At 26.9% G+C, this 229,949-nt stretch overlaps 13 protein-coding genes and 3 long non-coding RNA genes across 29 annotated transcripts; 8 read left to right on the top strand and 8 right to left on the bottom strand.

Annotated features, from left to right (window-relative positions):
- The first annotated feature begins 626 nt into the window (after positions 1–626).
- LOC123272095 (proton channel OtopLc-like) lies at positions 627–20,108 on the top strand. The gene is made up of 9 exons (XM_044738731.1): positions 627–1,549; positions 11,542–11,776; positions 12,545–12,659; positions 15,768–15,984; positions 16,062–16,219; positions 16,283–16,496; positions 16,638–16,794; positions 17,719–18,582; positions 19,979–20,108. The coding sequence occupies exons 1-8, from the start codon at positions 739–741 to the stop codon at positions 18,554–18,556; spliced, it is 2,745 nt and encodes a 914-aa protein (XP_044594666.1). The 5' UTR covers positions 627–738; the 3' UTR covers positions 18,557–18,582; positions 19,979–20,108.
- Positions 20,109–23,200: 3,092 nt separating this feature from the next.
- Positions 23,201–42,989, bottom strand: LOC123272106 (putative protein FAM10A4). Of its 2 annotated transcripts, none has more exons than XM_044738762.1 (5): positions 42,843–42,989; positions 42,332–42,609; positions 40,687–41,099; positions 23,662–23,874; positions 23,201–23,572 (listed from the first exon to the last, which is right to left on the bottom strand). In XM_044738762.1, exons 2-5 carry the CDS (start codon positions 42,597–42,599, stop codon positions 23,336–23,338), a joined length of 1,131 nt encoding a protein of 376 aa, XP_044594697.1. In that variant the 5' UTR covers positions 42,600–42,609; positions 42,843–42,989; the 3' UTR covers positions 23,201–23,335. The 2 variants fall into 2 exon arrangements, with proteins under 2 accessions (XP_044594697.1, XP_044594696.1); XM_044738761.1 differs by having other exon boundaries at positions 42,332–42,600; positions 42,843–42,981.
- On the top strand, positions 27,986–38,450 carry LOC123272104. 5 transcript variants are annotated; one of them, XM_044738758.1, is made up of 12 exons: positions 28,011–28,160; positions 28,238–28,358; positions 32,550–32,633; positions 32,709–32,915; positions 32,949–33,172; positions 33,228–33,396; positions 33,470–33,988; positions 34,044–34,400; positions 34,799–35,028; positions 35,115–35,306; positions 36,517–36,780; positions 37,947–38,450. In XM_044738758.1, the coding sequence occupies exons 2-12, from the start codon at positions 28,283–28,285 to the stop codon at positions 38,325–38,327; spliced, it is 2,703 nt and encodes a 900-aa protein (XP_044594693.1). In that variant the 5' UTR covers positions 28,011–28,160; positions 28,238–28,282; the 3' UTR covers positions 38,328–38,450. The 5 variants fall into 5 exon arrangements, with proteins under 5 accessions (XP_044594691.1, XP_044594693.1, XP_044594692.1 ...); XM_044738756.1 differs by having other exon boundaries at positions 27,986–28,124; positions 32,709–33,172; XM_044738757.1 differs by having other exon boundaries at positions 32,709–33,172; positions 33,234–33,396.
- A 168-nt stretch (positions 42,990–43,157) lies between the features above and the next one.
- LOC123272105 (signal recognition particle 54 kDa protein) lies at positions 43,158–48,054 on the bottom strand. Its single transcript, XM_044738760.1, has 8 exons — positions 47,841–48,054; positions 47,386–47,562; positions 47,083–47,312; positions 45,402–45,552; positions 45,169–45,317; positions 44,815–45,076; positions 44,327–44,702; positions 43,158–43,634 (listed from the first exon to the last, which is right to left on the bottom strand). Exons 1-8 carry the CDS (start codon positions 47,916–47,918, stop codon positions 43,537–43,539), a joined length of 1,521 nt encoding a protein of 506 aa, XP_044594695.1. The 5' UTR covers positions 47,919–48,054; the 3' UTR covers positions 43,158–43,536.
- Positions 48,055–60,349: 12,295 nt separating this feature from the next.
- LOC123272303 lies at positions 60,350–79,798 on the top strand. The gene is made up of 3 exons (XR_006511053.1): positions 60,350–60,449; positions 67,521–67,526; positions 79,774–79,798. It is a non-coding gene; the product is annotated as an uncharacterized LOC123272303 (long non-coding RNA).
- Positions 61,681–145,560, bottom strand: LOC123272299 (neurogenic protein mastermind-like). Of its 4 annotated transcripts, none has more exons than XM_044739004.1 (7): positions 144,630–145,560; positions 90,548–92,077; positions 68,828–69,187; positions 66,341–66,518; positions 64,649–64,981; positions 64,197–64,451; positions 61,681–62,639 (listed from the first exon to the last, which is right to left on the bottom strand). In XM_044739004.1, the coding sequence occupies exons 1-7, from the start codon at positions 145,143–145,145 to the stop codon at positions 62,392–62,394; spliced, it is 3,420 nt and encodes a 1,139-aa protein (XP_044594939.1). In that variant the 5' UTR covers positions 145,146–145,560; the 3' UTR covers positions 61,681–62,391. The 4 variants fall into 4 exon arrangements, with proteins under 4 accessions (XP_044594939.1, XP_044594940.1, XP_044594941.1 ...); XM_044739005.1 differs by having other exon boundaries at positions 90,548–92,074; XM_044739006.1 differs by lacking the exon at positions 144,630–145,560 and adding an exon at positions 100,238–101,408.
- LOC123272302 lies at positions 78,627–79,389 on the top strand. The gene is made up of 3 exons (XR_006511052.1): positions 78,627–78,767; positions 79,020–79,138; positions 79,220–79,389. It is a non-coding gene; the product is annotated as an uncharacterized LOC123272302 (long non-coding RNA).
- On the top strand, positions 117,544–133,753 carry LOC123272300. 4 transcript variants are annotated; one of them, XR_006511049.1, is made up of 3 exons: positions 117,544–117,820; positions 132,524–133,075; positions 133,228–133,753. It is a non-coding gene; the product is annotated as an uncharacterized LOC123272300 (long non-coding RNA). The 4 variants fall into 4 exon arrangements; XR_006511051.1 differs by having other exon boundaries at positions 117,555–117,820; positions 132,768–133,075; XR_006511050.1 differs by lacking the exon at positions 117,544–117,820 and having other exon boundaries at positions 132,381–132,687; positions 132,768–133,075.
- Positions 145,561–155,656: 10,096 nt separating the features above from the next.
- On the bottom strand, positions 155,657–169,899 carry LOC123271422 (attractin-like protein 1). Of its 2 annotated transcripts, none has more exons than XM_044737742.1 (8): positions 169,172–169,899; positions 166,675–167,022; positions 166,403–166,584; positions 163,609–164,518; positions 160,309–161,591; positions 158,346–158,727; positions 157,913–158,147; positions 155,657–156,487 (listed from the first exon to the last, which is right to left on the bottom strand). In XM_044737742.1, exons 1-8 carry the CDS (start codon positions 169,480–169,482, stop codon positions 156,242–156,244), a joined length of 3,897 nt encoding a protein of 1,298 aa, XP_044593677.1. In that variant the 5' UTR covers positions 169,483–169,899; the 3' UTR covers positions 155,657–156,241. The 2 variants fall into 2 exon arrangements, with proteins under 2 accessions (XP_044593677.1, XP_044593678.1); XM_044737743.1 differs by having other exon boundaries at positions 157,913–158,126.
- A 2,360-nt stretch (positions 169,900–172,259) lies between these two features.
- On the top strand, positions 172,260–177,896 carry LOC123271399 (bromodomain-containing protein DDB_G0270170-like). Its single transcript, XM_044737706.1, has 4 exons — positions 172,260–173,008; positions 174,455–174,701; positions 175,334–175,558; positions 177,283–177,896. The coding sequence occupies exons 1-4, from the start codon at positions 172,369–172,371 to the stop codon at positions 177,710–177,712; spliced, it is 1,542 nt and encodes a 513-aa protein (XP_044593641.1). The 5' UTR covers positions 172,260–172,368; the 3' UTR covers positions 177,713–177,896.
- Positions 177,897–180,040: 2,144 nt separating this feature from the next.
- Positions 180,041–182,983, bottom strand: LOC123271393 (growth arrest and DNA damage-inducible proteins-interacting protein 1). Its single transcript, XM_044737696.1, has 2 exons — positions 182,410–182,983; positions 180,041–180,444 (listed from the first exon to the last, which is right to left on the bottom strand). Exons 1-2 carry the CDS (start codon positions 182,877–182,879, stop codon positions 180,105–180,107), a joined length of 810 nt encoding a protein of 269 aa, XP_044593631.1. The 5' UTR covers positions 182,880–182,983; the 3' UTR covers positions 180,041–180,104.
- Positions 182,984–183,935: 952 nt separating this feature from the next.
- Positions 183,936–186,768, bottom strand: LOC123271394 (E3 SUMO-protein ligase NSE2-like). The gene is made up of 5 exons (XM_044737697.1): positions 186,541–186,768; positions 186,281–186,429; positions 186,058–186,151; positions 185,749–185,947; positions 183,936–184,110 (listed from the first exon to the last, which is right to left on the bottom strand). The coding sequence occupies exons 1-5, from the start codon at positions 186,617–186,619 to the stop codon at positions 184,026–184,028; spliced, it is 606 nt and encodes a 201-aa protein (XP_044593632.1). The 5' UTR covers positions 186,620–186,768; the 3' UTR covers positions 183,936–184,025.
- An 8,991-nt stretch (positions 186,769–195,759) lies between these two features.
- On the top strand, positions 195,760–204,000 carry LOC123271390. Its single transcript, XM_044737693.1, has 3 exons — positions 195,760–195,789; positions 202,502–202,654; positions 202,750–204,000. The coding sequence occupies exons 2-3, from the start codon at positions 202,509–202,511 to the stop codon at positions 203,627–203,629; spliced, it is 1,026 nt and encodes a 341-aa protein (XP_044593628.1). The 5' UTR covers positions 195,760–195,789; positions 202,502–202,508; the 3' UTR covers positions 203,630–204,000.
- Positions 204,001–211,849: 7,849 nt separating this feature from the next.
- Positions 211,850–217,443, bottom strand: LOC123271391 (retinol-binding protein pinta-like). Of its 2 annotated transcripts, none has more exons than XM_044737695.1 (7): positions 217,419–217,443; positions 216,192–216,335; positions 215,821–215,980; positions 214,495–214,675; positions 212,462–212,647; positions 212,267–212,372; positions 211,850–212,092 (listed from the first exon to the last, which is right to left on the bottom strand). In XM_044737695.1, the coding sequence occupies exons 2-7, from the start codon at positions 216,328–216,330 to the stop codon at positions 211,932–211,934; spliced, it is 933 nt and encodes a 310-aa protein (XP_044593630.1). In that variant the 5' UTR covers positions 216,331–216,335; positions 217,419–217,443; the 3' UTR covers positions 211,850–211,931. The 2 variants fall into 2 exon arrangements, with proteins under 2 accessions (XP_044593630.1, XP_044593629.1); XM_044737694.1 differs by lacking the exon at positions 217,419–217,443 and adding an exon at positions 217,169–217,397.
- Positions 217,444–220,632: 3,189 nt separating this feature from the next.
- LOC123272275 lies at positions 220,633–225,970 on the bottom strand. The gene is made up of 4 exons (XM_044738972.1): positions 225,548–225,970; positions 225,034–225,470; positions 224,797–224,937; positions 220,633–220,752 (listed from the first exon to the last, which is right to left on the bottom strand). The coding sequence occupies exons 1-4, from the start codon at positions 225,558–225,560 to the stop codon at positions 220,633–220,635; spliced, it is 711 nt and encodes a 236-aa protein (XP_044594907.1). The 5' UTR covers positions 225,561–225,970.
- Positions 225,971–227,045: 1,075 nt separating this feature from the next.
- On the top strand, positions 227,046–227,736 carry LOC123272274 (the record flags this gene model as incomplete). Its single annotated transcript, XM_044738971.1, has 1 exon — positions 227,046–227,736. A coding segment is annotated over one exon (402 nt), but the record flags the coding sequence as incomplete, so codon positions are not given.
- Between the last annotated feature and the right edge of the window lie 2,213 nt (positions 227,737–229,949).

Genomic DNA, 229,949 nt, shown 5'->3' with positions numbered 1-229,949 from the left:
TTCATATATTTATATGTATGTATATATGAAAAATATATGAAAAATGCATGTGGGTACTCAAACGAAAGCTCTTGATAAGTGTAACATCGGGGTGAGCTTATATCTTTAAAATATATATTATATATGAAAAATATATCAAAAATGCATGTGAAACATGCATAAGAAACATTTTTCTTCTAAAATTAAATATTAAACAAATTTTATTTCAAAAATTTTTTATAGAACCAATATTTCTGCCCTAATATCAAAAAACCCATAAATATTTCAAAACTGCGGCAAAAAATTATTTAAAATTTCGTCCCTAATAATTATAATTAAAATTACCTATTTTTCTTTACACCTTGGTAATAATCTTAAAAAATTTTAGTATTTGAATCCGCCTCGAATGTTAATTGTTTGGAAAGTTTTGTTTACGCACACGGGTCACGATCGAGCTAGATCCATTTGATCGGCTCCCACTACTCCCTTGTTTTGTTCCTTGTATTGTTTCCGGAATATTGAGACCAGTTTCTCTAGTGATTGCCCAAGAAGGCAAGACGTTTGATCGCGGAAATATTTCTTGTCAAAAATTTTCCCTAAAAGATTTTTCTTCAATTAAAACAGTCTTCTAAAATTAATAACAAGCCTATTAAAATAGCAAAAGAATTGAGTACTCACGTAACAAAAAATTCCTACTGTAAATTTAACTTGTACGTGACTTCCTTTGGCACAATTTATCCAAAGTTAACATCTTGGACAATGGTAGCGGAATTAGCGGGCATTCCGGTAGTTGTCAGCGGTAAAGACAAGTCATCATCTGGATTGACCGAGTCTTGTGAATCAGAAGCGAGTGAAGAAAAAAATAACCGGCCAAGATGGATTAGAACAGCAACGCGTGATCCTGTTTACACAGTTCTTGACCATCGAAATCCTATTTATAAAAATAACAACAACAACAAGTGCTTAGAAATAGCGATAAGTGCTGTAATTGTGAAAAGTGAAGAAGAAATTAAAGACTTAGAGCCGCTGTACAGTGTTGTTAACAAGCCGTCAAAGCTTGACGTTAATTTGACCAAAGAAGAAAAGGTAAGAGAAGAAATACTGAGCAAGCAGCTAGAACTTCACAAGTGGCTTGAGTCAGGAGTCGCTGAAGAAATATTAATGGAGGAAAAACCGGACCCTTGGGCAGCTCCGGGAATTTCTGTCCCTCGAGGCGTAATTGGAGTTGTTGGGCCTTATGGTAGGGCTTACATAAATCCCAATGAAAAGCGCGAGTTTATGCTGGAAGAAGAGCTAGAAGAGGTTGAAGATATTTCAATGCGGGAAGACATTTCTACTGCCGTTGACTCCATTGACGGAAGATACAAGTCTGAAGATGATAAAGACAGTCATATTGTGAAGAAAGAGATCAATCGCAGACCCAAGTGGAGGGTTATCAGTGAGATTGATGAAGAAGAAATAATTAAAGAGATTACTATGGATAAAGAAACTCTTGATTCCCACCAAGAAATCGATGATATCTACGGTGATAAACTGCCGAAATATATTCCTAAAGACAATTATGATAACGGTAAGAATTGCAATGGAATCTGGAATAAAAATTTATATTTTAAATTTACTATTTAAACTCTACACGTATTACGGTACTTAGTGCTACTGTAGTCGGAGATATGTAAGTACCGGTAGAAAAATCAAGGCGTGCATAAACAAAACTCTGACGCAAACTTTGATTGTTTGCCATTTTAATATTCCTAGGAGATTTTTTGCTATGAATATTTATTACAGACTGGAATGTAAGTGGTTATTTGCACTTGAGAAGAAAACTCGGAATTTTAAACCATGACCTTCTTCAATTTTTTAGAGGTTTTTTTTGGATAAAAAATGGTTATAAGAATTTTATTTAGCTTTTTTGTTATTAAAAAAATCGGTAACTGGACTCTATATCCGCGGAGAAAATATCTTTAAGACAAAAAATCCGCGGGATAAAAATATCCATGGATAAAAAATCTGTGGACAAAATATTTTTAAGTTAAATAATATTTTAAAATCAAAATTAAATTAAAATCCGAACAAAAACAGTTTCACTGTAGAATATCGCGCCAAGCTCACGTTTATAAGACTATTAATAAAAAAAAAATTTTTTTTTCTTTACAAGAAGATATAAAATTAAAAAAAAAAACAATTAAGTAATTAAGAAATTAAAAAACATTTTTATTATTTATTTTTATTAATATTTGAGTTCTTGTCCGTAATTAAAATGTTTCAAACAACTTAATCTTGGGAATTTTGGACAAATTTTGTTCTAAATTTAAAAATTAAAAGAAACAAAATCGACATTCTAATTAGCAAATTGTCTAACTACATTTTAAAGAATTTTCTATTTGTATAAAAAAAAAACAGTTAGTTCAAAATTTATTATCACTTAAAAAACCATTTAATATCATTAATATCTAATAGAGATATAATATTTAGGTTTGAATCATTCAAATAATTGATAATTGGATTATTTCTACATCAAAATGTTAAAAAATCACCCTCTAAAAAATAAGGAATTAGACAAATTGCTAATTAGACCGTCGAAATGTTTTACTTTTTTGTGAAATTTGTAAAATTTATTTATTAGGACTTGAAAAAATTTGAAGTAAACAATGACGTGTTTTTTATTTACATTAGAGAAGAAATAAACTCGGAATTTCATACCATGACCTTCTTCAATTTTTTTAAGAATTTCTTTTTGTATAAACAATGATCATAAGAATTTTATTTAGCTTTTCTGTTATTAAAATCTGAACAAAAACAGTTTCACTGTAAAAAAACTCGCGCCTACGTTTACAAGACTATTTAAAAGAAATTTTTTTTTTGATTATTAAAAAATATAAAACAAAAAATCCAGTAATTGATATGATTTTCGGGAATTAAAAAACATTTTGTAAATTAAAAAATTAAAAGAAACAATTTTAGAACGTACTTGGTGAAGAAATAAACTCGGAATTTCATACCATGACCTTCTTCAATTTTTTAGGAATTTTTTTTCGTATAAAACATTATCATAAGAATTTACTTTAACTTCTCTGTTATTAAAATAAATTGTTTCTTCATGGAAATTAAATGAAGTAGAGTGAATAATAATACAGAATGATTTTAAATTAAATTTTTAGATCAAATTATTAAATATTTGAGCTATTTTGGATTATTTACAAACACTTTTTATCAACTGTAATTATAAGCAGTATTTTTTTTATTTTTAAAGGACAATAAAAAGAATTTTAAACATCAAATTTAATTTGAAATTAGGGAAAGTCCGGTTCTATTTATAAATTTTTATCGGAAGATAATAAAAAGAGAAGCGGTTGACCTAAATCGCTTTAAATCTCGGGTTGTGCGGTAAACAAGTACTTTCTTCTTCTTATCACAGTTTAAATTAAAGTTATCCTGATTGAATAATAAATTAATGAAGAATATTCCACAAAATCAATTAGATCCGAATCTCTGCACTCAAGGATTTATTTATATTTAATAAGCTTTATTAACTGTTAATAAATGATTTTTTAACATAATAGAATTTAATAAATATTTATTAACAGTTAATAAATTATTTATTAAATACGATTTATTAAATGTTAATAAATATTTTTTAACAGTTAACCAATATTTATTAACAGTTAATAAGTAATTTATTAAATACAATTTATTAACTGTTAACAAATATTTATTTAAAATAAAAAGCAAAAATAGCAATTTTCTTTTGAGACTTTTTATAACCCCATAGCTGGAATACATGATAATAATTATTATTTAATTATAATTAAATTCACTAAATAAATTAACCTTTTTAATATTTAAAAATATAAAAGATAATTATGAGCTGTGATATAATTTGGTATTTTACAGTAAACGTTATTATAATGTAGTATAATTAATGCAAATAATTTATAAAGATGATTTTTGTCTATAAGCAATCTTGATATTATATGATATTGCAAGCGAAACAAATTCACTCACCAAAATATTTATTAACTGTTAATAAATATTTGTTAATAATTAATAAATACTTATTAACTATTAATAAATGTACTTTCTTCCCAAATAAATATACAATATTTATTGAATGTTAAAAAATATTTATTAAAATTTAATAAATTCAATAATTGTCTTCAAATAAATTAAATTATTAATAGTTAATAAATCCTTTTATCAGTGTGCGGAGTGAATAATTGAATTATTCACCAGAGTCCTGATTTTCTGTAAATATTATTCCGTTACGACATCTGCCGTTACGTATTAAGCGATTCAGTGTCGTTAGACAGAAGCCCGGATGATGATAATGGTCCAATCATGACTTAGGTGGATTTTAAACGCTTCTGCAATTACAGTTAGAATCCAATCTGCTTTTCAATTGGCACGTGTTCCTTTCACAATCAGTTCTGCTCCTGAAATATATATTTAGTTTCATTTAAATATTCATATGGTAATTTATATTGGGTTTTTATTTAAATAAATGAGTACTAGTTTCTTAATGGACTTGTCGTTTCCTGATAAGCCGGTTATGTTGGTGGTTTATGGAAGAAATAGTTGAGACTATTGAAAATCTGGAGACTTCAATGCTCCTCAGTCTGGTTTTAGACACTCAAATAAACACATCGTAGTTTTTTATTAATAATTTCGTGTGGTTTTTTTCTATTTAAAAAAATAATTAACAAAATAAGTGAGTGTTTTATAATTAAAATAAATTTAATTAGATTCTCTATTTCTTCTTTAATTTTTTTTAAACTAATTTTATTATAAATAAATTACTTGAGTTAAAAAAAACTTTAATATTTCTTTAGAAGAAATATTTTAACCAGACTAAATTTTAATCAATTATTTTTAATATAAAATTTTTTTTATCTATCATGAATTTTTATTAATTTTGATTTATCGGCACTAAAATAACACACTTAATATCTCCTGAATAAAATTGTTTGACAGTTTAAAAATTACTTACTTTTAAATTATGACTGAAAAAAAATACCACTTATTAATATATAAGCAGTGAAACATTAAAAAAACCTGAAAGAAAAATTATTCATTATTAATAAAATTTTTTACTATTTCTTCTTTTTTATTTTAATTTTTAATTTTTATATTTCTATAATTTTATTTTAATTATATCTCGCTATTTTCAACTTTCAATAATTATTATTGATAAATATTCTTCACTATTTTTAAATTAAAAATATTCTAAATTCTTTTTTACAACTTGTTCTTATTTCTTCTTTAGTATTTATACCCTAAAATAAAAAATAAAAATAATTAACAATTTTTTATATGAATAAAAATAATAAAAATAATTAAAAATTGTTTATATCAATAAAAATAATAATTGTCGGAAAATAATAATTTCCTAGTATTCTAAAATTATTTTACAGTTTAAAAATGATTTAATTTTAAATTATGGCTGAAAAAAAACCTACTCATATTAATATTATGATTAATATATATGATTAATATTAATCTATAAGTAAAGAAACATTAAAAAAACCTGAAAGAATTTTTTTCATCGCCTAAGATAAAGATCCAGAACGACTTAAAATTAAAATTAATTCCAAATGCAATAAATTATTAAAAAGCAATAAATAATCTATATTATTAAGAGAATAAGCAAAATTTTGTGGCCACCGTATTTATATGATAAAATGGGTTTTTACCCACATCAATTTTTTATATATTTATATATATTATATATATCGCGTGACTAATGCAAAAAGGGCGCATAGCTACAGGTTAGTAGGGATCCATGCTAAAAGGGCGTATTAAAAAATTTTTTTTTGTCATTCTTCTTGAAATCACTTGAAACACAAAGATCTGTAAAAAAAAAAAATTCGAGTATACTAAAGCTAAAAGGGCGTAACTCAAGACATGCGCCCTTTTAGCTTTTAGAAAAGTAGTGCCTAAAGCTAAAAGGGCACATAAAAAAAATTTAAGTTTTTATAAAAAATTTTGATAAATAGCTTCACAAGACATAAAATAAAAAAGTTTTATGAATAAAAAAAAATTTTTTTAACAGCCGATCCCTACACGGAAAGAACAAGATGACACTGGGTATCATCCCAGATTATACTCAGTATTATCTGTGGCGAAAAAAAATTTCAGATAGTAGCTAGAAAAATCCAGATTATACTGCGTGATATCTGGATTATACTCATTGTAATCTAGATTATACTAACTACTATCTGAAATTTTTTTTTTACTCAGTATAATCCGGGATGATATGCAGCTTTATATTTATCTTTTAGACAAAAAAGAATTTTGAAAAAAACGCTCTGCTACGTAATAGAATTTTTACCTATCTATTTCGTATAGCAGGGTGTTTTTTTCAAAATTCTCATTTGTTTAAAAGAAAAACATAAAATTTTAATAGCTTTATAATCATGAACGCACCGAGGATAGTACCGTTTCTTGCAGTGAGTGCGACGCGAGAAAAAAAGGGGATCGGCTGTTTTTAAGTACTTAAACAATATTGAAAAAATAATAATTTTTAACTATTTTTATACAAGCAATGGATAGTTAAATTAATCGAAAACTAATGGGATTGAAATAATTTTCAAATAAAAAATAAATTAATACAATCACGCATATTTTGCAATTTTTTAAAAATATTTTTAATTGTAATTTTAAAAGAGTGTATGTTGAGTTAGAATACGCCTCTTTCGTGTGAATCTACCGTTTTTTTTTTTTTTTTATTTTTAGGCTAAAAATGAGCACTTTAATGAATTATTTAGAAAAAAAAATTTATAAGCCCTTTTAGCTTTAGGTCATAAAATTTTGAAATTCCTAAAGCTAAAAGGGCGCATAATTAGAGACATACGCCCTTTTAGCTTTAGGAAATCAACGCTTGATTTTTCGACGAAGAATATGTCAACTAGTCGATTGGTGATAAAAAAAAATTATGCGCCCTTTTTGCATTAGTCACGCGATATGTATATATAAAAAATTTATGAAAATGCATGTAGGTACTCAAATGAAAGCTCTTGATGAAAGTAACATCGGGATGAGCTTATATCTTTAAAAACGTCAATAGTTAAGAAATGACGTCGTATTTTGTCGACTGATGATATTTTCTACGATATAAGCTAATCCTGGGTTACACTCATCGAGACCTTTTATTTAAGTACCCACATCAATTTTTCATATATTTTATATATTTATATATATTACATATATGTATGTATGAAAAATATATCAAAAATGCATGTGGGTACTCAAATGAAAGCTCTTGATGAGTGTAGGATCAGGATGACTTTATATCTTTAAAAACGTCAATATTTACGAAAGTATAGTGCAATTAAACAAAAGTCATTATTTAATAAACCAAAATTTTATTTATTTATATTTCACAAGTCCCGGCAGTCCCATAGTGACTGCAATGTTGCTAGTAAAAATATTAATCCGCTAACAGCAAAATCTTGATTTATTTCTTACTTGATTATTTTTACTTTCATTAAATAAAAACTTCTCGGAAATAAATCTAAACACTTCTTATCTCAGCACATATGAGCATTAATCAGTTTAAATAGAGCCATGTAACGCATTACATCCAATAACGTCGGATATGTTAAGTTAAACATGCTTTCTTTCCTCAATTTGAATGTATGGCGGATTGCATGTTAATTATTAGCATAATTAATTATTCTGTGACGGTGCGTTAAATTTCTCGCATAGAACAGCGCTCTTTGATTGATTATGACTTGAGTTCAAATTCTTCAGTCAAATACTTTCTTAGTTTCGCATATCAATCATTGTCTTACTCTGAATTCATCTTTGTCTTTCGACAGCAATTCTTATAGGTACATTTAATACTATTCTTTTTTAAATATTTACACTTGTTGTAAATGTTTCCAAGAGAAAAATAGCTACCGCATGACAGCACTCGTGTAATGTACACTCATACCTGCTTATTATATTCAGTGCATCAATTTAACGGATTCACGAGCGCGTACTCCACTCTGTGTTGTTATTATTTTATTTTATACATTTATCAAGTCTAATGAGTTTTTTAATACTTGATCTTCATATTTAAAATATTCAATGAAGAAAACAATAAATATTAATAATCAAAACGAATGTTTAATTACTAATTACTGTATATTAGTATTCAAACAATTAAATTCTTCTCTTAAAACTGTCGATTAGTTTCTAGAAAATTTATCACAAACGAAATAACAAGTATGCAAATTACTGATATTTTTATTAAATAAGGTGTGATAAATGAAGGAGGTATTCAAATGTAATATTGATAAAATATATGCAATTATCGAGACGAATCGTTCATGGATGTGTGAATTGAGATTGAAGAAAGTTGTTTAACAATACAACTTACTTCTTTTACTTTGACTTGATAGTTGTTAAGTAGTAAATAATAATAGGAACGTTGATTTTACTTCATGGATCGGATCTTTATTCCTTTTTAATTTTATATATACGCCTTCAAGCTTTTCCTTTCGTTCTATTGTCTGCTATTATTTTTATTCTTCATTTTATTTATAAATTCTATTTTTATTACTTGTATTTTTAAACCTGGATATTAATTTTTTATTATTTCTTCTTTTTCATTTTTATTTATTTCAATTCTTATTTTTTCATCATACAACACTACTTTTAATTTTTAATATTGATCTTCCAACTTAGCTAAAAATTGTTCATTGTATTTAACATTTTTTCAATTGCTTACAATTTCTTCTTTAGCATTCTTATATTTTTATTATACCTCGCTATTTTAATTTTCAATATTAATCTTCCAACTTTTAGTAAAAATCAGTAATTGTATTTAACATTGTTCAATTTTTTCTTTTTCATTTTTATATTTTCATTATATCTCGCTATAACCAATTTTCAATATTAATCTTTTAATGTTTACTAAAAATTATTCATTGGGTTTAAAATTTTTTTCAATCTTTTATTATTTCTTCTTTTCCTTTTTTATTTACTTTAATTCTTATATTTTCATTATACCTCACTATTTTTGACTCTCAATATTAATCTTCCAACTTTTGTTAAAAATCATTCAACATTTTGTATCATTTCTTCTTTTGCATTTTTATTTTTATATTTTCTTTATATATATTTCACTATTTTTGATTTTCAATATTGATCTTTTAACTTTTGTTAAAAATAATTCATTGTATTTAATATTTTTTTCAATTTTTTATTTCTTCTTTTCCATTTTTATTTTTAGGTAGATTTCATAGAAATCAATCTTTTGTGGTCCTCATGTTGGAATTTACTCGGAATTTTGTCGTAATATCTCTTAACTAGTCGAATAAAGCTCAAAAATAACGTTAGTTAAAAAATTTATATATGCATGTATATATATATATGTAATATAACGCAAGATGTTGCCGCGATTGTGTCTACAGTTCTTGACGGATCTAGATGAAATTTGTTACACATATTCTATAGATAATAACCTTGGATGAGTTCGAAGATGAGTGAAATCCATCAATAAGTTTAGAAATGGCAGCTCTTTAAAATTATCAAAATAGTGAAAATCACGTTTTCGGTGACTTCATTGATGTATAACTTTTGATTGAAAAGAGATACCTAATTTGTGACAAATTCATGTGAAAGCTCATGAAATTACCTTTAATTTGACGTATATAACATTGACATTTTGACCATTTTTAGTTATTTTATCAAAGTTAAGAGTTCTATTGAACCATTTTCAGGCAATGTGTAGTGCAACCGACTTATGAATGTTATTCTGTTGAGAATTCTCAACAGATCCTAATGAAATTTAGTATGCAAATTCTTTACACAATTAGCTTGCATGAGCATTAAAATGAGTGAAATCCTTCGTTTAGTTTAGAAATAGTAGCTCTTCAAAATGATCAAAATAGTAAAAATTACGTTTCCGGTGAGTTTATTTATGTATAACTTTTAATAGCAAAAAGATAGCTGATTTTTGATAAATTCATGTAAAAGCTTACAAAATTACTTCTAATTTGACGTATACAACGTTAACTTTTTGACAATTATTAGTTATTTTATCGAAGTTACAAAAAATTGAAATCTACCTTCCACCTCGGGCGGAGCCGAATGGCTTACTTTTTATGTTCTTATTATACCTCGATATTTTTAATTTTAAATATTGATCTTCAAACTTTTGCTAAAAATCATTAGTTGTATTTAACATTTTGTTCAATTTTTAGTAGATTTCATAGAAATCTAACTATTGCAATGGTCCTCATGACAAAACTTTTGAAAAATTTTGCTATATTCCGACTTAACTCGACGAGCTGAGTCAGAAAATACATATGGTTCAAAAGTTTATATATGTATGTATGTATATATATATACGATATAACGCGGCTTGTCACCACGATAGCGTCGTCAATTTACAATGGATCTTTACCAAACTCAACATACTTATTCTACAGATAGATACTGAAGTCAAGTTCGAAGATGAGCTTAATCGGTCAAGTAATTTAGAAATGCCATGATTTCAAAATTTTCAAAATCATAAAAATTCATATTTCTTCACTTTCTTACTCGAATAACTTTTGAATGGGATAACTTATTGAAATTCTGTAAAATACATCTGAAAGCTCTTTAAATAAGCTTCAATTTGAGTACTATATCATATGTGTAGTCTCAAAATTATGTCCTATTCCGCTATGCCAATTATGAAATTTTTAATAGATTTCATAGAAATATCATAATTGTCAATGAAGTATGTTAAGTTTGAAAAATCATGGCATTTCTAAATTACTTGACCGATTAAGCTCATCTTCGAACTTGACCTCGGTGTCTATCTGTAGAATAAGTATGTTGAGTTTGATAAAAATTCATTGTAAATTGGCGACGCTATCGTGGTGACAAGCCGCGGTCGTTTCCGATCGCAGTAATTTTTGGATTTTTACACTTATTACACTGATAGAAGGATTTATTTGTATTAAAAAAATATTTGTTAATAGTTAACAAATCATTTATTAGAGACCATTTTTTAGTATCAAACAAATATTTCTTAGTATTTAAAATGATTTGTTTGTATTTAATAAATCAGATATTCATTTATTAAATATTAATAAATCTTTTTAAATACTAAGAAATATTTGTTAAGGACTAAAAAGTCGTCTCTAATAAATGATTTTTTAAATATTAACAAATATTTTTAACTATAAACAAATCCTTCTATCAGTGTATGAAATCTACTTCCATTTCGACTGCCGAATGGTCTTTTTTTATTTCTTCTTTTGCATTTTTATGTTTTCTTTATATATACTTCATTATTTTTTATTTTTAATATTGATCTTCAAACTTATGCTAAAAATAATTCATTGTATTCAACATTTTTCTCAATTTCTTCTAATTTCTTCTTTTTGATTTTAATTTTTAATTTTTATGCATCTAGAATTTTATTTTAATTACACTTCGCTATTTTTAACATTCAATAATTATTCTTGATAAATATTCTTTATTATTTTTAGATTAAAAATATTCTAAACTATTTTTTACAGCTTGTTCTTATTTCTTCTTCAGTTATTTTATAACTTAAAATATAAAATAAAATAATAATTATTACAGCAAACAATGAACCGCATGACCGTGATAGCTTGAATGAAACTGGAAGCACAACAGGCGGCACAGCAGAGGGCAATCCAGGAAACAACCGCAGTGATAAAGCTGGCCCTAGTGAACCAGCAGATACTAATCAAAGTGCTAAACCAACTTCCACGACGGCACCACCCCGATCTCTCGTTTCTAGGATTCTCGCACGCGCGAGATCTCCTGACGATCTTTTAGACCAACCAGAGCCTTAGTAAGTTTTTTTATTAAAAAAAAATATTACAAAATAATTAAAAGAAAAAATTTCACATGTAAAATATTTAAAATATTTTACGTGCAATTTTTTTTAAGTATTCTTTTACTTGTAATTTAATTAATAAAAAAAAATCAAAAATTTTTTAATGTCGGCTAATTTTAGTATCATAAAAATGAATATACATTATTTATTGTTTTAAATTTTAATTTATATAAGCTATTATTTAATTATGACATTAAAGCTGTGATTTGAAAATTTGTTAATTTTATTTAACAAAAAGATTTGTTTAAAAAAATTATTTTTAAAAAATTAATTTATGACACTAAATTTAGCTGTCACTTAACAATTTTTTTTATTTTTTTTTAATAAATAAATTATGGCAAAAAAATATTATTAAAAAAATGGACTTGTAGAAATTTTAATAAATTAAAAATGCAATTTTTTAAGAATAATTTTTTAAAACAAATTTTTTTACTGGTAATTTAATTGTTTAAAAAAAGCAAAAATTGTTGAACTTTGGCTAATTTTATCATCATATTAAATCATTATAATTTTTTGTAGTTATCTAAACAAAAAAAAATCCTGAATCTAGCAGACATTAATTAATTTTTAGAATAATATTAAAAAAAAGAAAATTTAATAATTTTTTAAAATTAATAATTATTAATTAAATATTCATTTTGTTTTTATTATAAAAAATTAATGTATATCTGCTAGATTTAAAATAATAACAAAAATATTTAATCTAAATTATATTTCTTCTAGCTCCCAACTATGGATTGTCCTGTCAAACGTCTACGGAGAGCTGATAATAGTCCTGATGATGGCACTGTGCCTAGCAGAAGTAATGGATACTCCTGTTCAACTATTAACCCTCCAGGTAAGCCTCGTAATTTTCAGCACATAGTTAACGCGAATCAAGGCACATGTCCTGACGAACTCGTGCTCGGTATCTAATCACTCGATCGCGACGTAAGATTTCTAATTCGCTTGTATTTGCGAAGTGAAATCGTTGTACAATAAAGGCGCTTGTCTTATATGTACTTACTGTTTGTACTATCAAAACTTGATTTACTGTTCTATTCTTTTGTATTATTGTATTATAGGTTTATTATATAGTGTAGATAGTAAGGATTGTTATTTTTATTTTTATAACAACTGTTAAACCGGAAGTCTGCTCCGTGATTATCTTTAGAAGTTTATATCTTCAGATTATCAAACTATCACTATCGGTTTCCGGTTAACGATGTATTATTAATATCCTTTTATTTTTTTTTTAGTAATTGAGAGAAAGTGTGCAACTTTATTCGATCTAACATTCACTTATCACCGGATTATTTTTCAAGTTCAATATTCATTATTAATTATAGAAAAAAAATTTATAATATATACGTGACTGAATAAAGTAGTCAGTACTTGTCTCGGATAGCTTAACTGGTAGAGCCCTTGGCGCGTAACCGAGAGATCTGGGTTCGATTCCCAGTCTGGGCTGTCTGGTTATTTTTTCAATTACGGAAAAATTCCCACTGAGTAGGTCCCCCGCTTTTTCCCTATCCGTTCTTTCCCAACTCCCTTAAAATTTGCTTTAATATGGCCATAATAATAATATATAATTTTATTTTTTTATTTATTAAAATATATAGAACTAAAAAAGATTTTTTTTAAATTGCAATTATAGTTTATCAAGTTTTTTACAAATGAAAATTTTTTTTAATAATTTTTTCAATAAAATAAATTATTAAATATCGGCTAACTTAATTTTCATTAATCATATTGAAATCAAAAGACATCTAATTATTTTTAAAAATTAATTCACTAATAAATTATTTCAAAAATTCTATCTTAGCAGCTCTAAAAAATTATAAATACAATTTTTTAAAAATAATTTTCTAGACCTAGTTTATAGTTAAGCAAAAATAAAAAAATTGTCAAGTGTCTGTCAATTTCTATTTCATCGATAACAATAAAAAACTGACATGAAAATTAAATAAGCTGACATGGGAAAATTTTTTTATTAAAAAAAAATTAAAAGAAAAAATTTAAACGTGTAGATAATTTGAAGATTTTTAAAAAATATTTTTTTACTTATAATTTTTATCAATAAATTATTCAAAGAAAAAATGGAATTAAAAAATAGACATGCAGAAAATTTGAAAAATTTTAAATGCAATTTTTTTACTTATAACTTTTATTGATTAAAAAAACATTCTGCTAATTTTAGTATCATAAAAATCAAAATTTTTAATAATTTTTTTAGTAAAAAAAATATTTCTTCAATGCAAAATGTATGTCTATGCATATATTATTCAAAACAAATCTTTTTTATTTATTTTTAGAGAATTGTCCACATACTTGAAATTTTCTGAACTAACCTTGTGGTTAGTAAAATAATAAAAAATTACAAGATTCATTTAAAATTACTGATGTGAGATCTAATTTAAGTTTTACAGGAGAGTAGAAAGTAATCGCAATCCACAACGTGTAATTACACTTATTGCTTGACCTAGACCTTGATGGTTAACCAACATCAAGAATGCTACGTCTTAATAAATTCCATGAATCAGGATAATTTCTTCCAAGACTGAAACTAAAAAATGAAAATGAAACTAATTTTAAATTTATAACACTAAAATCAGCAGACTTTTGACAATTTTTTAAATTTTTATGACAAATCAATTGTACTTTTGTATAATAATTAAAAAATGACATTGTATCTTGTGAACTATTGACATTTTCAAAGATATAAACTCATCCTGATGTTACACTCATCGAGAGCTTTCATTCAAGTATCAACATCAACTTTTCATATATTTCATATATTTATATATTTCACAAATACCATATATATAAAATATATAAAAATTGCCATGTGGATACTTAAATGAAAGGTCTCGATGAGCGTAATATCAGGATGAGCTTATATCTTTAAAAACGTCAATAGTTAAGAAATTATATTGTATCTTGTCAACTAATGACAGTTTTAACAATCTAAGCTCACCCCGATGTTACACTCATCGAGACCTTTCATTTAAGTACCCACATCCATTTTTCATATATTTTATATATTTAAATATATTATATATATGTATGTATGAAAAATATATCAAAAGTGCATGTGGGTACTCAAATGAAAGCTCTTGATGAGTGTAACATCAGAATGAGCTTATATCTTTAAAAAGGTCAATTGTTAAGAAAGTACAGTGCAATTTAACAAATATCTTGTGAAATATTGACATTTTTAAAGATATAAGCTCACTCCGACATTACACTTATCAAGACCTTTCATTTGAGTACCTTCATCAATTTTTCATATATTTTATATATTTATATATATTTACGTATATGTATATATGAAAAATATATCAAAAATGCATGTGGGTACTCAAATGAAAGCTTTTGATGAGTGTTACATCGGGATGAGCTTATATCTTTAAAAACGTCAATAGTAAAGAAATGACATTGTATCTTGTCAACTAATGACATTTTTAACGATCTAAGCTCACCCCGATGTTACACTCATCGAGACCTTTCATTTGAGTACCCACATCAATTTTTCATAAATTTTATATTTATATATATATTACATATATTTATGTATGAAAAATATATCAAAAGTGCATGTGGGTACTCAAATGAAAGCTCTAGATGAGTGTAACATTAGGATAAGCTTATATCTTTAAAAAGGTCAATAGTTAAGAAAGTACAGTGCAATTTAACAAATATCTTGTGAAATATTGACATTTTTAAAGATATAAGCTCACCCCAATGTTACACTCATCAAGACCTTTCATTTGAGTACCCACATCAATTTTTCATATATTTTATATATTTATATATATTACATATATGTATATATCAAAAATGCATGTGGGTATTCAAATGAAAGCTCTTGATGAATGTAACATTAGGATGAGCTTATATCTTAAAAAACGTCAATAGTTAAAAAAGTACAGTGCAATTTTAAAAAAATTTTTCTATTTTGTTCCAGAGTGTGTTTCTGATGTATCTCTACGTTGGAAGTATAATCGTAATAATAAGTATTTACCTTTGGGTGCTGGTCGACAGCTGTGGAAGTCTGTCAGGTAGCAGAGATGACATCGAGCTCGGCGGGACCTCGCTCACGAGATTTGGTTCCCTAAAACAAGCTCACATTTCACGGTCTCGCACCGCTCCAACAAGTTTCTACATCCGTGTCGGAGCTTTACGTAAGAACAAAGAAAAAACTGCTCTTATTTTTAAATAATTTTCATAACTAATTTGTTACTTAATTACAATTCTCCAGTATTCGGTCTGGCGACGCTGGTCTTCAATGGGTTGGAAATGGCGATGCATTCATTGATGCAAGGAGCTGAGTGTCTTAATGATATAGTTTTCGTTCACCCAGCTCTCCATGGGATGTTTACTTTTTTACAAATGCACTTTCTTTTTGTTAACTCACAGGTACGCTTACGTTTTAAAAAAAAATAGTTATTAAATATTAGTTATTAATCATTTTTGCGCTAGGTGTTGGTAGAACGCTTTGGATTAGCAGCGAGATTCGGTTTCATTCATTTAGCTGCTACGAATATCGCTGTTTGGGCACGTCTTGTTATTTGGGATTCTGCGTTAGAGTGGACGTACTTTGTACACTTAGCACAAAGAGGACAGGATCAGACGTCTTCTCTGAGTCTAAAAGGTCTTTCTGGATCACTTACTAGACATACTCGCGATATTTTTGGTAAGTTTCATTTAATTTGCTTATAATTGTTTTTAAAATTTAGTATTAATAGTATTTAGTACTTTAGTATTTTTTAAATTCAGTACATCAATTTAATTTTTGCAATATTAATTTATAAAAAAAAAAAAAATATACTTTCAGGACATTCTTCAGAATATGTCGTTGGAAAATACCAACCAATATCAGATGAAAAAATTGCACAGGTAGTTACTCTTCAAGAGTGCTTAAACACCAACACGTTAGGCCAATTATGGACATCAAGCATGTCGTTTCTTTACCCTTTTATTGTACAATTTAGGTAAGTTAATTAATTTCATTTTATGTTGAAAAAAAAATATCTTTTAGTTCTAATTTAATAAATGAGAAAATTAAAAATTTCGGCTAAGTTTCTTATAATCTATATTATTAAGAGGGTAAGATAAATTTTATCTCCAGGAGAGTCATATGATAAAATCGTTTTTAAATGAAATTTAGTGTCATTGCTAAGGTCTTGACATATAAGGTTTCATATAATTCTCGCCGACAATTCATTATGATAAATATTTAGGCTGCATTCAAAAATGCTCTCTCTCTAGATACATAAATAAAAAATGACCTTATATCTTGTGAACTATTGACATTTTTAAAGATATAAGCTCATCCTACCATTACACTCATCGAGACCTTTCATTTAAGTACCCACATCAATTTTTCATATATTTTATATATATATATATATATATATATATATATATATATATATATATATATATATATATATTTATATATTTATATATATGTATGTATATATGAAAAATATATCAAAAATGCATGTGGGTACTCAAATGAAAGGTCTCGATGAGCGTAACATCATGATGAGCTTATACCATTCAAAATATCATCAGTAGACAAAATACAAAGTAATTTCTTAATTATTGACATTTTTTTAGATATAAGTTCATCATTATCTTACACTCATCCAGAGCTTTCATTTGAGTATCCACATGCATTTTTGATATATTTGTCATATTTACATATATACAATATATATAAATATAAAAAATATATGAAAAATTGATGTGGGTATTCAAATGAAAGGTCTTGATGAGTGTAACATCAGGATGATCTTATATCTTTAAAAATATCAATAGTTAAGAGAATACAGTACAATTGAACAAAAATCATTATTGAAAAAAACAAAATTTTATTTATTTACAATTAAAACTTTAATTCTATATTTCAGTTTAATAGCAGCAGCAGTAACGTTTGTGATGGGTCAAAACGTAGGAAGAAATCGTTTCTCCCACAAGCAAAAATTCCACAGCGTGAAAGACTTGACAAGTCACACGCGGGTAGGCTGCGACGGAGCAAGTAAAGGTCTCTTTCTCGGGATCTTAAGTATGACAGCTGGAATAGTAGTGATTTTAATCTTTCTGGTAGTACGTGAAGACGAAAACTTTCCACCTGCGACGCTGTCTTGGCTCACAAGCGGAACGCTGATAGGAATTTTGTCACTGAGCGGAGTGATGACAGCCAGTGGTCTAGTTCAAGTAAGACAAATGTCGATAGTCTCGCGAGCACCTGCCTCGCTGGACAACATTTTGTCAAACATAGCGATCTTCGGTGTACAACTTTATTCCATATTTACCGCGGTGGTCTGTGCCTGTTTCTTGGCAACTGTCGACGGAGAGCATGAGACAGACAGTCGCGGCCGACATATCATGCTGCTGACAGCGTCAGTGCTCCAGCTGGTCCAGTGTTTTGCTCAGAGCACGCTGATAGCCGAGGCGTCAAAGAGATCTTGCATCACTCGGTACCAAATGATGACCAAGCCCGCCCGTCAAGTCATCACCTTTTTGCTGTTCAGCAATGCAGTGCTCTGGGCCTTTGACACGGTGGTCACTCAGAATTGGGTCTCGCAAGAGATCCAGCTCAGGTTCTTCGGCGTTCTGGCCTGGGGAATTATTTCTAGGATTTGTGTACCCTTGCTGGTGTTCTACAGATTCCACAGCTGTGTTTTGTTGTTGGAGATCTGGAATAAGTGCTACAGAACTCCCAGAGGAGAGTTACCACTCAACTGACGGCACGTCTCGTCGCAACGTTCTAGGTACAGTCTAATAAATCTAGGAAAAATTTACATTATTACAATATAATTCCAGGATGAGCTTATATCGTTAAAAATATCGCCAGTGGATAAAATACAACGTCATTTCTTAATCATTGACATTTTTTAAGATATAAGCTCATCCTGATGTTACGCTCATCGAGACCTTTCATTTGAATACCCACATCAATTTTTCATATATTTCATATATTTCACAAATATAAGAAATATCATATATATAAAATATATGAAAAAATTCGTGTTGGTACTCAAATGAAAGGTCTCGACGAGTGTAATGTCAGAGTGAGCTTATATCGTTAAAAATATCATCAGTGGACAAAATACAACGTCATTTCTTAATTATTGATATTTTTTAAGATATAATCTCATCCTGATGTTACGCTCATCGAGACCTTTCATTTGAGTACCCACATGCATTTTCATATATTTTTCATATATACATATATGTAATATATATAAATATAAAAAATATATGAAAAATCCATGTGGGTATTCAAATGAAAGGTCTCGATGAGCGTAATCGAGGGTGAGCTTATGTCGCTGAAAATATCATCAGTAAACAAAATACAACGTCATTTCGTAATTATTGACATTTTTTTAGTTATAAGCTCATCCTGATGTTAAGCTCATTGAGACCTTTCATTTGAATACCACATGGATTTTTTCATATATGTCATATATTTTACAAATATATCATATATATAAAATATATGAAAAATAGATGTGGGTATTCAAATGAAAGGTCTCGATGAGCGTAACATCATGATGATCTTATACCATTAAAAATATCATCAGTAGACAAAATACAAAGTAATTTCTTAATTATTGACATTTTTTAGATATAAGCTCATCATTATCTTACACTCATCAAGAGCTTTCATTTGAGTATCCACATGCATTTTTGATATATTTGTCATATTTACATATATACAATATATATAAATATAAAAATATATGAAAAATTGATGTGGGTATTCAAATGAAAGGTCTCGATGAGCGTAACATCATGATGAGCTTATACCATTAAAAATATCATCAGTAGACAAAATACAAAGTAATTTCTTAATTATTGACATTTTTTAGATATAAGCTCATCATTATCTTACACTCATCAAGAGCTTTCATTTGAGTATCCACATGCATTTTCATATATTTTTCATATATACATATATGTAATATATATAAATATAAAAAATATATGAAAAATCCATGTGGGTATTCAAATGAAAGGTCTCGATGAGCGTAACATCAGGATGAGCTTATATCGTTAAAAATATCATCAGTAGACAAAATACAACGTCATTTCTTAATTATTGACATTTTTTACCAATATGAAATTTTTAAGTAGAGTAATATAAAATAATTTTAAAAATTGCAGACCTCAGTCAAGCAAACACCGCACTAACAAAAAAAGGAAGCAAGTAAAACTGGAATGTCCGACCCACCGAATGCCCAGTGGCCTAGCTTGCGATCCAAACCCTCTTTTCATCGACGACTCAATCCACTACATCCAACCGTACATCGACAGCGGCAGCTGGCTGTACTTGGAAACAAATCCCGCGATTTACCCGTCCAGTTCGAGGGAATCTCACCACTATCGGCATTACCATCACCATCTTCCTCGGCACCGTCGTATCGCCAGTGACCCTGGAGGACTGATTTATCTACAAGACCCAAATCGCAGTCACTGTCTGCATCACCGTCGCGGCATAAGTCTCAGCGGTGATTTTATTCTTGAAGATATTATTGATGAAGAAAGTATTTTTCCCGAAGATACTGAACCGAAGACACCGACCTTCAGAAAAGTGCCATGGCATCCTAATTTGCACATGCTCAAAACTAGACAAACCTAGTTGACTTATTATTATTATTATTTTAAATATCAATGGCACAATTTATTTTTATTAATTATTTTAATTATGTCCTCCTTAAATGTGCAATATTAAATTTAAGTTTTATGTACAGAATTTATTAATCATGGCTCTATTATTGTTATGTATTATTATTATTATTATTAAATATAACTCAGCATTACTTGCGCTAAATATTAAAACTCACTTGAATAAAACCGAGTAACAATTAGCGTAAGTAACGGTAAGTTACAGCCATTTTTGGGTCATAAGATGTGGGTAACAGATTTTTAAAATAATTATTAAATTTATTGTTAATCTATTGTCGTTGTTAATTAACGATAGCTTTGTAATAATAATAAATTTACTTTGTTTTGAAACTGTCCGGCAAGCTAGAAAGTTAATAAAAATTATTATTTATATACGCATAAATCAATTATTTATTATTCTTCTCTTAAACAGTAATAGTATACAGTAGACTGTGTCGCTGTATTTTTTACAAATATAAATAATGCTGTGAAGCGGGAAAGAATAGCAGTTACGGTAATTATTACGTGAAGCGTTCCACATTCACGTAACAGGATATTGGTAGGAAAGGATTGAGAAAGGAATGTGGAGAGGATCATCTTAATGTGAGTTTATAGAATATGCGAGAAAAAATTATTAGATAGCTCGGACTGGGATTCGAACCCAGAACCTTCCGAAGACATGTCGGCTACTCTACCATTTGAGCTATCCGGTCTGTACTAAATTTCCTTTCGCTTATTTTATATACATTAAGCCACACCGTCCATCTTACGGCAAGCATTTTTTACAAATATAAATAATGCTGTGAAGTATTTAGTATTTTTTAGAAAAAAAAATTTATTTACAACTTTCCGCTTCCTGTTTAAAAATATTCATTGAAAAAAATTAAAAAAATTCGCTCTATGCAAATTATATATCTAATAGGATAAAAGACCCCATTACTGACACTTTCTTTGATTTTGGTACTTATTCAATTAATGAAATTATTAATTTTAATAATGAATATATTATTTCTGATTTTTGAGACCTTTAGATGAAAAAAATAAGGAAAACGGTTGACCCTGAAGGCCATCCCTGCAACTTCCCGCTACTTTCGTAATTAAGCGCTCAAAATCGCTTATTACATTTTTGAGCTCGAAGAGCTCAAAATATAATTTATGTGTCATTTTGAGCTCTCCGAGCTCAAAAGTCTGATAGAAGTTTAACAAAACACTATTTTTTGAATTTTTAAACCGCAATAACTTTTGAATGAATGAACCGATTTTCACAAGGTCGGCGGCATTCGACGCAGTTTTTTAAATTCTATGATACATTTTTAAACACAAATTGATAAGACCGGAAGTTACGTTGTAATTCGAAAAAAACACTTTTTTTCGATTTCTTTCGTCAACGATAACTCACGAACGAATCAACCGATTTTGATCAGATCGACGGTGGCGATCGACGTGGTTTTTTTTATGTTAAAAGCTGATTAGTTTTTGGAATTGATCGGTCGAGCCGTTTGAAAGTTATAAAAAAAAAACCACATTTGGAAAAATTTTTTTTCACAACTTTTTTAAGATTTCTCAAAATACAGACGTACAGACACCACCGCGGGAATAGTCAGGGCAGCTTCCTAGGACCTCAAAACGTTGAGATATGATGAAAACTCGATTTTCGAAAAACGGGGTAAAAACAATAACTTCCCGATTTTTGAAAATTTTCAATTTTCTTAGCGGGAAGTTAAAAATTGTTAATTTTTATTCCAAGTAGAACATTTTTTCATTTAAAGAAAAAGTGCCACTAATAGGGGTTAAAGGTGTCACTAATTGGGTCTTTTATTTTATAGATATATACTTAGAAATTGACATCAATTGGAATTATTGAAAAAAATTCAAATCTCATGACAGTGAATTTTTTTCAATGAATATTTTTAAACAGGACTAAGAAAATTGAAAATTTTCAAAAATTTGGAAGTTATTGGTTTTGCCCCGTTTTTTGAAAATTGAGTTCTCATCAGATCTCAACGTTTATTTGAGGTCCTAGAAAGCTTCCCTGAAAGTATTCACGATTAATTCGAAAGGGCTTGACCAAACTTAGATTTTGAATACAATTTGCACCGATTCGCACCAGTAGATTTTGAGTAATTCCAAAAAAACTAAAAAAAAATTTTTTCTAATGTGGTTTTTTTAGAATAACTTTTAAACGGTTCTACCGATCGATTCCAAAAACTAATAGGCAGCACTTTAGCCGAAGCTCGCGCGCTCTAGTGTAGAAAATATGTACAAAATAGGAAAAAATTTGCTAATAATATAAATTAAGCAAGATTATAAAAAATGGAAAAAACGAAGTATGATTTTTGGACCAACAATAGTGATAAAAATATTTACGGTCAGAATGATTCGAAAGGCAAAAAACATAGAAAGAAAGTTACAGGGCGTTTTTTTTTTTTTTTTTCTGACAGTCTAGTATACAGCCAACAACTTGTATCTCACACTCCACACTCCATACTAGAAACATAAAACAAGAAATTTATTACAGAATTTTTTATTTTTATTCTATTTATGAATGTTTATACATGAAAAAATAAACCCGCTGAAAATGAGTTTTTTTTTTCATAGTTCTTATACTTAAAAAAAAAAATCTCTATTCACACTGTTAAAGAAAAAAAAACACTTACATGTAATTATCGCGTAAGCGATTGTGATAATTACGAAAAATTCTAAGTTATAAATGCAAATGTGTAAAAAATAAGAAAGTTATTACGTAATTGGTTTGATGCTTTACAAATCTGTAATCTGGACAGTGTATTATTATTTAATATTTTTTTATATTTTAAAATTGCTCGTTGGTGTTGATGCTTGGAGAAGTTAATTAAATTAGTCAAGACCGACGTCGTCATCAGGAGCAGGAGGATTGGTTTTACCTGGACAGAATCCTCCAGGCATACCACCTTCACCCATCATTCCCGGAAATCCACCGGGCATTCCAGCGCCACCGCCAAATTTGGAAGCTACCTTGTTGATGAGATTCATCACCTTCGGGTTCTTTTGGTACTTGAGGATGTTGGATGGATTCGTCGAGATCTCCATAAATGCTGCAGAGACCTCAGGATCCTTTAAATTGAAAATTTTTATTTTTATTATTATTATTAATTATTAATAAAAAAATTTTATTTAATTTAATTATAAGTAAAAATTCAAACCTGGAATGCTTGCAAGACTTCAGGATCTTTTAGATAACTGTAGAAGTCGTTCATTGACGCCTTAGCTCCATCATCGGTTTGTGATGGACGAGAGTTAGCTTCACGAGCCTTGGACTCCTCTCGTGCTTTCTTCAAGGCCTCCTGACGTCTCTTCTCAGCTTTCTCGAGAGCTTTGCGTTCTTTCTTTCTCTTGTGTTCTTCAATTTTGCGCGCCTGGAAAATATTTCATAAATTATTAATAAATAATTTATTTTTGTTAAAAAAATTTTTTTTTTCTTTTTATATTTAAGTTAAATTAAATAATCTATATCATTAAAAGAATAAGAAAAATTTTGTTTCCAGGATAGTCATTGTAAAGGTCTTGACTTGAATTTGTGCCCTTTCAAGGTTTCATATCATTCTCATCTATAGTCAATTTATGATGCTAAGTATTTAGGCTGCATTTAAAAATCCTCTATTTCTAGATACATAATTAAGAAATCACCTTGTATCTTGTGAAATATTGACATTTTTAAAGATATAAGCTCATCTCGACATTACACTCGTCGAGACCTTTCATTTGAGTACCCACATCAATTTTTCATATATTTTATATATTTATATATATATGAATATATGAAAAATATATCAAAAATGCATGTTGGTACTCAAATGAAAGCTCTTGATGAAAGTAACATCGGGATGAGCTTATATCTTTAAAAAGGTCAATAGTTAAGAAAGTACAGTGCATTTTAACAAATAACTTGTGAAATATTGACATTTTTAAAAATATAAGCTCATCTCGACATTACGCTCATCGAGACTTTTCATTTGAGTACCCACATCAATTTTTCATATATTTTATATATTTATATATATGAATATATGAAAAATATATCAAAAATACATGTGGGTACTCAAATGAAAGCTCTTGATGAAAGTAACATCGGGATGAGCTTATATCTTTAAAAACGTCAATAGTTAAGAAAGTACAGTGTAATTTAACAAATATCTTATGAAATATTGACATTTTTTAAATATAAACTCACCCTGACATTACACTCATCGAGACCTTTTATTTAAGTACCCACATCAATTTTTCATATATTTTATATATTTATATATATTACATATATGTATATATGAAAAATATATCAAAAATGCATGTGGGTATTCAAATGAAATCTTTTAATGAGTATAACATCAGAATGAGCTTATATCTTTAAAAACGTCCATATTTAAGACAGTACAGTGAAATTTAACAATAGTCATTATTTAATAAAGCAAAATTTTAATTTTTCCATAGTTCACAAGTCACAGCAGTCACATAGTGCCTGCAAGGTTGCTAGCTTAAATAATTATTTTCATAGCAACAATAAATCATGAATATTAAAATAAATTTTTTTAAATATGACGGTCAACGACTGAAATACATAACTCTGATGTCATCAGCATCTAAAACGTTACTTTTGGATGATGTTATTGCCAAAAATTATCCCTGATAAAATTTAAATATATTAATTAAATAATTATTAATATAAAAAAATAATATTTTCTAAATTTGTAAGCTTATTTTTTAATTATTAAAAAAAATTCTTGAAATTATAAAAAAAAGAGGCTTGTTGATCGATAAGCGAAGAATTGAGTCACTGCTAGAAATCTGGCTCGCTGAAGATATATATCGAAAAGCCTAAGTGAGCAATTTGAACGGTCAGGGGTCGATGTAAAATAGTGTAAGTAAAATGTATAAGATATTTCTATATATCGAAGGGTTTCAACGACAAGCGGGAGGCCAGAGGGGTTAAATTTGCTTGGGTCCATATACGGCGACACGGCCCGGACACGTCTAAATATAACGACGCCGAGTCGCGATGCTCCGCTGTCCGAGCCACAGAAACATTCTACTATACGGGAAACCTTGTCCCCAGTAAGACATTCAAGTATTTCTATGCATTATAATTTTGCAATGGATCTCCTCGCTTCACCTTTTCTTCTTCATCATTTTCTTCTTAGTTATACAAATATAAATTTGATAAAATTCTCTAATTAATTTTTTTTTAATAAAATTTATCTAATATTAATAAAAATAAAAATAATAATATTAATATTAATTTTTCGTTTACCGAAAAAAATTACACTGAGTAAAAAATTACATCTTTACAAATTTTTCTAAAATATAATTTGTCTTAAAAAATTAAAATTTAAATTGTTGTATTTTCACCTGAAATTTTTTTTTATGGTATGAAAAGAAAGAACAAGATGACACTGAATATCATCCCAGATTATACTGAGTGAAAAAAAAATTTCAGATAGTAGCTAGTATAATCCAGATTACAATGAGTATAATCTAGATATCACCCAGTATAATCTGGATTTTTTTAGCTACTATCTGAAATTTTTTTTCACCACAAATATTACTAAGTACACAAAAAGAAAAATTTCTTAATTGGAGAACAAAATTCTTGGCTCAAGAAAATTTTCGGATGCCTGAAGGAAGACCGAAGTTGTGTTGGCCGAAGTAAAATTTTTCGAAAAATTCTAGTCTTGGTGGAAGTCATTTTTTCTTAATTCAAATTATCATAAATATTTGATACAAGAAATTTTTATATTTGATCAAGATTTTTAGATACTTTAGGGAAGCAGCGCCCCCTACTTCAGCTGAGAAAAAAATTTTCTCACCTTGAGAAAATTTTTCTCAAGAATATTTCATACCCATTTTATATTGTTTTACCGTGCAATTATACATATTGAATGAAAAAAAATGATGAAATATTATTTGATCTTCCTAATTGACATGTTAATCAATAAAAATATTAATGAAAATTTACTTTTATCTTTATATTTAATTTTTTGGAGCAAGAGAGAAATTTTCTCAAGACAAGAAAATTTACTTCTATCAAGAACTAAATTTTTTGGAGCAAGAGGCTGAATTTTCTCAAAACAACAAGATTTTATTGACTTAAATAAATTTTCTTGGATCAAGATACGTATTTCTTAAAGCAAGAGAATTAATTTTGTTGGAATAAGTGAAATTTTTTGTCAAAAAAAAAATTTTTTTTTCTCAAGAAAATAATTAGGAAAAATATTTTCTTCTCTCAAGTGAATCTTTTTTTCTGTGTATAATTTTATTATATTCTGGGATGATATCCAGTGTTATCTTGTTTTTTCCGTGTACTAATTAAAAAATTGACCAGCCATTAAATAAATTTCATTAAAAAACAAGGAGAAAAAATCTAAGATCGTTGTTATAAGTAATTTTAACATAAAATTTCTAAAAATGATATAAATAAATCATTCTATTATTCGCTTACAATCCAAATTAGATGAAATCTAAAAATCTAGGCTGAAAATAACAACTATCTTTCTTTATTAATTAATATTAAAAAAAATATTAATTTTCCCTGACGTAAAAAATATAATAAATTCTGACTCTGTTTGCTGGCTGACAAATATAAATTTGATAAAATTCTGTAATTAATTTTTTAAAAATAAAATTAATCTAATATTAATATTAATAAAAATATTAATTTTTCCTGACGTAAAAAATATAATAAAAAATTCTAGCTCTATTTGCTGACAAATATAAATTTGATAAAATTCTGTAATTAATTTTTTTTTTTTAATAAAATTAATCTAATATTAATAAAAATAAAAGTATTAATTTTTCCTGACGTAAAAAATATAATAAAAAATTCTGGCTCTATTTGCTGGCTGACGTTGAATTAAGTTAAAAATCTTGACATTAAATATCTAAGCTAAGCAATGTAATCAGATTCACATATTTGTCGATTTAATTTAACCTGCCAAATTTTGCGAGTACTCTTTACGTTAAATCTCTGACGAGTGTAGTGTCACGCTAGTGACTCGGTTGTAAAGTAATTTTCTCTGAGATCTTCCTACGATATTTCCATGTCGAAAACGACCTTGCCCTCTTATATTAAAAAATACATCCACTCTATTTTTGTTAAATTAATATTAGAAATTTCAAATAATAAAATCATCCCTCCAATTTAAAATTTAAAATTTAAAAAAAAAGTAAAGAAAATTAGTAAACAAACACTTGAATTAGTAAATAAAAATAAACTAATGCCAGATGATTGACAGGTACCGGCTGATAAATTGAAGAAGCAACTGGGTTAGATATTTATAAACGAATAAATATTTTTAAAAACTCTATTTGATTTCTCAGAAGAAATATTAATCGATTAATTTTTCTCAAGACTTATTTCTTCTTTCTCTTTTTTATTTAATAAAATAGAGATGAATTAATCAATCAGGAGTTTTAATCCACGTCAATGTGAATGAAATGTTGAGGATAGAATTGACAGTGCTTGAGAGAGAGAAGATGCATGTTTGAGAGTGAGGAAAGATCTTGAGGAGGCAAGCCAGCTAGCACAGCAGATTTAGTCCGGCAAGAAGACGCACGGGCTGGTGGTAAATTTTTTTAAGACGAGGGTTTTAGAATCGACGTGGGACAGTTTATTGTGAGTGCACAGTTGCTGAACACCACTCAAAACTGGGTAGTAATATTAATAATAATATTAATAATCATCTTCATAATTATTTTAATAATAAAAATTTGTTCATGTTGGTCCAGGTGTGATTCGGTGTGATTTTCAGTAGTGGCTAGTGAAACGACGGGATGACGGGCTCGGCACGTCTGAGACCCGTTGTCGTGGTGGGCCTCATACTTGCTCTTCTAGCTGTCGCCTTACGGGGTAAGTTTATATTTATTTATTTATATTTATTTATTTATTCTATTTCTTCTTTTTAATACCATGGAGTAATTTAATATTTTTTAATTATTTAAGAATTACATTAATATTTTTTTATTATTTAAAAATTGAATTAAATTAAAATTTTTTTAGTTATTTTAAAGTTAAATTAAATTAATATTTTTTAATTATTTAAGAATTACATTAATATTTTTTTATTATTTAAAAATTGAATTAAATTAAAATTTTTTTTTGTTATTTTAAAATTAAATTAAATTAATATTTTTTAATTATTTAAGAATTACATTAATATTTTTTTATTATTTAAAAATTAAATTAAATTGATATTTTTTTAATTATTTCAAAATTAAATTAATCTTTTTTGATTATTTAAAAATAAAATAAAATACATTTTTTTTTTTATTTAAAAATAAAATAAAATTAATATTTTTTATTTATTTCAAAATGAAATGAAATTAATATTTTTTTATTATTTAAAAATGAAATGAAATTAATATTTTTTAATTTTAAAATTGAATTAAATTAATATTTTTTTATTTAAAAATTAAATTAGATTACTTTTTTTTTTATTATTTAAAAATTAATATTTTTTTAATATTTTAAAATTAAATTAATATTTTTTTATTATTTAAAAAAAAAATTAAATTAATATTTTTTAATTATTTAAAAATTAAAATTTTTTTAGTTGTTTAAAAATTAATATTTTTTAATCATTTAAAAACTAAATGAATATTTTTAATTATTTAAAAATTAAAATTTTTTAGTTGTTTAAAAATTAATATTTTTTAATCATTTAAAAATTAAATTAATATTTTTTTATTATTTAAAAATTAAATTTAAATTAATTTTTTTTTTATTATTTAAAAGTTAATATTTTTTTACTATTTTAAAATTAAATTAAATTGATATTTTTTTAATTATTTTGAAATTAAATTAAATTGATATTTTTTAATTATTTTAAAATTCAATTTTTTATAAATAGTTAAAAAAAAAAAATTATCCTTATAATTAATTGCAATTATTTTTGGCTATTTAATCTTAAAATATGTTTTGTGATATTTTTTTATTAATCGTTCTTGGCAATATGCAATTTTCAGTGTCCAAAGTATTTATAGGGTACGTGATATTTGTACACTAGTTACATAAAGTCGAGGAAAGGTCATTTGTTTTATTAAATTTATCATTTTTTATGCCTATTCTGTAATTCATCTGAAATTTATAATCATTTCTTCTCAACAAAATTACTGACGAGTTATCCATTTCAATATTAAATCATATCTTCATAATTTTTTTTTATAATATTCAATTATTAATTGAATATTAAAAAAAATAAATGAAATAAAGTTTGTATCTATTGATCCGAAGAAATGACGTTAACCAATAAATAAAATAAATAAAATTATAAATATTCCCAGTACTCTAAAAACATGACACAAATATGTCGACGTTAGAAACGATGTCGTTAACTGACGTAGAAATGACGAAGGTCAATGTTATGTAAGGTTTACATTTACTCGTGGTTCATTGAATTTTTATTTCTATTTAAATATTGCTTATTTTTATAATTTTATTTTATTTCTTCCTAAGTTGCTTTGATTGTTAATTATTGATTATTAATTTCAAATGTGAAATAAATTATTTTCAAGAAGAAAATTATAAATACGCAGTACTGGGGCGAATACCTTCAAGGTAGCAACACAAACTACTTTGTACTTAAAATCTATACAAATAATTTCTTCTTATGAGTAGTAGTATGCGTTCGAGAGCCCGTGAGTGCCGCCTACCAAGTCTAAACTTAGACATTGGGCCACAATTGCCACAAGCTGTGTTTCAACTCACAATTTACTACTTTCCTCGCACGATTCGTATCTTCATTAATTATAATCATAATGATGATCATGTTATAAACTTTTCTTCCCAGCTTTTATTTTTTAAAAGTTTGATTTTACTTTAACTACGTAACGTCCCTGGCCGAGAACTTGGATCGCAAGTTCGTAGGACAAAGTTTAAGTCTGACACCCGAAGAATTTTTGTCTGGTATGTGTTCTCTAACACAGAAGGTTCTTGTAGGTCAATTCTTTTCAAAGCAATAGTTGCAATTAATCTATATTATTATTATTAAGAGAATAAGGAAAATTTTGTGGCCAGTGTATTTATATGATAAAATGGGTTTTTATGGTTAAATTTGGTATCGTTGGAAAAGTCTTGACCTGGAGTTGTGCCTTTTCAAGGTTTCATATCATTCTCACCGATAGTCAATTTATTATGATAAGTATTTAGGCTGCATTTGAAAATGCTCTATCTCTAGATATATAATTAAGAAATGACATTGTATCTTGTGAACTATTGACATTTTTAAAGATATAAGCTCATCCTGATGTTACACGCCTCAAGATCTTTCATTTGAATACCCACATCAATTTTTCATATATTTATATATATTATATATATGTATATATGAAAAATATATCAAAATTCATGTGGGTACTCAAATGAAAGCTCCTGATGAGTGTAACATCGGGATGAGCTTATATTTAAAAAAAAAAATATGAATAATAAAGCAATGACGTTGTATTTTATCCACTAATGATATTTTTAACGATATAAGCTCATCCTGGAGTTACACTCGTCGAGACCTTTCATTTGAGTACCCACATCAATTTTTCATATATTTATATATATTATATATATGTATATATGAAAAATATATCAAAATGCATGTGGGTACTCAAATGAAAGCTCTTGATGAGTGTAACATCAAGATGAGCTTATATCTTTAAAAAGGTCAATAGTTAAGGAAGTACAGTGCAATTTAACAATTATCTTGGGAAATATTGACATTTTTAAAGATATAAGCTCATCCTGATGTTACATTCATCGAGACCTTTCATTTAAGTACCCACATCAATTTTTCATATATTTATATATATTATATATATATATATATATATATATATATATATATATATATATATATTTATATATATTATATATATATGAAAAATATATCAAAATGCATGTGGGTACTCAAATGAAAGCTCTTGATGAGTGTAACATCAAGATGAGCTTATATCTTTAAAAAGGTCAATAGTTAAGGAAGTACAGTGCAATTTAACAATTATCTTGGGAAATATTGACATTTTTAAAGATATAAGCTCATCCTGATGTTACATTCATCGAGACCTTTCATTTAAGTACCCACATCAATTTTTCATATATTTTATATATTTATATATATATTATATATATGTATATATGAAAAATATATCAAAAATGCATGTGGGTAATTGAATGAAAGCTCTTGATGAGTGTAACATCGGGATAGCTTATGTCTTTAAAAACGTCAATAGTTAAAAAAAGGCTATTCGGCAGCCGAAATGGAAGTAGATTTCATAATGAATAGAAAAAGAACTACTAGGATAGTATGCAAAAAAAAATTTATTGAGAATAAAGATTAAAATATGTATAGATTTATAGGAGATATATTGGACAAATCAATCGAAAAAATGACTGCAAGAGTAAAATTTCATTGAAAACCTACAGACGAATAGGTTATTTTAAGTTTACAAGAATGAAATAGTATGAAAATTAAAGCTTGTTTAATGGGCTTTAAAATGCAATTTACAAAAATTCGATAAGTTATTTCATTCAAAAGTTATGCGCGAACGAATCTGGCAAAAAATGAATTTTTAGGATTTTGAAAATTTTGAAACCCTGTAATTTCTGAACTACTTGACCGATTAAGCTCATCTTTGAACTTGGCCTTGGTATTCGTCTAAAAATTAAGTATGTTAAGTTTGGAAAGGATATATTATGAATTAGAGACACTATCGTCCGGATAAGCCGCGTTATATCGTATATATATAAACTTTTGAACTAATGGTATTTTCTGAACCAGCTTGACAAACTGAGTCAGAAAATACCAAATTTTTCAAAAATCACGTCATGAGGACAAATGCAATAGTTAGATTTCTATGAAATCTACTAAAAATACAGTGCAATTTAACAAAAGTTATTATTTAATAAAGCAAAATTTTATTTACTTATAGTTCACAAGTCACGGCAGTCACATAGTGACTGCAAGGTTGCTAGTATAAGATATTTTAATAAAAGTGTAAGAATTAAAAAGAACTAACATTTTTGACAATTATAAATTAATTATCTTGATTGCAGAAGTGCAAGGTGATGATCAGCTGGATGTATCTGAAGTTCAGTGCCGACCTTTTATCGAAAAAGCTTTGAAAGATCTTGGAACAGGTAAAGTTCAAGAGTTTTTGGTTTTTGGTTTTTATTTTGAGATTTTAAAGGATTGGTTGGATTTTTTTATTGTAGGTAATGTTGAAGAAGGCAGTAGAGAAGATGATGGACAAGGTAGTGATCAGGGAGGAAGTTATGAACAAGTTCAAGGGAGTAATGAAGAACAAAGTGATGGAAAAGAAGATGATAAAAGTGATGGCCAGAGTGGAGAGCAAACTGATGGTCTAAGTGGAGAACAAATTGAAGCAACTGATGGCCAAAGTGAAGAAAAATCTGATGTAGGTGATGGTCAAAGTGAAGAAAAATCTGATGTAGGTGATGGCCAAAGTGAAGAAGAAAAAGCTGATGTAGTTGATGTTCAAAGTGAAGAAGAAATAACTGATGGTAAAAGTGAAGAAGAAAAAGCTGATGGTCAAAGTGAAGAAGAAATAACTGATGGTAAAAGTGAAGAAGAAGTAACTGATGGTAAAAGTGAAGAAGAAAAAGCTGATGGCCAGAGTGGAGAAACTCAAGAAGTTCAAGATCAAGCTGATGAACCTGTAAGTTATTTTATAAAATTGAAGTGTTATAAATTTATAATAAATCATTTTTAAGGATCAGAAAGAAGGAAGTGAAGAAAGTACGACAGAAATACCTGAATCTGGTGAACAAAGTGAAGATAATAAGGAGTCATTAGAACAGAGTACTGAAAAATCTGACGAGCCTGAACAAGAGTCTAAAGAAGCTGATAAAGCAGATGAAAGTCAGGAAAATACTGAAAGAGGTAATGTTGTTTGAATAACATTGTTTTTTTCTTGAAGTGAATTTTAGATGAGAAATAATTTTTGTATTTGTAGAAACTACCGAAATCGAGAAGGACGAAACTGCAGAAAAATCTGACGAGGTTGTAGAACCGGCTGACGAAATCGATTCAAAAGAAACTGACCAAGAAAATACAGAGGAAAATAAATCCGAGGAGACTGGTGATGCTGAAAAGAGTGAAGAAGTAGGTGAACAAGATAAAACTGAGGAAATCGTTGCCGAGTCTGGAGAAACTGGGGAAACTAAGGAAGAAGTTGATGCTACTGGAGAAGCTAAGAGTGAAGAAGTTGGGAGTGGAGAAGCTAGCGCAGAAGATACTAAAGAGAATCAATCTGTAGAGGAGGTCGTCGAGTCTGAAGAAGCTAAAGTTTCTGAAGCTGAGAAAAGCGATGAGAATACAGTTGAGGAAGGAAGCGAAGAAAAGAAAGAAAGTGAGGAAAAGGGTGAAGAAAACGAAGTGGTATCACGCGAGAAACGGGATGTAGGAGAAGAAAGCGCTGAAGGCGAGCAAGAAAAGTCAGAGGAAGAAGCTGCTCAAGGCTCTACTGAAGATGGTATTGAATATTTACTGTTGTTTAAAAATTTGTTTTAGAAAACTGTTTGTTTTAGGTGAAGAACCATCTCCTGAAGAAGACTTGATCCAAGAAATAGAGATCCCTGAAAATCTGAGGTCTCGTGATCACATTAACCAGATCTTGAGGCTGGACCAAGAAAATGAAGAAAAAGAAGCGGCTATTGCTAAAGCCGCTGATGTTGTTCTCAAAGAGTTGAAGCGGTTGTATGACACAGCTATTCAACCGTTGGAAACTCTGTACAAGTACCGAGATCTCAGTAATCGTCACTTTGGAGATCCAGAGATATTCTCAAAGCCACTGATTCTCTTTATGGGCCCATGGAGTGGTGGAAAATCTTCCATTATTAATTATCTCCTTGATAATGAGTACAAGACCACCGCACTCAGAACTGGTACGTATTTTATCAACCAAAATAATTTAAAAAAATTAAAGAAAATTAAAATTAAAATAATTTAAGAAATAGTATATTACACATCTAGGGCAGTAAAATAAGAAATGTCTCAGATCACATGTGATTGTTGTCCGAGGCGAAGCCGAGGTCAATAAACATGTGATCTGAGGCTTTCTTATTTACTGCCCGTGGTGTGTATACTATTTTTCTCCTCGACGGAGGTGGAAAGCGGCATTTTCGTTTAGCGCAGCGGGAGGAAAATTGACGCTTTCCGCCCGGAGGTGAGAAAATTAAAATCCTCTTGGGGTATATCTTGCATCATATCGAGTGTATCATCACTATCACTAACAGTCTTGAGTGTGAAGTAACATGTAGATAGTCTGTAGATAGTCTTTTAGGCGGTTCGCAAGAGTGCTCTGAAGAGTCTTGCGAATCGCCAACTCAAACTGATCCAGGAGCGGAGCCATCACCGGCGTACTTTAACATTGTCATGCACGGAGAGGAAGAAGAAGTGTTGGATGGAACTCAGTTGGCTGCCGACTGGACCTTCTCTGGTCTTCAGAAGTTCGGGCAAGGACTCCTGGACCGCTTGAGAGGCTTGAAGCTCAACAATAAATTATTGGAAAAGGTTATAAGCCACTTTACAGCTTAGTTGAGTAATAAGTTGAATTTTAATGCAAATTGTAATTGAATATCAATGATGTGAAATTTCAGGTGAACATCGTTGAGATTCCAGGAATTTTGGAGATCAGAAAGCAAGTACAGAGACTCTTTCCGTTCAACGATGCCTGCCAGTGGTTCATTGACAGAGCAGATATCATTTTCTTGGTCTACGATCCGTCTAAATTGGACGTTGGGCCAGAAACTGAGGCAATTTTGGATCAACTTAAAGGACGAGAGTACCAAGTGAGTATCAATTTTTATACTGATTTTTTTTGAGTACTTGGATGACCGAGTTTTGCTCGGTACTTTTTTTTCTGGAAATTATATTTAGATACGAATTACATACGGATGAAATATGAATAACATTTTTCGATCTATCGACATAATAATTAAAAAATTGACTTTTATCTTTGTACCGAAAAATCGCCAATAGGATAAAAATATTTGCACATGCCTCTTTCTTTACTAATGTAATTACTACCGTATCATTTTTTTTTTTAATGTACTTAGATACAAATTAGATGCGGTGATAAAGAGCTCTCAATAATAGTTTTTCTCACAAAAGAAAGAAACTTGAAAAAAAAAAAAAGAGCAAAAAATAAACAGACTGGAGACACCTGTACTGAAAAAAAAAATTAACTTGAACTAAAAGAAAAATTCTTGAACCAAGAAAATAATTTTGAAAATTTTCATTGTCTTGAATCAAGACGAAGAATTTTTTAATCAAGTAAAATTCACTTAAACAAATAAAAATTTTTTAGTTTAAGAATTTTTCTTCTCAAATCAAGAATAATATGAAATTCTTTAAAATTATTTACTTGATTCAAGTAAACTTTTTTTTCTGTGTGGACTCGAACCGGGGTCTTTTGGTTTCGGGATTCCCCGATTTCCAACTTGAGCTATTATAACCTTCTAGATGGTGGCGAAATTTACCTTCGTATTTTAATGACAATGTAGCAGTTTTTCATTGCCTGAAAATTTTTAAAAGACTAGTTTTCTGAACTTTTAAATATTAATTACTTCGAGAATTACAAAGATTTATAAATGAAAATCGAATTGCAGCTTTATAACCGATAGCACCTTATAGCTAAATTAAAAAAAGTTCAATACAAATATTTATAATTGAAGATAACTAGTTTTTTGTCTCGATTAATCAAAAATGAAAAGATACCCTTTTGAAACTTAGCTCCTCATATACATATCGACGGTCTAATTAGCAATTAGTCTAACTCCTTACTTTCTAGAGGATGATTTTTTAACATTTTGATGTAGCAATAGTCCAATTATAAATTATTTGAATGATCCAAACCAAAATATTATAACTCTATTGGATATTAAATTGTTTTTTAAAATGATAGTAAATTTTGAACTAATTATTTTTTCGTACAAATGGAAGATTCTTTGAAATTAGATTAAGCTTTTAGTGGATATATCAATTAATTTTGTCCAATAGACAAGGATTGTTCTCAACAAAGCTGACCAAGTGAAGCCAGAAGAACTGATGAGGGTCCAAGGCGCTCTGATATGGAACATATCTCCTCTAATGTCAAGCGCAGAGCCGCCTATCATGTACTCCACATCTCTTTGGTCTATGCCATACGAAGTTGGCGCTCCAACTCGTCTTCTCTACGCCCAAGAACGCGCATTTTTGAGGGACTTGCGATCGGCCATCGACAAAAGAGTCGAGCACAAAATCGCCAGCGCGAGAAGATTTGCCGTAAGTATAAAAAATATTTTTAATTAATAAATAAAATTTTGCTTTATTAAATAATGACTTTTGTTAAATTGCACTGTACTTTCTTAAATATTGACGTTTTTAAAGATATAAGCTCATCCCGATGTTATACTCATCAAGAGCTTTCATTTGAGTACCCACATGCATTTTTGATATATTTTTCATATGTATATATATGTAATATACACAAATATATATAAATATATGAAAAATTGATGTGGGTACTCAAATGAAAGCTCTTGATGAATGTAACATCGAAATGAGCTTATGTCTTTAAAAATGTCAATAATTCACAAAATACAAGATCATTTCTTAATTATTGATATTTTTAAAGATGTAAGCTCATTCTGATGTTACACTCATCAAGAGCTTTTATTTGAGTACACACATGAATTTTTGATATATTTTTTATATATACATATATGTAATATACACAAATATATAAAATATATGAAAAATTGATGTCGGTATTCAAATGAAAGGTCTCGACGAGTGTAATATCGAGATAAGCTTATATCTTTAAAAATGTCAACAGTTCACAAGATTCAATGTAATTTCTTAACTATTGATGTTTTTAAAGATATAAGCTCATCCCGATGTTACACTCATCAAGAGCTTTCATTTGAGTACACACATGCATTTTGATATATTTTTCATATATACATATATGTAATATACATAAATATATAAAATATATAAAAAATTGATGTGGGTATTCAAATGAAAGGTCTCGACGAGTGTAATGTCGAGATAAGCTTATATCTTTAAAAATGTCAATATTTAACAAGATATTTGTTAAATTGCACTGCACTTTCTTACCTACCGACGTTTTTAAAGATATATAAGCTCATCCTGATGTTATACTCATCAAGAGCTTTCATTTGAGTACCCACATGCATTTTGATATATTTTTCATATATACATATATATAACATATATAAATATATGAAAAATTGATGTGGGTACTCAAATGAAAGGTCTCGATGAGTGTAACTTCAAGATGAGCTTATATTTTTAAAAATGTCAATGGTTTACAAGATACAAGGTCATTTCTTAATTATGTATCTAGAGATAGGGTATTCAGATAGATATGACTATTCTGGACACAAAATTTTTCTTATTCTCTTAATAACATAGATAATTTTTAGGTGAGAGTTCGTAATCACGCAAAGATGGTGGACTGCTACTTAACGACCTACTACAACCACAAGACCTTCTTCGGTAGCAAAAAAGACATAAGCGACAGAATAATCGAAAACCCTCAAGAGTATCACATCTACGAAGGACTTAGCACACTGACAAATATCTCCCGATATGATTTGCCAGATCCAGACGTGTACCGCGACTTCTTCCGGCTGAACCAGCTGTATGACTTCCCGCTGCTGAGTTCAACGTGCACGTACTTCCGTGGGTGTCCCATCAACAGGCTCGACGTGGCCATTGCTTACGACTTGCCCGAGCTAGTCGGAAAATACAAGAAGGCTGTTGAAGCAGCAGTACACGAAGACGACAAGCCTCCAGCAAGTTGAAGGAGTTTTTAAGTAAAGTGCGATTATTCGCAAGAAAAATTCGGGCTCGACTTTTGAACTCTTAAATTAACAAAGCCCTAATTAACAAACAAATGAAAAAAGAATGAAAGAGTTTAAGTTAAATAAATCCTTTTCATCAGGATCTGATACTTGCTAACAAACGTCGATAGCCACGTAATGTACTGCTGGCAGTTTAACGTGGAGATTATTAACGCAGAGGGTATTTTATTTACCAACGGGTACCTCAGTGCTTTCAGTGTCTCCTTGTTCCGTTTTATTTTATTTTAAATAAAACATTTAAAAATAAACAACGCACTGTCCAATTAATCTAATGTCTTTTTATCGATAGTTATTATTGTTATTGTTATTTAATTTATTTATAAATTTATAAATTATCTTACTATCGATAACAAGGTCATTTAATTTTGTTTAATTATATTATTTAATTTAAATATTTAATTATTAATACTATGTTAATTATAATTATTATTATTATTTTAGTTAGATAAGAAACACTGTGTTCGTATGATGGAAGATAATTATTGATGAATGACACAATTTATAGATAAAAATATTGTTTGTGATGATAATTGATCAATAATCAACGTGTTGCGTTTCCTTTTCTCATGTTTTGCTATACTCATGCATTTTTTTCGTAGCACTATTATCTACCTAGCTCGTATTTATTGCACTATTTTTTTCTCCATCAATTTTATCTCATATATCTTCGATTATTTGTGGATCCATTTGTCATTTATCCGATAACTGTACCATTAAATGTCATTTCTTTTGATCGAAAGAATATAAATAATAATAATACTTAACATATAGTCTACTTTTTGTGTTAAGTAGAAACTAGCAACCTTGCAGTCACTATGTGACTGCTGAGACTTGTGAAATATAAATAAAGAAATTTTTGCTTTATTAAATAATGATTTTTATTAAATTGTAGTGTACTTTCTTAACTATTGATGTTATCAAAGATATAAGCTCATTTTGAGGTTACACTGATCAAGAGCTTTCATTTGAGTACCCACAAGCATTTTTGATATATTTTTCATATATACATATATATGATATATATAAATATATAAAATATATGAAAAATTGATGTGGGTACTCAAATGAAAGGTCTCGACGAGTGTAATGTCAGGGTGGAATTATATCTTTAAAAATATCATTTGATGACAAGATTCAATGTCATTTCTTAAAAATTGAAGTTTTTAAAGATATAAGTGCATCACGATGTTACACTCATTAAGAGCTTTCATTTGAGTACAAATATGCATTTTATATATATTTCTCATATATACATATATGTGATATATATAAATATATTAAATATATGAAAAATTTATGTGGGTACTCAAATAAAAGGTCTCGACGAGTGTAATGTCGAGATGAATTTATATCTTTAAAAATGTCAATAGTTCACAAAATACGAGATCATTTCTTAGTTATTGATATTTTTAAAGATGTAAGCTCATCCTGATGTTACGGTCATCAAGAGCTTTCATTTGAGTACCCACATGCATTTTTGATATACTTATCATATATACATATATGAGATATATATAGAAATATATAAAATATATGAAAAATTGATGTGGGTACTCAAATGAAAGGTCTCGACGAGTGTAATGTCAGGGTGAGCTTATATCTTTAAAAATATCATTTGATGACAAGATTCAATGTCATTTCTTAAATATTGACGTTTTTATAGATATAAGTGCATCACGATGTTACACTAATTAAGAGCTTTCATTTGAGTACCCATATGCATTTTATATATATTTCTCATATATACATATATGTGATATATATAAATATATAAAATATATGAAAAATTGATGTGGGTACTCAAATAAAAGGTCTTGATGAGTGTAATGTCGAGATGAGCTTATATTTCTGAGAATGTCAATAGTTCACAAGATTCAATGTAATTTCTTAATTATTGACCTTTTTAAAGTTATAAGCTTATCCTGATGTTATACTCATCAAGAGCTTTCATTTGAGTACCCACATGCATTTTGATATATTTTTCATATATTCATATATATGATATATATAAATATATGAAAAACTGATGTGGGTACTCAAATAAAAGGTCTCGATGAGTGTAACATCGGGATGAGTTTATATCTTCAAAAATGTCAATAGCTTACAAGATACAAGGTCATTTACTCTCTTAATAATATACATAAATGGCATCCTGATATTTATAGCGATTTAAATGTACTATAGGGATCTGTGTTTTTAAATAAGATCGTGTGCTGTAAGCAAGTGGTAAATATTTTCTTCCTCCCGAAATTAAAAGAAAAAAAAAAAGTAATATAAAAGAAGAAACAGCAGTACTCACATTTGGAGTCACTTCACGAAGCCACTCGTCAGCTTGCTCGTCAAAGTCGAATTTGCAGGCCAATCTCAGGTCAGTAGCAGCTTCCTCGAAGTTTCCAAGAAGTTGGTTCGCGCGACCGCGGAATTTGTGAGCTGCTGCGCTGTCGGGGTTCAGTTCCAGGGCACGATCACAATCACGGATGCAAGCATTCGGTTTCTTTATCTCCAGGAACACTTGCCCGCGCTTAGCGTACAAAAGAGCTGCGTGGGGGTTCAGAGTTATCGCTTCGGTGTACAGTTTTATGGCTTTCTCGTAATCTTTTTCAGAGAACGCTGAAACTGCTTCGGAGCGCTTTGACTGAGCTTCGGCGATTTCTTCCTCAGTTGGCTCGACGGTCGGATTTCCCATTTTTTGTGGTGGATCATTGTCGGGTTCTGTTTAAAAATTTAGTGATAAATTATAATACTGAAATCAGCTGGCAACTGTTAATTTTTTCACTTAAAAAAAAAAAAATTCAATTTTAATAATGAAAATTGCCACTAATAATTTTTTTATTAAATTTCTTATAGTTTATTTAATTTAATTTTTTTGAGCTTCTAAATATTGAATTTTTACTTTATTTTATTTTATTTAATGTCAAGCGGCAATATACATAAGAATATAAATTATAAAATATTAAATTTATCAAATAAATTTAATCAAGTGATAATATATAACATGATGGTAAAAGGAACAGATAAAAATGAAAAATTCAAGAATTCTAAGAAAGAATTGCAAGTACTAGGTGGAGAAAAAGCAGAATTAAGAGAAAAAAGAAAGATTATTGTATTTCTTTTTTTTTTTATATTTTTTTATGATTACTTATTTTAAAAATAGCATTTATAATTTTTCAGAGCTTCTAAAAATTGAATTTTTTTAAATAAACTTTTCTTGCTATACTTTATTAATTAAAAAATATTTTTTAAATAATCAAATGTCTCACAATTTTAGTATAATTTTTTATGATACTAAAATTAGCTGACCCATGACATTTTTTTATTATTTTTAAGTAACTAGATCCAAAAAATTGCATTTACAATTTTTTAGAGCTTCTAAAAATTGAATTTAAAAAAAAAAATTTTCTTGCTATAATTTAATAATTTAAAAAAATTCTAAAAATCATCAGATGTCTCACAATTTTAGTAAAATTTTTATGATACTAAAATTATCTTACACATTTTTTTTTCTTTTAAATCAACTAGGTCTTAGAAATTGCATTTATAATTTATTAAAGCTTCTAAAAATTGAGTTAATTTAAATAAATTTTTCTTGCTGTAATTTATTTATTAAAAAAAAATTCTAAAAATGATCAAATGTCTCATAATTTTAGTATAATTTTTTATGACACTAAATTAGCTGACATGAAATTTTTTTTTAAATTAACTAGGTTCAAAAAATTGCATTTATAATTCTTTAATTTAAAGATGGAATTTTTAAAAATAAATTTTTCTTGCTATAATTTAATTATTAAAAAATTATCAGATGTCTCTCAATTTTAGTATCATGAATATTTATAATAATAATTTAATTATTATAAAATTCTTAAAAAATTTCTAACGTAAGTTAACTTCAGTGTAATTTATTAATTAAAAATAAAATAAAATAATAAATTTAAAATTATAATTACCAAGAACATTGGTCATATCAAGTTCCAGTTCACTCTCCGCATCAGACTCAGATTCCATTTTTTCAGGCTCGTCATTTGACGGCTGCATTGGTACTTCCATGCTTGGTGGATCACCAGCAGCTTGCATCGGGACTTTTCCGCCGAAATGTTCAATGAAGTTTTTGACAAATGCTAAATCGGGTAAATGAAGCATCTGAGGGTTTGCTGTGCACAACTCTACGAAACGTTGTAGTGGAGCCAGATGCTCCTTGTTAAATGGCAGAGACATGCTGAAATAATTGAGAAAAAAAAAAAAAAAAAAAAAAATAACAATTAATTATAGAAAAATAAATTAATAATAAATTATTACAAATAAAAGTTTGCTTGGTAATAACAATAACCTTGTATGTAAAAAAAGTTTTATTTGAATCAATGATCAGCCGCTAAAAAATTTATGGTTATGACGAAGCCGAATTTAGTAAGAATTTGATTTATTTAATTAAAACAAAAAAAAATAATTTAAAATACTTACGTAGCTTAAATAATTCACTTAGTAAATTATCAAACACTTAATCAAAATTAAGCTGAGTAATTATATAGATAATCTGAGGACAATACACTTGTTTTCAATTTGTAAGACAGAGGAAAATAAATGACTAATGACCAGCAAAATATATATCAGTGAATAATAATAAGAGCTCTAGAGAATTCGATGAATTTTGGTTGAATTTAGTGACACCACGTGGCGCTAAAATCTCCCGCCATTTATTTAAAAAATAAATGACAGCTGAGGAAATTTAGTTTTAATTATTTACTGTTATTAATAAATAAAATGTAGACAATAATGTCGTATCTTAAATATTATTTAATTATATTAATATAATTTATTTACAAAACCCAATCAATATACATTGGTAAATATGTCGTATTGTAACAATCTTATCTAAATAATTATTTATTACCACGTAGTTGATCCAGGACACGTTAGAATATCGCCTCAAATTAATTACCGCTTACTTGTCGACGATATTCGATTTAACTAAAAGAAATATTATATGTTTTTAAGTCTTGGCGAATACAACTGATTTATACAAATACAGCGACGATAAATTTAGTATATTCGGAAGATTTTTAAATGTCCTGATTTTATTCAATTTATCCGGCTAATCGAAAGCTTTTAAATAAATTAGATGGCAGTCTGTTTATTTATTTGTTGGAATGTTAGCTCAAGGTCTGCCTCCTAGTCCACCCATTAAATTTCCCAGGCCACCAGCTGCACCTTGTTGAATTTGTTTCATCATATTTTGAAGACCATTAAGTCCACCTGATAAATTAACAAATTAAAAATTAATTTTAATTAAATTAGATTAATGATATTAATAATAATAATAATATAAACTTAGAATTAAGTTTCTGCAATCGAAAAGAAAAAGCGCCACTGCACCGCCTAGCGGCGACTTTATAAAGTAACTAAAAAATTTCTATAATTTTTTATTTAAGTATTGAGTGAATTGTAAACAAAGTTAATGGATTTTTGGGAAATTTTGGTAAATATAATAATAATAATAATAATTATTATTATTATTATATAAACTTCAATGTAAGTTTCTGCACACGAAAACAAAAAGCGCCACTGCGTCACCTGGCGGTGACTTTAGAAAATAATAATAAAATTTTCATAGTTTTTGAATTAAATTAAGTATTGAGTGAATTGTAAGCAATATTAATGAATTTGTGTAAAATATTGTTAAAAATAATAATAATAATTATTATTTTCATTATTATTATTATTATTATATAAACTTCAAAGTACGTTTCTGCAAGCGAAAATAAAAAGTGCCAGTGCGTCACCTGGTGGTGACTTTAGACAATAATAATAAAAGTTTCATAGTTTTTTAATTAAAACAAGTATCGAGTAGATTGTAAGCAATGTTAATGGATTTGTGGAAAATTTTGGTAAAAATAAAAATAATAATAATAATAATTATTATTATTATTAAATACGAAATAACTGACCCATTTGATGAAGAACACGTGGATCCATCATTTTAGCCATTTGTTGATTTAATTTAGCCATTTGAGTTTGATTGACATTCTTGGACATATCTCCACCCTTGAACAATCCTTTGATTCCTCCCATCCTTTTAACAACCGCTGCGAACTTGGTGTACTGAGTAATCAAATCTTTAACTTCTTTCTCAGTGACACCAGAACCATGAGCTAGCCTCGTTATTCTACCAGGTTGTTTGCTAAATAATTTAGCTCCATCTCTGTTGTCTAACTCTGCATCATTCATACTGTCCATTATCGTCATAAGTCGCTTTAATCTTGCCATCGAATCTTGTTCTGTTCCTTTGGACATAAAATCTTGGCTGAAGCCCGGAATCATACCCTGGAATTTTACGACAAGTTATTATTATCAACATTCACTTCAAACTACAATTATTCTATCAGCAATAAATGTTAAAGCTAATAGATATTTGATAAAATTTTTAATAAATTACCAGAATCTGTGAAAAAGGTCCCATTTTCATAATATTTTGAAACTGTTCATACATGTCCCGTAAAGTAAACTGCCCATGTTTGATTTTTTCTAAAAGCTCTTCATTATCATCAAGGTTCAACTCATTAACTTTATCAATCAATCCTTCAATGTCACCCATTCCCAACAATTTACTGATAAAAGGTTTTGTTTTAAACGGCTCCAAGTCATCTATGTGCTCTCCAGTACCAATAAATATTACAGGACTCTGCGTTGCTGCAACACTGAATCAATTTTTAAATAATAAAATAAGTAAAATTTAATTATTTAATTTTTAAAAATTAATATCAGATAAAAATTAATAAAATAAACTTACGCTGATAAAGCTCCACCACCCTTAGCATGTCCATCCAACTTGGTGATAATAATCGAACCTACATTAACGCGATCTTTGAAAGCCTTAGCTTGAGACTCACAAGCTTGACCTATCGTTGCGTCCATCACGAATATAATATTATCTGGTTGCTGTAAAATAAAGTCAAACATTGATTAAAAACTAAATTAATTTTTAAATATAATTATAATTTTGATTTTTTGATTTTTACTTACAACTGCATTTGACACTTGCAACATTTCTTCAAATAGAGACTCTTCTTGTTTATGCCTACCACTGGTATCCACGATTATTATTTCATAGCCTTCTTTTTTAAACATTTCAACACCATCTTGTGCTATTACTACTGGATCTGATTCTGTGTAGCTGGAAAGACAATTTTTATTTTATTAATGAATAACTAGCAACCTTGCAGTCACTATGTGACTGCCGAGACTTGTGAACTATACATAAATAAAATTTTGCTTTATAGAATAATGATTTTTGTTAAATTGCACTGTACTTTCTTAAATATTGACGTTTTTAAAGATATAAGCTCATCTCATGTTACTCATCAAGAGCTTTCATTTGAGTACCCACATCCATTTTTATATATTTTTCATATATTCATATATATAATATATATAAATATATGAAAAATTGATGTGGGTACTCAAATGAAAGGTCTCGATGAGTGTAATGTCAGGATGAGCTTACATCTTTAAAAATGTCAATAGTTTACAAGATATAAGGTCATTTCTTAATTGACATTTTTAAAGATATAAGCTCTTCCCGATGTTACACTCATCAAGAGCTTTCATTTGAGTACCCACATGCATTTTGATGTATTTTTCATATATACATATATATAATATATATAAATATATGAAAAATTGATGTGAGTACTCAAATAAAAGGTCTCGATGAGTGTAACATCGGGATGAGCTTATATCTTCAAAAATGTCAATATTTCACAAGATATTACTTAAATTGCTCTGTACTTTCTTAACTATTGACCTTTTTAGAAAAATAAGCTCATCCTAATGTTACACTCATCGAGAGCTTTCATTTGAGTACCCACATCCATTTTTATATATTTTTCACATATTCATATATATAATATATATAAATATATGAAAAATTGATGTGGGTACTCAAATGAAAGGTCTCAATTAGTGTAATGTCAGGATGAGCTTACATCTTTAAAAATGTCAATAGTTTACAAGATACAAGGTCATTTCTTAATTGACATTTTTAAAGATATAAGCTCTTCCCGATGTTACACTCATCAAGAGCTTTCATTTGAGTACCCACATGCATTTTTGATGTATTTTTCATATATACATATATATAATATATATAAATATATGAAAAATTGATGTGAGTACTCAAATAAAAGGTCTCGATGAGTGTAACATCGGGATGAGCTTATATCTTCAAAAATGTCAATATTTCACAAGATATTACTTAAATTGCACTATACTTTCTTAACTATTGACCTTTTTAAAGATATAAGCTCATCCCAATGTTATACTCATCGAGAGCTTTCATTTGAGTACCCACTTGCATTCTTGATATATTTTTCATATATACATATACATAATATATGTAAATATATAAAAAACTGATGTGGGTACTCAAATGAAAGGTCTCGATGAGTGTAACATCGGGATGAGCTTATATCTTTAAAAATGTCAATAGTTGAAAAGATACAAGGTCATTTCTTAATTATGTATCTAGAGCTGGAGCTAGAGTATCCAGGATACAAAATTTTTCTTATTCTCTTGATAATATAGATTATCAACTCAATAATTAATAAAAGTTAATTCTTAGAAAACTTTTTTTATCAAAATTGACGTTTTAAAAATTGTCTTAAGTTAGCTAATTTAAGTATAACAATCAATTAAAATTTTTTACCTTCCATAAAATGGTATTCTAGCTTTAGTAGCATTCTGTTTAATTTGATCATAAGCACCAGCACGAAACGTGTCAGCGCAAACCAAGCAAGCCTTCCAATTTTTCTTCAAATAATGATAAGCTAATTTAGTACACGTGGTTGTTTTACCAGCACCTTGTAATCCGACGAACATAATAATATTTGGACGACCTTTCACTGGCTGGTAAGCTTTCACGCCTGGATCGATCAACTGGAAGCAAGAAAAATTTCTTGATAAATAAAAAAAAAACAACAAATAAAAAAATAAAAAATTTATAAAATACTTTGACAAGTTCTTTGAACACTGCGCTCTGGATCATCCGGCGTTTATTAAGCCCACCCGCCATATCATCAAAGTCAATGACGGATCGCACATTTTCACGGAGTTTTTTCACCAGGCGAATGTTTACATCAGCTTCCAATAGTGCTGCGCATATTTCTTTCAGCATAGAATTTAATACCTGTCAAAAAAATTATTATTAGTATCTAACATAATTTTTTTCTGATTTAGATTATCATGCGTGTCATTTATTTTAGCTTGATGGAATTTTTAAGGTTAGGTAAAACATTTTAAAAATAAATAGATTAATTAGTCAGAGATTAAAAGTGAGTAAATATAATGACAAGTGTTAATTTTTAGGTTTTAGTAAATTGATGGTCATGATAAAAGAAAAAAAAAAAAAAAATAAAAATAAATTAAGCAAGTTCCATCTGTTTACAACAATGTCATTTGTATTACCTCTTCATTGATGACAGTTGCATTGCTGAGCGACCGTAATGCGGACGTAATTTTACGTCCTAGGTCGGCTAACACCATTTTTCACTTATTTATTGCTTATTGTTAATCCGTAAATATGTTTATTGTATAAACAGCCTCTTGGGCATATAACCAATAATTCGATGACTTTGAGCGACGTTATGATGAAAGTGTATACTCAAAAAAGTTATCACTGTCTCTCAACAGCCAACTCGACATGACGACACTTCCGGTGTTGGTAATGAAGGATTTTAGTTTGACAGCGAGTTAAGTTTGTTTTTCAGTTTTTTTAAGGAGGTCCTTTCGCTTCAGTTGAGTCATAACAACTGTAGTAGTAAATTTTCAATAAATTAAAATACAAAACCCACAAAAATTCCTAAAATTAAAAATAATAGTTTAAAAAAACTAAAAACACGCTTTTTATAGAAAACCAAACTAAAAAATAGAAAATACATTTTAATAAATTTAAATTAAGAATGGTGTTAAAAATTTCAATAAATATAAATTAATAAAAAAGGCCATTCGGCAGCCGAAATGGAAGTAGATTTCATAACAATAAAAAAAAACTGCTAGGATATACAAAAAAAAAAATCTTATATATATATATAAACTTTTAAACCATGTGGATTTTCTGAATCAGTTTAAAGAACTGATTTCTATAGAATCGACTAATCCCTGTTTAAAAATATTCATTGAAAAAAATTAAAAAAATTCTCTCCATTCAAATTATATATCTATAGATATATACTGAGCAATTGAAATCAATTGGAATTATTGAAAAAAATTCAAATCTCATGACAGTGAATTTTTTTTAACCCTTCGTAGGTAGCGTGTCTTTTCCGAACTAAGTCGGTCGCATGGTGAGCGCTCCGCCGCCGTGTTAAAATGTACGCGCTGTTGCCAAATGTAAACTAATACTATTTCCTTGTGAGATAAAGTATTTTTTCAATGTTTTATGATTAAATATAATTTTACTTTTATATTTTATCATAAATTTAATTGAATAACAAAATTTTTTTTTTTATTTTTATCACATGTGATTAAATTTAACATCTAAGACCAGATTATAAAATTATAATATGACATTAAATCTAGCTGTCACTTAAAAATTTTTTAATTTTTTTTAACAAACAAATTTTTTCAAAAAATTATTTTTAACAAATTGCATCTTTAATTTTTAAAACGTCTGAATGTCAATTTTTTTATAATTATTTTTGTCATAATTTATTTGCTACAAAATTCTTAAAATTATCAAATATCCGCTAAATTAATTATCATTAAGACTAGCCGACACAATCTTTGTAGAGGGGTGTGCTATTCCTTATAGTAGCATTGTAAAATACCTTGGGGTGACTATAGATAGTACTCTCTCATGGGAGAATCAAGTAACAAATGTGTGCAATCGCGCTATGAGTATTCTAGCACAACTAAAATAAACAATGAAATATTTAGTGAAAGTTTACGTATTAAGCTAGTATCTACTTTAATAATTCCTCTCTTTGATTATTGTTGTGCGGCGTATACGAATATGTCAAACAAATTATTATTAAAGATGCAGCGTAAATTGAATTCATGTGTTAGATTTATCTATAAAGTACCAAAATATGAACATGTTACTCCATATTTCAAAAAGTTAGGTTGGCTAAAGCTTGCAGCGAGAAGAGATTATTTCATTGCTTGTCTGTTTTATAAGGAAATTCGACTAAATTATCGGCAGCTATTCGGCTCAAAACTAGACTTTTGCCTGTAGCACTGCGTAGAGGTGATGTCCGACAAGACTATCTTCGTATACCGCAGGCTAATTGTGTCATGTATGATAATTCATTCTTAATTCATGGCATACGTATCTGGAATGCAGTGCCAGCTGAGACTGTGGCTGTAGATAATTTGGTTGAATTTAAAATGCTTGCTTCAATCACTTTTTTGAACATGACAATTAACAATTGCAATCTTTATTTTGGATCTTATTTAAATATTTTTTCTTGTAGAATTATTATGACTTTAAATTAAGTTATTTGTTTGTATTAAATAATCTATTTGGATTTTATAATATTTGAAATTAAATCTAATTGCAAACCTTTAATTAGTTAAGTAATCTTGTAACCTATGTAAACCAATGTAATTTAAATATTGATGGCTTTGAGGGAGCTTAGGTTCCAGAGCCAAATAAATTTTTTATCTATCTATCTATCTATCATAATTAGAATTAAATTCAATCAAAAAAAATAATTTGAAAAATTGGCATCCATTGTTATTTTTTTTTTTTTTTAATTCGTTCACCTGAAATTTTTTTGTTTTTTCATTATTTAAATAATTAGTAATATATAAAGCCAGACATCTGTTAATTTTAGTATGATGTATTATAAAATAATTTATTTAACAATTGTATTATTATTACTATTTTTATATAAATAATATTTAATATGAGTGTAATTATTACAGTATTTTGAACAAATCACAAGTTATAATGTAAACAGTAAAATTAACCTCAAACATTACTTTATTTTTGTACCTCACATGCGGTAAAACAGATTGAAATAGTGGCGGTAACGACATTTGGCAACAGCGCAGTTAGAAAATCTCCCGGAGGCTCACTCGCACCGGGCGGCATAGCGCCGCCCGGTTCCGAAAATTGATTTTTTAAGTTATTTCGTAAATATTTTTATGCTTTTTGATAACGTCACGATTTTTAGAAAGGTTAAAAGAATGCACTTAATTTTTTTCAAAATTATCAATGAACTCAATTTCGAGAAAAAAAAAAAAATGCCGAAAAGGCGGCGCCGCGCTCATTATGCGACCTACGAAGGGTTAATGAATATTTTTAATCAGGGATAACCAGTGCAACAGCAAATTTCATAATTGGTATAGCAGAATAGGGCATAATTTTAAGACTACATATATGATATGGTACTCAAATTGAAGCTTATTTAAAGAGCTTTCGGATGCAATTTACAGAGATTCAATAAGTTATCTCATTCCAAAGTTATTCGGGTTAAAAAGTGAAAAAATATGAATTTTTATAATTTTGAAAATTTCTAAATCCAGGCATTTCTAAAAAATTTTATGACTACACATATGATATGGTACTTAAATTAAAGCTTATTTGAAGAGCTTTCAGATGCATTTTACAGAATTTTAATAAGTTATCCCATTCAAAAGTTATTCGAGTAAGAAAGTGAAGAAATATGAATTTTTATGATTTCCGAAATTTTGAAATCCCGGTATTTCTAAGAAATTTTACGACTACACATATGATATGGTACTGAAATTGAAGCTCATTTAAAGAGCTTTCAGATGCATTTCACAGAATTTCAATAAGTTATCCCATTCAAAAGTTATTCGAGTAAAAAAGTGAGAAAATATGAATTTTTATGATTTTCAAAATTTTGAAATCCTCGTATTTCTAAAATACTTGACCGATTAAGCTCATCTTTGAACTTGACTTTGGTATTTATCGGTAGAATAAGTATGTTGAGTTTGGTAGAGATCCGTGGTAAATTCGCGACGCTATCGTCCTGACAAGCCGCGTTATATCCCATATATATATAAATACATACATTTATAAACTTTTGAACCATATGCATTTTCTGAATTCACTTGACGAGCTGAGTCGAAATTTAGCAAAATTTTTCAAAAGTTCCGTCATGAGGACCAATGCAATAGTTAGATTTCTATGAAATCTACTAATAGTGTAAATAAAAAAAATGTATTTTATTTTAAAAAAAGCGTGGGGTGCATGGTGTCAATAGTTATAAATATTTTATTGACAGATATGAGTAGAGTGATTATCATTTTGATAATATCTTAAAAAGCACCCCACGCTTTTTTTAAAATAAAATACATTTTTTTATTTACACTATTATTAATTTATATTTATTGAAATTTTTAACACTATTCTTAATTTAAATTTATTTTCTATTTTTTAGTTTGGTTTTCTATAAAAAGCGTGTTTTTAGTTTTTTTAAACTATTATTTATTTTTTACTTTTTAGTTTGGTTTATTTATAACAGCGTGATTTTTTAGTTTTTTTAAACTATTATTTGTTGATTATCAAAAATATTCAGGCGCGCAAATTACCCACGGAGAGTTACATACTGACATACTGACATACAAGTGAAGCTAATAAAAAGCGTGTAAAAATAAATAGTATATGAGGCATTAATCGTTGAAATTTTTAAAATTAAAAAAAAAATAGCTAAATACAAAAATTAATTTGACTGTTGTAAATCAGCTGTTAGTAACCTGTCCGTGATTTGGCAACGCTTTATTTCGGTTGTTTACATTTTTATTTGCACAATATAATCTTAATTCAGTAAATAATGAGCGATAGTAAATCCTCTATTATTCCGATAGTTCAAATATTCTGGAGTATAATTATTAGCTTTAGCCAGAGCGACACACCATTTGACGGTCGTTAGATCAAGACGCTCGAAAGCGTACATGAACAATGTTTTATTGGTTCGGCTTTTAATTTTCATACTAGCTCCTTTCCATAATAGTAATTTTAATAAATAACTTTTTCTACTTAAAATAGCATAAGTTATTATTGTCATTTTATTACCAAAGTCGTTGGACCATTTTATGTTTTTTCATATGTTGCCGAAGGACATCACTTTCAATTTGACTGTTGATATCAGCTCGATAATTTAATAATATTTTTACAATGCTGTAATAGCCACTATCATTAAAACAAGCCCAATGAATTGGCTTGGATCTATCTTGAGCTACCACATTGATTTCTGCCTGATATTTGACTATTAGTAACCATACTAATTTTTTCTTTGCTTCCTTACAGGCTATGTGTAATAAAGTATAACCAGATAATAATCCTTCGGTAAATAACGGAACATTGACCAGCGTTCCGTCTTTTAAATACAGCTTCACAGCATCTAAGTAATCATCTGGGCTTTTTATCCTATCCTATAATATATATATATATATATATATATATATATATATATATATATATATATATATATATTTATTTATTTATTTAATTGTTTTCCATATACATTGACTGCGATTGGGTCCACAGATTAGACTATTAATCAATTTACATAAAATTTCATAAAAATAAGTATAAAAAAATATTACAGAATTATTTAGTATGAGGAAGTATTTACATTTTGAACTGATTCTCTTAAACTTAAATTTTAAACTCTTAAATTACAACAAACTAGAATTGAATTTGCGCGCGCAAGCGCGCGCCTCATATTTATGGTCATGATATATTTATGTGTAGTTTATGTATATTATATTCACTTTCAACCAATCAGAATGAGAATAAATATTTTCAACCAATCACATCACGAATAGATTGGTTTCACATACATTTCATCTCAATTTTATTATGGGACTAGAATTCAAATTTGCGCGCGCAAGCGCGCGCCTCATATTTATGGTCATGGTATATTTATGTGTAGTTTATGTATATTATATTCACTTTCAACCAATCAGAATGAGAATAAATATTTTCAACCAATCACATCACGAATAAATTGGTTTCACATACATTTCATCTCAATTTTATTGAGATAATATTATATTCACTTTCAACCAATCAGAATGAGAATAAATATTTTCAACCAATCACAACACGAATAAATTGGTTTCACATACATTTCATCTCAATTTTATTATGAGACTAGAATTTGAATTTGCGCGCGCAAGCGCGCGCCTGACTGTAGCATTTGCATATATTTTCATGCTTATGATATATTCGACCAATCACGTTACGAATAGTTTGATGCCACATACATTTCATCTCAATTTTATATTAGGATTTTCAACCAATCACAACACGAATAAATTGGTTTCACATACATTTCATCTCAATTTTATTATGAGACTAGAATTTGAATTTGCGCGCGCAAGCGCGCGCCTGACTATAGAGTTTGCATATATTTTCATGCTTATGATATATTCGACCAATCACGTTACGAATAGTTTGATACCACATACATTTCATCTCTTTTTTATTATGGGATTTTATTATGGGATTTTTATTATGGGATTGTTATGTGACGATATATACTAACCTATAATATAAAACTAATGATTGAACTGAAGTTAGTACTTTACTAGTATCGAAAATCTCGAAAGAATGGTTATTGATTCCTTATTGGTTAGGATTAAAGCGCGCGCATATGCGCGCAATGTGAATTCCTAGTTTCATATTTAATACTGAATATCCATTGTTTCTTTTGGAATACTTAGATCCAAAATCTCATATTCCTCACACATGGTCGTTTAAATAAATTTTAGTAAGAATTTTTTCTTTGCTCTCACAAGTGCTCCTCCTTCCACCTAATAATATATAAAAATTTTAATTTCTTGCTCCATAGGCTTAAACCTACTAAGGAAAAAAGCACAAAAAAAATCTATTTATAATTTTAAAGGAATTTAATAAAAAGAAAAAAACTGCATATAAATTCGTTTATTGTGGTAATGATTATTTTTATAATATATTTGAAACAATATTTACTCTACAACTCTTGCATAAAAATATATAAAGACATGAAAAAATGTCTCAACTCTCATACAATAAAACACATTCGTGTTATAATTTATACTATTGATAAATTGTTGTCAAATATCGCTACCATTCCGATCGGTCTCATTTGTTGATCAGTATTAATAATTAACTTTAATTAATTCTTAAAATTAATTCATTAAAATTATTTAATTTTTTGAGTTATTATTAGTAATTATAAATTAATATTAATATTATTGTTATTATCTTATTAATATAATTTCTACTGCTACGCAGCATTCGTGTCATGTAACGATGCAGTCGTGCATTAATCATCTACTTAGATTAATCCGATATTATTATTTATAATTATAATTAATTAACTTATTCTTTTCTTTATTATCATTTATCAATTCGATAAATTACACAATGTTATTATTATTAATTTTGTTTTAATATAAAACCACAAAAATTTACTCTTCAAACTTAAACTTACAATCCAAAATTTTAAATAATAATCTTAAATAAAAAAGAAGTTGACTTTTTGGAATGCGCTGTACTTGAATTATTAATTATACATTTAATTATTTTAATTAACAAATGTTATGGAAAAAAAAATATTAAACTAATAAACAATTATGATGTGTTATAGGCACGTCTAAAACATGAGTCATTTATCTATGTTGAATTATTAATCAATCAATTATTAATTAATGGTAAAATGTTAATCATCACATTATTTTATATTAGCGCTCTACAAATTCAACGTCAATTTTTTTTTATGAGATCAGCCAAAGAACAATAATACGCTTTTGAAAAATTCATAATAATAATCATAAAAATTAAAATAATAATAATAATATTAATTAATAAGAATTATAATTATTAAATTAAAAATAATCATTTAGGAAAAAATTTTTTTTATAAAATTTTATTTAAGACCAAAAAATAATTTGAATAAAATTTTGTAAAATTTTATGAAATATTCAAAATTAAATTCTTTTAAAAATTTTATGAAATTTTATTAAAAAAAAAAAAAAATTTATAACAGCAATTTTTTCGGATAATAATTTTATAAAATTTGACAAATTTTTATAAAATAAAAATTCATTAAAAAATTTTTATAAAGTGAAAATTTGACCAATTTTTATAAAATGATAATTTAACAAATTTTTATAAAATAAAATCTGACAAATTTTTCCAAAATGAAAATTTTTTTAAAATAAAATTTGACAAATTTTTATAATATGAAAATTTGACATATTTAAAAAAAAATCAAAATTTGACAAATTTTTATTATATGAAAATTTGACATATTTTTATAAAATCAAAATTTGACAAATTTTTATAAAATAAAATTTCACAAATTTTTACAAAATGAAAATTTTACAAATTTTTTTATAAAATCAAAATTTGAAAAATTCTTATAAAATCAAAATTTTACAAATTTTTATAAAATAAAATTTCACAAATTTTTATAAAATAAAATTTTACAAATTTTTATAAAATAAAATTTGACAAATTTTTATAAAATAAAAATTCATTAAAAAATTTTTATAAAATAAAATCTGACAAATTTTTATAAAATAAAATTTGACAAATTTTTATGAAATAAAAATTCATTAAAAAACTTTCATAAAATAAAATTTCATTAAAAAATTTTTTCCCGTGAATAAAATAAAAAATTTAATATAACAGCTACCGATTACGATCCATATTTTAGTAACATAAATATTAACGATGATATTTACAGACAATAATTATATTTTATTTTATTTACTTAATTATTTATCTCATTGAACGGCAAAACTAATTCATGCAACAATTCATACCATGATACGTTGGGTTTTGTAGTAATTTTCAAAAAGTAATTACAGAAAATTTATTAATATCAGTCCCATGTAAAAACCAAATTGATAACAACGTTTAAAAATTTTCAAGACTGTAAAATAATAAAATTGTTTGTAAAATTTTGTCGCTAAGTTATTGTTATTTTTTTACAGAGTAAGTGAAAAAAGTTAATCTAATTTTATTATTTAATTCTATATCACAATAAAAAACAAGAGTTAGTTAATTAATTTCCAACTGTTAGAGTATAAAATAATAAGAAGCACGATTTAAAACTTTTCTTAAAAAGAAACGCTGGCGTATTTACAAAATAAATGGCATAGCAAATTTGTCGAATACTGATAAGATTTTAATCTATTTTATAACATTGATCCAGCAATAAATAGTCAGTGTAAAATTTCGTGACCGCTTCAGTAAAAATTTTTTTTTAATCAAAAATAATTAATTTTATTAATTTTATTAATTTCATTTTAAATGAATATTTTTTAAAAATTTTAAATTAATTAATTTTTTTTATTTTATTATGTAAAACTTGTCTTCTGCCGAGCACGATATTGATCCTATTCCCTTTCCCTAGCCCGTAACAGACGCTTGTATAATTCGAGTTTGCGTCAAGCTTTACTGCATTTTCTTTAAAGCACCTCGAGCTATTTTCAAATAAATTTTTTTTTATCTTAAAAATTAAAATAATAATTTTTTTTTAATTACAATTATTTTTCACTCAGTAGATATGTTAGTAAATGATAAATAATACAATTTGAAAACTTAAACATTTAATTGTGCGATTTTTATTTTGTGTCAATATTTATTTTTAAAATTCTCGATTAAAACATTTTTATACTAATATAAATATCGATAATTATTGAAACACGGATTATTACTTATAATTGAAACTCAATAAATGATTATTTGTATATTTGATTTAATTTTCCTTTAGAATTGGTCCCTATATCTAAGATATTTTATTATTTTTCAGTTTAACATTTTATAAATCTTAAATTTAATTGAAAAAAAAAATTCTATTTTACATTATATTTTAATAATAAAGTAAATTTATTTTTGATTTTAGTTACTTATGTCTCAATAATTATCTTTATGTTCCGAGTGGTCCCGATTTAAAAAAGTTTTCATTTATTTAAAAATTTTTTCAAAAAATCAATTTTTAATTATTTAAAAAAATTCATTTTTAAGTACTGAAAAAAATTAATTTTTTAATTATTTAAAAAATCAATTTTTAACTATTTAAACAAATCAATTCTTAATAATTTAAAAAATCAATTTTTAATTGTTTAAAAAAATCAATTCTTAATTATTTAAAAAAATTAGTTTTTTAATTATTTAAAAAATCAATTTTCAATTATTTAAAAAAATCAATTCTTAATAATTTAAAAAATCAATTTTTAATTGTTTAAAAAAAATTAATTTTTTAATTATTTAAAAAAATTAATTTTTAATTATTTAAAAAAATTAATTTTCAATTATTTAAAAATTAGTTTTTAATTATTTCAAAAAATTAATTGTTAATTATGTAAAAAATTAATTGTTAAGTATTTAAAAAATCAATTAATTATTTTAAAAAATTAATTTTTAATTATTAAAAAAATCAATTTTTAATTACTTGAAAAAATTAATTATTAATTAATAATTAATTGAAAAAATCAATTTTTAATTATTTAAAAAATTAATTTTTTAATTATTTAAAAAATCAATTTTCAATTATTTAAAAAAATCAATTCTTAATAATAAACAATCAGTTTTTAATTGTCAAAAAAAATTAATTTTAAACTATTTAAAAAAATCAATTCTTAATTATTTAAAAAAATTTATTTTTAATTATTCAAAAAATCAATTTTTAATTATTTAAAATTTTTTTTTTAACAAAAATCAATTTAAGTGTGCGCTAAAATAAATTTTTAAAATTTTAATTTTCAATTATTTAAAAATTAGTTTTTAATTATTTCAAAAAATTAATTGTTAATTATGTAAAAAATTAATTGTTAAGTATTTAAAAAATCAATTAATTATTTTAAAAAATTAATTTTTAATTATTAAAAAAATCAATTTTTAATTACTTGAAAAAATTAATTATTAATTAATAATTAATTTAAAAAATCTATTTTTAAATATTTAAAAAAATAATTTTTTAATTATTTAAAAATCAATTTTCAATTATTTAAAAATCAATTCTTAATAATAAACAATCAGTTTTTAATTGTCAAAAATTAATTTTAAACTATTTAAAAAATCAATTCTTAATTATTTAAAAAATTTATTTTTAATTATTCAAAAATCAATTTTAATTATTTAAAATTTTTTTTAACAAAAATCAATTTAAGTGTGCGCTAAAATAAATTTTTAAAATTTTAATTTTCAATTATTTAAAAATTAGTTTTTAATTATTTCAAAAAATTAATTGTTAATTATGTAAAAAATTAATTGTTAAGTATTTAAAAAATCAATTAATTATTTTAAAAAATTAATTTTTAATTATTAAAAAAATCAATTTTTAATTACTTGAAAAAATTAATTATTAATTAATAATTAATTTAAAAAATCTATTTTTAATTATTTAAAAAATTAATTTTTTAATTATTTAAAAAATCAATTTTCAATTATTTAAAAAAATCAATTCTTAATAATAAACAATCAGTTTTTAACTGTCAAAAAAAATGAATTTTAAACTTTTTAAAAAAATCAATTCTTAATTATTTAAAAAAATTTATTTTTAATTATTTAAAAAATCAATTTTTAATTATTTAAAATTTTTTTTTTAACAAAAATCAATTTAAGTGTGCGCTAAAATAAATTTTTAAAATTTTAATTTTCAATTATTTAAACTAATTATAAATTTAAAATTTAGAAAAATAAAAAAAAACTATTAAATGACCTCGTTTAATTCGAATTATCTACTTGGGTAGCTTCGATTCAGATATAATCGACACGAGACAATGAAATTAAAATATAAATAGACATAGACAATAACAATTGATCATTTTATATAATTATGCGGTCTATTAACGTAAAAAAAAAAAAAAAAAAACAAAATAAAAACCTATTGATATTTATGGAATGTATTAAAATCGGAAGTAATGTTTAAATTATTGAAGAGATATTAAATTTCTCAATAGATTAAAGCTGAATAAATATATAATATAAAACAACCCATATTTAATTGTAACTATTTTGATAAAATTATAAATAATTTGAATTAACCAACGTACCATGGAGAGTTATTATTTATTATTTATGATAATTGTAAATTGTCAGTTAAATTAATTTAATAAAAGACCTGTGTGTCTATTTGAAGGCAACTTATTTACTTAACAAAGACTACGTATCGTACACTATTAATTATTATTAATGTATTTATTTATTTATTTATAATTTAAATATTTTTGAGTTAACCTTTTTCGAAGCTGCATAAAGGAAGAATACAGTTTAGTTGGTTATGCCGAGAACGGAAGCTGCCCGTACGTCAATATAGTTATTATGCGTTTTGTATTTAGTTATACAACGCGATATCGCAATGAGAGCATCAATAAATATGCCTGGAATTGCTAAATGGGCTTTATCACCGTGACATATACATATATATATTTATATATCTATATTTATAATCAACTCTTTGCAAACCTTTCACATAGACTATGTATAAATGTACATAGAGGAGAGTAACGAAAAATAGGCTTTCTAAAAAGTATACTATTGATATTTTTTATTAATAAATATTACCCGATTTTTTATATTATGTCATCTCTTTTTTTTTTATTTTTATAATACAAAACATTCAATACTATAATAATATATAATACTTTTTCCTAAACTCGTGATAAAAAATTTAAATATACTGTTAAATTATCAAAAAAAATTTTGTTGATTTAATTTAGACATTTTTTTTATACGAGTTTTATTTATGAATTAAAGGTAATTTTTTACAAGTGGGGTCATCATTTTAATTTTAATTTTTTTTTTTTGAAAACTTTGATATATATTTTTTTTTTAAATACATTAAAAAATGAACACTTGAAAAAAAAAATTGATTACTACAATTTAAAAAAAAAATTTTATAAATTTTTTAGAAAATTCTGATATTCAAATTTTTAAAAAAAATTTTTCGGTCTTTTTAAGTACAGGAAATAACAAGATGACACTGGATATCATCTTAGATTATACTGAAAGAAAAAAAATTTTAGATAGTAGCTAGTATAATCCAGATTATAAAGAGTATAATCCAGATTATAATGATTATAATCCAGATAATAATGAGTATAGTCCAGATATCACGCAGTACAATCTGGATTTTTTTAGCTACAATTTGAAATTTTTTTTCATCTGAGATATCACTGAGTATAATCTGGGATAATATCCAGTGCCATCTTGTTCTTTCCGCGTATTTAAAAAAAAAAATAGAAATTTTATCCAAAAGCATGAGTAAAAATTTTTTCTAACTTTTGAAGGCAAAAAAGTATTCAAAATAATTTTTTGATATTACAGAATAAAAAAAAATTAAAAAATTGTTAATTTTTTATCTAAATATGACAAAAAATAATTTTGACCCCGCTTGTAAATAATTACCGAATTAAAATAAACTATTTAAGTTATAAAATTTATAAAATAATTTATAAATATAAATACATTTTTAGAAAGCCCGTTTTACATCACCGTCTGCTAAATACACTAACATCTTAAAAACATAGTACTATTTACAATTATAACTTTAATTAAACGGCACACCGAACCGTCACATGATTATTACATGTAGATCTGCATAATAAAAAGCTCGGCTATCTGAAATATATATATATATATATATATATATATATATATATATATATATATATATATATATATAATTAATAATAATATCTATTTAAATGTCAAAGAAGGATATTGATTTGTCTATTGATTTTTTATTAACTATTCGGAATTAACGTATAGATCCTTCAATTATTGACAGTAATTAATATTAAAAATCATTTTTTTTTAATTTAAATTTTTCTATTGGTTAATTGACAATTTAAATTAAAAATTTATTTATAGTCAGGTTATTTTTAGACTTGCCACTTTTTTAATATTACGCCATCATAATTAATTTATAATCTATATTATTAAGAGAATAAGAAAAATTTTGGTTCATTCGAAAATGCTTTATCTCTAGATACATAATTAAGAAATGACCTTGTATCTTGTGAAATATTGACATTTTTAAAGATATAAGCTCATCCCGATGTTATACTCATCGAGACCTTTCATTTGAGTACCCACATCAATTTTTCATATATTTTATATATTTATATATATGAATATATGAAAAATATATAAAAATGCATGTGGGTACTCAAATGAAAGCTCTTGATGAGTGTACCATCAGGATGAGCTTATATCTTTAAAAAAGTCAATAATTAAGAAACTACAGTGCAATTTAACAAAAGTCATTATTCAAAAAAGGAAAATTCTAATTTTTTTAATTCACAAGTCATGGCAGTCACGTAGTGACTGCAAGGTTGCTAATTCAAATAAAATTTATTTTATTTTTTAAATTAATTAAATTTTTATGAAAGTGAAATATTAAAAAAGTGGATACTGCCCAAGAATGCCCCTAATGTAATCATCACCAGTATTTTAATTAATATTGAACTTTTAAATAGATTAATAATATTAATAATAAAAATAATAATCCAATTTAACTTGATAATATTAATTCAACCTTGTCATACATATATAATATGTTTGTAATTGTAATGATTACAATAATTATTTCCGTACGATCCTATTCAAGGCTACTGGAGTGTAACCGAGGTAGGTAAAGTATCGAAAAATGAAAACTAAAAAAAATTAAATTGCATAAACAGAGTGCTCGTCGAAGGTACACTTGTGTCGTCGACAAGAGCACTCAGATGCCAGATAGAGAGTGAGAGACTGAGAGTGAGATTATTAAAGAGAGAGAAAGCAGCCAACAAATAGTGATCAAGTGTTGATCGGATTGCTTTTACTCTCTTCTTAGACTCTCTTAATATGTTAATTTCTATCAAACAATAATTATATTAATAATAATAATAATAAAAATAATAATAAGTAAATTGACTAAAATGTGATTGCCTAGTTGTATTATGTGGATATCAACAGCTGGATATTATTGATAACAAATCAATTATTAAACAGCTGTTCCACATAAATTGTAAATATATTTAACCTTGACTAGGTTAAATTTTTTTATAAAATATCAAGATTAAAGCCCGCCGTTGAGTCCAACGAATTAAGTAGTTCTTGAGCGCTAAAATTTGACGTATCACCAGTTGGAAGATTTTCCAAAAATTCCAGACTAAAGTCAGCAGCTGTCGCTACTGACGAATCATTCGTCGTTGAATTTTGCTGTTGGCTGAGCTGCTGCTGCTGCTGCTGCGGTAGTCTTACTCCCGGGCTTCCAGATCCGTATTGTTGATGAGGATGTAATGGCGATCCTGGTTATTTATTTAAAAATTGTTATTTTATTGTTATTTAATTAATTGCACTGTCAAAAATTTAGGGAGTGAATTTTTTGTTTTAATTCAAACTAAATTCTTGAAGATTTAAAAATATTTAGGCTGAATTCGAAAATGCTCTTGAGATACATAATTAAGAAATGACCTTGTATCTTGTAAACTATTGAAATTTTTATAGATATAAGCTCATCAGGACGTTACACTCATCGAGACCTTTCATTTGAGTACCCACATCAATTTTTCATATATTTTATATATTTATATATTATATATATGTATATATGAAAAATATATGAAAATACAAGTGGGTACTCAAATGAAAGCTTTTGATAAGTGTAATATCGGGATGAGCTAATATCTTTAAAAATGTCAATAATTAAGAAATGGCCTTATATCTTGTGAACTATTGACATTTTTAAATATATAAGCTCATCCCGATGTTACACTTATCGAGACCTTTCATTTGAGTACCCACATCAATTTTTCATATATTTAGTATATTTGTATATTATATATAAATGTATATATGAAAAATATATCAAAAATGCATGTGGGTACTCAAATGAAAGCTCTTGATGAGTGTAACATCGGGATTAGCTTATATCTTTAAAAATGTCGATAGTTAAGAAAGTACGGTGCAATTTAACAATTATCTTGTGAAATATTGACATTTTTAAAGATATAAGCTCATCACGATGTTACACTCATCAAGACCTTTAATTTGAGTCCTCACATCAATTTTTCATATATTTTATATATTTATATATATCACATATATGTATATATGAAAAATATATAAAAAATTGATGTGGGTACTCAAATGAAAGGTTTCGATGGATATAACATCAGAATGAGCTTATATCTTCAAATATGTCAACAATTAAGAAATGACCTTGTATCTTATCGCCAATTGACATTTTTATAGATGTAAGCTCACCCCGATATTACACTCATCAAGACCTTTCATTTGAATACCCACATCAATTTTTCATATATTTTATATATATTACAAATATGTATATATGAAAAATATATCAAAAATGCAAGTGGGTACTCAAATGAATGCCCTTGATGAATGTAACATCAGAATGAGCTTATATCTTTCAAAACATCAATATTTAAGAAAGTACAGTGCAATTTAACAAAAGTCATTATTTAATAAATTAAAATTTTATTTATTTATTGTTCACAAGTCACGGGGTTACATAGTGACTGCAAGGTTGCTAATTTTATTAAACTAAAAATAATAACATTAATAATTTATTATTCTTTATTTTTCACTTTAGAATTGATAAACAAGAATTCAGTTCAATATTCTAAAGTCAAATTTTTCTAAATAATAAATTATTTGAAGTATAAACTAGCAATTTGTTCAGATTAAGCTCAGTATATTCACTCCCAATTTTTTACAGTGTAAAAAAAAACATGATTATAAAATCATAAATGATGCACATTTGAATTTTTAATAACTGCGCTTGGACATTTTGTTATTGAAACGTTAAAACTCGGTAAAATGGTAATTAGATATATACTCACCAGTGTTGGTATTTGAAACCGAATTAACGGATGCTGATTGTGACATTTGCATCTGCATTGACATTTGACTATTTCCCTGCATTACCAGTGTCTGCTGTTGATGCTGTTGAGACAATAACTGTTGCATCTGTGAGTTATTGTTCATCGCACCACCACTCATCCCGGTACTTTGTGACCGTATCAGCTGCTGATGTTGCATTTGAGTGGCGTTCATTTGCATACCACCACCGGTACCAGCACTCATACCAAAACCACCTTTAATAAAATTTATCCATTATAAATTATAATAACCATCGATAATACTAATACATATATATTTTAATCTCATATTAAATCCAATATCATGATTCATAATTCATAATCTATAATTAATACCGCAAATATATCCCATGACAATTAATAATTAATTAAATTAAACTAAATGACTAGACAATTATAGATAGGATGATTACCTTGATGAGTTTGTTGACTAAATTGCGGACGCATCTGCGCTTGAAAGCCCTGTTGCTGCATGATAACATGTCGCCATTCTTGCTGTGTGCCACGGCCGCCGATATTATTACCTAGACCTTCTGGTGGACCGACACTAACATTCGGCGGTCGCTGGTTATTCGTCCTTGGGTATCCTAATCTCTGATGCATCTGATGCATGTTATTAATGGACATGCCACCGCCGATGTTGCTCATGTACATGTTACCGCCGGCGTGTAACGCTTGTTGCTGTTGCTGTTGTTGCTGCTGCTGTTGCTGCTGTTGTTGGGCTATTGGTGGCCTCATCATTGGTCCTAGTTATTTTTTTATTCATTATTTGATATATTGTTATTATTATTATTATTCTGCTTATTTACGGTAAAATCTGTGTAAATATATCTTCTTTGTAATAAAATATTGTACCGTTTGAAGACAATTAAAAAATTCCACTGTTGGGAAGTAATCTATATAGTTAAGAGAATAAGAAAGATTTTGTGAAGAAATGACCTTGTATCTAGTAAACTATCGACATTTTTAAAGATATAAGATCATCCCGACATTATACTCATCAAGACTTTTCATTTGAGTACCCACATCAATTTTTCATATATTTTATATATTTATGTATATTACATATATGTATATATGAAAAATATATCAAAAATGCGTGTGTATACTCAAATAAAAGCTCTTGATGAGTGTAACATCAAGAGGAGCTTATATCTTTAAAAAGGTCAATATTTGCGAAAGTACAGTGCAATTTAACAAATATCTTGTGAGATATTCAAATTTTTAAAGATATAAGCTCATCCCGATGTTGCACTCATGAAGACCTTTTATTTGCGTACCCACATCAATTTTTCATATATATATATATATATATATATATATATATATATATATATATATATATATTACATATATGTATATATATGAAAAATATATAAAAATGCATGTAGGTACTCAAATGAAAGGTCTTGATGAGTGTAACATCGGGATGAGCTTATATCTTCAAAAATGTCAATAATGAAGAAATTACCTTGTATCTTGTAAACTATTGACATTTTTAAAGATATAAGCTCATCCCGACATTACACTCATCGAGACCTTTCATTTGAGTACCCACATCAATTTTTCATATATTTTATATGTTTATATTTATATATATATATTACATATATGTATATATGAAAAATATATAAAAAATGTATGTGGGTACTTAAATGAAAGCTCTTGATAGAAGTAACATCGGGATGATCTTATATCCTTAAAAATGTCAATATTTAAGAAAGTACAATCAAATTTAACAAACGTCATTATTTAATGAAGCCAAATTTTATTTATTTATAGTTCACATAATGATTGTAAGGTTGGTAGTAGAATTTTACTTACTAATGTTAATTTTTTATTTTCTCGAAATTTTTAATAATTTTCATATTGTTTCAATAATTTAATTATTCTAAATAATAACTTAATTGTTCTAAAATTATAAAAAAATTTCTAATATCTGTCATCTTCAGCATTATAATTTTTTGACAGAAATTATTAATTTATATAATTAAAAAAACTTTTATCCAGCGAATTTTTTCATTTAAATATTTCATAATTTTTATGAACTATTCTTTGTACCGCTATTAAATTAAAAAAAAAAAGTAATTAATAAATAAATTTACCCGAAGGAGGCATAGGTTGCTGCGAAACTCTTCTTATTGAGCCTTGATTAGGGAACCTTGCTTGTTGACCCATGCCAATACCAGCATGCATCATTTGCGCTTGTGCTGCTTTGTACTCAGGCGGTGGTGGCCGTACGCCGCCCATTCCACCTGCCAAATGCTGCTGATGTTGCATTGCCTATTAACACAAAAATAAATCTTTGTAATTTATCACTTATTCTTATGTTTATTAATTATTACTATCACTGTTGTACTTATTGAATAGGATACAATGCCCGCTCGATAGTGTCTGGTATTAAACAAATATTTATGGAAGAATATAATGTAGTAAGAAAGTGTTACATCGATAGGGTATCGTTAACTGCCGGATGCTTACGCACCTACCAATAAAATCCAAACGTTAACACGTAGTAATGTTAACATTAATACTAATACTAATAGTAATAATAATACTGATAATAATAATAAAACAAATAAAAAAATTTCCATTCATTGTCCGCAACCACTTGCCTCTTCGGGCATGAATCCGTGCTCTTTCTCAAGTCAGTGTGTATACATGTGTCTCTTTTTAGTAAGTTCAATTGAACAAAAGTTGCCAAGACTTAACAACACAGGAAAAGAAAGAGAATACGACAGAAAATGTATATACCTGTTGCGCACACACTTTTCACTTCAATAATGTTTATATTCAATAATTATTATTATTATTATTATTATTATTATTATTATTATTATTATTATTATTATTATTATTATTATTATTATTATTATTATTATTATTATTATTATTATTATTATTATTAAAAGATAGATAGTTATTATTATTATTCTAAGCCGAATACTCCTGATCCAAATTCTTGAAGAATGACTAATTTTTTATTATTACTTCTTCACCATAATATTTTATCGGTATGAGGTCTCATACCATCAGAGAAAATTTAGGTGATATTCACAATTAAAATTCGTTTATCGATAATTATTGTTAGAGAAAGATGTAATTTTAACTCAGTGTAACTTTTTCAGTAACTGAAAAAATAATTCAGACAGCCCAGACCAGGACTCGAACCTGGATCTTTTGGTTACGCGCCAAATGCTCTACCAGTTAAGCTATCTGAAACACTGTCCGTAACTACCTTCCAGTTACCTATTAAAAGATAGGTAAGATTCCAGTAACCAAAAGATCCAGGTTCGAGTGGGTACTCAAATGAAAGCTCTTGATGAGTGTAATATCAAGATGAGTTTATATCTTTAAAAATGTGAATAATAAAGCAATGACGTTGTATTTTGTTCACTGATGACATTTTTAAAGATATAAGCTCATCCTGATGTTGCACTCATCGAAACCTTTAATTTGAGTACCAACAAAAATTTTTCATATATTTTATATATTTATATATATATGTAAATATGAAAAATATATCAAAAATGCAAGTGGGTACTCGAATGAAAGCTCTTGAAGAGTGTAATATCAGAATGAGCTTATATCTTCAAAAATGTCAATAATTAAAAAAATTACCTTGTATCTTGTAAACTATTGACATTTTTAAAGATATAAGCTCATCCCAATGTTACACTGATCGAGACCTTTCATTTGAGTACCCACATCAATTTCTCATATACTTTATGTATTTATATATATATATATATATATATATATATATATATATATATATATATAAATATGAAAAATATATCAAAAATGCAAGTGGGTACTCAAATGAAAGCTCTCGATGAGTGTAACATCAGGATGATCTTATATCTTCAAATATGTCGATAATTAAGAAAGTACAGAGCAATTTAAAAATTATCTTGAAAAATATTGACATTTTCAAAGATATAAAGTCACCCGACATTACACTCATCAAGACCTTTCATTTAAGTACCCACATCAATTTTTCATATATTTATATATATTATATATATGTATAGATGAAAAATATATGAAAAATGCATTTGGGTACTCAAATGAAAGCTCTTGATGAGTGCAACATCAGGATGAGCTTATATCTTTAAAACAGTCAATATTTAAGAAATTACAGTCCAATTTAACAAAAGTAATTATTTAATACACCAAAATTTTAATTTTTTATAATTTACAAGTCACGGAAGTCACATAGTGACTGCAAGATTGCTAGTAATGATAGTAATAAAACAAAAAATAATTAGATAAGTTCCTATACTTATCACCAAAGACCTGTGATTCCCGTATTTGTCTGCTGGTCGAACTACTATAACTTTTTATTTTCTGTTTCAACCATCGCTGGGTTATATATTTCTGTTTTCTACGTATTCTTTTTATTTTTATATTTTTGTCTATATATCTTTTAATACTGTATTCAAAAGAAAAACTTATTTTCTTCAGTTAACTATTTAAATGTTTACCTTTCTAGTCACAACGGAGCCAAAAAGTGTATCTTATAAATCACTTAAATAAATAATAATAATAATACGCATCACCAAAAACAAAATTTAATGAAAAATACAAACCTGTTGAGCACGCATCATCTGCTGCTGTTGTTGTTGCTGCTGCTGAACAAGCTTAGCATGTTGATGGGGATCAACTTGGTTATTGGGTACTTGTTGTGAATGATTTCTAGGTGCTGGAGCACCGGGTCCCGGTTGTCCCGGAACACCACCGGCAGCAGCAGCGGCCGCAGCAGCAGCTCGTTGCCTCAGGCTTTGCTGAGTGAAATTGATTGTCTGGGACTGGGATACCGAGCAGTATGTGTCTTGTTGTCCCGCGGATGTTTGATTTTGGGTTTGGTTGAAGTACATGCCCTGTTGAGCTGCCACCGACACGCCGGGCTTCAAGTCACTAGTTAATTGCATATGTTGCCCTGCCGACACCTGAAAGTAAGTAAACAACTAATTAATAACTTTATTTTTAGGATAATTAATGTATTTACAGTAAAATTTTATCGACCGAAAAAATTACAAATAAATTATTAATCATTAATTCGGTATCTCGAGTACTCCCAGTGAGTCACCGACAGTTTCAAGGCTTCAACTAAAAATAACTCCAATGTTCTTGAGTCAATAAGTGAGTTTAAATTTTAGTTACTTAAACACTTGATTTTAAATCTTTTTTTTTGTCTAATAATATTTGTATTTATTTAGGAGATCTGTGATTATAATTACAATTATAATTATAGTAAATAATTACAATAAAAATTGTCATTTGAATTGCAATGAAGAATGAGGTTATATTAAGAAGACTATATGATGGAGTTATGACACTGAAATTGACAGACATTAGAAATTTTTTTATAATTTTATGGCAATTAAATTATTTTTAAATTGATTTTTGATTGATTTTTTATAAGAACTTAAAAAATTGAAAGCTGTCAGTTAACTTCAGCATTATGAAAAAAAATGTACTGAAATTATATAGCAGACATCTAACAATTTTTCAACTTTAAATAAATTATTAGAAAAAAATTTTTTGAATGATATTGAAATTAACTGACAACTATCAATTTAGTGAACTATAGACGAATAAAATTTTGCTTAGTAAAATAATGGCTTTTGTTAAATTGCATTGTACTTTTATAAATTTTGACGTTTTTAAAGATATAAGCTCATCCTGATATTACACTCATCAAGAGCTTTCATTTGAGTAACCACATGGCAATTTTTATATATTTCATATATATGGTATTTGTAAAATATATAAATATATAAATACATAAGATATATGAAAAATTGATGTGGGTACTCAAATGAAAGGTCTTGATAAGTGTAACATCGGGATGAGCTTATATTTTTAAAAATGTCAATAGTTCACAAGATACAAGCTTATTTGTTAATTATTGACATTTTTAAAGATACAAGCTCATTCCGATGTTACACTCATCGAGACCTTTCATTTGAGTACCTACATGCATTTTTGATATATTTTTCATATATACATATATATAATATATATAAATATATGAAAAATTGATGTGGGTACTCAAATGAAAGGTCTCGATGAGTGTAACTCCAGGATGAGCTTATATCGTAGACAATATCATCAGTAGACAAAATACGACGTCATCCCTTAATTATTGATATTTTTTAAGATATAAGCTCATCTCGATGTTACACTCATCAAGAGCTTTCATTTGAGTACCCACCTGCATTTTTGATATATTTTTCATATATACATATATATAATATATACAAATATATGAAAAATCATGTGGGTACTCAAATGAAAGGTCTCGATGAGTGTAACATCGGGATGAGCTTATATCTTCAAAAATGTCAATAGTTCACCAGATACAAGGTCATTTCTTAATTACGTGTCTCGATATAGGGCATTTTTAAATTCAACCTAAATACTTATCATAATAGATTAACTCTCGGTGAGAATGACATAAAACCTTGAAAAGGCACAAATTCAAATCAAGACTTTTGCAATGACATTAAATTTCATTCAAAAAACCATATGACTATCCTGGACACAAAATTTTTCTTATTCTCTTAATAATATAAATTACAAATAATTACAAGAAAAATATTTCCACTAATAATTTCTTTAACTTTTCAAATGTAGAATTTTTTTTCATGATAGTTTAATTGCTGTAAAATTATAAAAAAATTTTTAATGTCTTTCTATTTCATTGTTATAAAAATTTGCACATTTTTCTTTTTATTTCTACACGTCAATTTTTATTGCCATAATTTAAGTTACAAAAATTATTAAAATTAAACAAATATCTGCTATAAGTATAAATTTTCATATTTTTTTTAAAATAATTTATTTCCAATAAAAATAAAAAAATTGACAGTTATCAATATCATGATGGAGTAACATATAATATAGCAAGATGAAACGTTAATAGTCTTTAAATAAATCTATATTACACATGGGATCTACGGACGCTGACCTCAACGTAAGTAAGCCCTCTTTACTCAGTGTATTTGTACCTACACTTCATTTAACACCCGAAGAACATAACAAGTGTATAAAGATTTAGCTAAGATCAAAATCATGTCCGACAAGTTATTAGAAGGATAAATTTTGACGCTGATGCTTTGGCCGAATTTCCTTTCTTCTTTTTTTACTAATAAAATATATTTTTTTTTAGGTTAACTGGAGCCGTTGCAAAATCAGTCTCGTAAAACGAAATGTGTGTAATTCGTAATGCAGTCTTATGGTGGCATGTATTGGATATGTATATTGCATTGAATATTGAGTGAATAGTGAGTATTGAGGGGCTCGGGGTGGTTAAGTGTGTGTTGGAGAAGGCAAAGAGTGGCTGCTGGCTGTGGCTGCCCGATATCGATTTCCGATAGCGGGCATTTAGTGCTCTGTATATTCTGTCTGCTTCCATACGTGTCTGATACGCGAATGTATACATGTACTATCCGTGATCAACGGTAGGGCATTTGAAATTGCATCCCAGCGCCATGTACAAGGTGTTGCAACCACCCGAAGTGATTGCTTTTTTGAGTTTTTAGATGAGAGCATGCTAAATTTTTATTACGCCGGCTATTCTGGATGCTTTTTACAGAATTTTTATCAATAATATGAAATATTAACTTCAAAAAAAAGATTTATTAATTAAAACTTGTCTACTTTTACAGAATTGATCCGTTAATTGCCGCAAAATCAAGTTTATCTCCAATTTATTGAAGAAATAACGCCAAAAACACGATTAGTAGCTCTTAAGTCTAAGGTTATCAAGATGGCGGCATGGACGCGTCAAAATGGCGCTCGCGCATGCGCAGATCAAGTTATATACTTCTTAAGAATAATTCCAACAAAACAATTGTTATTAAACATGAATAAATAATACTCCAGATATATTTTTTATTTTTTACTGATTTCTTCATAAAAACTACGTAAGCAAATTCGATCATTTTTTTTTAAATTCAAAGCGTTAAATTTTATTTAAAAAAATTTTTTTCTTCAGATAAATAATACCAGAAGTCTCTAAGACTCTTGACTAGTAACTAAAACCCGTAAGTAAATATCTAGTAACCTGTTAATTAATGTGAATTACAACGCGCAAGAATAATTAAAAATAGTTAAGTTAATAGTTACGTCGAATTCTAAAGAATTTACAGATTTTTTATACAGATAATTAAAATTTGTCAATTTTTACAGAATTGGCTCGTTTATTGACACAAAATCAAGTTTATCTCTAATTTATTGAAGAAATAACGCTAAAAACACGATTGGAAACTTTTAAGTCTAAGGTTATCAAGATGGCGGCATTAACAAGTCAAAATGGCGCTCGCGTATGCGCATATGAAGTTATATACTTCTTTGTGACAATTCTAATTGAAAAATTGTTACTAAATATGAATAATTAATATTTCAAAAATATTTTTGATTTCTTCATCAAAACTACGAAAGTAAGTTCAATATTTTTCCTTCAAAAATTAAAAATAGCGTCAAGTTTTATCAAAAAAAAATTTTTTTTTCAGATAAATAATATACCAGCAGTCTCTAACACTCTTGACTAGTAATTAAAACCCGTAAGTAAACATATAATAATCTGTTAATTTATATGAATTACAACGCAGAAGAATAGTTTGAATGTAAAGTTAATCGTCATTTCGGATATTCTAACGAATTTACAGATTTTTTATGAAGAATATAAAATAGTAACAAAAGAGAAGATTATATAATTAAAATTTGTCAATTTTTACAATAGAGATTCGTTTATTGCCGCAAAATCAAGTTTATCTACAATTTACAGAAGAAATAACGTCAAAAACACGATTAGAAATTGTCAAGTCTAAGGTTATCAAGATGGCGGCATGGATGCGTCAAAATGGCGCTCGCACATGCGCAGATGAACTTATATACTTCTTTATGACAATTCTAACTGAAAAATTGTAACTAAATATGAATAATTAATACTCCAGATATATTTTTCTTCAAAAATAAAAAAAAGTCAAGTTTTACTAAATAAAAATTTTTTTTTTAGATATATAATACTAGAAGTCTCTAAAACTTTAGACCAGCAATTAAAACCCGTAAATAAATAACTAATTACCAGTTAATTAATATAAATAACAACGCGGAAGAATAATTAAAAAAAATCCAAGTTATTGGCTAGTGTTTTCTGGTCTACTTGGGATCTGTTACTCGGTCAAGAGTATTTGTCCAAGGGAACAAAAATGTTGGCAATAAGCATGAGTTTCGAGTTCAGACTACATACAAATATAATAACCAAAAGCAAGAGTGGGGTAAGTATACCCATCTATACATATATAAAATAAACCCAAGAATTTTATCCGTACAGCAGTAATGTCAGAGTGGTATCTGGATTCTCGGATCGTTGAGGAGAGGAATAAGTCGACACCGCCCAGGCCGCACCTCTCTCTGTACTCTCCAGCAGCTAGTATATAGCATATAGTATATAGCAAGCAGCCTCTCTAGAAGAGCCGCAGCGATTATGAATGCCGGATCATCGACCCGAGGCTCTTGCTCCCTGCACACCAGAACCGTGTACAAACTTGCCCTAGTTTCAGAAGATTCTTCGTCTATCCGTCACTATTTTTCCTCCGGTCCAGATTGATTCCTCAGGTAAGACAATGTTTCCTGACCCATTGATGACCGCACAGGAAGAAAAATTTCTTGACTGGAGAACAAAATTCTTGGCTCAAGAAAATTTGTCGGGTGTCTGAAGGAAGACCGAAGTTGTGTTGGCCGAAGTAAAAATTTTTCGAAAAATTATATTCTTGGTGGAAGTCATTTTTTCTTAATTCAAATTATCATAAATATTTGATACAATAAATTTTTATATTTGATCAAGATTTTTAGATACTTTAGGGAAGCAGCGCCACCTACTTCAGCTGAGAAAAAAATTTTCTCACCTTGAGAAAATTTTTCTCGAGAATATTTGATACCCATTTTATATTATTTTAGCGTGCAATTATACATATTGAATGAAAAAAAATGATGAAATATTATTTGATCTTCCCATTTGACATGTTAATCAATAAAAATATTAATGAAAATTTACTTCTATATTTGTATTTAATTTTTTGGAGCAAGAGAGAAATTTTTTCAAGACAAGAAAATTTACTTCTATCAAGAACTAAATTTTTTTGGAGCAAGAGGCTGAATTTTCTCAAAACAACAAGATTTTTTGGACTTAAAGAAATTTTCTTGGATCAAGATACACTGATAGAAGGATTTAGTTCTATTTAATAAGATTTAGTAACGGGTACTAAATGATTTAGTAACAATCCTTTCATTACCAAATATTTAGTAATAGGTACCAAATCATTCATTAAAGCCCATTTAGTTCCACCAAATAAATATTTAGTAGTATTTAACAAATGATTTATTGGTACTCAATAAATCGTTTATTGGTATCAAAGAAATTAATTTTTTAACTAATTTTGGCGTGTAACCTAACTTTTTAACTTAAAATAAATCAAAATAATTTTAAGTAAAAATATAAGGTATTATAAAGAAAAGAATCTCATTAAATTATATTTTTTTGTTTGAGACATTTATAAATTTTAAATTTAAACAAGTTTTTAACATATCAATAATAGACTAATTGAAAAATGTAAACTAAACTCCACTGAGAAAAGACATAAACAGAAGACATTTATTGGGAGTATGTGTGTTTTTAAAGGTTTAATAAATCTCCCAATATCGAAGCGAATAAAATAATCTGAGTCAGTTAATAGGTTATGTATCACATAAACATTGGAATTGAAGTATAGTCATCTACCGACAATACTTACCAAAGAAATATTTACTACCTGTTACTAAATATTATTTGGTGGAAATAAATATTTATTTCCAAGTAATAAGGCTTTGTTCGTATAAAGAAATCATTTATTAAACTGTAACAAATAATATTGATGGGTACAAAATTCTTGTTTCTCCCAAATAAATGAATAAAAATTTTGTTACTAAATCAGTTTAGTACTCCGTACTAAATCCTTCTATCAGTGCAATTACTGTGTTTTAAAATTGGGCAGCCGATTATACTCTAATGTGTAGAATTTCACATTCTCATGTGTTGATTTAATACACTAGAATTTGGAATTAACATTAGTTTGTATAAAAACAGTCACACAGAAAAAAAATTAACTTGAATCAAGACGAAAAATTTTTGAATTAAGTAAAATTTTCCTAAATCAAGAATTTTTCTACTCAAACCAAGAATATTGAGCTCTTCAAAAAAATATACTTGATTCAAGAACATTTTTTTTTCTGTGCAGTAACACAAATATTTGTGTCAAATTTGACGAAAATTTTTATAGTAATTTATAATTTAATGACTCTTGAGATCAAGATCAAGATTAAGATAAAAAATCAGCGGATCCAAATCTGGTATCAGTTACAAATAAGAGAAAAAGTGATATGATCCGGGAAAAATAGATTGAGTCTGGAATACAGCGCAACTCCAGAGAGACCGGATCCAATTAGTAAAAGCACACCCCATAGTAAGCGAGCTGTGCTCCCGATCGATCGTCTAAACATCCCGTCCGAGGTCACTCTATATATATAGATATACTATATATATATATATATACACATATATATATATATATATATATATATATATATATATATATATATATATATATATATATATATACATATATATAGATATACTATATATATATATATATATACACATATATGTACGTGCTTACTTGTCTAACTATGTGCAGAGGAATTAAAAATTAAAACCTGAATATTCTGGACCGTAAGTAGCTACCGAGCTTAGGGGTTTAACACTTGATATAGCTTCCTAAGTTATGTTTAACTATCATTTGCTGGTAGTGGTGTCGTATAAGGACACTCATGTATTACAAATTGTAAATTTATCTGTATAAATATAGGAGTATATAGCTAACTCTAACTAGTATGTGTTGGATCCATGTAATGGCCAGTGCAGAATGTCTAAATGTGTGATAGTTAATGGATGTCTGTGTTGGATCTAATGTAAGTTAATATAAGTTGAGACTGACGGATAATTCGAGGAAGGTTGATGCTGATATGTATAAACTTAACTAGATTAACATATGGACTTACGTCACACTTAACGGGAAAATTGTACCATCAAAAATATATATATATATATATATATATATATATATGTTTATATCTACATCCGTTACCACGCCTTATAAATAATTTTACATTGTGTTATAACTCTGTAACAATAATATTATTTGGATGGCTGGATATGTGTGGTGTGCGGTGTGTATGGATACTATACGCCGTGACACAAGATATTTGTGAGCACAACTTTCACCCTTTGTGTAATGAAAAGAAGACTTGGAGAGGGAAGTATTATTTTGAATTTAGGCTTTTTGGTGTTGGTTTTTTAATGGGGATTTTTGGAGATTTGGAGGTTGAATTTAGTAAGTTTTTATTAATATTATTAATTTAATTAGAGATTTAATATTAATTTTTTCTACACGGAAAAAAATAAACTGTAATATTCACTCGGATTCTGGTTAATTTTTATAGTTTCAAACAGTAAAGCGAACATCGGGGTGGCAAAAATATAAATATTACAGAACTTAATGTAGAAAGTATAAAAGCCACAATTTATAATTTAATATCCAAAATAAGTGATTAGTAGCTGTCACTATAGTAAATAACGACTCTTTCATCTCTTTAACATTTCAAACAGTAAAAAATAATACTTTTAAAATATACATTTTATCAGTCCAAGCAAGTCAATAATTACAGTTTGATTTTTAGCGTTGCGTTTAAAATTTACCACTTTACTTTGTAAATATTGACGTTGCTTGTATTAGAAATTTACTAACTTTATTTTATACTTTTTTCATATCATAAGATCATTTTTTAGGTACGAAATGATAATTATCAAAGTCTGAATTCTTAATTATTATACTTTAACATTTTAGACATTTACATAGCGAATATTACTGTTTGAAATAGTATTTTCTTCCATGTAAAGAGTAAACTGTAACGTTTAAATTGTAAATATTATAATGTGAATAGTAAAATTACGATTTTACTGTTTGAAATGGTAATTTTTAGCAGTTGATCATTATACTTATTATAAATCGACTGTTATTTATTACAGTTTACTTTTTTCCCTGTAGGCATCGCCAAATAAATTTATTAGATTTATTTTTATTTAATTTTCGAGCCAAAAATTTCAGAATTTAAAATTTATAATTTATATATTATAATTTAGAAATATATTAATTGTTGTATAATACCGATTGGCGTTCAAATTAATAAATAAATAAATATTATTATTTTTTTATTATTGTTATTATTAAAAAAAGAAAATTTTTGAATTAAATATTAAATAATTGATTGTTATTCCCAAAAATGGCCATAACTTCTAAAATATTGATTTTTGAGAAAAATTATAAGACCAAAATTGTAGCTTAGAAAATTTTCTATCAAAAATGTTTTTATACTATGCGGCTATTTTCAATATTTTAGAAGATATAGATACTTAAATAGTTCTTACAGAGTGAAAAATGAAAAAGTTTGGAAAATCCAAAAGTGCACGCCTCATAATCTCATTTTCCATAATAAAATTGATAAAAATAACATACGAAAAATACTTTTAAATCTTTCGCGCCATTTTCCACCCAAAAAAGAAAAGTACTCCGCATGTATTGTAAACGAACTTTATTCACATAAATATAGATATATAAACAGTTGGTGGATTTTTAGTTTATTGCTAATTATAAATAAACTACATTAAATAAGACCGTGATCTTCGAAAGAACTTAGTTTTAAATCATACTGAAGCGTATAAAAAATAAATGGACTTGATCAATTAAGTTTTTTGGCAGTTATCGTGACCACGCCAGTTTTCATACATACATTTGACAGCCGGACGTCCACGGAATAATTTTTTTAAACATTTTTTTTATTTATTTAAAAAGCAAAATTTCTTTTAAAAATGTCATAATTGTTGAAACTAGTGTTTTTCCATTACATTTATATGTAAATATTGTTCTAAGAGTAAGATAGAAAATAAATAGAGACAATTTTAGTTCAAGAAATCGCTTGATTTTTGTAAGGCGAGTGTAGAGCACAACCTCATCCGCTTCGCTTATGAGGTGTGCAATAATTAAAAATTTTAGGAATAAAATATGATGATTTAATAAATTATATATTAAATTAATAAATATTTTTTAATTATTAAAAAATTAAAAATTTTTCCTTAAAAAATATTTGTTTATAGTTAAAAAATTGATAAATATTGTCTAAATAAATAAATTTATTTATTAATATTAAATAAAATTTTCTATAATTTTGTTAGAAATTAATTTAAAAATTTTTGTTTTAGGTGAAAATAAATTTTTTTAGTTAAAAAAAAAATTTTTGCGTAAGTAAATTAACCACGGAATTTTAAAGCGCAATCAAAGGAATTCGAGGATGAATTAAATAAAAAGTTGAAATAGAATCACCGAATGAATCGTCAATTATTTTTCAACTTCAATAGGAATTCCTCGGGTATTTATACACACATTACAATGTGAATTAAAATGAAACAAATTTTAAAATAAAAATGATGGTTAGAGATTAAACGATTTAAAATTAAAGACTGGTGGCGAATAAAATAAAATAAAAAACAAAATCGTGAATTTATTTCCACGTCTGTTTAATTTGAATCAGCGCTCCGAATTTAAGCCGCTCAAAGGGCATGATGATATCATATACATAGCGCAGTGTAGTGTACTGTAGTACAATCCAATTAATTTACAGGCTAACCGATATCAAATAAAGTGCATTAAACTATATCATGGCATTTATCTTCAGTATAAATCATTTAATTGACACTTGTTGAAAAATAAGTACATAACAATCTAATATAATTATCAAAAGTAAGTAAGTGTTTTTTTTTAATTTTTTTTTTTAATTTCGGATTAGTATTTGTATTAATTACACGTTTTATTTTATTTCAGATTATTTCCTTTTCGCTATCGTGTTACATTGTATGTACACCATTTCCGGTAACCTGAAAAGAATTTATCTTATCGTTCCACCGAGTCATAGACTGAGAATGAGTTTATTTGATTTTTTTAATTATTTCTGAAAATAGACGGTAAGAATATTTTTTTTTCAACAAAAATTAGCAGACATTAAAATATATTTTTTTTAATTTGTTAAAAAATTAATTTTAATTTTAAAAAATTGATTTTGAACGATAATAGCATTTAATAAAATTATATGAAATATTATACACTGTGAGGAACTTTTAACGCTAATCTATATTATTAAGAGAATAAGAAAAATTTTGTATTTTTACATAATTAAGAAATGACTTATATCTTGTGAAATATTGACATTTTTAAAGATATAAGCTCATCTCGATGTTACACTCATCGAGACCTTTCATTTGAGTACCCACATCAATTTTTCATATATTTTATATATTTATATATATGTATATATGAAAAATATATCAAAAATGTATGTGGGTACTCAAATGAAAGCTTTTGATGAGTGTTACATCGAGATGAGCTTATATCTTTAAAAATATCGATAATTAAGAAAGTACAGTCTAACTTAACAAATATCTTGTGAAATATTGACATTTTTAAAGATATAAGCTCACTCCGACATTACACTCATCGAGACCTTTTATTAGAGTACCCACATCAATTTTTCATATATTTATAAATTTTATATATATATATATATATATATATATATATATATATATATATATATATATATATATATATATATATATATATCAAAAATGCATGTGGGTACTCAAATGAAAGCTCTTGATGAGTGAAACATCGGGATGAGCTTATATTTAAAAAAAACATCAATATTTAAAAGAGTACAGTGCAATTTAACAATTATCTTGTGAAATATTGACATTTTTAAAGATATAAGCTCACCCTGACATTATACTCATCAAGACCTTTCATTTGGGTACCCACATCAATTTTTCATAAATTTTATATATTTATATATATGTATATATGAAAAATATATCAAAAATGCATGTGGGTACTCAAATGAAAGCTCTTGATGAATGTAACATCTGGATGGGTTTGTATCTTGAAAAACGACAATATTTAAGAAAGTACAGTGCAATTGAACATAAGTAATTATTTAATAAAGCAAAATTTTATTTATTTACAATTCATAAGTCACGGCAGACACATAGTGACTGCAAGATTGCTAGTATTGTATAAAATTTAAAAAAATACATTAATTTAGTTTAATAAAATTTTATCATGCCATTTTTTGAAAAAAATTAATTAATATTTTATGAAAAAAATTTTTCCCGGAAAAATTTACTATTTAGTAAAAACATTTCAATGTCAAGTAAAAGCAAAAATTTGACAGCGATTGACATTATATCGACGGCGATAAATGTTATTATTGCTGTTGCAGTTATTTATATTTATATTTAGTTTTGATATCTTGGAAGCAATAAGTAAATAATACCTGCGCGAAACAATTGCGCGAGAATAGAAACGAACGAACCGAGTGACGCGCACTGATGTCATGGTCGAGCTAAAATTAGCAAGTCGTAGCCCCGTCGCAAACCACGACTTGTCGCACGATTCTGCAATGTAAGACAAATAATTGTATGACTGTCAGTTTATTAACGAAAATACTTAAAATTGATACAGTAATTTTAATAAAATATTTTTATTTTAATTATTAGGACCACAAAATTTGTAAGCTAATATATCAAGAGAGAATTTTAATTTTTTTGGAATTGCAAATTAGAACTATTTTGGTGAAGAGTTGGAGGAGGAGCCAAGATTATGGAAATTGTAACAAAGTATTAACAATTATTTAAAATATTGTTGACGGAGCAAAGTAGGTTACAAAAAGTGAGGCATATGAGAGTATTGATTTCAGCACGGTACACTCTAGACACGATTATTATTGTGCATGGAATGTGTTTTTCTGTTATGTTGTTCAGTTATACGTGTTCAACTACTGTATACTTGTAACGCACTTTTAACTCATTGCTTTTGATGTAATTCTTCGCTGTCATATTATACGTCAATAAAAAATAGTATGATTATCATTCTAAAAATTTCATACATAGCTTCAGAATTTTCGTAAAAAAATACACTGATAGAAAAAAATTTTAATATTTTATTTAAGCTTGATTAATTTTTAACTGAGTAATTTTAATTTTTTTCATTGAAAAAAATTTATTAAAAATTAAAAAATAATTTTTTATATTAAATAAATCAATGAATAATTTTTAAAAAATTAAATAAATATATTTAAACTGAATGGATAAAATTTTTTGCGCTCGTGTAACAGCACACACACTTTGCTCGTTGCGCCAACATCGCTCATAATTAAAATCCGCATTTATTTTTTTTTATAGTTAAATTTAATGTCAAAAAATAGAGTTGTAAATTTTTTTAATAATTTTATTAACTAAAAAATTAAAAATAAATTTTTTAAATAGAAAATATAAAATTTTAATTTTTAAGATTGAAAAAAAAGCTTGGAAAATCCAAAAGTGCACGCCTCTCTCATTTTAAATAATAAATTGACTAAAATAAAATACAAAATTTCAAATGAATAAATAAATATTATTTTTTTTAATTATTGTTATTATTAAAAAAGAAAATTTTTGAATTAAATATTAAATAATAGATTGTTATTCGCAAAAATGGCTGTAACTTCTAAAAAAAAGTCTGAAAAATCCAAAAGTGCACGCCTCATAACGCTCATTCATTTCTTAAGAAAAAAATTAATTGTGTAATTGATAAAAAAAAAAAAAAATTATAATTAAGTAATTTCTTACAGAGTATTTTTTATTTTTTTTTAAATATCGGCGCCCTTTTTTTGTCATATGCGCACGCAGTCTAAAAAAATCTAGCTTGATCAAGTGGCGCCATAGTTTTCACGTGACAAATAAGAAAAGTTCATTTGGCTTTGTACGGTTGTATCGTAGTGAATTTTAATAAAAATTCAATTTAAAAAAAAATTTGTAAACTAGGCCACTGATATGAAATACGGACCCAGTTGATTGAATTCTTAAACTAATAAAAAAGGTCCGGTCGTGAAATATCAATTTGTTCGGGAGTAATCGTTGGTACATCCAAAATGGGGTGACATCCGGACGTCCACGTAAAATTTTTTTCAAAACATTTTTTTTTTTCAAAATAGCAACATGAAATGATTTTAGAAAGTAAAAAATTGTTTAATTTAAGTGTTTTTTCGGTGTACATCTACTTATATCATTGTATAAGTGTAATATGGTTGTGATAGAGGCATTTAAAGATCACAAAATTGCTTGACCTTGACGAGTCGAGTATAAAGCACAACCTCACGCGCTTCGCGCTATGAGGCGTGCAATATTGATTTTTAAGAAAAATTATGAGACCAAAATTGTAGCTTAGAAAATTTCCTATAAAAAATGTTTTTATACTATGCGGCTATTTTTAATATTTTAGAATATATAGATACTTGAGTAGTTCTTACAGAGTGAAGAATGAAAAAGTTTGGAAAATCCAAAAGTGCACGCCTCATAATCTCATTTTTCATAATAAAATTGATTAAAATAAAATACAAAAAATACTTTTAAATCTTTCGCGCCATTGTCCACCCAAAAAAGAAAGGTACTGCGCATGTATTGTAAACGAGACTTATTGACATAGACATAGATATACAAATGGTTAGTGGATTTTTAGTTTATTGCTAATTATAAATAAACTACATTGAATTAGACCGTGATCTTCGAAAGGACTCAGTTTTAAATCATACTGAAGCGTATAAAAAATAAATGAACTTGATCAGTTAAGTTTTTCGGCAGTTATCGTGACCACGCCAGTTTTCATACATACATTTGACAGCCGGACGTCCACGGAATAATTTTTTTAAACATTTTTTTTATTTATTTAAAAAGCAAAATTTCTTTTAAAAATGTCATAATTGTTGAAACTAGTGTTTTTCCATTACATTTATGTGTAAATATTGTTCTACAAGTGCGATAGAAAATAAATAGAGACAATTTTAGTTCAAGAAATCGCTTGATTTTTGTAAGACAAGTGTAGAGCACAACCTCATCCGCTTCGCTTATGAGGCGTGCAATAAGTAAAAATTTTAGGAATAAAATATGATGATTTAATAAATTATATATTAAATTAATAAATATTTTTTAATTATTAAAAAATTAAAAATTTCTTGTTAAAAATTATTTAATAGTTAAAAAATAATATTTTATATTTAATAAATAATTTCTAAATAAATAAATTTATTTATTAATTAAAAAATTAAAAAATATTCAATAGTTGAAAAATAATATTTTATATTTAATAAATAATTTTTAAATAAATAAATTTATTTATTAATACTAAATAAAATTTTCTATCAGTGAAATTTAATAAATTTTTTTATTTATGTTAACTTTAGAAAGTATTGAATTTTTAGCGGCGATTGTATTAAAAAAAAATTGTTTTTTCCTGTCAGTCGGAATCGAACTCGCGCCTCCCACGTATGTGTAACTTTTGCTTATCGCTACAACATTTTAAACTTGAAAAAAACTCTAGAATTTATTTATAAAATTCAAAGCTATTTTTATATTAAATTTACAAAAAAAGATCATTTATGCATTAAATATAATTGAAAATAAATGTGTAATAATTCTTATGATCAAAAAAAAAATTTCAATATAGATTACAATAAATTACAATAAAATATTCAATGGATGCAAAAAAATCGGACAAACTATTAATAAAAAAGAAGCAACTGATTGAATTTAAATAGAAAAAAAATAATGGTATTTTCATATCAAAAATCTTGTTTATGTGAAGAAATATCGATGTTACCCTCAATAGTTGTAACCGGAAATCGAGCAACAAATATCTCCATTAAACCGGTACATATGTAAATAATCTGAATACAAAAGAACACCTTGGGCTTGTTCTATCTTACATATATTGTATATTGATACGTAAATTTATATATAAGCTAGTTAAGTTGAGCATACATAAAATTATCATCGGCGACGTGGTTGTATATTTTTTATTTTTCCCGATCACCCGTCAGTCGTAAGAAAAAAAAAAAGTTCCAATGTTTCCGCAATTAACGTTCGCTGTTTAACATAAAGGTGACTGGGGGTTATTCGAGCCGGTGACAAGATGCTTGATATACAAATATATATATTTATAAAATGTTAAATAATGAATTTAATTGTTTGGCAGATAGTGAGCCAACGATAACCCTGGAAATTCTGGAATAAAATTAACATACCGATTAGAGTTATTTGTCGAGCTTGGATTCATTTTTTAAAATTGTCCACTGAAGAAAGAGGTAACTATTTCGTAAAAGAAAATAATATGTTAAAAAATTTGATAATAGACTCGGGAACTAAAAATTATTATATTTTCTAAAATATTGAAAATAGCCCCATGGTACAAAAACATTTTTTATACACTGATAGAAGGATTTGTTTATATTTAATAAGCTTTATTAACTGTTAATAAATGATTTTTTAACATCATAGAATTTAATAAATATTTATTAACAGTTAATAAATATTTATTAATGGTTAATGAATACTTGCTAACTGTTAACAAATATTTATTTTAAATCAAAAGCAAAAATAGCAATTTTCTTTTGACACTTTTTATAACCCTTGAGCTTGGAATACATGATAATAATTTAATTCACTAAATAAATGAACGTTTTTAATATTTACAAATATAAAAGATAAAAAGGCCATTCGGCAGCGCCGAAATGGAAGTAGATTTTTCAAATAAAAAAAATTGATTTTTAATAAAATAATATAATAATACTGATAATGTATAACTTAATTCATGAATTAAAAACAAAATTCAATAATAAATTTACAACTATTTACAACAAATTTTGAAAAAAAAATTATCTTGTGAAGAAAAAGTTTCTCAAATATTTACCAAAGAATTGCACAGATTATAAGATTTGAATTATAAATGTCCAAATTTTAAGTAACTGCTTAGAAACAACAGTTTTCAAGTTAATCAGAATTTTGCAACCGGATAAAATTTTAGTTGAAGAAAACAATGGTTAGAACTAATTTGTGACATATTTACTGACAACCTACCCGAAAACATTACACAAAAGACTGATCAATATCGTAATTATTGAATTTACATCATGATTAAGCTATGATGTAGACAATAATTCTAAAACGGCTGCAACAGTAAAACTGTTTCATTAAACGAACTCTAAAAGGAGTAATATTGAGACTACTACCACTTCTAAGTAGTGAAAATTGAGGCTTATCAAAAGAGCTTTATGATGCATTTTACCGAATTTAAATATCTTGTCTAGTTCAGTAATTATACCAAGTTGAAGTAGTAAAAACATCAATTTTTACGATTTTCAAAATTTCAAAATCCTGTCATTTTCAAATTACTCGCCCGATTAAGCTCATCTTCGAACTTAACCTTGGTCTTGATCGATAGATAAAGCATGCTGAGTTTGAGAAGAATCGGTCATAAATTGAAAACGCTATCGTGCTGACAAGCCGCGTTATATCGTATAAATATATATATATATATATATATATATATATATTTATATATATATATATATATATATATTATATATATATATATATATTTATATCGTATAAATATATATATAAATATAAATATATATAAATATAAATATATATATATATATATATATATATATATATATATATATATATATTTATATAAATATTTATATATATATATATATATATATATATATATATATATATATATATATAAACTTTTGAACTATATATATTTTCTGACTCAGCTCGATAAACTAAGTCATAAAATGGCTAAATTTTTTAAAAGTTGCGCCACGAGGACGGCTGCAATAGTTAGATTTTTATAAAATCTACTAATTATGAGCTGTGATAGAATTATTTTTTTTACAATAAACGTTATTATAATGTAATATAATTAATGCAAATAATTTATAAAGATGATTTTTGTTTATAAGCAATCTTCATATTATGACATTGCAAGCGAAACAAATTTACTCAACAAAATATATTTTAACTGTTAATAAATATTTGTTAATTATTAATAAATACTTATTAACTATTAATAAATATACTTTCCTTCCAAATAAATATTTATTAAATGTTAAAAAATATTTATTAAAATTTAATAAATTAAATAATTGTCTTCAAATAAATTAAATTATTAATAGTTAATAAATCCTTCTATCAGTGTAGGAAATTTTCTAAGCTACAATTAAGGTCTCATAATTTTTTGATAAAATTGATATTTTATAAGTTATAGCCATTTTCAGTTACTTAATATTTCATTCAAAAATGCTCATTTTTAACAATAACAATGATTTATAGATATTTTTCTGACGTAAGTCATTGAAAATTTTCAGTTTATTGGCTATCCAGTCTAATACAACAATTTTTTCTCTAATTATTCATAATATTGTTAGCCTGTATTCCCTCCAGGCATAAACAATTTATTTTCAACTCGTATCTAGCCAATATACTGAAAATTTTCAATGACTTACGTCAGAAAAATATCTATAAAATATTATAAACCAGTATTTAGAAAAAACAAATATTAAAAATAACAATAATAGTTACTTAAGTAGTTCTTTCAAAGTGAAAAATTAAGAATCATTGTCTAGGTACTATAAAAATGATTATGACTCCTAAAATATTGATTTTTGAGGAAAATCATGAGACCTAAATTATAGCTTAGAAAATTTCCTATAAAAAATGTTTTTATACTAGGGGGCTATTTTTAATATTTCACGAGATATAGTTACTTAAGTAGTGCTTATGGAGAGAAAAATAAAATCATTATCTAGTCACTATAAAAATGAGCATAACTTATTTTGCAATATTAGTAATAACACTGTTAATTTTTTAATTTTTTTTAGGCATCGCTAAATAAACTTATTTCTGTGCAATTTTCGAGCCAAAATTTTAGAATTAAAAAATTTATAATTTATATCTTATAATTTAAAGAATGTACACTGATAGAAGGATTTCTTAGTATTTAAAAAGATTTCTTTGTATTTAAGAAATCATTTCTTAAACATCATTTCTTAGTATTTAAAAATATTTCTTAAATACAAAGAAATATTTCTTAAATACAAAGAAATATTTCTTAAATATTAAGAAATATAACTACTAAGAAATATTTCTTAAATACAAAGAAATATTTCTTAAATACTAAGAAATATTTTTTAAATGCTAAGAAATGATGTTTAAGAAATGATTTCTTAAATACAAATAAATCTTCTTAAATGCTAAGAAATCCTTCTATCAGTGTACTAATTGTTGTATAATGCCGATTGGCGTTCAAATGAATAAACAAATAAATAAATAATTAAATAAATAAATAATTTCTGTAACATTGATTTTTGAGAAAAATTATGAGACCAAAATTGTAGCTAAGAAAATTTCCTATAAAAAATGTTTTTATACTAGGGGGCTATTTTTAATATTTTAAGAGATATAGTTACTTAAGTAGTTTTTTACAAAGTGAAAAATTAAGAATTATTTTCTAGTTACTATAAAAATGATTAAAACTCCTAAAATATTGATTTTTGAGAAAAATTATCGACCAAAATTATAGCTTACAAAATTTCCTATAAAAAACGTTTTTATACTATGAAACTATTTTCAATATTTTATAATGCTATTTAACAAAATTTACCAACAAAATCCAATAAATAAAACTTGAACAAAAATTCTTCATTCTATAGAATTATATAGTTCTACCAATTCTCCCAACAATTTTACTATTTTCAAACTAAATAACCTAAAGTTGATTCAACCAATCTTCTGATTTTATATTTGTTATTTCCTCTATCAAACTTAGTTTCAAATATCTTTCGAAATGAGTTTAAACAAAATCTTATTTTTATCTATCAAGCTTTTTATTTCCAATAAAGAAACTCATTGTTTCTCCAATAATATTAAATAATTAGAGTAGAAGTACCGTTTTTGGCCACCTTAGCACCGTTTTTGGCCAGTCAACATTTGAATTAATTTATAAAAAATTAATATATTGATAACCATATTTTTGATGAGTTTTAAAAAATTTATATTAAAACAAATTGAGTTTGTAATGGTTTATTAATACGAATTCATTTCTACACGGAGAAAAAAATTTTGCTACAGGAACTCTATAGTAGTTAGTTAGTTGTAAAAAGTTCCAGTAGGTTAACGTATTCTTATACACGGAAAGAAAATTGAAGGAGTTTTTACTATTTTACTATTGTAATTTTTACTAAATAAAATAGTAACGGTGGACTATACTTCTCATTTAGTAATTTTTACGATCTACTATTGTAAATTTTATCCAACAAATAAGACTAGCAAGAGTCTTAAAAAGTCGGATACTATAGAGCAAATTATACAATATGTGTTTGTGAACTTTACAATTTAACTATTGTAAAAATTCACAGTTGGTTTTTTTAAAAGAAATATTAGGGAGGGAGAGAGATAGAAGGTTGGACTAATTGGTACCTGTACAGTAATCGAAAAAGAAACCGACATTTTTGTGTTATCTGGGAATCGAACCCAGAACCATGTGTTGGCAGCCAGAGACTCTCCCTCTACGCTATCCGAGCTAAACTAAGACTCATACGATTTAACATTTACATAAACTCGGAGTCTAGCGCTGTCACGGCCATAACTCACACTAATTGAGAAACATTCCAATTCAACTATTGTAAAATTTGCTATAGTTCTATTGGAAAGATACAGAGGCAGCACTGGAAATTTTCATCTCTTACTTTTTACAATAGTAATATCGTAATTTTTCATGAATAAATAGTATTTTTTCTTCTAAAATATTTGACAATTAATAGTAATAAAAGTATAGTCCAGCTTTACAATAGTTGTATCGTAAATTTTCCCAGAAATTTTTTCCCGTGTAGTAACAATACCGTTTGGCTCCTGCAACTCTACATCGTTGAGCTCTGAGAGCTAAACGTTATTTACCTCTCACAACTCTACAGGATCGTTCTGAGACTATAACAAATTTTTGGAAGTCTGCTTAATAATTTTTTTTACGATTTAGCATTGATAATTTAATAAATACATGCGGCAGAATGAATTTATATTGCCAACAATAATTGTATATGACAAATAAGAATAGTATTATAATAGAAATAAAATAATAATAGAACTTATATTACAAATAAAAATTATTTGTAAAATAAAAATATGGTCGTCACAAAATTATCTTATTTTCTTAATTATATTAATAAATATTGGACATAAAATCATTACCGTATATACACGAGAAAAGATAAATAAACGAAAACAAATTTTATTTTGTGTTAAATTGGGTCTTTTTAATGTATTCCGATAACTTATCACTTATCACAATATAGTCAACTAATAAATTAAATTAATAGTCACTGCAAATGAACCTTGAAAAACCATAAATACAAAACTGTTCTAACGAAATTCAATGTGACAAATATATAAATAAATTAAATAAATAAATTAGGAACTTAATTGTCCTCATATATTTTTAATAATATAGATTAGTAACAAAATAATTATGTTTGGCATTTTAGAAGGTTATGAAATATGTCAGCGCACTCTACTACTGCGCAACGTAGAGCGCTCTCAACTATACCGTTTGGCTCTGAGAACAATCCCGTAGAGCTCTGAGAGCTCAACAATATTGAGTTATCAGAACTAAATAACATTATGTTACTGTAACTCTACAACGAATAGTAAACTGTGTATAGTTGTGGTAACTCTACAGTTACGTTACCAGAACGAAATTTTTTTTTCCGTGTATCGTTTATTTGAACAATAAATTGCTACAAACGGTATTTCTATCCTATCTCTTTTAGATTTTTAAAATTCCTTTAACCAAAAAATCTTTTTTCAGCCTGTATTTAAATCTTTCTTAAAAAATCCAAAAAATTCCCTAAAATCTCTCAAATCTCAAAATTCTATCCTCCAACTTTCATCTGAAAAATTCCCCTCAAAACTCTCTACATACCCTAAAATTCCCCCGAATCCCAAAAAGACCAACCAACCTACCCTCTCTAAATAACAACCCACCCCTCCTTAAAACCCGTTCATTTGCGCAGACGTCGTCACTTTGGATATCAATGCACCAGCAGGTTCAGCTCAAGAGCGTTAACCAGCGAGTAACCCCGTAGACCATCCAGAAAGAGACAGCCTTCTAAGTGGGGAAGCAACTTGTTGCGCATTAGCAGTTCCGCTCTTCCTAACACAGCTCCCTCACCCTTCAATCCCCCCAACTCCCTCAATCCCAAAAAACCAAAAAAAAACTCACCTGAATATTATGCCCAGGATTAGATATATGTAGCTGCTGCGCCTGGTTGATCTGAAGCGTCGCAGACCCAGACCCTGACGGTGGTCTTGGCGGAGTGGACCCAGTAAAAGGTCCCGGACCCGAGCCACCTTGATTGGGCCCAGGACCAGGTGCTCCTCTGGAAGGCAGAGGGTACCCAGGACTTCCATGATTGGGCATGGACCCAGGACTTCCATACGGCGAGTACTGCTGCTTGTAGCCCGAAGGGCCAAGCATATTGGGCTTGCCAGTCATCGACTGGGATCGCTTCATATCCCCCAAGCCCGAAAACGGAGCCTGGTTCGCAAACATATCACCAGCTTGCGACTGGAAGCCCGGATTGCTGGTGCTCTTGTGATAAGAAGCAGCAACTGAATTTTGTGCGTTCTGGTTCCCAGTTCCAGAAGTTCCGTTGCTTCCAGGACTGCCGAGGTACTCTGGGTTCCCAAATTGGGGGAATTCCGTGTAAGGTGACCTTGAAGCAGGACCACGAGCTGGATTTCCAGCGGGGGTAAAGGGACCAAGGCCCATTTGATTTTTGTGCTGTTGGTTCTGGTGCTGCTCCGCCATTTGCTTCAACGTAGACGCTGCGGGGCTTTGGATCTCTGATTTGAAGTCCAAACTGGAGTACGGCAGCCTAGGGGAGTACTGAGCACCCAATCCGGGGCTAGGATTGGAGGTAAGAGCCCCGTTAGCGACTCCGTTTTGATGATTGTGGCTGTGGACGTCCTTGTCGTCTTCAAGCTTGATTCCGTTGCTGAGCCCCGGGACAGAGTTTCCGGAATTTCCTGAAGATCCGTGGTTCACTGTGAGGGACTCGATGCCCTTGTCATCAAAATCGAACTCGTCCATCAGCGGGTAGTCGTTGATTTCCGAGATCAGGTCCTTAAAAGTGTCCGCGTTTAGCATTTCATCCCCGGTTTCGTCGATAAAGTCAGAGAAGCCTGGAAAGCCGGCTCCGTTGGCTGCTGCGTCTTTCACAACGGCTGCTGCGCACTGCTCAAGGTCCACGAAGTCATTATCGGGCTCTTGTTTGCATTCTACTAGATTTCCGATGTCCACACAACCGATACCCGGCCCTTGGGAAGAAGCTCTGGAGCTCGGGTCGGCTTTGGGACCAGGAGAGGACGTGTTTACTAGGTCGCTTTTTACTGAAGCGTTGGTTAGGGCTTTCACGGTGACGTTTGTGGAAATTTGTTGGGCTTGGGAGTTCGCTGCGGAGGTCGTGAACTCTAATTGTTGGACTATTTCTACAGAAAATTTGGTTAGTCCTTCGTTGGAACTGGAAGTACTGCCTGGGGCAGGTTGTCCGCTGGAGGAGGAATTGTTTCCGGAGGGTAGTTGGTTCATTGGGTGGTGCCCTGAGCTGCTTGAGGATTGCGTTTGTTGGTGCTGGTGCTGCTGTCCTTGGGTACATTGCACTTTTACTGGAGGCTCGCCGAAATTCGACTCTACTGTGCTGCCTCCTGATGACTCCAGGTCCTCCGCGGTTCTTTTTAGGATTTTCTGCTGCTGGAACAATAAGGTTTTGGTTAGAGACATTTTGCTGGGATTTGGAAATTATTAGGGGAAAAATTTGGTTATCTTTTGAAATATTGAACTGTCCAAGAAATCTATATACTAAATTTCATTAGGATCTGTTAAGAATTCTCGATAGAATAACATTCATAAGTCGGTTGTACTACACATTGCCTGAAAATGGTTCAATTGCACTCTTAACTTGGATAAAATAACTAAAAATTCTCAAAATGTCAATGTTATATGCGTCAAATTAAAACTGATTTCATGAGCTATCACATGAATTTATCAAAAATTAGCTATCTCTGTTCAATCAAAAGTTATACATCAATAGAGTGACCGAAAACGTGATTTTCACTATTTTGAAAATTTTAAATGGTCGCCATTTCTAAACTAATTGATTGATTTTGCTCATCTTCGAACTCATTCAAGGTAATTACCCAAAGAATATTTGTACCAAATTTCATCTAAATCCGTTGAGAATTGTAGACGCTATCGTGTTCACAAGCCGCGTTATATTAGATAAATATATAAACTTTTGAACCAATGCTAATTTCGAGCCTTACTCGACTACATAAGAGATAAAATGACAAAATTCCGGGTGAATTCCGACACAAGGGCCAATGCAATAGATAGATTTCTACGAAATCTACCTAATATTGATCTTATGATCAATATTATAAAAATTCAATTCTCTACAACTTTTATTTAAAATATTTTTCTCTAAAATCAAGAGATTTAAAATGAAAACCATTTTATAACTATCAATTAATATAAATAGAACTTTTTTTTTCCAAGATTGTTTATTTGATACTAAGAATATTAAACAGGCAATTTATGAAGAAAATTTATACACAAGTGATATTAAAGACCATAAGAGTCGAGTTGAGTGCGATGTTACAATATCTAGTGTCAGCACTTTCTAGTCATGAACTGTATGATGTATGAATAAAAAAAAGAAGAAGAAATAAAACAAAATTGTTGTTGAAATCCACTTGATTAGTTTTAATGTTTAATTATTAACCGCGGATGGAGTGTATTCATATTTATATTTGCATACTTTTTCATTGGCCTTCTCGGGTGTAGTAAATACAATAACTAAAAAAATGTTGTGCAATTCTGCTATACACACATTTAATTTGTTTTGGTTGCTGGTGCATTTCATTTGAAAGGACGTTTTTTAAATAAACTCAACTTGATTTTAGTTTTAGTTTTACTTTTGTTCGACTTTATAAGTTATTCAACGCACGCTGATTGAATTTTGATTTCCAAGGAAATAAATATGAAAAGTATAACTTTGTTAATTCTGTTGAAGTTATTTTTGAATTTTAAATGAAAAAATCTAAAATTTTATTTTTTTATTTTTAATATTTAAACTTTGCATTAATTATTAAAAATATTTATTGATTAAAGTATAAATTTTTCTTCTCCTCATTATTATTATTATTTACTATTTTAGGCCTCAATGCAGTGTAAAAATTTTTTACAGTGCATAAATACACTCGTAATTTAAACTTTTGTACATTATTAATAATAATTATTATTATTGATAATTAAAAATGATTATGTATTAATTTTGAACATCAATGCAGTGCAAAAAAATTCATTTATTTTATAAAATTATACTTATTTAGAAATGTAAAGGATTTTTATTAATTTTTTTTACAAAAAATATAATCTTGGTTTAAAAATTGTTCTTTCAAATCTTGAAGTAATTTTTTTTTAGTTTATTATATATATTATTAAGAAAATAAAAAAAATTTTGTCTCCAGGACAGTCATCTTAAAGGTCACTGTGAAGGTCTTGGCGTGAATTTGTGCCTTTTCAAGGTTTCATATTATTCTTACCGATAGTCAATTTATTATGATAAATATGTAGATTGGGATTTATATTTAGATGCATAATTAAGAAATGACCTTTTATTTTGTGAACTTGACATTTTTCAAGATATAAGCTCACCCGGACATTACACTCATCGAGACCTTTCATTTGAGTACCCACATCACTTTTTCACATATTTATATATATTACATATATATGTATATATGAAAAATATATCAAAAATGCATGTGGGTACTCAAATGAAAGCTCTTGATGAGTGAAACATTGTGATGGGCTTATATCATTAAAAAGGTCAATAGTTAAGCAAGTACAGTGCAATTTAACAAATATCTTGTGAAAAATTGACATTTTTAAAGATATAAGCTCACCCTGACATTACACTCATCAAGACCTTTTATTTAAGTACCCACATCAATTTTTCATATATTTATATATATTATATATATGTATATATGAAAAATAAATCAAAAATGCATGTGGGTACTCAAATGAAAGCTCTTGATGAGTGTAACATCGGAATGAGCTTATATCTTTAAAAATATCATAAATTGACAAAATACAATATAATTTCTTAATTATTGACATTTTTAAAGATATAAGCTCATTCTGATGTCACACTCATCGAGACCTTTCATTTAAGTACCCACATCAATTTTTCATATATTTTATATATTTATATATTATATACATGTATACATGAAAAATATATGAAAAATTGATGTGGGTACTCAAATGAAAGCTCTTGACGAGTGTAACATCGGAATGAGCTTATATCTTTAAAAACGTCAATATTTAATAAATTACAGTGCAATTAAATAAAATTAATTATTTAATAAAGCAAAATTTTATTTATTTATAGTTCACAAGTCATAGCAGTCACATAGTGACTGCAAGGTTGCTTATTATTATTTTTAATAAATTAAAAAATTGTTAATTTAATTGAAAGAGTAATTAATGACAACCGAACAAAGATACAATTTTTACTTTTAAAAATTCTACCTAATAAATAAATTCTCCCCAATTTTAATTGATAAAAAAATAAACAGACTGATGGGAGCGTTTAATAGTTAAAAAAAAAATGAATACTAAAATAATAAAGCATAAATATCCGAATTTACAGTATAAATATTAAAAATTAAAAAGTTTGATGCAGCGTACGCCGAAAAAATGAGATAAATATCCCGTCCGCGCTTTGGCATCACTCCAATGAGGTGTCGGACTATTGAACAAACAATCATACGGGATTGTTAGCAGTCTTCTTCCTCGGTGTATATATATAATAACAGTTTGAGTAATTTAGACGATTGCACCATTGCGTCAATCAATAATTAAACAAATAAAGTTAAGCGTATCCATGGCAATTCGGACGTTGCTCGTCATACCGATTGCAGTTCTATTCCCAAAACAAAGTAAAATGTTGACGTTTATTCGAGCGTGGCATGAAAAATAAATTCCCCGCTTAAATCGTAGCGGTATTGATGAAGGGTTAAGAGTGTGAGGCCAGGGCTTGACTTCCATGACACCGTACCGGCAAGATATCGATTTGTATGCGCGCCTAACCAGGACTCTACTCTCTTTAGCTTTTCTCTCATTTTTTTCCTGTCTTTCTATTCTTCTGAGCTTGTAATATAACAACCCCTCGGTTTACACTCCTCCGACGTTAAGACATTATTACAATCTATTGACAAGCCTCTTACTAAAAACAAATAAATATTCTCCCCAGCAACACACATTTTTTATGCTTTTTTTTTGTCAATCTAATCCTACAAATTTTATGTATTTGCTTTGTATTAATAATTTACTTCTTTAAAAAAAAGAAAGAAATTCAATATATTTATGGCAGACATTTTTTTAAATATATTAATTTTTTTTAATTAATAAATTTTAATAAAAAGTTAAAAATAAAACTATCAATTTTTCTTAATGGTTTTATTTTTTTTATTTAAATTTTTTCTTCTTAAGAAGTTAACAAAAATTACCTGACTTTTGTAACAATAACAAGTTTTTATTTATTTTTATATAATTGCAAGTTTTTTTTTTTATCAGATTATTTATTAAAAAACTAAAAAAAGTTCCCAGTTTGCTAAATATCCTTAAAAATTATTAGAAGTATCAAAATTTTTCTTAAAAATCCATAAAAAGTGGCAAAAACACTGAAATTATTAAAGTAAGCTTCATCTGACGACAAAATGGCGGTAGCGCGCACGCGCATGCGCGTTAAAACCCGCGCGAAAATTTTAAAATCTAAAAATTGTTGTAATAAGATATTTTAAACAATAATTGACAAATATTCTAAGAAATTATGTGGTAGATTATATAAAGTAGGCTAAAATATTTGGCTCATCAGACTTTTAAAAAAGTTTTTACTTTTTCTTAATAATTTATGAGTTTTTTTGCTTAAAAATGAGAAGAAAAATTTCTAGTTTGATAAATATTGACAAAAATCATCAAAATTACCAATTTTTCTATTAAAAATTAATAAAAATACTCCAATAATAGAAGTAAGCTTCTTTGAACAACAAAATGGCGGTAGCGCGCATGCGCATGCGCGTTAAAACTCGCGCGAAAATTTAAAAATCCAAAAACTGTTGTAATGAGATATTTTAAATAATAATTAACAAATATTCAGAGATATTATGTGGAAGATTGTATAAAATAGGCTAAAGTATTTGACTCATCAAATAATATTAGACTTCTGATAGTTTTTACTTTTATTAAATAATTTATGAATTTTTTTAGTTAAAGAATGAGAAGAAAAGTTCCTAGTTTGATAAATATCGACAAAAATGATAGAAATTACCAATTTATGTTAAAAATCAGCAAAAATACTCCAAAAATAGAAGTAAGCTTCTTCGGACGACAAAATGGCGGTAGCATGCACGCGCATGGGCGTTAAAACCCGCGCGAAAATTTAAAAATCTAAAAAGTGTTCTAATGAGATATTTTAAATAATAATAAATTAAAATTTATAGATTTAACTATATAGATTAAATAAATTGAACAAACAAATAAATAAATGAATAATAAAATATATAAATTAATACAATCAAAGCAATAAATCGTTCGGGGAAAAAAATGTTTTATCTCCGATAAACAAGTCTGGCAATTGCTTGGATTGTTGATCGGTGTTTATGTTATTTTGAATGTCTCGAGGTCTGTAGCTCGAAATAACGGCGGGAATTGAAATATAGAAACAAAATGTAGATGGAATATTATAGCTATATATAGAATACATAATAGAGCTTGAGTGGGGGAGTAAAAAGTTGGAAAAGAAAGGTGTATTACAGATAGAAGTATGCAAGTAAAACAACGAGCCTCTTTCGGATTCAACGAGCACGTACACTTAGTAGTTGGCGCGCGCGTCACCCACACATTCTGTTCCTGCATACATACATACATTTCTATGTATATATATAAAGATATATAGAAGTAGAGTCAACCCTCTGGCCTTCCTATCGATCCATGCCGAGGTATTACACACCCTCCTCAACTCTTGCCACCTCTACGGTGAAATCCTCGCGGAGGTGAGTCGTATCGGGTTCTCGTGCGCTCTGAATATCTTTCTCTGCTCACGCTGCTTTCCATTCGTTAAGACGCAAATTATTAGTTTAACTATCCCAGTCTTAATTATACCTGATATATACGGTCAACTTTTTTATTCAACTTGTTTTATTGCTCGAGTTATTTTTATTGCCGAGAATAATTATCCTTTAGAGATAAGTTTGTTGTTATGGTAATTTAACTCGACAAAATTTTTTGATGTCATTTTTTATAAATCTGATAATAATTTAATTTTTAATTTTAATAAAATTTGCAACATTTTTTTTTTAACAATAATTTTAAAATTGAAGTTTAAAAAAATTAAATTTAGATGAAAAAGCTCCAAATTGATTTTTATAATCAATAAATTACCTTGTATCTTATGAACTATATGGAATTTTTGAAGATATAAGCTCACCCCGATGTTACATTCATCGAGACCTTTCATTTGAGTACCCACATCAATTTTTCATATATTTTATATATTTATATATATGTATATATGAAAAATATATGAAAATGCATGTGGGTACTCAAATGAAAGCTCTTGATGAGTGTAACATCGGAATAAGCTTATATCTTTAAAATCGTCAATATTTAAGAAAGTACAGTGCAATTTAACGAATATCTAGTGAAATATTGACATTTTTAAAGATATAAGCTCACTCTGACATAATACTCATCGAGACCTATCATTTGAGTACCCACATCAATTTTTCATATATTTTATATATGTATATATGAAAAATATTTTAAAAATGAATTATAAATAAATTAATTTAAAAAAAAATGAATCTAAATTAAAAAATTTTAAATCTTCAAATATTCATATTATTTCAATAAAAATTTAACTTTTAATAAATATGTGTTAATTCTATATTAATAATTCCTAATTATTCTGAGTACAAACATAAACCCAATAAATTTATAAATATAAATCGGTTGATATTTACGTATCGACTAAAATATTACCGTACGAATGGAAATGTGTATGTGTACCCCGTCGTACATATGAATATAATTATTTGGAACGTTCTCCACTTGAGCGATTCTCGTCACGAAGCTAAATATATCCAAGGTGGATGTACACAATTTAATCGTTTCATCAAAGACGCAATCTCTGCCTCCAAGGATTAAAAATTAACCATCACATCTTTGTGATTATCTTTACAATATCTACTAACGATGTGCAAATTATTAGTATTATTATTAATTAATAGGGACAGAAATATTTTCGATAATCAATCTTGTTATTTCTTCAATCTTCCGGTGAAAAAAATTTATATTAAAAATAAAAATTAATAATATATTTCCAATAGGTAAATTTATCTGTCTTAAACTTTTTAGTTAATATTAAGATTTATAAAATATTTATAAAAATTTAGCTAATAGAACTATATTTTTATTCATATTTGATATATTATTCATTTATTTTAAATATACACTGTATAAAAATTTGCTGAACGAACATCGAGCTTTATTAAAATTTGGTTCAATATTCCAGTAAAATATTAAAGAAAAAATATAATCAATATTTATAAATTTAAACTTGAAATAAATTTTTTTTTTAATTATTTATCAGTATTTTTGAATTTTATTTTAGTTCAATAAAAATTTTTTTTAGTCTAAAAACTCTACTCGGATATTTTCCAATTAGAATTTGATCACTTCTAGTTTTTTACATAAATTTATTATAACAGATAAATATAAAAAAAAAAATTAACTTGAATCAAACGAAAAAATTCTTAAACCAAGAAAATAATTTTGAAGAATTTTATTTGTCTTAAATCAAGACGAAAAATTTTTTTAAGTAAAATTTTCTTAGTATAAAAATTTTTCTACTCAAATAAAGAAGATGAAGCTCTTTAGAATTATTTATTTGATTCGAGTTAATTTTATAAAAATTAATTTAGCCGACATTTAAAAATTTTTATAATTGTTTCTATTGAAATAAATTATTAAAAAAAAAAGTTAATTCAATTTTATGAAAATTAATTTAGCCGACATTTAAAAATATTAAAAATATTTTAAAAAATAATTTATTTGTAAAAAATTTTAAAAACACTAAGTGCAATTTAAAAAAAAATATTTTTTTATTCAAATTTAATAAATAATTTTTTTAAAAATTTCCATAATAATTTTTTTTATTTTTTGATTTTGCTTAATTTATTAAATAAAAACTAAAATACATTTTTTTTTTAATTGCACTTATAGTTTTTCAAATTTTTTACAAATGAAATTAAAAAAAAATTTCTTTTTAATAATTTTATGACAATAAAGTTAGCCGACATCTAAAAATTTTTAGATTTATTTTTATTAAAAAAAAATTAATTGAAAAAATTTCACATGTAGAAAGTTTTAAAAATTATACGTGCAATTTAGTAAAAATATTTTTCTCTTTTAATTAATGAAAAAAAATCAAAAATTGTTGAACGTCGTTTACTTTTAAATAATAATAAAATTAGCCGACATTTTTGATTTTTTTATTTTGCTTAATTTATTAAATTATAACTAAAAAAATATTTTTAAAAAATTGCACTTATAGTTTTTGAAGTTTTTAACAAATGAAAAATTTTTTTTTGCAATAATTTTTTAATAAAAAAAATCATAAAAATTTTAGATGTCTAACTTTATTTTTATTAATTTTATTATAATTTTTTGAATAAAAAAATTCTAAAAATTTTTAGATATTGGCTAACTTTATCATCATTAAATTTTCAACATTTTTCTACTGAAAATAAACTAATAAATTAACAATATCCATCAACATACCATCATTCCTGTCTAAATCAGCAGTTCTAACAAAACAGTCTCCAAAAAACTCCCAACAATTAAACACTATTCGTAAGTATCCCAAAAAAATGATCAAAAATAAAATTTATCACTAAATCGAGTCTTGTAACAACAAACCTCAGCTTAAAAATAAACAACAATTATAAAATCGTAAAACAATAATTAAATTACAAAGACAGAAGACATCGAGCGTGGAAGCCGCGGTTAGCCCCGCGGTCAACCGGTGCCCGTATTTCTGCACTTACTCCGTCGACTTTTGACCTCTTTGGCGTTTTTTACTCAATAATATATATCTTTTGACGGGTGAGACCGATAACACAGAACTTCAACATGTTTGATAGTGCCTTGTGCGGACATCAAGTGTCGGCTGTCGGCTACAAGCCCACTCGCACTCACTTTTACACTCGGCTCCCGACAGGTCCATCATGTCCGAATACAAGTAGTCCAGATAGTTTTCGATCAAAATTTTCTTCCTCATCATCATCATTATCTTCATTATTTTTATCTTCACTTAGACCTAACGAAGTCTAAGTCCACCCTTGGCCGAAGATGAGACTCAACCTCCTCCAGACACTCACCGAACACCTCCATGACATCGGCAAAGAATTTTCGGCAATTATAAAAATCGAAACAAATGTAAATATATAGACAGCTTGTCAATTTTACTCTCGTAAATCCTCAACAGGTGGTTAAACTCTTCCTCCCTCGATACTCACTCGCGCACTTGTATGTCAGCTTTACAATCATCGTACTTATTTTATATACAATACGTGTGCTTGTCAATTTTTCCGCTCAATTTTCTACAAAATAATAATAAAAATCACTTTATACTTTAAATTTCCGCTTAATTTTTATTTAAATTTTTCTGGACAAAGTTGCAAGCACGATAACTTTTCAAAAAATTAATTAATCTTCTTGATTCTTTTTTTAATGGCTTCATAATTATTCAATTAATTGCCCTATTGAAAATGAGCGAAAACGCACAAGTAGTTTTTGAGCACTAACCAAAAAAAGTGTCAAAATCGAGCGCTCAAAAAATTATCCCTTAACGCGGCCATTTTTTATGACGTAGCAGAAAAAGGCGCCAAAAATTTAAATTTAAAAATTAAAATCTAATTTATCAAAAAATTGTCTGATATTTTTGAATAATTGACACTAATTAATCACAAAAAGTTCAAAAATTTCTCACTTAGTTTTTTAAAACCTGTCAAATTAATTAAAAAATGTAACTGATTTTTGTATTTGTCAGATATATTACTGAAGAAAACATTTGTAAACTTCGAACTTTGATCGGCTACGGAGTTGAGCAACGGAGTTCGAGAGCGAAAAATTTGGAAAACGAGGCTAGGTCTAGGAAGTGCAGACGGTAGGTTCTACGGAAAGCTCACGAGCGATTGACTCCTGCGCGTCCCAACCGCGGCTGTGTGCCACGCGTGAGGGAAATAACGTGGGAGGAGGCTGCTTTCCATGGGGTAGGGAGACCGATGAAGGAGGAAAGGAGCCGACGAGGGAGAGGAGGTAGGCGCGTGCCGTTACACGTTAACAGGTGGAGTGCGCGTGCCCAGGAATCTCTTCTTCTCTTTCCCCGTTAACACTCCGCGTATCACTCTCTCCTCCTCATTATCAACAATATACACCTATATATATGTATGTATGTATATCAACGTCTTCTCTCAACACCTCAATGTCGATATCAGCAACCACTTTGCGACACTCTTCAACCACCCTTACTTTGCTCCTCGTTTAGTCACTTTACTAAAATGTCAAGATATATTTCTTCTTATTAGAAATAATTATTATTTTTTTATTAACATTTATTGTTATCATTAATTATTATTATAATTTTCATTATTATTATTATTAAAAAATGTATTAAATAACTAATAATAATAGTCTTGGTTAAGAATTTTTAGATAGTTATTATTATTATTATTATTATTAAAAAATTTATTAAATAACTAATAATAATAATCTTAGTCAAGAATTTTGAGATAGTTATTATTATTATTATTATTATTATTATTATTATTAAAAATTTACTAAATAGCTAATAACAATAATCTTAGTTAAGAATTTTGAGCTAGTTATTATCATTATTATTATTATTTTTTATTATCATTTATTATTATTATTAAAAAATTTATTAAATAACTAATAATAGTAATCTTGGTTAAGAATTTTGAGATTATTATTATTATTATTAAAAAATGTAGTAAATAACTAATAATAATAATCTTGGTTAAGAATTTTTAGATAGTTATAATAATAATAATAATAATAATAATAATAATAATAATAATAATAATAATAATAATAAAAAAATAATTATTATTGCTGTTATTTTTAATTATCATTTATTATCATTATTATTATTATTAAAAAATTTATTAAATAACTAATAATAATAATCTTAGTCAAGAATTTTGAGATAGTTATTATTATTATTATTAATAAAAATTTACTAAATATCTAATAACAATAATCTTAGTTAAGAATTTTGAGCTAATTATTATCATTATTATTATTATTTTTTATTATTATTATTAAAAAATTTATTAAATAACTAATAATAATAATCTTAGTTAAGAATTTTGAGATTATTATTATTATTATAATTAAAAATTTACTAAATATCTAATAATAAAAATTTTAGTTTTTTTTAATTAATTAATTAACAGTAATGTTAAACACTATTAATAAAATAATTAATGATCAACAATTAATGATAGTCACTAATGGAAGACTTGATAAAATTTAATTAATAAAAAATAATAAAAAAAAATTTCAACTTTAAATCACAAAAATTTATAACCAACAATGGAATTGCGTTATATTTAATAAATGAATGACTGGGCAAAGTCATTTATAATTAACCCAAAATAATTCGGTGATATCTAATCGTTGAGTGTATAAGTTAGTAGTTAGTAGCTATCAACTAACTGTCACGCGAGTGTAGCACGTGCTCGGTATAAAACCGCGGAGAAGGATACACTGGTAGGTCGTAAATGTTCTTGACGCCTCAAAGAGTCGCCAGCCACTGAACATGAATAGTATTGTGGAACACATACACGGTTCGCTTTTGTAGAGTAAGAGTTATTCCACTCGAGATCGCGAATTATTCGCGTCGACTCGGGTGGGCTCGGCCAGTCTCGGGATGACTCGTGTCAAACAGAAACAACAAACTATGTGGATGTGTGTACATGTGTGCAAGACTGTCATTTTATTCCGCTTCTTCTTTATCTAATTCGAGAGATTCTTCACTGGTAATAGGACTAGCAAGCTTACTTTGCATCCGTACATTCTTATTCGGTTGTATTATAGACTCTACTTGGTCATGTTGTGTGTAATGTCCTTTTTTGTAAGACGTGGGAGTTTGTTTTTTGCTTTGATAAGTTTGATGATCATTTTTAAACTTGGTTCTTGTATGAGCTTCATTATTTTTATTGTAAATTTAATTAATGTTAAAAAAAATTTTTTTTAATGATTTTTGATAGTTTTTTTATGATTTTATCAATTTTTTTCATTGTTGAGTTAATTATTTAATTACAAATAACAGAAATTACTTCCAGAAGTATTAATTTTTACATTCTTTCGAGTTTCTAGTTCAATAATCTAAAAAAAATCAATTAAATGTATAAGAATCGAAGAAATAAGTGAAAAATAGCATTCTTAGACTCTTTTCTCATCAAAATGGCGCCCAGGCTTTCAAAATGGCGCTCGCGCATGCGCAAATTGGTTCATCTAATTTCAAAACTTTCTATACTCCTATAACTTCAATTTTCTTCATCAAAATTGCTATTTTAAGCATTTATACCCCAAAATTTCATTTAGCAATTTTATAAGTTAACTCTTGATAATTTTTCTTATAATTCCATCGATTTTTTTTGTTATTAAGATAATATTTAGCGATTAATAAAGAAAATAACTTCTGAAAGTATCAATTTTTACATTCTTTTAAGTTTCTAATTGAATAATCCAAAAAAAGATCACTTGAAATTAAAATAAACGAAGAAACAAGTGAAAAAAAGCATTTTGAGCAGCTTTAGGCTTTCTGCTCGTCAAAATGGCACCCTAGCTTCTAAAATGGCGCCCGCGCATGCGCAAATCAACGCATTTAGCTTCAAGACTTGCTATACTTCTAAAATCTCAATTTTTTTTGTAAAAATTACTTTTTTAAGCAAATCCATGCTTGAAAAAATTAAATTTGGTAAATTTTAATACTTTAAGCTGCATAAAAAATAACTTTTGAATGATTATAAGCCAAAATTTCTCCCCTTGCAGAATTTCCAACAAAACGAGCTTCAGATAAGGAAGACGATAACTTTAACCAAATACATACTTAGCTTAGGACTGTTTAGTGGTTTAGGAGTTTATCAAGAAATGATACGGGATCCGTGGCATGTACTGACAACACGGGGAGCACGTCGCGCGCACTTTAACCTTATACCTACTTTATTCTCCCCTCTCCTTTATCTCGGTTCTGCTTCTGCTTCCATTAACTTCCATTGTACTTCTCTGTCGCTCGGGTCCCTTAGGCGGTCTCTTCTACTCCTACTCATCCTCATCCTCATTCTCTTCTACTTCCACACACTGATCGTTGCGTCATCAGGATTTCACGCTACGCCCGGATTCGTCGGACGCTAGCGACGCATCTGTAACGTCTGCTTATAGGTATACTATACCTAACCGCGACGTCGCCAGTGTCACTCAACCACACCTCAATTATACGCTCCACACTCGTCTAATCATACCTTGTTAATATCCTTATTTATTACGACGCCTAGTTTAATTTGTTTTTTATTATTATTAATAATTAATATTAATATTAATTCAGAAAATTTTCTTATTTTATTTTTAATTAAGTTGGGAATTCCCGTCTGATCGCAGCTAGACTCTTACTACTGCGTTCGAATTTTTAATTTTTTACATTATAAATTTGTATAAAATTTTATAAATTAATAAATACATATTTTTGTTTATATCTAAGGAATTTTTTATTACAAAAATTAATTAAATTGATAATAAGAAAAATTTGTAATTTTAAATTAAATAATTTTTTTGGTATAAAATAAAATTTCTTATTTTAAAAATTAATAAAGATTTTAAAAACTAGAAAATATTCTTTAATGTAAAAATACAAAATTATTTTGGAGTTTAAAATTAAGAAAAAATTAGTTTTATTGCTGAGAATTTGGATAATTATTTAATGAATTTATTTGTCAAAAAATTAGGTCTAGAAAATGAAAATTAAGTTAGCCGAGATCTAAAAATTTTTATAACTTTTTTTTATTAAAAAAATTAAGAAAAAAAATATTCATTAGTAAAAATCTTGAAAAATTTTAAGTGCAATTTTAAAAGAATATTTTTTTGTTCCAATTTAATAAATGAAAAAAAATTAAAAAATTAAAAACGTCGGCTAACTTTAGTATTATTTTTAAAAAATTGCATTCATAATTTTTTACAACTTCTAAATATTGAATTTTTTAAAAATTTTTGTACTTATAATTTATTTATTAAGAAAATTTTCAAAATTTCAAACTAATTCTTTTTTTTAATAAAGAAATATTTTTTAAAAATTGCATTTATAGTTTTTCAAATTTTTTTATTAAAAAATTTCTAGATGGCTAATTTAATATTTATTTTTTTTTCAATTGATTAAACAAGATTTTTTTTAATTATATAATTAAAAAAATTAAAATAGTTAATTAATATTTTTCATTAAAAAAAAATAAATTTTTTATTTGTCAACTTTTAGAAATTCGTTCAAAAAAATGAACTTTCAAATGAAGAAATATTTTAAATTACAAACAGGTATACTGTCGCAACCTTCCGAATTTTCTGGAAAACAATCAATGAATTTCCAGAATAAAAATGTAATTAGACCTCCGAAAAAATGAAATGAGAATAATAAAAAAATTGATTAATTAAATATGCAGAAAAAGTGGAATTTTTGAGACACATTCAGTATTTTTTCACAAAAGACTGGGAGTAGCAAGAAAGAAAGACGGGAGAGCTGATGGAAGATTTCGAGTGAACAGATTGAAAGTTGGCGGCATGCTACAAAGTTAACCATCACGAATGCCACCTACGCCACTGACAATTGTCTCTCTTGCAAGTTGCGCGCGACGAGGACGTTGCACTGTAAAACTCTCCTTCACCTCCATCTCCTCTCCCCCTCACTCCGAGCCTCCTGTTCTCCTCCTCCATCTCTATGGAAAGAGAAGTAGCGGCGAAATTATGGTCAACACACATTCCACCGTAGAGATATAGAATTTTGAATAAGAGAAATCGCGCTCTATGCACCAAACTTTTCAAATCTACAAATATTTATTTCCTATTAATTATTAATTTTTAATTAAAGAAATTTTCAGGCTAATTAATTAATTGAAAATTTTATTAAAATAAATACACTTAAGAAAATTATTAAATTTAAGAAATTATTCTTTTAATTGTTTATAAATAATTTTTTAAGAAAAAATTATGATGCTAAAATTATCCGATGTTCAAAAATTTTATATTTTTATATTGTTAATTTTGAATTAAAGAACTTTTCAGGCTAATTAATTAATTGAAAAATTTCATTAAAATAAATACACTTAAGAAAATTATTAAATTTGAGAAATTATTCTTTTAATTGTTTATAAATAATTTTTTAAGAAAAAATTATGATGCTAAAATTATCCGATGTTCAAAAATTTTATTTTTTTTTATTGTTAATTTTGAATTAAAGAAATTTTCAGGCTAATTAATTAATTGAAAAATTTCATTAAAATAAATACACTTAAGAAAATTATTAAATTCAAGAAATTATTTTTTTAATTATTTATAAATAATTTTTTAAGAAAAAATTATGATACTAAAATTATCCGATGTTCAAAAATTTTATTTTTTTATATTATTAATTTTTAATTAAAGAAATTTTCAGGCTAATTAATTAATTGAAAATTTTATTAAAATAAATACACTTAAGAAAATTATTAAATTTAAGAAATTATTCTTTTAATTGTTTATAAATAATTTTTTAAGAAAAAATTATGATGCTAAAATTATCCGATGTTCAAAAATTTTATATTTTTATATTGTTAATTTTGAATTAAAGAAATTTTCAGGCTAATTAATTAATTAAAAAATTTCATTAAAATAAATACACTTAAAAAAATAATTAAATTCAAGAAATTATTTTTTTAATTATTTATAAATAATTTTTTAAGAAAAAATTATGATGCTAAAATTATCCGATGTTCAAAAATTTTATTTTTTTATATTGTTAATTTTGAATTACAGAAATTTTCAAGCTAATTAATTAATTAAAAAATTTCATTAAAATAAATACACTTAAGAAAATTATTAAATCTAATAAATTATTTTTTTAATTGTTTATAAATAATTTTTTAAGAAAAAATTATGATACTAAAATTATCCGATGTTCAAAAATTTTATTTTTTTATATTGTTAATTTTTAATTACAGAAATTTTCAAGCTAATTAATTAATTAAAAAATTTCATTAAAATAAATACACTTAAGAAAATTATTAAATTCAAGAAATTATTTTTTTAATTATTTATAAATAATTTTTTAAGAAAAAATTATGATACTAAAATTATCCAATGTTCAAAAATTTTTGTATTTTTTTTAATAATTTAATTGCAAGTGAAAAGGTGTTTAAAAAAAATTGCACGCATAATTTTTTTAATTTTCTGCATGTGAAATTTTTTCTTTCAATTTTTTGTACTAATTTTTTTCAATAAAAAAAATTATAAACATTTTTAAATGTCGGTTAATTTAATTTTTATAAAAAAATTACATTTTTTAATAATTAATCAATTTTTATTCATTAAATTCGTCATAATCAAAAAATTACATTAATAATTGACCCAAAAAAAAATTACCTGATCGATTATTATTATTATTATTATTAAATAAATAAATAATTAATTATTATTAAAATTACGAATTATAAAAAATGTCTAAAATTTTTTATTCAAAGGTCTAAATAATTATTTACAGACATTAAAAGAATACTTATAAATATTTATTAAATAATTTAATTAAAAAAAAAGTAATTGATTTATTATATCTATAATTTACAGAGTTAATTATAAATAATAATTCATAACAGTTAATAAATCATACTATATAAATATTAACAACTTAGTTTAATCAATAAACTTGCACTAATTTATAATTACATAGGTAATTAACCAACACCTTGAGTCTTAAAGATATTTAATAAAAAAAACCACCGTGAGTTCAAGTTTGCAGTTGTTTATTTTTCTAGTGAACTCGATTTACTTGTTTGTGTTCTACTTTTCCCAGCATTCACCCGTTTCAATTTCAATAACAAAAATATCTCTTTCTTTCATACAATTACCCCTTAATTCTATCTTCCGTCCTTTATCATAACCTAAAATTCACATTATCAAATTTGTATCTTCAATAACTTTAAAACCACCCAATCAATTTTCAAAATTCCTTTTTTACAAAATTCACCTCCGCAAAATTGAGGTCTCGACAAAAAATTATCCCAAAAGACACGCTAGTTTCCGAGTAACACCCAAAAAAGTCTTAAAACCGGGAGCGAGTTCCTTACCCGCCATGTTTACGCAGCGCGGCGCTAAAAGGCGCGAAAATTCAAATTCTCTTTGGCGCTTATCGTGTTTTAAGCTTTATAAATCAATTTTTCGGGGATTGGGTTTGTGGTTGCGGATTTTGGGGGTAATTTAAGCAAAAATAGATGAGTTGAGGGCCACTGAGGTGTGCTGCATTCCCCCTGTGCAGTCAATGGCGTAGACTGCTCACTCTCAAGCAGAAATTGCAGGATCGTGAGTGTAAGACACATTTTTACATTTTACAACTATTACTGATAATGACAATAGTAATGAGAATGAGTGATGTAATAATTAATAATCTATTTTATATTATTAAGAGAATAAGCAAAATTTAAGAAAGTACATTGCAATTTAACGAATATCTTGTGAAATAATGACATTTTTAAAGATATAAGCTCATCCCGATGTTACACTCATCAAAATCTTTCATTTGAGTACCCACATCAATTTTTCATATATTTTATATATATATATATATATATATATATATATATATATATATATATATATATATATATATATATATATATATATATATGTATATATGAAAAATATATCAAAAATGCAAGTGGGTACTCAAATGAAAGCTCTTGATGAGTGTAACATCGGGATGAGCTTATATCTTTAAAAATGTCAATTGTTAAGGAGGTACAGTACAATTTGACAAATATCTTGTGAAATATTTATATTTTCAACGATTTAAGCTCATCCTGAAGTTATACTCATCAAGACCTTTCATTTGAGTACCCATATCAATTTTTCATATATTTATATATATTATATATATGTATATATGAAAAATATATCAAAAATGCAAAGGGGTACTCAAATGAAAGCTCTTGATGAGTGTAGCATCGGGATGAGCTTATATCTTTAAAAACGTTAATATTTAAGGAAGTACAGTTCAATTTAACAAAACTCATTATTTAATTAATCAAAATTTCATTTATTTATACTTCACAAGTTACGGCAATCACACAGTTGCTCGTAACAATAATGAATCTATATTAAAGTCTCAAAAGAAGGAAATCAAATGTCGCGTCTATCTATTCTTCTTTTGAAGAGAAAATGAAGTCGCTTTTGAGATGTGGTTAACTTCTCAGATGACGATGACAGTGTAGTGCTATGTGGGCGATGTTGGATACCTAATCGCGCTTTCACACCAGTACAGACCGTTCGGTGTAAAAGCTCCACCGTCATCCCCTCTGCTGACGTTATCCTGACCAACCGGCTGTTTACTGTTTGGCCTCCCGGGATATCGATCCCAGTGGCGTAAGAACCCCACAAACACACAGACATAGACACTTCTCGTGGATGTTGTTCATACACTTTGCCGCTGGAAGTGATTGTCTATGCAAGTACTGGCACAAATACTGATACTAGAGCAATGAATGTGAATATAACTTGTACCGCTACGCTATAATAGTGAATAGAAGACAACGTGCGGCAGCCAGTGCGTCACTGACTTTGCGTCGATGCTCTGCTCTTACCCCCGATAATACTCAACTGACAGTAAATAAACCCCCGTTTGGTACACTGAAAATCCCATTGATTACCTCGATTTCATCCGTATCATCGATTTATAATTTTTATTATGATTTAATTATTTTGTTAGTTTTTATTTGTTCATTTTAATCCTTTGTTTCTATTGTTATTAATTTATATCCCGTATAAATTTTGGTTTATTCAAACCAATAAGTTTATGTTTTATTTATTGCCGGGTGAATCCAATAACGCTCCATTTCAACGATTATTTATTATTTTAATGAATTATTTTGATACGGTAAATAATTCAGTCCTGTTTGAGTTTAATCCGGTACAATGCCTCCAAATTTTTGGTCACAAAATAATTTTAGTGGTAAATTATTTTTTATATATTAATTCTGTAAGTTTGTTTTTTAAAAAATTATTTTTAACGCATTTGTTGAAATTTTTTTAAATTAATTATATTCACATTTTTTTGGAAAAAAAAAATTTTTTTTGGAAAAAAAAATTTCATTTGAACCAAAATTGTGTTGATCTTTATTAATTTTATTAAAATAAATAAATTTAGTTCTGAAAATTCTTCAAAAATATAATAATTTAAAAACGTTAATTTTTATAATTAGGCGCGCAGTAGCCCTATCGGATCCGGCCTTTGCTTACCAAAGCATTGGACCGGGTTCGAGTCCGGCGTACACCAATGAATATTTACAATATTCAAGTGTATTATTCTGCTCAGCCCAAAAAAAATAAAACGAGTTCCAATCTCAAAAGTTCACCCCCTACCGTAGTCGCTCACGACCTTAGTAGTTTATGCGACTATAAATAAATTAAAAAAAAAAAAAAAAAAAAAAATTTATAAATAAAACAAATTTTTTTTTAAGATCAAAAAATAAAAATAAAATAAGTTTCTTTAAGACAGTTTTTTTTCAACTCAAAAGTCTGTTTCTAAAAATGTCTCTCATAAAAAGCAATAAAATATTGCGATTTCCACGAGTCTTGACTTGGAAACAACATTTAAACTTTCTCCTTTTTGCAGCATGTATTTACATATTCACTGCTTAGTGTTCAATGCACTGTTTTCTAGTACATATACATACAATCAATCCTTCTTATAATAGCGATACATAACATTAGTAAAAGTATAATATAAGTAATAAATCCAAAGTGAAGAATATCTTCATTTTTTTTATAAAATATATAATACACTAAAAAATAAATTATTTTGATACAATAAAAAAATTCTTGAACCAATAAAATAATTTTGAATCAAGTAAATTTTTCTTGGTTCAATAATTCTTTGTTCTTATTTAAAATTACACTGATAAAAATCTAAATTAATTCAAGAGAAAAATTCTTGAGCCAAAAAGATTATTTTTTAATTAAGTAGAAAAATTATTGAATCAAAAGATTTGTTTTTAGCTCAAGAAAATTTACTTATTTAAATAATTTTTTACTTGATTCAAGATGATCAATTTTTTTAAAATTAATTTATTGGTCTAAGAATTTTTTTCTTAAATCAATTTAATTTTTTTATCAATGTACACAAAATAAAAATTACTTGAATCAAGTAAATAATTTTAAAGAGCATTATCTTCTTAATTTGAGTAGAAAAATTCTTAAACTAAGAAATGTTTCTTGATTTAAGAATTTTTTGTCTTGATTCAAGACAATGAAACTCAAAATTATTTTCTTGGTTTAAAAATATTTCTCTTAATTCAAATTAATTTTTTTTAAATGTATGAAACTCTTAAAAATGGTATTTTTTCTTGAAGAATTTTTCTCTAAAATCAATTGAATTTTTTTATCAATTTAAACAGAAAAAAAATTAACTTTATTCAAGGAAATAATTTTAAAGAACCATCTTCTTGATTTAAGTAAATTTTACTTGATTTAAGAATTTTTCATCTTGATTCAAGACAATAAAAATCTTCAAAAATATTTTCTTGGTTCAAAAATTTGTTTCTTAATTCAAATTAACTTTTTTAAAAGTATAAAATTCTTAAAAATAATATATTTTCTTGAAAAATTTTTATTTAAAATCAATTGAATTTTTTTTATCAATTTAAACAAAAAAAAAATTAACTTTTATCAATTAAATAATTTTAAAGAAGATTTTCTTGATTAGAGTAGAAAAAAATTCTCAAACTAAGAAATATTTTTTATTTAAAGTAAATTTTACTTGATTTAAGAATTTTCATCTTAATTAAAGACAATGAAACTTCAAAATTATTTTCTTGGTTCAAAAATTTTTCCTTCAATTAAAATTAATTTTTTTCAAGTGTATAAAACTTAAAAATGATATTTTTTCTTGAAGAATTTTTCTCTAAAATTAATTTTATTTTTTTATCAATGTAAACAGAAAAAAAATTTTCTTCTATCAAGTAAATAATTTTGAAGAACTTTATCTTCTTGATTTAAATAAATTTTACTTGATTTAAGAATTTTCCATCTTTATTCAAGACAATGAAAATCTTCAAAATTATTTTCTTGGTTTAAAAATTTTTCTTTTAATTCAAATAAATTTTTTTTAAGTGTTTAAAACTCTTAAAAATGATATTTTTTCTTGAAAAATTTTTTTTTAAAAATTGATTTAATTTTTTTATTAATGTAAACAGAAAAAAAAATTAACTTTTATCAATTAAATAATTTTAAAAAACTTCATCTTTTGATTAAAATAAATTTAACTTGATTTAAGAATTTTTTATCTCGATTCCAGACAATAAAATTTTTCAAAATTATTTTCTTGGTTTAAAAATTTTTTTCTTAAATCATTTGTACAAAAACTCTTAAAAATAACAATTTTTCTTTAAAATCAAATGAATTTTTTTCAGTGTAATATGTAGAGTATCTCAACTGTAGACTGTAGATATGAATCGCGAATCCACAGTAAAAATCAATAATCAGTAATCAATAATCAATATTTGTAAAAAAGTGTTAGATAGCGGAGATTTAGTTGCTATGTTGATATATAAGGTAATAATAGCATACTGTGGCGTATGCGCGATCGCGGCCGCGAAAGAATTTCTGACAGCGATCAACTGCGCAACGGTTCGAGCCAGAGCCACGTATGCTCCCCATATTCATATACATATTCACATACTCAACATACTCAATACACATCCCGATTATTGTCTGTATAAGGTCTATTATACACACATCAGCCGTCATATGTGCAAATGTGTGGAAATGTGTGTAAATGTGGTGTAGAGCAGAAATATGCGGTATACATGACTCGTTTTATTTCGAGTTGGAGTATCGAGCCACGCGAGTCCTTTTTTTCTGATTCTTTCTCCTTTTTATTCGGCCGCCCTCTACTCCTACAACTCATTACTCGGCGACTCCCTCGCTACACCTCTTTCGTCTGCATAGTCCATCAAGACCGTAACTTTATCCCAACACCGCGAACCGCTTTCTGGATATTCTGGATATTCAAGAATTCGACAGGAGTTTTGTTAAGACCCGGTTCCATTTGTTTCTCTCTCTTTGCACTTATTAAGAGAAATCGGGAATTGGTAAAAAAAATCCGAACAAAAACAGTTTCACTGTAAAAAAATCGCGCCAAGTCCACGTTCATAAGACTATTAAGAAAAAAAATTTTTATTTCTTTACAAAAAGATATAAAATAAAAAATTAAAAAATCCAAGTAACCGATATGGTTGTATATGATTTTTGGAAATTAAAAAAAATTTTGTTGTAAATTTAAAAATTAAAAGAAACAATTTTGGAACGTATTTAGTGCACTGATAGAAGGATTTGTTTATAGTTAAAAATATTTGTTAATATTTAACAAATCATTTATTAGAGACGACTTTTTAGTCCTTAACAAATATTTCTTAGTATTTAAAAAGATTTATTAATATTTAATAAATGAATATCTGATTTATTAAATACAAACAAATCATTTTAAATACTAAGAAATATTTGTTTGATACTAAAAAATGGTCTCTAATAAATGATTTGTTAACTATTAACAAATATTTTTTTAATACAAATAAATCCTTCTATCAGTGTGTGCGTGGTTACGAAATATTTCACTTTTTATGAAATTCCTAAAATCTATCTACTAGGACTTTTAAAAAAAATTGAAGTACACAATGACGCACACCAAGTACGTTCCAAAATTGTTTCTTTTAATTTTTTAATTTACAACAAAATTTTTTTTAATGTCCAAAAATCATATACATCCATATCGGTTACTTGGATTTTTTAATTTTTTATTTTATATCTTTTTCTAAAGAAATAAAAATTTTTTTTCTTAATAGTCTTATGAACGTGGACTTGGCGCGATTTTTTTACAGTGAAACTGTTTTTGTTCGGATTTCAGTATTTTTTGTAATTATAATAAAAATTTGCAATTGGTACCAACTTAAGGTAGTTGTAGCTTGATAGGCATTTCAACAGAAAATTATGAAATTTTTTTTACTGAAAGATAAATATATTAATAATTCACTACCAAAATTCCAGATCAATTGACCGCACCGTTTTTGAGTAATTAATTTTCGAAATTGTATCTTTTACACGTAGAGGTATAGAGAGATGGTAAAGTTAGTATGAAATCTTTGGCCCACTCGAGTGGTATGGAAGATTTCATACTAACTTTACCATCTCTCTATACCTCTACGTGTAAAAGATACAATTTCGAAAATTAATTACTCAAAAACGGTGCGGTCAATTGATCTGGAATTTTGGTAGTGAATTATTAATATATTTATCTTTCAATAAAAAAAATTTCATAATTTTCTGTTGAAATGCCTATCACGCTACAACTACCTTAAATCTCAAGTTGGCTGCATTTTTTATAGCAAACTATCCCCTTGAAGCTACAGTTTATGTACAAATAATTGCAGCGCACCTTGGCGGGTGTAGATACAAGCTGTGAAATTTATTTTTTTAACTGTAGTTTCCCATCTATTGGACTATTACCATGCATTCTCGAATTACTTAGTCTGTGGCATGTCACTTTTTACATCGAAAAAAAGTCAGGATCGAAATTTTTGAGTTTGCTATAGTTTGTGCTGATAAAATTCAATAATTTCAAGTAGATTAATTGTTATAATTGAATATAATTAATTGATATCAGTAAAATAAAGTATGAATTACTGTTATAATATAAAATTTAGGAACAAGATGTACCGTAGAATTAAATAAAATTTTGCAACCTCGAAATACCGTTCTGCTTACAGTAAACACACTCGGTAGTCTGGCGCTCCGTTTACAACGGATTTGAACGGAACTTGGCGCCAGATTCTACCGAATCTGTAGATTTGAGGGAATAATTCTTGAGTCTAGAATAAAATTTTTAAGAATTTTATTTTTTTTTATCAAGTAAAAAAATTATTAAATTAAGTAAGTTTGAAATAAATATAATATTTTTGTAAAATATAATATATAATAATTGCAAACTAATATTCATTTTTTTTTTATAAAGAATTCAAGAAAAAACAATTTTGAATAAAAATAAATAATTTTTAAGAATTTTATTTTTAATCAAATAAAAAAATTAATATATTAAATAAGTTAAAAATAGAAAATCAAATTATAAATATATTTTTTAAATAAAAAATAAAATAATCGCAAAATAAAATTCATTTTTTTATGAAAAATTCCACAATGGAAATCTTGAATAAAAAAATAATTTTTTATTATTTGATTTTTTTTAATCAAGAAAAAAATTATTAAGTTAAGTAAATTTGAAATAAAAAATTAAATTATGAATATAATATTTTTTTTAAATACAAAACAATAATTATTACAAACTAAGATTCATTTTTTTTCTATAAAAAGTTCAAGAAAAAAATCTTGAATAAAAAAAAATAATTTTTAAGAATTTTATTTTTTTTTTTTAATCAAGTAAAAAATTATTTAATTAACTAAATTAAATTATAAATATAATATTTTTTTAAACTACAAAATAAAATAATTACTATCTAAAATTCATTTTTTCTTATTAAGAATTTAATTAAAAAAAATCTTGAATAAAAAAAATTAATTTTTAAGAATTTTATTTTTTTTAATCAAGTAAAAAATTATTAAATTTTAAGTAAGTTTGAAATAAAAAATTAAATTATAAAAATAATATTTTTTTCAACTACAAAATCAAATAATTACAAACTAAGATTAATTTTTTTTTTATAAAGAATTCAAAAAAAAATCTTGAATAAAAAGAAATAATTTTTAAGAACTTTATTTTTTTTAATCAAGTAAAAAATTATTAAATTAACTAACTTTCATTACTTATATGAAGAATAATTATATAGACATTCTAATTAGCAAATTGTCTGACTATTTTAGAGAATCTTCCATTTGTACGAAAAAACAATTAGTTCAAAATTTATTATTACTTTAAAAAACAATTTAGTATTTAATAGAGGTGTATTATTTTGGTTTGGATCATTCAAATAATTAATAATTAGACTATTGCTACATCAAAATATTAAAAAATCACTCTCTAAAAAATAAGGAGTTAAACCAACTGCTAATTATAGTTTTAATTTATTTTCTTGACTCAAGAATTTTTCTTTTGAATAAAGTTAAATTTTTTATCAATGTAACATCTTGGTTCCTCTTTCAAAGAAAATAGAAATTTAAATATTAAATTTTTCATTAAATAGAAATTTAAAAAAAGCGCTCTGCTAGACAAATAAATTTTTAAAAAATTTATCAGCTATGTACGCTTGCGTACTCCATCGATTCTATCAAAAATTTATTTATTTAAAGCTTCAATCTTTGCTTATAACTTTTTAAAAATAAAATCTTACTTATTTTTTGAGCATTGTTTTTTTTATTTAATTCTCCGTTTTTATAAATAAAAATATTTACAAATTTTGAAAAGAAAAAAATTCAATGAAAAAAAATATTGCTAGTAATTATTAATTAATTAATTTTTCAATAAATCACTTTTAAAAAAATCTCAACAGAAGAAATATTTAAAATATAAAAAATTTCAAAGATTTTTCTTAAAATTAATTTCAAAAAAATTTCAAAACTTTTTTGAATTATTAAATTTCTACAAATTATAAATTATAAATTCAAGTACTACTTACAAAAAATCAATAATAATAATAATATCTAACTAATTATAAATGAATAATGATCTAAAATTAGTAAGATTACATTAGCGAGATTCAAAATGAAAAGTTAATCTAAGTACTTGAAAATAGCGAGCGCGTGCGCGCAATAAGAGGAGAATAAAGGTGGGTGGTTGGAACTCGTCGAGAGAAGGTCGATTCGTCGCTGCCTATTACATGACACCGTTACGCAAGGGGCTCTCTCAATAATATAACCTACACCAGCATAACCACCAGAGTTGAGTCCAGAGACCAGATACGTGTATTACACACAATTACTATATACTACATACTACACGTAAAAGCTTACTCATATACAATTAAATTCGCCCGTTAAATTGCGCAATAACTTCACCAATATAAACCGATCGCTATCCATATTAAGGAATCATAATAATTGGTGAGTCTTTCAATTTATTGTTGGCTCTGATAATTTACTATGAATCCCTATAAAATGTACCTGCACTCTCTATCAATATAATTATATAATAAATAAATAAACGCAGAAAGAAAAATTTCTTGACTGGAGAACAAAATTCTTGGCTCAAGAAAATTTTCGGGTGGAAAATTTTATTCTTAGTGGAAGTAATTTTTTCTTAATTCAAATTATCATAAATACTTGATACAATAAATTTTTGTATTTGAGCAAGATTTATAGATACTTTAGGGAAGCAGCGCCACCTACTTCAGCTGAGAAAAAAATTTTCTCACATTGAGAAAATTTTTCTCGAGAATATTTTATACCCATTTTATATTATTGTAGCGTGCAATTATACATATTGAATGAATAAAAATGATGAAATATTATTTGATCTTCCCATTTGACATGTTAATCAATAAAAATATTAATGAAAAGTTACTTCTATCTTTATATTTAATTTTTTGAAGCAAGAGAGAAATTTTCTCGAAACAAAAAAATTTACTTCTATCAAGAATTAAATTTTTTGGAGCAAGAGGCTGAATTTTCTCAAAACAACAAGATTTTCTTGACTTAAAGAAAATTTTCTTGGATCAAGATACGTATTTCTTAAAGCAAGAAAATTAATTTTATTGGAATAAGAGAAATTTCTTGTCAAAAAAAAAATTTTTTTCCACTCAAGAAAATAATTAAGAAGAAAAATATTTTCTTGACTCAAGTGAACCTTTTTTTTCTGTACAAAATTCTTGGCTCAAGAAAATTTTCAGGTGCCTGAAGGAAGACCAAAGTTGTGTTGGCCGAAGTAAGAATTTTTCTTTAATTTCTATTCTTGGTGGAAGTCATTTTTTCTTAATTCAAATTATCATAAATACTTGATACAATAAATTTTTATATTTGATCAAGATTTCTAGATACTTTAGGGAAGCAGCGCCACCTACTTCAGCTGAGAATAGTATATTACACACCTAGGGAAGTAAATAAGAAATGTCTCAGATCACATGTTTGTTGACCTCGGCTTCGCCTCGGCCAACATGTGATCTGAGACATTTCTTACTTTACTTCCCTAGGTGTGTAATATACTATTTCTCACCTTGAGAAAATTTTTCTCTTGAATATTTGATACCCATTTTATATTATTTTAGCGTGCAATTATACATATTGAATGAATAAAAATGATGAAATATTATTTGATCTTCCCGATTGACATGTTAATCAATAAAAATATTAATGAAAATTTACTTCTATCTTTATATTTAATTTTTTGAAGCAAGAGAGAAATTTTCTCGAAACAAGAAAATTTACTTCTATCAAGAATTAAATTTTTTGGAGCAAGAGGCTGAATTTTCTCAAAACAACAAGATTTTCTCAACTCAAATAATTTTTCTTGGATCAAGATACGTATTTCTTAAAACAAGAGGATTAAGTTTGCTAGAATAAGAGAAATTTTTTGTGTCAAAAAAAAATTTTTTTTCCGCTCAAAAAAATAATTAGGAAGAAAAATATTTTCTCGGCTCAAGTAAACCTTTTTTTCTGTGTATAATAAAATATTTAATAGAAGCTAAGTAACAAGAGAAAGGGGCTCCGTTTCTAGTAGCGATGAGCAATCATTTTAAAATGAGATAAAGAATACCAAGATGTGTATTATTTTCTATATATATTTATTATATGGTTAAGTAGAGCCACGAGCAGTCACTTGTTGCGATCCTGTTAGTTCACCTCTTCGTGAATATAAATATTTTCAGTGCATTGTAAGTTAGCAGCACTTGACTGGAAATTTATAATTTCTTCTTTAGATTTTTCAATTATTTTATTAATTTTTGGTCATTAGGCGTTGCGTAATGCACCGATACTCCGAAATTATTTTTTTAAGTTTATAATCTAAGCTAATTATACCAACGACCTAATTTAATTATCAAGTAATAAATATAAAGTTATCGTGATATGTTCTAGTATTTATGTTTTTAATTTTTTAGTGAGTTTATGAGCATTATTGATTTTTTTTTGTGTGCTTAGATATTATATGACATCTGATTATTTCTAGAATTATTTTAATCACTTAATTTATCATTAAAAAAATTATAAAATATTTTTTTTTAGTATTAATTTAATATTTAAATTGAATAAAAAATATTTTTAAATTGCTTATTTAAGTTTTGTATTTTTAGATTTTAATATAAAATTTTTAAAATATTTTTTTTATTACATTTATAAGAAAAATATTTAAAATTTCTAATTAAAAATTAATTTAGTGCATTTAAAAAATATTTTGTAACTTTTAAAGAAAATTATATATTTATCCAAAAAATTTGATAACAAAAATAAACTCTAATAATAAAATTAAAAAATTTTTGTAATAGATCATTACTTAAAAAAATTTCACGATATCTTTTTGCCTAATATAAAATAAGTAAATCTTATAATAATAAATAATAAATAATTAATCACTTAATTTATCATTAAATAATTATAAAATCTTTTTTTTAGTATTAATTTATTATTTAAATTAAATAAAAAAAATTTTTAGATGTCTTCTAATGACAGTATCATATTTTTAGATTTTAATATAAAATTTTTAGATGTCTTCTAATGACAGTATCATATTTTTAGATTTTAATATAAAATTTTTAAAATAATTAATTTAATAAAATAATTTTTTAATCACATTTAGAGAAAAAATATTCAAAATTTATAATTAAAAATTAATTTAGTGCTTTTAAAAAATATTTTATAACTTTTATAGAATATTATAATTTTTTTTAATAAAAAAAAAATTGAACAACAAAAATAAACTTCCAAATAAAAAATTTCTCTACAAGATCAATATTTAAATATTATATGACATCTGATAATTTTTAGAATTTTTTTAATCACTAAATTAATCATTAAAAAAATTATAAACTTTTTTTTTAGCATCAATATATTATTTAAATTTAATTTATTATGATTAAATTGAATAAAAAAATTTTTATGTCTTCTAATTTAAGTTTTATATTTTTAGAATTTAATATAAAATTTTTAAAATAATAAATTAATTCTTTAATCATATTTATAAGAAAAATATTAAAAATTTCTGATTATAGAATATTTTTTTAGTATTAATTTATTATTTAAATTGAATAAAAAATATTTTTAAATGGCTAATTTAACTTTTGTATTTTTAGAATTTAATATAAAATTTTCAAATTAATTTTCTAATCACATTTAGAAAAATATTCAAAATTTCTAATTAAAAATTTAGTGCATTTAAAAAATTTTTTTGAATAAAAAAAATTAAGTAACAAAAATAAATTCCAAAATAAAAAATTTCTCTACAAGATCAATATTTAAATATTATATGACATCTGATAATTTTTAGAATTTTTTTAATCACTAAAAATTAATCATTAAAAAAATTATAAACTTTTTTTTTAGCATCAATATATTATTTAAATTTAATTTATTATGATTAAATTGAATAAAAAAATTTTGATGTCTTCTAATTTAAGTTTTATATTTTTAGAATTTAATATAAAATTTTTAAAATAATAAATTAATTCTTTAATCATATTTATAAGAAAAATATTAAAAATTTCTGATTACAGAATATTTTTTTAGTATTAATTTATTATTTAAATTGAATAAAAAATATTTTTAAATTGCTAATTTAACTTTTGTATTTTTAGAATTTAATATAAAATTTTCAAATTAATTTTCTAATCACATTTAGAAAAATATTCAAAATTTCTAATTAAAAATTTAGTGCATTTAAAAAATTTTTTTGAATAAAAAAAATAAATTCCAAAATAAAAAATTTCTCTATCAGATTACTTAAAAAAATTTCACAATATTTTCTTGCCTAATAAATAAATAAATAAAAAATTACAAAATACTCTAGCAAGACATAGAAAGTTCATAATAGAACTAGAATAATTATGGTGTTGGTGAATAGGCGCGGTAGTGTCATCTCTCGGCAATTTCCTGAGTGACCTCAACCTTCCATTGTAAGAATCTTAGGAAGCGCATTGTCGAAGCACAAGAGATTATCACTAGGTTCTGTTCTAGTCCTAGATAATAAAAATAAAAACATAATAAAAAAAAAAACGCCATTCGGCCATACCCGACATGGATAGGTAGATTTCTTGTTTGAATATTGAAAAAAAAACACGTTATTAAAAGGCAAAAATGTCCTAAAATTTATTTTTTATTATATTTTTGCAAATAATGATATGAGACCGACTACAACCAATAGATATTCAAAGACATCTTCCTAAAAAATAGGATTTGTAACAGACGAAAGTCATTTGATGATAATAGCTGTATTAATTTATTTGTGAGTTTTTTTTAATTTTCCAAACTCCGAAATAAATTGAAAAAAGTATCAAAAGGTAACGAATAATAGCTCAAATCGAAGATAATTATGTGAATTTTGACATAAAGTTGATAAATTCAAGCTATCTTTTATGGCTTAAAAATTATTTAAAGAAAAAGGGCTGAAATACGTTCATTGAAAAATTTTTGAAAATTTTCAAATTCACGGAATTAATTAAAAAAATCATCAAAACTAGACAAATAATAGTTTAAATTGAAGGTTATTAAATGAAATTTAAGATAAATTTGATAGATTTTATCTATTTTTTACATCTGGAAGATTATTTTCATAAAAATACAAAATTCAAAATTTTTGAAAATGAAAAAACTTTCCAAACACCCACAACTCGTAAACTAACCGGCCGATTTTGCTCATCTTTGAACTTGATCTTGGTATTGATCCACAGAATAAGCCCACAAAATTTCATAAAGATCGGTTGAGAACTGTGGGCGCAATCCTGCTAACATGCCGCGTTATATACATAAATACATATATAAACTTTTGAGCCAATGCCATTTTTCGACATTACTCGATAAAATAAAACATATTATGATAAAATTTTCCTAAAATTACAACATGAGACCGGCTACAATAGTTATATTTCTATAGAAATCTACCTAAAAACTGTCGAGAAAAAGTATACCGGGTAGACTTTTTGAAAGAGAAAAAGGAGAATCGACTAACCTCACCTAACCCGAGCATAGCAATCCCCACCGTGAAGTAATTAGTAAATTCCCTTTCTTATATGTATTATATAGACACTTGGCTGTCTATAGGAGGTTTTCTCTATGATCTCTATAATGATATAATAGGGTACTAGGTACACTTCACTGTAGGTATTAATGGCGATATAATAGTTGTAATATGCATATTGCTATTACGAATAAGGATTCCTTAGCCATTGCCCAACGTCCACATCCAGCTGACTCAACTCCTGTCGCATCGTCCTATCTCCACCTTTGCTGAGTTTGATCTTACTGCTATGTTGTTGTTTGAGACTAGTTACAAGACAACTTGTAACTACATTAAAGAGGTTTTGAAATAATGAATTTCGAAAACAAAATTAATGTAAGAAGATCAAACAGAGAAAGGGAAATGAAAGGGAGGTTGGTGGGGTAGACGATGTTGGTCTTAGACTCTACTTGGACTGGTAAGTTGCTTTATACTTATACTTATGCTTATTCTTAAGCTGTTTTGTTCACGGTCACACCCGCAGTGATTCTCAGTTTAGGATTTTCCGTAATTAATTCCAATTTACAGATTTCTGTTAATTTAGAGAATTTTTTTTATTGATAAATTATTTTTTAGAAAATTTTTTATTATTAGAAAGATTTGAAAAATATACAAGCTAATTAATTAATTTATTTATTTTTAAATTATAAAATTGTCAGGTGTCTGCTGACTTTAGAATCATTTAAAATTAAATTAAACCTGAAATATTTTTTAATATTTCTAAATTTCTACGATGGTACTTATGGATCCTTCATAAACATGGCCAAGAAGCTTCTTTTGGAGTCAAACTAATCAAATTAATTAAATAAATTTATTATCTCTCCTTTTTATATTTTTTTAGTATCCTGATAAATCTCACCGGATAAACTGAACACAGAAAAAGAGGTTCACTTGAGCCAAGAAAATATTTTTCTTTCTAATTATTTTCTTGAGAAAAAAAAATTTTTTTTTGACAAGAAATTTCACTTATTCCAACAAAATTAATTCTCTTGCTTTAAGAAAAACGTATCTTGATCCAAGAAAATTTATTTAAGTCAAAAAAATCTTGTTGTTTTGAGAAAATTCAGCCTCTTGCTCCAAAAAATTTAGTTCTTGATAAAAGTTAATTTTCTTGTCTTGAGAAAATTTCTCTCTTGCTCCAAAAAATTAAATATAAAGATAGAAGTAAATTTTCATTAATCTTTTTATCGATTAACATGTCAATCGGGAAGATCAAATAATATTTCATCATTTTTTTTCATTCAATATGTATAATTGCGCGCTAAAATAATAAAAAATGGGTATCAAATAATCAAGAGAAAAATTTTCTCAAAGTAAGAAAATTTTTTTCTCACCTGAAGGAGGTGACGCTGCTTCCCTAAAGTATCTAAAAATTTTGATCAAATATAAAAATTTATTGTATCAAGTATTTATGATAATTTGAATTAAGAAAAAATTACTTTCACCAAGAATAGAATTTCAAGAAAAACGTATCTTGATCCAAGAAAATTTATTTAAGTCAAAAAAATCTTGTTGTTTTGAGAAAATTCAGCCTCTTGCTCCAAAAAATTTAGTTCTTGATAAAAGTTAATTTTCTTGTCTTGAGAAAATTTCTCTCTTGCTCCAAAAAATTAAATATAAAGATAGAAGTAAATTTTCATTAATATTTTTATCGATTAACATGTCAATCGGGAAGATCAAATAATATTTCATCATTTTTTTCATTCAATATGTATAATTGCGCGCTAAAATAATATAAAATGGGTATCAAATATTCAAGAGAAAAATTTTCGCAAGGTGAGAAAATTTTTTTCTCAGCTGAAGTAGGTGGCGCTGCTTCCCTAAAGTATCTAAAAATTTTGATCAAATATAAAAATTTATTGTATCAAGTATTTATGATATTTTGAATTAACAGGCGAGACCATCTTTTTCTCGCTTTGCTCTCACGGAGTTCAACGGAACTATCTCTGTCGCACTCCCAACAGCAGAGCAATTGCAGTTTCGATTGGTTTCACGAAACGAATGAAATTTTTGAAAAAAACGCTTTGTGGTGAAATAGTTTATTAAATTATCTATTATCTCTAAAAATGTTTTTTCAAAATTTACATTCGTTTCGCTAAGCCGATTGAAACTGCAATCACTGGTCTCGGCTGTTAAGAAAAAATTACTTTCACCAAGAATAGAATTTCAAGAAAAATTCTTACTTCGGCTAACACAACTTCGGTCTTCGGTCTTATATATATATATATATTTTTTTTTATTGTAATCTCATGGATGTACATTGCCGATTGGCGTTTTCTAAATAAATAAATAAAGTAATCAATAATTTTACTCGTAGCTTTTTTAATTTATTTATTAAAATTAAAATGTTTATTTTTTTAGAATGTAGAATTTTTTTAAATACCATAAAAAATTTCTACCAAGTAAAATTAATCCAAGAAAAAATTCTTAAATAATTTTCTTATTTGATTAAAATTGATCAAACTCTATAAAATTACTTTCTTGAAATTTTTTTATAATAATTTGTTTGTTTGTTAGAAAAAAATCTTATAAATTGACAGACGCCTGTTAACTTGAGTATCATTTTTTCTTAGCTTGACTAAACGACTTTTTCAGACTTAGCTTCAATTTCTGAAATAACATGACATAATTATTAGTATCGCTAATTGACATTTCAATCATCTTCTTCATCTTGATCTTCATCCGATCAATAAACTCTGCGTTAGATGAATTTTAATGTTTCTTCCCGTCAGCACGTACTTTGATGAACAGACGACATAACTTAAAAACATATTTTAATTAGAACTACTATTAAAAATAATTACACTTAAATCAGCAAATTTTTGACAATTTTTAATTAATTAATAAAATATTTTTAATAAATTTTACTCATAAATTTTTTCTATTTTCTACATGTGGAATTTTTTTTAAAAATAATTTTTTTAATGAAATAAATTGTCAATTTTAATCTAACAAAAATAGTCATAAATTATGAAAATTAATTCAGCATAAATTTAATAATTTAAAAAATTTTATAATAAATAATGGCAAAAAAAAATGATAGGTAGAAATTTAAAAAAATAAAAAATGATAAATTTAGCAGATATTAAATAATTATTTTTTAACAAATAAATTATGGCAAAAAAAAATATAAAAAAAATTGACATGTAGAAATTTTAAAAAATTAGAAAATGCAATTTTTGGAAAATAATTTTTTGGAACAAATTTTTTTGTTAAAAAAAATTTTTAAATTCTCTAGTGACTGCTAACTTTAATGTCATAAAATAATGATGATAAATTTAATAATTTTTAGAATTTTTTTTAACAAATAAAATATGGTAAAAAAAAATTGACATGTAGAAATTTTAAAAAATTAAAAATGCAATTTAAAAATAATTTTAAAATAAAATTATTTTAAAAATAATTTTAAAAATAATTTTAAAATAAATTTTAAAATAAAGTTATTTTAAAAATTATTTTAAAAATAATTTTTAATTAAAATTATTTTAAATTTCAAATTAATTGTAAAATAAAATTATTTCAAATTTCAAATTAATTTTAATTTAATAAAAGAATTAAAAAATTCTCTAATGACTGCTAACTTTAATTTAATAAAAAAATGCAATTTTTTTTTTAATAATTTTTTGTAACAAATTTTTTTTATTAAATAAAATTAAAAAATTGTAAAGTGACTGCAACTTAATTTTAATGTCATTAATAAATAAATAAAAATTATAAGAAAAGATGGAAATAGTGAATGAAAATAAGTTGAGCGTCACTGAGTGAGTACAGTACCAAAACGACTCCACCTAGGATAGGGTGAACGGGTCGGAGGCCGTTGGTTCCTCTATACTTATGCTACTCATAGAGTTGCTTTCATCTTATTATCATTTACACAAACTCCGATACCCACCTTACCGCATAGCACTAGCTCGCTCACTTCTCACTCGTTTGCTTACTTACCGAGTATTGCTTACTCAGTCTATTAGTCTCTCGCTAGGCGTAATGCACTCACGCATGCGCGCCTGATGATACGGTACTGTCAAATGTGTAGTGGGAGTAAAACAGGTTGACTTGTACACGAGACCTCGCGTTGACTGTTGACTCACTGGCTCTTTCATTATCATACATTGCATGGGATTGGATTCGGGATTAACCATTTGCCTGATAAGACTTTTACGTTTTAGATTATATTAGGACAATCCCACCAAAAAAAAAAAAAAAAAAAAAAAAAAAAAAAAAAAATTCTATCATGTCTAGGTAAGGTAAAAGCCCCAATTATTGACGGGGGTCTAAATATTGACACCCTAAATTATTTTTAAATATATTAAATTATCTGTAATAAGAATAACGATCAAATAAATTTTTATTAAATTCTAATTAATTAAAAAATTGAAAAAAATCACATTCAGTTCAAAATATTAAATATTAATTATTAAAAAATAAAGTTAGCACCAGTTCATCAAATCAGCTTACGAGCGTCTATTTTCTTAACAACTTTGGTTAGAAAAGCATTTTTTTAACTGCTGAGTTTAAATTAATTTTTTCATGTAATTATATGATCTATTTTTTTTTTTTTAATTAACACACTAATAGAAGGATTTGTTTATAGTTAAAAATATTTGTTAATATTTAACAAATCATTTATTAGAGACCACTTTTTAGTCATTAACAAATATTTCTTAGTATTTAAAAGGATTTATTAATAATTAATAAATGAATATCAGATTTATTAAATACAAACAAATCATTTCAAATACTAAAAAACATTTGTTTAATACCAAAAAGTGATCTCTAATAAATCATTTGTTAACTATTAACAAATATTTTTTAATACAAATAAATCCTTCTACACAGTAAAAAAGTTTTCGTAAAATTTAATATAAAATTTTGTGTAGATGATTTTTTTACACAAAATTTATGTTAATTCTACACATACTGTTTGTATTGATGAAATCAACATAATTCTGTGTTAAAAGTAACACAAAAATATGTTAAAACTTTCATTGGCTGATTCTCGGATTTCTACACACTTAAATGTTATCCATAACACAAATAAAGTGTTGATTGTATCTTTTTCTTTGTGTTACTCAGATCAGCTGTCAAATATGTGAGTTTTACTAATAATTTAAATATATATATATATATATTTTGTGATTAAAAAAAATACATGAGCAATTGAAAATAATAAATTAAAGGAAAATGCACATGTAGGAAATTAAAAAACTGTAAGTTTATTTTCTAATAATTTATTAATTTCAATTATTTATTCTTTTGGCTAATTCAAAAATAAATGAAAATTAAGTTAGCCGACATCTGAGAATTTTTACAATTTTTTTTAATGAAAAAATTATTACAAAAAAATTAAAAAAAAAAAAATTTCACTTGTAGAAAATTTGAAGAATTATTCGTGTAGTTTTTTTTAAGTATTTTTTAACTTGTAAATAATTTGTCAAAAAAAATCAACATGTCTGCTAGATTCATAATCATAAAATTTATAATTTTTCTTATTTTATTTACTTCCTCATAATTTAAAATTTATTCTGTCTTCTAGATTCACACTAGAAAGGACATTAACCTTGTAATGAATTTTAAGGTTACAATTTTGTTATCGGATGTTTTAATATAAATTACCCTTTATTTACTTAGTTTTTAATTGCTACTAGAATTTGAATTTGCGCGCGCCTGACTGTAGCATTTGCATATATTTTCATGCTTATGATATATTCCACCAATCATGTTACGAATAGTTTGATGCCACATACATTTCATCTCAATTTTATATTAGGATGTTTTAATATAAATTACCCTTTATTTACTTAGTTTTTAATTGCTACTAGAATTTGAATTTGCGCGCGCAAGCGCGCGCCTGACTGTAGCATTTGCATATATTTTCATGCTTATGATATATTCCACCAATCACGTTACGAATAGTTTGATGCCACATACATTTCATCTCAATTTTATATTAGGATACACTACAATTGTATATTTATTAGCTGCATTTAAGTATTTTACGTAATGACACAAATCAAAATCCACCAAATTAAAATGACGTTGAGGCTATCACATTTACATGTCTATCTTGTGTGGCATACGTGACTAGATATGAAGAATTCTTTAACATAAATTTTGTGTTGGTTGGCCAGTAACATTAAAAAAGTGTAGTTTTACTTTGAATTAACACTTGAGTGTGTTAAAAAATGGATGGATTGATCAATACAAACCGTTTGTGTAGAATTAACATAAATTTTATGTAAAAAAAACATCTACACAAAATTTTATGTTAAATTTTACGAAAATTTTTTTACTGTGTATCAGTGCAATATATGAAATATTTATAAAATTAAATAATCGAAATTAATTGTATGCTTTATGATATTTAAATAATGGGAGTCAATAACTAGTTCATAATTTTTATGGTGAATCCCATATTGACAGCCAGTCGACAGCGCTATGACGCCTTTTTTTTTTTAAGTATAAAATACGTTTTATACGCGATTATATTCAAGGCTTTTAACTGTCAAATAACTCGGCGTGTTTTAGTGTTAAATAAGTTTTTAAATAAATTGTTATATTTTTCATAATAATTATTTATTCATAGAAATTATTATTAATTAACTTTAATAATATTGATTACTTTATATCAAGTTTTTGATAAATAACAATATAACCAAATGATTCGACGCATGTGTAGTAGGGGCGTCAATAATTGGGGTTACGGTACGTCAATAATTAGATCAATCAGTTTTTTAACCCGTCAATAATTGGTGTATCCAGATCATATGTTTAATTATTTAAAATTAATTAGTAAATATCACTGATTATCATTTTAAAAAAAGAAATTGATTAATTAAAACATTACTGAAGACATTACCACAAACAAAATTCATCGATATTTATATTTGATTGCTTAAGAAAAATGAAATCATAACTTTGTCTCTTACAGCGTCAATAATTGGGGCTTTTACCTTATTGTAACGGAAAATTAATATGAAAGTTTTTTCTTTGCTGGTGAGATTATCAAATTTTTTTGGGTTAAATATTTTTAACATTTTATTTTTATTGATTAAAATTAATTTAGCTGATATTTAATAATTTTAAGAATTTTTTTGACTAATAAATTATGGCAAAAAAATTAGAAAAAAAAATTGACGTTTAGAAAATTAAAAAAATGAAAATTGCAATTTTTTAGAAATAATTTTTTGGAGCAAATTTATTTATTAAAAAATTGTTAAATGACTGCTAACTTTAATTTCATTGATTAAAATTAATTTAGCAGATATTTAATTATTTTAAGAATTTTTTAACAAATAAATCGCGTGACTAATGCAAAAAGGGCACATGGCAAGGTATGCGCCCTTTTAGCTTTGCAAAGCTAAAAAGGCGCATAATTTTTTTTTTTATCACCAATCGACTAGTTGACATATTCTTCGTCGAAAAATCAAGCATTGATTTCCTAAAGCTAAAAGGGCGTATGTCTCTAATTATGCGCCCTTTTAGCTTTAGGAATTTCAAAATTTTATTACCTAAAGCTAAAAGGGCTTACAAATTTTTTTTCTAAATAATTCATTAAAGTGCTCATTTTTAGCCTAAAAATTAAAAATAAAACGGTAGATTCACATGAAAGAGGCGTATTCTAACTCAACATACACTCTTTTAAAATTACAATTAAAAATATTTTTAAAAAATTGCAAAATATGCGTGATTGTATTAATTTATTTTTTATTTAAAAATTATTTCAATCCCATTAGTTTTCGATTAAATTAATTATCCATTGCTTGTAAAAAATAGTTAGAAATTATTATTTTTTCAATATTGTTTAAGTACTTAAAAACAGCCGATCCCTTCTTTTTCTCGCGTCGCACTCACTGCAAAAAACGGTACTATCCTCGGTGCATTCATGATTATAAAGCTATTGAAGTTTTATGTTTTTCTTTTAAACAAATGACAATTTTGAAAAAAACACCCTGCTATACGAAATAGATAATTAAAAAATCTATTACGTAGCAGAGCGTTTTTTTCAAAATTCTTCTTTGTCTAGAAGAGAAATATGAAGCTGCAATCGTACTCGAAAAAAACAAGATGACACTGGATATCATCCCGGATTATATTGAGTAAAAAAAATTTCAGATAGTATTTAGTATAATCCAGATTACAATGAGTATAATCCAGATATCACGCAGTATAATCTGGATTTTTTTATTTACTATCTGAAATTTTTTTTACCACAGATATCACTGAGTATAATCTAGGATGATACCCAGTGTCATCTTGTTTTTTCCGTGTAGGGACCGGCTGTTAAGAAATTTTTTTTTTATTCAATAAACTTTTTTTTTTATGTCTTGTGAAGCTATTTATCAAAATTTTTTATAAAAACTTAAATTTTTTTATGTGCCCTTTTAGCTTTAGGATACTCGAATTTTTTTTTTTTACAGATCTTTGTGTTTTGAGCGATTTAAAGAAGAATGGCAAAAAAAATTTTTTTTATGCGCCCTTTTAGCATAAATCCCTACTAACGTATAGCTATGCGCCCTTTTTGCATTAGTCACGCGAAAATATGTCAAAGAAAATAAGAAAAAAATTGAGATCTAGAAAATTAAAAAAGTGAAAAATGCAATTTTTTAGAAATAATTTTTCGGAACAAATTTATTTATTAAAAATTGTTAAGTAACTGCTAACTTTAATATCATTTATTAAAATGAATTTAGCAGATATTTGATAATTAAAAAAATTTTTTTAATAAATAAATTATGGCAAAAAAATTGATATTTAGATATTTAAAAAAAGTAAAAAATTTAATTTTTTTTAAATAATTTTTTGGACCAGAAAGAAAGAAAGGTTCACTTGAGCCAAGAAAATATTTTTCTTCATAATTATTTACTTGGGCGAAAAAAAAAAATTTTTTTTAACACAAGAAATTTCACTTATTCCAACAAATCAATTCCCTTGCTTCAAGAAATACGTTTCTTGATCCAAGACAATTTATTTAAGTCAAGAAAATTTTCTTGTTTTGAGAAAATTTCTCTCTTGCTCCAAAAAATTAAGTTCTTGACGGAAGTAAATTTTCTTGTCTTGAGAAAATTTTTCTCTTGCTCCAAAAAATTAAATATCTTGATAGTAAATTTTCATTAATATTTCTATTGACTAACATGTTTCAAATGGGAAGATCAAATAATATTTCATCATTTTTTTTCATTTAATATGTATAATTGCACGCTAAAATAATATAAAATAGGTATGAAATATTCAAGAGAAAAATTTTCTCAAGATGAGAAAATTTTTTTCTCAGCTGAAGTAGGTGGCGCTGCTTCCCTAAAGTATCTAAAAATCTTGATCAAATATAAAAATTTCTTGTATCAAGTATTAATGATAATTTGAATTAAGAAAAAATGACTTCCACCAAGAATAGAATTTCTCGAAAAATTTTTACTTCGGCCAAGACAACTTCGGTCTTCCTTCGGGCGACCGAAAATTTACTTGAGCCAAGAATTTTGTTCTCCAGTCAAGAAATCTTTCTTTCTGTGTACGCCTATCAAAAAACCCTCCCAAAAGCCAGCAAAAAAATGACAAGTTAATACACATAACATAAGCATGTACATATTAATCGCACGTGTAAATTAAAGTGACAGTCAGCACTACAAGGAAGAGCCAATACAACATCTACGTCGAATTTAGTTGTTAATATTGATGTTCTATAAGTGACTGTGCACAATTAAATAAATAAAAGTGACTAGTCATGAAGCTCTGCGAATTGGTATTGCTTATATCACCATCGGAACAGATATAAGTATAATAGCAATAGCAATAACAACAATAATGTATAATGTAATATTATAATAAGTATATGTATAAGTTGTTTATTTACAGAGACTTGAGAACCTCTGTCGCCTATGAGGGGATCCTATGGCGCCGTGGGTTGAGACCATACCATCTACATGTACATATAAATGTATGTATGTATGTATGTATGTATGTATGTATGTATCTATTACTGATACCGAGTCTGAGTAATATAACATAAGAGCGTAAAAGCTACTGCTACGTAGATATTGGGTGTGTGTGCCGACTGGAGGCTTGTCATGTGCGTATACACACCAAACACCTTCACGGTGTTGTATAGTATCCATCCTTCCAGTCACGCACATCTGTTCGCTCCAAGTATGAGTACATACTGTGTAAGTACATTAATTCACGCATTACATTACATCCAATACAATCTGTCGCGTCGCTTTGAAAAAATTTAAGTGAATTATTTTTTTTTTTTTTTTTTAATTAAAAAAATTGTAAATAATTTTATAAATAATTATTTTAATTTTTATTATTTTAGGACACTAGGGAAGAATTAGAATTAAAATTCGGTCCAGCAGAAGAGCAGAGACGAAGGAGACACAGATAGTAGGCTTGATATTATTGAGATGAACAATAGCTGATAGGGAAATTGAGAATTGAGAACCGTGGCGATGTTTGCGAGGCGATTAGTATAGCTGTCGCTTGTATGTACTGTCTGACCCGCGCACATCAGATGTCAGCTGTCGTACTATACACACCACACATTGTAACGCACACAGTAACAGTGACGTTTAGTTTCGCGACCGAAAGAATCAGCAAATAACGGCCTTGTGCATCGGAATGGCATCCTATCAGCTCTCCTACTCCTACTCTATATCTTTACTTAAACCGCTGCTGTGTGCTGTGTGTGCTGCTATTCTCATACTTTCCTGCTCTACGTCTTTGTTTTCAGTTACTTTGACTTTGCTTTGCTAATTATTACAGTTACGTACTCCAGTGACAATGCTGTCTTTATTGTCATTGGTAATAATGATTATTCTAATAAACAATTACTCTTGTTTTTACGGTTGGATTTTTTTGTTTTAGTTAATTCACTGGTTGTGCAATCGGTTTGTTGGTTTTTTAATAGAAAATTTGCTGATTCTTATTTTTTTTTATTTAATTGTAGATTTTTAAGTAGTTGAAAAAAATCTATTGGTTGGTTTTTGAAAGAAAATTTTATTGTAAATTAATAGTTAAAAAATTGATCTTGTCAACTAACGACGTTTTTAAAGATATAAGCTCACCCTGATTTTTCACTCATCGAGAGCTGTCATTTGAGTACCCACATGCATTTTTGACATATTTTTCATATATACATATATATAATAGATAAAATATATAAAAAATTGATGTGGGTACTCATATGAAAGCTCTTGATGAGTGTAACATCAGGATGAGCTTGTACCTTTAAAAACACCAATAGTTAAGAAATGACATTGTATCTTGTAAACTATCGACATTTTTAAAGATATAAGCTCATCCTAATGTTACACTCATCGAGACCTTTAATTTGAGTACCCACATCAATTTTTCATATATTTGATATGTTTATATATATATTATATAAATATATGTATGAAAAATATATCAAAAATGCATGTGGGTACTCAAATGAAAGCTCTTGATGAGAGTAACATCGGGATGAGCTTATATGTTTAAAAACGTCAATATTTAAGAAAGTACAATGCAATTTAACAAATATCTTGTAAAATATTGACATTTTTAAAGATATAAGCTCATCCCGATGTTACACTCATCAAGAGCTTTCATTTGAGTACCTACATCAATTTTTCATATATTTATATATATTACATATATGTATATATGAAAAATATATCAAAAATGCATGTGGGTACTCAAATGAAAGCTCTTGATGAGTATAACATCAGGATGAGCTTACATCTTTAAAAATATTAATAATTAAGAAATTACCTTTTATCTTGAGAGCTATTGACATTTTTAAAGACATAAGCTCATCATGATGTTACACTCATCGAGAGCTTTCATTTGAGTACCCACATCAATTTTTCATATATTTTATATATTTACATATATGCATATATGAAAAATATATAAAAAATGCGTGTGGGTACTCAAATGAAAGTTCTTGATGAGTGTAACATCGAGATGAGCTTATATCGTTAAAAACATCAATATTCAAGAAAGTACAGTGCAATTTAACAAAATTCATTATTTAATAAAGAAAAATTTCAATTTTTCATAGTTCACAAGTCACATAGTGACTGCAAGGTTGTTAGTAAAATTGAAATAAATTTTTTCTTATTTTAGACTAAACTGTTTCTATTAATTAAAAAAAAATAAAACATATTATTTTTTAACTAAATTCATAGAATTTTTAATAATTTTTATTTAAAAAAATTTAATCAAATTCCTAAGTACTTTTTCAAAATTAAGACAATAAAATTTCAAACTTAAAAAATAATGAATTAAATAATTTTAACTATGAAAAAAAAATTTCCTTAAATAAAATTTTTCCGTACCCCAGCCAAAAAAATGAACCGTAAAAAAAATCTTAAAAATTTCAAGGAAAGTTACCATCAGTACACAGCAGGCTTAGATGATGAGAGTGAAGCAAATGACAGAATATCTTCATATTAGAAATGTTCTGTTTACAATACATATACCTGTGCTAAGTTCTCACACAGGTACCGTCAGGATTGTCAGTGGCCATACATCCACTGGATGCAACATAAACTCGACTACGATACATAGAGAGAGAGAGCAAAATACAAGTATAAGTAAGAAGAATACAAATAATAAAATGCCGAATGAGAATGGAAGTTAGCACGCTCCACTCCGATACGACTCAGGTATAACACATAACTTCGGGGTGTGTATGTGTGGTGGCAGTTTATAGTCCTGCAGAAATATGTGTATTCAGTCCTGTATATCTGCTATTATATATTATATTATATTATCCAGAGAAGACAGACTGGAAGAGGAGGAAGAATGTAAATGCCGAAGCTCCAATATTCTATTCTTTCTTCTCTCTTACTTATATTGCTCTTCTCTACTTCATATACATGTACATACTTATACTTATGCTTATATTCGACTCCAAGAAGAAGAAAGAGCAAGTAAGGGGATGGTAAACAGGCGATGGCAGGAGACTAAGGAGAAGGTGGCGTACCGCCAGCAGCTCCAGTCTCTACGCTGTCATCCTGCAATAACCGTTCGCTCTTTGTCCGTTCAGCTGCCTCCTGTTACCAGTGGTTCCCAATTAAATATCTCCAAGCAATAATCAACAACTATTCAATCTGCATACATTGCATTTGATCCACTTATGTAATATATATGTCACACTGAAGTTAGCTAACGTTAAAAAAAATTTTTTAATATTTTACAGGTATATTATTATGAAAAAAAAAATTCATTTAAAAATTCCAATGTTAAAATTAAAAAAAAAATTTTTTTTAAAGGAGTTTTATTATTGTAATTATTTAAAAAATTGTTAGTTGTCAGATAACTTCTGTATCGTATATATGACAGACATAAAAAATTTTTTTTACCAATTTTATATTAATTAATTACATATTAATTATATTAATATTTTTTTAACCAATTTAATATTAATTAATTAAATATTAATTATTTAATTGATTAAATTGTTATGAAAAAAAATTTCATTTAAAAATTCCACATAGAAAAATTTAAAAAATTTTTTTCAGGATTTTTATAATTGTAATTATTTAAAAAATTGTCAGTCAGATATCTTCTGTATCATATGTATATGATAGACAGAAAAAAAATTTTTTTACAATTTTACAGTAATTAAATTGTTATGAAAAAAAATTTAATTTAAAAATTCCACATAAAAAAATAAAAAAAATTTTTTTCAAGTGTTTTTATTGTTGTAAAAATTTGAAAAATTGTCAGTCAGATAAATTCTGTATCATATAAATATATATGAGACAGAAAAAAATTTTATGACAATTTTACAGCTATATTATTATGAAAAAAGTTTAATTTAAAAATTCTAGATAGGAAAATTAAAAAAAAATTTTTTCCAAGTATTTTTGTTACTGTAAAAATTTTAAAAATTGTCAGTCAGAAAAATTATGTATCATATATATATGTGACAGAAAAAAATTTTTTTACCATTTGACAGCAATTAAATTATAATGAAAAAAATTTAATTTAAAAATTCCACGTAGGAAAATTGAAAAAAAATTTTTTTTAAGTATATTTATTATTGTAATTGATTAGCAATAAGAATTTTAAAAATTAACAATTGTCAGCTAACTTTTGTGCCATATAAATGTGACACTGATATTGACAGACATTAAAAAAATTTTTTTACAATTTTACAGTAATTAAATTGTTGTAAAAAAAATTTAATTTGAAATTTCCACAGGAAAATTAAAAAAAAATTTTTTTTTAAGTATTTTTTTTATTATTGTAATTATTTAAAAAATTGTCAGTCGTCAGATAATTTCTGTATTATTTATATGACAGATAGAAAAAAAATTTTTACAATTTTACAGCTATGACATTATTATGAAAAAAATTTAATTTAAAAATTCCGCATAGGAAAATGAAAAAAAATTTTCATAAGTATTTTTATTATTGTAATTGATTTGTAATAAGAATTTTAAAAATTGACAGTTGTCAGCTGACTTCTATGTCATATATATGTGACACTGAAGTTGACAGACATTAAAAAAATTTTTTTACAATTTTACAGTAATTAGATTGTTATGAAAAAAATTTAATTTAAAAATTTCACATGTGAAAATTAAAAAAAAATTATTAGTAGTATTTTTTAAAAGTATTTTGATTATTATAAGAATGATACTGAAATTGAAAGACATTTGATAATTTTTCTACAATTTTACAATAATTAAATTGTTATGAAAAAAATTTCATATAGGAAAATTTAAAAAAATTATTAGAAATTTTTCAGAGTATTTTTGTTATTATAAGAATGATACTGAAATTGAAAGACATTTGATAATTTTTTAACTAATAAATTATAGTTAAAAAATTTATTAAACTTCTTTAGAAGCTCTAAAAAATTTTGAATTTTTTTAAAAATAATTTTTTAGACATGATTTACTTTTCAAGAAAACTTAAAAAATTATTAAATTTTTTCTACATTTATTCATTGATAAGAATTTAAAAAAATTGACAGTTGTCATCCAACTTCTGTATCATATATACACTACCAAGTACATAATTTATACCTGGACCCACTGTCCAGTTAATTTTTGGTACTCCAAAAAAAAAAAAAAAAAAAAAAACAAGAAAAATATCATAATTTTTTCTCACCCTAAAAATTGAATTAAATTTAATTATTATTTAAATTTAATTAATGTTTGCAAAATTATTAAAAATAAATTTAAAAATACTTTGAGATTATAAAATATATTTAAAGAAATTTTTTAAATACCAGATACTGATCAAGATGAAGATGAAGATGAAGATGAAGATGAGGTTAAATAGTAGAGTAATTATCAGTAAGATAATTTGAATGAAATAGCATTAAGCTGAGATGAAGATGAGGTCAATAAGATTTTGATTTGAGAACCTCAGCGTGCACCCAGCTGAGCATCCACGGGTCAGGCGCAAATAGAGGAAGTGGCAACAGCGCAGCGCTCGACTGACACGCGCATCGACGTCGTGTGTGCTATGCGCGGCAATGTGCTTCTCTCAACTCACATACATATGTAACTATCCGCTCTCCACTCTCTCTACGCTCTATAATATAATACCTTTACATACACATACATACGTAATATACTTTTCATTTGTATCAAGCATACTGCGCACACGCTGCGCGGTCCACGCGACACCAGACTCTATTGGGCATTTAATTGCATTATTTACAACATGACAAACTTATATCACCTAATTACTTTTTTATAATGTTATTGTTACCGATGTTTTTTTTATATTCTTTTAATTGATACTTTCATTTATCAATGTTTATTTTATTTAATTCATAATTTTTAATGCAAGCCTTAGTTATTATTTATTATAAATTATAATTGTATTTATAAATATTGAATATTTTTTTTTTATTGGCAATAGGTATGTTGAGTGCTATTGGATGCGTCATTCAAGTGGAATTCAACGACCCTCTTAATCATTGTAACTACTAGGTTTATTTTTGTAAAATTTTATTTTGTATTTTATTTTTTAGTTAGAATTAATTAATTATTTAATCATTTTTTTTTTATATTAAATCAATTTTAGATGTAATTATCTATATTAAGAAAATAAGAAAAATTTTGTTTCTAGGATAGTTATATGATAAAATCGGTTTTTTTAGTAAAATTTAGTGTCATTGAAAAAGTCTTGACTTGGATTTGTGCCTTTTCAAGGTTTCATATCATTCTCACCGATAGGAAATTTATTATAATAAGTATTTAGGCTCCATTTGAAAATACTCTATTTCTAGATACATAATTGAGAAATGACCTTGTATCTTGTGAAATATTGACATTTTTAAAGATATAAGCTCATCCTGGTGTTATTCTCATTGAGACCTTTCATTTGAGTACCCACATCAATTTTTCATATATTTTATATATTTATATATATCACATATATGTATATATGAAAAATATATCAAAAATGCTGGTGAGTACTCAAATGAAAGCTCTTGATGAGTGTAATATCGGGATGAGTTTATATCTTTAAAAATGTCAATAGTTAAGAAAGTACAGTGTACTTTAACAAATACCTTGTGAAATATTGACATTTTTAAAGATATAAACTCATTCTGACATTACACCCATCGAGACCTTTCATATAAGTACCTACATCAACTTTTCATATATTTTATATATTTATATATATATATATATATATATGACAAATATATCAAAAATGCATGTGGGTACTCAAATTAAAGCTCTTTATGAGTGCAACATCGGGATGAGATTATATCTTTAAAAAGGTCAATAGTTAAGAAAGTACCGTGTAATTTAATAAAAGTCATTATTTAATGAAGCAAAATTTTAATTTTTTATAGTTTAGAAATCACGGCAGTCACATAGTGACTGCAAGGTTGCTAGTTATCATTATTATTATTATTTAAAATAAATTTATTTTATCTGGATCTGGATTCTGAAAAAAAAAAAAAAAAAAAAAAAAAAAAAAAAAAAAAGAAAAATTTGGAGCTTGATAAAATATGAAGCTACTGAGATAAAAAGTCACTAAAAGTGAGAAATAAAAAAAATAAAAAACAGTACTGATAAATAAATAAATAAATAGATTGTATTGAGATTGAGAGGAATAAAAAAAAAACTGTGATCGTTGCGATGTTTTAAAATTCACCTTGAGTGATATGACGACAAGTTAAGTTTATTGTGCGACATAATATGACCGGATGAGTAGAGAGGAATAGAGAAACTAAACTCCATGTGTGATGTTTAATGTGTGTTTAATATATCACGTGGTACTGGAGTTCATTTTCATTGGATCATTTCTATTACAGTCGTCAATATTTCCCATACCACGGTGTGCTCTCGCGTTTTTTTTATATATACAATCTACGTGATGATTAATAACCTTAACGTCACTCATGCTCTACACTTACTTACTTACTTGTACTAGTATTTTGTATTATAATATATTAATGTACTGGTTGTATGGTAATGTTATTAATATTGTATTACTAACGCGTATTTTATTCAGATCATCATTTACCTAGTCGTTTATTTGTTATTTATAAATAGTTATTATTAAGTCATTGGTTTTAGGATGGATAAATATTGTAATTTACTGTGTAAATAGATGCTTAAAGATTCCTTTTGGGTCCATCACTCCGTTTCGCTGTGGGTGGTCGAAACCTATTGGCTCACATTTTTTAAGTACAAATAACTCTGTAGTTTTTTTCATTCATCATTAATACTTTGTTTTTTAATGGTTAAGATCGAAAACTAAAATTTTTTTTAACACAAATATTAGTATAGAAAGTTTTTTTTCAATTTCATAAAAAATTTAAAAACACAATTACTAGTAATTTGAAAATTTCAAATTTTTTGTAAAAATTTTATAAGATATATGCTCATCCCGATGTTATACTCATTGAGAGCTTTCATTTGAGTACCTACATGCATTTTTGATATATTTTTCATATATACCTATATATAATATATATAAATATATGAAAAATTGATGTGGATGCTTAAACGAAAGGTTTCGATGAGTCTAACATCGAGATGAGCTTATATCTTGAAAAATGTCAATATTTCACAAGATATTTGTTAAGTTGAACGCTACTTTTTTAAATATTGACGTTTTTAAAGATATAAGCTCATTCCGATGTTACACTCATCAAGAGCTTTCATTTGAGTACCCACATGAATTTTTGATATATTTTTCATATATACATATATATAATATATATAAAATATATGAAAAATTGATGTGGGTACTCAAATGAAAGGTCTCGATGATTGTAACTCCAGGATGAGCTTATATCGTTAAAAATATCATCAATGAACAAAGTACAACGTCATTGCTTTATTATTCACATTTTTAAAAATATAAGCTCATCCCGATGTTACACTCATCAAGAGCTTTCATTTGAGTACCCACATGAATTTTTGATATATTTTTCATATATACAGATATATATAATATATAAATATATGAAAAATTGATGTGGGTACTCAAATGAAAGGTCTTGATGAGTGCAATGTTGGGATGAGCTTATATCTTGAAAAACGTCAATGTTTCACAAGATATTTGTAAAATTGCACTGTACTTTATTAAATATTGACCTTTTTAAAGATATAAGCTCATCCCTACGTTACACTCATCGAGAGCTTTCATTTGAGTACCCACATGCATTTTTGATATATTTTTCATATATACATATATATAAATATATAAAATATATGAAAAATTGATGTGGGTACTCAAATGAAAGGACTCGATGAGTGTAACATCAGGATGAGCTTGTATCCTTAAAAATGTCAATAGCTCACAAGATACAAGGTCATTTCTTAATTATGTATCTAGAAATAGAGGATTTTCGAATGCAGCCTAAATACTTATCATAATAAATTGACTATTGGTGAGAATGATATGAAACCTTGAAAATGCACAAATTTAAGCCAAGACCTTTACAATGACACTAAATTTCATTAAAATTACTGATTTTATCATATGACTATCCTGGAGACAAAATTTTGCTTATTCTCTTAATAATATAGATAATAATAATAATAAGAAAATTTTTGAAATCATTATTAAAAAAGTTAATAAAGAATGATAGTAATAATAATTTTACATACCTACATACACAATTTAGCTGCAATGAAATATCAAATAAATCAACTATAAACTATAAGTATATAAATGAGAGCATGTTCTTGTTAGAGTAATTTTTACTAGTCGTAAATTACTGGTGGGCGTTGGGCTAATGGATTGTAATGCGAACAGTCGGGAGAATTTTCATCACGTTAAGTACAAATATTATGGACCGAAATATATTCAATGCTTAACATTAACAGTAATTATTATTACTGAAATTTTAATTAAAATTCACACTAATATATATATACATATAAATATATATATCGCTGTATTTCAATTAATAGCTCCAGATTTTTCTCACTTTCATTGATAATTATTACTGCGCTCTAATAAATTGTAAATCAAAGCGCTATTATATTAGTTAAATAAAATATTGTAGGAAAATTTTCAAATTTCCGGTAATAAATATTAAAATAAATTTGTTTGGATTAAAAGTAGTTTTCGGGGAACCAATTTTTTTACTACTTATTTTATGAGTTCTTGTTTTTGAATGATGAGTCAAATACTATGCCTATACCTAGATCCTTTTATAAGTATTTCGATACTTTTTTTTTTTGTGTGTAAAAGTTGTAAACTTTTAGATTTATTAATGTTTAATTATTTTCTAGCTCTTAAAGAAGACAATGGGAACCTTTATACCACTGATATTTTTAAGAGTACTTAGAAATGATCATAGAAATTAATTTAATGTTTTTTCTCAAAAATTTTAAATTAAAATTAGCAGACATTTGATAAATTTTATTATTTAAAAAAAAAAAAATCTTCAAGAATTTGCATTAAAAATTTCTTCATGAATTTTTTTTCTCAACAATTTTATCATAATTATTATCAGATATTTTATTTATTGTTTTTAATAATAAAAAAAATTCCATAAATAATTAAAAAAAAAACAATCAAAATTATTTTTAAAAATATATTTTCACTTCTAAAAAATTTTTTAAATAAAACCAAAAAAATGATCAAATGTCTGCTGATACACAGAAAAAAAAATTTCTTGACTGAAGAACAAAATTCTTAGCTCAAGAAAATTCACGGGTGCCTAAAGGAAGACCAAAGTTATGTTGGCCGAAGTAAAAATTTTTCTTGAAATTATATTCTTGGTGGAAGTCATTTTTTCTTAATTCAAATTATCATAAATACTTGATACAATAAATTTTTGTATTTGATCACAATTTTTAGATACTTTAGGGAAGCAGCGCTACCTACTTCAGCTGAGAAAAAAATTTTCTCACCTAGAGAAAATTTTTCTCGAGAATATTTGATACCCATTTTATATTATTTTATCGTGCAATTATACATATTGAATGAAAAAAAATGATTAAATATTATTAGATCTTCCCATTTGGCATATTAATCAATAAAAATATTAATGAAAATTTACTTCTATCTTTATATTTAATTTTTTGGAGCAAGAGAGAAATTTTCTCAAGGCAAGAAAATTTACTTCTATCAAGAACTAAATTTTTTGGAGCAAGAGGCTGAATTTTCTCAAAACAACAATATTTTCTTGACTTAAATATTTTCTTGGATCAAAATACGTATTTCTTAAAACAAGAGAATTAATTTTGTTGGAACAAGTGAAATTTCTTGTGTCAAAAAAAATTTTTTTTTTCGCTCAAGAAAATAATTAGGGAGAAAAATATTTTCTTTGCTCAAGTGAACTTTTTTTTCTGTGTATGAGTATCAATTCTCGCGCCAATTCCAATCATTTCTAAATACCCTCATTGATAAAAAATTTAGTTTGACTCAAGAGCAAGAATCTTGAATCAAGAACACTATTTTGAAGAAAATGAAATTTTTGAGTCCAGAAAAATTCTTAGATTAAGAAAATTCTCTTAAATGAAGAATTATAATCTTCTCAAAAATTTTTCCTCTCGACTCAAGAATAGTATTTTTCTTACCTAGGGCAGGAAAATAAGAAATGTCTCAGATTACATGTAATTGTTGACCGAGGCGAAGCCGAGGTCGACAAACATGTGATCTGAGGCTTTCTTATTTCCTGCCCGTGGTGAGAATATTCTTTTTCTCACCTCCGGGCGGAAAGCGTCAATTTTCCTCCCGCTGCGCTAAACGAAAATGCCGCTTTCCGCCTCCGTCGAGGAGAAAAATAGTATACACACCACGGGCAGTAAATAAGAAAGGCTTAGATCACATGTTTATTGACCTCGGCTTCGCCTCGGACAACAATTACATGTGATCTGAGACATTTCTTATTTTACTGCCCTAGATGTGTAATATACTATTTCTTCAAGATGGTGTTTTTGGTTCAAGATTCTTGCTCTTAAATCAAGTTAAATTTTTTTTAGTGCTCTACACGGAAAGAACAAGATGACACTGGACATCATCCCAGATTATACTAAATGAAAAAAATATCACTGAGTATAATCTGGGATGATATCCAGTGTAATCTTGTATCATTTCAAATTAAATTAGGACTGAAATATTTTTTACTAATTTTACTCTTAGTTTTTTTTAATTTTTTTTGTTAAAAAAAAAAAATTAATATTTGTTTATAAAATATATTTTTTAAAAAATATTGTCGCTTGAACAATTTCACCTGCTAAATAAAAACCAAAGACAATTGAACCAATTAAAAAAAATACTTACCACATGAATACTGGAAAGACCCACAGCCTCATTGGGCTTCTTATCAGCCTTAGTCTTGGCCTGCCTCTGCTTAGACTTATTAGACTCTAGAATCTTCTGCTTGAGGACCTGCATGTCCTGATTATGCTGCTCACAGACACCATTAAAACACTGATGAAACCTAGGAATACACTCAGTCTGATGTTTCCGGTATCCGTCCATCCTCCTCTTGAGTCTATCAACAACGCTCTGTTTTTTCGAGGGTAGAACCTCACCAATCCCAGGTGCCTGACCCATTTGTTGGTGTATCAGCAACTGCTGCTGGCTCGTCAAACTCAACTGACCGGACTGTGGTCCCGCGATATTCAGCTGATGCTGCTGTTGTTGCTGCTGGTGGTCCAGACCCGGGTTTATAGGGGAGTGATTAGCACCACGACGATTAGGAACACCCGCGCAAATAGTCAAGTTACCAGGGCCGGTGCCCGAGCCGGGGGGGCCTTGCGAAGGCTGATGGGGCAGGAGCCCCCCGGCCTCCATACAGCCCCCTAAATCCACCGCAGAGTTTCAACCCAGTTCAATAAATAACTGCTGATTTTCTAACAACTATTTCACACAATTTTTTTTCACTAACACACAATTCAATTTTACTTACAATATTTATTATTATTTTTATTGTACTGTTTTTCTTGATATCACAAAACCTCGTTATTATATCTTCACCTTCACCCCCTTCACCTTCTTCTTCTTCTTCTTCTTCTTCTTCTTCCTCTTCTTCCGCTCGTCTTTTCAGCATCCTCTCACACGCGTACCCGATTAATTTCCTGTCAGCTGACATCTGCAGGCATTCATTCATCAGCTATAACCTTTATCACTATTGTATTTTACTTTATCATTTTTTTTTTTTTTTTAATTATCATTTATTAATTTATTAATAATTAAATAACAATATTAATAATAATTATTATTATTAAAACAACAATTAATTTTACACCAAGTTTTAATTTGTTTATAAAAAATTTTAAACCTCACATATTTAACAAAAACTATAACTAAAAATTAGTCATTAACATTTAAGAGAAATAAATACAGTACTTCTCTCGATAAGAGTTGCCGCGCGACTAACAAGTGGTGGGGAATGTGACCGGCTTCACGGCCTTTCGCTTTATCGTCTCAAGAAATAACGATACACTATTATATTTTTTAATTTAAATCCGATCATCACTTAAATACTACAACTTCACTTCACTCACTAGTCACTACACAGTCGATAATAAATAAACTGTCATTATTTTTTCAATAATACTAAAGTTAGCTGACGTTTCTAATTTTATTTATTAAATTGAAACAAAAAAATATTTTTTTTAAATTGCACTTGTAGTTTTTAAAGTTTTTTATAAATGAAAATTTTTTTTATTTTTTTGTAATAATTTTTTGAATAAAAAAAATTATTAAAATTTTCAAGTTTTTTACAAATGAAAATTTTTTTGTAATAATTTTTTTAATAAAAAAAACTATTAAAATTTTTAACAAATGAAAATTTTTTTTATTTTTTTGTAATAAAAAAAATTATTAAAATTTTTAGATGTCAGCTAATTTAATTTTCATATTTTTTCACACCACTCACTTGCAACAATCCTTGTTTTTATTTTTTTTTTTAATATTTAATTATCGGCACTTAATAAATATTAATTTAATTTAGGTAAATTTTGTTAAAGCTGAGACATAGTAATTGTGACTTACTGAGTTTTAACAACAGGTAGTTGTCTGCGACAGCGTGTTGACGCTCGTCAGTTAAAAAAAAAAAAAGATGGAGAGAGTTTTATAAAACGGCAGCATACCAATTGGTAGAATGGAGATAGAGATGGACGATGCTCCGTGATTCGTGATGCTCTCAAGTATACAATGGAAGGAAGGGATAGAAAAACGGGATTCTTCTCTATCCTAACTTTCTGATCATTCTTTAAAAATTCTCAGCTCACCTTTTAAATACTTTCAATTACTTCAAATAATTTTTTTTCTTTCACTTAAAAATTTAAAAAACACAAACTTATTTTTTTTATTAAAAATATTCTTAAATATTTTTAACAATAATAATAATTAATTATTATTATTATTTGTATGCGTGAAAACGTTACTAAAAAATTTGAATCTCAATCCAAGGAGCGACATGTCAATGCCAGGATTGTTTTGCAAGAATGTCCGCGCTTTTATAAACAACAATTACATAACCTCACTTTTAATTCACAGTATTATTTTAACACTCACTATTATTAATTTAATTTAATTTAATATAAATATATTATTTAATAATATAAAATATTTAAATAAAAACACACACCTGAAGATAGCGAGGTCACAATATTACTGTAGAGTTTATTAAATGTTTTAAATTATTTAAAATAACCGGATATTATTGTTTGGAGGCACGGGGCCATTCATCAGACAACCAAAGTGCGCGTGGGTATCTGATTTCGAGGCATATGTTATTTAAACGGTCAATCATCGTCAACATAAACATCAACATTAATATCAAGAGTTCTATCACTACACACTATCAAGTATAAGCACAGTGCACTGACGTATTTATGTTATAGTACGGAGTATGAGTATAGAGTACCGACACAGGACACTAACAGGTATAGTATAGAGGGACAGTTGTGTGTTGTATGTACAAACACTTGGTATATAATAGTTAGCAGTAACTGACTTGCGCTTGCTGGTTGCTGGTGCTCAGCTAAGCCAATAAACTGTCTTCGGTTTGTCAGTTTTATCCAGCTGCTCTTTATACTATTTATTGGTGGTAGTACCACTCTTCACTCTAATCCCAGTACAGTCTATTGGTACATTCATATTTATACATACCTTTGGAGAAAGTTCGCTCGGTTCAAAAGTTTTAGCTACCGCCATCTGTTATGTGGCGCGCTATTTAGTTTCTGTTTTTTTTCAAATGCTTTTTGTTATTGTTGTGATCTGAAGTTAACTGACAGCTGTCATTTTTTTTATTTTTGTGATAAATTAATTTACAAAAAAAATGTTTTAAAAATTTATATTTAATTTTATGACATTAAAGTTAGCAGTTACTTGATAATTTTTTTTTTTATTTTATTTAACAAATAAATCTTTTCTAAAAAACTATTTTTAAAAAATTTCATTTATAATTTTTTAAAATTTCTACATGTCAATTTTTTTATGACATTGAATTTAGCTGTCACTTGACAATTGTTTTAATTTTCTTTAATAAATAAATTATAGCAAAAAAAATTATTAATAAAATGAACTTGTAGAAATTTTAAGAAATCAAAAATGCAATTTTTTATAAATAATTTTTTACAACAAATTTTTTTGTTAAAGAAAATTAAAAAATTGTCTAGTTACAGCTACATTTAATGTCATATTTTTTTTCTCATTTATTTTTGTCATAATTTATTTGTTAAAGAAATTTTAAAAATTAATAAATATCTGCTGGAAGTTAGCCGACGTTTTTAACTTTTTAATTTATTAAATTAGAACTAAAAAATATTTTTTAAAAATTGCACTTGTAGTTTTTTAAGTTTTCTACAAATCAAATTTTTTTTTTTGTTGTAATTTTTTCAATAAAAAAAAATCCTAAAAATATTTAGATGTCGGCTAACTTAATTTTATAAAGCTAAAATTAGCCGACAGCGAAAAATTTTTATTTTTCTTTTTATTAATTAAATTAGCAAAAAAAAATATCTTTTTAAAATTGCACGTATAGTTTTTCAAATTTTTTGCATGTGGAATTTTTTTTTGTAATAATTTTATTTATAAGAAAAATTCTGAAAATTGTCAGTTGTCTGCTAATTTTATTTTCATCTTAATTTTCACCGGCGGAATTTTTTATAATACTAAAGTTAGCCGACGTTTTTAATTTTTTGATTTTTTTTTAAATAATTAAATTAGAACCAAAAAATATTTTTTAAAAATTGCACTCACAGTTTTTCCAGTCTTTTACAAATGAATTTTTTTTTTATTTTTTTGTAATAATTTTTTTAATAAAAAAAAAGTTCTAAAAATTTTTAACGGCTAACTTAATTTTCATAATTTTTTTATAATTATTTCACTGCTATAAAATTATTAAAAAACTTCTAATTTCTGTCAACTTCAGTGTCATATTTTATTTATTGTTTTTACAAGTAAAAATTTTTTTTTAATTAATTTCATAACTTTATTTTTTTTATTTATGAAATATCTTGATTTATTAATTAAAAAAAAAAATTAAAATTTTGTATTTTCATAATTATTTAATTTTTTCACTCTAAATTATTGAAAAAAAATTTTTTTCTGATTAATTTTACAATTGCATGTTTTTTATTTATTAAATTTCTTGATTTATTGACTTTTCAAAAACCTCCAAAAATTAATTTTTTTTTTTCATATAAGTTATTAAGAAAAAATTTTAACTAATTTTATACTTAACTAAAAAATTCTAATCTATTAAAAATTTTAATTTATTGACTCCAAAAAAGTATTAAAATTTAATCATATAATAATTCAATTTTTTGGACTCAAAATTTTTTTTTGAACATCATTGGACCTTACTAAAAAAATCTTACCCAAAATACATACATAAAATCTCCTCGCTTTTTCCAACACAGTGTAAAAAACCACAATAAATAACTACAATTAAACATTACAAAAATAACAACATAAATAAAAACTAGTGATGAGTAAATAATTTTTTAGAATGAATATTTAATTGTAAAAAAAAGAAAACAATGTATTATTTTTTATACTAATTTATATACATATATACCATTTGTTTTTAATAAGAACAATCTGTATTAATAATAATTTTCACCCACGCTTTTTTTAGAAACATTCATGCTATAATTTATTCAATTTCGGACAAAAATATGGCTATAAATGTTATTTATTAATCGCCGATTGCATTATTAATATCAATATCATTAATAATATAAATATAATATATAAATTTATCAATTAATATTATAGTTATTGAAAACGTGTCATCTGCCAGTCTTAAAAACATTTGAGCTGCATTTCATTCAAAATTATTTGATTACAATTTAATATTTATCAATTCGTCTAAAAATTTATTCTACAAAATCACATTCTTACATTTGCTCAAATTTTTAACCTTTGTCACAATAATATAATTTATACGTAAATATCTCTAAACTCATTAGCATTAGTCATTACCAAATTGTCCTTATTATTCGTAATTGATAATACAAACGCCGATAAACTATCATTCTCAATATTACACTTTATCTACCTTGTTCATCATTATAGACTAGAAGTTTACTTACATACAAACAGAAAAAATGAAACTTTAAATAATTACGATGTAAATAAAAAATAAAAAATAATATATAGTTATAATTATAATCATGTATTCAGTATTATTCACTGAACTCAATTACCATTGTATAAACATTTGTTTTTTTTTTTTATAATTCAATATATCGTTAATGGTACATTTTTAACGTAAACAATAATGACGTCAATGTAGATCAATGGTAATTCACCTCATTAAGTCAAAAACCTCTAAAACATATGTGTATTATTAAAATATCTAAAGGAAATTTTAGTCAACATACATTATCATTATTATAATTATAATAATTAGGTTGATCAGATCATAAACACAATGTTGACTATTAATTCATACTTTATTGTTACGTTTTATCGGACATTCCGACTTCTTCAGGCAATCTAAAAGTACATAGATTAAATAAATTATATTCCAATAAACATGTCAAATATACAAATTGTCAAATATGTCTTTGAATACTGTCTTTACAATAAATATAAAACAATACAATATTTCATAAAACAGATTACAAAATTGTATCTAAACATTTTTAATTCACATGAAAAAATTTTTTATAAAAAATTAATAATACAAATACACAACATAAAAAAGGCCATTCGGCAGCCCAAATGGAAGTAGATTTCATGGTGAATAATAAAAATACTACTAGGGTTGCACACGAAAAATAAAAATAAATTTCTGTTCGATTAAATAACAAAGACGTCAAAACGAAAGCAAAAGTAAAATTTCATTAAATCTGTCTGAGAAAGCAGGTGATTTTTGGCCTAGACTGATATGAGGTACATAAATTAAAGCTTATTTAATAAGCTTTCAGATGTCATTTATAGAATTTTGATTCTGAAAGATATCGCGTTCAATTGTAATTGTACGAAAATACGGTAAAAGTGAAAATTTTTGCGATTTTTGAAAATTTTTGAATTGCTATTATTCCTAAACTATTTAATTTGGAGAAATAAATAAGTACACAAATTGAAGCTTATTAAATAAGCTTTCAAATGCAATTTACAGAAATCCGATAGGATGTCGCGTTCCATTGTTATTGCACGGAAATAAGGTAAAAGTGAAAATTTTTTGCGATTTTTGAAAATTTTTTAATTGCTCTCATTTCTAAACTAATCGACAGATTTGGCTCATCATAGAACTTAACCTCGGAAATCGTCCTAAGAATCAGTATGTTACGTTTTATTGAGATCCGTATAGAATTACGGAAGTTAGAGAAGAGACATATATATATATATATATATATATATATATATATATATATATATATATATATATATATATATATATATATACATATATAAACTTTTGAGCCATATGCATTTTCTGAATCCGCTTGACGAGCTGAGTCGAAATATAGCAAAATTTTTCAAAAGTTCCGTCATGAGGATCAATCCAATAGTTAGATTTCTATGAAATCTACTAAAAATGACCTATTTTCAACACTTTTTTTTTTTTCAATATAAAAAATGAAATATTTTATTCAAACTTTTTACTGTCTTAAAGATAGAGAGCTCTTGAAAAAAAGATGCGTCCGCGTGGACTGCAGAACTCCTAATAGGATTATTTGAAGTGAGAAAAAAAATGTGTGCTTTATTTTAGACTTCAATCTAAGTCTTGAACGAAGGAAAAAAAAGAAAAATAAAAATTGAATTTTTGGCAGAGGTTTTTATGAAAAAATTAAAAATTTGGCTAAAATTCCGCATTTTTTTTTTTGAAATAGTTGTAATTGAAAAAAAAAATCCTTCGTTCAAAACCTTAAAAATTATATCTTGAAGATCTGTCTAAAATTTCATCAAGATCGTTTGAGTATTTCTCGAGAAATCTTGGCCACCGTCTTTGAAAACATAGTTTTGAAAAAAATGCTTTTAAAGTTTTGAGTGACAGTACAACAGCACCTTGAGCGCGCAATTTTTTAAAACTGAATCTCCGAAACTATTATCCAGATCAATTTTAAATTTTAAGATAATATTCTAAAGATGTTGTAGAATTTAATAAAACATTAAAAAATAAAAAAATCGATTTTTGAAACCGTGAAACCCATGTGATGACTTAAGCACAAACATGCTTTTGATACATTTTTTACACTCCAATATTTTATAAAAAATTTTTTTTATGTTAATTTAAAATGTTCCGATTCAATTTTATAATCTGTTTTATACACGGAAAGAACAAGATGACACTGGATATCACTCCAGATTATGAGTAAAAAAAATGTAAGATAGTAGCTAGTATAATCCAGATTACAATGAGTATAATCCCGATATCACGCAGTATAATTTATTTATTTGATGTATGTATTTTTAGATTGCTTGAAGAAGTCGGAATGTCCGACGAAACGTAGTAATAAATTGTGAATTAATTGTCAAAATTGCATTTGTGATCTGATCAACCTGATTATTATAATTAAATAATTATATATTCCCTTGGACCTCATTAAAACAATTATAAATGATACATTATCATTATTATTACATTAATATTGTTAAATATTGGGCAAGATTAATTAATATATAAAAAAAAAAAAGTAACTACTGTTATAAAATTTAATTTTTGACTCCCAATTGGACGTTCGATGTTTGTCACTAATTTTACAATTAATTTAATCTCAATTACATACAATTACTTATTTAATGTCCGGCCTATATAATTCCCAGTAAAAAAAAAACTTAAAAATAAAAAATAAATATATAAAAAATATATAATAAAAATTACTAAATTTTGAATACTATGAAAAAAAAAATAATTCACATTAATTGTATCATTTGATTAATATATATATTATAAATATTTATAATATATATACAGAGCGCGTTATAAAAAGTACAAGTTTTAAATGTTGGAAAAAGTGCGTCGCTTATTCTAAACATTTGTTATTTTTTTTAAATTAATTAATTAATTAATTAACTATTTATAATTGATTACAATCATTCATTGATATACATTAGGTGTCAACATAATTGTTAATTAATATTAATAATATTTATATAAATTTACGAATTGGACAAGAAGTATCAGATATTTAAATTTACTTTCTCATTTGGTTAATCATTCACACTATTTATTTATATTCATATTTATATATTTATATTTATATATATTTATAAAAATGATAAGATCGTTTAATCACGGGCATACCTTAAAGCTAGAAATAATAATAATTATAAGAATCTCATTAGATTTAATATAATAAAAATAAAAATATTAAATAGAACCAAGTACAATTTTAAATAATTATTAATTTTTAAATTTAAATCCACTACTGTACACTTGGCTTGTTCATTTATTTTTTAGTTTGTTCATTTTTGATTATCATTAACAATAAATCAATTTATTAAGGAAATATTCTGGTCTAGAAGCATGAAATTTCAGGTGATTTTTAAAGTACTGTAAAAAAAAGCAATTAATATTTTTACAATACATTTTTTTATAAGTTATTTATTAATATCATAAGAATACAGAAAAAATAAAAAAAATTTTTAATTCAAAAAATTAGCAACTGATAAGTAAGCTATGGTTGAAACTATAGAAAAGTTAAAAAAAAAAATTTTACAAAATTGCGACTGCCTGAAAAAAAAAAAAATTTGACTTTTTCGAATTATTTAAAAATAGTAAAAATAGAAATTTGGGGATGACCGTAGTTCCAACTATAGCAACATTATTCTAGATTTATACATAGAAAAAAGTAAACTGTAAAATTTACTCGGATTATGATTAATTTTTATAGTTTCAAACAGTACAGCGGATATCGAAGTGGCACTAATGTAAATATTACAAAAATTAATGTAGAAAGTGTAAAAGCCACAATTGCACGCCTCATGATGCGAAGCATCAGAGAGTGCTTTACGATCGAAAAATTTTTTTCGCCTCATTTTAGCAACTATTTTTAATATTATAGCCTTGTTAGTTCACGGAATCAAGATATTTTGCATACTATTGTCGAGATAATTTAATGGAGATTAATTCCATACTTTCTAAAAATTGATTTACTGCAATAGAAACGGAAAAAAACATCAAAATAGGTCAAAAAATTTTCCTGTCCGTCATGTATGAAACCCCGGAAACACTGTAACTTGTGAAAAAATCAATTATTTGAGTTAAATTTTTTTTTTTTTAATTCTAATCGACGATTGTAGGTCACTGAATGCGAATGGTTAATTAATTCAGTGTCGTTTAATTACAATTAATAAAAAACGAAAACTGCAAGACTGTATATCTATATATTATAATATATCCATGTAAAATTAACATGGATGGTGATATATCTATATCTATAGATATTATGTACATTTTATTCCACCAGGGGCGCTTGTGCAGTACCTTCCTACTACAGCTGTTTTTTCGGCAATTAATTTTGAACGACTAAAGTTTTTTTTTTTTTTTTTTTTTTTTTTTTTATATTTCATCATTAAATGAGCATTATGAGTCGTGCACTTTTGGATTTTCTAAACTTTATTTTTATAATTTAATATCGAAAATGTGATTAGTAGCTGTCACTGTAGTAAATAACGACTCTTTCATCTTAAAAAATTACAGTTTTAAACAGTAAAAATTGCCGTTTCAATATATAGTCTATACTATGAGGAGAAGGGGAAGGTCTCACACTCGGAGAATTTAACATTTGAAACAGTAAAAATTCTACTCTTAAAATATATATTTTACCAGTCTAAGCAAATCAATAATTATAGTTTAATTTTTAGCGTTGCGTTTAAAATTTACCATTTTACTCTGTAAATATTGACGATGCTTGTATAGAAATTTAGTAACTGTATTTTATATTTTTAAGATATCATGCGATCATTTTTTAGGTACCAAATGATAAATATCAAAGTAAAAATTCTTAATTATTGCACGGAAAAAAGTAAACTGTAAAATTCATTCGAATTCCGGTTAATTTTTTTAGTTTCAAACAGTACAGCGGACATTGGAGTGGCACTAATGTAAATATTACAAAACTTAATGTAGAAAGTGTAAAAGCCACAATTTATAATTTAATATCAAAAATGTGATTAGTAGCTGTCACTGTAGTAAATAACGACTCTTTCATCTTAAAAAATTACAGTTTTAAACAGTAAAAATTGCCGTTTCAATATATAGTCTATACTATGAGGAGAAGGGGAAGGTCTCACACTCGGAGAATTTAACATTTGAAACAGTAAAAATTCTACTCTTAAAATATATATTTTACCAGTTTAAGCAAATCAATAATTATAGTTTAATTTTTAGCGTTGCGTTTAAAATTTACCATTTTACTCTGTAAATATTGACGATGCTTGTATAGAAATTTAGTAACTGTATTTTATATTTTTAAGATATGCGATCATTTTTTAGGGACCAAATGATAAATATCAAAGTCAAAATTCTTAATTATAATACTTAAAAATTTTGGACTTTTATACAGCGAATATTACTGTTTGAAATAGTATTTTCTTCCATGTAAATAATAAATTGTAGCATTTAAATGATAAATATTATAAAGTGATTGTTAAAATCATGATTTTACTGTTTGAAATAGTAATTTTTACCAGTTGATCATTACTTATTATAAATCGACTGTTATTTATTACAGTTTACTTTTTTCCGTGTAATCTTTTTTATTTTTTTGTTTCCGATTGTTAGGAGGGTTGGACTTCATCAGATGTTAATTTTTTGAATTTTCAACTTTTTTTATTTTTTTTTTTGTATTCTTATAATGTTAATAAATAACTTATAAAAAATGGATCATAAAAATATTTATTGCCTTTTTTTTATGGTACTTCAAAAATTACCTGAAATTTCATGCTTCTAGACCAGAATACCCCCTTAATAACTAAAACACTAGTGTCGTATTATATTATACAATTTGATCTTTGACACTGGTATAATCCAATCAATACTACAAAATCAATAATAATCTCTTGCCAATTTTTTTAATTTTTAATTAATAACTTATTTATAAATAACCAAAAATATGGAAGTGTTTAAAAAAAAAATAATAAAGCTAAAATTACAATAATTAAAAATAATAACGGCAGAGAAGACATATTAAGGCAGTCAGAGAGTAAAAAAAAAAATAATAATAATAATAATAATAATAAAAAATTAATCGATTGAACAAGCTCGGAAGCTCTTAGTAATACATATTAATGTCTATGTATTTGAATAATAAAGTTAAAGAGGATGAAATAAAAAAGATTAGATTAAAGAGGAGCGTCCGGTTGAATGTTTAATTCACCGGCGACATAATAACAAAATGTATTAGAGATAATCCCTGTGAATTAAATGCACAGACGGTGAATTTAAAATATTTGTGTATTACCTGTAGGTGTATTAATCGTTAAATACAAGTTGAATCGGGATGTTGACTGGCAGATTTACGGGTTTTTTTGGGCTCTTTTGTTGTTAACTCTTGCGAAGGCCTTCGAGGGCTACCCAGTGTGACTAGAGCTGACGCAACAGCTAATCCAGCACTTTGCCCTGACGGCGTGTACGCCTCGCCGCCGGTTGGTAGTCTGACTAGCAGAGACAGAACTGCTGCTCTGTTTCCATTGCACGGCTCCAAAGCAATAGGACTGGGAGCATCCTAAATATTTATTGTTGATTATTAAATTTAATTAAAAATTAAGTTTAAAAAAAATACGCTCTTTAATTAAGAAATGACCTTGTATCTTGTGAAATATTGACATTTTTAAAGATATAAGCTCATTCTGACATTACACTTATCGAGACCTTTCATTTGAGTACCCACATCAATTTTTCATATATTTTATATATTTATATATATTACATATATGTATATGTGGAAAATATAGTGCAAGAAAGTACAGTGGAATTTACCAAATATTTTGTGAAATATTAACATTTTTAAAGATATAAGCTCATTCTGACATTACACTCATCGATACCTTTCATTTGAGTACCCACATCAATTTTTCATATATTTATATGTATTATATATATATATATATGTATATATGAAAAATATATCAAAAATGCATGTGGGTAATCAAATGAAAGCTCTTGATGAGTGTAACATCAGGATGAGCTTATATCTTTAAGAACGTCAATAGTTCAAGAAGTACAGTGCAATTTAACAAATATCTTGTGAAATATTGACATTTGTAAAGATATAAGCTCATTCTGACATTACACTCATCGAGACTTTTCATTTGAGTACCCAAATCAATTTTTCATATATTTATATATATTATATATGTATGTATAAAAAATATATCAAAAATGCATGTAGGTACTCAAATGAAAGCTCTTGATGAGTATAAAATCAGGATGAGCTTATATCTTTAAAAATGTCAATAGTTAAGAAAGTACAGTGTACTTTAACAAATATCTTGTGAAATATTGACATTTTTAAAGATATAAGCCCATCCTGATGTTACACTCATCGAGACTTTTCATTTGAGTACCCATATCCATTTTTTATATATTTATATATATATTATATATATATATATATATATATGTATATATGAAAAATATATCAAAAAAGCATGTGGGTATTCAAATGATAGCTCTTGAAGAGAGTAACATCAGGATGAGCTTATATCTTTAAAAAAGTCAATATTTAAAAAAGTACAGTGCAATTTAAACAAAAGTCATTATTTAATAAAGTAAAATTTCATTTATTTATAGTTCACAAGTCACGGAAGTCACACAGTGGCTGCAAAGTTTTTAGATTTATTTAACAAACAAATTTATACTGAAAAATCATTTTTAAAAAATTTCATATACAATTTTTTTTTAATCTACATATCAATTTTTTTTGTAGTTTTATTGCCATAATTTGTTACAAAAATTCTAAAAATTATCATTAATTTTTATTTTCTATACACGCTCTTTTGACTTTAAAACATTTCTTTCTTAAAGCTAAAAGGACGAATGTTGAAAAAAAATTTTTTTGCATTTCTCAACTAGATTTTTACTTTTATAAATTCTCAAATTTATTATAGAAAAAAAAAAGTTTTTTAATAAAAAAAAATCTTAAACAAACCTTTTTCTTCTTTTGACCATTGTATGCATCTAAGTCATTGCGCTCAGGATCCGAGAGGACATCTCGCCTCTCAATTTCAACAAGAACTTGACTGAAAGCCCGGCTGGCCATCTGCTCCATTTCTACCAGCAGTCTCTGACGCCTCCGGTACATATCGTACTTTTGTTTTATCTTCCACAGGACAGCAGCCACCAACAGCAAAGCAAGGAAGCACCTGTGCGGTGTCATGTAATCTCTAGTTTACAAGTTAGTACTGCCTCAGATTTATTATAATAAAAACTAATGCGAATGATCGGATGTGATGCGCGTCTTTACTTTAAATCTATCATCTATCATAAATACTAATTCTAATTATTCACTAAACTAAATTAAAATTAAGCTATTGTAAATGTTGATGCCTTAAATAGTAAGTAATACCATTGATAATACTTACGTAGAAAATGTGATGAAAAATTGTTGTAAATTTAATTTAGAATATTGAGAAAATGATATTTGGATCCACAGTGGTGGTTGAAAATCGTAAACGTAAACGTAAAATGTCGTTTGCGTATTATTATCTTCATTTCCAAAATTATAGTCAGCCTTACTGAAACGATGTTTATACGTCGTACAATTGGCACCGAGAAGAAGTGGTTTTTCTGGACTATTGCCCTTTTTTATTGTTATGTTCATCTTGGCAAGTACCGAGCAAGTTATGGAAAATTCAGCGTCTACGTCAGGTTTAGATGGTGAATTTTTAAAATTTATCGCTCGATAGTGCCGGTCTTCCTTTTTACTCAAATTAAATGTAAATTGGTAATCTATAACAAGGTCATCTGCAAGACAAATAATATATCGTTATTATATTATTTATGTATTACTAAAAGTGAATAAATTCAAATTACTCATTTCATATTTTTTTTTAAATTAATTCAAATCAAAGCTAAGGAAAATTTTAAGTTTCATCAATTTTTTTATAAATTTATTTATTTATCTATTAATACAATTCTAATTAAATTTGAATTTTAAAAATTACTGATGTTTTTTTTTTTTTAATTAGTTGTTTTGAACTATTTTTTTAATATGTAATTTTTATAATTATTTGTAATTTAAATGTATTTTTAAGTTTTGTATAAAAAATAAAATTGACAAAATGTTGTAATTGGAGAAAAATAAAGAAAAAACATAAAATTTGGACTACAAAATCTTAATTTTTTGAGAATATTAATAACGTACTCCCGAATCATGAATATAAATATATGAAATTAATAGATTAAAAAAATTTTTTTTTCCAGCTCGCCTACTAAAAATACAAAATAACATTAAAAAAAAAAATTTATTATGATAAGTATTTAGGCTGCATTCAAAAATGCTCTATATTTAGATACATTATTAAAAAATGACCTTGTATCTTAAGAATTATTGACATTTTTAAAGATATAAGATCATCCTGATGTTACATTCATCAAGAGCTTTCATTTGAGTAGCCACATCAATTTTTCATATATTTATATATATTATATATATGTATATATGAAAAATATATATCAAAAATCCATGTGGATACTCAAATGAAAGCTCTTGATGAGTGTAACATCAGGATGAGCTTATATCTTCAAAAAAGACAATATTTAAGAAAATACCAGTGCAATTTAACAAATATCTTGTGAAATATTGACATTTTTAAAGATATAAGTCCATCCCGACAATACACTCATCAAGACCTTTCATTTGAGTACCCACATGAACTTTTGATATATTTTTCATGTATACATATATATAATATATATATAAATATATGAAAAATTGATGTGGGTACTTAAATGAAAGCTTTTGATTCGTGTAACATCAGGATGAGCTTATATCTTAAAAAATGTCCATATTTAAGAAAGTACAGTACAATTTAACAAATATCTTGTAAACTATTGACATTTTCAAAGATATAAGCTCATCCCAACATTACACTCATCAAGAGCTTTCGTTTGAGTACCCACATCAATTTTTCATATATTTATATATATTACATACATGTATATATAAAAAATATATCAAAAATGCATGTGGGTACTCAAATGAAAGATCGTAATGAGTGTAACATCAGGATGAGCTTATATCTTAAAAAAAGACAATATTTAAGAAAGTACATTGCAATTTAACAAATATCTTGTGAAATATTGACAATTTTAAAGATATAAGCTCACCTGGACATTACATTCATCAAGACCTTTCATTTGAGTACCCACATAAATTTTTCATATATTTATATATATTACATATATGTATATATAAAAAATATATCAAAAATGCATGTGGGTACTCAAATGAAAGCTCTTGATTTGCATAACACCATGATGAGCTTATATCTCCAAAAACGTCAATATTTAATAAAATACATTACAAATTAAAAAGAAACTTACAAAAGCAGGAACCCTTGGTCGGATCTCCATTATACAGACTAGAAACATCACACCTTTCGCAGTGATCTCCGATGATTCCTTTAGTAGTACAAAAGCATTTCCCAGTTTCACTAGTACACTCAGTCCCCTGATCATTACAAGAACAAGGCTGGCAAGTAGCGCCATTGAGAGGACTGCCATAGTACCCAGTCATACATTTATCACAATGAGCCCCTCGAGTTAAGTTCCCACACGGCTTTATGCACTCAGTGGTATTAGGATAGCACGTACTGTGCCCATTGCACTGGCAGCTTGGACACTTGGTGAAAAACCACCTATCAATCGGACAAGTGTCTTCAGAACTGCCCATCTTGGGCCCTCTGGCTCCTCCAGCGATGCACTTTCCCTTGCCAGTATTAGAGCCGTCATCGCACCAACCACAGCCAGGGTCTGACCTGCAGCTCAAGCACGAGGAATAAAAGCTGCACCACTCACGACCAGTCTCCGTAGCCCGACACCTCGAGTCACTAGTAGTCCACTCTCTACACTGTCCATAAGGAAAGCTAGCCGGGTACGCATTTTTATCAACACACTTGTGTTCATTCTGGCACCAGATGCAATCAGACTCTGTGCAATTCCTACAAGAAGTGTACTCAACACACGGACTTCTGCAAGTGTCTAAAGACAGTCGCTGAGCTTGAGCCTGGATTGACCCATTCATGATATTTATATCACGAATTTTGGGCGTAGGCTTGCAACGATCTGGACCGTTGGACCACGACCAGTGACAGTTTATATTATTATAGCAAGCTGGACAAGTGTGCAATTGAAGACACTCGACTCCAGTGTGAGCGTCGCATTCTTCTAAAGTGGTAATTCCCGCAAGAGGAGGAGCATTGGCAGTGCGTCTGCACATTTCATACACACAGCTCTTTCCACACCACACGCAGTTGTAAGAAGTTTGGACGCAGGCAGTGCAATCAGTAAGTAATTTACAGAGTTCTTTGTGTGAAGTCATTCCTCTGGGCTGAGTGTCGTCGATGCACTGCATGTATCTTCCATCGTGGACATCATCTGTTCTTAGTATGTCACGAGGAACATCAGCTACGTGCAGACACTCGCTTCTCTGCTTGTCCCAGATGCACTTGGTTCCTGACCTGGAGATCAGACACGAGTTCTGGGTTTGTGGTGTTAAATTAGAACAGCTTCCGGGGGTGTATTTTAACATGTCTGATAACATTTGTCCGTCGAATCCGCCGTATATGTACATTGATTTTTCGAAGACTGTTGCTGAGTGGCCGTACCTGTAAAAAATTTTAATGTTGTAAATAGGTGTAAGATAAACATAGTTTATAAGAAGTAGAGCTAAGTATTATGGTTATATAATACAACGAAACCTAAATAGGATTTTTTACCCACTTTTCCCTAAGAATTCACAAATATCAAATAAATACATATTGTTAACATGTAATGATTATAACTGAAAAATGTAATTAGAAAAATAGTAACAATAAATAAAAACTAATCTTCTGAGTTAAAATAAGGTAAAAGCCCCAATTATTGACACTATAAAAGACAAAGTTATGATTTGATTTTTTTTGAGCAATTAAATATCAATATTGAATTTTGTTTATGGTAATGTCTCAAGTAATGTTTTTACTAATCAATTTCTTATTTTAAAATGATAATCACTGATATTTACTAATTAATTTTAAATAATTGAATAGATTATTCGGATACACCAATTATTGACGGGTTAAAAAACTGATTGATCTAATTATTGACATACCTTAGCCCCAATCATTGACACCTATACGATGCATGCTTCGAATTATCTGCTTATTCTTATTTATCGAAACTTATAATTAAGTAATCAATATTATTAAAGTTTATTAATAATAATTTCCATAAATAATTAATTACTATTAAAAATATAAAAATTAATTTAAAAATAATTTATTTAATCAAAAGAGTTCAAACTCTTACAGTAAATTTTTTAGGTTCAAGTAAAAAAAAAAGGCGTCATAGAGCTGTCGACTGGCTGTCAATATGAGATTCAACTTAAAAATTATCAACTAGTTATTGATACCTATTATTTAAATATTATAAAGCATACAATTAATTTTGATTATTCACTTTTATAAATTTTTCATATATTGTTAATTAAAAAAAAAAAAAAAAAGATTATATAATTAGATAAAGAAATTAATTTAAACTCAGCATTTAAAAAAATTGCTTTTCTAACCAAAGTTGTTAAGAAAATAGACGCTCGTAAGCTCGTTTGATGAACTGCTGCTTTCTTTATTTTTTTTTTTTAATAATTAATATCTAATATTTTGAACTGACAGTAATTTTTTTCAATTTTTTAATTAACTAGAATTTAATAAAAATTTAAATGATAGTTATTCTTATTACAGATAATTAAATATATTTAAAAATAATTTCAAGTGTCAATACTTAGACTCCTGTCAATAATTGGGACTTTTACCTTAGATGAAATTTTAAACTAAGAGTGAAGTTAACCAAGTATCGAATTATCGCAAAAATGTGCACAGAAAAAAAATTTCTTGACTTGAGAACAAAATTCTTGGCTCAAGAAAATTTGTCGGGTGCCTGAAGGAAGACCGAAGTTGTGTTGGCCGAAGTAAAAATTTTTTTTAAAATTCTATTCTTGGTGGAAGTCATTTTTTCTTAATTCAAATTATCATAAATACTTGATACAATAAATTTTTATATTTGATCAAGATTTTTAGATACTTTAGGGAAGCAGCGCCACCTACTTCAGCTGAGAAAAAAATTTTCTCACCTGGAGAAAATTTTTCTCTTGAATATTTGATACCCAGTTTATATTATTTTAGCGTGCAATTATACATATTGAATGAAAAAAATGATGAAATATTATTTGATTTTCCCATTTGACATTTTAATCAATAAAAATAGTAATGAAAATTTAGTTCTATCTTTATATTTAATTTTTTGGAGCAACAGAGAAATTTTCTCAAAACAAGAAAATTTACTTCTATCAAGAACTAAATTTTTTGGAGCAAGAGGCTGAATTTTCTCAAAACAACAAGATTTTTTTGACTTAAATAAATTTTCATGGATCAAGATACGTATTTCTTAAAGCAAGAGAATTAATTTTGTTGCAATAAGTGAAATTTCTTGTCAAAAAAAAATTTTTTTTTTGCTCAAGAAAATAATTAAGAAGAAAAATATTTTCTTGGCTCAAGTTAACCTTTCACCGATTCCTTAGAGGTCAAAAAATTAAGGCGCGCGAAGCGCGCCTTAATTCCTAGTTTAATAAAAAAAAAGTGGCTGTACCTCGGGAGATTAGACATTTCTGGAGGCATTGGGAAGTTGTGCCAGGCGTCGCAGGTCACGTCGTAGGCGATTGTGTCAGCAGAGTAGCACAGAGCGCCGTGGGAGTGGATCGTGTCGTTGTGAGTGTTGCCTCCGAAGACGATCATCAGGCCCCCGGTTATAAAAACGCCCGTGTGGAAGAATCTAGCAGATGGAGCTGAAGTCAAGAGTCTCCAGACTCGGTGGTTAGGATGGTAGGAGTAGATCCGGTTGGTTAAGCTCTGCGTGCTTTGAGACTCGGAGACGTACCCTCCGTAGACGTAGATGAGGTTGGTTAGGGGATCATATGCGGAGCTGTGTCCGTAGCCGCCTTTTACAGGGAACCCCATGGTCTCGACGATCTTCCACTCGCGGGTTCCGAAGGAGTACTCCTGGACGATGTTCAGGTAGCCGTAGTGAGGCGAGTGTCCAAAGATTACCACCATCTTTTCGCTCTTGTCGTAACTGTGGATTAAATTGGCGGTATGGCCGGCTACTTTCAGGGGACCGCACATTGTTTTGTTGTTGCAATTGTGCCTTACTGTTACGTTCTCCCAGACTTTTGCGGATACGTCGAACGCCCACAGTTCGTTTGTTACTGTTGAATTCTTAATTACCCCGCCGTACATGTAAATTTTATCACCAAATAACACACATGAGTGCGCGTATCGCGGCGCTGGACGCATACCCTCGATGTGTGGTGTCTCCCAAACGTTTCCATTGAAATCGTAAACGTATATCATCTTGGATTTATGAAAGCTTTCACCGCCGACTACGTACAATGAGTCACGCCAGACCACTGAACAGTGACTTGCTGAGCCTTCTGGGGAAAAGTCATTGTATGATATCGTTTCCCAGTAACCACGTTCCACTCTTTGGCTACAGTCTGAACCTGTTTTTTGTAATTTGGAAATAAATTTATTTGTTATTATTAATAGATTTTTTTTATTTTATAATGAAAAATTTCTTTTTTTTTAGACACAATTTTATTGATAATTTTTATTTGTTTTAAAAATAAGAAATGTAATCCTTGCAGTCACTATGGGACGTCTGTAATTTGTGAACTATAAATAAATAAAATTTTGATTTATTAAATAATGACTTTTGTTAAATTGCACTGTACTTTCTTAAATATTGAAGTTTTCAAAGATATAAGCTCATCCTGATGTTACACTCATCGAGAGCTTTTATTTGAGTACCCACATGCATTTTTGATATATTTTTCATATATATATATATATAAATATATCAAATATATGAAAAATTGATGTGGGTACTCAAATGAAAGCTCTTGATGAGTGCAATGTTGGGATGAGCTTATATCTTTAAAAATGTCAATATTTCACAAGATATTTTTTAAATTGCATTGTACTTTCTTAACTATTGACCTTTTTAAAGATATAAGCTCATCCCGATGTTAAACTCATCAAGAGCTTTCATTTGAATACCCACATGCATTTTTGATATATTTTTCATATATACATATATGTAATATATATATAAATATATCAAATATATGAAAAATTGATGCGGGTACTCAAATGAAAGCTCTTGATGAGTGCAATGTTGGGATGAGCTTATATCTTTAAAAATGTCAATATTTCACAAGATATTTGTTAAATTGCATTGTACTTTCTTAACTATTGACCTTTTTAAAGATATAAGCTCATCCTGATGTTACACTCATCAAGAGCTTTCATTTGAGTACCCACATGCATTTTTGATATATTTTTCATATATACATATATTTAATATATATAAATATACTAAATATATGAAAAATTGATGTGGGTACTCAAATGAAAAGTCTCGACGAGTCTAATATCTGAATAAGCTTATATCTCTAAAAATGTCAATAGTTCTCAAGATACAAGATAATTTCTTAATTATGTATCTAGAAGTAGAGTATTTTCAAATGCAGCCTAAATACTTATCATAATAAATTGACTATCCTTGAGAATGATATGAAACCTTGAAAAGGCACGAATTCAAGTCAAGACCTTTTCACTAAATTTCACTAAAAAACCGATTTTATCATATGAATATCCTGTACACAAAATTTTTCTTATTCTCTTAATAATATAAATAATTTACTATAAAATTTTTTAACAACTACAATTAAACTTTCTCCATAAAATTGTGTCTAAAAAAAGAGTTTAAAAAAGTTAAAAAAATAATTCATTTGATAATAGATCTACATTCAATATTATATGACCAGGGTCTCAATTAATGTTATTATAACACAATTTTATTGACATATTTACACCGCTACGAATTAAATAACCATGTGATAATAAAACGTCTATAAATACAATAAAGATGTAATAACAAAGAATTATATAAAAAAAAAATATTAGATACTTATTACTCAATAAAATTGTGTCAAAAAATTTTTTTTTCATTTGTAATTTAATTACAAATTATAAAACTTGTTTTCAGTCTCTCCGCCATTGCATAAAATAATTTATTTGAAATATTTCGTAAGTCCCGACATCTTTATTAATCTAATAAAAATTTAAATATTTAAGCAAAATTCTCAAGAGAGTTATTTTTATCACCATTGAATAATTTAAAAAAAAAAACAACCAAAGAATAGAGATAAACTTTTTAAAAAGATTAATAAAAAATAAATAAAAAATATATGATAATAATAATAATAATAATAATAAATATTCCAAGAATTTTATAAAATATTCTATGATAAGACCGGAGTTTTTTTTTTTTTTCAATTTTTATGATAAAAAATGCATAAATACTTAGTAATTATTTTTTTTACCTTTATATCCCGGCAAACAAATACATTGATGTCTCTCACGATCACACTCGCCTTGATTGTGATGCTGAGAGCAATTATTGGGACAAACCGGAGAATCACAGGCTTCGCCAGTCCAAGTTGCATCACAAGTACAAACTCCCTCAATACAAACACCATTTCCTGAGCAATCTATATGCGAGTACCTTATATCCAATATAAAAGATTAATATTTTACGTAACTTAATCTTGTAACGCATAATATAAAAAAAGTAAATCAATAAAATGAAGTTTACCTGCTAGGACAAGCATTAGTTTTATATGTAATATTAAATCCGCTCATATTATAAGCTACGTCGGAATAAAAATGTAGGAAGACGCTGCCAGATCGTGCTATTACTTCCGGAACCCGACGGATGTGGTAATCATCCTTGTGCATCAATCCGGTAAATACGCCAAGTAGCGGTGCCTCAACGCTATCGCCGTCGTATATATACAAGTGATCCCAGCCACATTCTGTCGCAAATTCTTCAATATGCATCCGAATTGAGGAATTCTGGCTGCTCTCGATCAGCCACGAGCACTTAACATCTGTCGAGTAATTCCCAGCTCCATCGTGGATGCTCCCCGACGCTGCTGTCAGCCTGAAAAATATACACACCTCGTTATTTATTCTTCTTTACATTAACTTTGTATCTACCAAAACATTTAAATATTCTATACGTGTCATAAGTCCTTTTTTTATTTATTTTTTTTTTTTTTACTATGAATAAGTATACTGATAAATTATTTAATCACTATTTGCAATACAAATTATTTTTAAAAGTATAAAAAAATTTTTTTTTAATCATAAATTACTAAGAAATATTTAAATAAATTTTTTAATAATTTATTAGTTGAAAAAATATCTGTTAATTTTGTGAAAATAAAATTAGCACAGCTGACAATTTTCAGAAGTTTTTTTATTAATAAAATTATTACAAAAAAATTAAAAGAAAAAATTCTACATGCTAAAAATTTAAAAAACTATATGTGCAATTTTTTTTAAATATTTTTTTATTACTAATTCTATTAATAAAAAAAAATTAAATTTGTTCGCTGTCAGCTAATTTTAGTTTCATATTAATTTTTTATGAAAATAAAGTAAGCTGAGATCTAAAAGTTTGTAGAATTTTTTTTTATTGAAAAAATTATTACAAAAAAATTAAAAGAAAAAATTGCACATGCAAAAAATTTGAAAAACTATACGTGCAATTTTTTAAAAATATTTTTTATTGTTAATTCAATTAATAAAAAAAAAAAAAAATAAAAATTTTTCACTGGCTAATTTTAATTTCATATTAATTTCTAAATTATAATAAAAATTTTTCTTTTAACAAAATTCTATGTAATATGTCGTATAATTATTGACAAAGAAATGCAAGATGAAAATGTTAGAGCTGTTAATTGTTATAAATAAAATCCAGCAGCTCCAAATTTTATTTAGAGTCTAAATAAATCGAAATTGGTAATGAATGAATTATGGAAGCCATCAGATGGCAAATAAAATAAATAGAGTGCAAATAAAAATTGAAATAAAAAAATTCCACATGCAAAAAATTTGAAAAACTATAGTGCAATTTTTAAAAAATATTTTGTTGTTACTATTTCAAATAATAAAAAAAAAGTAAAAATTTTTCGCTGGCTAATTTTAGTTTCATATTAATTTTTAAATTATGATAAAAAATTTTTTTTTTAATTCTATAAAATATGATTACACTAACGTTAGCCGACATTTTTAATTTTCTGTTTTTTTTTTTTTTCATTAATTAAATTAAAAAAAAAAAAAAAATATTTTTTTAAATTGCACTTATAATTTTTCAAGTTTTTTACAAATGAAATTTTTTATTGTAATAATTTTTTCAATAAAAATAAAAATTCTATAAATTATTAACTTAATTTTCATTAAAATATATGATACCGAAGTTAGCAGACATTTAACAATTAAAAAAATTTTTTTTTATTCATTAAATTAGATCTAAAAAAATATTCTAAAAAATTCCATGCATTGTTTTTTAAATTTTCTAGATATGGAATTTTTTGACAATTTTTTTGTTATAAATTTTTTAATAAAAAGGATTCTAAAAATTGTCAGGTGTCTGCTAACTTTATTTTTATTAAAATATGACATATAATTATAGACAAATAAATGCAAGATGAAATTGTTAGAGCTGTCAATTGTTATAAATAAAATCCAGATGATACTAAAGTTAGCCAAAAAAATATTTTTTAAAAATTGCACTTAAAATTTTTTACAAATGAAAAATTTTTTTTTTTGTGGTCATTTTTTCAATAAAAAACTTTTTAAATGTCGGCTAACTTAATTTTCATGAATCCAGCGGCTCTAAATTTTATTATAAGAATTAATTTAGCAGAAATTTAATAATTAATATAATGTTTTTAACAAATAAATTATGTGAAGAAAAAATTGAGATGTAGAAATAAAAAAAAATACAATTTTTAAAAAATGATTTTTCAGAAAAAATTTATTTGTTAAATAAAATTAAAAAATGATCAAGTGACTTTTAACTTTAATGTCATAATTTTATTTAGAGTTTAAATAAATCGAAATTGGTGATGAATAAATAAATAAATTATCAGATGGCAAGTAAAATAAATAGACTGTTGGTAGAGTGTGAATGTGTGCTAACGGGTGTGATGTTAATGATTAACATAACGGGAAATAAAGTTAAACCTCAGATAATAAAAATAATAATATTAACAATAATAAAAATAAAAAGTAAATGAGTTTACCTGATTTTTCCACTGCAGTACTGACAAGCAGAACCCTGCCAGCCATCATGACAGACACAACTACCATTGACACAATTACCGTTGACACAATTGATGGAATCGCATGTTGATTCTGATGAGGATGAGGACGAAGAAGAAGACGATGATGCTGTCGCTGTGCTCCATAGCACCGCGACCCACAATAAAACTATCCATAAAAACATACACGGTATACCAGACAGCAGTTTGCTCCTGTTATCATTTCTCCAGGGGTTTTTCCGGCGGTATTTTGATTTATATATAAATAGAAACATCTGCATGACTTCTGCCATTTTGGTAGGCTTCCATGTCCGATGAGACAATGGCCGATGGCGGCGCAAGACACCTCTTGCAATCACACACCTCTACTCACTTGGCTGGTGAAAAAGAGAATGCGGTCTCTGCTCCCTGCTTCGATGATCCGACCCGACCGCTTTCCAACCGCTCACCGACGATACTCAACAGTCAACACACAGTCACACACGTCACTGTACGCCGCCACCATCCAGACCAATGGACACTCCAATTGTCTCCTGTCTGCGAACTACTACTACTACTACTACTTATATATATAGTACTTATGTTATATGTTATGTACTCTCTATTCTGCTTTTCACGGTTTTCTCTGTCTCACCGTATGGAGGGCAGAGAACACGAGAATGTCTTATATGGGGACAACAACTTTAAAGATGTCCAGCTGTAGGCAGAAATTTACAACTTTTAAACTCACCGAAATAGCGCTAGTGTAGCTAAAGCTAAAGCTGAAGAGAGTAATGTGAATTTAGCAGATTTTAATGGAGTGAAGTAGGCTGTTTTTAAATTAAATACCTTTAGTTTATAAAACCTCAATTACTTACGTAGTCCAATAAAATTTTTTTATTTTATTTGAAAAAGTTGCAGCTGTAATCATAATAATTAGGACAATGCAAGATGATTTTGTTGATATTGTTAATTTTTTAGGTTTTTATGAAAATTGAATAAATCATGAAATTTAATTTACCACTCACTTGATAATTTTTGTATTTTATTTAATAATAAAATTTCAATATTATTAAGAGAGTAAGCAAAATTATGTGGCCAGTGTATTTATATAATAAAATGTGCCTTTTCATGGTTTCATATCATTCTCACCCATAATCAATTTATGATAATAAGTATTTAGGCTAAATTTGAAAATGCTCTATTTCTAGATACATAATTAAGAAATGACCTTGTATTTTGAGAACTATTGACATTTTTTAAGATATAAGCTCATCCTGATGTTACACTCATCAAGACCTTTCATTTAAGTACCCACATCAATTTTTCATATATTTTATATATTTATATATATGTATATATATGAAAACTATATAAAAATGCATGTGGGTACTCAAATGAAAGCTCTTGATGAGTCTAACATTAGGATGAGCTTACATCTTGAAAAATATCAATAATTAAGAAATTACCTTGTTTCTGGAGAACTATTGACATTTTTAAAGATATGAGCTCATTCTGATGTTACACTCATCAAGACCTTTCATTTAAGTACCCACATCAATTTTTCATATATTTTATATATTTATATATATGTATATATGAAAACTATATAAAAATGCATGTGGGTACTCAAATGAAAGCTCTTGGTGAGTCTAACATTAGGATGAGCTTACATCTTGAAAAATATCAATAATTAAGAAATTACCTTGTTTCTGGAGAACTATTGACATTTTTAAAGATATAAGCTCATTCTGATGTTACATTCATCAAGACCTTTCATTTGAGTACCCACATCAATTTTTCATATATTTACATATATTATATATATGTATATATGAAAAATATATGAAAAATGCATGTGGGTACTCAAATGAAAGGTCTTGATGAGTCTAACATCAGGATGAGCTTACATCTTGAAAAATATCAATAATTAAGAAATTACCTTCTTTCTGGAGAACTATTGACATTTTTAAAGATATAAGCTCATTCTGATGTTACACTCATCAAGACCTTTCATTTGAGTACCCACATCAATTTTTCATATATTTACATATATCATATATATGTATATATGAAAAAAATATCAAAAATGCATGTGTTTACTTAAATGAAAGCTCTTGATGAAAATAACATCGGAATAAATTTATATCTTTAAAAACGTCAATATTTAAGAAAGTACAGTGCAATTTAACAAAAATCATTATTTAATAACACGAAATTTTATTTATTTATAGTTCACAAGTCACGGTAGTCACATAGTGACTGCAAGGTTGCTAGTATTTTATAATTGATTTGTCATAAAAATAAAAAAAAATGTCAGATATCTGCTGAGTTAATTTTCATCAATCCAAGACCTATCACGCACTAAATACATAACTTTTGTTTCATACAATAATATCACTTCCAAAAATACTATTTTTGGAAAATTTTTAGGAGAAAAATATTTTTTTAATAATTTTTGTCCTACTCCAAGTAACTTTTGGCACTAACTTTAAAATTCACATTTTCGCTGAAGAACTGTCACCTGGTGGCCAGAATTGAAACTAAAAGTGTTACAAAAATTCTTAGCCAATAAAATTCTCCCCGACTTCATTTTAAAAAAATAATTTCAAATAAATTGAATATTTAACAAAATAAATATACATGAATTTATTCATTCAAATATTAATTACCAAAATAAAAATATCTTAATAATAAAAGTAATATTAAAACTAAACCGTAAATTTATTTTTTAATTACAAAAAAAAAAATAAAATTTTATTCTAAAAGTAGTTAAAAAAAAATTTTTTTTTCTTAAAAAATAAATTCTATTAATTAAATAAATTTATTAAAAAATTTTAATAAATTATAAAAAATAATTGCGCGCGCATGCATGCACGTAGACTTGGGGTGCCGCGGAATAATCGAAATACGAAACAAACGACGGTACTCTACAGTACGAAGTTGATCGCGCTGTCAAACTGATTCTTCCGATGAATAATAAATTTTCAATAATAATAAATAATAAATAATAAATTAAAAAATAATTATCAATTAATTAATTCTGAACTAGTGCGCTAATTACCGTGCTCTTATAATTACCAAGTGATTTCCAAAAAAAAAATGATTTAATAAAATATCCGAGAGTAGCTCCAAGGTATGTCGGAGAATCATTAAAAATAAAAAAACCAAATTATTACTATTCACAAAAAAGTAATAAAATGTTTGTTGATAGTGAAGAAATGATCGGACCGTCTTCAGAAATGAGTAATGAATCCGAGACAGTGCGCGGGAAACGTCGGACCTTTGACGAGCTGGACATCGATAGTTTCTGCGAAGAAATCTGCCAGTCCACGAAAAAACACCACTCAATGGAGCTAAATGACGATCCGATGGATATAAGTGTGGCTACTTCTTCTTTTCCGCTTGTCGCTTCAATCCAGGAACCTTCTTCTAACCCTGGATCCGTCGCTCGGCTAGAAGTTCTCGTCGTCGACGGGACCTGGGACATGGAGAACTTCGAAAAGTCGGACTTTATCCAGCTTGAGTCCTCGGATATTATTGAACCTGAAATTTTAAACGACGCTCAGAATATTACTGGGGATTTTGAAACTGTTCTTTCTTACTGGGAAGTCCCTGAGGAACAAGTTAAAGTTAATAGTATTAATAAAAATAATAAAAATAATAATAATAACAGTAATCGTAACAATACAAATAATTTTCATCAAAATTCTGTTAATAAAAGTAACAGGAATTTTAATGATAACAATCAGTTGGATGAAGAAGACGGCAATCTTTCCTGGTTATTGGATTTTAAACTTGACTCTTTAATTGAAGCACCTGATGACAAAATAATTACCAGTGCGTAAAATTTTGTTTTTTTATTTTTGATTAATTATTTTGAGAAAATTTAGTTTTTTTTTAATTATGAGAAATTGGCAGATATTTATTTATTTTTTTGCCAATACATAAACCCAATAACAGGGATGAAAATTAAGTCAGCCAACATCTAAAAATTTTTAGATTTTTTTTTTTCATTGAAAAAATTATTATAAAAAAATTTTTTTAAAATTTCATTTGTAAATAACTTAAAAAACTGCCAGTTTAATTTTTAAAAAATATTTTTTTGTTCTAATTTCTTTAATGAAAAAAAAATGAAAAAATTATAAACGTCGGCTAACTTAATTTTCATATAACAGGGCTACTTAATTTTTACAATGAAGATTTTGACAGAGTGAAAGATTTGAATAATAGTTTGACTTTATATAAACTAAAGTTTCTATATTTAATTAATTATTATAATTGACACTTGAAAATTTTTTTTTTAATATTAAACCAAGTTTAGAAAATTATTGAAAAAGTCGGAATTTTATTAGAGCTTCTAAAGATTGAATTTTTTAAATAAATTTGGTAATTATTTTAATTTTCATTTTTTTTGAACGAAATTTTTTTTTTTAATTTTGATATTTTTTTTGAAATACATAAAAAAAGTTGGTAATCACAATTTTAACAAATTTTTTTAGAAAATTGTGATATTCAATTTTTTTTTGTTTGTTATTTATGTACTTAAAAAAAAAAATCAAAAAAAGATAAAATAGAAATTTTATTCAAAAATATGAGAGCCGAAATTTTTTCCAATTTTTGAAGGCAAAAAATCTATCAAAATCTTTATTTTTTTCTTTCACGATATTTTTTATCATAAATGCTTGGTAAAAAAAAAGAAGAATAAAAAGAAAATTAAAAATGTTAATTTTTCACCTAAATATGGCCAAAAATGGGGTCATCTATTTTAATTTTCATTTTTTTAAACGAAATTTCTGATTTTATTGATAAATATTTTTTTTTATGTACTTAAAAAAAAAAAAATGTATCAAAAACATCAAAAAAAGATAAACTAAAAATTTTATTCAAAAACAAGAGAGCCAAAATTTTTTCCATTTTTTAAAGGCAAAAAATCTTTGAAAATCTTTATTTTTTTCTTTCACAATATTTTTTATCATAAAAATTAAAAAATGTTAATTTTTTATCTAAATATGCCCAAAAATAGGCTCTTATTATTAAAACAAAATTAAAAAATTAATTTATTGAAATTTTTAAACAATTTTATTTTACTGAAGAAATAAAAAATTTTCTAGATTTGGATTAAAAATTTTTAAGTTTATTTAAAATTATTTTTTTCTAAAACAAGAAAGATGCTTTAAAAAAATTTTAACTAAGAAATAAAATATTTAAAAATTTTAAACAAATAAATTTCTCATAAATTTTGTCAAAATAAATTTTTTTTAAGAGTAAAATGAATTTTTTTAGCAACCAAAAGCCGACAACCATTCAATTGCTCGGACAACGCATCAATGTACCAAAGCTTGAAGAAAAGTCTTGCTGATGAATCAGTACAAAAACAACCAAGTGTTCCCAGCGGGTTATTAAACAATCCAAAGTACTCGGAGCGTTATGGCGGGCTGAAGAAACCGCCGTTTACATACACTGAGCTAATAGAACACGCTTTGCAAGAACGGGGTGAATTGACAGTATCAGCAATTTATCAATGGATATCGTGAGTGTTTTTATGGGAGAAATGTAAATATTTAGTGTTTAGTATTAAGTATTAAGTATTGAATTGTTAAAAGCATCGAATGTATTACGGAGAATCGGTATAAAATTATAGATCGGGTGATTTAAGATAGTTGGGGTGCAGGCTATTGAGTGGTACCTGCTGGTACCATTGTCCGTGATGGGTGGTGGTACCAAGCCGTACCACTCACCCTCGTACCCTCTATCCACTTTACTTGCCGCACTATTGAGCTTTCGGGCCTTTAATTTTAAGACACGAGACAATATTTATGTATTTGTTTTTTATCATTTTCTTCCGGTGAAAATATTATCTCAAATTATCATCGCTGTTTAATATGATGTCTTACTCTTGTTGGAATAATTTCTGTTCTTTCTATACTTCGTTATCTTCTTTTTATTTAGTTTTAGGAGAAGTAAAAATTTTTATAAGTTCGCTTGCAGTCGAGCGTGCGAACGGCAGCCAGGTGAAGTAAATTACTTAGAAGGGAGAGTTGAGAATTGTTTTGCAATTGAAATTTTGAGTTTGTCAATTGAAACGTTTATTTACTAAATACTTCCTGCGAAATAAATTTATGGGTGGTTAATTTATTTATTTATTTTTTTGCTTTTTACTAGGGAACATTTTCCGTACTACAAAAGCAATGATGACCGATGGAAAAATTCTGTGAGACATAACTTATCGATCAACCCTCACTTTCGAAAAGGATCTAAAGCGCCTCATGGCGCAGGACATCTTTGGACAATCGCTAATCGAAACGAAATGCGACCTCGGCCTTTGCTGACAAATATACCTGGGATTTCTGGGAGACAAAGCAAAAGTATTGCTGATAATGACGCTAGGTATAAAATATATATTCATACGTAGATTTTAATTAAAAAAAAAAAAGCAAATTTTTATTTAACTGTAATGAAATTGATTTAGGCTGCATTCGAAAGGGCTCTATTCCTAGATACATAATTAAGAAATTACCTTGTTTCTGGAGAACTATTGACATTTTTAAAGATATGAGCTCATTCTGATGTTACACTCACCAAGAGCTTTCATTTGAGTACCCACATCAATTTTTCATATATTTACATATATTATATATATGTATATATGAAAAATATATCAAAAATGCATGTGGGTACTCAAATGAAAGCTCTTGATGAGTGTAACATCGGGATGAGCTTATATCATTAAAAATATCGATAGTTAAGAAAGTACAGTGCAATTTAACATATATCTTGTGAAATATTGACCTTTTTAAAGATATAAGCTCATTCTGATGTTACACTCATCAATACCTTTCATTTGAGTACCCACATCAATTTTTTCCATATATTTATATATATTATATATATGTATATATGAAAGATATATCAAAAATACATGTGGACACTCAAATGAAACCTCTTGATGAGTGTAACATCAGGATGAGCTTATATCTTAAAAAATGTCAATAATTAAGAAATGACGTCGTATTTTGTCTACTGATGATATTTTCTACTATATAAGCTCATCCTGGAGTGACACTCATCGAGACCTTTCATTTGAGTACCCACATCAATTTTTCATATATTTTATATATTTATATATATATATATTAGGGTGTGCCAAAATGTAACTTCCGTGGAGAACCTTTTAAAATTGGAATTTTGAGTTCCGCTTTTAACAGGGGCTGCGTTTGGGCATTTCCTGAGATATTTTGGTGTGAGATGATGTATTTGATTTTCATAGAATTTTTTAACAGGAGATTTAATTGGGTACTTCCGGCCAAATTATGAATTTTCACCGGAAATGCTCAAACTAAGCTTCTGTTAAAAAATTCTATGAAAATCAATTACATCGTCTCACACCAAAATATCTCAGGAAATGCCCAAACGCAGCCCCTGTTAAAAGCGGAACTCAAAATTCCAATTTTAAAAGGTTCTCCACGGAAGTTACATTTTGGCACACCCTAATATATATATTACATATATATATATATATATATATATATATATATATATATATACATGAAAAACATATCAAAAATGCATGTGGGTACTCAAATGAAAGCTCTTGATGATTATAACATCGGGATGAGCTTATATCTTCAAAAACGTAAATAGTTAAGAAAGTCCAGTGAATTTTAACATATATCTTATGAAATATTGACATTTTCAAAGATATGAGCTCACTCTGACATTACACTCATCGAGACCTTTCATTTGAGTACCCACATCATTTTTCATATATTTATATATATTATATATATGTATATATGAAAAATTGATGTGGGTATTCAAATGAAAGCTCTTGATGAGTGTAACATCGGGTTGAGCTTATATCTTTAAAAAGGTCAATAGTTAAGAAATTACAGCGCATTTTGTAATTTTTTAATTGATAATAGCAATTTTCATTCGTATTTAGTTAACAAAAATAAATAAAAAATTTAGGCCGCGGTTTTTATATCAATAATAATAAATAAAATATTTCATGAAGTGAATTTCAATTAAAAATTATCCACTCCAAAAATTTTCTACAGAATAACTTGTTCTCAAATTTTCTCCTAAAAAATTAAAAAATTTTCTTTTTTTAGAAACAATGTTACAATTGACGAAGTAGCAGCAGCAACAGCAAGTATAACCCAACCGGAGGTATTGTCTCCAATAAGCCTCGAGCACTGCGCAGAGCAAATACTGAACGGCATAAAGAAGGAAGTACAGGTGCAGTACTTGATGCCGATAATGACAGTCCAGAGAGAGGACCCAGAAACCGGGCACAGACACCTGGAGCTCAGCGCCAACAAGCAAACGGGAACAGATTTCCTGAACCCAGTGGCCAAAGAAGTCGTCGCCGAGGAGTGTGGGCTCATTGGGGAGAGCTACCTAGTCACAGATCTCAACCCTTCGGCTCTGGGTCTTAATTTTATCGAACCCGAAACAATAACCCCAGATCACTTGTTCGGCGAAGAACTGAGCTTCCAGTTCTACGAATTGACTTCGCCCTCGCAGCTCCAATCAGCCTGACACTCGGAGAAAAATCAACTCCGCGTGATATTGATCGACGGGAGCAAAGTTTTGAGAGTCGGTGACTGCTCCAAAGACCTGGATGAGGATCAATCAGCTGGACAGAATCCAAAGGAAGAATAATTGACGAACGTCGTTAACAGTTGATTAAATTAATTAATTTTTTATGGTACTTAAATTAACAAAAATCTGTCAATTTTTTGGATTTTTATAACTTCTAAATTATCAAAAAATTTTATTTTTAAAATTTTACGTTTAGAATTTTAAATGAAAATTTATTAAAAATATTTTCTTTAAAATAAAGTAAAAGATCCAGTTATTGACACTGGCCTAATTGTTTGACACTTGCAATTTTATTGTAATTAAAAAAATAAAATGTTCTTAAAAAATCAATAATATTAAAATTTCAAATTCAAAAATTATATTTATTAATTTATTAAAGTTGGTTTATTTTTTTTTAATTAAAATAAAATTGCAAGTGTCAATAACTGGGTCTTACTTTAAGGGGGTTTTCTGCACTGATAAAAGGATTTGTTTATAGTAAAAAATATTTGTTAATATTTAACAAATCATTTATTAGAGAGCACTTTTTAGTCCTTAACAAATATTTTTTAGTATTCAGAAAGATTTATTAATATTTAATAAATTAATATCAGATTTATTAAATACAAACAAATCATTTTAAATACTAAGAAATATTTGTTTAATACTAAAAAGTGGTTTCTAATAAATGATTTGTTAAATATTAACAAATTTTTTTAACTACAAACAAATCCTTCTATCAGTGTGATTCGATGTCCTGATTTTTGAGCATTTTTTTGGGATTTTTTTGTAAAGACCAATGGAGCGATAGAACTTTGAACTTTTTACAATTCATTTTTGCATATTTCAAGAGTATACAGTTAAATTTTTAGCTAAAAATATTCAGTAGAATTGAAGTTATAGTTGATCTAAAGACACCCGCCTCGAAAAAAATTGACTTTCATTTCCTCCATGATATCAGCTGATTGGTTCATTTGAAACAAAAAAACCTGGCGAGGTTTTAATCACCATACTTAAATACATCGAATGGACTACGATCAAGAAAAAAATTTTGAAAATTTCTATTTTTTTTTGTATCAAAAAGTTGAAAGAAAAAAAAATGAAATTCGGACTTTATTGTTCCTAAGTCTGTAAAAAATCCAATTTTCAAAATTTTTCTTTGATCGTACACGGAAAAAATAAGATAACACTGGGTATAATCTCAGATTATACTCAGTGATTTCTGTGGTGAAAAAAAATTTCAGGTAGTAGCTAGAAAAATCCAGATTATACTCATTGTAATTTGGATTATACTCATTGTAATCTGGATTATACTAGCTACTATCTGAAATTTGTTTTCATTCAGTATAATTTGGGATATCTTATGTCATCTTTTTCTTTCCGTGTATTTAAGTATACAGATTAGAACCCCGCCAGATTTTTTTTGTTTTATATGAGCCAATCAGCTGATATCATGGAGAAAATAAGTGTCAATTTTTTTCGAGGTGGGTGTCTTTAGTTTAACTATAACTTTAATTCTAATGAATGTTTTTAGCTAAAAATTTAACTGTATACTCTTGAAATATGTATAAATAAATTGCAAAAATTTCAAAGTTCTATCTCTTCATGCTCAAAAATCAGGACATCGAACCAGAAGACCCCCTTAAAGTAAAAGACCCAGTTATTGACACGTGCAATTTTATTGTAATTAAAAAAAAAATAAATCAACTCTAATAAATTGATAAATATAATTTTTGAATTTTAAATTTTAAGATAATTGATTTTTTGAGAACATTTTATTTTTTTAATTAGAAGAAAATTGCAAGTGTCAATAACTAGGCCAGTGTCAATAACTGAGCCTTTTACTTTTTATTAATTAATTTGTAATAAAAAAAAAAGTTGTCAGATACTTGTTAATTATAGTATCATAATTATCTTACTGTCAGTGACTTATTTTGATCGATAATCAATCTATTTATTTATTTATTTATTGATAAATAATATTTAATTAATCATAGTTTTGGGAATGATGTTTGTAATACTGATGTTGATGACAATGAAGCTTTAATCATTGAATTTATCTTATTATTTATGCTTGAGTGTGTTGATACGCTAAAATAATTCAATTTATAAAATTAATAATTAATAATTATTTCTAGTCTTAATCTTAATATAATATAAAGTTTAATAAATATTCATTAAATTACTCTTTTTTTGTATTAGCCAGATAAAAATATATAAACTACTGAAAAATTTTATAAACGCCTTATAAATATTCAATTTTATGGAAATAAAATATACCAGTTGTAGTTTTTATTTCGACAATTTTATATTAATAATTAATAATAATAATAACAATATATACATTCATCTAGCTTGTTTCACTTTTAGCGCTCTCGTCAGCAGGTTTGTTTTTTGAGTTGAGAGAGTTGCTTTTTGTCAACAGTCTTTCCATAAACTTGGCAGCGTGGGCCTGTTTCTTCAATGCTTTCTTGCGCTTCTTGTCCTCCTTTTCCTTCTCCTCCAGCAGCTGCTTGAACCGTTCGTCACGAGGGTCTATGTCGAAGCCTACTGTGCGACGTACTTCTGCGACCAGGCGATCCTTGCGCTCCTTTATCGCGCGAATTTCAGCTTCTTTTTTCGCAAGTTTCCTTTCCAGGTCCTTTTGCCAGGTGGAGACTTTCATTAATTTGGCGTCAATTTCTTTTTCTCTATAAATAAAATTAAATATCATGATAATTAATATAAATAAAAATATCCAAATTTATAAAATAGATTTTTATTTTGTTTTTTTGATAAATTAAAACTAAAAAAATTTTTTTTTAAATTGCACTACTTTTTTTTTTAATTTTCTACTAGTAGAATTTTTTTGTGAAAAATTTACGGACAAAATAAAATTATGAAAATTTTTAGATGTCTGCTAACTTTTATAAAAATTAATTAAGTACATATTTAATAATTTTGAGAATTTTATAACAAATATGGCAAAAAAAATTGACATGTAGAAATTTTTAAAAATAAAAAATGCAATTTTTTTTTAAATAATTATGGTAAAAGACCCAGTTATTGACACTGGCCTAGTTGTTTGACACTTGAAATTTTAGTCAAATTAATAAAATAAAATGTTCCCAAAAAATTAATTATCTTAAAATTTATAATTCAAAAATTATATTTATTAATTTATTAGAGTTGATTTGTATTTTTTAATTAAAATAAAATTGCAAGTGTCAATAACTAGGTCTTTTACCTTATTTGAGACAAATTTTTTTGTTAAAAAAAATTATAAAAATGTTAAGTGACTGCAAACTTTAAATGTCATCTAATTTTCACATTATAAGTGGGAATTTTTAAAAATATATAATTATATAAATATATAATTTTTAAAGATATATAATCAAGAAATTACCTTTTATCTTGTGAACTATTGACATTTTTGAAGATATCTCATCCCGATGTTACACTCATTGAAAACTTTCATTTGACTACCCACATCAATTTGTCATATATTTTATATATTTATATATATTACATAGATGTATATATGAAAAATATATAAAAAATGCATGTGGGTACTCAAATGAAAGCTCTTGATGAGTTTAACATCGGGATGAGCTTATATATTTAAAAACATCAATACTTAAGAAATGACATTGTATCTTCTCAACTAATGATAATTTTAAAGATATAAGCTCACCCTGACACTAGACTCATCAAGACCTTTCATTTGAGTACCCACATCAATTTTTCATATATTTTATATATTACATATATGTATATATGAAAAATATATGAAAATGCATGTGGGTACTCAAATGAAAGCTCTTGATGAGTTTAACATCGGGATGAGCTTATATCTTTAAAAACATCAATACTTAAGAAATGACTTTGTATCTTGTGAACTATTGACATTTTTCAAGATATAAGCTCACTCTGACATTAGACTCATCAAGAGCTTTCATTTGAGTACCCACATGCATTTTGATATATTTTTCATATATACATATATATAATATATACAAATATATGAAAAATCATGTGGGTATTCAAATGAAAGCTCTTGATGAGTGTAATATCGGAATGAGCTTATATATTTATAAACATCAATACTTAAGAAATGACATTGTATCTTCTCAACTAATGATAATTTTAAAGATATAAGCTCACCCTGACACTAGACTCATCAAGATCTTTCATTTGAGTACCCACATCAATTTTTCATATATTTTATATATATATATATATGTATATATGAAAAATATATGAAAATGTATGTGGGTACTCAAATGAAAGCTCTTGATGAGTGTAATATCGGAATGAGCTTATATATTTAAAAACATCAATACTTAAGAAATGACATTGTATCTTCTCAACTAATGATAATTTTAAAGATATAAGCTCACCCTGACACTAGACTCATCAAGAGCTTTCATTTGAGTACCCACATGCATTTTGATATATTTTTCATATATTTATATATATAATATATATAAATATATGAAAAATTGATGTGGGTACTCAAATGAAAGCTCTTGATGAGTGTAACATCGGGATGAACTTATATCTTTAAAAACATCAATGTTTAAGAAAGTACAGTGCAATTTAACAATTGTCATTATTTAATGACGCAAAATTTTATTTACATGTCAGCTGATAAATTTAATAAAATAAAAACTAACCTTTTCAAAATTTTCTCAGCATTTTCCTTATTCTTCTGGGCAATTAAATCCCAACTTTCCCACAAGGAATTAGGATAAGCTGTCTTCTCCCACTCGAGATTGTCCTCGACCTCTTCCTTGGTGGGCCAAACACATCCAGCAGGAACATCAAGTGCCTCGATACCATGCCTACCCAGCATCCGCTGCTTGTACCTGACGGAGTTGTGGTACCAGTCCCAATTCTGGTTGTGAGGCTTCAGTCCGTATAATTTATTCCGATCAAAATCATTGAGTCTTGATTTGTTGCGCTTCTTCAAAATCTCCTGCTCTTGCTCTTCTGTTAAAAATTTACCGTACTTTGGAGTTTCCTCGACGGAGGTTATGTCTATGGACTCGTCTTTCCATTCTTCTTTCACGTACAATCTTCGAGATAAAATTCTAGGTAGTCCATTTATAGTCAGCCGGGATAGTAATAGAGAACTCGAATTCATAATTAATTAATAATTAATCAATTTCACTTCACAAAAAAAAAATGTTTTATTTTATATATAACCAACTTTACTTTCGGTCTTTCGGTAAATTGTTTTGAATGGTAGTAAATTTTATTGACGTTAGTGGCGCTGTTGTTAATTTCTGAATTAATAAAAAAATGATTGCCTTTCACTTACAAAATTATTATTAAAATTTTAGAATTTTTGTTACAAATAAATTAGGGAAAAAAATTGATATGCAAAAATTTTTAAAAATTATAAATGCAATTTTTTTAAAATAATTTTTGCGAATGAATTTGTTTGTTAAATAAAATTAAAAAATAGTTAAATAACTGCTAAATTTATTAAATGTATTATTTTTAAATTTGAAATTTTTATTAAAGTACATTAAAAATATTAAATTATCATTTTCTTATCATATTAAAAGATTCTATTATTAAATAATATTTTTCACAACTTTCAAGTATAAATCAAAGACTTATTAAGGTAAAAGACCCAGTTATTGACACTTGCAATTTTATGAAAATTAATTTAGCATATATTTATTAATTTTTAAAATTTTATAACAAATAAATTATAAGAAAAAAATTGACATTCGAAAATTTTAAAATATAAAAAATGCAATTTTTCAAAAATGATTTTTTGGGACAAATTTTTTTGTTAAATAAAATTAAAAAATTGTTAAGTGACTGCTAACTTTTAATTTAATTAAAAAAAACAAATCAACTATAATAAATTAATAAATATAATTTTTGAATTATAAATTTTAAGAAAATTGTTTTTTTGAAAACATTTAATTTTTTTAATTAGAATAAAATTACAAGTGTCAAACAACTAGGCCAGTGTCAATAACTGGATCTTTTACCTTAGACTTTTGTTCAAAATTTTTGTGATACTACTAAGTAATTCAATATTTAAACTTTTCTTGCCTTGAAATCTAAACTTACAAATAATTTATCGTTTATCAGTATAAAAATATTTTTTCTTTGATAATTTTCCATAACTAGATTAAGTTATAAATATTTTAAATTAATACTTATACGACTTGAAATCTTCAACTTAACATTAATTAGTATTAAATAATAATGAACGCTGGAATGTTAGAGCTGTCTTATGAATTCTAGTTTATCTCCGCATCTATGTGTATTACATACACATTTGTCTCACAATGTCAGACGTAAGATCTTCCATAATCAGATGCTTCTTGTTGCTGCAGCCGACAATAGGGCATCTAATTAAAAAAATATCTCATTTATTATTGTATATTATAAAAAAAAACCTACATAACAAATGAAAATTAAGTTAGCCAACATTTAAAAATTTTTAGAATTTTTTTTTGACAAAATTATTACATAATAATAAAAAAAAATTTTTTCATTTATAAAAAACTTGAAAAACTGAAAGTGCAATTTTTTAAAAATAATTTTTAGTTATAATTTAATAAGAGAAAAAAAAATTTAAAACGTCGGCTAACTTTAGTATTATAAATAAATCGCGTTACTAGAACCATAAGGGCGTATAAAAAAATTCTTTTTGCTCCAATCAATGTAAAAATGTTGAAAATATTAACATCTATGGAAAAAACGAAAAAAAAAATTTTTTTTGTGATACGCCCTTATGGTTTTAGAAAAATGTTTTCTAAAACCATAAGGGCGTATCCTGTTTTTTCGGTTTATTATCAATTGTGGGTCAGAGTAAGAAAAAAAATTGCAAAGGTAATAGAATATCACTCCATAGCTTGATTTATGTCAACAAATATTTATTTAAGTGAGAAAACTAATAAAAAATTAAGGAAAAATAAATTCATCAGAGTATTACTCCAATGTCATCTCCATCGTCAGGATCATCTGTGTCTAAGATTATAAAAGTAAAAAAAAAGATTTCTTAATTTTTTTTTTAACAAGATAATGACAAAAAAATTTATAAACTATGACCACACAGTAAAAAATTTTTCGTCAAATTTAACATAAAAATTTGTGTTGATGATTTTTTTTACACAATTTGTGTTGAATCAACATACTAAAATGTTAAATTCTACACACTAAAATGTTTAATTCTACACAAACATTTTTACACTTTACACAATGACGAAAATTTTTTTACTGTGCATGGCTGAAAATTAAACTTTGATAATACCGATGATATTTTGTGGGACAGTGCCTGATGTACAAAAATGATTTAGATCATCAAACTTGCTTTAAGATATTGGTATTGAAGAATCATAACAATTCTCAAGAACAAAGTTTTTTTTGAATGACTTTTTTAAAATTACAGTTCGAAATGGCTAACAAAACTCTTTTGTTAATTGTAAATAGATCTGAAGTAAAAAAAAAATCAATTCTGAAAAACTGAGGCTAATTTTATTAACTTGAAGACATACCGATTGTTCTCAAGTTGTTATGAATTTATTTTTTCTTGATTTTTCATTCGTTTTTTCACTCAAATAAATATTTGTTGATATAAATTAAGTTGTGGAGTGATAATTTCTATCACCTTTGCAATTTTTTTTCTTACTCCGACCTATAATTGATAACAAACTGAAAAAACAGGATACGCTCTTATGGTTTTAGAAAAATGTTTTCTTAAAACCATAAGGGCGTATCACAAAAAAATTTTTTTTTCGTTTTTTCCATAGATGTTAATGTTTTTAATATTTTTACATTGATTGGAGCAGAAAAAATTTTTTTATACACCCTTATGGTTCTAGTAACGCGACATAATAATAAAAAAAATTTTTTCATTTATAAAAAACTTGAAAAATTGTAAGTGCAATTTTTAAAAAATATTTTTTAGTTATAATTTAATAAGAGATAATAAAATTTAAAACGTCGGCTAACTTTAGTATTATAAATAAATAATAAAAATATACCTAGTAGCAGCGTTTCCACTTAACAAGGCAATAATACTAGCTTTATCATAAACATGACCACAAATATTATTTTTCATTGGTTCAGTCATTCGTAGTTTACTTATTGGACAAATTAAATTTGCGCCGTCCTCCTCTGTCATTTGCATGTCTGCATCTTCATCATCACCGCCACCTTCAGTGCTTTTTTCTCCGGCCAAATCTGAGTTAAATAATACATTAATAAAATTAATATTTCACACAATATTATTAATTAATATCATAATTATGTATTTTTTTTTTAATGAGCTGTTTTTTTGTGAATGAGCTTACTCTTTTTCAAGTCTGCAACACGTGTGTCATATTGTTTTAAAAATTCATTTCTTGAAGAATCCGGTTGAAATGATGAAACTCCATCATTAAAATTCTGAAAAATAAAAAAATTATCCAAATATCCAAACAAGCAAATAAATTATTTAAAAAAAGTAATAAAAGGTTTTTTTTAATTATTATTTAGTTTTTAAATTATTAAAAATAAAATTGTCAGAAAATATACTTTAAGAATTTCTTCGATATCAGTGTCAGAACTTCCAGATGATAATCTGCTGATTAATGCATTGATATTTTGAAACTTCTGTGAATTTTTGGTATAATTTTGGACATTGCTACGAAGAGCGTCCAACAATTCTTGTTTACTGTCATCATCTAAGAGAAAAATAAATAATTCATCAATTTAGATTTTATATAAAATATTTATAATTATTAAAATTTAGTCATGAGTTGATAAAAAAAAAAATAAATGAATAAATTACATACCGGCGTAGCTGATGACATGAGCTGCTGTTTTAGCGATGCTGTCACAAATATTTGGAAGTAATTTTTCGAATTCACTCATTTTAAAAATAAAAATTTTCACTTTATAATTAGGTATAGTGTAATTAGTTTTACAAAAAAATAGCGAATGAAAGCGCTAAATTAAGAGATAAAAATTCTGTTCTGATACAAAAGGTTATGTTCTGCGCAGCGGACGAAGTAAAAACTACATATAGTCGTGGACTCAGGTGTGGATGTGGATGGCAAATGGAAATAAATGAATGAACATAAAAGATAAATCTTCAAAAAAGATTTGTGGGTGAAAACAAATTTTTTTTTCTTAATTTTAATGATAAAAAATTTAAGTTAAAAAATGCAATTGTTTATAACTTAAAAAAAAAAAATAAAAAAATTTTTTTTCTCTAGAAATGTCAATCATGAAAAATAAAAAAGATTTAAGGTAGTACCCGCGCCAAAGTCGTTTTCTTAGGATTTTTAATTTTGGTAGATTAATGTTCATATAATTCTTCGTCGATTGGCGCAATTTGAGAATTTTTACCATCTAGTTTCCGAGATATTTAATTTTTAAAGTTTGAGTTTTGAATGCTCTTATACATTACGGTATACGGGATATCGAAAAATTTACCTACAAACATTTTTATATCTTAGAAACTTTTCTTAGGATCTTTTTAAAAACTAGAGTAACGTTAACTAACAACTAAACAATTAATAAATAATAGTTTAAAAACTAAAAACACGCTTTTTATAGAAAACCAAACTAAAAATAGAAAATAAATTTAAATTAAGAATAGTGTTAAAGAATTTCAATAAATATAAATTAATAATAGTGTAAATAAAAAAATGTATTTTATTTTAAAAAAGCGTGGGGTGCTTTTAAGATATTATCAAAATGATAATCACTCTACTCATATCTGTCAATAAAATATTTATAACTATTGACACCATGCACCTCACGCTTTTTTAAAATAAAAATACATTTTTTTATTTACACTATTATTAATTTATATTTATTGAAATTTTTAACACTATTCTTAATTTAAATTTATTTTCTATTTTTTAGTTTGGTTTTCTATAAAAAGCGTGTTTTTAGTTTTTTTAAACTATTATTTATTTGAGATCTACAGTCTAGTTCATAATCAATGGACGTAACACATGCATATATATCTTAGAATATATTCTAGGATATATTCTAGAATATATCCTAAGATATATACTAGAATATATTCTAGGATATATACTAGAATATATTCTAGGATATATACTAGAATATATTCAAGGATATATCGGAGGATATATTCTAGAATATATCCTAAGATATATTTTTCGGCGAATTTTCATATACTCAGCATATATCCTTGAATATATACTAGGATATATTCCCAGCATATATTCTAGGATACATAATTTTTCCGTGGGGGTACTACTGCTTTTATAGTATATCTTTAAAACCTTATAAAAATATAAATATTTAATCGCTTACGTTTTTTTTTTTTTACGTATTAATAGACTCAAAATTGTTTATATTTTCATAATAAACCTTCTTTTATTTAAAAAATAAATTCTTATTTATTAAACGGGTTGAATACGTTTTACTTTGAAAACTGTTCAACTATATACTGAGTATTTTACCTTACCTGCAATTATTAATAGTCTTGGTCTTGGGAAGAAAATAAACAAGCTTTATTACGTGGAAACCGAGAGATATTCGGTCAAGAAACTTTTTCGCTACCAAAACTACTCTAGAATTTCAACATTCGATTCAACAGATTAAATTAATATCCATATCAAGGGTTTTCTAACGCAACCACGTATCTCGATTTTCGAAGATGAAAGGGTTCAACTGAAAAATTAATAATTAGTTATAAACGCGTTCCTGAAAAAAAATATTAACCAGATTAGGGAAATAAGATCAGGCAGAAATAATAATGTAATTTGTTATTATGATCCTATCTTGTCCACATTCCTGAGATAAAAAAATTTATTTATGATAACTATGGACGATAATATTAACTATAATTAACCAGATTAATAATAAATACGATAGTATTTTTAAAAAATAAAATTGATAAATATTGTTTTTAGATGAATATTAATTTTTTATAAGCTATTTTTCACCTCATCTCTAAAATTGTCATTTTTGAGATACGAGGTTGCATCAGAAAACCATCGATATGCTAGCTTAACACATTAAATTTCATATTGAATAAAATTTTATACCCGATATTTTAATTATTACTTTACCCACTTTTAACAGGGAATAATATATAATTATTAAAAGCAAACTGTACATTATTTTTCAACTTGAGTTCAGATTTTAAGATTTTTCGATGTGATGTTCTTATTTGGAAAATTTTTCTCTTGAATTAAGTCAATTTTGTTATGAGTTTAGGAGAAGAAGTAAGCAAACTGTTATAACAGTAGTTATAATCAGAACTGAGGTCCTCAAAACGTAGGGATCTGATGAGAACTCGATTTTTGAAAATTATAGTGAAACTAACAACTTCCCAGTTTTTTAAAATCATTAATTTTCATAGCGGGAAGTTAAAAACAACATTAAATTTTTTCCGTTCAGTAAGTTATATTTTTGAAAAAAATTCTAACGATTTTTCGCAGAAAACTCACTTCTAATAGACTGGACTTTTGTCTAGTATAGAACTTTTATAAATTCAAGCTGTAAAAATTAGAAAATAGGCGAGAAAATACCAATTGCCTTTCTTGTTTAATCAGGGTTTTCTGGTGAAACGAGCATTCTATAAATTGTAGTTTCAGTCCTGTGGCCTTGAATTTTTGGTAGTTTTGCTGTAATTGAAACTATCACAAAATGTGTATACAATAGTTAGTTTATTCAAAGTTTCATTTATATCAATAATTTTATTCACACAAACTATTAACAATTATTTTTCATAAATATATACATAGTTTAATAATTATAACAACAGTTTTTTACACAAATTTTATTAAAAAAAAAAAACTTAACATGAAAAGTCAATAACAATATTTTTGATAATTTTTTTAAATTAGGTTGAAATTTTATTTAATTTTTTTTTTTTTGACAAGTAAATTATTTCAAAAATTATGAACAATAATGATAGTAATTTTGCTCTTAATCCTAATTTATAATTTAATTCCATTAAAATTTTAAAATAAAAAAAAACCCTCTAAGTTAATCTATACAAATCAATAACAGTACTTTCAATCTCATTCTTATTACTTCTCACTACTTCTTACCATCACTCCTTCTTTTCAGCAGAAACTTCAGGACTACAAAGGAGTTGGCGCATCATCTGCGCGTCTAAATCTGAATCTTTCTTACTAAACGGCATGAAATTCACCGATTGCTCATAACCATAACCATCTAAACGACTAGCAGTAGCAGCTTCCTAACCATCCTCGGATTCTCTAGTCGACAAATTCTTCATCGCTGCTACAATATCTTCTTCTTCTTCATTAGCTAGTGCCAGTCCAGTTGCTCGGTACAGACAAGTAATTATCTGATTAACTCTTAATGGTCCGATTTGTGCAGGATCGATTGGTCTGATGGTATTTTCTCCTCCTTCCAGATTTGCATTCGCCACATTAGCTGATTTTTTCCCTTTAGTGCCATCAGCTGATCCTGGACCACTATCTTGGGAACCCTGGGCATAAAGGTCATCTAGTTCAACCTTACATTCTTCATTAACTTTAACAACTTCGATGATTTCTTCACCAGAACTGATCTTCTTGCTATCACTGCTGCCATCATCACTGCAACTTTTTTCACACTCAACACCACTTATTTCCCTCAGGTATTTTTTAGTCGATTTGATCTCCTGCTCGGTCAGCTTCGTAGTAGTCATCGCTTCTTCAAGGTATCCCAGAATCTTGAAGGAATTCGCCGGGTCGCTGATGTAGTAGCTCCTCTGCCAGAACTCCAATTCTATTTGGTGTATGTTCTTCACGAAGATTTTGTGAACCCAGACACGCCAAGAACGCTTTACTGGCTCATCGGATCCTTGAAGAGATTTGCAGAAGGCAATCCAGGTGTCGTTCTTGCCTTTTGGACTCGCGTTTACCAGGTCAGAGATATAGTGGTGGTACAACATCTGGAATGGACAGCTCACGGCGATTGCTAGCACGAAGTCTTCTGTTGTTATTGGTTTTAATTTTGAGGAAGACATATTGGTAGGTGATGTTTTTATTAAATTACAGAGTCCAAATTATACTCAACTAAGACCCAAAGATATTGTTAAGCTGGCACCAAATTGTGGTAAAAATTATACAGAACAACGTTTAAAAAATAATTCACAATGATGGTTGAAAAAAGTTGTCAAAATAACACTTCAACAATTTTAGAAAAATTAAATAAAACTGATGCACACAAAATATAAAAAATTTTATACAAATATTAAGGATAAATAACATAAAAATTATCCATGAACGTGATGTACTAATTATTGAAAACTGAATTGAAGAAAAAAAAATGAATCATATTGTTAGGACAAATTTTACCAAACACGATTGAACACCAAGAAGATTTCAAGGAAACTAAGCTTAAGTATATGAAAAAGTAATCGTTTGGCAAATAAAAATGGCAGTCATATAACTGAAGTGGGGGTTGAAAAATTTTAAGTGCAAAGTATGAGTAAGTAATAAATAAATTGATGATGAATGACACATAACTCAAGTAAAGATACTTTAAGTAAACTGGAAATTTAAATTATCCCAAGGTAATAGTATAACAAAGAAATATTACCTGGGTCAGATGGTTGAAATTTTTATATTACTAGGGTAATCAGCATTGAGAATCCAGGTACGTTTTTGTTACAAGAATTGTGAGAAGGGATTGACAGTTTATATGACTTGATGGACAATTATTGTTAGTAAATATTCTAAGTAGTATAGTATTTCATAGAAATTTAAATATAATTTATTTTATTTAAATATATTGCAAGTATATTCGAAGATTGTAAACAACTAGGGTTAGGTAGATATTTGATTTATGATTATACGCTGAGGTAAAAAAATTATTTTACTGTTAAAATATAGTTATAATTTTGAAAATGGGATGAATAATAATAGAAATAATTAGCAACAAATATTATTTTAGCTTTGTTAATATCTTATAAGTTATTACTATCGAGATGTTGCTGAGTACTATCTGACATAGCACTGAGTATAACGTAGATATTATTGGATGCTATTTAGATAATACTCGGTACTAGCTGAAATTTTTTTCTACTACTGATGTCACTGAGTACAATCCGGCTTAATAGCCCTTACTATCTTGTTCTCTCCGTGTACTTAATAAAGTTAAAAAATTGGAAAATTTGGAATAACTGAAAAAAAATTTTTTTTTTTTTTTTTTTTTTTTTTTTTTTTTTTTTATGGCAAATCTTCGTTTTATGATGAAACAAAACTTTTGACCAAATTTCAACCAAATTGAAAGGAGTCGATTCCAACTATTGATTATCTCTTTCTTTTAGTATGTACTCTATGAGCTCTACTCCCAGCTCTTTTCTGATGATATATGTAGGTGTGTTTCGTGCTATTCCCAGAGCCATTTTGTTCAACTTATTATATAATGCAAAAATTTCTCTATAGTAACATTAAAATATTACAAAAAAAATGCCTGTTCAATGGAAAACTTTAGATTATACTTATTAAACAATTGGAAAAAAATTGAAAAATTGGTTGGCATCTACTATTCATAATTAACAGATTATACTTTATTGTCATTTTTTTCTTTCTCTTTGCATACATTACTGTTTATGTGTAATTACAGTTTGTATTTATTTTAATTTTTTCCCACTATGTTTATTATATATTTATACTTTTATTATTTCGATTAACAAAAATTAAAATATGCAACACAGAATAAGCCTTTAACCAGACCTATACACATAGGTAAATTTTCATCTTTATAGGTGCATACTTTGCATATAATTTATGTATATCTCTGTATATTCTGGTAAATAAAAACAAAAAATAAAATAAAAAAAATAATTATGTTAAAGTAGGTTAAAATGATCTATTATATTAAATAAGGTTAAATTGCAAATTTTTCTTAAATGTTTAATTCTATTTTTGTTTATGGTAAAAGTTACCATTTTGTATTTATATTTTATAAAAATTTTACTTAAATAATGGTTAATAAGAAAATTTTTTGATGAAATTTTTTATTATGCTTTTTATATTTTTTTTATTTTATCACAATAAATATCCCTTAGCTAGGTCTTATTACCTGCCGGTACCGATTACTGAATTTCAATTCATAAAGTATATGAAAAGTATGATAACATAAGATTAAAACAACAATAATAGATAATAGTTTAAAAAAACTAAAAACACGCTTTTTATAGAAAACCAAACTAAAAAATAGAAAATAAATTTAAATTAAGAATAGTGTTAAAAATTTCAATAAATATAAATTAATAATAGTGTAAATAAAAAAAATGTATTTTATTTTAAAAAAAGCGTGAGGTGCATGGTGTCAATAGTTATAAATATTTTATTGACAGATATGAGTAGAGTAATTATCATTTTGATAATATCTTAAAAAGCACCCACGCTTTTTAAAATAAAATACATTTTTTATTTACACTATTATTAATTTATATTTATTGAAATTTTTAACACTATTCTTAATTTAAATTTATTTTCTATTTTTTAGTTTGGTTTTCTATAAAAGCGTGTTTTAGTTTTTAAACTATTATTTATTTTTACTTTTTAGTTTGGTTTATTTATAAAAGCGTGATTTTTTAGTTTTTTTAAACTATTATTTGTTGATTATCAAAAATATTCAGGCGCGCAAATTACCCACGGAGAGTTACATACTGACATACTGACATACTGACATACTGACATACAAGTGAAGCTAATAAAAAAAATAATTATTTATAAATATTATAAATACGGGGAATCAGAGTTCGATTTCGGAGAGCGAGCCTGAGAAACGGCTACCAGAACCAAGGAAGGCCGCAGGCGCGCAGATTACCCACGGAAAGTTACATACTGACATACTGACATACTGACAAACTGACAAACAAACTGACATACAAGTGAAGCTAATATAAAGCGTGTAAAAAAGCCATTTGGCAGCCGAAATGGAAGTAGATTTTTCAAATAAAGAAAATTGATTTTTAATAAAATAATATAATAACACTAATAATGTATAACTTAATTTATGAATTAAAAACAAAATTCAATAATAAATTTAAAACTATTTAGAACAAATTTTGGAAAAAAATTAACTTTTGCAGAAAAAGTTTCTCAAAGAATTGCAAAGATTATAAGATTTGAATTATAAATGACCAAATTTTAAATAACTGCTTAGGAACAACAATTTGCAAATCAATCAGATGTTTGAAACCGGATAAAATTTTAATTGAAGAAAACAATATATAGAACTAATCTGTGACATATTTACTGACGAATTACCTGAAAACATTACACGAAAGACTAATCATTATCGTAATTATTGAATTTACATCATGATTAAGCTATGATGCAGACAATAATTCTAAAACGGCTGCAACAGTAAAACTGTTTCATTAAACGAACTCTAAAAGGAGTAATATTGAGGCTATTACCACTTCTGAGTAGTGGAAATTGAAGCTTATAAAAAGAGCTTTACGATGCATTTTACCGAATTTTGATATCTTGTCTCGATCAGTAATTATATCAAGTTGAAGTAGTAAAAACATCAATTTTTACGATTTTCAAAATTTCAAAATCCTGTCATTTCCAAATTACTCGCCCGATCAAGCTCATCTTCGAACTTAACCTTGGTCTTGATCGATAGATAAAGCATGCTGAGTTTGAGAAGAATCGGTCATAAATTGAAAACGCTATCGTGCTGACAAGCCGCGTTATATCGTATAAATATATATATATATATATATATATATATATATATATATATATATATATATATATATATATATATACATACATATATAAACTTTTGAACTATATACATTTTCTGACTCAGCTCGACAAACTGAGTCAGAAAACGACTAAATTTTTTCAAAGTTGCGCCATGAGGACGGCTGCAATAGTTAGATTTTTATAAAATCTACTAAAAATATAAAACTTGGTAGGTAATAAATTTTGACATCAATGTATTCTATTACATTCAACGATAATATCGTATTAGTTTGACGTAATCTTACGTATAATATTTTAAATCGATCTTCTAACGTATTTGAAACAAAGTATAGTGAACAATAATATGAGGGTATAGAATCACCATTATGAATTTTTGTTATCTTCAAAAACTTCGTCATCTTGTGAAGGAGCTTCTTCAATTTGAATCTTAGCTTCTTTGATTTTTTTACATAAACTTTTGAAATCCTCATCATTATTTGGCATCATCAACGTTATCGTGACTGAGAAATGAGATTCTGCAAAAGAAACAATAACTAACATTGAATCATGTTTAATAATTATGATAAACAAAAATAATCTTTCATACATACTTTTAGTCTTCATCCGAATTTGATTTTTCTCTAAAATTGTAGCTGTAATGTCTCTTGCTTCGTAGCCTGAACCCAATTTAGGTCCTTCTTTATTGTAAATTAGGTAAAATGATCTGAAAAGTTTAGATTTTATGGAAAATTTGTTTTTCTTTGTTTCAAACAAAGAAACAAAAGTGAAAAGTAGTGGAACTTGCGGGCGATCTTTAAAATTCCCCGTTATTTTTGAGGACTTTTTGTACTACAATATCTTTTGAAAGCATCGTTTGATTTTGATTTTTTTCATGGCATTTGCAGTAGTATATTTAAACACAAAAAGTGTATACGAGATTTTGAGTTGATCAGTGAAAGAATTTGTAAGTTACTTGAAAAAAAATCATGTTCAAATTTTTTTTCGGTTTTTTTTTTGCATTATAAAAAGTTTTGCGTCATTGCATCAAAAAAAATTAGGAAAACAAAATCATTTATAACCTAATTATAAGTTAAGTTTAAATGAGATTTAAAAGATTTTTCAATCATTAGACAGTTTTTATCATTGTTATCGTGACTATTGAGTACAATGACATTGATATTAGGACATTAATTATAGATAAAATTCAATGCTCGTTACTATAGATCAGATTATTTTCTAATTCATTTAAACATAGAACACTCATCATCAGTTATCAATGATGATTTTGTTGATGTCTACAAGTATATAATGGTAAAATTTCACAATAGAATAGTACTTTGTTTACTATCAGTTGTTTCAAGGAATAAATGATCACTTTGATTGTAAGTATTGGGAAATCATCCACTTAAGGTATTTGTAGCGTGATAGGCATTTGAACAGAAAATCATGAAATTTTTTTTATCGAAAGATAAATATTAGGTAATACCTGTAAAAAAAAATCTGTCAAAATTTGAGCCCTTAATATCAACTTGAAGAACTCCATCACCGAATTTGAAGATTTACCATTGATTTAACATGGAAAAATGATTTTTTGACCTTCATTTCTCCTGAACACTATGTAGAACATTATTTTTCGGAAAAACCATCACTGATCCTTGTTCAGTATTAAATTCTGTAAAAAAAAGCTCTAAGGGTCCAGTCTCTTACGTCAACCCTAGCGTTTTTATTTGCGTTAAGAAATATAGATTTTTTGAAATTTCGATTTTTTCCATTTAATGTGTAAAATTTTGATCTCAGACCATTAAGTTTGAGGAAATTTTCGTAGATCGTTCAGTGTTTCACAAATCTGGGCCAAGAAAATTTTTTGTATCACTTTTGGCTCCAAAATTGTGAGGTTTGCAGTATCTATTTTAATGATTATTCGCTATAATAATAAATTTTACGAAAAATTTTAAAATCTATCAACAAAATATCAAAATTTCTTTATAACAGTTAACAAAACGCTGTATTTACGCTTCAATTCTTTCAATTTTATTATTTTTTTTCATTTAATATAACAGTTTTTGGCTGTAACATAGAATTTACACACGGCCAAAAACTGTTAAGGGAGGGTGAGGCACAACGGCCCACTTAAGCTGATTATTTTTCTTGTGGTTTCTAATCATTAAATTTGTTTATCTTCCGTCCATTTCGAATAAATCAGTCGAAATTTTGCAGAAAATCGAAAAAAAATTTTTTTTTCTGGGGCACGACGGCCCACTCACCAAAAAAAGCACATAAAGAATTTTTTTTTACTGAAGCCATTACCATCAAAATCTGGAGATTTTCCTCCTAGAAAAAGTCGTAGAGAGAAAACCACGATTTTTACGAGTCAAGTATCGCCGAGAACTCAAAGAACAAAAAGATCAAAATGAAGCAAAAAAAAAAAAGGAACTCAGTTAAACAAAAAAAAAAAAAATAAAATCAAAACCAAAAAATTTGAAAAAAAATGTTTAAAATATAAAAATGATGAGTGTCGTTGTCTTTATTGTGATTGATTTTGCTCAGCATCCACAGAGTCATGGATTCAGTGTAAAAATTTCAATAAAAAATGGTCTCATGATTTTTGCGCAAGTATTGACGAAAATTATTCCGACAAATATTTCTGTGATCATAGAGAATCTCCCATTTGTACGAAAATACAATTAATTCGAAATTTATTATCACTTATCAACCATTTAATGTTAGGTATCACTTTAATAAACCATTTAATAGAGGTATAATATTTTGGTCAGGATCATTTAAATAATTTATAATTGGACTATTACTATATCAAAATGTTAAAAAATCAGCCTCTAAAAAATAAGGATCAGATCAATTGCTAATTAGACCGTCGATGATTAAATTATCTCGATGTGATTTCAAAATTATCGAAAATTTATAGTTCATTTTTTATTCAAAGTTGAATTTTTGTTAACGTTTTTAAAAAATTATTATAAATTTTATTGTTAAGCTGTTAATTAGTATTAAATAGATAATAATTAGTTTCTTTTATTGCACTTAAAGGTTTTAAACCTACGCACAAGAAAAAAAACAGAGATGGTATTCAGCAATTCATTGGTTACATTAATTAAAATCACATGTTAAGTCTTCAGACTGAGCTTTTAAAGTACGTAAAATCTTGAACCAGGTCTTTTTTTTTTTTTTATTTTTTTCAAGTCAAAATTAGAAATATGAATCGCGTAGAGTAAGACATCCTTGGAGAAACTCAAATAGGACTTTGAGATTGGGTTTCAAAACAAAATTTTTTCCTAATCCATTTTACCTTAGATAAATACCATTGGCCTGAAAAGGCTTAAAAAAATTATTTCTTGAAATTTCTAACAATTCAAAAAAAAAAAATAATTTTTTCGCTACAATTTTTTTTCACGAGTGGTCCATTATTCCCCCCATATCACATATTGGCCCAAAATATCATAAAAACATCATAGAGGTCATAATTTAACAGAAAATGAAAAAAAAAATTTTTACCTAATTTTTGAGGTGAGCCGTTGTGCCCCAGGTGGGCCGCCGTGCCCCACCCTCCCCTATATTAAATAAAAAAAAATAATAAAATTGAAAGAATTGAAGCGTAAATACAGCGTTTTGTTGACTGTTATAAAGAAATTTTGATATTTTGTTGATAGATTTTAAAATTTTTCGTAAAATTTATTATTATAGCGAATAATCATTAAAATAGATACTGCAAACCTCACAATTTTGGAGCCAAAAGTGATACAAAAAATTTTCTTGGCACATATTTGTGAAACACTGAACGATCTACTAAAATTTCCTCAAACTTAATGGTCTGAGATAAAAATTTTACACATTAAATGGAAAAAATCGAAATTTCAAAAAATCTATATTTTTTAACGCAAATAAAAACGAGAGGGTTGACGTTAGAGACTGGACCCTCAGAGCTTTTTTTTTACAGAATTTAATACTGAACAAGGATCAGTGATGGTTTTTCCGAAAAATAATGTTCTACATAGTTTACAGGAGAAATGAAGGTTAAAAAATCATTTTTCCATGTTAAATCAATGGTAAATCTTCAAATTCGGTGATGGAGTTCTTCAAGTTGATATTAAGGGCTCAAATTTTCACAGAATTTTTTTTTATAGCATATATAACAAGAATTTCACATGCAATCGAAAAAAAAAATTATCGACTTTTTTTGGAACACTCTAATAAATATATTAATAATTCACTACTAAAATTTCAGATTAATTGACCGCACCGTTTTCGAGTAATTAATTTTCAAAATTGCATCTTTTACACATAGAGGTATAGAGAGATGGTAAAGTTAGTATGAAATCTTCCGTACCACTCGAGTGGGCCAAAGATTTCATACTAACTTTACCATTTCTCTATACCTCTACGTGTAAAAGATGGAATTTCGAAAATTAATTACTCAAAAACGGTGCGGTCAATTGATCTGAAATTTTGGTAGTGAATTATTAATATATTTATCTTTCGATAAAAAAAATTTCATAATTTTCTGTTGAAATGCCTATCACGCTACAAATACCTTAAGTGGATGATTTCCCAATACTTACAATCAAAGTGGTCATTTATCACTTGAAACAACTGATAGTAAAGTACTATTCTATTGTGAAATTTTACCATTATATACTTGTGGACATCAACAAAATCATCATTGATAACTGATGATGAGTGTTCTATGTTTTGATGAATTAGAAAATAATCTGATCTATAGTAACGAGCATGGAATTTTATCTATAATTAATGTCCTAATATCAATGTTATTGTATTCAATAGTCACGATAACGATGATAAAAACTCTCTAATGATTGAAAGATCTTTTATACCTCATTTAAATTTAATTTATAATTAGGTGATAAATGATTTTGTTGATGTCCACAAGTATATAATGGTACGTCTTCACAATAGAATACAACATTACTATCAGTAGTTCCAAGTGACGTGATGTTACGTGATTACCTTCACGTGATTACCTGGTAAGTTAATTTCTAGTTTTTTTATTTCATTTTTATGATTTATATCTGTGAGAATTGATAGTTATTTACACTAATTTTTTTCAAAAATCATTTACTAATCCTACTATTAGTCAATTATTAAATTTTAAACTACATAAAATTAATATAAATTTCTGCTATACCTCTACGTCTAAAAGATGCAATTTCGAAAATTAATTACTCGAAAATGGTGCGGTCAATTGATCTGAAATTTTAGTAGTGAATTATTAATATATTTATCTTTCAATAAAAAAAATTTCATAATTTTCTGTTGAAATGCCTACAACTACCTTAAATACGCTACCTGACGGACCAAATGCTACTACTCTAACAGATAAACTACTTTATGCAGATCGAGTATGAACAGCTAATGTCCTATAAAATGCCGAAGTTGCAGTTGAAATTTGTTGAAATTCTTTTTTAAAACATTAAGTAATTAATTATAGTCTATAAGCTTAGTTATTATTAAAAATAACATCAATTTTAACACTTGATCAAAAATTTTTAATCATTTAGTTTTCTCCACGAGAAAATAAAAATAAAACTTTCTACTGCGTGTATGGGTAAAATAGCAAGTCATGACAATAAAGTTAGTCGACATCTAAAAATTTTTAGAATTTCTTTTATTGAAAAAATTAAAAAAAAAAATTAATTGAAAAAATTTCACATGTAGAAAGTTTTAAAAATTATACGTGCAATTTTGTAAAAATTTTTTTTTTGTTCTAATTTAATTAATAAAAAAAATCCAAAATTGTTGAACGCCGGTTAACTTTAACGTCATTAGCAAGTCTAGTAAGAACAATACAGTTTGATTTTACACTTTTCCTCCGACAAATTCTAGTTCTGTGCACTGATAGAAGGATTTGTTTATAGTTAAAATATTTGTTAATATTTAACAAATCATTTATTAGAGACAACTTTTTAGTCTTTAATAAATATTTCTTAGCACTTAAAAAGATTTATTAATATTGAATAAATGAATATCAGATTTATTAAATACAAACAAATTATTTTTAAATACTAACAAATATTTGTTTAATGTTAAAAGTGGTCTCTAATAAATTATTTGTTAACTATTAACAAATATTTTTGATACAAATAAATCCTTCTATCAGTGTGTGGTGATAAAAAATGAATTTAGTGAAGATGAAGTTATGGACCGTCGATTAGCTTGGATAAAAGCATTAAAAATCTGAAATAAAGTTACACAGTCCAAGAGAGTGTGTTCATTACATCTCACCAAAAATGACTTTATACCAATTAACATAAATATTTTTGTAATCACAAAAAAAAAACAGTAATTATAAGCTGTGAATTTTTTAAATGCATTGTAATACGACAGATTGACATTACTTAAATAACTAAATAAATGTTTTCGTAAAATAAAGAATTGTAATTATAGTTGCAATTTTTTAACTACAGTAATAAGAATAAGTTGCATGAATCATTTTTAAATAATTAAAAATTTTATTACTGGGCTGAGTACTTGCAAGTTCATGATGCTGAAATTAACAGATATCTGACAATTTTTTCGATTTTTTTAACAGATTCTTACAAAAAAAAAAAAATAATTCACATATAGAAATTTTAAAAAACTAAAAGTGAAACTTTTCTAAAATGTATTTTTTGTCCTAATTTATTTCTTTAATAAAATAAAAATTTGACAGGTTGTCCACTGATTTCAGTACCATGCAAATTCACAAATTTCTTAAATTGAAATTTTCATTATTGATTAAATTTCTATTAAAAATTCGATATTGAATATAAAAACACGGCAGCTTATTTAAAAATGCGTTTTACAGTAGTAACTGCTTCTGCCGCAAGGAGAAGCCACGCCCCCGACTGATTTCCCAATATATTTTTTTTTATAATTCTTGTTTAAGGTAGTTCTTTTCCAACTTATAGTTTATGCTACTGCTGTCTTTCTCACGCGCTACTGTTGCCTCTCTTACGGGCTATTGCTCACTTACTTCCACGCATTACTTTATTTGTTTACTTTACTAATTTATCAATGATTTCTTATGAAGGGTTTACATTTTTTCTCTCTCTCGCCCTCTTTTGGACAAACGAAAGTATCTCTGTCATACTTGTACAACAAATGGAATCTTAAAACGCATTTTTTGCATAAATAAATGAAAATTTTCCAAAAAAGCGCTTCGCTCTTCGATAGATAATTTAATTATCTATCGAAGAGTGAAGCGTTTTTTTTCGAAATTTTATCACATACATGAGAAAAACACATTTAAAAATCAACTATAAACCGCTCTTAATAACTATGTGGTAGGAAATTCCAGAATTTTGTAATTATACATGTATTAATCTAAGTAATGTTAGTTTTTCGTGAAATTCTTAAAATTTCTTCAATACAAAATAATAAAACTCGCTGTTTTCTCTCTCTTTTCCCATACCGCCTGTGTAAAAATGTAATTTTCAATTACAATTATCTTCGGTTAGACGTGGTAAATCGTCTCTAAATTTTAACAGCGTGTGTATTATGTATTTAACTACTTCTATACGGAGTTTGGGAGATTTCTTGAATTTTTGATTTTTGGGCCTAACTACCTTAAAATCTATTTTTACACTGAAAGAATGATGTTATTGTTCAGAAAAAAATGCATTGGCTCAAAAATTTACTAAAGTGAACCATTTAAATTTATTAAGTTTTTGACACAAAAATATCATTATCTAACTTTATTATAAAATATTTGACTTCATTATAATAAATAAGCGAATGAATAGCTTTACTTTTGATTGGGGTAAAAATTATTAAGGATAAGGTAAAAGCCCCAATAGATGATCACTCCATGTATTTGTATATCTATATTCATAAATATAGGTATACAAATACATGGAGTGATCATATACTGGTACATGATCATCTATCGGGGCTTTTACCTCATATGTTTTTGTGTCAAGAAAATTTTCTTAATAATAGTATTTTTTTCTCTCAGTGTATAAGAATTGATAGTCATTGAAATTAATTTTCTCATAAATAATTTACTTTTATTTTATTATAGTATTATATATGAGACAATTATTTATATTTAACTATATACTCATATAATAAATTTCTGATTTTACAGTTTAACAATGGCTAATTTTAATTCCGGGAATATTCCAACTGAGTTTCCTATGACCAATATTTACCATAATGTCATGGTTTATTTCAAGAAAAACGAATCGAATGAATGCAACGATAACGAACTAGGAACAGGGACCCTTTATGTTACTGCAGAGTAAGCTAACACTTTCATAATTTCAATTATTAATTTTTTACTGTCTATTTAAGAATTAATTATTTATAATAATTCAATATTCAAAATTTATTTAGCATGACAGTATGGGTCAAAAAAAATGGTGAAGGAAACGGCTCCCCATTCTACTTGAATGATATTAACGAAGAGTCAAAAAAGAACGATGCTATTTTTGCTAAGAGGGTACTTGACAAACTGGATGAGGAGAAGAAAGAAAGGGAAAAGCAGTATGATGAAATCAAAAATGAGTTTAAGAGGGTAGAAGAAAAAAACGCAAAGCTTGAAAGAGAGGTGGAAAAATTCAAAGCGGAAATCGCAGTGAGGAGCTGTGGAAGCAGCATTAACCGGAACGAGTTGGAGAAGAAGGTGGAAGAGAAAGATGAAAATATGGAAAGTGTACTAAATACGCTAAGAAAGGATATAGAAAGCATTGAAGATAAAATGAAGAAAGTGTTCGAAATAACAGGGGAGATTGCAGTAGTAGAGAATAGAATTGACGAGATCGCAAGATGGAAAGAAGATACAGAAAAAGAAGAAAAGAAGAATAACTTGATAATTTTCGGATGGGATAGCAGGGGTATTGTAAACAAAGAGCAGGTCTCAAAGTTTTTCATGGAAGAGTTAGGGACAAGTGTCACACCTGAAAATATAGATGAGGTCAAAAGTATAGGAAGAAGTGAGAGTAAGATGATTTGGGTTAAAATGAAGACATTGAAGAATAAAAAGGAGATCTTCGAGAATAGATGGAAGCTAAAGGGAAAAAAAGTTTTTATTGAGAATGACAGAACGAAAAAGGAAATAGAAGATCAAAAAGAGCTCGCCAGAAGAGCGTACATAGCCAGACGAGAAGGAAGAAAGGTTAGAGTGGGATTCCAGAAAATGTGGATAGATGACGAGCTGTGGTTGTGGGACGGAAAAGAGAAGCTGCTAAGAAGGACAAGAAAAGGAGGTCAGTAAGATGCGAAAATAGTAATGAGAGAAGGAAGAGGGTGGATATAATATTATGGCATTAGCTGGTCTGTTGGGGAAAAACGAGGGATTTTGAGATTTTATTTGGAAGTTTGTTGTGATGTGACTATCGAAAACCTGGATAGAGTAAAAAAGTTTGAATAACTGGAATAAGGGATTACATCGAGAATGGAAGTGGAAGCACAAAACCGGCTAAGAAGTAGAAGAGGAAAGTAAAAGTCGAGGAAGAAATTATTACAAGAGTAAGAAGAGAATCGGCGAAAGAAGAAGTAAAAGAGTGAATAGAAAAGGCCTTATGGAGAAGAGTCAAAATTAAAGATAAAGTATGAAGTATAATAACTATTCAATACGAGGATTGAGAAAAAGGAGTGGCTGGAAAAGTGCAACAACTGGATAGAGGATAGTAAAGAAGAAATAATGCGAGAACATGATGTGAAGGAAGCACGGAAATGATTAATTAAAGAGAAAAAATATAGTCAGAAGATATTGTTATAAACACTGAAGACAGGAATATATTGGAGCTGTTTATTAAGAGAGGTTGAATCGTTCTCACTGGAAAAAACGGTAAAAATAAGGGAGGTGAATGGCCATTATCGAGGGGAGTATGCAGCTCAATTATCGACAACGGGATTACTAATACACATTCACGAGAGATCATAAAAACAATAGAGTTCAATATATGTATATTGGACTTTGATTATCAATCATTGATAGCAAAACTGGAAGATGAAATAGACAAGAAAGTACAAAAAAAAGGAAGAAAAATGGGTACAAAGCTAAAGGGTAAAGATAAGTTGAAATTTGAACGAAACCAGTCTAAGATCGAATAGAAGAAGAAGCCAGATGGAAGTAATTGGAGGAAGAATTGGAAAAGTACCGCATTAGGAAAAAAGTTAGCCAAAATCGAATGACAGAGGACTGGTGGAATGACGAGCATAAATGAAGCTTAAAAGAAAACTCAATAAAGACGAGAGGTCAAAAGTACGGCTGCATATGTGCTATTTTTGGATCTAAAAGGTGTTTTTTACAATCTGGACAAGGAGATATTAATGAGAAAATTGAAGTAGAAGGGGGTCTAATAGAGTAAGTTAAAAGAATCTTAAAGGTGAGACTCCGGAGGTGTATTGAACGATACAGGAAGTAAGACAAGAGTGCCCACTTAGCTCACCTAGGAAGAAGTTAGTTTCACTCTTTGGAATATGCCAAAGACACTGTTGTTATAGCATAGAATGAAGAGGAAATAGGATAAATGATATGAATCTGTCAGCGAAATTTTGGACTAAAGAAGCTATAAGTGAGTACAGGAAAAACCACATTGATGAAATGTAGCAATGGAGGGGAAGACGCAGGTAAAATGTAAGAAAATGACTATAGAGAAGAAAAAAGATAGCAAAAATAAAAAGATCTGCTACCTGGAATATAAATTCATATGAAATAATAGAGAACAAAAGCACGTGTAAAAGAAGGGGTGAGGAAAGAAAAACAGGCAACGAGGAAAATGTGGAGTTTGAGAGAGAAAATAAACAATATTTGAAAGCTTGAATGGATAATGACAGTATTTAATATCTTAAGATGGTCGCATCCGAAAATACTACTGGAGTCGTACTTGGGAAAGAAAATGAGTAAATCCATTAGGGATACAGACAGGAATGCGCTAAGTATCAGAGGAGAAGCAGTATAGATAAGTCAAAATTTAATAGAAGGTATAAAGAATTAGTTGAAGAAAAACTGTCATAATTCTGGGATGAGACAAATGAGTAGAAGGATAGTGGTGAAACTAAAATGCGGAAGTAAGTGGAATGTACGGAAAATTAGTATTTGTTGGGCATAAAAAAAAAATGAACGCTTTGCAGGAAGCAGTGAGAAAGTGATCAAAATTTGGGAAGGAGATGTAAAAAAAAGTCAAGACGGAAGAGGGTCTAAGTGTGGTTAACTTTTAAGGGAAAAGAGGCAGTCAGGGTGAAATGGATAAAAGAGTGGATGGAAAAATTGAGAAAAATTAAATGTGTAAAAAGTCAAGAATTTTCTTTTTTTACTTTTTTGAGTTTAAAGAGACTATAAAACCTCTACCCGGCCTTCATAGGGTCCTGTATCCCATTAGGCAATAGATATTGAATGAAAAAAAATTTGTTTTTAAATCCATATTTATACTATTTCTATACTTTGCAATAAATCAATAAATTGTTTTTTAAAACATTTCACCTAACATATTTTTAAAATTAAGGATAAATTGACGGTATCTTTTGTCTAATGAAAATATAACTCAAATCAGTGCTATTGAAAGTTTAATAAATAAAATTCTTACCAACAAAATGAAATTTTGGGATTTTGTCAATACCAAGAGGAATGATGTAAAAATCATTCCATCAGAAATGACTTGGGGAATCATAGAGCGGTAGAAGAAGAAGAAATTGTCAACATGCTGGCTAAATATTTTACAAGTGTCTACGAAATGAATAAAGATGATGGTGAAGATGATAATAATGGAGATGAAATACCGCGCTAGAGAAGACCAATGGCTGATGTCAAGAACTGAGATAATCTACGACGACACATTGGAAGGGTTCTTAAAATTCAACGAACGGAAATGTTTCCAGTAGCATGGAAGACCTCTTTTATCACACCAATTCACAAATCTGGAGACAGATCGAGAGTTGAAAACTACAGGCCAGTTTGCATACAGTTAGCTATGCCAAAATTATTAGAAAAATTAATCCTCCTTGAGATATCATTCGCAATGAAAAATATCGCGTGACTAATGCAAAAAGGGCGTATAGCTATAGGTTAGTAGGGATCCATGCTAAAAGGGCGCATAAAAAAAATTTTTAATTGTAATTTTAAAAGAGTTTATGTTGAGTTAGAATACGACTCCTTCGTATGAATCTACCGTTTTTTTTTTTAATTTTTAGGCTAAAAATGAAAATTTTAATGAATTATTTAGAAAAAAAAATTTATAAGCCCTTTTAGCTTTAGGTCATAAAATTTTCAAATTCCTAAAGCTAAAAGGGCGCATAATTAGAGACATACGCCCTTTTAGCTTTAGGAAATCAATGCTTGATTTTTCGACGAAGAATATGTCAACTAGTCGATTGGTGATAAAAAAAAATTATGCGCCCTTTTTGCATTAGTCACGCGATATTATCAACAGCACGCAGCACGGGCTTGTCAAGGGTATAGATTTACGGTAACGAATTCATAAAAGTACGTCAATACTATCATAGACGCGTTGAACAATGGATATGAAGTACACACAATAAACACAGATTTTAGTAAAGCTTTTGACATCATGGATACAACGTAATTAATTACTACCATGGAAGACATGAAAATGCAAAGTAAGGTGCTGAATTGGTCAAGGTCATCCATGAAAGGTAGAAGACCGAAATAAAAAAAAACAATACTGTATTATCAGCATATTAAGCGGAACGTGATGTTCTACAAAGTTCACATTTAGGACCCAAATTTTTCATTATTGACACGATTGATATGGTAGAGTTTATTGAGTTGGATCATGACTGTTTTGCTGACGATACTAAAATATACAACAGAGTGAAAATGACTTAAAAAAACTTGTAAAATGGTGTAGGAGAAAAAAATTTACTCATAAATATGAAGAAATGCTGTGTGATGGTGTTCAATAAAGGTGCTGATGCTAAATTAGAGGCTAACTATCACATAAATAATACTCAGTTGGAAAAAATAACAGAAACTAAAGATCGTGGAATTATTGATTCAGTGATGGAATATTGATTCTGTGATAAGAAAAACTAAAAAAGCTCTGGGATGTATTCCCAAGCTTGGAAAGAATTTCAAATAGATTTCAAGATTTGTACAGCTTTACAACATACTAGTAAGGCCTACTCTAGGATATGGGTCAGTTATTTGGTTACAGACTATTCAGTCCATATTCATAGACTGGAGGCGGTTAAACTAAGTCTCGTGAGACATCAAATATTTATGGGGATTGCAAGGTTTCACAACTAAAAAGATAAGGCGAAGGATGAAAATCATGACTCTTGAACAGCACAGAAAGGTGATCGTGATTTTTGAACAGCGCAGATGGACTTGTGTTTATTCCAGGACATAATCAACACCAAAATAGACAGTTCTGATCTACTGAACGAAACAAAACTATTGGTGCCTAACTACAAGGATTTTGAGAAAAAAAAAATTGCTGGATTTAGCACAAGACACGAAAAGATTTATAACAAGTGGTTCTAGAAACAGGATATTCGCAACAGTGAATGAATATGCTAATTATTTAAATTATTTTAATAGTAGCTATAGTATACTTTTAAAAAAAAAGTACTGTAGTAATAAAAATGTCGAGTGACTTTTAAGAGATGAATTTTTCTGCTAAAATATTAAATATACTTAGCCAGATTATAATTGAGCAAATTAATACACTTATATATTATTATTATTGTTGTGAACTATTGTAAATTGCAGATGGCGTTAAATAAATAAGTGAACAGAAAAATCCAATGTTGATTCACTACACTGCTTCATATCATACCTACCTTATTGGCTTTGTATACCTCCATGCGCATAAAAATCACATTTAGTAGTTAATTTATTAATAATAAAGTAAATCATCTTTAAATTTTAGTGATAAGAATTTTATTTATCGATCTTTCAATAATAAAAATTTTATCAATTTCTCACTGTCATTTCATCCTTATATATGTGTTGAACTTCAAATTTTGGGATATTTGTTTAGTTATTAAATAAATATAATCAATTTATTTATTTTAAATATTTGAGAAGATTAGTCTAAACCACTAGATGAGAGAACTAACAATTAGTATGCATGTCACATTGACATGACAAAATAATAATATCAATTAATCATATGAATTAATTAAAAAAAACACACAATCAAATTTTCAAACCACTCATATTCTAGTCTCCATGAGAAATCTATCCGAAAATTTAATCGAATGATAAAGACAAAATTTTATCATCAATTTACCCTGATAGCCGCAGTTTCAGACCAACCAAGTTGATGTCAGATAGTTGCCACCAACTTAGCGTCAACTTGCGGTCAACTTCCGAATTTGTAACTGTTGGCGTCAAGGTGGCTACAAGTTTCTGAGAAAAACAAGACCAATCTACTGCCGCAATATGTCGCCAGATTTCTTGAGAAACTTGTCGTCAAATTGGTGCGAAAGAGTTTCGAAAGCAATTTTTGCCGACAACTTGGTGAACAACCGAGTTCATTTCCAAGACTTGCCGCCAACTTGGTGACAAGTTGCGGCAGTAAATCGACGGAAAGTTGCGACCGACTTGGCTATCAGGGTATACCCTGATAGCCAAGTAGATTGGTCTTGTTTTTCTCAGAAACTTGTAGCCAACTTGACGCCAACAGTTACAAATTCGGAAGTTGACCGCAAGTTGTCGCTAAGTTGGTGGCAACTATCTGACACCAACTTGGTTGGTCTGAAACTGTGGCTATCAGGGTATGTACAAATTTGCGAAGAAAAAAATAATTAAAATGTAAGATATAATTTTCTTTAAATTTTTTATGGAAAATTTAAATTTCGTTTCCAAAAAAATTAACAACAATAATAACAGTAATATTCTCTAAGTATAAAACTATTTTAATTAAATTTTTGATATTACAATTATAATTAGTTGTTTTTAAATTTCAAAAAATTAAAAACTCTTAGAATTCATATAAGGTAAAAGCCCCAACTATTGACGGGGGTCTAAATATTGACACCCTAAATTATTTTTAAAGATATTAAATTATCTGTAATAAGAATAACGATCAAATAAATTTTTATTAAATTCTAATTAATTAAAAAATTGAAAAAAATTACATTCAGTTCAAAATATTAAATATTAATTATTAAAAAAAAATAAAGTTAGCACCAGTTCATCAAATCAGCTTACGAGCGTCTATTTTCTTAACAACTTTGGTTAGAAAAGCATTTTTTTTAACTGCCGAGTTTAAATTAATTTTTTCATGTAATTATATGATCTATTTTTTTTTTTTAATTAACAATATATGAAATATTTATAAAATTAAATAATCGAAATTAATTGTATGCTTTACGATATTTAAATAATGGGAGTCAATAACTAGTTCATAATTTTTATGGTGAATCCCATATTGACAGCCAGTCAGCAGCGCTATGACGCCTTTTTTTTACACGCTTTATATTAGCTTCACTTGTATGTCAGTTTGTCAGTAACTCTCCGTGGGTAATCTGCGCGCCTGCGGCCTTCCTTGGTTCTGGTAGCCGTTTCTCAGGCTCGCTCTCCGAAATCGAACTCTGATTCCCCGTATTTATAATATTTATAAATAATTATTTTTTATTAGCTTCACTTGTATGTCAGTATGTCAGTATGTCAGTATGTAACTCTCCGTGGGTAATTTGCGCGCCTGAATATTTTTGATAATCAACAAATAATAGTTTAAAAACTAAAAATCACGCTTTTATAAATAAACCAAACTAAAAAGTAAAAAATAAATAATAGTTTAAAAAAACTAAAAACACGCTTTTTATAGAAAACCAAACTAAAAAATAGAAAATAAATTTAAATTCAGAATAGTGTTAAAAATTTCAATAAATATAAATTAATAATAGTGTAAATAAAAAAAATCCATTCTTATAATTTAGATGAAAAATATGAAAATATACACAATAAGACAAACTATTCGTAACGTGATTGGTCAAATATATCATAAGTATGAAAATATAGATAATTCCATACTAAATTCACACGCGCGCTTGCGCGCGCAACGTATACTAGTGTATTTTATTTTAAAAAAAGCGTGGGGTGCATGGTGTCAATAGTTATAAATATTTTATTGACAGATATGAGTAGAATGATTATCGTTTTGATAATATCTTAAAAAGCACCCCACGCTTTTTTTAAAATAAAATACATTTTTTTTATTTACACTAAGGTAAAAGCCCCAATAGATGATCACGTACCAGTATATGATCACTCCATGTATTTGTATATCTATATTCACAAATATAGGTATACAAATACATGGAGTGATCATATACTGGTACATGATCATATATTGGGGCTTTTACCTTATTATTAATTTATATTTATTGAAATTTTTAACACTATTCTTAATTTAAATTTAATAAAATTTATTTTCTATTTTTTAGATTGGTTTTCTATAAAAAGCGTGTTTTTAGTTTTTTTAAACTATTATTTATTTTTTACTTTTTAGTTTGGTTTATTTATAAAAGCGTGATTTTTTAGTTTTTTTAAACTATTATTTGTTGATTATCAAAAATATTCATTGCTTTTTAAGATATTATCAAAATGATAATCACTCTACTCATATCTGTCAATAAAATATTTATAACTATTGACACCATGCACCTCACGCTTTTTTTAAAATAAAATACATTTTTTTTATTTACACTATTATTAATTTATATTTATTGAAATTTTTAACACTATTCTTAATTTAAATTTATTTTCTATTTTTTAGTTTGGTTTTCTATAAAAAGCGTGTTTTTAGTTTTTTTAAACTATTATTTATTTTAAGTATAAAATACGTTATATACGCGATTATATTCAAGGCTTTTAACTGTCAAATAACTCGGCGTGTTTTAGTGTTAAATAAATTTTTATATTTTTCATAATAATTATTCATTCATAGAAATTATTATTCATTAACTTTAATAATATTGATTACTTTATATCAAGTTTTTGATATTTAAATAACAATATAACCAAATGATTCGACGCATGTGCAGTAGGGGCGTCAATAATTGGGGTTACGGTACGTCAATAATTAGATCAATCAGTTTTTTAACCCGTCAATAATTGGTGTATCCAGATCATATGTTTAATTATTTAAAATTAATTAGTAAATATCACTGATTATCATTTTAAAAAAAGAAATTGATTAGTTAAAACATTACTGAAGACATTACCACAAACAAAATTCATCGATATTTATATTTGATTGCTTAAAAAAAATGAAATCATAACTTTGTCTCTTATAGCGTCAATAATTGGGGCTTTTATCTTACCTAATAATAATTTATTATAAATAAAAATTTTAATAATTCACACTTGAAATTTTTTCATAAATTTTTTTCATTATAATTTAATTGTTCTAAAAATCTAATGAAGCTATATAGATATTATATTTTTCATAAATGGACTGTAGATGAAGTTATACGACTGTAGATATATAAAGAAATTTAATTATCCAATAACTCCATAAAAGGAAGTAAGAAATTTATTTCAATTATTTATAAAAGTATAATAAAATATAATGTAAAAATAAAAAAATAGGTGATTAAATTCAATCAATATTAAGCTGCCGAAATGAACCTTGAATTCCACTAAGCTCACGTGTGAAAGACGAAGAAGAAGTTGGCATCCTCACTTTTTCATCAGTTTTGCTCAATGATTCTTCTTCTTTGAACCAATCTCGGTATTTTTCGATCTTTTTTTTCCACGCGTCTAAATTAACAAAAAAATGATTTAATGAAAAAAAAAAAAATGAAAATATGAGAGTCTTGCATGAAAACTAAAAAATTTTTTTATTGAAAAAATTATTACAAAAAAATTTTTTATTTGTAAAAAACTTGAAAAACTATAAGTGCAATTTTTAAAAAATATTTTTATGACTCTTACCGTTCAATTGTTGAAATGTTCCCGCGTTACCTCCCCATTCTTTGGGCAAAATTTCTTTGTTCATATAAGGCCAAAGTTCTTCACCGCCTCCCGTATGTATACGGAACTAATTACGGATAATTTATTAATTATTTAATTAACAAAAACTTTATTACTTACTGCAGGAGTGATATAAAAAAAAAAAAAGTAAAGTACCTTTTCAACTAATTTCGGCTTGAGTAGAGGGTAGAAAATATTGAGAAGATTATGAATGAACGTCGGAGCGTTTAAGAAGTAAACTCTGTGCAAACGCAATGGCATACTGTCTTGGGCAGCGAGCATTGCTTTTCTTACTAGCGCTTGTGTAGGACTACATTTAGCGATATGTGCTGCCGTAAATCCCTAAGAAGTTTTCAATTTTCAGTAATTAAAGTTCTTAAATAATTTATAACTTACTAAATTATTATTCAACATTATTCTAAGATCGGTGATTTTACTTATTAAAGAGAATTTATTATTTTAGGCCAACCCGATCCGAGTTGATGGTAGACTATTCAATTTTTTTATTTATTAATTTGTAAATTTTATAATTTATAATTATTAATAGTCTACCATCAAATCGGATCGGGTTGGCTTAAAATAATAAATATTCTTTAATTACTAAATAATGTTAGAAATATTTACTCAATAGTTATTAAATTTTTATTTAAAATTCTTTTACCCGGAAATTAAGCCTATAAGTTAAAAACTTATAATTAAGATATAAATAAACTTATCGGAAATCTAAAAAAAGTTTTACGCATCCCGTATAAATTATTTCCTGACAGTAAAAGTGAGATACTGATGTATAAAAAGATTTTTTTTACATAATGAATTCATTCATAAACATGTGTATAATTTTTTTTTGATCAATTGATAAAGATTATTAGCATTAATAAATAGTTAACCAATTTTACTTTATAGTCTATCATTAAATGTAATTTATGCATTATTATTATGCATTATTATTATTACTTAAGGTATTTAATAAATCTATATGTACATATATATATTTGACTCGAATATCGGTGTTTATTGATAAAGATAGATAGTTATTATTATTCTAAGCCGAATACTCCCGAACCAAATTCTTGAAGAATGACTAATTTTTTATTATTACTTCTTCACCATAATATTTTATCGGTATGAGGTCTCATACCATCAGAGAAAATTTAGGTGAAATTCACAATTAAAATTCGTTTATCGACAATTATTGTTAGAGAAAGATGTAATTTTTACTCAGTGTAACTTTTTCAGTAACTGAAAAAATAATTCAGACAGCCCAGACCAGGACTCGAACCTGAATTTTTTGGTTACTGGAATCTTACCTATCTTTTAATAGGTAACTGGAAGGTAGTTATGGATAGTGTTTCAGATAGCTTAACTGGTAGAGCATTTGGCGCGTAACCAAAAGATCCAGGTTCGAGTCCTGGTCTGGGCTGTCTGAATTATTTTTTCAATTACTGAAAAAGTTACACTGAGTAAAAATTACATCTTTCTCTAACAATAATTGTCGATAAACGAATTTTAATTGTGAATTTCACCTAAATTTTCTCTGATGGTATGAGACCTCATATCGATAAAATATTATGGTGAAGAAGTAATAATAAAAAATTAGTCATTCTTCAAGAATTTGGATCGGGAGTATTCGGCTTAAAAGAATAATAATAATAACTATCTATCTTTATTATTATTATTATTATTATTATTATTATTATTATGATTATTATTTTGGCCAAAATATTAAAAATATGAAAAAATTGTAAGAGACTAAAAATAAAAAAGAAAAAATTAATAATAATAATAATATTTATTTATTTATATTTTAAACAAATATTTATCATTAAACAATAAAATAACATAAAATTAAAAAATTATTTACACTAAAATATAAAAAAAATTTTAAACTCTCCAATAAAGTCATTAAACTTTCAATTAACACTCAGTGTAACACTCATTAAAAAAATGAAAGTCAGCGAAAATAAAGTAATTTAAGGACAACTTTTCAACGCAAACTATTGAATTGACAGGGAAATAAATTTGGTCAAGGCTAATAATTTATAAATATAAATGTTTAATAAATAATAATAATAATTCAAATCATTTTGTGAGAATGTGGCCAGTAAAGAATGTGAAATATAAATAAATAAATAAATAAGCAGTTAATTAAGTATAATATAATACAAGTGAATATACCGATTATCGATTACCTCAAGATCAAAAACCATCTGATTTGAAAGACAAGCTTCCTCTGTTAATCTTGTATCCATTACCATAAGTATACGCCTTGTAATCGCTTGGACGGAAAACTTATTGATATCCTTGTCTTTCAAGCGCAATACTGTCACACGATGGCCTTCATCTGTTAGCGATGGTAACACAAAGTATTCGCTGGTACATGTAAATATTTATTAAATTAATATTATTTCGATGTTTTAAAGTGTTATTTAAAAAAAAAAAATTAAACATAAACTATCAATAATTTTGGGAAATTATTATTTAATAACAATAATTATATTTTATAGATATTTTCTGACGTAAGTCATTAAAATTTTCAGTTTATTGGCTATCCAATCTAATACAACAATTTTTTTCTCTAATTTTTCGTAATGTTGTTAGCCTGTATTTCCCTCCAGACATAAACAATTTATTCTCAATTCATATCTAAATTTTTCATTAAAGATAAATTTGACTGAATTTATTCAGTAATAAATAATTCGGGGCCGTCCGAATTATTTTTTCAGTCAAATTTATCTTTAATGACAAATTTAGATATGAATTGAGAATAAATTGTTTATGCCTGGAGGGAAATACAGGCTAACACACTGATAGAAGGATTTATTTGTATCAAAAAATATTTGTTAATAGTATAGAAATCATTTATTAGAGACCACTTTTTAGTATTAAACAAATATTTCTTAGTATTTAAAATGATTTGTTTTTTTGAATAAATCTGATCTGATATTAAATATTATTATTTCATTTATTAAATATTAATAAATCTTTTTAAATACTAAGAAATATTTATTAAGGAGTAAAAAATGGTCTCTAATAAATGATTTGTTAAATACTAAAAAATATTTTTAACTATCAACAAATCCTTCTATCAGTGCAATATTATGAAAAATTAGAGAAAAAAATTGTTGTATTAGACTGGATAGCCAATAAACTAAAAATTTTAATGACTTACGTCAGAAAATATCTACCAAGTATTATAAACCAGTCTTTAAAAAAAATAAATATTAAAATAATAATATTGTTTAATAAAATTTCATTATTTTTAAATTGTAAATTAAGTTGAGAAAAAACTTTAAACGAGATCTTTATTATTTATCAATTTTTAATTAATACCCAGTTTTTAAAAGTCAAGTTTAATTCAAAGACTCAAATTTTTAGAAAAAAAGAGAAAATTTCTGTCAATATTGCAACTCTTATTTATTTTAATTTTAGCCTTAATTTTTCTTTATTTACTCGCCAGATTTAAAATCTTTATCTCAAATATTTATAAATATTAAACGGAAATGGGCTTGACTCACATGACTTTGCAGCATTCTTGCACATCACGTGACATCGGGTCTCTTTGCAAGAAAAATTCCGGAAGCGCGGTTCTCGCTGTGAAATATCTCTCTAAAATCATCTTGCAACGCTCGATACTGTTTTTACAACCGAACAAAAATTTTTCCAGCCTATCATTGTCTTCAAAAAGAAAAAAAAAAGTTCATTATTGATTCTAGATTACTCAACTAATATTTTTTTTAATTATAACTATTTAAAAAATTTCAAAAAATTACTTCATAAAAAATCTGGAGTTAGATTTATTAAAATTCGTTAATATAATTAAATATGATCGAATTTATACAGAAATTTTCCAGGGAACGATTAATGATCTAATTAATTAAATAATTACCCATATGTTTTGGTAAATGAGGCTGCTTCATCAACCACTCACGCAGTGCTTGGACATCTTTGCGCCTAATTTCAGGATCAGGCGGTATTTCTTGATTTATTCTTTTTTGTTGTTCCGGTGTCGGTGGTAGTAAAGTCATTTTTACTATAAATTATTTTCCGTCGAGGAATCAATGAGTAAAAAATTTAAAAACTGAATTTTTATGTGAAAAATAAGTTTCACAATAAAAAAAATTCAGATTTTTATTAAAAAATTATTTTCCGTCGAGAAATTAATGAGTAAAAAATTAAAAAACTGTATTTTTATGAGAAAAAAAAGTTTCATAATAAAAAAATCAGATTTTTATTAAAAAATATTAATAAAAAAAAATTTATTCACTCAATTATACTCCTAAGTATTTTTTTACCGCATTTAAAAGTTTATTTTTAATGCAACAAAATTTTATTATTAATAAAAAGGAATTTATTCACTCAATTATATTTATAAGTATTATTTTGACCACTTCAAAAAATTAAAAATCCCGTAGTTTGATTTTAATAATAATTATTATTATTATTTAAACTTGAAATTTTCACAATTGTTTATTTTAAATAATTAAATTTGATTAAAAATTTTTTTTAATTTAAAAAAAAAATCTGTAGAATATTTGCACAAAATTTCGATTTCAATTAAAAATTTTTCAATGTTTACAATCACGTAAAAAATTATCTTTTTATTGAAATATTTTTATATTTCATCACTCAAACTAATAAAAATCTCCAATTAAAATGTATTTATATCCGTAATTATCTGTCATATTTTTTCTACTTATAATTAATCACATAAAAAATAACAAGTAGAATGTGCAGAGAAAAAAACTGATTCAATTTTTCTTTATTAAAAATTCAAAAAAAAATCCACAAAAATAAAATTAACTCATCAAAGTCTTAAAAATAATTTTGAATTTTAATCAGTTGAAAAAACATAAAAATACTAACTGAGTTTCCACCAATTAAATTATTAAAAAGAGTCAACACGTAACTAGGTACAAGACATATACTCTCGATCTCTTTCGACCAGAGAATGGCACATCGCCTCTCACAAAAACTTCGACATCGATATCGACTTTTTTCCCCTCCAAACATGTAATAATACCGCGTATTATGTGTTTATAAAAATCAATAACGAGTTTAATGCATTTGGTATCTGATCAGATAATTTAAAAATATACAAAGATATATTTATTGCCCTTTCAAATTGATCCAAGGTTTCACTTCTCCAAATTTCAGTCAATTTTACACGCATGAAAATTAATAACTTTCATTTTCCGAGATTTGAATTGATTTTAAAAATTCATGAATTAAAAAGAAAATAAAAAATAGGAATTAAAATTAAAAAGTAGGACACAAATTTATACGGATGAGCTGTCACATTCTCTGCTGGCCACTGGGACACGTACGACCTGAGTAAACGTGCATAGTATGAAGAAAAAATTATTAGTGACCGAAAGTGATTTTTTAATTCATTAATCTTTTAAATAAAAGTATAAAAATTCAAAATTTAATTCAAAACTTTCACTGAAAATTGTTTTGGATTTAATGGATTTTTTTTTTTTGCTTAGAATTAAAAAAGTGTTTGATGTTTGGATAAATGACAATTTGCAACTATACTGTTGTGAAAAAGATTGGAACGGCCATTAATTTGACACTGAATTATGAGGTAACATTATCGTAACAAGAGTTAAGTGTAAAACAAGTAAAGACACTTTTATAGAATGAATGCTTAGCGCATTTCCAGTGGCCGTTACTGTAATCCTATCGGTTGCGACATTTTTAAACTATTAAAAGAAAGTAGGTTTCAGAGCGAGGCACACTATTTATTTTTATTTTTTTTGTTAGGACGAATAAGTCGTTTTTTATAGAAAAATAAGAGAAGAGAGAGGAGCTAACAATAGCGAAATTGTGATAAATTTTAATTAAGTTCATAAAAAATTCGGGATAAAAATTATTTAACAAAGATTTTAATTAATTCTAATCTAGGTTTTTATTATTCAAAACAAATAAGCCCAACATTATTTTCTTGGCTGAAAATTTTTTTCCCAGAAAAAAAAATTTACTTGAATCAAGTAAATAATTTTGAAGAACTTCATCTTCTTGATTTGAGTAGAAAAATTCTTAAACTAAGAAATTTTTCTTGGTTCAAGTAAATTTTACCTGATTCAAGAATTTTTCATCTTGATTCGAGTTAATTTTTAGTAGATTTCATAGAAATCTAACTATTGCATTGGTCCTCATGACAAAACTTTTAAAAATTTTGTTAATATATTGAGACTTAACTCGACGAGCTGAGTCAGAAAATATATATTGACGTTCTAGTTAGCAAATTGTCTAACTCCATTTTAGAGGATCTTCCATTTGTACGAAAAAAACAATTGGTTCAAAATTTATTATCACTTTAAAAAACCATTTAATATCATTAATATCTAATAAAGGTATAATATTTGGGTTTGAATCATTCAAATAATTTATAATTAGATTATTGCTACATCAAAATATTAAAAAGTCACCCTCTAAAAAATAAGGAGTTAGACAAATTGCTAATTAGACCGTCGATATGGTTCAAAAATTTATATATGTATGTATTTATACATACGCATGTGTGTGTGAGTATGTGAATCGCTTATAACTTTTGAACGATTGAACCAATCGGAATCTACCAAACGGTATTCTAAAAAATTCCCTCAAACTCAGATTTCTTATGAATTTGAATCGATTCGGACCGATAGATTTTGAGAAATTTTGAAAAATCTCAAAAAAAATCGGAAAAAATTGTTTTTTGAAAGTGGTTTTTTTTGGAATAACTTTTAAACGGCTTCATCGATCAACTTCAAAAACTAATCCACCCTTGAGCTTGAAAAACCACGTCGATCACCGCTAATCCGGTAAAAATCGGTTGATTCGTTCGAGAGATAGCGTGAACGAAAGAAAACCGAAAAAAGTGTTTTTTTCACAGAACCGATATTTCTTTTCGGATCGTTTTTGGTGAAATAGAATAATTTTTAGAGCTCAAAAAACTGCGTCGATCGCCGCCAATAACGTAAAAATCGGTGGATTGGTTCGAGAGATATCCTCGATGAAATATTTGTAAACAAGGATTTTTTCAACATAACTCCAACATTTTTTGGAATAACTTTCAAACAGCTCTACCGATCGATTCCAAAAACTAATCAGCTCTTAACATCAAAAAACCACGTCGATCTCCGCCGGTCCGGTCAAAATCGGTTCATTCGTTCGTGAGTTATCGTTGACGAAAGAAAACCGAAAAAAGTGTTTTTCCAGAATTACTCCGAAATTCCTGGTTCGATCAAACTAAACTTACAGATTCTTTATGGGGCTTAACAAATTGCGTCGAATGCTGCAAACCACGTAAAAATCAATTCATTTATTCAAAAGTTACTGCAGTTTGAAAATTTGAAAAATTGTGTTTATCGAAGTTCTATCAGACTTTTGAGCTCGAAGAGCTCAAAAGCATAGAAAAGCTGTCCCTTTAAGCTCAGGAAGCTTAAAATAACACATAAATTGTATTTTTGAGCTCGGAGCGCTCAAAAACATCATTAGTGCAGTTTTAAGCACCTGATATATATGAAATTAGCGGGAAGTTGCACGGATAGCCTTCAGGGTCTACCGTTTTTCTAATTTTTTTTTCTTGAAATCACTAAAATTTTAAAACTTTTAGTTGATTGAACGCCTTTAAACTTATTATTTTTATTGAAGTATTAAATCTACTTCGATTTCGGCCGCTGAATAGTCTTTTTTTATTTTTTTTATGCAGAAAAAAAATTTCTTGATTCAAAGCATTAGTTTAAAAGAAAAAATTAATTTTGGATAAAGTAAAACTTTCTTGAGCAAAAAAATGTTCTTGCTTCAAGGAAATTTCTCCATGCTCTAAAGCAACTTCGCTTTTCTGTACAATTATTTTTAAACGAATAAACTTATGACATAAATCAAATAATTTCTTCAGTATTTAAAAAGTGAGCAGTCAAAAAAGGCTTGGCAGTGTCAAGATGTTGTGCAGCATCATCCACTATAAAGCGAGTGAAGATAATATATATACATAATATAACGAGAAAAAGAGATCATTGAGGTAGAAAAATTGTTTCGTTACGCCTCGTACTCGATGTCAATGAAATAAAATAAAAAGTTGGGTTCAGTTCTCTTCCTCTCTATATTACCCAGCCTCTACTCCTCCTCTCTACTCATACATCTAATATATATAATATAATATCGCCGTATTATATCGTGTCACTTTCTTTTAAACGCTTTGGCTTTGAACTTGTGAATGAACTCGCACGTTAATGGCCTACCGAATCTTTAGTCATTTTAATAACCGAGACCCAAAATACACAATACAAAAGTTTAAATACTATGTATATATACACTGTGCTACTATACAGAAAAAAAATTCATTCCTTTCGGTAGTCGGTGTTGGGTACAGTAGCTCTTTTAGCTAAAGTCTCTTGAGAATTGTTGGCCGTATTCTCAATGTTGAGGTCATCATCGTCATCGTTATGATTACATGTATACTTGTCATTTTATATTTAGTTTATTAGCTTTTTTTTTGAATGACATTTTTCATGTCTAGTTTCAGTGAAAAATATTTTTTTTTTAATTTTACAAAGTCATTTATGTATTGAATTTTTTTGAGAATTTTTGAATAAGTTAGTAAGTTTTTTTGAAGTTTCAAAAATTAGGAAGAAATTTTCTTATGGTTTTTCAGTGCTACAGAAAAATTTTTAGACCAAAAGAAATTTTACTCGGTAAATTTTTCAAAAATTGGATTTTTGATTAATAAAATTTTTTCGAAATAAAAAATTTCGGTAATTATTTACAAGTGGGGTCCACCATTATCATTTTCATTTTTTTGAACAAAATTTCTATTTGATTTTATTGATATATTTTTTTTGAAAAATACATAAAAAAATGAACAATTTAAAAAAAAAAAAAGTTGACTATCACAATTGAGGAGTTGAGTTTCAAAAGGGTATCTTTTCATTTTTGATTAATCGAGACAAAAAACTGGTTATCTTCAATTATAGATATTTTTATTGAACTTTTTTATTTTAGCTATAAAGTGTTATCGGTTATAAAGCTACGATTCGATTTTCATTTAAAAATCTTTAGAATTCTAGAATTAATTAATATTTAATAGTTCAAAAAACTGCTTTTTTAAAATATAAAAAGATACCCTTTTGAAAATCAGCTCCTCAATTTTAACAAATTTACAAAAAAATTTATAAATTTGAAAGCAAAAAAGTCTATCTAAATCTTTATTTTTTTCTTTCACGATATTTTTTATCATAAATGCGCCGTAAAAACAAGCAGAACAAAAAAAAATTAAAAAATGCCAATTTTTTACCTAAATATGGCCAAAAATAGGGTGGACCCCATTTGTAAATAGTTACCAATATTTTATATATAGCTTCTGTGAAAAAAATTTTCCAATAAAAGTATTCAGCCATAAACATGTTGATTTTTTTTTTTATTTTTAAATAAGTAAATTTTAAAAAATTTTTCGTTGGTATAAAAATTCCAAAATTTTTATCAACCCGGAAAATGATTCTTTAATTTTAGATTTTTCTATTGAAAATTTTCAAAAAATTGAATTTTTGATTAAGATAAAAATTTTTAAAATAAAATATTTGATATTCAATTTTGGCGAAAAGTATTTTATACTAAAATTATTAATTTATAAATGTGTTGAATTTTGAACCAATATTAAAAACATTTTCTTTTACTTTTTAAATCTTGGAAAAAGACTATAATTTCCCTTCACTATAAAATATTTCTAAATTTTTTAAGATTTGAAAAAAAAAATATTCAGACGTAACTAATAAAAAATTTCTTCCTCTAATTTCCCAAAAATAAATTTTTTTATTACAACAAAAATTTCTTCCACCGAAATAAACTGTCAAATTCAGGAAGTCGATAATTAATTAAAACATCAAAAACTATCCTACGGATTATAAATTAGTGGCGAAAGGTCGTGCGCAATAGGAGGTCGAAAAAGCATATACATAATATGCTGAATGGGAAAAAGTGACAATGTATACGCAACCGCAAGAGTAAAATAAAATGTGTGATTTCGTTGCATCACAGATGTAAAATACTGAAAAAAATTTATATAAATAAATATGAATTCAGACCCTCGAGTTACTGCAGTTTGGTTATGATTATTATCATTATAATTTTTATTGTAGCGATAAAAGCCATTGTGTTGAATTTATCTACTGGAGTTTCGATCCCGTCCTCAGCTCGATTTGGACACCCTGGTGTGAAGGGCCCCGACTTTCTCCGTTTCAGTTACGGTGCTATTATGTTATATCTCCTAATATAATATAATATAATATATATTTATTTATTATGTGTATATGGATCGGCCGGATGAGGAGAAGAAAGTTATATGCAGAACCAAACTGTTTGATGGTTCGAAGCACCAAGGGGTACCTGTCGTCGGATGTAACCTACATTTCCGCTGGCAAATTCGGCAAATTAGTCATGTCAGGGGTGAAGAATTGGACAAATAAAAATAACCAAATTTAATGGATATTCGATAGTCTTTATGAATTTTTTTTATTCTACATAAAGATTGATGAATTGTGAATTTTTCTTGGAAACTTTCGGGGTTGGTGTGAAAACTTTAAGGAGCTTTGGAAATAAATTTGGACTTAGTTGGGAAGTAATTAGTCAATTAGTCATAGCTTTGTGTGTTAATAGAGTTTTTCTAGTGGAGTGTTATGGTTAATTAGGTACCTGATGGTCGGTGTAAATATTTTTTTTAATTTTTGAGGCCTGTATATTACTCAGGTATTTATTAATACTCACTCAAATTAGTGGTGGTTAATTTTATTTTTTTTTAAAAGTATCTTTGAAGAATTATTTGCCTTGAATTCTGACTCTTGGATCATTTCTACCTTGGCTAGATGATTACTCGTGAAAAAATTTTCTGATAAGTAATGAATAGCTAATTTAGTAAATTATAATAAATTGTTAAAAAAATTAATTTTTTTAGAGATTTGAAAAGAAATTAATTAGTATTAGCAACCTTGCAGTGACTATGTGACTGCCGTGACTTGTGAACTATTAATAAATAAAATTTTGTTTTATTAAATAATGACTTTTGTTAAATTGCACTGTACTATTGTAAATATTGATGTTTCTAACGATATAAACTCATCCTGATGTTACACTCATCAAGAGCTTTCATTTGAGTACCCACATGCATTTTTGATATATTTTTCATATATATATATAATATATAAATATATGAAAATTGATGTGGGTACTCAAATGAAAGGTCTTAATGAGTGTAATGTCAGAATGAACTTATATCTTTAAAAATGTCAATATTTCAAAAGATTTTTGTTAAATTGCAATGTACTTTCTTAAATATTGTCCTTTTTGAAGATATAAGCTCATCTTGAAGTTGCACTTATCAAGAGCTTTTATTTGAGTACCCACATCAATTTTTCATATATACATATATACATGTATAATATATATAAATAAATAAAAAATTGATGTCTCGATGAGTGTAATGTCGAGATGAGCTTATATCCTTTAAAATGTCAATACTTCACAAGATATTTGTTAAATTGCACTGTACTTTCTCAACTATTGACCTTTTTAAAGATATAAGCTCATTCTGATGTTACACTCATCAAGAGCTTTCATTTGAGTACCCACATGCATTTTCATATATTTTTCATATATTCATGTATATAAATATATAAAATTGATAACTATTGAACAATACATTATAAAATAATTTATTTTTATATATTATATTGTATCTCATATATAAATAAGTTTCTTGGGAGACAAAAAAAAATTTTCCCTTCAACATATTCTAATAAATCAAAAAAATTTTTTTGGTATAATAATTAGGTTCTGATTAAATTCAAATTTAAATCAAGGGATTTTATAACATAAACTCATAAGTTATGAGGCAATTAAAAATCCAAAAAAACTACTTGTAATTCTTTCTTTTCTCCATTCATTCACCAACTGCTTTCTTCTCTCCTAATCTTCATCACTCAAGAACGAAAAAAAAAAACATAAAGTAAAATACCTGCCTCCTACTGTTACATCATGCATGTCACGGTATTTATCGCGTATCGGAAGCGTGTCTGCGTTTAATTTATAGATCAGACGATTATATTCTTCCCAATTTTCTAAAGTTATTACTGTTATTATATTATATTGACTCCTCGGCTCTACACTCTACACACTATAATACAGAATAATATTAACAGCATAATATAAATGGATATATTTTAAATTTGTGCGCGACCTCACACTGAGATTTCATGAACTCCCACGGTATTCATTCTATAAAAACTAATAAATAATATTTTATGAACCCACAATACTTCTTTTTTCTTCATCGTTTATTTTACTTTCCACAAAACCGCAATTTTTCTAAGACTCTATTGTTGAAGAAAAAAATAATTCTTTCAATGAAATTATTAAAATATTTTTTTTTAGTAAAAACTTCTCATAAATTACGACTAAAATTTTCATTCATAAATTTTTATTCATTTCTTCTTTTTAGTTTTCAATTTTTTAACTTTTTTTTCAGGTTTTATCACTTCTACTTCAGGTAATTTAACTTCAGGTGGCGCTGGAGGCACAACAGCCGGCGAAATGGCCGCAGGGGGCGACAGAGAAGGAGGCGGAGCAGTAAAAACTTTAATTTTGGGGTAAATAACCTCTAATTCAATATTTTTATTTTTCAAATCCTTCAAATTTTTACTACTGACATTTTTCTTGTTAATTTTCATTAGAAATAAATTTTTGTTCCCAACTGTCGCGTGGTCTTGATAAACGTCATGCTTATCAAGGTGATCCAATCGTGAAAACACTTGAATTTTATCATCCTGCTTTTTAGGCTTTGAAATGGCCAATTTAAAATTATCACCAGAAGAAACCAACTGAGAAGAATAATTTTGATCTTCGCAGGACAAACGGCAGCGCGAATTCAAGCGGAATATTATTTCGCTATCTCCAACATTTATAATTTTGGGTCCTTGGATGCGAGGTTCTTTGGGAGGCTTGGGGTTATTTACTTCTAAGCAAACACACGGCGGGTCCCATTCTTTAGACTTTTCCTTCAATTTTTTTAATTTGGACAATTTGTTCTTGTCCCGCTCAATTCTGACCCGGATTTTATTCCCCAACAATTCTGCACCGACTTCTTGGTAATATTGAGAAGGTACAAGTTTTGGTTGATCACATCCACAAACTAAGTGATGGAAATTGGGTTTGGTTATGATTTATGGTTAATGAGAGAAAAATTTGAAGTTGAGGTCAGGTTCTTACCAGATTTGTCCATTGGAAGAAATTTTGAGCCGAAAGGTTTTATTGAACTGAATTTTGTCGCAGTTTTTTGAGGCTAACTTCAAGTTTGTTTTTTTTAGACGTGAAAAATTTTGAATAAATTATAAAATGATCTTTCAGGCGGAATTTGATCCGGAGAATTTTGGAAATAAATTTTTGAATGTGAAGGAAAAATTGACAAACGAAAATTCAAGAATGGAGACGGTGTGTTTTTGTGAAAATTTTGATGGAGGGAAAAAAGAAATTCAAGTAAGTTTTTTTTGATGAATTAATTTGAGTATCAGGATTTTTGATCCTCCGACAAAATATCCCCGAGACTAAATATCACGCAAAATCCATGATAAAAGGGTACAACACGGTAACAAGCCTATGTGTTGGTCTACTGTCGAATAAACACTCACAAAATCCATGATAAAAGAGCACAACACGATAAAAAGCTTATGTCCTTCTTTCCAGATTAGTTTCTTGAAAAATGTTGCAAAAATCTTTTTTTTTTTTAATAATTAAGATATACGTTTAATTAACTATTTATATTACATTAGGTAATTAATTGAATCCAATTCTATTTTATATTTTGACAGTTGTAATATTTAAAAATACTAGTTGTTACTCGCCCGCTCTGCTGGGCGCTTTATAGAATTGCATTTTCAGATCTAGACTTGAAATTTAATTACAGTATTGTTTTGACTTGCACAGATTCTTAATTCTATCGAATGGGCACGCATCTTTTATCCATGTAATTATTCTAGCTAATATTCATTGTAACTTTCAAGGTGAAATCATTATAACATTCCCGTGTCTTTCTTACAAAAATGAATAATAATTGATATGAAAAAAAAAAAATTTGTAATGAGCATTGAAAGTTTCAGTTAAAGAAATTGCAGGTCTCATAAGTGAAGAAATCTGCCTAGTATATAAGCATAAGCAATAGAACTGAAAAATTTATTTCAAACAAATGACAATCGAATAGAATAAATTTAGTTACAATAAAAATTCATTATTTCTAAGTCAACAAAATATAGGTTCCGGATAAGTAATCACCAACATATCATATACTAAAACCTTCTTTGAAACACGCTGCAATTTATGGTATTAGTATTATTCTGATCAGTTCCGTAGTTTTCGCAGTATAACCGGACAAAAAAACTGGTTCTCCATTTATTGGTATAAAAGATTATAATTTTTAGTATTATTGATAATTAATTTTGTGGTATTCGTTGTTATTTTTCAACTGATTTCATTTTGTTGCATTTGTATTCGTGCTACGAATATTTGTTGAAATGCCATTAATAAGTGTTAAAATAAAATTGATAATTTTCTTCAAATTTATTGTTTTGAATTGTTTTATTGAAAAATTTAATTTTTTCCGATATTATGTCCAGGGATATTTATTTTGGGGATACTTTGTCCGGGATATTTTGTCTGGGGATCAAGAATTATGGAATCAAAATTAGAAAAAATACAAGTTACTGTGCTTTGAAATGGTGCAGAAATTCAAGCTAATACATTTTTTTTCAAGTTGGCTTCAGAAATAGCAGAATCAAAGCAACCTTACAAAGAAATAGAGGCGCTTATAAACAAAAGCCGCTTGGTGTTACGGACCCAAAAATTGGCGCCGGTCAAAGACAGAGACAAAGAGAAAGAAAAGGAAAAAGATACGAACACAAAGAACAAAATTTTGGGCAATTTTACGGACAAACCTGTGCGTTTGTTATTAACAGAGGTGAAGAATGATGGGAATAAAGTAGCACGCAGTAAAACTAAGAGCCCGAAAATTGATGAGTCTATTAAAAACACCAACGCGTATCTTTTGAGGATCAAAAAAACAGAATCACGAAATGAAAATATTGACCTGCAGCTGAAGATACCCAGTGTCGGTTAGAATTGTTTGTATAGCCGGAAATAAAGAAAAAACAGAAGCTTTAATTCCATGATTTTGGGAAATCGATGCTGTGATTTTCCGGCGCTTTTTATGTCGGCGTTTTTCTTTATATAATAAAGTCGGTTTTGATCTATTGTTATTTTCCAAAGACACCAGGGGGTATTTCAGACTCTTTGAGTTAAATATTCACAGTTGGGACGCTTACTAATGATTCTTCACCACATTTTAAAACAGCAGGTATTATTGTGGTATTTTTTTTTTTAAGCGGCGCCTTTTTATAGTATTTTTGCTACCGATGTTGGAATAAATTATTTTTGTTTAGATATTACTGAAAATTTAGTATAATAATTATATTAGTTTATAGAAGAAAATTTTTGATGAGTATTGACTGCTTTTATATAAATTTTTTCGATGTAACATCCTAAATTTTAAAATGTAAAATGAAGAACTTTTTCTAAAAGTTTTTTTATTGCAAATTTGTATGAGGCATTTACTATTCATTATTTTTTTATTTCAGTTTGTTATTAAAACATTTTTTTTCAAGTTTTTTAAATTGCATTTTATCCAAAAGTTTTGATTTACATGAACATAAATATCAAATAAAATTCATTTATTGTATTTCGTAGAAGCAGAAATAAATTTATAAAAAATGTCAAGTGTATCGAAATTTTTCTCACGGATTTACCCATTATACTGTATGCCTACGCTGAATGAGGTGAAATGAAGAAAAAGTAGGGTAAGAAAAAAAAACACCTAAAATTCAGGAGTCAGGTGCTCGGAGAAAAATGAATGAATGGACTGGCTATTGACTTCAATAGGTCATTCATTATTCTTAGTAGTCACCCGCCCACTATGAGCCCATTTTGAGGTAAGAATTGTACTACGTGACGTGAGAGCCAAATCATACAGATTATATTATTGTACTTGTGTGTGTATTTACACAGATGTGTGAAAAAATTTGGTTAAAGTATTTATATAAGAGAAAAAATCAATTTTTTAAAGACGCAACGGAGATTCTTTATTGTCTGCTTGAGGAGAGCTGCCATTGTGTCCGTTTACACGTGACGCTTCTCGGTTATGAAAATGACAAATTGATCGAATCTAAGGTACTTACTATGCGTAATATTTTTGGAATTATAACAAAGTGAAGAATTAGTTTTTGTATTGATATAAAGAACTTTGAACTTTGAGGTTTTGATGGCTTGGTATTCAAAATTGCGTTTGTGGTAAGAAATACACAAAAAAAAAAAAATGTTCTTGAATCAAGTATATAATTTTGAAGAACTTAATCTTCTTGATTTGAGTAGAAAAATTCATGAACTACACAGAAAGAAAAATTTATTGATTGGAGAACAAAATTCTTGGCTCAAGAAAATTTTCGGGTGCCTGAAGGAAGAGCGAAGTTGTGTTGGCCGAAGTAAAAATTTTTCTTGAAATTCTATTCTTGGTCGAAGTAATTTTTTCTTAATTCAAATTATCATAAATACTTGATACAATAAATTTATATATTTGATCAAGATTTTTAGATACTTTAGGGAAGCAGCGCCACCTACTTCAGCTGAGAAAAAAATTTTCTCACCTTGAGAAAATTTTTCTCTTGAATATTTGATACTCATTTTATTTTATTTTAGCGTGCAATTATACATATTGAATAAAAAAAATGATGAAATATGATTTGATCTTCCCATTTGACATGTTAATTAATAAAAATATTAATGAAAATTTACTTCTATCTTTATATTTAATTTTTTGAAGCAAGAGAGAAATTTTCTCAAGACAAGAAAATTAACTTTTATCAAGAACTAAATTTTTTAGAGCAAGAGGCTGAATTTTCTCAAAACAACAAGATTTTCTTGACTTAAATAAATTTTCTTGGATCAAGATACGTATTTCTTAAAGCAAGAGAATTAATTTTGTTGGCATAAGTGAAATTTCTTGTCAAAAAAAAAAAATTTTTTTCTCCTCTCCGGGCGGAAAGCATCAATTTTGACTAGTAGCAAATGCCTACAATGGACTGGAAATACATGCAAAATCAGGACGACTACCTCCGTCTTTTCGGATTCAGCCTCTGAAATGGAGTAATGAATTGGCCAGGCAGGCTAGCCAATGGGCAGTGCAGTGCAAACCCGGATTTGATGAGTGTTTAAAATTAGCACCTACACGGAGAAAAATTAATTTTACTACCTACTATACAAAAATAGTAACTCCTACTATCTAAAATGGTAATAAAATTAATTAGTAACAAAATAATAGGTGGTATCATTGACAATCGTAATAGTTACTATTAATAATGGTAACGATTACTATCAAAAATAATAATTGTAATTATTATAAATTATAACTGTTACAATTAAAGATGGTAACTGTAACCATCTCAGATTGTAAAAATTCTGAAAGAAAAAATAATATAAATTTACTTAATTAAATCCTTTATTTACATCCATATTTTAGCTAATGTACATTTTTTTCTTTGAAATATTAAAATATTTTAAATTCCCTTGA

The sequence above is a fragment of the Cotesia glomerata genome, linkage group LG9, assembly GCF_020080835.1.
Source record: "Cotesia glomerata isolate CgM1 linkage group LG9, MPM_Cglom_v2.3, whole genome shotgun sequence".
Taxonomy (NCBI): domain Eukaryota; kingdom Metazoa; phylum Arthropoda; class Insecta; order Hymenoptera; family Braconidae; genus Cotesia; species Cotesia glomerata.
Note: the sequence above shows the minus strand (reverse complement) of the source record. Positions and strands in the feature narration are given on the sequence as shown.

What these genes read in the sequence shown, in the direction of transcription:
- LOC123271390 (XM_044737693.1), top strand. Translation starts at nt 202,509, where the DNA reads ATGGCTAATTTTAATTCCGGGAATATTCCAACTGAGTTTCCTATGACC. An exon ending in ACCCTTTATGTTACTGCAGA is followed by an intron (nt 202,655 to 202,749) that starts GTAAGCTAACAC and finishes AAATTTATTTAG; the next exon opens with CATGACAGTATGGGTCAAAA.
- LOC123271394 (XM_044737697.1), bottom strand. Translation starts at nt 186,619, where the DNA reads ATGAGTGAATTCGAAAAATTACTTCCAAATATTTGTGACAGCATCGCT. An exon ending in TCATGTCATCAGCTACGCCG is followed by an intron (nt 186,430 to 186,540) that starts GTATGTAATTTA and finishes TTTTTCTCTTAG; the next exon opens with ATGATGACAGTAAACAAGAA. An exon ending in TGTTGCAGACTTGAAAAAGA is followed by an intron (nt 185,948 to 186,057) that starts GTAAGCTCATTC and finishes TATTTAACTCAG; the next exon opens with ATTTGGCCGGAGAAAAAAGC.
- LOC123272095 (XM_044738731.1), top strand. Translation starts at nt 739, where the DNA reads ATGGTAGCGGAATTAGCGGGCATTCCGGTAGTTGTCAGCGGTAAAGAC. An exon ending in TAAAGACAATTATGATAACG is followed by an intron (nt 1,550 to 11,541) that starts GTAAGAATTGCA and finishes TAATTATTACAG; the next exon opens with CAAACAATGAACCGCATGAC. An exon ending in TTCTTTTTGTTAACTCACAG is followed by an intron (nt 16,220 to 16,282) that starts GTACGCTTACGT and finishes TTTTTGCGCTAG; the next exon opens with GTGTTGGTAGAACGCTTTGG.
- LOC123271399 (XM_044737706.1), top strand. Translation starts at nt 172,369, where the DNA reads ATGTTTGTTGATAGTGAAGAAATGATCGGACCGTCTTCAGAAATGAGT. An exon ending in TGATGACAAAATAATTACCA is followed by an intron (nt 173,009 to 174,454) that starts GTGCGTAAAATT and finishes GAATTTTTTTAG; the next exon opens with CAACCAAAAGCCGACAACCA. An exon ending in GCAATTTATCAATGGATATC is followed by an intron (nt 174,702 to 175,333) that starts GTGAGTGTTTTT and finishes GCTTTTTACTAG; the next exon opens with GGAACATTTTCCGTACTACA.
- LOC123272104 (XM_044738756.1), top strand. Translation starts at nt 28,283, where the DNA reads ATGACGGGCTCGGCACGTCTGAGACCCGTTGTCGTGGTGGGCCTCATA. An exon ending in TTAAAGGACGAGAGTACCAA is followed by an intron (nt 35,307 to 36,516) that starts GTGAGTATCAAT and finishes TTTGTCCAATAG; the next exon opens with ACAAGGATTGTTCTCAACAA. An exon ending in CCAGCGCGAGAAGATTTGCC is followed by an intron (nt 36,781 to 37,946) that starts GTAAGTATAAAA and finishes GATAATTTTTAG; the next exon opens with GTGAGAGTTCGTAATCACGC.
- LOC123272299 (XM_044739004.1), bottom strand. Translation starts at nt 145,145, where the DNA reads ATGGAGGCCGGGGGGCTCCTGCCCCATCAGCCTTCGCAAGGCCCCCCC. An exon ending in ATCCTGGGCATAATATTCAG is followed by an intron (nt 69,188 to 90,547) that starts GTGAGTTTTTTT and finishes ACTTACTTTCAG; the next exon opens with GTGTCGGCAGGGCAACATAT. An exon ending in GCAACCTATGCCTCCTTCGG is followed by an intron (nt 64,982 to 66,340) that starts GTAAATTTATTT and finishes AAAAATAACTAG; the next exon opens with GACCAATGATGAGGCCACCA.
- LOC123272106 (XM_044738762.1), bottom strand. Translation starts at nt 42,599, where the DNA reads ATGTCTCTGCCATTTAACAAGGAGCATCTGGCTCCACTACAACGTTTC. An exon ending in TGATATGACCAATGTTCTTG is followed by an intron (nt 41,100 to 42,331) that starts GTAATTATAATT and finishes ATTTTTAAACAG; the next exon opens with AACCCGACAATGATCCACCA. An exon ending in TTCGTGAAGTGACTCCAAAT is followed by an intron (nt 23,875 to 40,686) that starts GTGAGTACTGCT and finishes AATATTTTCCAG; the next exon opens with GCGCGCAAAATTGAAGAACA.
- LOC123272275 (XM_044738972.1), bottom strand. An exon ending in TTTATCAAGACCACGCGACA is followed by an intron (nt 224,938 to 225,033) that starts GTTGGGAACAAA and finishes ATTGAATTAGAG; the next exon opens with GTTATTTACCCCAAAATTAA. An exon ending in TGATAAAACCTGAAAAAAAA is followed by an intron (nt 220,753 to 224,796) that starts GTTAAAAAATTG and finishes TAAAATGACAAG; the next exon opens with TATACATGTAATCATAACGA.
- LOC123271393 (XM_044737696.1), bottom strand. Translation starts at nt 182,879, where the DNA reads ATGAATTCGAGTTCTCTATTACTATCCCGGCTGACTATAAATGGACTA. An exon ending in GCTGAGAAAATTTTGAAAAG is followed by an intron (nt 180,445 to 182,409) that starts GTTAGTTTTTAT and finishes TTTTATTTATAG; the next exon opens with AGAAAAAGAAATTGACGCCA.
- LOC123271391 (XM_044737695.1), bottom strand. Translation starts at nt 216,330, where the DNA reads ATGACTTTACTACCACCGACACCGGAACAACAAAAAAGAATAAATCAA. An exon ending in TCATTTACCAAAACATATGG is followed by an intron (nt 215,981 to 216,191) that starts GTAATTATTTAA and finishes TTCTTTTTGAAG; the next exon opens with ACAATGATAGGCTGGAAAAA. An exon ending in AACATTTCAACAATTGAACG is followed by an intron (nt 212,093 to 212,266) that starts GTAAGAGTCATA and finishes TTGTTAATTTAG; the next exon opens with ACGCGTGGAAAAAAAAGATC.
- LOC123272105 (XM_044738760.1), bottom strand. Translation starts at nt 47,918, where the DNA reads ATGGTGTTAGCCGACCTAGGACGTAAAATTACGTCCGCATTACGGTCG. An exon ending in CAACTGTCATCAATGAAGAG is followed by an intron (nt 47,563 to 47,840) that starts GTAATACAAATG and finishes TTTTTTTGACAG; the next exon opens with GTATTAAATTCTATGCTGAA. An exon ending in TGTTCAAAGAACTTGTCAAA is followed by an intron (nt 47,313 to 47,385) that starts GTATTTTATAAA and finishes TCTTGCTTCCAG; the next exon opens with TTGATCGATCCAGGCGTGAA.
- LOC123271422 (XM_044737742.1), bottom strand. Translation starts at nt 169,482, where the DNA reads ATGGCAGAAGTCATGCAGATGTTTCTATTTATATATAAATCAAAATAC. An exon ending in GAAATGTCTAATCTCCCGAG is followed by an intron (nt 161,592 to 163,608) that starts GTACAGCCACTT and finishes AATTTTTTACAG; the next exon opens with GTACGGCCACTCAGCAACAG. An exon ending in GACCAAGGGTTCCTGCTTTT is followed by an intron (nt 158,728 to 160,308) that starts GTAAGTTTCTTT and finishes TTTGTCTTGCAG; the next exon opens with ATGACCTTGTTATAGATTAC.